The sequence below is a fragment of the Tachypleus tridentatus genome, chromosome 7 (assembly GCF_004210375.1).
Source record: "Tachypleus tridentatus isolate NWPU-2018 chromosome 7, ASM421037v1, whole genome shotgun sequence".
NCBI lineage: Eukaryota > Metazoa > Arthropoda > Merostomata > Xiphosura > Limulidae > Tachypleus > Tachypleus tridentatus.
In genome coordinates, this window is record NC_134831.1 from 164,699,201 (window position 1) to 164,987,558 (window position 288,358).

The 288,358-nt window shown below is 33.6% G+C and overlaps 8 protein-coding genes and 1 long non-coding RNA gene across 19 annotated transcripts in view; 2 read left to right on the forward strand and 7 right to left on the reverse strand.

The window, feature by feature from the left end:
• LOC143257105 (uncharacterized) overlaps positions 1-4,748 on the reverse strand; it is a 48,286-nt gene extending 43,538 nt beyond the window's left edge. Inside the window, exon 1 of one of the 2 annotated variants that reach the window (XR_013031689.1) lies at positions 4,631-4,748. This is a non-coding gene — a long non-coding RNA (uncharacterized LOC143257105). The remainder of the gene's footprint in view (positions 1-4,630) is intronic. The other variant, XR_013031690.1, reaches the window with a different exon arrangement.
• Positions 4,749-12,900: 8,152 nt separating this feature from the next.
• Positions 12,901-21,198, forward strand: LOC143257106 (chitin deacetylase 1-like). Its single transcript, XM_076515336.1, has 4 exons — positions 12,901-13,058; positions 16,015-16,419; positions 19,187-19,505; positions 19,829-21,198. Exons 1-4 carry the CDS (start codon positions 13,007-13,009, stop codon positions 20,661-20,663), a joined length of 1,611 nt encoding a protein of 536 aa, XP_076371451.1. The 5' UTR covers positions 12,901-13,006; the 3' UTR covers positions 20,664-21,198.
• A 26,557-nt stretch (positions 21,199-47,755) lies between these two features.
• Positions 47,756-52,991, reverse strand: Membrin (golgi SNAP receptor complex member 2). The gene is given in 3 exon segments (XM_076515337.1): positions 47,756-48,783; positions 48,786-49,022; positions 52,832-52,991. Coding segments are annotated over 2 exon segments (642 nt in total). The 5' UTR covers positions 48,964-49,022; positions 52,832-52,991; the 3' UTR covers positions 47,756-48,319.
• A 5,570-nt stretch (positions 52,992-58,561) lies between these two features.
• On the reverse strand, positions 58,562-130,881 carry LOC143257108 (zinc finger SWIM domain-containing protein 5-like). 2 transcript variants are annotated; one of them, XM_076515340.1, is made up of 16 exons: positions 130,508-130,881; positions 82,801-82,909; positions 79,134-79,261; positions 78,518-78,661; positions 77,136-77,284; positions 73,720-73,870; positions 72,624-72,827; positions 71,912-72,139; positions 70,285-70,437; positions 68,599-68,757; positions 67,921-68,211; positions 66,988-67,123; positions 66,571-66,728; positions 65,700-65,866; positions 64,636-64,783; positions 58,562-61,879 (listed from the first exon to the last, which is right to left on the reverse strand). In XM_076515340.1, the coding sequence occupies exons 1-16, from the start codon at positions 130,872-130,874 to the stop codon at positions 61,080-61,082; spliced, it is 3,492 nt and encodes a 1,163-aa protein (XP_076371455.1). In that variant the 5' UTR covers positions 130,875-130,881; the 3' UTR covers positions 58,562-61,079. The 2 variants fall into 2 exon arrangements, with proteins under 2 accessions (XP_076371455.1, XP_076371454.1); XM_076515339.1 differs by having other exon boundaries at positions 68,599-68,760; positions 130,508-130,880.
• A 21,563-nt stretch (positions 130,882-152,444) lies between these two features.
• Polr2E (DNA-directed RNA polymerases I, II, and III subunit Rpb5) lies at positions 152,445-166,190 on the reverse strand. 2 transcript variants are annotated; one of them, XM_076515341.1, is made up of 8 exons: positions 165,929-166,190; positions 162,196-162,284; positions 160,813-160,874; positions 159,515-159,654; positions 156,192-156,272; positions 155,647-155,705; positions 153,969-154,047; positions 152,445-152,650 (listed from the first exon to the last, which is right to left on the reverse strand). In XM_076515341.1, exons 1-8 carry the CDS (start codon positions 165,983-165,985, stop codon positions 152,585-152,587), a joined length of 633 nt encoding a protein of 210 aa, XP_076371456.1. In that variant the 5' UTR covers positions 165,986-166,190; the 3' UTR covers positions 152,445-152,584. The 2 variants fall into 2 exon arrangements, with proteins under 2 accessions (XP_076371456.1, XP_076371457.1); XM_076515342.1 differs by lacking the exon at positions 165,929-166,190 and adding an exon at positions 165,792-165,925.
• A 4,792-nt stretch (positions 166,191-170,982) lies between these two features.
• LOC143257111 (MOB kinase activator-like 3) lies at positions 170,983-183,560 on the forward strand. Of its 4 annotated transcripts, none has more exons than XM_076515346.1 (7): positions 170,983-171,114; positions 173,234-173,384; positions 173,772-173,865; positions 176,974-177,107; positions 179,111-179,226; positions 180,199-180,285; positions 181,089-183,560. In XM_076515346.1, exons 1-7 carry the CDS (start codon positions 171,079-171,081, stop codon positions 181,134-181,136), a joined length of 666 nt encoding a protein of 221 aa, XP_076371461.1. In that variant the 5' UTR covers positions 170,983-171,078; the 3' UTR covers positions 181,137-183,560. The 4 variants fall into 4 exon arrangements, with proteins under 4 accessions (XP_076371461.1, XP_076371464.1, XP_076371460.1 ...); XM_076515345.1 differs by lacking the exon at positions 170,983-171,114 and adding an exon at positions 172,337-172,432; XM_076515349.1 differs by lacking the exon at positions 180,199-180,285.
• A 2,345-nt stretch (positions 183,561-185,905) lies between these two features.
• On the reverse strand, positions 185,906-230,540 carry LOC143257110 (dnaJ homolog subfamily C member 21). Of its 2 annotated transcripts, none has more exons than XM_076515344.1 (15): positions 230,139-230,540; positions 227,651-227,748; positions 215,423-215,551; positions 214,489-214,574; positions 211,778-211,891; positions 208,121-208,294; positions 205,499-205,549; positions 203,228-203,307; positions 202,735-202,853; positions 195,419-195,500; positions 194,520-194,675; positions 193,374-193,428; positions 187,223-187,425; positions 186,537-186,618; positions 185,906-186,132 (listed from the first exon to the last, which is right to left on the reverse strand). In XM_076515344.1, the coding sequence occupies exons 2-15, from the start codon at positions 227,745-227,747 to the stop codon at positions 185,983-185,985; spliced, it is 1,578 nt and encodes a 525-aa protein (XP_076371459.1). In that variant the 5' UTR covers position 227,748; positions 230,139-230,540; the 3' UTR covers positions 185,906-185,982. The 2 variants fall into 2 exon arrangements, with proteins under 2 accessions (XP_076371459.1, XP_076371458.1); XM_076515343.1 differs by having other exon boundaries at positions 186,537-186,621.
• A 10,856-nt stretch (positions 230,541-241,396) lies between these two features.
• LOC143257112 (uncharacterized) lies at positions 241,397-275,948 on the reverse strand. Its single transcript, XM_076515350.1, has 2 exons — positions 274,570-275,948; positions 241,397-247,331 (listed from the first exon to the last, which is right to left on the reverse strand). The coding sequence occupies exons 1-2, from the start codon at positions 275,636-275,638 to the stop codon at positions 246,928-246,930; spliced, it is 1,473 nt and encodes a 490-aa protein (XP_076371465.1). The 5' UTR covers positions 275,639-275,948; the 3' UTR covers positions 241,397-246,927.
• A 9,739-nt stretch (positions 275,949-285,687) lies between these two features.
• LOC143257113 (cytochrome c oxidase assembly factor 1 homolog) overlaps positions 285,688-288,358 on the reverse strand; it is a 6,020-nt gene continuing 3,349 nt past the window's right edge. For 2 of the 4 annotated variants that reach the window (XM_076515351.1, XM_076515352.1), the window contains exon 2: positions 285,688-285,933. In XM_076515351.1, the coding sequence (XP_076371466.1) occupies positions 285,821-285,933 (113 nt within the window). In that variant the 3' untranslated portion in view covers positions 285,688-285,820. The other 2 variants (XR_013031692.1, XM_076515353.1) reach the window with 2 other exon arrangements.

Consider the following 288,358-nt stretch of genomic DNA (forward strand, 5'->3'; position numbering starts at 1 on the left):
ACATTATAACACCCCCACGGCTGAAAGGACAAGCATGTTTGGTGTGATGAGGATTCGAACCAACGACCCTTAGATTACGAGTCAAGCGCCTTTACAATTTGGTCAAGCCGACAACCACTTTCTGGGGGGATTAGAAGAAAATAAAAAAAACGGGAAAAAACCCAAACCATTTTTCGTGGTGATCAGAACAAAATACAAAATAACACTGGAGGGAATCCAAACTACTTCTGTGGCGATCACAACAAAATACGAAACTGGGTGGAGTCTAAACCACATTCTATGGTAATCACAACAAAATATAAAAATTTAGTAGCGAAAACTTGTAGTAGAGATTAAATGTTAATCGAATAATTATAATAAGCGATTAAACAACCACAAGATGGCAGCAATTAATTACCGAATCACTGAATATTATGCAATAAAGATTTATTTTCTATCTTTCTACAGCAGATTTTGATATAGTTTCAATGACTGGAGAGAATCCAAAAACCTGTTTTTCAGGACTATTACAGGTCATGACAAATGAATGTTGTTACGTCGAACCCTTATTTTTTGAGCTAAACTACAGATTAAACACCAATTACAACTCTTATATGCCTCGGTCACTGTGTCATATGGCCACCTAAAGAAGAAAGGTTCACCTTTCGAAAGCGCTCAGGTTATATATTTTTCATAATTTTATGCTGAAAAACAAGCATCATTAATAATGTAAGTTCCAGGTGCCCACACTAAACAATGTTAACAACCTACTAATGTTCTAACACAGCATGTTTCGAAAGATGATTATTTGACTGCCATGTTTCTCTTTTTTGAAACACTTAATGTGGGTAACCTACGAAAGTTCTAACATTACATGCTTCATAACATGATTCTTAATTATTATCATGTTTAAACAATTTTTGTTCATGTTCCTTTCATATAATGATTAGTCCTATAGATAGTTTGATTGTTTCAGATTAAGCACAAAGCTATACAGTAGGCTGTTTGTGCGCTGCCCACTACGGGTAACGAAACCCGGTTTCTAACGATATGATCTGCAAACATACTGCTGTGCCGTCGGAAGGTGGAGGCTGGAACTACAATGCTGAAGTAAACCACTTTTATAAATTTGGTAAATGTTTATGATTGAGACTTTCCTAACATCGAATACTTCATTTCTAGCGAGATTACAACTTTTTTTTTTTTTTTATAAAAGCCTGCATCGAACTAAGTAAAGTCCGAAAATGCCCTCAATCTATGACATCATATACATACAGGGGATGGACAAAAGAGTGACCACTTTTGAAAATGTTGTTAATTTGTTATATCTTTCATTAGATAACAGAAAAATATATAAAACAACATGATTTTAGAACACACTCCACAAGATCTGTTCAAATATGATATCAAATTTTAATACTGAATTTAGTAAATAACTGAACTTTTCAATTATTTTAGTTATATTTTCTCCTAAAAAGTGTTGTGCACGTGCTGTAGTTTCTAAGACCTTCTTCTTCCAATTAGCCTACAAAATGATCAAACAAGTTTCTCTGCAGTTGTGGAGTCATTAAAAGATATCTCAGAAATAAGAGAATTAATAGTATGGAATGACCAGGTCAATCACTTGATATCAATCTCATTGAAAAATTATGGGCTGAGTTAAACCGATTAACAAAAGATCACAAGCCAAACACGGGAGATGAACATCAAGTATTCATAGAACGGTGGCAGTCAATCACTCAGGAATATCTGCACAAACACATTGAAAGCATGTCACGTTGATGTGAAGCAGTACTGAAATCCAAGAGAATAAACACTAGATAGTAACTTATAAAACTGGTTTGTGTTATTTTGAGTTTCATTTTTACGTTTAATTACTACAGAGAAACTTGTTTGATCATTTTATAGGCTGATTGGAATAAGGTCTAAGAAACTACAGCAGGTCCACAACACTTATTATGAGAAAATGTAACTAAAATCATGAAAAGTTCATGTATTTACTAAAAGCAGTATTAAAATGAAGATTTGATATATTTGAATGGATCTTGTCGAGAGCGTTCTGAAAACATGTAGTTTACATATTTTTCTGTTATCTAATAAAACATATAACAAATTAAGAACATATTCAAGAGGGACATTTTTTGTCCACGCCCTGTATTTCTATAAATATTAATACTTGCTACAGTCACATCTCTGAAACTTGTTCATGAACTAATTAGTAGAAACAAACCGTCGAAAGTCAGAAAACACGTTAATATCAAAATGTCACACTAGCGCCATCTACGACAAATATCACAAGTGAATCATACATTCTTTAGTTTAATCTTACCTTATTGTTTTTATTGCATATCATATTGTTTAATGTATTGGGCATTGTAAAAATTTGTTGCTTACATACAAATCGACTAGAATCACCGATTTTTAGAAGTCTAATAGAATTCTAAAAATTTTCTCGGATTGCATATTTAACGTGGAAACTAAATATTAGGTCTAACATTACATACCTTTAAAAAAGTTAAATTTTATACTTGCAATCACGATAATGAGCATTCTTGTGTCACGACATTAAACATTGATTTGTTTGTTTGTTTTGGAGCAAAGCAACATTTGATTATCCTGTCCACCAGGGAGAATCAAATCCCTAGATTTTTGTATTGTGTAAATTTACCTTTGACTCACCAGAAGGGTGTATAAAAATTAAACAGCTTTATAAATAAGTTACGACTATGTATTTAAATGTTTACCACAGTAACTGAGTTATATTTAGAATTTTATCTACTATAATGCTACGTCAGTAAGCAACACGATTAGTTTAATATATAATGGTCAACGAATGTAAAAATAGCGCTGGAGTTTCGAAAAATATAAATACCCATATACTGTTTATAGAAGAATAAAACTGCCTAATTATAATTTTTTTAACCTAGTTATTAGGCGTACCAAAATAATTTGCGCAAACACCGAACCGCGTTCCTTTGTTAGTTGTATTCAGAAAGAAGTAACAATTTTTCTTCCAACAGAAATACAGGTTTAAAGACCTTCTTAAGTCCTAGTATAATTGAAATACATGTGTTCTTATAACTTTTATGCCTGACTTATACCTGCAATTAAATCTATAATGTGACGCACTTTCAAGGAGAAAACAATATGTATCTGCGAAATTTTTGAAGCATTATGTACCATTGAAAACTTCATGAAAATCATATATAGCGGTACGGTTCTGCTATCCGTATTTGCTCGCTCGTAACATCTATTTGGAAATAATTTAGCATTACACTAAGGCTACACCATTACCAACTGGTTCTCTTACATTCACAAAAAAAATAGCGAATTATCTGTGTTCTAGACCTTATTCCGAGTCAAATAGTTGTTGGCCTTGTTAGAGGCTTTCTTATTAAAAATCGTCAATGAAACAACGTATACCTAAACTAGCCTTATCGATAATACCATTTCCTAAAATATCTGCATAAAAGAAGTAACACTGAATAGCTAACCCGTTTACTGCGTGACCTGCGCCATCTTCTCTATTTGTATGTTAGTATGTCGCCGTTTATTTCTCGCGCTCCTCTTCCATATTTGAACGAGATTCAAGGTCAAGGACACATTAACCGGTGTTGTTTCGTAAGGTCTTTTCTAAATCGACAACGTAAATACTTTAAAAAATAGTAATAACGTAAAAGATACATGTTTATCCGACATGTTATTAAACGAGGTTTGTAACGGAAAAATGAAAGGGCGTAATATTTTTAATTGTCATTCACAAAAGACAAAACATGTTGTGAAATTACTTAAGAATCTAGGGGTAAAAAATTAACTTTATCCATAGCCATTTACTGCTACATTTCTTTGCTCATCTGTTAGTTTACGGTTGACAGATTTGACTTTTGTCCAGCGAATTGGGTTTGACACATATTTCAAGGTTTTCACTTTCTGGTTTGTAATTCTTAGAATCTTTGGTACTTCTATTTCTTGGTAAATAAGAAGTGGTTTATAACAGTGGTCAAGAATTCTGTTGTTGTTTCTTACTTAATACAGCCAGGGAAGGGCGTAACGTTTACTTTAAAAGTGAAAGAAGGGCTACGAATGCTCTATAAATATACAACTACCGTTGCTATTGAAATATAAGGTAAAACACTAAAGTGAAAGGAAAGCCTTATCTTCTTTGTATACACCCACCACTAAAAATCCAGCATACTTGTAATTCACGATTTCTATGTTACAGTTTCCTACCAAATTGGGTTGTGATATCAGTGTTACCGTGTGCTACTAAATTAGGGTTTTATACGTAGCTTAGAAAAACATTTGTAATCGTACATCTGAAAACTTTTGCTTGTTTAATTACAATTTTGGTATAACTTCAGTTTACAAAGCAGATCTTTCTAGAATTAAATTCCAAACTTATACTTAATGAACATTTTCTCAGTAGTTTAGTTTTGGCAATTTTTATTGTTATTTACAAATAAGATTCACTTGTAATCGCTATACTGTAGGCCTAGTTCAACTGAGCCTAAAATATGACGTAATTTCGGTGTGAATTCCTCAATGAAATAACTTGTATCTTTAGCAAAGCTTTACTAAATCTTCACTTCTCTTAAATTAATCTAGATCTAGGTCACCTACAGACTTACTACACGTACTTAAACTACCTTACCTTGACACAGATTCCAATACACTAAGCAGTCCGTAAAATTGCAACTTTTAATCTCGCAATCCATAGTACGTGCTCCCTCTGTGTGATAACTTGAGAAGAAATAATTACTTTGTTTTCTAAACTGTAGCGTTTAAAATCTAAAATCAGTTATCGCTACGTTTTCTAAAATTTTCTAATGACAGACAAGATAAATAAACTTTGTAAAATTTGATTTATATTTTTAAAAGTAAAACGATTGTTCAAGTTCATAAAAAGTGCAGGTTTTACCTGTTTAAGATTCAATAAAGAGAGCAGTAACGAACAATCTATGGTAAAGTTTCTGTTATGTTATTCGTGCATAAAGCCTTGTTGTTAGTGTAAAAGTACATTTCTGATGGTGTTAGGAAAAGTTAAAAATGATTAACTTATTTCTATTACTTATAGTAATTCAGGAAATTAAATGAAATGTTATTATTCACAAAAAAAAAGCACATTATTAAAAGTTTATCCCAGCCAAAGTGTTACAACCTATAGAAACAGTGACCCTCGCTGAAGCCATTATCACATTAAGCAGAGACTTTAAGGTGTCATAAAAAGTTAAAAAATAAAATCAGGGTCAACAAGCGAAGTTTTTAAAATGACGAAGTCTTACCAGCCTCATGTAAAATACAGTTATAAGTGGGCTACTTCGAATTTGTGAGAAACAAATAACAAAAAAGAGAAAACATCAGTGCATTTGCATCGTACAACCTACATATTTTTTGTAATTTAAGTGTCAACACAAGAATTTTTGTGGAAAAAAGAAAACCATGACAATTTTTTTGGAGGGTAGGGTATTATTTTTTTATCATAACGAAATAGGAAGTTCGATAAATCAGAGTTCGTTTTCGTTGCCTCAGTTTGTCTAAAATTGGATGGCTTGTTCAGATATTTTCAAGTGGCTTTGCGCGAAACTCAATAAACAAACACTCAATCTTAGAACCTGTTCGCACTATGACTCTTATTTTCCATATTCATAACGATTCATCTAGAGAACAGTGTAAACAATAAAAAAAAGGTTCAATTGGCAAATGAACTGAATCAATATAAGTTCACAATGAGAGGTGGTCTTGGCCCGTTTGGTAAGATTACTGGGAACATTGGAAGGTTTCGATGACTGCTGACAAAACACGGAAGTGAACCATAAAATCAAACTTCTGTTCGTTTCTAAAGGAACGCGGCACGTTTCTACCAAGACAATCATAAACAATTAGCACACTCGTCAAAACACACGAACCAGGTGTGAATACTGCTTTACAGGATCAAAAGTAAGTGAGTCAGGGAGTCTTTGAATCATTTTCTTCTCAAGCAAGGAAAGGGAAAGTGGGTAAAGTATTGTTTTCTAATCTGTTGCCAGGTTGATGAACCAAGTATAAATTAAAAAAAACAACCAATCTAGAACTCTGTAATATTAGTATTTTTTGCTCATACATATAACATATATAAGTGTTAGCATTAACCCTAAAATTGTTGCTTTGTTCATATACCATTCCCTTAAAAAAGGCTGAGTGAATTTTTTTTTCTAGTAGTAACTAGTGATGTTAATAGAAATATTGACGATGTTTTTGTTAAAATTATTTTTTGTAACTCGTATTTTATTAAGGATTCTGCAACCAACAGTCTATGTTTGTGTTCGAGCAAAGCCACATTGGGCTATTTTCTGTGTCCACCGCGAGAGGATTCGAATCTTTGATTTTAGTGTTGGAAATCCTTATACTAATAGCTGTTCTATCTGGAAATAACCAATGGTCATTTACCAAATCGCTATCTGGTGCATACATAGTTTTGAAAGATGTGTTTGAAAACCCTGATAGAATCCCTCTGGTAATTTTAGGAATAACCTATCATCTGATTTATAGAACTTCTAGAAATTACGATTGATTTTCTTAATAACTTAAAGACTGTTTGTCATGGAGTGTATCACATTTAAGTTTTTTCTAAATATCAGCAAATATAAAGAACACGTCGAAAATTGCAAAACAAATGAATTATACTTCTTGTTGAATTGTGTGAACCAATGTTTTGTACGAATATTACCTTCCAATGTTTTTAACGTTTCTCTTACATCATTCATTTGTTTTGTTTTTTAAGTTATACCCTGAAAGAATGCATTTATAAGCACAGTATTCCTTACACATACTGAACTTTTCCATCGTACAGTGATTATCTGTAATTAAGTCAGTTTCCAACTGGATCAAGCTGACGATATTAATAACTCCAAATCTATATTTGCATTAAAAGCCCAAAAGTTAATCGGGCTATGTCCTTACGAAGCCATTAGGCTCCTAAGACTGTTATGTAGGACTCTTGTTGCCCTACTTTCAAAATACGAGCATGGTTTGGGGGGGCATTTATCTTATGGGACTGAATGAATACCTTGAAACCAATTCTTCTCCATAGCATACCAAAGACTCCTAGGGTGTAAGCAAATTAATAATAATAACATATAAACTTAAAAGATGGAAAATATCTAAAACATGTCTCGCAATATGGATTAGAATGGATTTGAATAAAAAACAAAACAAACAGGTTAGTCCAACGGGTAGATTTGGAGATGACTACTCCAGTGGTCGAGGTAAAATGAAAGCAAAATAGATTTCTAAGATATATAGGTTTGCTAGCAAAAAATAAAATTACAAAAATTACTCTGCCTGAGGATTGAAAAAATACCTTGCTTGTTTTTTTTTAGTTTGCTGTGTCACTATGTATCCGATGGGCCAGTATACCAAGAGAAATGCAAAAATGAATCGTTGAATTTTTTTTCCTAGATCGGATTAATATTAAACCTAGACCTACAGAATACCTCTTCGTGCATCAAAGTAGATAGGTGTTATTGTGTGTGTTTTTCTTATAGCAAAGCCACATCGAACTGTCTGCTGAGCCCACCAAGAGGAATCGAACCCCTGATTTTAGCGTTGTAAATCCATAGACTTACCGCTGTACTAGCGGGGGGCAAATGTTATTCATTGACATATTTGCACAACTTCAAGAGCTAAAAACAAAAATAAAAAAGTATAAAACGACAATTTTTACCTGACAAAATTTTCCTCCATAACCTTTGTAATCGAAGAGAGAATATTCTTATGTTAATCAGTTTTGTGGTCAATTTCACACATATTCCAAATAATTTACCTGCATGATTATTAATTTTAGAGAAATTTTACAACTTGCTCCATGCTTGTTTAGGTTTGCACGATTTTTGTTTTCAGTCATCTTTAACGAAAAACACAAAATTCGGTTTTATATTATTATTTCTACCTGTACAATCTTCAACTTTGAAGCCTGAATTGTTCCATGCTGCACTATTATTAACTTCTTGATATGTTTAAAACCTACACGATTACTTCGAACACCAGAGTAGACAACTGTAATTCCGAGAATTCTGTGGATAATTTCAATAATTGTTCAGAATGCATTTATTTGACGCTAGCCGGGATATTATCAAATAATAATAAAAATGTATTGTTTCGCAAACGTTTATTGACGACAGTTTTCTTGTTTTTTAATAAAGGATAAATATCCGGTACGTTCACAGTTTCATGTTCTTGTCAGTGTTAAACATTTTAAAAAATCTTCAAGAATCATACCAGTTTTAAGTATTGTATTGTATGGTCTGTAATTAAGCACAAAACTACATAGTGAACTATCTGTGCTCTGCCTACCACGAGTATCGAATCCCGGTTTCTAGCGTGTGTTTTTTAAGATAATCTACAGATATCAACTAAAGGTACAGCTAAATTAGTTACCCCTATATCCTCTATCCTTTAATATTTGGTTTGGCATGGCCAAGTGGTTAAGACACTCGGCTCGTAATCTGAGGATTGCGGGTTCGAATCCCTGTCACACCAAATATGCTCGCCCTTTCAGCCGTGGAGGTGTTATAACGTGACAGTCAATCCCACTATTCGTTGGTAAAAGAGTAGCCCCAGAGTTGGCTAGGTGGTGATAACTAGCTGCCTTCCCTCTAGTTTTACACTGCTAAATTGGGGACGGCTAGCGCAGATAGCCCTTGAGTTGCTTTGCTCGAAATTCAAAACAAACCAAACCAAATCTTTTAATACATTGCAAGCCTACAGAACTATAGTTATACATATTCATAAGCTGGGAGGGTGTTGGGATCGAACCCTATATTGTACAATATATGTATAAAACATATTCACAACATGTAAATATACAGTCAGGTACTATGAACTGCACCATTTTCGATGAAATTTATAAAATACTTCAGAGGGGAATGCTCCCCAGACTAACCTCCTGCCTCGATAATTATTCTCCACTCATTTCTTTTACCTCCTAAAGTAGCACCCCTTTTATAGCTTCCTGTCTACGCCTCTTAACAGAAACTTAATACGTTATGAAAGTTAGTGGCTTTATGTCAACTTATTTAATTCGTTTCACAAGCAAAAGAACAAAACGTTTCTCTTACTCTAGTACCCACGTTACTAACAGCTACTTATTATAACTTCCACTATATATATAGTCCCGACTTTAGCGGTTGGGCAAATATTGCCTAGGGTGACAAAATCAATAACGTTTCATATTAATTTTTACTTTCAGCGGAATCGTATATGTTGCGCACTTTACGCCACCTATCGTCTCTTACCTGGAAACTGTAAACACATTTACAGTGAGATAAGAAACCTGGACACAAATTACCTGTTTAAATCTGCTGAAAAATATATGCAAAAGTTATCAAAAACAAATACGCATGCCGCACAGATTGCGTATTTGTGCAGAACAAATCGTATAATAGAAATTTAGAGTATAGTAAACACTGTTAGGCCTATATTAAAAGTTTAAATAAACACTATTAAGCCGGTCTTAAATATTTAAATAAATATTATTAGGCATACTTGAAACCCGCAAGTAATCTCTGTTAAGCCTGTATGAAACACCTAACTAAACACTACTAGGCTTGTCTGAAATATCCTGATATACAAAAATATTAAATTCCAACAATTACTTCTTTGAAACTATGTAACCCATAGCCCGTGTCCTTTATTAATAGTGAATCTTTTTTCCCTCACTAAAATAGTGATGAGCGAAATACATATTTAGATAATTTTCATTCTAGTGTTTATGGCGAAATTTATCAACATAAATACAAGTATTTTATAAACACTCTGTTAGTGACGTTTTAAAATGTTCTGTGCGCATGAATTTCACCATGAAAATAAATATTATTTTATGTTTCCGTCCATTAGAAACTGGTGTACTAACAAATAACCCAGAAATGAGGTTAGTGTTTAGAGGTTAAATTGTGTATTTCAATTTTCGGATTCACTGACCTATTTTGCCCTATATGCTATTGTCATTTTCGAGAGCAAACAGCCCAAGTAGTTGACCACCTTGACCTTTGATAGTAAAAGTTTGTTGGAAATCTAGTCTATCAGACGTTTATGGATATAGGAGAAATGTTCTACTTTTTATTTGTTTATACACTCGCAGTGTAAATTAATAACATATCTCAAATTAAAATCGTTTGGACTGACGAGCAGTTGTGTGAAGCTCACGCAATTAGCTAACACTTTATATTGCATTATATGATATTATTATTCATATTATTATATGTTTTACATTCTAGTTGAGTCAACGAATTTAAATAATGTATAATATTTTCAGAAGATAAAATTGATCAAAGGTGCGCCATTTTAACCCCCAAATCGTATTTATTTATCGTAATATTTTATCTCTAATAATGAGAGGAAAAAGAAAAAAAAACTATATATTAAAAATTACATGAAAGCGATTTTTGATAGATTTGCAAAATAAAACGAAAACAAGCATTCATCGTGGGAATCAATCGGTTTCAAATTCACGTAGTAAGTAACTCTGTTGGGTCTAATCAAATTTACATGTTATTATATTTTTCTCAAGTAGGCTTAACATGAAATTATTAGTATTTTTGCAGTGAAAATTCTCAAGAAGTGTCTCTGATCTTGACATTTATTAAAACATAAAATTTAAATGACAAAAACTTTGAAATTTTAGGCCTAAAATTATGAATTTCTGTCTAACAAGTGCAATTGCTGAGGAAAAAAAAAAAAAGATTATTCCGGCTATTTTATCTTGAGCTAAACAATTTAAACAAGCTGTACTTAGAACAGAACTAGGGTGTAATTTCTTGTAGATTGAGTTTACAAACTAATTCCACGCGTAACAAGCCTAATGATCCATTATATGCGTGTGTATGTTTTTGTGATTTATAATATTTAGCTTATAAAAGTATGAATTGAAAAAATGAAGTGTCAATCTTTCTGAAAGAAGTGTATACACAAAAACAACAGTAAATAAAACACAGGGATCAAATGACAAACACGAATCTCGATAATATAAACCCAGTATTACTTCCACAGTCTTTTTTGTTTGTTTGTTTGTTTGTAAACAAAGCAAAGAGTTTATATTTTAATATTTATATTTCCTTATATCAGATATTGGTTAATAAAGCTGTAATATAATTTAGTAAACGTGTTCCAAGAAGTTTTTGTATTATTTATGACACTAATACATCTGGCCACAATTTTTAATGGGTTCAGAATGGCGTAGCGAATTGCCCCCCTCACATGGTAAGTCTGAAAAAAAATAACGTTTTAATATGACCAACAACTTACATAACCTACTTTTCTTGCCTTATTGCGCAAACTCATCTATGATAACGTATACGTAAACGCTTTTTAAGGTTTCCCTTTCCACAGTAAGTAAGACATAAAGGACCTCAGATAAGTAAGAATAAACCTTATCTTCTGAACGATCAATCCCCGACGCGCCAAACATGCTCGCCCTTTCAGCCGTGGGGGCGTTATAATGTTACGGTCAATCTCACTATTCTTTGGTAAAAGAGTAACCCAAGAGTTGGCGGTGGGTGGTGATGACTAGCTACCTTCCCTCTAGCCTTACACTGCTAAATTAGGGACGGCTAGCACAGATAGCCCTCGAGTAGCTTTGGGTGAAATTCAAAAACAAACAAACTGAACGATCTCTCATGGCTAATAATGGACACATTGACTGTCATCAGAAGTTAGTGCTACCCTGAGTTATAGATTATTTTGTTTGTAAATTCGCGCAAAGCATTGCAACAGCTATCCGCGCTAGCAGTCCCTAATTTAGCAGTGAAAGACTAAAGGGAAGCAATAACTCCCCACGTCTGAAAGGGCGAGCATATTTGGTGTAACGGGGATTCGAACCTGCGACCCTCAAATTACGAGTCGAGCGCTCTAACCACATGGTCATGCTGGGCCATAACTACTTGGCCATACCAGGTCAGAGATATGTAAAGACGTCTCCTTAGTAAAATAAAAACTGAGTGTGTATGGTAGCTCTAAGTGTGTTCCCATTTCGAGGTCCGCGCGGGGCATGTGCCCCCTTTTCACTACACTACTTTACGGAAATATTTTCATTTTGAGTTAATTTATCATTAGATTCTATATCTCTATCGAAAGTTCACGCTTTACTTTAATTAACATATTCCTTTCTCTGCATTGTAAAGAGGGTTAAACTTCATGTATTTATTTTAAATAATGTACTCGCTTCTCTACATTGTCACCAATAAGGTTAAGGCTTAATTTTAGTTATTGTACTCTGTTCTCTGTCCTGTCAGTAGAAGGGTTAAAACTTGATTTTAATTATTGCACTCCGTTTTTTCTCCTGTCACGAGTAGAGCGACTTGGTTTATAACATATTTAAATAATCAAAATAAGGACAACCGTAGCCACAAATTCAACACTTTTAGCTATTTAGTAAACATCGTATGGCTGTAGCTAACAAATCAGTTACTTGAAGGTTAAAAGTTTCCCACGGAAATTTTGACACTCGAAAACAAAAGTGGGGCAATTAATAATTATTTCTTGTTACTGTGTAAGACTGGATTTATTAGTTCAAGTGCATAGTGGCATCAAGCATACGGTTCTTAGACACTAGATTTCATATTTTTAAACTTCTAGCTTCAAATTGTATATATAAAAAAAAGTTCATTGACTTGATTGGTTAAGCAAACCCAAGATTCATAAATGTCACATCCTGTAAGCATGTCACGTGACCAGAAACGTTTAAAATTTTAACATCGAATTGCAATCGAAAAACGCTTCATCAAATGTTCTCAAGAAATCAGCCAATCAACGGGCCTGTTTTAATCTGGCAATGGAACACACTGCATCACTTTATGGTTCGTACAAGAGATTGGTTCTTTTCTTAAACGTCAGCAACATTCTCTCAAGCAACAAAAAGATCAGCTCGAATTGGTAAGTTGTTTCTTGTTCTTAATTGGCTGTCTGCGAAGAAGTAGGTGACTATATAAGTTAACGGCTTGTAAACAAATCGTCTTACCATTTTGAGCGGGTTGTGCGTGAAACACTACCAAGTATGAAATCTTGTATCCTACGGCTGTTTCTCTTGTCATCTCTGTTAGTCAATGGTAGGTAGAATCCATCCGAGTGTAATGGTACCTTCTAGTAATGTTACAAAACACAAGTTATTCGGAATGTTTAGGGTTAATTATATAAACCATCCATTGTCTCTCTAGCTTGATTAATAATTAGTTTTATATAAATATGTATATTTATTTTATCATTTTAGAACCTTTCTTGAGGCACGCAGTCTACCAACTAACCCTTTACTGCAAAAACTCTCAAAGTGTTTGCAGTGATTTTCTAATATAATTTTCAAAAAGCTTTTCTGTTTATTATTTTGCCATTAATTTTATTTTATGTCCACTTTATGTTCTGTTCATTTGTGATACGAAATGAGTTACGTTTATGAACTAAATTCATTGTCTGAGATAATCTCATTTAATATGGAAAATATACGATGATTTAAAAACAGTCACCTGGGAAAATAAAAACGTTACAGATATTATCCTTAAAATCATTAAATTGTTTTGTATTTTAAAATAATTAATTTTTTATTGTCTAAAATGTTTGTATTTTAAAATATCTCCTTTGTACTTAAGCACAAAGTTACACAATAGGCTGTCTGTGCTTTACCCATCACAAGTATCGTAAGCCCGCTTACCACTGGTATGCTTTTATATATTATTAATTAACTACTGCTGATTGTATTCTTTGTGTCCTTAAAACCGTTAAATTAATGACCTTTTTAGTAGTTATTGATGTTCTTAAGATAATTTATTCATATTCTCCTAAACCGACACAAATGTCAGCTTCTGAGAAAGCTAATGATTGGCATTTTCATTTATTTGTTGGAATGTTGTAAAATTAAGAATATTTTAGGTTACGTGGTAAGAAGTTCTAAAAATAAGGTCGTGATATTCTCCTGGACCAGAAGGCACGGTCCAAGCAGCAAACTGAGGCGAAGTCCTCCGGTCAGCCACCTTTCTCTGTACCAGTTTGGGCGTCCTACTTGCCACCGTAAACCTGTTCTATGACTGGAATTCTTGTTCCAATTCAAGCTTGGTCCCATACTCAGTAGAAAAGGTTGAAATCAGTTTACACCCAGCCTTGAAGAACAGTTTAAAGCCAATAAGAAACTGGGTGAAGGCAACTTAATAATGTTAAAGTGGACACCAGGGAGTTATTAGAACATAGAATCCTAACAAAATATTACTCATGATAGAGCTTTCCAAAATTCGTCTATTTTAGTTACAGCCATCTGTAGATATCGCTTATGTTAAAACTGACTGGTTATCATGATTCGTCAAAAATAACTGGCTGTCATTTAAAAAGAAAAATCATATTAGACAATAAAAATGCATGTGTTTGTTGACAGACACTTTCTTTATACGCCTTGTTGTCTGAATGGTTAGATTGACAGGTGATAGGGAGGGTAGCTAGTCAACAGCATCCACCGCCAACTTTATGGCTACTCTAGTTGAATAGTAAGGTTGCATCGTCGATCTTGTAACACATCCACTCCCCAAAAGTGTGAAGCAATTTTGGGGGAGGGGAGGAGTAGAGGAAGCGCCTGCAAACCACGGAATCTCAGCCGGATTCTTCCAGACTTAACATTCAAGCCTAATCTTTTCTGTTTTGCATGCATAAAATACTATTTTAAGAAAATAACTAGATTTATTTTTGCTTTTATATATATAACGTGCAAACAGGTGAAAATACGAAACGTGTTCAGCGCCACATCGCGAGTTCGAGCCTTGGACCTTCACATATGCCGCTCAGTATGTTAAAAACTAGGCTACTCTGTCTTTTAGTGGCAAATGATGACCAGTTTAGTCTTGAACACTGGCACAAACGAAATTTCTGACGTAATCATAACTGGCTACAGATACATGCAAAATTATTCCACACACGACGGTTTTTGAAGATAAAAGTAACTAAATAATATATCACAACTAGACTTGTTAATTTGAGAATATCACATTAAAGCAATATTCTTCAGCCTCGCTGAGTGTGTTTGAAGAGTGATAACACTAGCTCAGGTGGTACATTTCTTTGGGTTATCTACCCGAAAGAACGTTCTCCCTCTACCTCTAAGGCTTCCCAACAATTGTTTTTCTTCCTATCTCTGGGTAATTTCTCTCGGGCCCGTCATGGTCAGGTGGGTTAAAGCGTTCGGCTCGTAATCTGAGGGTCGCGGGTTCGAATCCCCGTCACACCAAACATTTCAGCCGTGGGGGCATTATAATGTGACGGCCAATCTCACTATTCGTTGGTAAAAGAGTAGCCCAAGAGTTGGCGGTGGGTGGTGATGACTACCTGCCTTCCCTCTAGTCTTACATTGCAAAATTAAGGACGGCTAGCGCAGATAGCCCTTGAGTAGCTTTGCGCCCAGATTCCAAAAAACAAACAAACATTTCCCTCGAATCATTCTTTCTAGGATCTCAAGCGGAATGCTTCCCTTCAACAGTATGATATCAACCAGAATGTCTCCTCCAATAGTGTGTCCTACCCATATCATTTCCCTTTTTCAGGATTTTCCATCATCTCTAATCTCTTCATAATTCATCTGTCCAGTCAGATGTGACGAACGAAGACCATTGGTATTGAAGCTTGTAGGCCCGGCTTGGCTAGGTGGTTAAGGCGCTCGACTCCTTCTCTGAGGGTCGCGGGCTCGAATCCCCGTCACACCAAACATGCTTGCCCTTTCATCCGTAGAGGCGTTACAATGTGACGGTAAATTCCACTATTCGTTAATAAAAGAGTAGATCAAGAGTTGGCGGTGGGTGGTGATAATAGTTACGTTCCCTAAATTAGGGACGGCTAGCGCAGATACTCCTCGTGTAGCTTTGCACGAAATTCCAATACAAATAACTGAAGCTTGTATAAAAAGATAAATTTAAATGTTGACTGTTTAACATTCTATTTTGTGATACCAGTTTTCTGTTTCAAAAAACTAGATAATGTTATGTTCTCTATTTCTAGGCATTAAATATGTTCTAACGTTATAATGTTTCATTTCAGTTTTAACCGTGTCTATCGTCAAACGACAAGTAGAGGGCGCTCCATTGCGAATTAGTCAGAATGACGCACACTTGTGCAAAGACAGACCTCCTGGCGAATACTTTCGTCTTTCTACAGAAGAAGATTGTCGTGATGTCGTTAGGTGTTCCACACAGGGAATACTAATGTTAACCTGTCCATCTGGACTTGTCTTTGATATCGAAAGTCAGACGTGCAATTGGAGAGATAAGGTCAATAACTGTGATCGTACGGAAAAGAAGAAATTAGCCACGCCCCTCTTTTCCACCAACGAACCCATTTGCAGCAATAATAAACTGGCTTGCGGCAACGGGAACTGTATTGAAAGGGAACTTTTCTGCAATGGAATCCCCGACTGTTCCGATGGATCTGATGAAAATGCTTGCAGTAAGATTTCGCTCCTTACTCTCTAATTGAGTTTCAGGAAGAAATAAGTTTTTTATACAGTTGTAAAAGTAGAATTGTTGAGGGAGAACCTTCAGTGCTTCTTCAAGAAACGATAAGGTTATTGCAACCGATTATAGAACCCACTAAGATTAGTTATCGATCATATAACAACTACCTTTTTTACGTTAAAATGGCAATTACTTAAAGTAAGGAGCAGATAAAATGGGATTTTACAAAAACAAAAGCAAATAATATATATATACATTTGACATAATTTTAAGATATTGATAATAATCCACAATTCTTTTTACTTGTAGTTAATTTTATTCATGGTTTAGGTGTTCAGTACCACAGTAACGCCAGCTGCACCTTCAAAAAGAGACATATTTCCTCATTAACAAAGTTAGCACAAGTGCAGTGGTATCAGTAACACATAGGAATTTTCGTTTCTCGCAAGAGAGTCAGCTCGCACACAGTGAGAACTATTTTTGACGAATCTGTCAGAAGGAAAAGTAGCGCCACAAAGTTACCCCCTTAAGTTACGTGAGCTTTGAAGATTTGTTTTACAGCAAAATTTTACATCATTTGGAGAAAAAGAACAGACGGTGTTAGAATATTGTAGTAAAGTACAGAAATAGGTTATTTGTTGTGAGTTGTTTGATAAAATCGTAGGTGTAGCTAGGTCCCTTATAGTTATATTTCTTTGTATAAAAGTGGAAAGAAGTGTCATTTTCTAAAGTTTAATGTGACGCTGAGTGCATAACTTACGTTTGCTTCATATAATGTATTTTATAAATTCAATAACAGCATTGAGTAGTGAGCTTGTGTCCAAAAAGGGCTTCCACCTCATGACAATTAAGTACCAGGAATGTTGTCCTCTACAAAATACATCCTGTTTCAAAATGGACGACAAAGAAAATATTTCAAACTTTCAAAATTTGTCGCTGAGACATATTCTTAATATCTAAAATAAAATTTGGCTTCATACCGACACCTCACAACCTACTACTTCAATCAGTAACTTCGACTTACAAGAATGTGAGGCTCATTTGAATCTAGATGTTAAGTTTGGTTTTCGCCGTTAACATTCTGATGTTACAGTTTTAAATACCTTGTATTGACTGGTGGCCTTCAATGTTACTAGTAATTAAGGCTTTGATTGAATGATTTGTTATTTGTTTTATTTTATTTTTCTGTGTGTGTTGTTTTTTGTTTTTGTTTTTGCAGACGGTCCCACAGTAACCCTTGATAGGTGTTGGGAAGGTTAATGGTTGACATTTTTTTGAAGAGGTTACTACTTCTGTAGATGAGAGTAAGGATTTAAGTTTTGTACATCTGGATTTTAGATAAAAATGAAATATAAATCTTATAACCCGAGCGCTTTCGAAAACTGGGAGTTTGCACCTGAAGAAGAAAGGTCCACCTTTTAAAAGCGCTCGGGTTATAGGGTTTCTATTTCATTTTTATTAAGACTTCTTGAACCTACGTGTGTTTGGAACATCATGGATTTTACATAAGCATTTAACAAGGTGCTTCATAATAGACTTGTACAAAAATTATCTCTGTAGGTATAAAGGGAATAAGTTATCCAATTGGATAGAAGATTGGCTGGATGGAAGAAAGCAGAGAGTTGTTACAAATGGGGTTCAGTCAAATTGGATTAATGTCACAAGTGGGGTACCTCAGTCTTAGGACTTTTGTACTTTATTTAGATCAATGACGTACATGAAGTAATTATCAATAAATTAAATTCGTAGATGACATTAAGGTCATGGGTGTTGTTACTTTACAAAATGATTTGGATTATTTAGTGAGTTGAGCAAACAAGTGGCAGCTAGCTATTAATTATGACAAGTGCAAGATAGTGCATTTAGATATCACAGTTAGAATTATGAATATAATTTTAATGGAAATAACTTCAACAGTTTCACGGAAGAAAAATATATTGGTATTTTGGTTGACACTTTGAGTTATCAAACCATCCAAGCAATGTGCTGTTGTTAATGGTAGGACAAATAGGATTTTCAATTGTATCTACAGAAATACTGAGCACAAATATAAAAAGGTTATAATTTTATTTTATGAGTCACAGGTTAAGCCATATGTGAGGTATTGTGTTTAGTCTTGGGCTTCTTACCTTAGGAAGAAAATGTAATTGTTATAAATGGTTCAGGAGAGGGTTACTCGAGCAACCTACTATAGAAAATTGTCATATGAATACAGGTTATGACCTCTGAAATGATATTTACCTTTAGGAAAAAAGAAGAGTTAGAGGGGATCTGATTTAGATGTTTTAGACTGTGCTTTGATATGTTGATGTATAATCATTTTTCTTATTTACTGGTCAGAATGATAAGACTAGGGGAACCAAATATAAATTTTGGCAGGATAGGAGTCATTTTAAGCTAAGACAGTTTTATGTTTTAATAGGATGGTTGGCCTTCAGAGTGGCTTGCCTTCGGACATAGTGGATGTAATAAGTTATAGAGTTTAAGGGAAGAATCAATACGTGTTTGAATGATAAAGGTTGGTTTTGAATGTTGTATTTTCTTTCTGGAATTTAGTGTGGAGAATGAATTTGACAAGGTGGATCAGCAGGTCCCCTTCATTAAATTATACTTATTGTATATCAACACAACCCCAACAAAGCATTACTTTATAATCAGTGCCAGTATATACTTTGTGATCATTTTTACACCTTGAATTTTAGATGAACATGATCCCAACAAAGTATTACTTTGTGACATTTTTACACTTTTATTTTTAGATGAACATGATCCCAACAAAGCACCACTTTGTGATCAGAGCCAGTGTATACTTCCCGATTGTTTTTGCTCTCCTGACGGAACCCAGATTCCTGGGAAACTAGAACCGAACAATATTCCTCAAATGGTAACCATCACTTTCGACGATGCTGTTAACGTTAACAACTTGGCCGTATACCATGATATCTTTAGAGAAGGTCGTAACAATCCAAATGGCTGTTCTATTAAAGCTACTTTCTTTGTTTCTCACAAGTACACCAACTACTCGGCCGTACAAGAACTACACAGGAAAGGTCATGAGATAGCAGCCCATTCTATCACGTGAGAATGTTTATTTTATAAAAAATATGATAAGCGTACACAGAAATCACAAAGTTACTGTCACTTAGAGTCAAAGTTAATCAAATACATTTTAAAAGAGAATGAATACGTTAATTAAAAGTGTTTCAATAGAGCGTGAACAAATTTAATTGAAGTTTCAACAGAATGTGGACATGTTTAATTAAATGTTTTTTTATCAGTAGAGTGCGGACATATTTAATTAAATATTTTTTCCGTAGAGTGTTGGAATCTTACTAGTTATATGTTCATGATGTTTTTTTAAAGGTTATCTTAGTGATTTAACATTGTAATGTTCTTCACAGTCATCGAAATAATGAAAAATACTGGACCAATGCTGACGTCGACACATGGGCAAAAGAAATGGCCGGCTCTCGTCTGATCATCGAGCGTTTTGCGAATATCACGGACAACTCCGTAGTGGGTGTACGTTCGCCTTACCTCCGGGTGGGTGGTAACAGCCAATTCAGCATGATGGAAGAACAAGCCTTCCTCTACGATTCCTCCATCACTGCTCCCCTAAGTAACCCTCCGCTGTGGCCTTATACACTGTACTTCAGCATGCCTCACAAGTGCCATGGTAACGGACAGCACTGTCCCACGCGTTCTCACGCTGTTTGGGAGATGGTTATGAACGAGTTGGACCGACGAGATGACCCCGACTTTGATGAAGAGCTAGCTGGTTGCGCCATGGTTGACACTTGTAGCAACATCATCACACGTGATCAGTTCTACAACTTCTTGAATAACAACTTGAAACGTCATTACAACACCAACCGAGCCCCTCTGGGCCTTTACTTTCATGCAGGATTCTTAAAGCTCAACTCTAAGTTCCTGGAAGCTCTGATGACCTGGATAGACGAGTCCTTGGAGAAGAACGACATCTATTTTGTCACCATGACTCAGGTTCTCCAATGGATGCAAAACCCAACGGAGCTCAGCTCCATCCGAGACTTTGCTTCTTGGAAGGAGAAATGCGACATCAAAGGTCAAGCATACTGCAGTCTTTCTAACGCTTGTCCACTAACTACCAGGGAGTTGCCTGGCGAAACCAACAGATTACACACGTGCATGGAATGTCCTCACAATTATCCGTGGCTAGAAGACCCGACTGGCGATTTCTTTGCTTTCAAAAAATAAAATAAATTAACCCCAAGAACTGCACTGGTCATTTCGGCGTTTAACTTCGTTCTTCTTGTGTCAAATACGCCTGTTATGCAGGTATGAAATACGAAATGTTGTAATCATTGTTATTTTTTTTTAACAACTCAACTTTTTATTTACGGACTTTAATGAATTTCAACCAAGATATTGCTTCTTATCTGACTGCCACCTGGAAAGAAACAGCCTGGTTTTGATATTTAAAAAAGAAATGTAAATATGTAAGGTGGGGAACTTACTGTTACTCTACGTGCCCTTAAGTGATTTTGTATATAGATCCCATATTGAGTATTTTCAGAAATTTCAAATATTTAACCCTTCCACCTAGTTAACCCAGAAATCTGTTGGCACAGTAGCGACATAATCAGGCTAAGTCGGTTTTCAGTTGTTCAAGTAAAACGACTTTAAGAAACTGTAGGCTGTGAGTCTACAAACCTGAGTAACTGAACGGCTGTGATTTTTACGATTTTGGATAACTGTACGGCTGTGATTCTAATAAAATATATACTGTGCATGTCTTGCTTATTTACTTGTTAAAAACAGAGTTAAAGTAAAAATGTATGTCAGGACGGCTGGTATGGGTATTCTCACAATCACGAAGAGGTAAAGTAATAATATTAAACGTTTAGCCAGCTGCCAAGATTTTACTTGTTCAGATTGAAATACAAAGAGTGATGAAGTATTAATAAAGGCCTTGCTTTCTAAGTGCCTAATAAACGATTGTAATTAAAAACAAAAAAGCAGTATACAAACAGGTTCATTTTCAAGTGTTATTTTTTAACAAAAATTGTGATGAAAGAAGATTGATACTAGCTTATTTCTATCGTTTTTTGATATTTGTAAAAACTATACAAAAGTTATCTGTGTTAGCTCTAATTTGAAACTGACAAACCAGAGAAAACGCAGCTATTATTAGCATACCCCTTCCCCCTACACACATTCTTATAACACACCCACGACCCTAAAGTTCGAGGCGTGATTTTGTAGCAACGAGACAGGAGCAATAGATCGTCTGGTTCACAGTCTGCCACACTAAGCATACAAAATCCGGGTTTATTCTTTTTTTGTTTTTGTTTACGAAATGTATGTTTGCTAAACTTTCAGTCAACACAATTTAAAATTAAACAAAACTGTTTTTGAGATATATTTATCACTGCAGAAGAACAACGTTAAAAATTAACATGCATTATAATTTGTTGAATTTTATTCTGATGTATGGACTTTATCATAGTAATCACTTCCATTTTGGCTGTCCCTCTGAGGCTGATAATTCGAAAATCTTAGGTATCCCTCATTTCGTAAGTTGGCCTACATGGCTAATAAAGCGATCTAGTGAACACTTCATTCTGATTCACCTCCCCGTCACAAAAGTGGCAACAGCATGTGAAAATTATTTAAAATTACTCAATATGATAAAAAATGCAACAAATTGCGTACTAGTTTTGTCTGTTCTCATGCATCTCCGTCACACCAAACATGCTCGCCCTTTTAACCGTGGGGGCGTTATAATGTGACGGTCACTCTCACTATTCGTTGGTAAAAGAGTAGTCCAAGAGTTAGCGGTAGGTGGTAATGACCAGCTGCTTTCTCTCTAGTCTTACATTGCTAAATTAGGAATGGCTAGCGCAGATAGCTCTCGTGTAGCTTTGCGCGAAATTCAAAATAAACAAACCAATTATCAAGTAATATGCGAAACAATATTGTAAGACTAATTTTTTCTCCAATCAAATTACCAAAAACATTTGGTGTAAAAAACGAGCAAATCAAACACTATAGTAACAAATATTTAAATTAAACAATATTTTCTTCTTTTTCTAATTAATTATTTTATTTTATAACTGAATATATTTTCAATATTTGACACAATGTTGTCACAGCCTCGCTGGCAGCGAGAACAGCGCCCTCTTTTTAAAAAGACATAAGAATTTTTTGTTTGTTTGGAAATTTCGCACAAAGCTACTCAAGGGCTATCTGTGCTAACCGTCCCTAATTTAGCAGTGTAAGACTAGAGGGAAGGCAGCTAGTCATCACCACCCACCGCCAACTCTTGGGCTACTCTTTACCAACGAATAGTGGGATTGACCGTCACATTATACACCCCCACGGCTGGGAGGGCGAGCATGTTTAGCGCGACGCGGGCACGAACCCGCGACCCTCGGATTACAAGTCGCACGCCTTACGCGCTAGGCCATGCCGGGCCAACATAAGAACAAAAGTGAATTTACACTACTGTCAACCAATCATAGTTCAAGGAAGCAAATTTAAAAATTATTACTTTTGGTCACAATAGAAAAAAAAAAGAGACATTCTATGAACTGTCCGAGGCCGGCAGGGTTCAATTCTCAAAAACAGCAGCTGTATTTGTTGTGAGCCCACCTGTACACGGTGTTTATTTTTTATGGTACTCTCAATTACTTAGGCTAAATTTCTTCTAAATAGACCTGCTTGGTATTTTTCAAACGTTTGTTTGTTATGTTTATAATCTTTGTAATCTCAAGAGAAATTAAGCTCCACCCCCATCTACCATCATCATTTTAAACGATTCACACTGCACTCACTATCGAAATATTATGTCACTACTGGTTAAGACACTCGAATTGCATTCTGAGGGTCACCAAACGTGCTCGCCCTTTCAGCCGTGGAGGTTGTAATAATGTTACAATCAACCCTGTTATTTGTTGGTAAAAGATTAACCCAAGAGCTGGTAGTGTGTGATGATGACTAGCTGCCTTCCCTCTAGTCTTATACTGCTAAATTAGGGACGGCTAATGCAGATAGCCCTTGTGTAGCTTTGCGCAAAATTTAAAACAAAACAAACCTTGCAGGATACAATTACAAACAATAATTTTTAAGGTATTTTTTTTATGATTAGTATTATTTCCTTAATGTTGTGTTGATGATAATTATATGTAATAACAAGTAACACAGTAACATAAACAAGGAATGATTTCTACCAAAACAAGTACTACGATTCGATAGTTTTCTCAACTGCACATCTTTCAATGGTTAAAGTTTTTAAAACCTGTCGTATCCATTAAATAAAAATTATTCTTTACTGTAGAACTTGTGGCTTTTAAAAACATAAATATATAGTATAACTTACTGACCAATTGGACTCAGTGGTTAGTATGTCGATTCTGTATGGACTCACTTCTTTTGTAATGTCCTCCAGCTCCTTCGTCGCATTTGCCTTAATTTCGGGAATCGTCTCAAATCTTCTTCCTTTCAAGGGTCTCTTGAGTTTGGGGAACAAGGAAAAATCGGAAGGAGCAAGGTCAGGTGAGTAGAGGGGGTGGGGAAGAACAGTGATCGAGTGTTTGGCCAAAAACTCACGAGTTCTGAGGGCTGAATTATGCAGCAACGCGGTGCATCTTCAATTTTTCGGTCAAAATCTCGTAACAAGATCCAACTGATATCCCACACTTTTCAGCAAGCTCCATGACAATCAGACGTCGAGTTGCCCGCACCAGGGTGTTGATTTTGTCGACGTGTGGGTCGTCAGTTGACGTGGAAGGACGTCCAGGACGCTCATCATCTTCAATGGACTGTCGACCATCCTTAAAACGTTCATGCCACTTGAAACATGCCGTACGCTTCATAGCAACATCACTGTAAGCCGTGTTAAGCATAGCAAAAGTTTCAGTCGCAGATTTTCCAAGTTTAACACAAAATTTCACAGCAAGTCGTTGCTCCTTCAGGTCATTCATTCTGAAATCCGCCAAACGAAAAAATCACACTTCACTTAAAACCGCGCAGCTAATACACAAATGAAGATATCTGCAATCAGGAAATGGCGTCGCAATCAGCTGATCTGTGCAAACCTAGCAACACCAAGCGGATTCCCTTGGAACCAACTGGAGCCGCGCAATTCAAACAGTCCACGTATTTTTTGAACAGCCCTCGTATCCCATTAATTCACAACGAGTAGGTGTTTTGATTGGCTGCATTCTCTCTAAGATATTACTTGAAAATTAGGTGTGGGTAGTTTAGACAACTCTCGAGTGGATATACACAAAACTTTCTAACATAAAAAACCCTTATCTTCGGTAAAATAACATAAAATATTAACGAGAATTATTGTTGCAGTTCTACAATTATGTATCTATATAAAAGAAAATAAATCGCATCAAACCTTCAAATGTGTTGTTGTTGTTTTTGAATTTCGCGCAAAGCTACTCGAGGGCTATCTGCGCTAGCCGTCTCTAATTTTGCAGTGTAAGACTAGAGGGAAGGAAGCTAGTCATCATCACCCACCACCAACTCTTGGGCTACTCTTTTACCAACGAATAGTGGGATTGACCGTAACATTATAACGCCCCTACGACTGAAAGGGCGAGCATGTTTGGCGCGACGGGGATGCGAACCCGTGACCCTCAGATTACGAGTCGCACGCCTTAACCCACCTGGCCATGCCGGGCCTTCAGATGTGACTGACCGCTTTTCACGTTTGCATCGAGTCTAAGCTTGGAAGTATCCGTATCGGAACATTGGTCAAACAGCCATGGCGAGAAACCCCTATGGTTCAAGTATAGTAGCCACTAATTTTGTACTACTGACCATAGGGTTCTAGTCAGCCAGTAGCACCCAACCCTAGGGCACCTGAAACTGAATACCTGTAAGTTTCGTAAGGTGAAAGTGCAAAGCGTGTTCAGCGGTATCACGGCTCAGACCTCGGGCCTGGGTATGTTAATCATAAGGCTACACGCAGCCCAAAACCTAGAGCCAAATATATCAGTGTAAATTTGTAAAGCTACTATTTTTGGTACCATGAGGTGAGGTTCCCACTTGATAGGTTGTTACCATATAAACCTGTGAGATAAGATTTCCCCAATGGTACACTGTTGTCATATAAATCTGTGAAGTAATATTTCCCTAATGGTACGTTGTTGTCATAAATCTGTAAAGCAAAGCTTCCCTAATGGTACGTTGTTGTCATAAATCTGTGAAGTAATATTTCCCTAATGGTACGTTGTTGTCATATAAATCTATGGAGTAAGACTTCTCTAATGGTACGTTGTTGTCATACAAGTCTATGGGGTAAGACTTCCCTTATGGTTTGCTGTTGTCATATAAATCTGTGGGGTAAATCTTCCCTCCTGTATTATATCAAACATTCGTAAATAGTGTGTCACTTTTTTATTTATTTGTTTGATTTTTCTTCAGTCCCTAACTGTGAAGTAATATACAAGATGGAAGGTAACTAGTTACCACCAACAACAGCCATCGAACCCCTCATAACATCACTCTTATAAAGTGACCACGCCTCCAAAGTGAATAAAACGAGTAAAAACAACACTTCCTTCGATAATTACTTGAAACTCTCCCCAAAATAAATGTTAAAAAAATGTAATGAAAAATTGATTAAGCCTTTTATCTACATCACAGGCTGACGTAAACTTGTAGGTTATTGAATATAGTTTTTCATTCGAAAAATATCAATTATCAACCAATCGGAATACAAGCTTTCATTTTTTACAATCAGGTTCAGTTAAGTGGCATCGTTCAGTTTCGATTGTTCGTGAGTTTTTCACTCACACACAAAACCTAATCTTGTTTCTAACAGTTTTCTGTCATTAACATCCACCTGGTGGAATATAAAAAAGTTACGATACATTAAGAAAGAAAGCCCTGACTTATTCACGTGAAAAATTAGTCCACGACTTAAAAGAATGTAAACCCTAAACAATGAGAGTTTTATCTTGTAATTAACTCTCTTTTCACGAGCTTTGTGTGTGGTCATAGCGAACAATCGAAGCGTTAGTAGCTTATAAGTAACATGCACGACGAAGACTGGCATCGTCCATTTTTAAGTAAAAACATCTTTCATGAAGTGTAATTACAAAATGAAAATACATATCAAATATTTTGGTGTATAACTACAAAAAACGTGTTTTTCTTTAGAAATTATATCATTCATATGACATAATTTTAGACTATCATATGTGCTGGAATTTGTAAAAGCTTTCACTTCAAAAATTGTTTTTAGATAAACAGATAGACTTATGGATCAGTATAACAAGGTATAATAAATTACATGTGTAATCTCTGAGTGTATACACTTGTACTTGCTTACATCTGTGCCAGTGAGCACCTATTTTCGTAAATTATAAAGAAGTTATTGTAAATAGTCACGTCTTAAAATAGCAGTTGGTTTATAGCTATTCATATCTATCACCAATTTTTTTAGTTTTGACCTTGCACTGACCAGCTGCTGATTTATTTTCATGTGTAACATTCACCTGGACTTTTCTGTCTTATTAAGCTTTACAATTTAAATTCAGATACTTGTATTTTCAATGTAGTTTGACGTAAGACTGTTAGTGTTTATTAAAAGTTCTGTTATCTATCATAAGATATGAACAGTTAATTAATCTAATTTTATACAACAAACTGACTAGAAGTATAAGTTAATACACAGAAAACGAAAAGCTATAATGATTAGATAGTACTTACTCATCAGTTGGGTAACTTTGGTTATTAACACCTGTAATTAATAAATTACAGTACAATTAGCACAAAATTCAATCTCGGAGCACCTACTTTTCAAAATATTCATAGAGGTCCTTTTCCCAGACCACCCCAGCACCAGTATGCTTTTTACACTATTCCAGACTACTTGATCAATCCAAAATTACTTCTTACACCGCCCCCCATATAGCGAAAGAAAACGTTCACGCAAAGAAATGTTGATAAACAGTGTTAAGTACCCACTAAAGTTTTATATATCGTTTCACAGTTAAAAGCTGTTAGACGTAAGGCACAAAACAAGTTGTACGTATCATGCTACCTGCTCCGTGCCTGTCGCAGGGATCAAACCCAAAAACTTTACTCTTGTTGACTTTATACATACAGCACTGGAAGATACGATAAGTTTCAATTACGTTATTTTTTGCAAGGAAGATAATTAAACCCATCTTTAACAGTTTTGAGAATAAATGAAAACCGTATTATAACATACATTAAACTTAGAAGACCTTGCTACATAGAGTTAACAGTTGTGGTTTAGAATGGGTTTATTTTCAGCCTCACCTCATCAATGTAATGTTCTGGTCTTCCTATTGGGAGATATGTTCGTTTTTGTTGTTTAAAATTATATGCAGTTTTGTTACAAAATCATGTATTACCCTATCCATCTTTGGCGAATCTAAAATCTTAATTAGAACGTTAAAATCCGAGGTTGCGGTTGACTGAGTGCAGATATCCCAGGTAGCTTTGCGTTATAACAACAGCATCGACGACAAATTCGTATAATATTTTATTAAGAGTTGTCACTTTCTGCAAATTAAAGTCGACATTTCAATATATATATTACAGTAAAACCTGTCTGAGGCGAAATCGCATGGGACCGAGTAAAATTTCCGACTCGAGCAAGTTTTCTGGCTTAGACAGTGAATATGGATGTTTTTATTTATGTACAATGCTTGAGCGGAACGTTATACTTACTTGACTCAAGTGGATTGTTTGTTTGTTTGTTGAATTTCGCACAAAGCTACTCGAGGGCTATCTGTGCTAGCCGTCCCTAATTTAGCAGTGTAAGACTAGAGGGAAGGCAGCTAGTCATCACCACCCACCGCCAACTCTTGGGCTACTCTTTTACCAACAAATAGTGGAATTGACCGTCACATTATAATGCCCCCACGGCTGAAAGGGCGAGCATATTTGGCGTGACGGGGATGCGAACCCGCGACCCTCAGATTACGAGTCGCACGCCTTAACACGCTTGGCCATGCCGGGCCGACTCAAGTAGAGTAAGACGTTTGTGAATAAAGTTATTATACTGTTTATACTATATTTATTAGAATAAAAACAAAAATAGACATTCAAAATATATATACGTACGTAAACTCTTAATCAAACTTATTTGAAGAAAGTCTCCAATTTCAAATGTTTCGTTTTTTTAATGGGCTTTCTCATGCGATTAAAAGAGAACGCTAATTCTATGGCCTTTTCATGAAGTTCATTTTTTCATACAATCTGATAGCGTGAATATAACTTTACATTTGCGATGAAGTAGAAATTTTTGTTTCCCCATTATCTTTTCCATTTTGTTCATCTTCTGAATCTCTCACACTGTTACCATCTCGTGATTCTATTATAGATTTTAAGTCGGCTTCATCGGCTTCTGTTAAAATATTCATGTCAACGTTCACAAAACTTTCCGCGTTCACATAGTCATCTGCATCAATCTTCTCAATCAGAGTTTGGATTTTACTAGAATCGTCATAACAAACAACTTCTCCACAATCTCCGCCATTATCAAGAATAAATCCACAGTTACTATGCATTTGATTGAATGACTTAAAAATGCAATTTCACCTAACACATCAATTTTTATGGTCATTTCAGATGTTTTCTTACAGTCGTTCATGTTTGCAATAATATGCTGAAGCATCAATTTTCTGTATTTCAGTTTTATACGCTGTATAATTCCATTATCTAGTGGCTGTAGAACTGATGTTATTCATGGAGGTAGAAAGAATAAACTAACATTTGAAAGTTGAATTTGTGGGTGACAAGTTGAATTACCTAGGAAAAGTAGAATATTGCTATTTTCTTGTTCCATTCTTCGAATATAGCACTTGTCATCCACGTTCTATTATTCACTTTCCATTCCACAGGAAGTTGATTCTTCCTTAAGTTTTTGAAGGAGCGCGGATTTTCACTTTTACCTATTACCAATGGTAAATGTTCTCTAAATTTTAAAATTAGGGAAGATAGGAATTTATTTTTTCGTGAGAATTATTTAAAGAGTAGAATTTTGCACTTAAAAGAGAAATATATTTCTACAAATTATGAATCTAATTTAACTTCAAAAATAATGACTGCAGAAAAAAGAACAGAATATGTTTAACCAATATTTACTTAACAAAATGTCCGAGAATTTAAACAAATTATTAATTAAACAAAAATTATTAATATTTAAAGAAATTGTTAATTAAATAAGAAAATAATATTTAATCAAAAACTTTTTTTCCGCCTTACTCAGGCTCTAATCCTACTTGTTGATAGATGAAGTAGGCGAAAAATAGTTTTCGGCCGTGTTATGCAGGTTCCGCCATGTAGAGGGCCTTTTGCAAGAGAAATCTCAAGATAATGCTACAAAATTTTGATATTTCCGGCTTGTACAGGTTTCATCCTGCTTAGACAGGTTTTACTGTACATGCTTTGTCTCTCTCCTTAAACTATCTAGTTCTTTCAATCACTTCTCCGATTACTATTCTTTATATTTTTAAAACATCCAGAAATATGTGAGCGGCCCTTTCATTAAGGTTTTCTGAGCTGCACCAACTTTTTGGAGGATCGAGACCCGGTACCGAACACATCTACCATCTTAGACTTGAAGGCGTTATAATGTTACGATCAATCCCACTATTCAGTAATGTATATCAGCTTAAGATCTGGCGGTAGGTGAGGCCGGCTAGTTTCTTTTACCGTGGCAGGCGATAATTCAGTTCAAAATGAGAGTTTATTTGGAATTAAGCACAAAATTACTCAATAGGCTATCTGTGCTTTGCCCACCACATGTATCGAAACCTAGTTTCTAGTGATACGAGTCCGCAGACTGAGGGTGGGGCTCAAAATTAGGGACGGTGGGAGGTAGTCTTAGTAACAAACATTATTTCACTACAGGAATGTCAACGGTTCACTATTAAATTTTTAATTAACCCCGAAACTGACTTCTAGAGTAACTGAATTTCTCATTCTGTATTTTTTTCTTTTTATCTTCAGCGTACGCGTTTGTTTTGTTTTTGAATTTCGCGCAAAGCTACTCGAGGGCTATCTGCACTAGCCATCTCTAATTTTGCAGTGTAAGACTAGAAGGAAGGCAGCTAGTCATCACCACCTACCGCCAACACTTGAGCCACTCTTTTACCAACGAAATGTGGGATTGACCGCCACACTATAACGTCCCGACGGCTAAAAAAGCGAGCATGTTTGGTGCGACGGGGATGCAAAGCCTCGACCCTCAGGTTACGAGTCGCACGCCTTAACCCACCTGGTCATGCCTGGTCTCAGCGTACGTGACTGAAAAGACAAAGTTAAGGATGGAAATTTACGTCTGATGGTCTACTGGTATCTTATTAGTTGCAGTAAGACCTTATCGTAGGATGTTACTGTCCAACTATCCTGGATATAACAATTTGATCCTGCCATTTAAGGGCCAAATTTTTTATACGCCCATGGCTGTCTTGGTTACGCGGTTCCTAATAATATGCGAGTCACACATAAAAATGTAAACAAAAAACATTTTTACTACATACTTGGTTTGTTTGTTTTAGATTTTTTTTCGCGTAGCACTACACAAGGACTATCTGAACAAATACACTGGAGTTTGTTATTTAGTATAAAGCTTCACAATGGACTAGCCATGCTCTGATCTCCACCGGTACCGACCCCCAGTCCTTAGCGTTATAAGCCCTCAGATGTATCGCTGTACCACCAAGGGGCGATAATTTAAAGAGAAGGCAGGCAGTCAAGAGCATCCGCAACAAGCTGTTGGGAAACATTTGACCGTCACTATTATAACGCACTCGGGACCCCGGGGTGTGGAGTGCAATTTTTCGGCAACGTGGCGAAAGTCGTGGATCTTGGGATTCACAGTCCTGTGTACTTACTACCAGCACACGTCCCTTTCAAATTAAAAAAAAAACAAAACCGTTTAAATTGAGCCACGAAAATAAAATATGCAAATAATCTACACGTAAAAACAAAGTTAAAGAAGGTTTGAATTTTGCGCAAAGCTACACGAGGACTATCTGCGCTAGCTGTCCCTAATTTAGCAGTGTTAAACTAGAGGGAAGGCAACTACTCGTCACCACTCGCCGTCAACTCTTGGGCTACTCTTTTACCAACGGATAGTGGGAATGACTGTAACATTATAACGCCCATATAGCTGAAAGGGCGAGCATGTTTAGTGCAACGGGGCTTCAAACCCGCGATACTCACATTACGAATCGAGTGCTTTAACCACCTGGCCATGCCGTGCTTATTAAGAAAGAAAATGATAAGAAGTTACAAGCAAACACCTGTCAATTGTTGTGTAGGCCCTCTGTAGTTCAAAAATTTAACTATTATTTAAAGAAGTTTTAAAACTTCGAATAAAACAGTTTTTCTCAAAATACTTTTTCCTTAAAGAAACTGAATAAAAAATTGAATTTCGTTTTCTTTAATTAATAATTCTTTATTTACTTATTCATGAAAGTGTTTACATGTTTCATATACACATACAAGTTCTCAGGTTTTCAGTTTTTCAACATAAATCTCATTACATCGAACATATTGGAAACCTGTTTGGAATTATGATTAGGCCGGCCATTAATATCTTATATTATTTAATAAGCAGAACAACCTAACACAACCTTTTCCACGTAATAACGATTACTTTATCTGTGATGATAAGTTCATTGTTGTCGGAAAGTTATTGCCAGAAGTTTCTGCTTCTTTTTTGTGGTGTTAACTTAGAAAAATGTGTTGTTGTTGTTTCCAGAGTGACGAAAAGTTCTGCTCTTGTTATTATTCTTCAGAGTGATGAAAAGTGTTAATTGATTTTCACAACTAACAGTACATAATGTTGAGAGACGAGTCACAGTAAATTAATTTTCAAATTGACAGATCAGAAGTTAGAACCTAAACCTCTCTCTTATGCCCCTCAGTGGCAAGTTTGAAGGTTTACAATGCTAAAAACTTGGTTTCGATACTCATGGTAAGCGCTGCATAAATAATCCATTGGGTCGCATTGTTTTCAACAGCAAACAAACTCTCTCTCTCTTTCTGGAAGCATAGAAACTACTCGAAGTTGGTTGGTTTCTTCAGTCACATTGCCCCTTTGTGATAGATTATTTCTTGTAAGTATGTATTTTGCAAGGAATTCATCTTAGTTCTAGGTTCCAAGAGTTAAATACCACTCTCTGAAAGTTAGCATTTTAATAGCACACATTCCTTGGAAGTCAGTGTCCTGACCTCATTATACTGACACAGAAACATCCAGGAAATAAGATCACACTTCACCAGCAAGAAAACCGGTAGTAATACGGATTACATTCGTCCAGGTTTGTTTTTAATACCATCGAACACAACTGGTTCTAGAGAAAACCCAGATGTAACACTTATATAGCAGGACACGATGAGCCAATATACTATCTTTGTTAACATATCTGGAATTTAACTACATCCACAATTCACGAATAACGCTTTGCGGTCATTACAGTCAAATCTCATATCATAGTAGCAACCACTGAGTGGCGTCACATTCACTATATCAGTGACACAGTGTATTCTGTCTTAATAACTGTTGTTCACTGTACCAGTGATGTGGTGTATTCTCTCTTACTAAACAGAAGCACTGTTGCTGATGGCTGTATAATACACACGTATATTTATATATCTTAACCACAAACGAAGCTTTTTGACTTTACACTGCTATATATCCAGCCAATGAGAACTGAACAGCATATTCATGTATAATAGGAGAAACCAACTGTTCAAAAGTGTCTTTTGAACGATGATTATTTTGAAAGAAGAAATAAAGTTAAGACAGTTTATCCTGTAAACCAGTAGTATAACACACAATACACTGCTTCTTATAACGTTATGTGTGTGTATATATATACAAGTTATATATCTCAGCAGAAATATCATATTCTGCATGTTATTTGTCGGCTCCATAATTGTTAAAAGAATCCAGTTAGAAAAGAAACACATACAGTAAATCAGTAAATAAGTTGCTATAAAGAGTTCAAAGTGCTAGTTTTCTTAAAATTATCATACAAATTTTAAATATCTATGCTGTTTCTGTCTTTGTTAAAAATAAGTACTGAAACTTGTTTTGAAAAGTACTGAATAAGGCTTAGACTTGAGAAAAGGAACTTCGTATTAAGTTGCTACGTTATGTTCGTGCAATATCTTTCTTTAAAAACTAAAATTACCATTAACGTCCGAATTAAAACATTTAAATCTTGTGTATCTTAAAATTAGTTTGTTTGATGAACAGTACCTTTACGTTTACATTAACAATTTCCATAACGTGACTTTTAATTTTCATGATACACATAAATGTTGCTGTACTAATGTCACTAAGTCACGGCCTTGTTCAACTTAATTTTCAAAAGTTGTTAATTGTTTTATAAAATGATATTGAAAAACATAATGTTAACCTTTTTATTAATATCGAAACACAGTTTAAGTTTAAGTTTACTGGATTTCACTTTATTTTCAATAAAGTTTACAGTTTATATCTCTTACGGCTTTGTTTATATTGTCATCACTAAATATACTATTGCCATCTAGTGAATAAGATGAAAGTTGTACTGTAAATGTAACGTAATTCAAAAAGTGAAAAACATATAGGTAAATAATTACTTTAAAAATAAGAAGAAAAAATACGTATATTTATTTCATAAGAGTTTATTTTTGCACATTATTAATAAAAACTAGATATAAAATTACATCAACAGCAAATATTGATTCTATCCTTATGTACATTCCTACTGTTCGCTTACGACCTGAAATGATATGAGCTTCAGTTTTCACCATCAAACAGGAAGGTACAAGTTTCTGAGGTGATTAAAAATATATAGATAAAACAACGACGATATTTTTTAAAATTTTGATAGGTTAATACCGACGAAAATAATGTTTACTTTTATTTAGGTTCTGGCTCATCCCCTCCACTCAGTGGCTCAGCGGAAATTTAAAAAATTATAAAAACAAATACCGGTTTTCGATACGTGTGACTGCTACAGCCAAAAAAAAAAAAAAAAAAAAAGCCAGTGAGTAATTTTGTGCTACACAAGAAACAAACATTTACCTTTTTTAAATCTGTTTTTCGTAGATATGAGTTCGAAACATCAATTAATTTTCCCTATTAGTTTTTGGGTAAGTACAGTGGTTTTGTCTTGTTTCTTCCTTGACAATGACCTAATATCCCATATAAAAAAAAATGTCACAAGTAAGATAATTACCACCTTCAGTTATAAGTAGAGAGTGATTATTTTATAATCCTTTATAAAAGTTTATGCAAAATTTACAAGAAATATCAAGAAGTTATACAAACAATGGCTTTACGAAAACATAAAATTTATAACACTAATACCAAACCTGAATTAAGCTATTTAAACATGAGTTTAATTTTTCAACTAGTAATTTTAATAGAAATCGTGATTAACTTAAATAAGAAAAAATACTAGGAAATCCTGCAATAAACTAATAAGCATGATAAAGCCTGGATATTACAGTAATGCGAATATTACATAAATTAATACCTGTGTCTCAACAAAAAACTTTGATTGTGGGATTAGTCGTTAACTCGAAATATGTTCCTATTAATGTGATTTAACATGTACTGGGCAAGTCTAACTCGAATAATTCAGCGTCCTCTATCGTACTATAGTGGAGTTATATAACTATTGGAGACTAATGGAATGTAGTAACTGAATTATTAGGGTTATGTTAATTAAGAAAAAATACCCCAACCGACTGTAAAAGGCTTGGAATTTTGTAATCTGAGAATAAATATAAATATTAGAAATAAACAAACTGGTGTTAAAAATAAACTGACAAAGTGATGTTACTAAAAATTATAAAACCTAATTCTGATGTATAGTGACTTAAAAGTTATTAGAAACTTCACTTCTCCAACTTAATCTAATTCATACTAAAATAATAGTTCTTCAAACAACTGATTATAAAATTTACGTCCCGACTGCTGACGCTAATGTTAAATTCAGCAGCTTTATTTAGACCCGTGTTTGAATAATACCTGGCGATATCTACCCTTAAATTTTACAAATAATACAGTAATTGTTATCTTTAAGTTATAAATAGTTTTTAAAGAGAAGAAGTACTATTTAACAACAAAGAAAGTTATAGCGATGCGTAATTTGGCGAAGTATTATTTGCAACTTATACCATGAAAACTATTTGTAGTTCCGGTACAAGTGTGGGATTTCGCCATTAACCATACCGTGTACAAATTTAATTGTACACTCTTCTATTTCTTTAAACTCCCTGTGAGACTAGATCAGAAATGTTGTGGTTAAAAATGTAATAAACCTAATACTAATGTCTCATGACCATTAAATTGTAATCGTTCTTCGCCAGCTTGTAAAAGGCTTACACACGATAACAATATTTCGTAATAAATGCCACATTGCCAAACAGTATGTTTTCTTATAGCAAAGCCACATCGGGCTATCTGCTGAGTCCACCGAGGGGAATCGAACAGTTGATTTTAGCGTTGTAAATCCATAGACTTACCGCTGTACCAGCGGGAGGCAATCACATTACAAACAGAATAAAATCTAGCAAAAAAGGGATATAATTGTTTAAATTAATTTGCGTCTCGAAGAAGCTTTAATATTCAAATTTTCATGATTTAGTAGATGTATCCTGATGTAAAGTAGCTCGGGTGATTTGTACATAATGACTCTCTTAATACATCGATTTGAATTCCAATAATTTAGTCCCAGTCAAAAGAACTAGCTGATATACAATATTTTTTCTGTAGCTTTCACCTGAAGAAAATGCAGTTGTTTACTAGAACTGTGAAGAAACGCACAGCGTTGTCGGAAGAGTGTAATACAGACTTCTACAATAACATTGTTCTTAGGTGTGCTTGAGCCACCACTATCCTTCCTTCTTTTGAAGGTTGGCGATTTTTATTCGAAATTATAGCTTCTACGCGAATATCACACTTACATTTTGTTCTATGCTTAGAGGCAACATAACCCATGACAAACAAAGACAGTTGTCTTGGAAAAAGCTATGTCGAATGTTACTAAAAGCCTTTAGTTCAATTATATCAGTGCTTGCATTTGCTAGTTAGGGCGCTCGACTCGCAACTATTAGGAGGAGGAATAGTTTTTTGGTTTTTTTAATTTCGCACAAAGCTACACGAGGGCTATCTGCGCTAGCCGTCCCTAATTTAGCAGTGTAAGACTAGAGGGAAGGCAGCTAGTCATCACCACCCACCGCCAACTCTTGGGCTACTCTTTTACCAACAAATAGTGGGATTGACCAAAACATTATAACGCCCTCACGGTTGAAAGGGCGAGCATGTTTGGCGCGAGGGGATGCGAACCCGCGACCCTCAGATTACGAGTCGCACGCTTTAACACGCTTGGCCATGCCGGCCCTAGGAAGAATAGTCCATTTGTTTGATCCGTGTCTTCATCAGACATTATAAAATAATTACCGACTGAGGTTGTGGGTTGGTTTGAATTTCGCGCAAAGCTACACGAGGGCTATCTATGCTAGTCGTCCCTAATTTAGCAGCGTAAGACTAGAAGAAAGGCAATTAGTCATCACCGCCAACTCTTGGGCTACTCTTTTACTAACTAATAGTGGGATTTACCGTCACATTATAATGCCCCCATGGCTGAAAGGCCGAGCATATTTGGTGTGACGGGGATTCGAACCCGCGATCCTCAGATTACAAGTCGATTGCCTTAACCACTTGGCCACGCCCCCTTTCCCAGTGGCAAGTCTAATTCCCTCGGTAGAAACAACAGATACACTCATGTGGCTCAGCTATAAGAAAACATACACACACTTATGTGTCTCACAAGTCATTGCCAAATTAATCTTTCTCCCCAACAAAAGAACGCACCAGTTGGGTTGGACGATAAGATATAAAAGGTTTTATGAAACACTATGTATATACAAGGTAACATCCGTTAGAATGAACGTTGTTCGCTCCTCTATTAGTGCTTTCTCTATCCATTCCAGCTGTTTTTAAATGTATAAAGATCAAAATCAATTTTAAAAAAATCCGGCTTTGCCAGGTGGTTATGGCGCTCGACTCGCAATTTGAGGGTAGCGAGTCGTTACATTAAACATACTTGCCCTTTCAGCCGGGGAGCGTTGTTATGTGCGGCCAGTCCCACTGTTTGTTGGTAAAAGAGTAGCTCACAAGTTGGCAGTGAGTAGAGATGACTAGCTGCCTTCCCTCTAGTCTTAAAATGCGAAATTAGGGACGGCCAGTGCAAATAATCCTCGTTCAGCTTTGCACGAAATTCAAAAACAAGCACACAAACAAAAATTATTAGTAAATCTATCGCGCGTTTTCTTTTTATAAATTATCAGCAAAAATAAAATTAAAACATTTTCTAACTAAAGAATCAAATAATATTTTTAAAAAGTTGTTATTTCTGGCAGTATTTACACAAAAATGTTGTTTTAAACAAAAAAGAACGTTTCTTTCAAGCGTATCACATATTACAACGTCTCCACGCCTGAAAAGGCGAGCATATTCGGTGTGGCGGGTATTTGAGCCCCCAACCCTCGAATTACGAGTCGAGCGCCCTAACCAGCTCATATTGAAACGATGTATTTGAAATGAGAACTATATTTAGTTGCGTAGATTATGTTAAAAAGTTTATATATGACATTTGTCCTACAAGTGAAAGTATATGTAACAAATGTCACTGAAAAAATATCAAGTCATCCCATAAGTAATGTCCGAAAATGTAATATAGAAAGTGCATCATTATTTCTGTCTTTGTACAAGACTTTAATGACTAAAATATATAGTAGGACGTGTATAAAAATGTTCAGACAAATAAAAGAAACTAACCCAACTCCACGTTTTCAGATCATTAACCAAATAAACCCTTATGAAGATGGATGTGTCCGAGGAGCACATTAGACATATAATGCTTTATGAGTTTAAAAAAGGCAATAGTGCAGCAAAAACTACATGAAGCATTCAAGGTGTTTATGGTGTGGTGACTCTCAATGTAAGAAAATGTTGAAGGTGGTTTCAGAAGTTCAGATCAGGTGACTACAGCTTAAGTGATGCGCCACGTGTAGGTCGTCCTGTTCAGTTTAATAATGACTTGCTGCTAGCTGCACTTAATGAAGATTGTGCTGTAACAGTTGAAGAACTAGCACAGAAGCTTAATTCAACTCATTCAACAGTTCACCATCATCTGCAACAACTTGGAAAGGTGTCAAAACTTGGATAAATGGGTACCCCATGATTTGACAGAAGCCAACCTTAGAGCAAGAGTGGTCATTTGCACTTCTCTGCACTCTCGTGCACGTTACTCACCTTTTTTGGACAGATTAGTGACTAGAGATGAAAAATGGATATATAATAAAAATGTTAAGTGCCGCAGACAATGGCTCAGTGCAGGTAAACTGGTTAAAGCACAGCTCAAAATGGATTTCCACCCTAGGAAAGTCTTGTTAAGCGTTTGGTGGGATATTGTTGGTGTGATCCACTTTGAGTCGCTGCTATTCAATGTAACGATTACATCAGACTTCTACTGTCAAGAGCTAGAACACTTGAATGCTGCACTAAAAGGAAAAAGGCCTGGTTTGATCAATCGTAAAGGTGTTGCATGGCCCCATACAGCAAGAATCACATCTGCAAAGATTGAAGAGCTAGATTGGGAAAAACTTCTGCATCCTCCAAACCTTGCCTCATCAATTTATCATCTGCTCCAAAGTTTGCAGAATAATCTTGATGGAAAAGAGCTTGAAGCACATAAAGATGTCAAACTACCCTCTCTGCATTCTTGTCCTCAAAATCCTATGAATTTTATGGAAGTGGCATTCAGAAGCTTGTGAATCGTTGGGAGGAAGTAATTAATAATAACAGAACATACATTACTGATTAAATAACATTAAGAGCGTTTGAAATTATTTCTCTTTTTCTGAACTTAAAATCGAACATTACTTAAGGGATGACCAATACATTAATTCGTTATCATCATTATTCTTATCAAATAGTGCAAAAATAAAACACCAAACGATAAAAAGGTGTTTTATACTACATTACATTCTAACAATAGTTTTATCTAATTTGAAAACTAAGCTTACAAGGACCTGTTAATATTAAAGTTCAATATAGCGAAGAATTAAAACCAAAATGAACATTTGAACTTTGTAAAACGTTTTATTTATTAATAATTTTAATAGTTTTTAGATAAAGGTGGAACTAATTTTTATTTTCTGTATACACATTTCTCATACGACGTCATAGATTTATAGTTATATGTAAATTTCTTGAATTTTGTTGTATTAAAAACATACAACTTAAATTAGTAAATTAGTTGTTAAAATTTATCACAAACATTTTGAACACAAACTTGTCATTATGTGACATGTTTTATTAGGTAATAAAAATCAAAATAAATTTCATTTTGTTCGTTTGTTGTTAAATGCAAATCTATACAATGGGCTATCTCTGTTGTGCCAACTATGGATATTGAAACTAGTTTTTAGCTGCGCCACCATGGCTCCACCTATTTGAATGTATGTTTGTTTGTTTCGGAATTTCGCACAAAGCTACTTCGAGGGCTATCTATGTTAGCCGTCCCTAATTTAGCAGTGTAAGACTAGAGGGAAGGCAGCTAGTCATCACCACCCACCGCCTACTCTTGGGCTACTCTTTTACCAACAAATAGTGGGATTGACCGCACATCATAACGCCCTCACGGCTGAAAGGGCAAGCATGTTTGGCGCGACGGGGATGCGAACCCGCGACCCTCAGATTACGAGTCGCACGCCTTAACACGCTTGGCCATGCCGGGCCTAGGAGGAACAGTCCATTTGTTTGATCCGTGTCTTCATCAGACATTATAAAATAATTACCGACTGAAGTTGTGGATTGGTTTGAATTTCGCGCAAAGATACACGAGGGTTATCTGTGTTAATCGTCCCTAATTTAGCAGCGTAAGACTAGAAGGAAGGCAATTAGTCATCACCGCCAACTCTTTTACTAACTAATAGTGGGATTTACCGTCACATTATAATGTCCCCATGGCTAAAAGGCCGAGCAGGTTTGGTGTGACGGGGATTCTAACCCGCGATCCTCAGATTACGAGTCGATTGCCTTAACCACTTGGCCACGCCCCCTTTCCCAGTGGCAAGTCTAATTCCCTCGGTAGAAACAACAGATACACTCATGTGGCTCAGCTATAAGAAAACGTACACACACTGTGTCTCACAAGTCGTTGCCAAATTAGTCTTTCTCCCCAACACAAGAACGCAGCAGTTGGGCTGGACGATAAGATATAAAAGGTTTTGTGAAACACTATGTATATACAAGGTAACATCCGTTAGAATGAACGTTGTTCGCTCCTCTATTAGGCCTTAACAAGCTTGGCCATGCCAGGCCTATTTGAATGTAAATGGTACAATATTATCACTTCAGTATCGAATCAGTTTATAAATGATTCCTCCTTCTGCTGTGTTTTATATTAGCCTAGCATATTGTCCACTCTAGGTCTGGTGAAAATACGGTAACCACATTTAATAAATGAAAAACCAAGTCAATTTTGTTGTAGTGAGAGTTTACTAAAGATATTTGAGACTTTCTTCATGCAATTTCAAAAATTAAAAACTGACTGCGAAATTTAGACTCAATATTTAAAGATTTCCTGGTAGTTTCTGTATTGTTATTTTTTTGGAGGGTGAGCTTATTATTTTAATGAAGTATTTCCTGTGTAATGGTGATGGGCTAATTTAAAATTCATCTCATGTTACTACACTTCGTCTCTACTCATTCGTGAATTAAAACGTCAACAAATATTTTGAAGCTCTTAAATTTAATTTATCCTACTTTTTCACGTGATTTAGTTTTTTTTTCTTTTTTTGTTGTTATTTACAAAATCGTAATATTTCACATAATTCGCTTCCAAATTGCTTACGACGTGGAGGTCGCCTGTCGTTTACTATCTTCTAGGGATATTGTCTCCATGTTACCGCTAAATGTGTGACAAATAGATACTGTTAAATGTGTTAACATCACTTGAAGAAACACACCCATTCCAGTCACTTTTTTTAAGGCAATAGACCTATCCATTTGTTTCTCTTCCCTTCTTTTTCTTGGACAATGCTAACGGTCAGTAATCATTTTCCAGCCATTCTCAGGGAGATCGCCTGCGTTTAATGCTATCTCACTTGTGTAATATGATGGAAGCTGATTGGCTATCCTTAACATTTTCTCAAAACATGATCCTGCTTTCATTAATCTCCCTATTATTAACAATTGCATGAAGGTAGTAACTAATTGTACTGTCCAGGCAGTTCCAAAACCTCAACATGTTTACCACGATGATCTCATCTATGATGGACCCCTAACTGCCACATGGCATGGGAGGTTAATAAACGAGCTTAAGATACTTTCCACAGATACCTTGCTCTTTACAATCATATTGTCTTTCAGTAGGCTTGTGGCCATGCCTTGCAGATCAGACATCAAAGCCAGAAGGAATTTTTAATTAAATTCTCTTCCAGTATCACTTCAGCTACCCGTTACCATGTCGTTTGAGATAGGATTAAAATGTTAGTGGAATATTTACGGGTAATACTCTTGTGATCTTGCATTCCAATATACAAGAACTTGTTAAGATAAAGAGTATTACTAACACCCTTGCGAAATGCCTTTCTCACAAATGCAGCTCTTTCACACTTCCTGACTTCTTGGTCTAACCTAAAGTAGAAAAATCACTACCTTCCTTTTATGTCTTTATTCCTTTAATTGGCCATTCATGCTGTGGAACTAAAAATCACTCTTCATCAATCAGAAGTAAATCAGTTGGACCAAATGATATTCATTATGAGACATTTCATCTTCCTCCTACCTCTTGGCCTTGTTGTTTGCCACTGGATTGACAGAAGGAGGGCTATTGTCATCCATTCTTCTAAGTCTGGAAAGGGTACTAAGATTCATATTAATTGTAGACTAACTGCCTTGTTAAGCCGTCTCTGTAAGGTTTTGGAGCCGATGGTTAAAGCTCATCTTGTTTCATTTCTGGAATTGCACAATCTACTCTCGTCCACTTAGTGTGGTTCCTGTAGATAGAACTTCACTACGAACCATCAATCATGGAAGCCATTCTCAGGAAGTAGCACCTTGTTTAAACCTTTCTTAAGAAGGCTTATGACACTTCATGGGGGTCTAACGTGTTAAAGACCCCAATTTCTATGGATTATGTGGCCACATCCCAAGCCTGTTTATTAGCTTTTCTTGTCATGTGGCAGCAGGATTCCACCAAGGAGGAGAATACTGTGGGAAACGTGTCTAGGTTTTATGAATACACTGAGTAGCTGCTTGGACAATACAGTCAGTCACTGCAGCCACACAGTCATCTATCGATGGCTGACACACGATGACAGGATCAAGTTCTGAGAGAGCAGTCAGAGAAGGCCTGTTAGCCTGGTCCAACTTCCATCGAGGCATGCAGGTCGGATGGCATCGGTCCCCTGCAAGGGTACAGCAGTAAGTCTATGGATTTATAATGCTAAAATCAGGGGTTCAATTCCACTTGGTGGACTCAGCAGGTAGCCTGATGTGGCTTTGCTACAAGAAAACAAACAAACGGATGGCACTGGCCATGGCCAGTCTCTCTCAAAAGTATAGGAAAATGATCACTGCCTCATGGGTTATTGTCAACCCTCCATGAAAAGTGTGAGAATAGTGAAGGAGAGCAAACTGAGACATCAACAGAATTAAAGGACTGACTAGCTGCTTGAAAATAAGTATAAGAACCAGTATTGAAAAGAGAAAGGTTGTAATCAGAGAGCATACGCTCTATGGAGCAGCCCCTCCCATCAATATCAGTACCTCCCCAGAGGGGATTATGTCCACTAAAATCCCCCAGTAGTAAAAATGGGAATGGTAACTGCTAAATGAGAGTATCGAGGTCTGACTGATTATAGATCTCTTCAGGAGGCAGGGAGAACAAATAGTGATGACACGACCCAAGGAAACACGAATGGCTACAGCTTCCAAGGATGTATCACGTAACAAGGGCAGGGTGAGCACATGCTAATCAACCAGTATTGCCATCCCACCATGCAATCGTACATCACATGACCTGTCGTTTCTATACAAGGAAAATTGCCGAAGGGTGACTGTATCAGCAGGTTTCAAAAAAGTTTCCTATAAGGAGAAGCCCATGAGATGGTAAGGATCAATCAAATCTTTAATGCCATCTAAATTTGATCGAAAACCTTGACAGTTCCACTGGATCAGAGTGGCCATTTATTTATGTGGAGGGGAGATCTTTTGTTTGCAACTACGCTTTTTTTCTTTATTGGACGAAGATCTATCAACCTACACGGATTCTGCCCTGGTTCTGGTAGATAGGTCTATGTCTGTGGACAAAGATTCCAATGACTGAAGGAGTGAACGAATGGTCAATTTACTTTTTCAGGCTGCAGAAGAGGACAGACCTGAGGAAACATTTGAACATGAAGGAAGTGAAACTGGGCAGTCACTGGAAAGAGCAGTAGAGACAGAGATGGAAGTAGACATAGATAACTATTTTAAGTACGGAAGGCACAAGATTCTTAAGATGTTTTGCAAACAACTCTGTGGGAGGTACAGAAAGATCTGTCTGCACTCCCACTGTGGTAGTGGAATGGAGTGCAGTAGCATACATCCGAGATAAAGTTGGGGACAATAATTTCCGAACCTCCAAGTAGGTGACATTATTAAGTCTTTAAACAGTGCACCTCTTTCTCTTCTACCCATTTAGGGCAAGAAATAGAGTAAGGGGTGTGGACCACTACAGATAACACAGTGTGGTTCCAGTTTGCACTTGTAAGTATCGTGGGCTTTACCACCACAATGAGAACATACCAAAGAACCACAACATGATGCTTTTAAGTGACCAAACTGCTGACACTGGAAACATCTGAGAGGGTTAGGAATGTAAGGCCATTTGACGTGGCAGGAGGACAAGATGATGTAAACGTTAATATCAGAACATTGGTAGGGTCCGTATTTCCCTCTTTAAGGGTGCAGATTCAGCATACTGCAGTAACACCTTGGCTGAAAAAACAGATAGTATTTCCGACTCGGGAATGTTCTTTAAATTCCTCTCAACAAAAACTCCTCTGAAAGAATTCAAAGTCCCATGGGGAGTAACCTCAATAGTTATATTCCCAATGGTTTTTGATTTCAAGGAGTTTGATATTCTGTGGTGAAGATGTTTCTACCAAAATGTCTCCTGAATACAACTTCTTTACTGCCTTTGGAGAGCCAGCAGGTCCCTCTAATCTCTTCTGAATGAAAAATGGAGACATCTGCCCCAAGGATTCCTCAGGTAAGGAATGGAGAATCAAAAATCAATGTGTAGAATCTGCTGTGGACAACAGAGTGGTCCACGCATGGTCATTTTTTCAATAATCTGTTTTTCAATTCTTTCATTTTTATTTATTTTGTTAGGGAGAAGGGGTATCCACAACAAAGAAACTACATTTCAATGCCTGCTGATCCCACCCCTCATGGAGCCCTATGAGGGGATGCACTACAATGTCAAACAAGGACACTGCTGCAATGCCAGGGTTTCATGAGCACTATACCTAAACACCAGCATCAGATACAATGTCCACAACACCTGTTGAGAACATCCAACACTGGTACTTGGTTGACCCTATCCCAAGTGGACCAGCCGATTGACCCAACAGGGGCCACCCCAAAGCCACTCGTCTACATGAATTCAAGGCCAAAGTAATGTGTTAGGGTTGGACCCCTCAACCACCAGGATCCTTAACAGGTTGCCACACACGGATGGATGTTTAGATCCCAGAAGAGGTAAACTGAAAGAACAGAACCTTCCCTGGGAGGTCTCCTCACCACAAACAGGAATCCACACTGAGGGTATTCAAAATGTGCATATAAACGATTGTACATTTACATCATTTTCAGTGAGCACACATTTCCCACATTAATATTCACTTCAATAAGTAAACAAAGAAAATTTTACCTCAAGACATCACCTGGCATCCCAGTGGGAAATAACACACTTCTTTACATAGTGTATTCAATTATACATTTTTACACCAACCTTTCTACAATAAAATGTATAATATATTAAAAAATGACCCAGAACAACAAGTAAATAGACCAGAAGCATTTTAACCAAGTTTTGAAGCAATCTTTGTATTATTTAAACAATGTACATTCCCCCACAAAAAGTGAACCTGTTAAGAATTTTGGTAAACAGGAAATTTTAAATAACCAAACTTAGAAAGAAAAAAAAAAACCCTAGTGTTCTTGAATAATTACGTTTTTCTTTCCAGTTGGTTTCAAACCAACCACATAATGGTCATGTAGCTAGTATAATTTGCTCTTATGTGTGTAAAACACTCTGCACAACATACAAACAAGAAAATGTTAAAAATAAAAATCTGATCAAAAGTTACAGTAACAGATAATATAAAAACACCTTTATCAATTATTGAGAGTTTACAATATATCAGTAGATAAGCCTTTAACAATAATACAATTCTGTTGTCAAGAGTGACAAGACTTGTTAAAGAAAGCTCTTCATTGTAAACATTTACAACACTTTAGTTAAATCATGGCAATGAGGATGAAAACTTGTATCAAAGAAAATAGGTTATAAATTACCAACAAGAATAATAATCTTTTAAAACAACAGTATACAAATTTAAACTATTACAGTTTTTTTATTATAAGTATTGAAGGGCAATATCTTTCATTATGAAATCAAGATACTGGACAGAAAAGGTAATATTTCAAATGTGATACTCATGCAAAATTGTTTCAAAATTAAATATAGATAATCATTAAAGAGAAGAGTGTTGTCATATAGAAATCTTGCATGCACATAAATTCCAAAATGAAAAAGTTTTCAATAAAAGGCTCTAAAGTACAGCTGTGGACTTTCAGCTGTTGGTTTCTCTGATAAATTGGTTTGTTCTAGATTCTCTTAACTTGAATATCTTTCCCAGACCTTGAATCCTCTTAGACTTGCTGGTGGTCCTTATCCTTATTCTGGCCAATAACAGCCTTCATCTTCTTTATGACTTGGGCCTGGCACTGTTGTTTTAGCCAAGTGGTCTGTAGAAACATGTAATGAGATAGTACTCTGGTCAGAACCATCATTGGTGGCTCTAAATGCACCGGCAGCTTTCATTACAAAAATGATGGTTATGAAAGATTTGGATTTCCTACTTTACCCTAGACTCAACTGTATTGTGGACAATGGAGCAGACAACACTGACTGCAGTTGTGTCATGACTTTTGAGAAAGGCATTCACAAAACAAGAGGCACAGTCAATATCATTGATGGTTTTGTTGTTTCAAACACTAGGAAAGGTTCTGCAAAAGAGCTTAATATTTGAGGTCTCTTTTAACTGCATGTTCTACTCCACTGGTTCCTTTTCAGCTACAGTAACAACTAAATTGCCTCCAAGTCTTCAAAGTATCAAGGTACTCATTTCCAATGTTAAATATATTGTGATCCACAGCTACCATAGAATGTGTCTTTTCATGCAGCTATTACAGATCATACACATACAAAGCCAACTGGCCAAATAGACAGCTTGGTTCTCTAATAGATTAAAAAGTCTTAGCTACATCTGTGTCCCATTCATTGAAACAAAATATATTTTATACTATGTCTCAAAAAGACCAAAATACAGTAGGTTACACACAGAAACTAGATATTTGTTAGACAAAATACTAACAGTGGAGAGTTTAAGCTTTTTTTAAGGTGCAGTGCAGATGGTGGTAAACTGGAATACAGGTAGCAAGGAAGCATCAATCCGTGACAGATCATCAATACCACAATGTACTTCACCATTCAATGCAGCATATAAAAGTAACATTAAACAAACATTTAACTCATGTTTCATTACAGCTTTCAACAATAATTTTCAATGATATATTTTTTTCTAAATTTCATTTAGTGAAGAATAATTCTTTAAGAAATGTGTAGTTGATAAATATCAAACATGATAAAACAACTGAATACTGAAATATTTTTAATTATTACACAGCATTCTTCTTGAAGCTTAGTTTTTCTAACACTCAAATATGACTAAAAAATCACAACATAGCAGCATTTTAGTCACTTTCTTTAAAACCAGATTTGAAATCTGATTGTCACACTTGCAACAGGCCATGAACCATGAATCTCTAGACAGTCTGAGCAGGCTAACCACTAGGCCATACTTGAGCCCATCATACATCATAACTGAGTTCAGAGTTACAGAACTGTTTATTCAGTTAAAAGTAAGTTTTAATTACATAAACAAAACCAAAATGTGACTTTTGCAAAAAATAAATATTTCATGGACTACACACAAACAATCAATAACTTTTAATGTCTGAAAGGTGAAATATGTTTCACATGTTTGAAAGTGATTATTTTCAAGTTATATGGTAAGAAACCAAGAGAAAATCATATATAGATTCCTTTGAACAAAATTTTTTCTTGCTTTTTAAAGACACAGCTTTTGTGGGAAAGAAGAATTAAAAGATATTTTGATCACTGATGAGCACTTCTTTAAAAATAATTTTCTTCCTTACTGTAACATGTAAAACAACTTATAATCAGTAATTAAGCTTAACCAAAATTATTCAGAATATTTTTTGTTTTGTTTTCAAGATTGTTCTAAAGAGTATATCAACTTTCCTTCAGCTAAACATCATCTTACAATTCTGGAAATTCAAGTATAAATACTTAGTTTAATTGACTTGTTTTAAACACTTTTTTTTTATTTTTAGTTTCACAGTTTATTTCCTGCTAATGTTTTCCTACAGATTACACACTTTACATTTTACACCCAAATATATATATATGTGTACAGATACTTGTACAGTTCCTAAAATAATAATGGATAGCAAACTTACATAAACACAATTTATTTTATGAAAAATACATGTATCTAACAACCAGAAACATGATTATACATGTTACTACCATTCCACCAAATAGTACAAACTTATCTTGGTATGTTCTTTTTTCAATTAAGCGCATCACAGTGTTAGACAACCCTAAAGTGTTAGCCACATCAAGAATCTTACGATGAGCCCCTTTCAACGTTTGTCTCTGATCTCTAATACTCCCCAGGATACCATATCCAGTCCCCAGAAGTTCATCCATCCCCCTGTGAGCATTGTTTAATGAGGTGTTTTGCTGTAGTGCCTGGTCAATGTATATTGATGTATCTTGATCATTTGGTGTAAACTTTCTACTTAAGAGTTGTTCTCGCTCCTTCAGTTCTTGCTCTCGAATGTACCGTCGATGCTGCAAATTCCTTAAAGCTGCTTGCAAATGTTGACAACTGTACTTCAGTTGATCAACTCTCAACTTTGCATTAGGACGCCGAACTGGGGCTCCTTAAGCACAAGTATATCAAGACGTTCGCAGTTGCTTGTGATCTGATCAATTATAGCTTGGACTTCGTTCTCCAGTACATGAGCTTCTTCCTGTGAACAATGCTCTAGACGAGCAAATGCATGCTGTACATCATCCACAAGCCTACTAGTTTGGTGGTACAGTGTTTCCATAATGGAAGACAAATTATGGCAGTTTTGACTATCTATCCAGACTTCTTCCTCATACGTCCCTAAACAGTTGCAGTATAAGATATGTAAATAATGATCCCTATGTAAGAATGAGACACAAGTAAAAGACAGAACATATATATAGAAACAATTTGTGTAAAGTACTGCTTTCAGATATCCTTTCTCAATATGTATACTTACAATAATATTAGTAACTATCATTAAGACTGATACATAATGTACACAATCTTTAAACAGTGCACATGTGTGCAAACTTTAACCAAGAATTACTATAAAGGACTCTACTGGAAGAGAGAGGCACAGAAATAAACTGAAGGGTAGAAACATGCTCAGTAAGAGGTAATACAGGTAGTGAGAGAGGTCTTCCAAATCATGGTTCAAAAATTAGGCAGTTTAAATGAGTAATCCAGTAAATATATGTAAACTGTACTTTTCAACAAATTACCAGGTGTAGATCCTTTCAATGCTAAAAATGTGTAAGCCAAACAATATAAAATTTTTTCTAATGCAAATTAACCCTAATCTTCCATAAATGTACCTGTGCACGTATTTATTTCCTAACACTATATATGAAGATTTAACACTTAAATAATTAAACCTCTTAATTTGAGGGAATAAAATAAACTTAAACTGTTAGCAAAACACTGATATTTATGTTTGATTCTTTTTCAATTTTACTTCACAAATTGCCCAGTATATCTGACATTTATTAAAGCTTCTGAAATGTGAAAAGAATATTAACCTAATTAACAAAATCAATATCATTTTTAGGAATTACTGGCAGGGAGCATCTGTGTATTTTACAAAGAAAAAGGTTTATGGTCAGTTCTCTACACTACTGTCCCAATAAACAAAAACAAAATTTTATTCCACAATGCAATACTACCAACTGGTAATGACTAATATAGAAAGAACCTGGTAATTTTGTTGTTAATATCAACTCCCAGTAAAGCCTGCTAACATTCCCCAAAATCTTGCAAACTAACCAATTCAGGTCCAGATGTAAACTATTTAACCATCTAAGAATGACATTATATTGTTATAGCTAGTAATTTAAGATAGGGGTAAAATTACTATGCAGATTAAAGTTGTCAGTTTAATAGATGTTACTAGCAAAGTTAATTGAAAAACTATGTCTAGAAACAAGTAAAGACCACAGATCTACTTCCTAAATCACATCCTAATAAACCACAGATCAACTGCCTAAATCACATCATAACAGACTAGAGGTCTACTGTGCAAATAACATCCTATCATATTTCAAATCTACTACCTAAATCATGTTGTAATTAAAGCTTCATTTCTGCTACCTATTACACTAAAAACTCTTACAATCATTATTTCAAACATTTTAGTATCAACTCCTGATGTACAAGTATAAAAAAGAACCTTGAAACAAGCAAGCTTTCATTCCATACTAACTATGGTTGGGTATAGCATCCCAAAATATAATACTAATTATAACAGACTACAATAAATCACTATCACAAATAAATAATCTACAAGCAGAATCACTGAGTGCTTAATATCTCCTGTACTTAAAAGGGGGAATGGAATCACTGAGTAAAATAAAATTTAGCAATAATAATAATAATAATATGTAGTTTTGAAAAAAGCATTTGGGAAATAATAATTTATTTGTGTCCCTATAACATTTAAGGTACTTGTGCACAATCATATCTCACTGTTAGAGATAAAACAACGTAAAGAAATAAATCTATTATCTCCCAAAACCTGTTTCAAAATTTCATTGTTTGTAAATTACAAAAGTATCTCATAAAAAAGCAAGTTTGAAATAATAATGTTATGCTAGTCAGATACTTACACAGAAGTTTAACAAGTGAAGAAATAGAGTTTTGGAAAGAAAGTGAGGACAGTAGAGAAACAGTTATAGATTTTAAGTCCATCCATGACAAGAAACCTAATGTACAACAAAGAGCAACTAAAACAAAAATTAGGTATGTTAAAGGTGAACAAATCCAAAATAATTAGGCAAACTCAATGAGGTTCAGATGACATGCACACACACAATGATGCTAAAAGAACATCCATAAAAACTAAAAACTATGGACATCTGAGCTTCAAGAATTCTTCAGAAACAAGAACCTGCATTAATAATTTCTTACTAAGCTGGCAATTAATTTATATTTGAAAGAAAATATACAAGCATGAGATAAATAACAATTGACTCATTACAATCATGGATTTTAACTAACTGCTATTCAATTCCAAAGCCAATGTTACTTTTTAAACTATCACACATTTTTTTATATATATATTAATTCTTCCTTCTTATAACAGCTATTTTCTTCTGGTATCACAGTACACTTTGCAATGTATATCAATTACATCATGTAATATTATAATGAAATCCAAGCAAAAACCATCATAGAAAAATTGTTTTACCTATATTAATATTACACTACACTGAAAGATGAAATCTCTATACTGATGTTAAGCTACACTGACAGCTGTATACAGAAACATCTTGATGTACTAAACTGCTTCATGTTAAATACATCAGAGTCTTGTGATAATGTCAGTAACTTGGTGTATGATAAAGTTTAGTTTATTGCACGACGTAAAACTTATATAATAATAGTAGCAGTAGGGAAAATAATTAATAATACAGCTGTGAGTAACACAACAATAATTTAGAGTAATTAATACAACTGTGAGTAATAAGTCAATAATTTAAGAAATGGTGTAAAAAAACATTATCTGTCAAAGTATTATGACCACACCAGATATTATTACACCATGAATATGCTGACACCATGAGAAGACATGCCATATATTCATTCACACACAATCTGTGAAACCACTGAACATAAATTTTAATTGATTTATTTCACTATTACATACTGACATCATGTTTATTGTCAAAAATAAAAGCTCTAAAATTATAGAGCTGTACTTCATTCCTAACATTAGTTTTGGAATTAGTGCAAAGCTACAAGAAGGCTATTTGCACTAGCCATCCCTAATTTAACAGTACAAGACTAGAGGGATGGCAGAGGTCATTACCACCCATCACAAACTGTGGGACCACTCTTTTATCAACAAGCAATGGGATTGACCATAACATTATAATGCCCCCACGACTGAAAGGACAAGTATGTTTGGTGCAACAACTTGATACCATAGAATTGAGAGTCGAGCGCCATAACCACCTGGCAAAGCCAGATTTTTTTTATATAAAAATTTATGGAAATTTGAACCTGCGACCCTCAGATTGTGAGCCAAGTGCCCTAACCACCTGGCTTGCTTTAACATTAGACTAGTAACAATTCATCAACCCACAGTCCAAGCATCAAGCCATGTACAATTTGACACTCTCTGTTGTAGAACAGTGCTAAAACTGAAAAAGGAAGTAGAAGGAGAATGCTGTCCAAAATTTGGAATAATCTATCCAATGTCACTGGCAAAGTTAACATAGGCATTTCAATTACGTTTCTGACCTTTGCGTGTGTGAATGATGCAAGACTCGTCACAACTAACTACACAAAGTTTAAAAACTGAATGCCCAGCCCAACCTTTAAAATCAACCTAGGCCTTAAGGTTAAACTTTGCACAAAATTCAAGCTCAATACATTTCATTTTGTACATCGGGTAAATGAAAAACAAATATATAAATTATAAGGATATCTCACGTTAAAGTACAAATTTTGGGATAGCTTAAATTTAATTTCTAATATAAAATAATAAATCCTAATTAAATTTCGTATAAACTATAGAAGAACTTTTTAATTTGTTTTACTATGCTACAGCCACTAACGGTAACAATAATATACTCGGTATAACGTATATCTGTATTTGAATAACATAAGTCTTCCTATGTCTTTAATACCTGATCAGATACCGACGTTAATACACCTTGAAGTTTGATGTTTCCATTTGCTCCATATATTACTTAATCAACGTCAAAATTATTTGCTGTTACTGCAAGAACATTTCGTGATAATAGCACACGTCATTAAAAGTACTTTTTAACTTAACATTTCAACCTGTCGCGCAGTCTAGCGGATTAATAATTATATACAAGGTAGATTTTGTTAAATGGTTTCAATACGTCTTTAAAAATTTTAAAAATCTACTTTCATATTATTATAAATGTGAGGATATTCATAATATCATATCGTAAAACTGAAATGGTATGGATCAACTAAATTTATTAAAAATAAAAGTTTGTGTTACAGTAGATAATATTTTTTATACAACACTGTTCAACAGATTGGAGCTAAAAAGATTGTTTGTTGTTGTTTTATTATGAAGCATAAAGCTACACAAAGGTCTATCTACGCTCTGCTCACCAAAGGTATCAAAACCCTGTTTATGACAGTATAATTTCGCAGACGTGCCACTGTGCCACTGGGTGACAAGCTTATACAACTACACCAAGTACAAAGCTACACAGTGGGCTATCTGCGTTTTACCTACCACGGTTATCGAAGACCGATTTTTAGCATTATAAATCTACAGACTTGCCGCCGAGCCAATGTGGCAGCAAAAGAAAAACAACGAAATGAAATTAGGCAGTATAATCGTAGCAGACTTATGAAGGACCGAACTAATATAACATAAATAACTTGTCGTCCTTATCTGGTATTACTTGGATATTATCTGAACATAGGGTCAATGTTTAACTATTTTTAAACATATAGAATCGAACGAAGGTCTATGTCCTTGAAGTTTCTTGCGAACGGTGCTCTACTTCTATACTCACTTGTTTGTCAAGGTTTGTTTCCCTTTCTTGTGGAGTCTCACATTTCCGCTTTTGTTGCATATGTTCTGCTGCTTGTGATTAGCAATCAAAATAGTTTTTTCCTGGGTCTCTACATTTCACTCTGAAGTACATAATCAGAAATGTCCTTAATACCTAACTCTCTCTTCCCTCTCAAAATAGCCCGGCATGGCTAGGTGGTTATGGGATGTGACTCGTAATCCGAGGGTCGCGAGTTCCGATCCCCGTTACACCAAACATGCTCACTCTTTCAGTCATGGGGCGTTATAATGTAACGATCAATCCCACTATTCGTTGGTAAAAGAATAACCCAAGAGTTGGCGGTGGGTGGTGATGACTAACTGCCTTTCTTCTATTCTTACACTGTTAAATTAGGGACGGCTAGTACAGATAGCCCTCGTGCAGCTTTGCGCGAAATTCAAAACAAACCAACCCTCCCGAAATAAAATGGATAAAAACCTATTTATTTTTGCAGAAATTCTCGACTTCAACGTGTCTTTTCTATGAAATTGTTAGGGTTGTTTACCAGTAAATACGACAGCGCTTGATAGGTTTTATTCTGATCCCACCTACAACAACAGCTCACATCTCTGTTAAATTACATATAACTTCTTCTGACATTATTTCCACTTAAATCAGACCAAAAATCTAGCCTGTCTTCTATGGAACAAATTAGATTACAAAGTTTTCACTAACGTAAAAAATGGGGTGTTAGAAACGTACGTTGATTACATATTTATATATACTGTTGTTGTTTTGAATTAAGCACAAAGCTACACAATGGGCTATCTGTGCTCTGCCCACCACGCGTATCAAAACCCGGATTTTAGCGTTCTAAGTCCGCAGACATACCGCTGAGCCACTGGGGGCTTATGTAGGTCTACTATTATTGGGGCTAAAAGATGCGAACAAAGAGACATAACCTTAACTTTACATTTTAGATTAAATAATCAGAGCTAATTTCTAGTTTGGCAGTATTTGAAAAAAACATAGGAAATTCGACTTCTACCATCTCTGTCTTATCCCAGCCAACCTGTTGAACTCCGGTATTGGATGAAAAGCTCTGTCAGCAAAGGATACATCAAATATAGAAAGGTTGGCATATTATTTATTCCTTCTTTATTTACACTTATGAGTCCTTATCACACTACAATAGAACTCTTGCTTACATGATACTGAAAAAACATTTTTATTACGCAATGTGCAACCCTCAGCTTCGCGAATTTTTTAGCCTATGTGCATGTAGATTTGCAATAGGTGTCACGATTTTCTCGTTTCGCCTCCGTTCCTGTCACGGAAATATTTATTTTTCTTCATTCTCAGGGTGCAGAGATGATGTTATGAATAAGTTTCACACAGATCCAGTGCGCTGTCGTAATCTATAGAAATATAAGAGTACTGTCTGTTGTATGTCTATATAAATACTTCGCAGAATATAAACATACGATTGTTTTGTTTTTTTTACCACTACTTCGCCCATTTTGACAAATATTCACCAAATTCGGTATGAATGTTTGTTGGGTCCATGAGGAATTGTATGTAAATTTTCAGTTTCAAATTTTGTGTTTTGCTGTTTTTATGGGCGTTTTGGTTGTTTTTTTTAAAATTATTTATAAAGGGAATTACTTTTTATGTCCTAATATAACCTTTCATTAATTACGAATTTACATAACTTCCAACCAGGATACAGGTACCTCAGTTAGTGTTTACTAATTGTTGTTTTCTTTTTGACGCTCTAGTCACTTCACCCGCTTCTGAGAGAAAAAACACCACCAAAAACTTGCTTCAATTACAACAAATAAATATATAATATTAATAATGAAAAATTGAACATTAAAATAAAGAAATAAATTTGTTAATAAATATCATAAAACTAATTCAAATATGTAATTACTTGCATAAAAATTGATGAAAAAATTACATAATCTCGACTTAGTTCACGCTTAAACAGTCGTTGTTCAAGCATGTGTTGATATAACAATTCGACTACTATTGTTGTCGTTGTTTCTTAGCATAGTTACAAAATAAGATTTATGTGTACTCTGTCTACTACGGGCATCGACCCAGAAATTTAGTATGGCAAGCCATTAAACTTACTACTCATCCATCAGTGCTGTATCTGTCGTCATTCAACCGGCCTGATGAGCACTATAACTGAGTGACGATCCTAATAAATACATCACGTATAATATGGTTGACAAATTATTGTACTCTTCTCCCTTTACTTTTACTTATCATTTCTTGTTACATGTTTTTATTAAAAATACAGAGCTGATATATTTTAACTCCACTGCGTAGTTTTATGTTAAAATTAGTTGTACTAATTATTGTACTCTTCTCCCTTTACTTTTACTTATCATTTCTTGTTACATGTTTTTATTAAAAATACAGAGCTGATATATTTTAACTCCACTGCGTAGTTTTATGTTAAAATTAGTTGTACTAATTATTGTACTCTTCTCCCTTTACTTTTACTTATCATTTCTTGTTACACGTTTTTATTAAAAATACAGAGCTGATATATTTTAACTCCACTGCGTAGTTTTATGTTAAAATTAGTTGTACTAATTATTGTACTCTTCTCCCTTTACTTTTTATCACTTATCATTTCTTGTTACACGTTTTTATTAAAAATACAGAGCCGATATATTTTAACTCCACTGCGTAGTTTTATGTTAAAATTAGTTGTACTAATTATTGTACTCTTCTCCCTTTACTTTTACTTATCATTTCTTGTTACATGTTTTTATTAAAAATACAGAGCCGATATATTTTAACTCCACTGCGTAGTTATATGTTAAAATTAGTTGTACTAATTATTGTACTCTTCTCCCTTTACTTTTACTTATCATTTCTTGTTACATGTTTTTATTAAAAATACAGAGCTGATATATTTTAACTCCACTGTGTAGTTTTGTTAAAATTAGTTCTCGAAATTAATTTATTATTTCATAATATAGATAACGAGCTACGTTTGTAATAGTTTTTGTGTTCGATTCGCTTCAAAAACAATAAAACGCCAAACCCATCCATCAAAAAACAGTAACGTTAGATTGCTCTTTGCCAGCTCTTGTGAATTATAGTAACACTTGTTCATGGTATAGTTGGCCTGATATTGGCTAAACGGCCTCGTTGGCAATGGATATGTAGTTCTTAAGACTTTACTATAGGTATTATCATTGTTAACATTGTGTTATCGTTAACATTATTCACATTACATTGTCTGTGGTCCCCTAGTGGGTCAGCGGTAAGTTTACGGACTTATCTGTGGTTCGATTCCATGCAATAGTGGACACAGTGTAGATAGCCATTTAAGTAATTGTGCGCTAAACAACGAGGAATATCTGTGTTACACGTACTTACTTTACATTGTCTATGATGTAGCATTATTGACTTTATACTATAAGTGTGCAACACTACGTTAACTCTGAAAAGAATCACTAATAAATAACATTTATCATTTCTAAGCCCGTCATTTAAAGAGTATTTCTCAAGTAAAACATGATTAAAGGAATGTGGCGCCATCTTTTACAAGTCAGTGAACCATATTTTATCTGTAATGAAATTTAACATTTTCACTGCTCAGGTGTGGCAGAAAACACCTATCTCATGAACAAAAGTTTCCTTTAACATTATAAAATCACAGTATAGGAAGTAAACGCAGGGAAGAATAAACACTACAAAGTTATGTAATGATCTCTGCGTAGACCTGGGATAACAGCGAAATAGAACGAGTGGATACAATATTGTACTCCTATCTTTATTGCACGCACTTGTTCAGCATTGGTCATGAATATTATACAGATATTACTCTTAAGACATTAATATAAGTCACTAAAACTACTTAAAAATATCTTATATTTACACTATATCTAAGTATGGGTATCACGGGTGGCACCTATGGGTCACTAAATATAAACTCGAATTTCGTTTTCAAACGGTGACAGGAAAACCTGTTATACAGTGCGCGGAGCAGAGAAAGGATAAAATAGCATTATGTTGTCGTTTGTTAACAAGATTTATACTTAATCGACCATCACGTAGCTTCAAACCCACATAACTGAATAGATAAATATGAAGCTGGAAGCAAGTAGAGTATTTTGAAGCATGCCTCAGGTGTAATTGCCCAAATTATTTTAAGGCTCTAATTAAATCTTATGACAAATGCACTTTCAGTGTAAGTACGTACAGTATACTTAAAAGTTTAAGACTAAGTTTAAGCAGCATAACACACCTGTGAAATTCAGTTTGCAAGCCGTCAGTCTTAAGATTCTACGCAAGGAAATTATACAACTGAAGACAAATATTCCCCAAAACGTAAGTACTTTGTACAAACATCACAAACTGAAAAAACAACAAAAACTCCACAGTTTACGGAGAATTAATATTATTTTTGGTACATGACGCCACAAGCTGTTTTCATCTACATATATCCTGTAGGTTGTTACATAATACATACGTATAGGTCAGCCGTCTTAGCAAAATCAAAGTTCACAGATTCTACTCTACTGTTCTGTTATGTTTGTTCCCATTTTTATAAATGTTTCGGTAAACTGTAATCTTTCAGTGCAAGCACGAAGTGGTTAAAATGTTAAATAATGAGAGAGAAAATATATGTGTTTCTTATAGCAAAGCCACATTGGACTATCTGCTGAGTCCACCAAGGGGAATCGAACCCTTGATTTTAACGTTGTACCAACAAAAAGTGTAACATCTACGAAAAGTTTAAATCCATATATATATTGCAGACCATTTACCAAGAAATAATTGTAAAATTTATTCATAAGTTCTACACATATAATCCTAAATAAAACAAATTTAACTCAACACCACTTGTATAATGAACTGGCCTTTATTGTGTCATTATTACAGAGGGGAAAACAAAAAGGTTTGCACAAATATCACTTCTATGGATATTAAACTCATATTTCTTAAGAGTTCCCTTTATTATTTGGATTATTTGGATCTCATGTGAGGGTCTTAAATAAAATGACAAATAAATTAATTTAAATATGCCATTTGGGTCCTATATAGCTATTTCTTGTTACAAAAGGCATATCATTAAATCGAGTTGTCATAATTATTAGTTTCTTTGGGAAAGTCAAAAGTGCAAGAGTTAAATCAGTTCTTTCCAAAAACAACCTATTGTACACGTGTACAAACTTAATCAAATTTGATGTAAAACCTTTGCATAGTGAACAATCAGCTCTGATCTTATTTGTGGTATTACGACAGAAAAGTCTGATGTATTAGGTAACCTTGCGTGACAAGCACACAATTATGGAAGACACAGGGTTCCCAACAATGAAGATGTTGAGTTTCAGCAACTGATATAAGACATGCGTAAAACAATATTTGTATGACACACACAGCAAATATAATTATATTGTATGATGTATATTTTATAGCTTAAATATTGGAACTGGGAAGCCTGTGTGTAACGTCAAGTCCTACTACGCCTTGGTAACTTTTGTTTCAGTTACAGGCTGTGACTTGTCAACCATTAAAGACTAACAGCACTAATTCAGAGCAGTAACTGTTAACTTAATCATGAAAAATGAACTGCTTAATTTCCATTGCTTTATTAATCACTTAAATAATTAACCAGTTGGTTAAATTAAAGTCACCAGTGCAAGAACTGGTTATGACTTATTACTGATTCTATCTACTAACTGACACATTACCACTAGCCAAATTTGTTCAACAGCCATTGTTGAAGTGGAATCAACTTTGATAGTTAATCAAACAATTCCAAGTTGTCAATTAATCAAACGACTAACCAAATTAAATACAGCTGATGCAAAACAAATACAGGGTTCTTTTCGTTTTTGTCAACAAATCTAGTCTGATTAAAACATACACATTTCTATTTCTGAGGGGCAAAAAAAAAAAAGACTGAAAAATCATCCAGAAAAGCTACACATTTCAGTTTTTATGTGACAAAAAATATTACTTCATTGAGATACATCTTTTGAAAAATTAGGTTCAAAGAGTGAGCAACAGGAAAGAACGGCCATTTAGATAAACAGTGATATGGAATGTTTAAAGAAGATAAATCAGGAGTGTTACAGGAACTTTACTCCAGGTCCTGAGACAACTTTTAAACTATCTCTGTCATGGTGATGAAAACACACAGTAGGAACATGCAGATTATGACCTGCAGGTATGAATTTGTAAAAAAACAGAACCTTCTTTATTTAGTAAGGGTTTCAGATATGTATCAATCTAATTAATTAGCTGATTCTTTAAGTTTAGAGTTAATTCTCGAGCACACACAATTCTATACCAAACTTTAATTTAAACATACCATTGTAAACAAACTCTTTTATTATTTAAAAAAAAATTTACTTTAACATGTAATTACTACACCACAAAGCATTTCTTCACAAATTTTTAATCTTATTTTTCTCATTGTATATAGATATATTCATGAATAAAACTGATGAATGAGAAATATAATCATGCTCTAAAATGACACCCATTTTGCATTCACGCTAATTTTGAACCTTATTTCATAGGGTTATCAACATAGGTAACAATTTTAAGTTCATAATTCAACAGAGTAAACAAATTCATTCTGATCATAGAAATCAATTCCAAACATAATACTACAGGTGAGGTTTACAATAACGCTGAACAGTTAACATGATTTCATAGCAAGACTATATAATTTGACAGTGTATTTTAAACTCACCGTCAAACATAATAAAATTAGAAGACATCCAACACAAATTATATAACAGATTTTCTCATGCAAACTCTAAAACAAAATGAACAAAAAAGCTGTCCTTCCAATCAGCCACGGGACAAACACAGGTTCACATTATGTACATTTCCTTACCACTAGCATATTACAAAAGTAATGTTACTTGTTACGTGGGTTCAGTTTCTCGGCACAATTAGAGTGGCACTCGGTGAGGTAGGACCACAAGGAACACAGGCTTTTTGCAGTTTGAACCCACACTTGGATGAGAAACTGTACATACAAAACTTCATCTTACCAGAAGCTCCACTAAGGAGGCTCTGCAAGGGGTTGGTTTTAGATTTCTCCATAGGATATTTTGTACATTTGAACAGTTGTTCTACTGCTCTTGGCAATATAAACAGTGGCATATAATACGTTTTGACAGCCAAGCACAAACTGAAATAATTACTAGCCAAACTACTAGCATGCTGACGTCGCCAACTTACTTCCACAACACTCTATGCTAGAATAAGGACAAGCCTGATAAGATGATGACGGTTTATCTGACCGTCCAAAATATAAACTCGTAGGATGACTTTTCTCTCACCTTGGTCAAACTTTACTATTGCATATGTCTTGTCTCAGACGGCCAGCTAACTACGGCAGTCGTTAACCAAACCGTTCCTTGACTAGAAACATCAACTTCTTCTTCCCTTTGTAAGCAGTTTTCATATTGTCTATCAGCTGGGCAAACTGTAGATGCCCCTCAGGGGCAAGCAAGAAAGTCTCTCGAGCCTTGCTGAGGAACTCAATGAAGTCGCTGTAATGACGGGGGCTTATGTGAGTCAACCGAGAGTGAGTGGTGTTCACATATGCCGATATGGTGGCTTCCAGTAACTGCCTGAGTGGAGGTTTGTCCAAGGAGAGTGGTTTGATACACCTTCTTTTGGCATCCAGAGTCGCTATACCTGGTGGTGCCATTGAACATCGACGTAAGATGTCTGACAGCACAGTTGCACAATGGACATTTTTCACGAGAAGTGGTACTAGATTGGTAAGCTCAGACTTACCAAGGGAATGAGTGAGAGCACAAGCCCAGTGAATGTCATTAATAGCTGGATGGTTGTCTTGGTTATATGCTAAGTGAACACCTTTCATGGCGAGAACAGCTAGTTTGTATGCTCTGTGGGGATAACCACGGTGTTCAATGTACCTAGCTACTGTGAACAGTTGTGACGACGTCATGACATTAGTTGTTGCAGCCTCCACAACTATCTGATATGCTGCTTCAAAGGCAAATGGATCATTTTCACAGAGAGTTAGAGCATTCAGAGCACAGTTTGGTGGATCTTTTGTTGCACACTGAATGGCTAGAGTCCGAGCACAACTGGATAACTCTTCCTGCTGTGTGAAGTCAAGATTCAGTCTCATGACGGTGGCATGAGACATAACTGTTGAGGCTACTGGTCCTACAGAAAAGATATTCAATACTATAACAAGCAGCTTCATTGCTTCAGTTTCTAACTAAAAATTCAGCTAAAAGTCCAATAACTTTTTGAAACAATTTGTTGGGCATATCAATCTTAGACTTAACTCTTTCACTTCCAGATTTATAGATAATTTTCTTTGTACCAGACACAATAAAAACCAAAAAGACATACTTCCTTACTTATTTGAAAATGGAAAGAAAAACTTTTAACAGTTTGACTTTCTTTATAGTTCTACAAAAAGTTACAATTTTCCTGTTTGGTTAGTTTCACAAGCTCATGTGCAGTTAGTAACACAAATTTTCACAACTAAAATAAAGGTTAGCAGTGAGCCTCATAGGTTTAGAAAGGATATGTATGTGCCTATATCAGTGCTTTAGAGGGAAAAATATTTGTGCTTGTGTCAGTGCTCTAGAGGGGTCATGTATGTCTGGGGTAGTGCTCTAGAGGTGGATATATATGTCACTGTGGCATTGCTTTAGAGAAAATGCATATGTGTTGGTGACAGAGCTCTAGAAGAAGACATATGAATCTATGACAGTACCTTAACCCATTTCCTGAAGCTAGGATGTATATTTCCAAGTGCTCCCACTCCCTCACACTAAGACTGGGACAAACATTTCCCATTGTCAATAGTGTTTATGACTTCCTCTGCTGGGTTCAGGTTCATCATCTTGTTTATCATCACTAGATGGAGAACTAACATCCTCTTGTCTCATTGCCTCTTCATCATCACACATTTCAGCACCACTTGGCTCACTTTCACTATCTTGTAATCTATCCGAGTCAAGCACATCGAGCATATTTACACAGTAATTAAGGTTACTACTCATCATTCTAGTGGTACAAGCATGGTTGTCACTCATTTGTTGTATATTCAACTTAACCATCTTGTTGGTTACTGAAGAGCTGAATGAAAAACACTAATGGAAACTATTTTATTCCCCTAAGTCACATGCAGCAATTTTGAATGACAACGAGAAACGTTTGTCCAAGATACAATGTAAGGAAGTTGGAGAAAGGGGAAATATACATCCCAGAAGCAATGAAAGGGTTAATAAAAGGGGTTGTCTGTGACAGTGTTCCATATAAGTTTATGAGAGTGAGTTATCCCTATCCATTTATTGCCACAAAAAGTTAGGAAATCAGATGATATTTTATCTGAGCAGAAAATAGACTAAGATCTAAAAACAAACATTTAATAAATACACAAGAAACTGCTGGAATGATACTTTGAAATATTTATGGCTTCCCAAGTTAACTTGAGTAACATCAAGACAACCTTGACAGATTCTGACTTGCAACAGTCAATCGAAGTTTCCCCTGGTATGGCTCACAAGACAAATCTTTGGCTTGTAAGCATAATAAACTAACACAATGATCAAGAGTATAATGATGGTCATAACTCAACTACACAGACTAGTTGCATTACTACTGTTTATCAATGTAAGTGTACAAACTAAATGACGATTTTGTAAGTCTTGTTAAATAAAAGCAACAATGGCATGAAGAGATGCAATGCTATTGGTTACCTGTCACAAACACATTACAGGGACCAAGCTATACCACAGTTAAGCTGACACTTTAGAATAAAGACCTTCTACTAGACTCTGCATGGTGGGCTTATTAAAAGAACAATTTGGTTTTAACTTTTGCACAAACCAATGATGTTATAAAATGTTATCTATGACATTTCTAAGAACTCATGACATATAACCGTAAAATAACGTTTGAGCAATAAAAATAGTACTGAATTTTATGAATACTGAGAATTATAAAAATATTTTGTATCTAATACTTTCTGTGAACTAGACATGAAACAAATGACTTTTGAAAACAAGTTATTCTCTTAAAAGCATAGCCTAAATTATATTAATAAGTTATTCTGAAACCATTTTCAAATGAACAGTTGTGTTTGCATAATAACATGGTCCTCTCCAAACAAACTGTCACAGTTTCACTATGTCATCACCATAAAGTTTAATTACGTAAGTAAATGTTAAAAATACAATCACTATGTACAGCCACTCAATTACACACTTTTGACAGGATATCACCATTTGCTGGAGGTACCCACTCAAGTGTAAGTTCCTTTTAAAAAGGATTCTACTCACTATAATTTTAATTATAGTTTATAATTTTAACACTCCTACGAAAAGACGTTTCTAGTCCTGATTTCTCCAAGCCTGTTCCCCTGGCTGTGGTTTTGCTAGATAGTAGATAGGGACAGTGGGAATCTTGTTAATCCATTCATTAATGGATTTAAATGGCAATTTCATTTAAATACAAAATTATTAGCCTAATATTAATAACCTTTCAAGTTGCTCTGGGGCCTATTAGGCCCCACTTTTCGTAGGAGTGTTAAAGACAGATTATCCAATATTTAGAATAGACAGTTTTAGCTGTAAGTAACTTAAGGCCTATTGCTCCTTGATGTAACTGTACAATTTTAATTTGTTACAAAACACAGACAATGGTATCAAGTTCACCTAGAATTGTACAACTGACCTGTAACTTCTACTGAACCAGTTAATTCACTCAACATCTAAAGTGGCAGTAAACTCATCTAAAACTGCACAACTCACCTATAGCTTTCATCAATCCACTTTATGCATTCTACATCTAAAGTGGAACTGGAGTCACCAAAACTGTAAAACTCACCTGCAGCTTATACTGATCCAGTTAATTCACCCAACATCTAGAGTAGTAATAAGTTCACCCAGAACAGTACAACCCACCTGTAGCTTCTATTGGTGTGAAGAGCTGATACCAATTCTGTATAATGGATATTAAAGCATCCAGACCAACTTCAGTTGCACAAGTGACAAGCCAACGGACCATTTCTCTTCGCCGCCAGTTCAATGAGGAAAGAGTCATTCTCATTACCTGTGAATAAAAATTATATTGTTTATAAGTGTTTCTTTATTATCTTGTACCCGTGAATAAAAATTACATTATTTTTTCTTTCCTTTTTATCTTGTACCCGTGAATAAAAATTACATTATTTTTTCTTTCCTTTTTATCTTGTACCCGTGAATAAAAATTACACTGTTTATAAGTTTCTTTATTATATTGTACCTGTGAATAAAAATTATTGTTTATAAGTTTCTTTATTATCTTGTACCTGTGAATAAAAATTACACTGTTTATAAGTTTCTTTATTATCTTGTACCTGTGAATAAAAATTACACTGTTTATAAGTTTCTTTATTATCTTGTACCTGTGAATAAAAATTACACTGTTTATAAGTTTCTATTATCTTGTACCTGTAAATAAAAATTACACTGTTTATAAGTTTCTTTATTATCCTGTATCCGTGAATAAAAATTACACTGTTTATAAGTTTCTTTATTATCTTGTATCCCTGAATAAAAATTACATTAAATTTTCTTTCCTTTTCATCTTGTACCTGTGAATAAAAATTACATTTTTTATAAGCGTTTCTTTATTATATTGTACCTCTGAATAAAAATTACACTGTTTATAAGTTTCTTTATTGTCTTATATCTATGAATAAACATTATGTTGTTTATGTGTTTTTTTATTGTCTTGTCTTGAGTAAGTAAAAAACAAAAGCAAGAAATATGGTTTTCCACAACAGTTGCTAAAAAGCATAAAAACAGCTTAAGATACTAAAATTATGGATGAAAACGAATTTAAATACCAAGAGTCATTCACAAATTGAGTACAAACTTATAATATCTGTGGTATCTATGTCTTCTTTCAGTCAAATGTGTAATTTGTATACTGAAATGTGAATTAGGCTAAGAACTAATCCCAAAAGTAAAACATTGATGAATACCTGAAGTCCGAGTTCAAATGCTGCATTTAGTAGAGTTGAATGCCTAGGTGCACCATCAGGGGGCACTGCTATCCTAAATGCATCCTGAGCCAGCTTGAAGAGCTGAGACGAACTATGAATATTTCTCTGAGCTGACTTTAGAACAGTGCGAAGACGTATAATATCACCTAGGATAGTAATTAAATGTACCATCATTACTTTCTTACTACAACTGACAAGATGAAGTTATCATGACAAGGAGGAGACAAACAAATATTGAAAAACACTTATATCAAACTTCATGAATCTTGGATTGGTATTACAGTTTCTTTACTAATTCCACAGTTTACAATTATATGTAAATGGTACAAGTTTCAGATTGATGAGTAAGCTTTTTTCTGTAGTTTATTAAAAATATTCTAAGTAAGTCCTGAATATCATACTGACTAGCTTAGACTCATTAGTTCCTTTGTGAGTTATTAGGTATCTAATTCAGTACATAAGGAACACTGCTATACATAAACTGCAGCTTCATACACACAAGAAAAATAAAAGAAGCAAATCATGTTTTGTTTCTCATACCAAACTTTACAGGATTCAAATACATCAAATCATGTTTTGTTTCTCATACCATACTTTACAGGATTCAAATACATCAAATCATGTTTTGTTTCTCATACCATACTTTACAGGATTCAAATACATCAAATCATGTTTCATATTTCACATCATACTTTACAAGAGTCAAATACATCAAATCATGTTTCATATTTCACATCATACTTTACAAGAGTCAAATACATCAAATCATGTTTCATATTTCACATCATACTTTACAAGAGTCAAATACACATTACTTAAGTCTAGATATCAAAGAGTTAAAGTTTCTCACCTTTAGCAGCAGAAAGCATAGTTGAAGCGAGGGAACATTGTTCAGCTTCAATATGTCCCAATGTGAACCATCGAGGATAGTGGGCTAGAACAGCAGTGTTTAATCCAATTCCTGATCCTGCTTCATCCTGTTCTTCCTGCTCTTCCAAGATAGGAAGTCTAGAAGATTCAAAACTTTGATATCACATTTCATGAGTTTCTAAATACTGCTGTCCAACTTTCAAAGCAATACAAATCATTCAAATCAAAATCTATCATTTACAATGCAAGCTATCTTATTTTGTCAGTGTATACATATCCCTTAAATGGTGCTTTTACATGCTACATATTTAATAAAAAAGGTTTGACTTCAATGATGTTGTATATATATAATGAAAGAAATGCTGTTCTATTATTCACAATGTCAAGCAACACAAACCTCATGGCTCTCAGTCCTACACTGTATGCAAGGTCAGGGTCATAAGGCAGAAGTGCTGTAAAAAGATACCTGGCAAACGTGTGCATTGGCACACTTTCAGTGTGAATCCTGCAGCCAAGACCACTGAAAGGTCCTCCTAGAAACCAAAAAATATTGAATCTGTGTTTATTTACAAACTTCATAAAAAAACATAAATGTTTGCTAAATAAAAAAATGAGATATTCTCTATTTAACATGTTATATTTAAATTAGACTACATCATCAATTACATCATGATCCTGTAGTTACAGTGTATGATAGATACATCAGTTTAAACATCAACAGTAACACATTTTTACATCAGACTACGGCATTAAATACTATACGATCCTGTAGTTACAGCATATAACAGATACGAGTTTAAACATCAACAATTACACATTTTACATCAGACTACAGCATTAAATACGTCACAAACCTGTAGTCACAAATGTAGACAGCATACTTCTTAGGCCTCTTAAAGGCAAAGGAGCTTAACTTCATGATAAAACAACTTTCTTTGATGTCAAGTCATTGTCCTGTATTGTAAATTGTGATATTTAACCTACAGCAATTACTATGCTTTAAATTGTAAATCAGTTGCCCTCCCCCACTATTGTTATTTAAAACAGAAATATTAGTGAATTATTATTTTAAAAACAGTGACAACCTTTAGCTCAAGCTAGGAAAGAGATTACTTGGGTATTCATACTGGTAAAAAATAAATAATATATGTATTCTTTATTTTCACTTCTTGAAAAGTACAATAAAACATAATCCCTGCAATAACAAATAGCAGCTAGTCTGAGCCTTATATGTTCATTCAAAAATTTATTAGAGTGCAACCCCTCCTCCCTTTTCAAAACAACATATAAGTATTAAATTAATATTAGTTTTATTTGGAAATCAACTCACCTTCAAGTAGCAACATGGCTTGTTTTCTAAGCACAGCTACTAGGGTACCATCCAGTTCAATGTCCTGCAGTTTGGTAATGAGACGTTCTTCCTGCTTGCATGCCTTTTCCTGAGCATAAACACCTGAAGGCATGAGTCTCTGTTGTCCTAAGCCAATCAGAGCAGCTTCCACAGCCAGTGAAAGATAGCTCTCACAGTGGTCTCGACTCCCAGGAACCACCATGTGGTGGTAGCGTGGCCGTTCTCGACCCGAGCAACCAGACTCCTCTTGGTTGGTCGTGGTCATGAAATCTAAAGGAACACATCAAACTTAAAAAATCCACCATTTTTTGCAAAATAAATAATTTATAATTATTGAATTAGATGACAGAAACTAAAAGTGTTAGTCACTTTAACATCAAAAACAGAATCTAGATTTTTATTTCACATTCACTCCACAACTTCACAAATTTATGCTATTTTTATTTAATAACCTAGTAACTTTAAAAAAGGGTAATAATCATCAATTATCAAGTTGTGTATAAATATTTTTTGTAAAGAAGTTATTACCATAACTTAGTACACTTCCAAACCTTTAAGTTTACAAAATCTGTCAGTCAATATTTTAAGTAGATATATTTCTTTTCACCTTATCTTAAGAATTGAAAAACAAAACATCAATACTTGCACCATACTTACCATAAAAATGGTCAAGACAGCCTTTACAATCAGGAATTAGTGAAGCTTCTGCTAAAGTGTCAAAAAGGGAGCCAATGGGGTCCAGTGGATGTCCCACCCACCCTTCTGAGTTGGAATGAGTTGGTTTAACAGTAGATGTTCCTGAGACTGATGGCTGTACTGCTGTAAATCAAACAACCCAGTTTTATAATATTATTGAATACTTAAATATTTTTTCCTCAAGCAAAATACATTAAAAGATAAAAAAAAATTAGTATTTGGGTTACTTTATAGAGTGATATAGGATGCTAATTAAGGTTACTTTTATATACTGTAAAAAAGATTCAGATTATAGTTAGATTATGATACAAGTTTCTAGTGAGGGTTAGTCTATAATATGATACAATATGCTTGTTAGGGTTAAGTTGTTTATGTTGTGATAGAAGATGCTAGTTAAAGTTAGTTTATACTGTAATACAAGATGCAGAAAGAAGTTGTTTAGTCAGTGTTAGGATTAGTTAATACTATAATACAATATACTAGTTAAGAGTATTTTCTATTGTAATACAAGATGCTTACATAATTACTAAAGCAATCACCTATAGTTCAGCATAGTGTAAATTTTGCAATGACTCACATTTAACATTACACATTTAGATGCTTACACCATAAAATTCAACTGCATATTTTAGATGCAATATAAAGAACAACAGAAAATTTTCAGACTTAAAAATAAAAAAACAACACTGCTATAAAAATGTGTGAAGTTTAAAGAAAACCACAATTAACCAATAATATTAACTTATTAAACACACATATCAAGACTATCTTTTAATACTACTCAACTTATAAAACTTCCTAAGAGACAACTGAAACATAAAGAAGAAATGTTATTTAAACTCTACAAGTCACAAAGCATGGGAAACTTATTCAAATTAATCTTCACAACCACATTCTGGCCTCATGTGACATTCACTGTCATTCTAACTATGTTTAAAAAATGTCCATTTTCTAGGTAACTGATATTGCTTTATCTCGCTCTTACATATACACAGGATTTCACTATTTCCCATGAACAAAATAATAAAGTTTATTTCTTCTGTTATCCCATGTTTGTTTTAGTCATTTGTGTTTCTCTAATTTTTTTCTTCAGATCATCTTCATGTTTTCATAGATTCTAGACAATGTATGATGCTGCAAGTACTTCTTTTACTGAGGTAAAAAGAGTAAACTTACAAAACACTCTGATCATACCTTCATATAACATTTTAAAATATTAAGTTGTTAAAGAAAGAGATCCATCAGCAAGTGAAACCTGAAGATGACCTAAGGTCAAAACATTGTTCTGTACTTTATTTTAATTAAAGTTTTAATACCCATATCAGCCATCTTGAGAATACATTTTTACTTCAAGAAGGTTTCTCGTCATCACAAATTTGTCTCAGTTTGTGGAGCACATGCCCAGTGTGCCAGAGGTCTCTGAATCAAACCCAATGCAAGGACATACGTAATAAAAATAAAACGAGTTACCACAACATTAGCTACTGTTCCCAAGTCAACTGAATAAGTATTTTTTTCTTCTTCTTTTTGTATCACGATTTGTAAAGCATGTACTAATGAATAAACAAGGTAATATGAAGGTTAGTACTGTTCAAAACAAGTCATGTTGTAGTGTTAAGTTCATTATTAGGATAAGTCAAGTCCTACCTCCACGATCCTGTTCTGCCTGCCAGAGACATTGCCACTCTCGTTGTTGCCGCTTCATTGTCCTAACAATGGCTACAGCTAAACGCAGGGCTTCCTTCTGGCACCCATGAGAACGTAAGGCTTCCACTCTGGCACAAGCTGTTGGGATATGTTCTGAAAATCATTTAAAAAAAAAATTATACCTACATACACAATTACAGTTATTAACTAATGTAAATGAGGAAACATACAATGTTACAAATACACAAAAATTAAGTTTGATCCAACTAGCAGCTACAATACTGTTACATTAAGTCTGGTCAAACTGGTAACTGATAAAACATAAACACATCTATAGAATTACAAACACTGTTACATTAAGTTTTGTCCAACTACTAACTGACAAAACATAAACTGAAAAGTTCTTACTGAAATTTGTTAAGTCAATGTTAAAATTTACATATTTAAAAAACTAAATATCAAAGGCATCAGGTTTTCCTAACAGAGTACTAAACTTAAAGGTACAAAGGTTGAGGGGAAAGAATATTTGTCTACCCATATCTCAAACAACTTCCCCGTATACAGGTGATGTTTTTCAGAAATTTATTAACTGTCATGTAATATTTACATTTCTGGTTAAAGTTAATATGTTATTTCTTGTCTTTAAGATAAAATCATGTTAACATATAAGTGTGATATTCATAAAATATCTTCTAACTTGTGGTGTAATGTACATTGTCCAAACATGTAATAATTATAATTCAGGCTTAATAAACAAATATCATCTACAGAAAACTTGTAAAGCTGATGAATCAGCAACAGCTGAACATATAGCAGATGAAAGTCAATTTTATACACAGACTTAGGTAAAAAGTATAAAGAAATATATCCTTTAAAATCTTTATCGAAAGAAATGTAAGTCGATGCCAGTACCATTTATGTTAGGAGACTGATTGAAGGTTTTGGCATCATGAAAACAATATGAAAGGTATGTAATCAGTATAATGGGATCTTTGCTACTTTCTCCTTCCTAGTAATTGTGGGTTTATGACCCACTCAAACATGTAGAAGTTGTTAGGTAAGGCCCATGTCTTGAATAAAGATTTTTAAAGCATTGTGAAAATTTTGATGTTGTCCTATTTAGTTTCTAACAAATAATGAACCTTATCATGACCAAAAGAATATTGTAACAAATGATATAAAACCTTATCACAACCTAGTGAATGGCCTAAAAACTGATATGGAATGTTACCATGACCTAGTGAATATCCTAACTGATATAGAACTTTACAATGATCTAATGAATAGCCTAACAACCAATATAAAACCTCACCACAACCTAGTGAATGGCCTAACAACTAATATAAAACTTTATCATAACCTATTGAATATCTTAACAGCTAATACAGAACTTTACCACGACCTACTGAATACCTTAAAAACTAATATAAAACCTTATCATAACCTACTGAATATCCTAAAAACTGATACAGAACCTTACCACGACATAGTGAATATCCCAACAACTGATACAGAACCTTACCATGACCTAGTGAATATCCCACTAATATTAGCATGTTACAGAGAATAATTACTGACTGCTGAAAGACCAAACAGAACTTTACCATGCTGCAACAAATAATATTACCATGCCATAATGGATAACCCTGGCAGTTGAAAGATGCAGATGATGAAGGTTCCGTGCACTGAGAGACACCATCATGTGCTAGAATATACTTTAGGTGGGGGTCGTCCCATTGAAGATGGCTAGCCTCCAGGGCTCGATGAAATATTGTGCGAGGTTGGGGTTGTGTAGTAGTGGTGGCGGTGGAAATGGTAGTGGTGGGAACAACTGGGCGTTCACCCTGAGGTAATTCTGTAAAAAAAATTCATAGGTATGTTAACATTTATTAGTTACATAAAAGAAAAATCAAGTATTACAGTGATTGTAACAGTCTGGTAAAGTCTCTTATTTAACATTCTTTACACTAACAAGTTACTTATACAAATTAGGTGGAGAGCTAAACCTCAGTTTTGTAAAATGAGGTCTACAAAACAAACAATTACCTAAGTATAATAAAAGATAATCAAAAACTGAAGCAATGAATAAACACAAGTAAACAACAGTTAAAGAAATCTAACTAAATTTCTCTCAGTGGCTCATATCAATTAGGAGGATAAAAAATTTGACAGTAGAAATCCTCCAAATGGAAGTCTATTCTCTTTCCTGCATTTTATATTATTATATAATGGTTTTTAACAACAATAAATGAATTTTAATGTTTTCAAGAAACAACAATGATTAGACTTCAAACATATTTTTAAATAACAAGATAAAAAATGTTATGCAATAAGCAAACCATTTGAGTCGTCGTCTGAGGAATCGGAGGAACTATCATCTTCAAGAGGTCTCCTTGCCTGCGTGCTGCTTCCTGGTGGGCGAAAATCTGCATCTTCAAGTGGACACACTTGAGTGTTTGCCCACTTTTCTAAAAGAGTACGCCACTGCTGCTTATCAATATGATTTGAATGTGGGCTAAGGACCACACATACCCATAATGCACCTAAAGAAATACATTAAACTTCATAAAAACAACTACATAGAAGTACCAAAAATCTAAATATTAAGACATGATGTAAAAGAACAAAACTAAAGTATATTCTTCACTAAATAAGGGGAACTCTAAGAAAATCTAAGTATTAAAAATAAATCACCCTGTTATTATTATATGGAGGAGAAAAAAAGACAAGCAAAACATAATGTTTAAAAGTGTGCAGCAAAAAAGGGTCATACTTGAAAGGTGGCATGAAAAGTAAATGAAACACCCATTTTTGTGAATACATATACATTAAATCAAACCAATTCAATAATTTTTCTGCTTCAATTTCAAAGCCATTTTTCTAGTGATAGTGTTTAATCCAAGCATTACACCTTTATAAAGAATTCACTGTTCCAGTGCATTCATTACAAGGTTAAATGAAGAATTTGAAAAATAACATGTGTTATATTAAAGTTCTGAAAGTGTCACTTAATTTTTAGTTAAGATAAGATGACAGGCTTATTATAACAGAAACAGATCTAAAAACCAAATTATTGTGAACTGTGTTACAGAATATAAAACACATCTTTTATCAATAATCGTTGTACAACATAAAACTATGTAGGTAAAATCTATTGATTTTTACAGTAAATCACCAAACAATATTATATGCCACGTGTATACTTCATTCCAATATTAAGAGTACGAATTCCAAAAGCCATCTATGAAGCAATCTGCCAGGATAACTTACCTGTTTTATTCTTGAATTACTTGAATTACTAATAACAAGTAGGTTGTTTATAAGGGAATTTTCAATTTAATATTATTGTCATTATGCTAAATGAAGTTAAATGTCTAGCAAGTGACAACCAGGCAGGAAAGATAAGTATCCCTAATGGTAGATTCCAATCTTTACCTAGTTGATCCCATAGCTGACGACACTTGTCCATCATCGGGGTCCCTTGGGCTCTCCAGATCACTAACCGGGGATCGGCCAGAAATTGCTCTGTAATTAGTCTTAACATTCTGGCACCATTAGAGTCTCTGGCCCGTAACATCTCCTTGACCTTTATAAACAGAATGTACACAATCCACTACATAACATTTAAAGAATTAAAACATCATAAACTGTTAGTGAATGTACTTCTTAAAATATTACCTAATAAAGATTTTTGCTTACTGTTGAAGTTGTAACTTATCAAAATAATTATCACCAATAAGTAAAGTCAAATGAATCTATTTAATGTTAGATGTACTTCACATAATGTTTCATTTATACAATTTATTCACAAGTAACTTCCAACTTGCTCTGCCAGATTCATGACGAATAACAGACTATGGAATTTTGTTTTATAGACCAATGAAAGATATAGAACAAGGTCACGAAGATAATAAAACAAAAAATATACAGCTTCATGAAATGTAGGTGTGAAAATCATTATTATTAGGTTAGGAACTAGCTGTACAATTACAATTGTGTCATTAGACAGCAATGTCATTTCATATTTTCAATTTGTTTTATTGTAAGCAGTATAATTCCAACAACCTTGTTTCATCTACCTATCGGTCTACAGAACACATTTAGAAGTGTGTAGTTTGCTATGCATTGTGAGTCTAGTAAAACACCTAGTGAAACAAATATTACCTTCATGATACTCAGTGTACAAGTTACTCCAGTCAGCAATTTATAGTATAATACTTCATATCCGAAAAGATGCTGCCTACTTTCAGCCAAAAATTCTGATTTCCAATCAGATAGTTATAGTGTCTGATAACAATTGTCTGATAGCGAATCCAAACTATGTTAATATCCACCTTTTATAAATAGACTGAAAGTTCCATGAAGTGTTGTCATTTGTTTTGAAACAAATTTCAGACTGTTTTAGTGTTTTCTTGTGAAGTCGAAGAGTTTGCTTACATCAGTTGTAAAACAAAGATGGTGAGTGGAAAGAGGCCACCAAAACGTTTTACTGCTGAGCAAATAATAAGACTGATCAGTCAGATAGATGGAGGAGTGATGATAGTAGTGGATCAGATCTTGAATTTGATTGAAGGAAGACTAGTGATGAAAGTGGTTCAGAACCATCATCAAGATCTAGTTCTGGTGGTTCTCAATCTACTGATCAAAGGAGACATCACACTAACTGGGACCTAGTCATACAAACAGGCCATGAAAGCTAGCCCATTCTAGACTTGATCTACCTCCTAGATGTATGTCCATTGTCAGAGATAATGATTGGGCAGAAGTATATCTGCAATATAGGTCAGTCACAAGTAATGACTTTGAGGTTTTGCCAAAGAACAGGCAGGTTCCAAGTGTACACAGTGACATCAGTAATAACTAATGCTCCTTAACTTAGAGCTCTGTTTACAGAAGATGTAATTAATGTTTTCATCATTGCTAATGAGTACACCAAGGGACAAGTTACAAAGAAAACTCAGTGAAGGTTGAGGTATTTGAACTGGACTTATTTACCCACAGTGCTAGGCTGAAATCAGTCATAATTGCAACATCAATGGACATTGACAAACAACCTAGCGTTCAAGACTACTTCACCACCTACCAGTCTCTCTGTACACCCTTCTATTATCAAATCTTCAACAGGGAGAGATTGAAGTTATTTATTCAACAATGCTTCATTTGGGTACCCCTGATGGTGAAGGAAAAAACAAAATTGGTGATAATTATTAGGAGATAATAAAAATAATTCCAGCAGAATGCAAAATAATTATGGATTTTAAAGCATTAAATACATGAACACTGTTATATATCCAAACATTTTCACAATTCTATACACGAAACTCAAAACTTAAACTTGAGAAAAATTCCTTTGATTTTGTTTTACTTATGTAATTTGAAAGTATATCAGAGATTGGACAAATAAAACTACATTATGTGTGCCACCAGAATTTTCATAAACAAATAGCTAATAAATTCCATTTAAAACACAAATCCTACACTAACTCTTCTAAATGCTACTACACACACATCTCACAATATGGTAGAAGTTGGAATACAGTCTATTAAAGTATATACACTGTGTGTGTGTATATATGGAAGTTGTTACTTAGTTAATCACATTTTAACATCTGATAAAACAAAAAATTATGAGTTTAAACACAGTACGATATCACATGACAACTAATAATGGGTTTAAACACAGTACACTGATATCACAACATGACAACTAATAATGGCTGTAAACACTGTACACTGATATCACAACACGACAACTAATAATGGCTGTAAACACAGTACACTGATATCACAACATGACAACTAATAATGGCTGTAAACACTGTACACTGATATCATAACACGACAACTAATGGATGTAAACACTGTACACTGATATCACAACACGACAACTAATGGATGTAAACACTGTGCACTGATATCACAACACGACAACTAATGGATGTAAACACTGTACACTGATATCACAACACGACAACTATTAATGGATGTAAACACTGTACACTGATATCACAACATGACAACTAATGGATGTAAACACTGTACACTGATATCACAATATGTTAATTAAATATATTATCTAAGTTTGTAAAATTCTATAAGGAATCTATTTTTCTGATTCTAAACAAATACATTTGATCCCTTTAATAAGATGTGTACATTAAAACACTATACTAAATAAGTGAATCATGCCAAATCAAAAAACACTATACTAAATAAATGAATCATGCCAAATCAAGAAACACTATACTAAATAAATGAATCATGCCAAATCAAAAAACACTATACTAAATAAATGAATCATGCCAAATCAAAAAACACTATACTAAATAAATGAATCATGCCAAATCAAGAAACACTATACTAAATAAATGAATCATGCCAAATCAAGAAACACTATACTAAATAAATGAATCATGCCAAATCAAGAAACACTACACAATAAAAATGGATCAACCCATATTCAAAAACATTATACTAGTAAAAACTGATCAGGTCATGTCAAGAAACATTGTACTAAATAAATGAATCAAGCCACATCAAGAAACACTAATACTATAAAAATGGATCAAACTACAACAAGAAATACTACATGATAAAAATGGATCAAGCAACAGCAAGAAACACTACACTGTAAAAATTGATCAAGCAACAGCAAGAAACACTACACTGTAAAAATTGATCAAACGACATCAAGAAACACTACACTGTAAAAATTGATCAAACGACATCAAGAAACACTACACTGTAAAAGTTGATCAAACCACATCAAGAAACACTATACTATATAAATTGAACTAAATAAAATGAAGAACTAAATTCTGAATAGAGACCACACCATACCAGACACTTACTTTGGTAAACAGTGCATTTAGTTGCTTGTTAGCGCTGTAATAGCCTCCCTGAGAAAGATAGTTGTGAACTTGTTCTGTTACCTGCTCCTCATCCAAATGCCAGCTGTTCTCCTCATCAGCTGAGGCTCCAGCTGTGGGGTCTGGTGCTCCTGAAAATAACACAGTTAGGATTCACAGATGAAATAATGACCAAATAGTTGTACCATTAGCAACACTTACAGTTTAATAATAGTAAATGAACGGCACCATTGAACCAAAGCTTTTAACTTATTCATCAGTACTTTCCTTCATATGCAAGTTTCTGTTCCTTGTTTTCCTCTCCAAAGATTTTAAAATGTCCTTTATTTGTAGGTTTATTATACTAATGTAGTTTCTAACAGCACTAAGGTAAACAAGGTACTGTAAGTATAGGAAGTACTGATCAACAGTACAATTTATTTATTAATAGAGAAAGTAAGCCTCAAACCATGTGTTTGACATATCTATGCATGTTAAAAAGATATCTCTAAGAGCAGTATATGTTTCAGAAAAATAACTGTTGAAAACAGCATATGAAGTCAAAGTTATGTATATACCTTTAAATAACTAAATACATAATAACAAATAACTTTTGTGGCAAGTTATAAGTGTACAGGGCAAAGTTCAAATAATCATAATGGCCAAATAAATACTATTTACAAGAATCACAGGTACAATATCTGTGATGTAGAACATCTCTAGTGTCTTTGGGTGCTATCACCATAGACACTTTACAAGTTAGCAGATAACTACAGGAACTGAAAACGTTTGTTATGCTGATATTACACATCTCACTATTGCTTTATATATAAACATTATATCACTATTATATACACACTTTATCTGAACATCAAACATAGCAAAATTAAAATACCATTATACACTTTTAAATAGCATGCTTTATTAGGACAGTACAGAATAATGTAGTCCAAATAATAATATCATCACACTGTAATATCAACTGAAATAACTTTAACAATTACAAACAGTTTTTATTAGAAACAAATTTCTGAAAATAAAAAAAGTCTAATTTAAAATGTTTTAACAACTTATCTTGAGAGATTACTTGATATGCATAAAGATAAAAAGGATAATAAAACCTGTCTGTAAATGTCAGCAACCATTTCAACCCCAATTACATGATAACAACCACACCCCTGCTGGAAAGAAAATCTATTAAGACTCGACATTACAAAACCTTAATGAAAAAAAAAAAAGTGAAACATACAGACAGTGAAAGTTCTGTATATTAAAATTATAACATAAAAAGTGACTGAAGTATGACTAAGCTATAATATAAGTATACAAATATACGTAGATGTAGTCATACATGAATGTGTAAACAGAAGTGTTTCTGAACTCACCAGGGATGGAATTAATAACCGAATGTGTCTTTAGAATGTCATCAGCTAAACGCTGAGCTGTTGGAAGGACTTCTGTGTGATGTTCAGCAACAAGGTACTGCACTAGCTTCTGAAGTTGCTGTCGATCTAACTGGAGTAATGTTTCTATAAATAGGGGAAACATTTGAATCTTATTGCAGCCACCAAACCAATTAAACACTACAAGTCTCATCAACTGCTGAACTAATAATAATAAATAGATGTGAATTAAATCTCGAAAAAAATGTATGTATGGCTTCATTTGGTAAAACATACAATTATAAAATTATAAGCTAAACAATAAAATGTTTAAGTATGTTCAGTTTTCCCTCTTACTTAATAACATTTAAATTACAGAGATTTTGGCTACATTATATTTTTTGTCATGAAGCTTGACACAAGTTTACTTCCTATTTAGTAATAGCTATACAATAATAGTTGTAAACATGGAGCAAATCTGAGTTAGCTCAATATTTTAATTAGGAATGTTAATCAACATAAATAAACATTTGTATAATTTACCAGAATCAGAACATAAAAAAATAAAGAACGAAGCAGAGCAGTATAGTATTTTTTATGTCATATTTTCACACCTTACCTGAGATGGGAACACGTAACTTAACATGTGCTGCTTTTCTCATTCGATAAATTACAAGGGCAACAACATGCTGACACCAGAAGATGTCATTTACGTCACACGTACAAGAGACAGAGGTAATTTTGCATCTGTGAAAAGAAACATCCATTGATATTTAGGTTTAAACAATGAAGGAAAAAAAACAGTTATAACAGAAACAAAATTACAATATATTTCCTTGGTCTTTGAAGATCAAGTACACTTAATTATTCAGTTGAACCATAAGTGAAAAACAAAGTTTTGTTGCTAAATTTATTTTTCACAAAAAAGGATATATGTTTTATCTAGCACTGTTCAAAAGTCATACAATTTAAATACATAAAACTGTGTTGCAATGCATATATACAGACACACACCTACAAAAGTACTTGTATATTCTATTTGTGGACATTTCCAAAATAAAAACAAGTGTTTTATACAGCTGCTCAGAAAAAGCAAAGCAAGAAGGAATATTTAAGTAGATAAAAATAACAAAACAAAACCACACTTCCTGTCATCATCACCAAGTATATTCATAGAAATAAGTATTGAGTTTGGAAATAAAACATCTACAATCACGTAAAGTTACACATATTTAATTTCTTCAAAACTTCTCTGAAAATGGTATTAAAACTTAAACATTCAAATTTAATTACACGTACGTGATAACACTCAACAAATCATATTCAATATAACTGCCGCAAGAGTATTTTTACATCTAAATCAATGAAAGTCTCATACAAATTTAAGTTCATCCAACTTTGTCTTCATAAAATGCATGGCATTAGAGATCAAACCAATAAACACTTATTTCATTCTTCCCAAAAAAAAAGATCACATAAACAAACCTAATGGAAACTACCAAAAATTAATTACACTTTATTAGAATGATTATTTTGGTCTTACATTACTGTGGAACTACACCCTCTGCTCTCAAACCATACTTTATTTAATCACTGTGATCACACATTATTTCCCTAAATCAGCAGTTTTCACTGAAATAAAGGTTGGTTCTCACATCTTTTCAAAGACCCTCACTGTAAGTGAAACACTAACCAGGTCTTAAAGTTGGGCATCTACCTGATCTACCTATGAATATCAATTACACTGGTTACTAATATGTAAACTAAAATATTAAACAAAATTATGATTAATTCGAATAATGTCACAAAAATAATAAAAACGATAATTACTCTTTGTTACTACTAATGTTTTTGGTTATTTCAATTATCAAAGTAACTGAAATGCTACCATTACTGCTTTTCGTTGATTAGTTCTTGTAATATAAATATAATCAGAAAATCAAAAGGATTTTTGTTGTTGTTGTTTTGAATTAAGCACAAAGCTACACAATGAGCTATCTGTGTTCTGCCCACCACAGGTATCGAAACCTGGTTTTTAGCGTTGTAAGTCCACAGACATACCACTGAGCCACTGGGGGGCTCAAAAGGATGTGTTTGATTATTACTATTTTCAATTATTCTAACTGTCCAAGTCTCATGAGAACAACTGATTAGTTGTACGTTACTAATTAATGAGTCTGTTGATTAATCAATTATCAAATTATATTAATGAGCCAGCTCTAGCCATGACCACCTTTAAGTAGATTAACAAATGATCATCAAATCTGAACTGCATGAAATAACCATGAATCCCATTTCATCCATTGTATTCCTCTTTATAACAGTTGTTAGTTCCAAAAAAGTGGCTGAAAGGCTGTGATTGATTGGTTATTTTAGAGTTGAGCTACATTGGGGTACCTGCAGTGTCCACCACAGGGAAATGAACTCTAGATTTTAGTGCTGAGTCTATAAACTTTCCAGTGTATCAACCAGAGGGCAGGAAATCTGTGAGTTATTAGTTTTAAGTACTTGTTTAATTTGTCAATACTCTCAGAAGTTATGTCCAGTTTCAACACAAAAGTCACATAATCACAGCCCTCACTTTAAAGAAAAGACTCTAGACTAGTATAAGGTGTTCTGAAAATTACTGCTGTCCTAAAGTGTGACCTTTGACCATACATCTTTGAAAAATCTATTTAGATATCCTTCCTATGAAAAAGCTGTGACAAAAACACCTTTGTCATAGTTGACTTAACCAATCATTTCTCCAATTTAAAATGTCTTTACAGTAAGGCACAATCAAATAATTTTTCTAGATTTTTGTGTTGGTGTTCTTCACAGGAATTTGCTGTGAACAAAATATACAGATATTAAACATATAATCCAAGGTGCTATATAACAGAAGTTCACTTATGTTGATTGTTTATAAAAATATCATTAAACCTCTGTCAAACTGATAAATATTTATATTATAAGAGATCTGAAATGGTAAACAACTACACAAAACATTAGGCTTTATAAAAATAAAATATCCAAATTAATTTAATATTACTTAATATACATTCAGAAATTACATTTGCTTGTAACATGTGACTTTTATCAAGTTTATTCTGTATACTATTATTACAATAAGGTACGCAAAGGTCTTAAGAGCTAAAATTGTACACTTAAGAAACAGAAACATGTTTTATTACACAAGTAAAAGGTTAGTACTCAAAACTTTATAACTAAAAATACAAACAAATAGCTATATGTTAACTTATTAATAACATTTCTATATGGATTGTCTAATATATTTTAGCAAACTTCATTGACTTCATTGAGTTAAAAGGGTATGCCTAAAAACATTTTTGTGTAGGAAATGAAATTATCAACATATTACCTCAACTTTCTACCTAATGCAATGCTTGATGCATAATTAAACATTTAGTTATATGTTGATCTTCTTCCAAAGCAGTGTGGATGCATAAGTAGGTTTTATTTGTTTAACAGTGTATCTCATATTCATTTTTTAATTCTGCTCTCCTGTAAGGGGAGCAAGTTCATTACTATAATCACAAGTTTAGTGATAATTTAATGAAGCTTAGTTAGTCACAAAGCCAAATCACTAACAGAAATAATTTCTCCAACAGTCTTTACTATCAAAATTCACCATACGATAATGCAGTGAAAATTAAAGATTTGGTCTTCATTAATACTATTATTCTAATTAAAGTTTTAATACTCATACCAGCCATCTTGAGAATAAATTTTTACATACAACAATACTCTGTGTCCAGAAAAAATGTGAAATACACACACAGTCTTTAGCAGCTTGTATTAAATGTCTTTATGATATTGTTATTCTTAGGAAGTTGCTTATTAGGAAACAAATTAGTCTGGTATATAAAAGATTTTTTTTTACCCATAAAATAATGAAAAGTGTATCCAGCATTACTTTACATAAAATTAACACATGTCAATAAACTGTGAGGTGAAATTGAAAAGAAATCTTTAATACACATATAGAATTATTAAACAGTTGGTACACTGCATAACATAAAATAATGAGCTCAATGAAACATCATGATGTCATTCACATAGCTAAATTAGTGTAGGTTACTCTATGGTAAAGTAAAATGGTCTCAAACTCCCATAGACATTATGCACCTATTCACATTCATAAGTTACCAACCACAGATGTAAAAATTTCTTTACTTTTTATGAAATACCAAAGAAAGCAAATATCCCATATCACAGAGTAACACTGACATTCCAACAATCAGGTACAGTAATGAATAAACTAACAAGAAATCTTTTAAGATTACCTGTCAAAGGTGATGGAAACCCTGTGTCTTTTTTCTGGTTCTGAGGAGTAACCTGAAGTTGAACTACTAGAAGTTTTGGGAGTCACAACAAACCCACTCAAGTGGAAACCTGAAAACAACAACCCATGTGAGCTTCTGAACTAAAAAGAATTAACAATTATTGCAACCATGCTAACAAAATGTTCAACAACATTTGTGAAATTTCTTTGTTTTTAGTCTCTTGTGTTAAGACTAACCTGAAGTCATCAGTTGAAAAAAAACTTCAAGGTAATTAGGGTGTTAACCTTCAAATGTTTCTGAGAAAAGGTGGATGAGCTTTTACAAAACTTATTGCATTTAAAGTTATCTCTCTTTTTTTTATATACAAGTTAAACTTTTTGCTTTTAGATAAACTATGGTAACAAATTTTAAGGTGATATCACACCTTGTGAATAAACCATCCGACACGTGTAAACAACCACATGGATTGTTTTTAATGACCTAAAGCTTCTTTTCACTCATTTCTGAACTAGTTATCATATCCATATCAAAGAAATATAATTACATGTTTTATCAAAATATTCACTTTCAAAACTGAGATTCAGACTGATAATGCAAAATCATAATAAAAATAAACTGGCAAGGAACACTGTTTTGACTTGTGTTTTCTCTTGCTTTCCTTTACAATACATATACATGCAAACATGTACAGGCAGTATGCTTGAAACTATTTTTTGATTAACCAAATTAAGTCATACTAAAAACTTTTTCTAATAAAACTGGGGTTGATCTAAAAGATCAAACAATGAACTAAACATATGGCTTCAATTACAACACCAACAGCCGATATTTATGAGTCCACTACAAGCATGAAGTGTATTATTTAATTACTTCAACATCACTTATCTATACAGACATGTTAACATACCAACATATTCAGAACAGAGCACCTGCTTAAATGTCACTTGTTGACCTAATTTTCTTACATGTCACTCGTTATGTATCAAGATAATTTCCTTTTGTTAAAATTCAAATTCAACATATGTCACATTTGTGGAGTTATATAAATACTTGTATTAAATATTGTCAGTATTTAAGCTAAACAAAGAATGTCCATTTGATGGTTCATAAGAAATGGTACAGTTATTCTTTTGTCATAGCCTGAATTCTTATTTCCAAGATGAGTATTTTGTTAACACTTATTGTGATGACAACTATTGTGGATTTAACAGTAATGAAGAACGAAAAAAAAATCCATCAGTTATGTTACAAACACTGTCAAACACTGACACAATTTTATATTATACCTTTCAGGCTTAGCTGCGTCTTTGAATAATTTTACTTACTTATATTTGGACTTTTTAGCATAACACCAATCAAATCACTTCTATGTATTAATGTTTCACATCAAGAAAGCAGTCTGTAGGTGTTAACTTTTCACTTAAGACTAAAAGTACCTGGTGAAAATAAAAAGATTTTTTAAGAATCTTTACTACCCTGAAATTATATGGCTTTTTTAAAACCTAAAATTACTTATTTTATGTTGTTTTTTTAAATAAAGTTGAAAAAGAATATGATGTTTCCTATATGGATGTGAAGGCAAAAAAAATTATGAACAGTTATCTTAGAAAATTCTGGATAATGCATTTTGTAAAATAAACTGAGCCATAATTCTAAATTTTCTAGGAAACAAACATTTTAGTATGGGTTCATTGAATGTTCTGATAAACAAAAGAATGAATGTGTAGTGTTGGTCTACTGCAATTCATATGTTTAAAATGTAAAATATTCAGCAACCAATCATGGATATCTTAACATTTTCATGCTAATTCAAAACAATATTTTAACTACTGTGAAACACAATGTTTCAAATGTTGTAAAACAGTCTTATTTTTTCTTTTGGGTATTTCAGTTTGAATTTTTGCATCAGCTACAAATGTTAATCCAATTAAACATTTTCTGTGAATTGTTAAGTCTAAGATATCTTATGATATTCATCATCTACATAAGCTCTTATCGAGTTTCTTAATTTAACAATTTCAAGATTAAATACACACAATTTATCTCTTTCTCTAGAGAATACTTTTCATACTCAATATTTGACTGAATAGTTCTACTACCAGTAAAGTAAAACATTTTTGAAGAATCCTTAAATTGAAATATTTGGTAAGATAAAAAGTCTTTTGAAAACACAGGATGTGTATGTGCTTACAGTCTGTTTGTTCTTAAGGACAAAACTACAGATGAGCTTTTTCCACCACTGGTATATAAACACAGTTCTTTAGCAATGTAAGCCTGCAGACTTACCACTGAGGAATTGAAGTCTGTTGTTGTTATAAGATGACTATTCCAAACCTTAGCATTACTGTACGTGTTAACTTGGAAAAGTTTTCATGGTTGAAATTAACTACCCCAGTTCAAGAATCATGTTAAATAAGGTTTTAATAAATAGTTTCTGATCAAGGCAAACTATCAATATAGATCAGAACCAAATAAATTAACCCTTTGAATAAATGTACCTAGTTTAATGAACCAGTCTAGCTACAAGTATATAACATAAAATAACAAACAGAACTTCATGACTAGAGTGCATTGATTCATGAACTGAAAACCCTCACTGATATCAGTAGTTTCTACTATAATTTTGTAAATTCTTTTAAGTTTTGACCAGCTTGAAAGACTACGTTTATTCTGAAAACTATACACTAAATCAACAACACTAAATATTACAAACAATGTCATCTGAAAAAAAAATTTTTTAATATTTGTGTGGGGGTTACATGTGAACATTATATACATAACTAATATTGTTAATGAAACTAACAATAAAGAGAGACTGAAACACAACACATGAAAACACAGTTTGCTTTATCAACTCTCAGTGATTCTCTGTATCATTAAATGTATGACACAATGGTATCAGGTTAATGTTATTATAACACCATACAGATGTACAACACAATAACACCACAGAGATATGTAATACAATATTGTGAAATTAAAAGTAGGCCAATATTCCTCTTACAATAAGACCATACACATATATAACACAATAACACCAAACAGGTGTATAACACTTGCATGTTACAGTTTGTACTTAACTGTTATTCTTACCTTCTTCAGAAAGCATAAATCTTACACAAACTGTAAAACTTTTTCAATTATAAAATGGTAGAATTATCTTTATATAACCAAACAAGGAAGATGAAGTATCTAAATCAAAGGATAAAAGAAGATTTTCGTATTATTAAATATATCTAACACGGATTAATTCAGAAGAGGTTAACTTATGTTCCATGAAAGATGTTTGTCAGTTAAAAAGTGATTATAGAAAATTTGTACAAAATCACATGATGGCTTCTCTGCATGAACTAGATGGAAGACACCCAGTCAACAGCACTAACTGCCACCATTGCAAACTCTCGGGCTACTCTTTCTGATCCAATACTAAGATTTGACTATAGCATACCCACAGTTCCAAAGATATACAAGTAACAGAATATTTCTTGTTAACAGCATACAAATCATGCACAGTTGTTCTCAAAATGTAATATTAAACATAAATCTAAACATGAATAATTACTTCCATATTAACTCTATCCTGTAAGTAGCCTATGGTGCCAATTAAAATAGGTTGCTAGTCTATGAGTGATGTTTTCACAAATCCATTTATTCTGTGAACATCCCATCTTAAGTTTAAAGGACAAGCAGTTACCTCATTAACAATTGACACCATCAAACTCGGAGAGCAAACAACTATCCTACTACCAGTGATATCCTGCAGTTTTGCATGACAAACAGCTATGTTACTACCAATTATATCCTACAGTTTTATAGAGCAAGTGATTCCTACAACAAAATATAACATTATTATTAAGCATGCTGGTTATTCTACAAAGTGAAATCCATGTTTAAACTTTTTTTCTTAATGAGCCTCAAATAATATTATTACGACCAACTGTGAAGTGAAGTATGTTTTTAAATTCCGGACAAAGCTACTCGAGGGCTATCTGTGCTAGCTGTCCCTAATTTAGCAGTGTAAGACTGAAGGGAAGGCAGCTAATCATCACCACCCACAGCCAACTCTTGGGCTACTCTTTTACCAATGAATAGTGTGATTGACTAACATTATAATGCTCCCACAGCTGAAAGGGCGAGCATGTTTGATGTGATGGGGATTCGAGCATGTGACCCTCAGATTACGAGTCAAATGCCTTAACCCACCTGGCCCTGCCAGGCCTACTAACTCTGAAATTGTATAAACAAAACTGTACAGAACATAAAGTTTTAGAGTATGATATCAGTATCATAATAACAATTATAATACAAACACCTTCCAAAAAAAAATACACTTATAACATTAACTCTTCAATAATAACAAATATAATTAGTCACAAAAAGAGGAATTGTAGACTTTTTATCAACATAACCAATATTTTTTGTATGAAACACAACTAAATTACACATATCCATCCAAGTCACCACTGATAACCTTTGCAGTTTCAAAGACAATTTTCACCTGGTAGTAAATATCAGCATAAAAGCATCATATTCTCCTAAATAAACATTTATTTTTTTCATATTTTGCTATGACACAGCAAAATTATGTGCAGTTATTTTGGCTACTTTTCAATGAAATAGTAAGTAAATGTTTCTTATAATATGAAACTGTTGAGGTAGATCATGTGTACACAGTTTAAAGTTTAATAAATGTTCTTCAAAAAATATAGTATGTCCACCATTTTTGAAATCCAGCTGGCCTGGTTCCAGTAGAAAGCAAGTAGTTAGTTCAACTCTGAATATGAAGGATGATTTGGCTAGTCTGACAATTTCATGATATTACTTTTGATGCAATTCATTAAAATACTTACAAATGAAAGAGATCAGGTCTCACCTATGAATTCTGTTGTCATGGTTTGTTACAAAACAGCTTGTGGTTCACAAGTTAACACGTGCAATTTCAATGAAGTTGGATATTTTTTTGACAATTTGTTGTTTTATGGAATTGTTTCAATCATTGCTTATCATATTCATATAATGCAACACTTAATTTTTATTCTTAACTTGGCCAATAAGTGCATTTGGAGCAGGGATGTTTGTCAAAATACTACACATGCTTTAATACCTCTCCATTTAGGAAACAATAATTATATTACTTGTTTTGTCTCAAGTTACTCTAAAATAAATGCATTTAAAATGTTATTGAATATGGATTAAATTCTTGCCACAAATGCTATACACCAAATAATATGCAATCAACAGTATCATCCACAAAATCCTCCAGTTGTTTCAAAGGTCTAGAACAAAGCATTTTAAGTTCTTAGCTCTAAAAACAAACAATATCACACTTCTTCATAGGATTTGAACACATTCTTCTAAACTATTTATGCAAGAAAGTCCTCATTCACCCATGACTGCACTTGTTTATTACAGGACCCTTATTAATACAAGAGTCTGTTGGCATCAGAAATTGATGCAATGTTGCGTAAAGGTTAAGAGCACTAAATGTCCTCAATTTTGACTTGATAGAACAAATGGAAGGCAACTAGTTAAAAGCACCAACTGTGTAGTCTTGGGTTACTCTAACCAAATATCAAGATTTAACTTTCACTCTTATTATGTTCTTACAGCACCAAAATATGCAGTGCAATTCTTGGGTAATGAAGTGCTAACAAATGATCCTTGGATCTACTAAAACATGACACAAATATTTAAACAAAAATGTCCTCCACCCTGCCCAGTAACTCAGCTGTAAGTTTAGGGACTGATAACACTAAAACTCTGGTTCTGATACTTGAGGTAGGCACAGCATAGATAGCCCATTGTAAAGCTTTGCACTTAACAACAAATAATTAATCCTTATCTAAAACTACCTTACTACCCCTTGATATCACACAAAATAAGCATAATTTTAAAATAAAAAAGTAGACTAGTGAACAAAGTTTTAAACATGTTGAACAAAGATATAAGCCATCTACAAATAGGGTGTTTACTACATTATCTGATTTCACAACCTTGGTTGCATAGGTCAAACAAAACGATCTTTCAATTAATGGAACATAAAGACTACTAATATCAGAAGGAAGTTGAGAAATCAGCCTCAGTGTTACATAGTAGGACTTTAATGGAATGCAACCGTTTGTTAATGAAAAGTTTGTATATTTTCAGCTTCTGTAATAAGGCTTTCTTCAGATTCACACAACCAACCACAAAATTAATTTCAACCAATTAACCACAGTTCTTCCACCAACATAAGAGAAATGAAGGAGATATATTAAAGTGAGGAACACATATTCAATAGCAAACTGGGCTTTGAAATCAATCCTGCTTGGAAGTCATATATATATATGTCAAATTAGTTAGTAGGCGTTGACCCTTATGGACCAGTTTAAACCTAAAAAGATAGTGTAGTCACACTCTAGCCCTTGAAAATAACAAGCTTGGCATGTAGAAACTATCTTAATTTATTTTGTTAAATACTGAGTCTTTTGTATGCTGATTTGTTAGTACTGTTTTATGTATTTGTCTAAAGCTTAATATTTAGGACTAGCCTAAGGTGGTCTAACCTCAAAATATTATTAGGATTATGGCCAGTAGCAACATAAACAACACAAATATTCAACTAATGCCACAATACATTCCAATCTTTATAAGCAAAAACACATATATCTAATTAGTTATACTGCATGTAAGGTTGATTTTTAGTTTCCCACTGATAGGAAATTAATATTAACTATTTAATACTTCTGTAAACATTTCACAAAATATTTTATTGGAATTATTTTTCAACAGCAATGGAACTAATGTTTAACAATTCTATTCAAGAGAATATTACAGTGCATGATATATGGTGAACAAATTTCCTTTTACTGACAGCAGTAATTTGATCGATATACTTCCAACAAACATCTCCTTCAGCCACACTACAACTTCTCACAAAAGTCCATCATTATTAATTTAAATTACATAGATAAACTATTAAGTGTGAAATAGTTAGTTCTATAATGTCTAATATTATAGTAAGCCTAAAATCCATCCATTCTACCTAATCTGATATTATAGTGAGCATGAAATCCACCCATCCATAATTCCTAATCTGATATTATAGTAAGCCTCAAATCCTTCCATCCATTCTACTCAATCTGATATTACAGTAAGCCGCAATTCCTTAGGTCCCAAATAAGTTGTTTGACAAGCTAACAAACACCACGTGACTTATCTTTTAAACACGCCGGATACATACACGAAGGACGTAATGTTGCTAAATATCTTTAGTCGTCCGTGGAATGTTACACAACACACAGTATCCTTACAAATTATCACTAAATAAAATAACTTTGTGGTTCTTTACGACGAAGCACTTTTAATTTTTGATAAGACTAAATAATCCCACACAAATAGCCACTTAACTGTGGTTCTGAGTTACTAAAATCAGTACTAAAATTATAGTACATATTTAACATGTTGATTTATAGTTTGTGTTTATTGTTAACGCTAGAAATAAACGGCCTTATAAAACTAAAACGTTCTTATTTGATGAGGCACGCAACATTTTGCTTTACAGTTTCTTCAGGAGCGTTGATTAAAACAAACTGAAACTGACAGTATAAAGCTTTAAATGGTTTAAATAGTGTATTTATTTTGTTTAATTATAGTATGTATTTAACATATTATAGTACGTAATTGAATTATAGTAAGTACTTATTGTACAGAAATGCAGTGTGTGTTTATATATAGAAAACTGTGTGAAAGTGAACATTGTATAACATATGTGCTATATTCAATTCTGACAAGAACTTTCACTAAATACCAGGCCTATTTTGTACCTGTTAGAAGACGACAGAATTACAAGAGATTGAGACACTATTTGTATTACAAATTGTTTGAAGAACAAGTGGTACAAAGTTGATGAAGTGTAATTGTTATCAGTTCCACTTATTTCACTGCACTGCATATAAGAGTAAATGTTTTATAACAGTATATAACTTATATAACACTTTTTTTTTTTTTAGTGTTGGTTACTATGCTTGAATTAACCTACTCAAATTCAGACGAAGTTAAATTACAGTACATACTTAAATGGTGTTTCTTGTTATACCTCTGTTTTTGTTTTAACTACACTGACGTTACACCCCCTGGTTCTTGTGACACCAATTAATTAACCCAAATCTCCTTAGCTGGACGAAACTCGTTGTTTATTTATTATTGGAATTACAGCCGAAAACACCGCTAACAACAAGAACTCCAACTGAAGAAACAATAGTTCTAATCAATATAAGTAGGAACACTATATTAAATTAACCATATTCATATTTAGGTGGTGTTTAGGTTTCTTGCTTTGATCAAAAACTAATATTAATCCTAAAGTTGTGAGCAATATAATTCGCAGGTTAAAAAGCAAACAGTAAAATATGATAAAGTGTTTTTAACAAAATGTAGCAAGAGAACCTCGTAACACTAAACATAATATCCCAAGCAACATTTGAAGTGCTAGTCACTAATTCACAATCGATTTATTTCGGTTGAAGTAGCCATTTTATAACAATCACAGATCACACTACAATGCTGAGTGAAAGTATTCCTTTTCACGCCGCTAGGTGATAAACGCTTGAAAAGTGTGTTAATTGTTGTTGTTTGTACACGTATTAATTACAACTGCTCATAGTGTTTAGATCTCTCAAGTTTCCTCTCCACACAATCAGTCATCATATACTACGGTAAAACACCTCTCTCTTTGGTAGGCGGGGCTGGTTCAACAACAAAACGTAATTATACAATCAAAACTCAATCCGCCCCAACTGACAGTAATTAGCTGCTTTTTAGAATAAACAAACAATACCCAGAAAATTTTATAATGGAATAATTCTCTTGCACTTCCTGTTTAATATGAGAGACATTATATTTCTATCTTCAATGTCATTTCTATAAAAGTTTTGTATATTTTCACTCCACTCGGACAGCTGATACGGGAAGTTTCAATTTTGATGATTTACTGTCTGTCCCTGCCAAAAGGTCAAAGGAAACGGGCTGACGGTATTACAAGCAGTCAACTTTCACGAATACAACCAAACAATGACGGTGATCACCAAGTAACGTGAGCTAGAAGACTTTAACAAACGTCCACTACACAGCTTGAAGAGATACCGGATATTGCATAGATAAAAACAGTCACGTCCCGGATGTGACGAATTAACTAAGAAGTTTGCCGGCTCGACTCAAATCACGAAACAAAGAGAGTACTTCACACAGGTAACATTACTAAATCGCAGTAGCAATAGAGATTTAGATTTAATTTGGCCATAATGGGCAATACGTACTTTTCATACCACGAATATCGAAACCTGAATTTTGGCGTCGTAGGCCTGAAGACTTACAGCAGAGCCACGTTCTTATCAGTTTGAGAATCGAGACGATTATAGAAGCGGACAAAGATACTTTCTTTGACTTTATCAAACACCAACCTGTCTCCAAACAACACTTTACACCATTAACACCATACATAATCCATCTATTCGTGATTTAAAATCCACAAGACACAAATATGCAAGGCTAAGAAGCAAACTAGTCACACATATCTACACCATATAATAGCAGTAATCACTTGAAGGTTATGGACATGTTCCTCTAAAAGATATTGGCAATACAGAAATCTAAAGTTAGAAATATTCAACTGTGGTAAAGTCACTTGACGAGATACCTATTTTGATTTTCAACTTAGCTAATACTTTTCATTTTGTTTTCTTTCAAAAACCATTTATTTGTATCAAGCAGTAATACACCAACACAGAGATATGCTTATAAGAAGTGGTCCGATCCGCTCACAACTTGAAGGTGAGAACAAAGTAAAAAAACTGATATTAGCTCTATAGACTACAAAGATGGAGCAGGATTGTCTTTGTGGAGAGGGGTGAATAAGCTTTAGCTTATACTATCAACTTACACATGGTGGTTGAAATTAGAAAATTTGGGGTAGACATCCACTCCGTTAAGGTTAGGTACAAGTAGAACACCCAGCACGAAACACATGAATTGTCTGTAATAACGTTTCTCCTGCATTGTTACTGTAACAGAGCAGTTGGCTGTCATTCTTAATATAAACTTGAAAACGGGCGAATCTGAATATATTTGAGCGCTTTTTGATCTTCTTTTCAAAATATTAAATTATTATTTTCTGCACTTGTTTATGTCTTCTTGTGAAAAATTAATTTCCTCCATTTTCAAGAATCAGCTTTTATACTAAGCGTTCTAATATAAGTTATCTTCTGCATTAAACCAAGACTATAACAAATGTTTTTACCAGCCTCATCTAGTGTCATAAACTATGACCTAAGTTAAGCATTTCCTAACACGAATTCTCCGTCATCTAACTTAATCCTTTTGCAAATGCTTCTAGGATACGTTACCCCATGGTGGAAAGACACCCCCCGAACTATGAAGCGTCTTTCGGACGCTACCCTCAACACTGAAAGTATGCACACAGGGCACCCTCTATCTCAAATACGAAAAGAATAATTGAAAACGTCAGTGTCTGGATTTCATTCTCGCTCAGCGTGTACAATATAGAAATTAATCCTCTTCCGGTAATGGGAGGTGAACAGTATTCAACAGGAGTTCAATGTTTTTAAAAGTTTCAACCAACCCTAATATTAACGGCTCTACCCTGTACTTCAAGCCCTACTCTAGAAGAACAAAACGCTATTCTCAAACAATTATCTAGGTTACGGTCCCGTACAGTGTGCTCTTACCCTCGCCTTACTCTTGACACGTTCCACACAAAATGTTATTGTTAGAAAGCATTAAATGTATTTTCTAAATCAGTCAGGTTGTTTTTTTCGAACTACCAATGCAAAAAATCTTTTTTTTTTTAAGTTCACTTGTTTCTCATTTGTAAATCCGCACAGTGTGGTACATATAAGCTGTATACCAAGAAAATCGAACCTACAATTTTAGGTTCATAAGCTTTCAAGCTTACTGCTAGCAGGAAAAATATGTACTTTGGATCAACAATCACTGCTGAAATCGTTACTGAAAAAGTAAGAAACGAAAAATAGTTTATTTTAATTGCAATATACAATTAAAGTAATTAGTATATTACAAAAAGATATTTCAAATATCCACTTTACAGGATTTTAGTTATCATTATAAAAAGTACATTAATAAATTTTCTTCGTTATAAAAACATAACAGTATTAAATAAACTTCACAAAACAACTGCTTTGTCACTTTAAAATCTGGACCTGAACAATAGACAATTTTATAGACAGGTAATAACACCAACTCACATTTAACAACAACTGTTTCATTACTCAAAAACCTGGACCTGAACAATAAACATTTTTTTTATAAATACATGTAATGTATAAGTATTTCTTATAGCAAAGCCATACTGGGCTATCTGTTGAGCCCACCGAAGGGAATCAAACACCTTATTTTAGCGTTGTAAATTCGTAGACTTACTTGTTGGGACAACACATGTAATACCAACTCAAACTCAACAACAACTGTTTCGTGACTCTAAACCCTGGACCTGGACAATAATGTTTTTTTCTTTATAAAGATATGTACTAATACCAAATGGCATTCAACAAATGTTTCGTGACTCTAAAACCTGGAACTGAACAACAATAAATATTTAGTAGAAGTAACAGCACCATTATGTTTACCCAGTGTCGCATTAAGGCATTGATGGGCCCCTGGTTGAAGTATAAACCCCAGCACTGGGCCACACCAGGCCTGAAATGTACAATCATGTCCTAAACGTTTTCATGAAATTGAAATTCGATGCTTCTAGGAAATAATACAAGTTTTAATAGGTCTAATGATATTTATTAGTTCGTAAACATGCTACATATGGATAACGCAAAAGTATATACCATTACCTCAAATCTGAAGTTGGTCGCAGTTAACAATTTGGCTGCTAATAGAATTACATACCTAACACAGAGCCGATCCATCATAATTATCACTGAACTCAATTTTCAATTTGACCTTAAGCGCAGATGGACTCTAAAAGGGTAAAAAAGAACCGTCCCTAACTACTCATCACGGGAAAGACAGATAACTAAAAGTACCAGCCACCACAAAAGGTTTACCTCGCTCCATGAATGTGAACTGGAAATGGCTATTACTTTTAAAACACATTCTCAGCTGAAATATGTCTCTAACCCTGGACCCTGCTAAACACGCTTTATATATCGGTAAGATAACGTAGCTGTCTTTGTTAATACATGTATTACTGCATTCTTCAACCTGATTGGTCGACGAGCCTCAATATCCTACATAGACATATTTACCGAAAGTTATTAGTTCCATTGTTGTTAAGCGAAAAACTAAACGAAGGTCTATTTTTGCTGTGTCCACTAAAATCCACATCGTTGTAGAAGGATCCACTAATTTTAACAGTAACAATCCTGGCGAGTGGTGCGAAAATATGTTTAAATATAGTTTTTAAAACAAACCGACATTAAGTGAAGAAAATCGAGTTTAAAAGAAGCATTTTCTCAAACAAAAATGCTGGTCGAAAAAAATTCTTTATGAAGGAGTATAATGAGAAATAAAGATTTATACTGATGTTGATTTTAACGTTCACTGGAAAGAGCAACTTTTCTCAAACTGGGGTCAACAAGTCGTGTCCGAAATTTCAAAGAAATATAATTTATAAAAGAACAAACATTTCTTGTAAATTAAAGTTATATGAATTAAAAGATTTAATTTTAGAATGCAGTTTTTCATGTTTACAGAATATTAAAAAAGCAAAAATATCGGTAGATTTGAAGTCCCGCAGGTTACTAGGGTTTGGGAACCGCTGGTCTAAAGATATAAGCTTAACCACTGGGTATTTTAATTACTACTAGCAGATGTGTTATGTACAGTCAGAAATGTATGAATATTAATAAATCATTTCTGATATTCATTTATTGATTTTACAGAAAAGAGTTATTGTTTTGTTTTATTGAAAGGCAGTGAGTAACAAGTGACGTAAAAATATCTAACTTGATACGAGAGCTTCTTGAAAGTACATATAAACAATGTTAAAAAATCTATCAAATTATTGATGGAATTTGAAAACAAAATGCAACTACACAATTAATGTTTTACCAGTTATTAATATAAACAGTATTTGTGTTTGTCATAAATATGTCAATTATGACAGTACTTAGACTCTATGTATACCACAAATAATGAGAGAGGAAAATGGACAAATCCCATCAGTACTCCTAGTAGCCACTCCTATTGTCTGGTCTATATTTAACCATCCCTGAAGCTATGAAATGTATCCATTTTAAAAAGAAAATAACTTTTTGATATATCTCAATTCATTCCTAATTGATTAAACAATATTTAATGAATACAAATGCCTAGGAGGTGTGGAGGGCAAACTAACTAACAAACTTTCCTAAAATTATACTTGGATTCTACTCAAGATAATAAGCTGCCACTGGTTTTCGTCCACTTTAAGATAAATTGTGTCCTCGTGTTTTAGAGCAGGATTATAAAGTTTCCGTGGCTCATAAACCCAACACTTCATTAATGCTTTAAATCTCATACAGCGACTTTATAAACAATTGTTTTTATTACTAATGCCCAGAAAGGTTGTTTTAGACCAATGTTTATTTTAGAAAGAAAAAAATACCCTCTTTTTTGTTTTTTTAACTCGATTTGCTTCGCGTATTTTTGACATGATCTAAAAATAAATTTAAGAGTGGACTCGCAGCACTCGCCAGGACTGTTAGTGTTAGAACTAGTCGATCCTTCTTAAAGATTTTTAAACCTGAGGATTCCGGTCAAAAGTGGTTGGCCACGGGCAAACGTCACATTAACTTCAAAGCATGCACTACGAGCACAAATAATTTGAAATGCCCACTTGCAGTATATACATTCCTTAAGGATTAGCCCTTTGGATTATGTTTGTCCCAGCCCATATTTGTTCGGGACAGGTGAACAAATAAAACTTTCATCAAAACATGTTCTTTCGTTACTTTCACCTCAGTATTTATATATAAAATGTTTTCATAAATAACTACCAGAATACATGTAACCAAACAGCAACGTCTGTTGGGACGCTTGTAAACCAAACAGCAATGTCTGTTGGGACGCTTGTATTCAAACAACAATATATGTTGGAACACATAACCAAACAACGTATGTTGGGGAACGTAACACCATCTGTTGAGGCACATGTAATCATATAATAATCTCTGTTGGGACACGTGTAACCAAACAGCAATATCTGTTGAAACACGTGTAACCAACAACAATGTAATCCACAACAATAACTCTTAAGGCACATGTCTCCTTAAGCAACTTCTAGAAACCATGGGCGCAAAAAAATTTCAGAAATACAGAATACTCCTTGTCTTATTTATATACTTTATATTTTAAGAATACAACATTTGTACTGAGAGGATTAAGGAACACAAGAGATAAACATTTTACAAAGTGAAATAACTTTTAGAACATCTTATAAAGCTTAATTTGATAACTGACTGCATTTATCTTTCGTATCTCAATTCTTCTCAACACACACAGTCAGTCCCCTGAATGGTTTCTAGTTCACACTCCACCATCCTGGTAATACAATCTATTCACTGTTTACAGTTACCATCCCTGGCTGCTATTCAATATTTGCTTTATTCCTCACCTGCCGTTACCTGATGCTTACGAATCTTGATGATATCTAAACAGGATATAATTTCTGAACATACTTTCATAAGTATGACATAATAACAATGTCTTCCGAGTGATTCATACAGGGAGCGACTCTCTCTCTCAATTATTTATATTTTTATTCTTGTCCGATATGTCAAATCAGGTTAATCTTCTTTAACAACATGTTATGGTGAAAGGAGAGACAGATTTAAAGTATTTAAGTGAGTTTTAAACACTTTTTTATCATTAAAGTCCAACTGGAAGAGAAGAAAATGGACAAAATATTAACAACTAAACTTAATAGTTTGTCTGTCCTACAGTAAAGCTTCACTGAGTTTTCTGCATCATGTTAGTATCGGGAATCCAAACGCGAATTTTAGCGTCAAAAGCCCTTGTCACTCCGCTTCCGGAGTACACCTGTAAAAGCAGTAGAAAGCGAGCACTTCATCCCATGGATATTGAGAGAAACGTTTAGTGATCACAAAAACCGTGATGAACAATAAAAATTACGAGAAAAATAATTTTAACGAACGAAACAAAACTACCAGTTTCAGTAACCTAAAGTTAAGAATTTTTCTCTTGGCGATAATGCTCCCTTTTCAATAAGGCCACCAAGATCTTAAAAGATCTCTTTTTAATACCCTCCCCTTTTCAGTAAATCTACTAACATCTCTGAACAAGGAGAAATATTCTGTAAAAAATAACAGTACCTCACCATAATAATATACAAAAGCTTGAAGAATCAACAAAAGAAAAAAGGTTAGACAAACCAAACTGGTCATTCTTAGGGAACGAGGTAAGACTATTCTCAAGTTATTGTATGATTAGTGCTCATGAGACTTTTGCTTATATGTATAATACTGAGAAAACTTTATAATTACGCGATGTGAAACCCCCAAATTCGCGAAAGTTTTATCCTGTGTGCATGTAGATTTGCAGTAGGAGTCACGTTTCGTCTTCGTTTCTCCTCACGGAGAACTTTATTTTTTTCCATTCAAATGTACAGAAAAAAAATTGGACAGCTGAATTTGCTGCGCGTAGTGGAATAAAACGAAGGTGAAATCACACGCAGATTCGACGTTTACGGAGTATTTGGTATGTTTTTGTCTTTGGACAAGAAAAAGGAATTCAACATAGATTACAAGACAAGGCTGCAAATCGCTCATAGCCACCATGCACTGTCATCACTACCAATTACTGGCATCCCAAGTAAGCACTGGCGCCACGGTTAATCAACTAGTGGATATAACTAGAGTCAAGTTCAAATCCTACCTCATTAGTGAAAATGATGTTTCTGTATTTAAATATTTCTGTCGGTTATATTTGATTGCATTGATAGACGCCTTCTGGTTCATCAACGAATTCTGATGACTGATCGAAATTAATTATGCGATCGGTTGTGTGAAGATGGAACGTTAAAGCCGATTTTACAACTTCGAACAACAGTAACCTTAATATTCTTTTAACCTAATTGAAAGAGGTACTTTTGTTTGACCAATTGAAAAGATATAGAAACAAAAAACATGTCCTGTTTTTAATAGTTTCTATCTAACTTGCACTTTAACTTATTTAAAGGTCTGTTCATCGGTTTAATTTTGTTCGTTTTAAAATGGCGCATATTTTGTTAATATCAAAATTTAAACAAGTTAGTTAAGTTTGTTTTAAAATAATTGAGAAACAGAAACATTTCTGACGTAGTTCAATTAATCACGAAGAGAGGTCACCCCTAAAATCGACATTTATAAGCTTCTTTTATCGATCAAACAAAATGTTTTTGTTTTGTTTTTTCAATTAGGGTAAAAGAATATGGAGGCTAATGTCGTCAGAAGTAAGTTAAAAAATCGGATTTAACGCTACATTGTCGCACAACCAATCACAAAATTAATTTCGATCACATGATAAAATCATTATTGAGCTAAACATTCTCCCACCAACATAAAAATCGAAAAAAATATTTTAAAATAGTAAGAAAATGGGATTTGAAATCAACTCTTATTTGGAAATTTGTTGTTTTTCCTTTCTTTTTGGTTTTTATTACAAATTAGATAGTGGGCGTTGACCCCTCAGGACCGGTTTGAATTGAACATAAAAGTCACCTGAGAATAAATTTACTCTGTTCCTTGGATACGACAAGTTTGGCCTGACGAAACTTGTCTGTTTTTTATGCTATGATCATGTTTTGTAACGGTTTTTAACACACTAAACCATAAAAATCAGTATATTTTTCTCCATTCATCTTTTCATGAATTGAGAAATAGTAACATTCATAAATATAATTTTAACCCATAAAACTTTTTATGTTACTATTGACCAACGTTGAATTGTAACTTGACATGGTGCAAAACAGAACGGAGAGAGAGTAAACATTCCGATTAAAAATGTGTAAACTTTATAACATCATAATTAAGTAACCATAACACATGAAAAGTTTAAATGTTAATAAAAAATTTTCTTAAGGCAACGTCAACAGTGTATAATGATTGTGTGTATTCACAGCATCTTTTTAAAAACCTGTTTTATTAGTTTTAACACAAGTTTCCCTACAACCTTTACAAGCCCATTAGAGTTTATGCCATATATGCAATACGTTTATGGGCTCTAGTTTCATGTATGAGGTTTTATTTACACTCCAAACTCCCGAATTATTAACCAAGACTCACAGTTCATAACACTACTATGCAGATGACAACTAATTTTATTCGCTTTACTGCAACATGTTTTCCCATATCCTTTACAAGCCCATTACGGTTCGAGACACACACAGAAGAAGTTCATGAGACCTGTGTCATTTACATTTTAGACTCTCGAATTCTCAAACAAGTCTCACATATCCATGTTAAGGTTTATTTAATTATACAGTAGCCCAGGAATAGAGGGTGTAATTATTCCTCTTAAATATTTTCAATATTTAGTAAAACCTTTCCATCTAACGACCTTGGTAACTAAGCCTTAATTGTAAAATCTTCCAATACTGCTTTCAAGGCATTTTGGAAGTAATGCTATATTCTTCTACTGTATGCGGGAAACGGTGGAACTACTATGGTAGTATACACATTTTGAATGTATCGTAAATAAGCAACTTTTATTTACAATTTTAGCGACAAACTTCGAAATTATCCTAAAATCGTACCGAATTCAATAGTATTTAATTACACATTAATTAATACCACTCAAAAAGACACAGTTAAAACACTTCCAGATCCATAAAAAATAACTTTCAATTTTATTGTTAGAGCAGAGTAACACATAAACACACAAATTTGAAATTTTCAATCTGAACAACTTAACCACACGTGGACAAATCTGCCAGTTCAGAGACCCTTAAGATTTAAGTGCAGCTTTTCCCAATTTTAAACTGAACTGATGGAAGATAGCCAATCGGCACCACCCATCACCCCCCACCATAAAGGCTTTATTTCGTGAATTACAGGTTTTACTATCCCTTTTATAACGTACCAACAACTAATAGTTCGGGTCGTGTTCAGTGGCATGATAAATAACGTCTCTAACCTTAGACCCTTTATTCAACAACTTAAAACATTGACCACTGACCACGTTTGGCTAATTAAGCTTTGGTACTTAAGTAAATATACAAATTAAAGGCGAGTGAAGACTGGTTAATCGCACTTAATTACACTAAAAATTAAGTGCAATTAACATAGTTTCTTTCTTGGTGAACTAACATGTAAAAGTTTATTTAAAACCTTGGAATATAAATTGGTACATCTTCAACAGCATCAACACAGTAACAACTTTTTGACGTTTGAAATCGAACCTAATAAAACATAGATGAAGCAAAGTTTAGCAGAAATACTCTTTCTAGATTTTTAAAAAAAATTAACACAATTTAAAAACAAACATAAAATATTACTATTACTGCTGAAAATAATCCTCACATTATAGTCTCAAACGTAAACATAAAAATTCCTTCCTACAACTAAGCCTAAACATCATCAATTTTACGATTACCATTAGAGAATTATTAAGATTGTGATAATGTTATTACTCTCGAGTTCAGTATTGCTTATTTCGTGAAGTTTCTTTGATAAAATATTGAGGATATAAAATCACCGTTGTACTCTAACAGAACAAAAGTAAGGCGGATAAAAGACAACAATGATGAAAAAGTTACCAACACGAAGCTACTTTTAAAAAAAACTTGCCTCTTGGCTATTTTTGTATTATCTTATGTATACATCATATTAAATGAACACAAAATAGTATGACAATAAATTATTAGCCTAGAAAATACAATAGGCTGTAACATGCAGAGAACGTTAAAAGCGCAGGGGTTCACTAACAAAAAAAGGGCATTTCTCAAACATCCTAAGTCAAAATGTTTTCCTTCAGGGGGAAAGTGTTATGGGAAACTATGAGATTTGTCTCTGGTACAATAGGATTAAAATAAAAAAGAATATAACTCATCCTCTTTTATTCCTATTCAGTCAATCTTATAAACACTTACTAAAATGTGATGAAACTAAACGGTGAATTATTCTTTAGTAATATTTAAAAGCATATCAGTTATTTTGTTCCTTTATAAACCTACAAGTATCTACACAAATATATCCAAATTTTAGAACTGAAAAAGAGGCACTTTAGAAACATAAAAGAAAAACAGGGGCTCGAACCCAACCAGCCACACTTTCCCCCTCTTGTAAATGCCAATAAGAAATATATTTTTAACAAAGATGTCTGGTGAGAAATTCCCGAAAACATTACGAACCGTTTATCAGACGTTAGAAAATGAGGAAAGGGTTATGGAGAGGGGGAAAGAAACGACGATGAATGGGCACGAACTTAGCAACGAAATTCAAGTAGGGGCTAGAAACCTAGAAGGTTTTAAAACTTCACTCTCTTGCTTTTTAATTATCCAATAAAAACATTTTAAAAATACAGCCTCAAGAAGAAAAGCTTGGCAATAAAACTTGATAATTTATAAATTTTAAAAATGACGTAATATCATTTTTTTACTTACTACATTGTGTGTTTGTGTACATACACACACAACGTGAAACAATGCAACTTCACTATGTTCCAATGCAACTTCACCATGTTCCGGAAACAAACAAGGAAGTACATCTGGCCATTTGAGCCCAAGCTGAGATATTTAAAAAAACATCGCTCGGTGTCTGACGACCATTTTGTTTTTTACCTGTTAAACGCGTGAGATGACTTTCATATATACTAGTTTCAGCACCAACCCCCTCCAAAAAAAAAAAAAAGAGTAAAACTCAGCAGCGCACATCCGTACATTGGTTTGATATTGGTGTTCATGAAAAAATTCACTCCACACATAGACTAAGACGTTAGAGGAAACAATGGTTAAGCCTTAGGTGTCGTACTTAATTAAGCCTTGTTATACATCATATATACCGGATTCATAACCACATGGATAGTTACTTCACTATGGTTAATGTACCTGGATGTAACAGAAAAGTTAACAGTGTTTAGATCTCGTAAAACCACAGAATGTTCTTCACCTAAAGTTTCTTAACTTTTGAGTATTACACAGAACATATTTAACATGTTATACAACCTTAATATCATTTCTATTACTCACTTTTATGTAGGTGTCGTGATACATTAATTGCGTCATCATGTTTCTCTGACTTCTGCCCTTATAGCTGTTCGAAAAGTGCAACAATGCTATTACAGCATCACGTCACAATAGGCTAACTTCCACACCCTCTTACAAAAATAATAATATTAGAACTACTTATGGTAAGAAAAGAATGAGCAATACACGATTGGTACTATTTAATCGCGTCCTTCCTTACAGTCTATCAGATTGAAATTATGAATTGCTATCGAGGGTCGAGTGTTTAATCCTCGCTCCTGCAAAACAAAAGTGCTCATAATTGCGTTGTATGGGTCAAACACTGGACCCTCGGAACCACAGACCAGCACACTTACGAACGAGATTGAAGTTGCAGATAACCAACTGTTAATTACAGTGGTCTTGGCTATATCATCCATATTTAACAACTTAAGCCTTGTTTTTTACAGAGTGCATCTCGAAACGAATCAACCTCTATACTATGTGGAATAAAATTACTGGTTATATTAAATACTAGCGTAAAAGAATTAAAAAATGACGGGAAATCACTGGAAACCAAAACCATTACCTAATAAAACTGGCAATAAAAGTAAAGGAAATATAAAATTTCCTTTCCATATGCTACATATTGCTCTTCTATCCATTACATATAACTCAGCAAATATACTATGTATTGATACTTTGAATAAAATAACACATAAGATGACTATGTGATTGCATATACGCCTGTTCTTCTTCTTAGGGAATGTCGTCCAGTTCCCTACAAGATAACTGCTATTCTCAGTTTTGTTTGTAACTGCCAAGCTTAAATTTGCGTGTTTTTTGTTGTTGTCTTTTTTTTTTTTTTACTTATTTCTCACAGGAGTCTTACCGGTTTTCCTACTGAGATTCTACTTATCTGGACGTCACAATGTCGTGGGTGATATGGTGTCACAGACATAACGCAATGACTGATCTTTTTTTGGAAACTCCCTCTTTGACAGGCTTTTATGTAGCAGAAAAAGTGCGAAATTTAGGAGTTATTTACGCCTATGTTAGCAATACAATTCAACCAAAAATGGAAATAGACAAAAGATTACGAAATATTATAGGTGAAAAAGCAGAACTGGACTTGTGTAACTAGGAGACATCGAGCGTGATTGACCGACACTTGGTTCTTATATGTATTGAGTTATTTGTGTGTGTGTGTGACAATTGAAAATCCTTCATTGAAAATATATATTTAACAGTAATACTTTATAATACAGGTGAATGCAATGTTAAACAAAGGTACAAATACGGGCCTGGCAGTGGTACAAAATAAACTCCCACAAAAAGACTTGGGTAAGGTCAAAATATCAAAATTAAATGAAAAAAAACACAAAAATGACTTAATTTCTGAAATGAATCTCAGGGGGGCTCTCCACAAAAAACAAACAAAAAAACTCTACGAACCATAGATTCTAATTACTATAGAAAATAAACCAAATTATTTATTCTTACATATTTCAATGACAAAAGGGAACAAAGTGAGAAATCTACTTCACAACAAATAATTGTAATTGTGAATACTAGATGCACTTCCGCAAGGTCCCCCAAAGTGTTCTGTTTAAAGCGTAAATAAAACCAAAATTAACACTAACAAATATTTTCACTTCTTCATTTTCATGTTTGTATATCATTTGTGTTGTAGCTAACAAAGTACTTTTTTTTTTCTCGTTTTTAATGGCGTGTGCAAGTTTTATCGCTGTCACGACTGTACAAATTGCAACGTTAAGTATCCCTTCTGTGACGCCAGCTTAGAAAATTAATTAATGATTGATTGACAGACAATACACTACTGTAAAATATGCAGGATGTACCGAATTATAACTTGGTAACATGAACAACTTATCTACTCTACAATTTCAGTTTTCTTAACGACTTCATTTTGTATTTGTTTCACATACGTTCAAGAAGTGTGTGTTCTAACATTCGAGAAGGTAGTAGTGGTTACATTATATAACAGACTAAAGGTGCAAACAATTTCAGGTTCTAGCAGAGATTTCAAGTCACGAATTCCGAAAGGCAAGACTCGACTGTTCCGATATTATTTCTAGAAAAACGCGCCATTGTTGGTTACTCGAACAATATTTCTCAGCTACAATGCATGATGCTGATACAAGTTTAATTTTGCAATTACGTCCAATCTAAGCTACTAAGTAACGTTCCCAGTAAGCCTACTTTTCAGAGAATTATTGCTACAAGTAATGTATTGGAGAAAGAAAATATCTCTCAGAACTACATCCGTTTAAGTAGTCTGATTAACGGAAAATGATATACACGATTCAGTTGTTAAAAAGAACGTACTTACATAATTGACCATTTAACACACACATAAAACTGCTTGTCAATGTCAACAACGATCCTTTGGGATCAAAAGGCAAAGTTAACATGCTAAACTAACGACTTTTACTTTAGTTTATTCTGTAATTTTATTTTCTCAGTGAATATACCTGCTATCGTCCATATAGAATATAAAACTATCGTTCACCATACAGAACTGTTCAGCTGAACATTAACCGAGCCTTACTTTCTATCTGACCTCTAGCAGCTGTTGTTTATATTTCGGTTAAAATATGTTAATAAATCTGCAGTTTATACGATGTTTATTACAAATGTTATGCCTATTAGTTCTAATGCTTCCCCAACGTGAGGCATTTAATTCGTAGTTTTCAAATGGCACTTCAAAGAATGTTTTATATTTCATCTACCAGCCATATTAACCAGTTCTGCTGTAGAAAACAAAGCACCTTCAAATTGAAATCATCCATGAATAAAGGTGGAAAAAGCAACTGCAATTAAAGTGATTTCGATGATAATTTTTAGGCCTAACATATCTAGCTTGGTTATCGTTTAATAAGCTACACTTAAAAACATGAATATAAATAAAATCAGATGGTTTTCCACGAACTACGACAGCCCTTCTAATTATTCTGCACTATTCACAACAATACAGATGTTTGGATTTACCGGATGTAAACCTCGCGATTCACCGTTCAATACGATGACTCACGATTTAACATTAATGAAATTACAAGATGTTCTCTCAAATGATGCACAGGAGTAGGGAGGGGGCTTACAGTTGCTAAGTAACCAGTGGATACGAGCCCTTGTAAATTGAAGTAACCTTTGTGACTGATAGACAATGTATCTATCAATCCACGTATAATAATACACATGGTTCTTCGTAGTAGTCTATAGAAGATTCGGTGATGAAAAAGAACACACGTTTCGAACACGGAGAAGGAATGAAATATATTCGGAATTCTAAAACGTTAGCTCTTTGGCACTTTCAGCTTCCGATAACAAACCGAAGTAGTACAACACCGACAATATTATACATCATACGTAGTAACAGTTTGTTAAGTGAGTTTTATAAACTTTATTATCTCGCCATCTTTTGTTGTTGTTGTTGTTATTAAGTGAGGGTGGTGTAGGGATATATAACAAGCTCTCCAGGTCACCTAAAGCTTAGTTACGATGTTAAACGAGCAAACAAAAGATGAGTACAAATAATAACCGTACGCAGATGAAGGAACAGGATGAATTCCCTGTAAAACAAGTTAATATCAGCCACTCACGTACTCAGAAGACAGGCTGATGTCTGGGCAGCGAAACGAATATTAACCCCAATGAAACGAACTCAGCCTGAAAAACGAACCAATGTCCAGTGCTCGAATAAAATTCTTTGTGTTCTTACATATTATTTAGACAACCTTGTTAAGCAATGTCAATGGCTTCTGATTAAAACTAGAGAGATCATAACCGAAACATTAACCAATAATGAGGCTTACTTAACATATCGAGCCAAATAGGATTGTCTTTTACCATAAAAACTTTACACACACACACACAAATTTTTCAACGTATTTTTTATCCATTCAAAGCACAAAAACAAACACTTAATTAAGCATGCCTTTTACTCCGTGTGCGTATACTCATCGAGCCAGAAAGAGTAACGTAACTAAGTAGAAGCTGTGAATGATAAAGTGTGTATCAAATCTCAGTAGGAGCTGTGAATGGTAAAGTGTGTATCAAATCTCAGTAGGAGCTGTGAATGGTAAAGTGTGTATCAAATCTCAGTACGAGCTGTGAATGGTAAAGTGTGTATCAAATCTCAGTAGGAGCTGTGAATGGTAAAGTGTGTATCAAATCTCAGTAGGAGCTGTGAATGGTAAAGTGTGTATCAAATCTCAGTAGGAGCTGTGAATGGTAAAGTGTGTATCAAATCTCAGTACAAGCTGTGAATGGTAAAGTGTGTATCAAATCTCAGTACGAGCTGTGAATGGTAAAGTGTGTATCAAATCTCAGTACAAGCTGTGAATGGTAAAGTGTGTATCAAATCTCAGTACAAGCTGTGAATGGTAAAGTGTGTATCAAATCTCAGTACGAGCTATGAATGGTAAGGTGTGTATGAAATCTCAGTCTTGTTTTTCTACAGTAAAATAACACAATAGGCGACCTGTTCTGTGCCCACTGCATGAATTTAAATTCGAATTCTCATGCTACAAGCACTCAAGCTTGACAATGAGATACTAAGGTTGGCCAAAGATCACAACTACGTTAAATGTCACATACCACTGGTCTGAAGAGACAAGCCACATTAAATGTTCCATTCTAATCACTGGTCCAAAAGTTAACAATCACCTTAAATGTTACATACACAACATCGGTCCAAAAGATAAAAGTCATATTAAATGTTACATAATCACCACTGGTCCAAAAGATAAAAGTCACATGAAATGTCACATTAGTACAAGGAGAAGAGTCATATTAAAGTTTACACACTGATATTACGTCACTATATAGGTTTAAGTCTACACATTCAAGACCTCGACGAATTCACAGAAATCAATAAGAATTTTTTTTTTTTAATTGAACGACACATTGTGTGCAGGTGAACTAAATGATCAGGCCAGGGACCTTTAGGGTTTAAGTTTTGAACAACTGAGCAGAAAGAGATCATCCAGTCACCATTATCTGATGCTTCAGGGGCCTTGTCCCGCTCTTTGAACCAAATAATGGAAAATGACTGTTCTCTCTTACAGTCCTTGCCTTGCGTCTAGAACCATGAGCCTGACGATCCGTAGCGCCACAAGTTAACTACTAGGCAAAATCTTATCATATTATGTCATAAACAAATAACTACAAGAGCTACCATTTCAACTTGTAACCGCAAGAGAGACGACATTACGACAATAACGCATGTACTGAATAACAAATTCCAAAGTTCTTACTACAAACCTATAACGAATACCATCGTCTTTAACTAGTTCACTGCCAGTCAGTCAGTAGACACTAAAATGACGTCACATTAATGATGTTGAACACTAAAATTTGTACTGTCGTAAAACGTGCGTATACCAAGAATCAGAAGAATAATTATCCACTTTGTAGGTTCCAAAATGGCATAATACATGAACTTAAAAGGCAGGGAAATGAAATATTTGTTAGTCTTCTGTTTGGTTATATTTACTCTTGAAACAGAACACTTCCGAAAACCCTACGAAAGTTCATCTAATACGTAATATACATATGTCATTATACATGGCGAACAGTCTGACGTCATCCTTGTTTTTCCACAGCTAAAGACACAACATAAGTTCACTTGTATAACTTTCATTGGTATAGGGTGTGTGATAGAAGTACATCTTGATATGGGTTTCTAAGTATATATACTCTTCAAAAAAAGAAACGCAAAAGGGATATTTTTTTATTTTAAAGAGAAATATATGTAATAACGTTACAAGCTCAGAGTATGTGATGTTACACGTGTTAAGGCACTGATTGTCAGACCAAAATGACAATAAAAGTTGTGCACTTTGAAAACGGAGGAAAACAACGGATTTTTCGCCAAAACGCATTCGTGTCCAATTTGTTTGAGAGATCTGCATGTTCTGCAAGTGCAACATGTGCAAAATCCCTATAAAAGTGACGGGTTCTCGGTTTCTATAGCTCAGTGTTAAGCCACCGACACGCAATACAGTTACGCCAAGACTGACTGAAGCACAACGCAACAACGCCATTGGTCACTTGGAAGCAGGCGAATCTCGATCAGATGTTGTCAGAGCTGTGAATGTCCACCAAAGCACCATCACAAGGCTATGGAATCGTCACCAACAACATGGATCAACTCGTGACCGTCTACGATCTGGCAGACCTCATGTGACCACGCCCGCACAAGATCGCTACATCCGGTTACGTCACCTTCGGGATAGGACCACCACTGCGACGTCTACTGCCTCAACCAGGGCTGCGTAGGATTTCCGATCAGACCGTACGCAACCGTCGACGAAATTCTTAGGCCCCAAGTGCAACCCATCATGGTGAACGTCAACGACGTTTTTCAACATGACAACGCCCGTCCTCACACAGCCCGACTCACCACTGTCTTCTTGAAACACCACAACATCAACGTTCTTCCCTGGCCCTCCAGATCACCAGATTTAAACCCCATCGAACAATTTTGGGACGAGTTGGACCGACGTCTGCGGCGGCGACAACCTCAACTGCAGACTCTGCCTCAGCTTGCAGCAGCTTTGCAGGCTGAGTGGACAGCCATTCCACAGGATGTGATTCGTCATCTCATCGCTTCCATGGGCAGGAGATGCCAAGCAGTTATTGATGCTCACGGGGGCATACTCGTTATTGACATTGAGTGGCGTTAAACTTCAACTAGTGAGCGTGGACTTCGCTTTTGCAGACTTTGGATGTTCAACAGTGAATGTGCAAAGTTTCACACATGTCATACAGAACTACCCGGAATAAACTTGTTAACAATTTGTCTCAAATTTTGCCTTTCTTTTTTTGAAGAGTATATTTCGTGCTTCAACATATACTACCATTACATAGCTCCATTGCCATACCATAAGCTACTAAGTTTGTCTCAACCCATGATACCTACTGAAACAATACAAAGTTACGTATGACAAACCGTCAACTTATTATACTTTAATTAACGAGTACGACAAAAAGTGTTAACTGGACCACATTTGTAATATGACTTTACACTACAAAACTTAAGAATGGATCGTTTCTTTATTGCATTCCTCGCAAGGCTAAACACTGGCTATCTGCGTCAGCAATCCCTAATTCGTAAGCAATATACTAGAATAATGGCAACTAGTGAACACTACCAACCCTCAAACTCTTGGACTACTACTGTCAGACCGAATGACGGAATCTCACCACCACTCTTAATATACACCCACTCTTCACTATCTTGCAACAGGGACAACTGGGATCTCTTCAATACCTTAACCATGTATGACCAGGGTTTCTTCACCATCTTACAACATGAATGATTGAGATCTATTCACACCTTCCCACATGGATGATTGGGATCCCTTCACTACCTTACAACAAGTATGATTAGGAACTCTTCACTACCTTAACCATGTAGGACCAGAGTCTCTTCATCATCTTACAACATGGATGATTAAGATCTATTCACTACCTTCCCACATGGATGACTGGGATCTCTTCATCACCTTCCCACACGGACAACTAGAATCTCTTCACTACCTTACACCATGTATGATCAGGGTCCCTTCACCATCTTACAACATGGATAACCAGGATCGATTCACTACCTTCCCACATGGATGACTGAGATCTCTTCACCATCTTACAATAAGAATAACCAGGATCCCTTCACCACCTTACAATGTGGCTCACCAGGAAATACAAGAGATGATCTTCGAGATGGAGGGAGTCAATTTTTATTGGTGATCCGAGATTTTTAAGTTAGGTGTAAAAATAACTATTTTGGAAGATTAATTCGGATTAGTTGATTAAGTTATTACTACTTGATAGCCATTTAAATAATGGAACCTACCCTTAACGTATATATGAGATGTGCGGAAGGATAGTCAAGTGGCTACTGCGCTAACCTTTCTATCAAGATCTCAGCAGTTAGTTACACACATGTATATATATCAGGTCATCCTATAAGTAATGTGCGAAAATGTAATAGAGAAAGTGCATCACCATTACTGTCTTTGTAGAAGGCTTATATGACTAATGTGTATAAAAATGTTCAGACAAATAAAAGAAACTAACCCAACTCCACTTTTTCATATCACTAATCAAATAAACCAGAGGTTCCCAACCTTTTTTATGCCCCGCACCACTAAAAAATTTTAATATGTTCTCGCACCTCACACAGTAATTATTTATTTAAGAATAAATGTGAAGGTGGCCAAAACAAACGTTATCTCGCACCCCCTGGAACGCTATCTCGCACCCCTGGTTGGGAACCACTGAAATAAACCCTTATGAAGATGGATGTGTCCGAGGAGCACATTAGACATATAATGCTTTATGAGTTTAAAAACAGGAAACAGTGCAGCAGAAACTACACAAAACATTTAAGGTCTTTATGGTGCGGAGTCTCTCAATGAAAGAAAACGTCGAAGGCGGTTTCAAAAGTTCAGATCAGGTGACTACAGTTTAAGTGATGCGCTACGTTCAGGTCGTACTGTCAAGTTTGATGACGACTTGCTGCTGACTCCACTAGATGAAAATTGTGCTGTAACAGTTGAAGAACTACCACAGAAGCTTAATTCAACCCTTTCAACAGTTCACCGTCATCTGCAACAGCTTGGAAAGGTGTCAAAACTTGGAAAATGGGTCCCCATGATCAGACACATACCAACTTTAGAGCAAGAGTGGACATTTGCATTTCTCTGCACTCTCGTGAACATAACTCACCTTTTTTGGACAGGTTGGAGATGAAAAATAGAAATCTTATAAAAATGTTAAGCGCTGCAGACAATGGCTCAATACAGGTAAACTGGTTAAAGCATAGCCCAAAATGGACCTCCACCCTAGAAAAGTCTTGTTAAGCGTTTAGTGGGATATTGTTGGCGTGATCCACTTTGAGTCGCTGCCAATCAATGTAACCATTACATAAGTCTTGTGTTGTCAACAGTTAGAGCGCTTGAATGTTGCACTGAAAGAAAAGAGGCCTGCTTTGATCAATCGTAAAGGTGTTGTGTTACATCAAGATAATACACGGCCCCACACAGCAAAGATCACATCTGCAAAGATTAAAGAGCTAGACTGGAAAAACTTCCACATCCTCCTTATTCTCCAGACCTTGCCTCATCTGATTATCATCTGCTCCGAGTTTGTAGAACAATCTTGATGGAAAAGAGCTTTGAACACAAGAAGATGTTAAAACTACTCTCTCTATATTCTTCTCCTCCAAACTCCAAAAATTTATAGAAGTGACACTCAGAAGCTCGTGAATCATTGGCAGAAAGTAATTAATAATATTGGAACATACATTATTGATTAAATAACATTAAAAGCGTTTGAAATCCTTTCTCTTTTTCTGAACCTAAAATCGGACATTACTTAAGGAATGACCTGTTAATAGAAGAACAGTTAATAAACAGGCTTAATTGACCTTACATGAATACGGGTATGAGAAACTTTACTGAACCCTCTAAAGTATCTAATGAGCTATAGGGTTAGTTCAGAAATTCACCAGCAGTTTATTCCAAGTTTTGTTTTGCTGCACTTACAAAGATTCAGAGGAACATAAATTAGTTGTCACGTTACGATATTTTTATAGATAACTTTAATAAATCTTTCAAATACTACATAAAACTTTTGAATGTATTATGTATGCACGTAACATACATCACGTGGTTCAACAAGACCTTGAGGTTTGATCCACGTGATATAACAACCGATGTTGAGGGATTTATCATATAAATAACAGCAACAGATTTAGACACATCCTAGCAACATCATCTTAAGCATAATGAAATCCCTGTAAAAGCGATAATTATTATTCTTTCCCTTAAATAACCAATTGAATAACATCATTAAGGTGTTACAAGGGGAAGTCAGCGGTATCGACCCCCTCGTCATTTCGCCATCATACGACAGGCAGTAAGAAAAACGCCATCTTGGCGTTGGATGGCTGTAAATGTTCAGCTACGCTGTCATAAGCACACAATCTTTTATTGATAACTTGTAATACTGTCTTGTTTATTTTCACAAGATCCATAAGAGTTTGTTCGTTTGTTTTTTGAATTTCGCGTAAAGCTACACCAGAGATACCTGCGCAAGCCGTCCCTAATTTAGCAGTTTAAGACAAGAGGGAAGGTAGCTAGTCATCATCACACACCATCAACTCTTGAGCTACTCTTTTACCAAGGAATAGTGGGATTGACCGTCATATTAATCAGTGATGTCGAGAAAAGCATGGGCAACCCAGTATCACCAGTTCTAGCCAATATTTTTATGACACAAGCAATTAACACAGCATTACATCTACCACTATACTGGTACAGATATGCAGATGACACGGTTGCGGGATTCAGATCTACAGAACACACACTTAATTTTTTCAATCACATTAACCCTATACATCCCAACATTAACTTCACATGTGAACAGGAAGAAAGCAATCAAATATCATTTCTTAACCTCAAAATTACAAGAACCGACACACAATTTAAAACAGATATCCACTGAAAAATCACCCATACTGGACTATACATTCCTTGGGACTCAGCACATGAAACAAAACAAAAACTCAACATACTAAGAAACTAAATAAACACAGCCATAACACTATGCTCACCTGATAAAATTAACGATGAATTAGACAAAATAAAACAATACTTCATCAACATCAAGAAGTTTCCTCCACAAACCGTAGAAAACATTATACGCACACACCTGGACAGAAAGCAAAATCAACCAACAAAAGTAAATACATCTCACGAATCAAAAAATCACGAAACCATACACTGCTGCATACCATATATTCCCGACATCAGCAGAAAAATAACCAACATTTGGCAAAAACTAGTAACAAAATATGACATTCCAGTTAATACCAAATTTATTCAAAAACCAGGCACAAAACTGAGGTTTATGCTATGTAAAAACTACACTGACAAACACCACACCAATATTATTTATAAAATACAATGTGATAACTGCCACGACTTCTATATTGGAGAAACAAGTAGAAAAATGGAAACCAGATTCAAAGAACATAAAAAGTCACCTTCACGCGTTTTCGAACACTGCAAGTCAAATAAACACAACATAACCATAGAAAACACTCAAATACTAAATAAAGAAACAAACATAAACAAACGCAAAATTAAAGAAGCCTTACTTATACAACAACTTAAACCCAAAATAAACCAATACAAAGAAACACCTTTATACCTATATTAAAAATAATAAAATAAATAACATAAAATTATATATTCAAACATCTAACACCGCCCCCTACATTCCGACACTCAGTTACACAACCCCTTTCAAACATGTGGTCAGCTTCCGGTCAGTTACCTCTTTCTTTCTTTGTGAACCTGACGATAACTGAAGAAGGTCGAAACGTTGTTCGCTCCTCTACGTAAAATATTTTCTCAACCCAAACGAGCCGTTTTTATATGACCGTCATATTATAACGCCCCCACGGCTGAAAGAGCGAACATGTTTGGTGTGACAGGGATTCGAACCCGCGACCCTCAGATTACAAGTCAAGTACCTTAACTACTTGGCCATGCCGGCCCTCCACATGAGTTTATCGATACGACTTGGCTGCCTGTAAAGAAATTGTGTGAAGTGTTCATCCGGAATGTGACTGTAGATGCCAGAAAAATAAGTGTTAGCATGAAAAAGTTTTTTCTTTGGTGTGTCACTTTCGAAAGTCTGGAATAAGACACTGCTTTCTTCCGTTTCGTGGTAGCCCGGAGGAGGTGATGTGTTACAATTCTACACTTAGACATTGGGTCGGAGATTAATATATAGAATATTAACTGAAGGTCCGTCAATGTTACACCCTGGGAGAAAACTCAGGATTCGGATAAATTTGTATAGTGGAAATACTTTCCTATACATTTCATGTTAAAATGAAATTACATTTCTTCAGTTGTTTCATATTAATATATTCGTTTATTTTACAGTACAAAGAGACAGTTTTGCTAATAACTTATAAAAGGAGGGCCATACAAACATAGGCTACCTAAATAATCACTCTAAACTATGCCACTACAACAATAATGACTACCTAAAGGACACAAACTGGAGAACTATATAAACATGTTACCTAAAGGATTACTCTGAGCTATGTAAGTGTAACAGTTTATCAAGGTAATGATTTTCATCATTGACCTTAAAAGATACCAAGGACCCATCTTTTAAATGAATTTCCCTTACTTTAACCCTAGAATTTCTACTGTGATCTGTGTTGGGTTGTTAAATTTCTTTTTTTTTTTAACTGTGTACATTTATACTGCTTCCAAGTTCATGACTTTGTTAGCACAGAATAATAACTTTTAAAAAACACACAAAAGGCATACATATATCTTGTACATTCTAACAAATCTCACTAATTATAGCCAGTGTTTCCTACAACAGTAAAAGCCCTACATACACATCGTTTCTTCAAGTATCAATACTTTTATCCTATAAGTGACGTGATACGGAATATTGTGCTAAAATTCGAATAGCACTTAATCAATCGTAAGACCTTCAAACAACTTATTGCCTCTGTTATTGTATAACGGTGAAACGAAATACACGCAGGGACTGAGAGAATATAACAGGATAACATGCGACAATATTCCTTATTAAATTTCAATGAGACGTATATAAAATAATGTTAGTTCATAAATAATTATTCATTATTAGCACGACTAACGTGCTTTAAGATGATGACAAACTTTCTGCATTCCTCATTTATGAACAACCCTTCAGACACGACGGTGAAGTATATCGTAGTAATAAAATGAAGAATCGATTTTTATTGTAATTAAAATATTTAGTCAACAAACATACTGTGATAAATATGTTCTTTCACTGGGCTAGTTCTTTTCAATTACTTTGTGAAAATAAGGCCGCGTAACAACAATAAAGTCATTTGTTTCTTCCTTAACGTTCGCTACTATTGAAGTATCCCTAGTTATTGTTGTACTTGTAGGCCTAAGTCTACAAGTGAAATACCTAACTAAAGGTGCAACAAAACTAACTAAAAAAAATTATCGGCAAATCCAATCAAAGAAGTTGAATATACGCGATAATACTGATTCAAATACTTCAATGGTAACTTACTAACAGACTAATTAACTCGTATTTATACTTGATATTTCATTACTGATATCCGTCTACGTTACTCGATTCTATTGACGCCAACTAAGACATATGCTACTTTAATGTTATGCGCCCTCTACCTAACATCAATGTTAAAACAATGAAAATACTGTTTACAACAACACTTTGCCCCGTAAGCCGTATAATAGGAAATAAATTTCACTGGTATTTAGATATCGTTTCAGAGCTAAATCATTTCGCATTGTTGAGAAAATTCGCCGGCACAGTTGCACACGCCCACAGTTTATACAGACAATGATGAAATCGCACTTAAAGAGTTCCGCAACATAACAAAACAAATATTTACAAAATGATTGATAAGCAATACAAGCGTTAGGAAAAACATACAGTCGAACCTGTCGTTTATTCACTACACAAAGAGCATGTATTCTTAAAATTTTATCATACCATAACAAATTCGAGGGTTTCATCTGCGCAGCAACGACTGCGCACTAAAATACACTAGCTTGAAATAAATCCTTACAATTAATAAAATAATCAGATCGTGTACCTGTAATTTTCTACGGATATATAAAGTGTCAATACTTCATGGTTAATGTAATTTACCTGTACTCTGAAAGCAACAGTTATTTGTGGTACGCATTTATCACTGGCGATCATTACATGTCTAATTGTGAGGATGTTCATATTAATATCAGATGAAACTATGTAACACTTTAAAACGGGTTAAAAGTTGCTCTGTGTTAGTATATATGAAATTAAATTACTTTGAAAGATAAGAATTTTGTAAGACAGCACAAAGACTATTGCATGACACTAAATTTTATTAAATTTTTGTAACTGACAAATTTTGTAACCGCACTTTCAAGTATTCGACATTACGTTTTTAAACTACGCTAATGAAGTACAACGAATTTGGAAATTCTGATTAACCCGTGTTGTTAACACAAATTCTTTATCGATTTTCTTCAGCATAATGCTATTCGATTAGAGCCAGTTCGCTATCCTGTCTCTTGAGGAATCATTTCGTTATACGCATAAAAAAAAAACATGTTGTACACGTTACTCTATACAAAATTTATATTGCTCTATGCGCTTACCGGTAAAACGAGTAAAGACATCTACACTCCACCATCGGGAGCAACTATATTATGTACTACTTAACCAACCACGCATCCTCTGTTATTTAAAGAGTAGAACTAGCGGGGCCCTGTGCTCTGAATAATGTAATGACGACGCTTTCTCCGACCCGTTACACGGGTATTCCCTGATATATTGCGTGTTCGATAATTTACCCGCGGGGTCTCAAGTCACCTAGGCTTACCTGGGTAGATCAGAGTTAACCGTGAATATTACGTCACGTTAAAGCCTGGATAATATCTAGAAATAATACATTTAAAATTATTACTTTTTTTTTTCTCGTAAGATTCGGTCGAATAAGCTTTATTTACTGAATATTCTCTGGAAAGACAAATTACGTCAATGTCTTTGAAATAGCTGTATTCATTACACACTTAATTCGCCGTCGGAGCTCGTTTAAACACAAATTAACTTTGTTTTCTAAATTAGCGAGCTTGAATAGCCGTAACCGTCCTCAAATCCGTGATTTGCTCTCTGACGTTACACCTACAAAACATCTATTTTGAGAAATATAACAATTCTATTAGATGCAGAATTTCTGTACGTCTGTTACGTTTCGGAACGATTTAATTTCAACCAAATAGGAACGGCAGTAAACTGATAAAATATTTTAATAGATAGCTTTTAATATTTTCTGTTAAAGTTTATAAATTAACGAGGGCTTATTATATGGAAATAGAAGATTTATTTAATTACACCAGAACATAAAGTTAGTTAGTTTGTTCTATGTTTCGTTAAACAAGATTACAGAACTTGGAACAGAAAGTCATCGATGTACAGAAGGTTCACATTACCACTTACTAGTAAATATTAAAGTAACAGAATCACAAATAGTATATAATCGAAACGTACTTGATTTTATAAATATTAAATATATTAGGAACACATACAGTGTCACGTGACGAAGATTACGGCCGCGACTCGCCTTTACACAAACAACACTGGAACAAACTTTTGGAGACACACAAACTCCCGCCCCCATTCTCGTGAAGATCTCTTGTGAGCACAAGATTGTGAGTGACCTTCCCTCAGCCAGTATAGCGCTTTTACGTTGTACAATAGGCACCGTATTCCCGGCTAATACAAACTTAAAAGGGAATGCTCGAGAAAACACATACAGAAGTTTGTCTCGATATTAACGGCAGTCACTAAAGCACAAAATGTGCTGTGTGACATCACAGAACACGAGATGAAAAAAATATTTATCATAACTAGTGCGAAATATACGAAACTTTATGTTATTAGAAATGTACGCCAAAAAGAAAACGTGAAAGCTCTTTTACTAGCGAAACGTTTTAGGCACCACAAAGTTGCATTATTGCATAAGGGCGTCTCAAAAATATTCATACGGACTACACGTTCCCTCATCCCTAAGATCACGACACTTGGGAATATACTCCTCATACAGCCATCTACCAGTGTTTCGTAAACATCGAGAGAGGCGTTTCGATTGTAAAGACGCTCGATGTGAACGAAATAAAGACGAAAACGTGGATAGGTTGGATCGTTACAAACATACCATATGTGAAAGTTGACAACGCGAGTCAAGCCATTCTGTGTGAAATGGTTCCTTTCTATGGTAAGCTTTTATGGAAGGTAATTTATATACTATTCTACCATACATAGAATAGCAGTAGAACTTCGTCCCTCCTAGTTTCAAACCAAACACTACTCAAAGGTCGTAGGAAAGATTGTCAAACCAACTGTTTGGTGAGAAAACGACCAGGATACATGATTACTATCTGCTGAATCGACTGCTTTATTACTCCATCAACTTTTACATTACGCATACATTTCAAATTCAAGAAAGAAAACCATAAAAGGGTCACCATTGTGTATTACATTTGATAGTAAATCAACCACGACGATAACAGTTTACGTGTACTAAATTCACGTTTAGTAGTTTAATAACACATAGTCACGTAATGATCGAAAATTAAAACGTTATCACGAGTTAAAACACTTTAATTTTAAGAGGTAAAACATGTTGAATAAATAATATATTCTGTAATTTACGGGCAATGGAGAGAAGAGTAGTTTACATTTCTTTCAACAAGTCTTTTCACATAAACTTGACAAAGCTCACCAGACTTATTAATATACCAGAATGAAGACGTCTTTGATTTCAAAATGTATAATACAAAACGTTTCTATAACTATTAAGAGCTACCAGTCTGAACAACCACCTATTTTTCTAAAACTGTACAAAGAGTATTACTTGAAGAGACACCATGAGCATATAAACAAAAACTCTTCACCTTGTATTCTGTTTATTCATGAAGCAGTTTGGAAACATTAGATCCTTACGCCTAACTGTTGTTGTGTTCTTTAAATGCAAATATGATGGAACTATAGAGATGTATTAATAATTATCCAGTAGTGTAACAGGAGATTGTGTACTCAGGTTTGTTTTTTCTTTCTTCTACCATGAACTACTCCATTCTTTGCACTGAACTTTCACTATGTAAACTTTTATGCAAAATCACAGTAATACGATGACAGAATGTCCCTCAGTCTTAATTTTTATATCCGTTTTCACCACACTCTATCAATATAGTCCTGCAATTTAATACAAGTTAATGGTTTCACCCAAAATTTTTACTACTACTTATAAAAAAAAACAACTAAACATGTATAACTATAACATAATATCATAATGTTGATAATTGTTTTAGGAGTAACATGCTAAATATTTTATGAAAACTGTACAGACAGAAATGTTCTTTATTACTAGCAAAATATAAACACTTCTAAATCTTGTTATTGTTAATAAACACAAAATAAAACAATCCAAAGCAACCTTGGTGGCCAATAACATGAACCTATCTTGTTTGTCCAATAAAACAAACTTGGTGGCCAATAACATAAACCTGACTATACTGTCTGTCCAATAGAACCTTTGTGGTCAATAACATAAACCTGACTATATTGTTTGTTCAATAAAGTAACCTTGATGGCCGAAAATATAGCTTATCTTGTTTGTTCAATAAAGTAATTTACAACTAGTCATTATTTATTAATTGGGAAGTCTGGAGAATGCTAAAGGGTTTTATGAAATGGAAACATGGGGCACTTACAAATAGTCTTTATAAGTTATTGAATAGAGGAATGATTTCCAGATGTTTGTGAACAATTGAAAATTTTGTAATAATTTAATAATAAATACACTTGAGCTTTGTACATTAAAAATTAAATACCTGCTTTACAGTCATTATTTGAAGATCATACATTTACTTGTCCCAGTTATCAGCAAGGCTACATCACATTTATTAAAACAAAACTGTTAACAAGAGTGAAAAAAAAACATGTAAACCTAAGATTTCCCTAATAAGATACATGTCTTTGAACAAATTCTTGAAGAATGTGACATTGTTATTCATTGTAATTGGTTAATGACTTCAGCAAGAGCCAATAATGAACAGGGCTTTCAAATAAAAAAAAAAACTTGTTTATTCACAACCTGAGTCCTGAGATAAATGTTATTTGAATAGCAAGTAAGGTGCTTTTATTATTATAAAAATATAGTCATTTGTTGAGGGAAATTTTTAAATTTGAATACACACATTAACAGATATTACTCAATGGAAAAGTTTAAGATTTTAGTCTTTGTCATTTTTCAGGAAGGAGGAACTTATGATTAGTTGTTGATAATATTTAGTTAATATCAGTTTGTCTGTCATAAAAAAAAACATTTAGTTATTTTGTTTGTATAATGTTAGAATACTATATTTAGTGTTTACGATTATAATGTGTTTAAAAACACTTTAATAGCTGGGAATATTTTATGTAATAGAAGATTGGAGAAAAAACAGCTGATAAAGTTGAACAGTTTAAGGTGATGGTTAGATAAAAGTTCATTCACAGAAACAAGTTACAGGCTTATTTTCAGTTATTCAAAGTATGTTTTGAGGAATTTTGTAGAAAAACATTTATATCATGATTAGAAATTTAGCATTGATAATAAGTTTAAATTTGATTATTATTTTGTTACAGTTAGAAAAGTTTTTGCAACGATTAGCACATCAACCTATTTGTCCTAAATATTTTAATTTTTAAAGTGTATAGCTCTAACAACTGTTAATGAATATAATCATAAATATATCAATGCTATTAAGTCCTAAACAACTTATAGCTTTAGAGAACTTAAACAAAAATGAGAGTATTGTTATTTCTAAATCTCATAAAGATAAATGTTTAAAAAAAGCTGAAGAAACCTTAACTGATTTTACTAAACTTACAAAGTTGCATCAAGATTCTACTGAAATAAGAAGTACTGAGAGAATATAATGTTCTTAATGACAAACAGTATTTAAAGATTAATGACTGTGTAAAATAATAAAGGACAATGTTGGGTGTGACATACAGTTACTAACATTGGAACCTAGAACCACGATTTACCCATTTTTTTAGTTGAATTTCTGAAGGGTTCTACTTCCAATAGACAGACTTTAAATAACAGTTCACTGATGAATTACAAGTTGAAGTTTGACAGTACTATGCACCATGCTAATTCTTATGTAGAATCACTAAACATAACAGGAGAGACCATACAGCTTATCTCTTTTACAGTAATGTTTCTAACATGGTGACTACATCCAAATCACTTGTTCTGAAATTTGGTTCAAGCATGTTTCATTGTGCTTGTAAAGTATCTAGCACCTATGACATTTCGCATAAATAATTTAATAACAACAAAAATGTGTGTAAAAATGATTTCCTGATTTTTATCATTTATAAAATACTCTGTAATTATTTAAATAACTTTTAGACACAGTGTACATTACAACTTTCTAAATAATCTATTATCAGTCTACTATAATTGGGTAAATATTTTTTAATTATCAAAAATCAGTTAAAAATGTTATTAGAATGGTATACCCATCAATACAATTGTAATGTGTATTTAAAACTAAATGTTCTTGAAATATATGTTTAAACTTAATTGTTATCATAAAATGTGTTGAAATCTAATTATTATTGTAATGTGTGTTTAAATCTAATTGTTGCCTATACTTGTTTGTTTTTTTTAGATTTAAGGACTGCACTCCTGAAACATATACACCTACTTGTCCTTGCTGTCAGTAAGGTTATATCAGTTCTGTCAGAAAATTGTTAAAGTGAGTAAAAAAAAATGCCCTAGAATAACATTACGTTACCACACCTTCCAAAAAGGCCAACATTATTGTTCATATAACAGCGAGTAAACTAGTTTTATTATTATAAATATAAAGTAAACTAGTTTTATTATTATAAATATAAAGTAAATTAGTTTTATTATCATAAACTGGTTTCATTGTTATAAAGTAAACTGGTTTATTACTATAATTATATCATTACTTATTAAGAGCACTTTTGAAACCTAAATAGTAACAATACAAAAATTAACAAATGAAAACTTTAAATGTCATATTTACTTTATTACAATATTAAACAAAACTACACAAACTGTTTATAAACTTTTCTAAATCATCAAGTAATTCAAGATGATAAAAAAAGGACTCAACTGATAATTTTAACAATTTATTCTTCCATTTAGGCTACAATCTATTTTGAGTGGAAGCACATTAGGGGCAGTGTTTTATTCTCATTAAAAACAGGTTCTTAAAAGAATTTGAAAAACTACTTTGTTTTGAAGTTATACCTGAAACAACATAGTGGTATTCCTAATGTTAAGATATTCTACATTATTATTATTATTCCTATTTCTTAACACACCTATCAATATGAAATGTATAATGATATACAAACTAAACCTAAACTTTACTTTGTTTTCATAACAAAACCCTTATTGATAAAAAGAAGCCAGTGTCTAGATACAGTGGTTATAAAGGAGAATTTGCCTAGGATTTGTTAACCTATAATTAAACTAATTAGTTGCAGTACTAAATAGCAATAACTGATAAAATACAGAAAACCAACAATAAAAATCATGTTTATTGAAGTGTTTTTTTTCATTCCTGCTGGTTAATCTATTATAAGTTTTAAATCAGAAGTGCATAAAAAAAGTATTTCAGATTCATCTTAAAACTCCACATGTTGTTGTCCCAAATAACCTGTTGTTCACTATCAGAATTTATTAGTTGATCTTAATGCACCCATTTACACGAAGTATAATATTAGGCCTACAAATGTCTATTACTTGTAGCTACAGATATTACAGAGTAATTACAGAAGATGTACCACAACATATGTATGGCCATTTGGTACCAATGAAAGTCACTAGGAGCACTACTGCTACATCAACCTGTGGCCACTTTATCTTAGTACAACTTCACACCAACTTATTGAATTTATACTCTAAATCTACTGGTTCTTCACCTGGCATAGTAGATATTGATATACTATTCCCAGTGGTTTATTACTATTATTATTATTATTATCCTATACTTTTATAATTATGCCCTTTGTTGTTATAATAATTTTTGATGATTGTTATTTTTGTATTCTTTGTGTGATGTATAATAATTCTATGTTTTATACTGATTTCATAACACACTCATAGATAATTTTATTTTCACTATGAGTTTGTGTGTAGACAAACAATTAGAACCTATATTATAGAGGATACATACAAACCTATATTCTTATTTCAGAAATAAATCTTGAAATAACAACAGTTTTTTTTTAACTGATATTCCTATTGTTTCTTTCTAAAATGGAAGCACTTTCCCATTAATTAGAGGCAGGCACAAAAAAAAATTACGAATAACTACAAAATTTAATACCTTGTGTGGAAACAAACAATTTATTGTAGTCACATAAGACAGTACTTGAATGATATAGAAATGTGTTAGACAACTAGTTTCATGTAAGTAAGATTAAGCCTAAATAGAAAAATAATGTCTACTTACTTCCTAATTCTCTCATAGATATTGTACTTCTCATTATTTAGTTGAAAATACAAAATATGTATAGTGCTTAACTGACTAAATGTTCACTTGATGACAAATCAATCTGGTCTACCTTCATGATTTTATATCTTTCAAATTATTTCATACATTTCCAGTTATTTGCCAAACATTCATTACATAATGTTGAAAGCTCCTTCTAGTCAAAAACAGTAAAAAAATCTAAATTAAAAAAATCATAGCCTACAAAAATACCATTAGTTAACAAGTACCAACTTATCATTCATGCTTTCTGCTACAATTAGCCTAATAGTAGACCTCAAGTACAAATATCCAAAACCTGAAAATACACAAGTTCAATCTGGTGAATATGCAAAATTAAAGGATTTGAATGAATATCTATAACAATATGACAAAAAGCTTTTGGTAAATCTTCAATTACAACATCACCTTAATTCCCCATAGGGAAGAAGGAAAAGAAAATCACTCATCATTAATTAAAAACCTAGCCATCAATCATCCTTAATAAGAAATAAAAAACTACTCGTGCATGGACTTCTCACCAAAATAGTTTACAGTTTTAAATAAAAAAGTTAATACTGTCATCTTATCTATGAGTTACTCTTTATTTAACACTGCAGTTTTTGAATAGATTTCTTACAGTCCATTTAAAATATAGTATGATTTAAAACTATAAAATATTTAACTATTTCTGGACAAATATTGCTTTGTCTTCCAAACACTTAAACAGGTAATAGTGTAAGTTACAAACTACAAAATCAGTGAATGAAAAAGTTCTGTATATAAACACCATCATCAAATGTATAAGATACTTCCAACTGGTAGCAACTAGTGTATATAATCATCCTTTTTGAGACAGCCACTTGCATTACCAAGAACAACAAAAATACAACACAAATAAGATCTTTCTTCATCTTATTTCCATCCCAACAGAACAGTTAAGTTGAATCTACACTTACAAACAATTATGTGTCACTAAATTCAACAGCAACAAAATTAAAGACCATAATTACAGTCAACTGAAAAACCTATAATTTAGTTTGATTAAATGCTGTCATCATAAAATGTGGAGGTAAAATAATTTACATGGCACCAAAAAAAATAATACATGTAATGTTTTCTACATGTAAAAATTAAATTTGACATTAACATTGAAATTCCAAATGCAACTATAAAAATTTTCATGACTACATAATTTTAGTTATACTAAAACAAGCAACATTATTACGTTTTCAAGGATAAACATACTACAAACAGTTCGCTAAGTTACTAATAAAAACAATAACTGAAAGAAAAAAAAAACATTCAAAAGGAAATTCACTGGAAATGTATCCATCACAAGCTGCATGTGCTAACCTAGAAAATATTATGAAAAAAAAACTACTTTCACTCAAAACACTCAACAACAACTTGGTGTCAACTCATATTCCACGACAGCTGGGTGTCACTCACTGTACCACAATTAACAATTTTTATGTTATTAAAATCTGTTAAATCACCAATAATTTCAAAAGAATAAAATTCCAAAACATTTTAGTAAATAATTAAAAGTTAAAAATAAATCATCATGGAAGAGCTAACCAATACTGTCAGTGGTGGTGTTGGAATCATTAAATACCAAAATTAGTGTTTTAGACACCTGTTTATTATTTTCAAACAAATTATCAAAAAAATATTTTCATAATAAAAAACTGCAACAATTTTTTCAAAGAAAATTATATTGGAAACAAACCTAAATAATCTGTTAAAATGTCAAACATTTCAAACAGAGTAGACATATCTGGATTGTATGCATTTTTATAGTGCAACTCTGAAAGCAACTTCAGTAGTCTGATACATGTGTACAGTACAGAAAAGAATGTCACAAATTGTCTGGTACATGTGTAAAGTGCAGTAAAGAATGTCACTTAATTAGTCTGGTACATGTGTAAAGTGCAGCACAGAATGTCACTTAAGTAGTCTGGTACATGTGTACAGCACAGCAAAGAATGTCACTGAAATAGTCTCGTAAATGTTTACATTACAGCATAGAATGTCACTCAAGTAGTACGGTAAATGTGTACAGCAGAGCATAGAACATCACTCCAGTAGTATGGTACATGTGTACAGTATGGCATAGAACGTCACTCAATTAGTATGGTACATGTGTACAGTATGGCATAGAACGTCACTCAATTAGTATGGTACATGTGTACAGTATGGCATATAATGTCACTCAATTAGTATGGTACATGTGTACAGTATGGCATATAATGTCACTCAATTAGTATGGTACATGTGTACAGTATGGCATATAATGTCACTTAAGAAGTGTGATACATGTGTACAGTGTATTTAATGTTACTTAATAGCCTTGTACATGTATACAGTAACTCAATATCACTTAGTAGCCTAGAATACGTATACAGTGCCTCAATGTCACTTAGTAGCCTAGAACATGTATACAGTAACTCAATATCACTTAATAGCCTAGAACACGTATACAGTGCCTCAATGTCACTTAGTAGCCTAGAACATGTATACAGTAACTCAATATCACTTAATAGCCTAGAACACGTATACAGAAACTCAATATCACTTAATAGCCTAGAACACGTATACAGTAACTCAATATCACTTAATAGCCTAGAACACGTATACAGTAACTCAATGTCACTTAATAGCCTGTTACATGTGTACAGTGCCTTAATGTCACTTAGTAGCATAGAACACATATACAGTGCCTCAATGTCACTTAGTAGCCTAGAACACACATACAGTACCTCAACATCACTTAATAGCCTGGTACATATATGCAGTACCTTAATGTCATTTAGTAGCCTTGTACATGTATACAATGCCTCAATAACACTCAGTAGCCTGGTACATGTATACAGTACGTCAGTATCACTTAGTAACCTAGAACACGTATCCAGTACCTCATTGACATTTAGTAGCCTAGAGTACATATAAAGTACCTCAATTTAACTTAAGAACATGGTACATGTATACAGTATCTCAATGTCTCTTAAAAGCCTGGTACAGTACCTCACTGTCACTTAGTAGCCTGGTACATATATGTAGTACCTTAATGTCACTTAGTAGCCTTGTACATGTATGCAGTACCTTAATGTCACTTAGTATCCTGGTGTGTGTGTGTGTGTGTGTGTGTGTGTGTGTGTGTGTGTGTGTATATGCAGTACCCCAGTGTCTCTTGGTAGTCTGGTACATGTACACAGTACCTGAATGTCACTTAACAGCTTAGTATATGTACACAGTACCTCAATGTCACTTAGAAGTCTGCGAACCTGTATGCTTACAGTACCAAGTTGTCATTTTATCTTGTTAAATACAAAATATATGAAGAAAGTGGCAGAAAATTTCAACATGTTTCTCTAAACCATATTCTATAAAACATGTTTGGAAATTGCTTTTTAGTTATGGTAGGTAAAGTAAGTGATTTCTAAGTATTTTTTTCACTCAGTACTTGATTAATTGTACACAAAATAAGTTACTTTATTCCTTTATAGGAAGAAATGTCTTTCATGGAGAAAATGACAACACAGTACAAGTTTCTTACTACACAAATGGATCTGTTTACTAGATAAAGGATGTGTATTCAATGCATATCTGCACTGCCTTCAAACATCTTTATTTGTACAGTTTACTGTACTAGTGTTTGAGTTGTAACTACAAATTAAAGAGATTAAAATTAAAATGTGATTAGAACCAGTAGCATAAACAGCCAGAAGCTACAGTTAATGTTACAGTTGTAACCACATTAAATTTAAACACAAGTAGACAGTAAATCTACAGAAATTTAGCACAGATCTCACAATTCTGAATATGGTTTCTTAAACATCATCTATTTAAAAGTAGTCTAAACTGTTTATATACTAATGCTATAACATGTCAACACAGCATCATAGTAATAGTTTCCTTCCACAGCTGATAGTACATTAATTTGAATGTACATCTAAAATCACTGGGGTAGTGAAGAAGAGTTATTTAGAATAACATGGCCACCACTTTTTACATACAAAACATGTTTCCCAATGTAATAGATTAGACAGTTTCCCACAGTCTAACTACATATTACCACACAGTTTGTCAACCACCATGTACAAATAAAACTAAATTAAGGAAGAATATTTAATAAAATTCAATATACATAACACCAAAATGTAAATTTGAAATTAATCTAAGTGATGATACATTAAATATAACACCAGAAAATGTATTTATTAAATAGCTGAACAGTAATAATAATAAATGTTTTATATGAAGTACCGATTTATTTTAACAAAAGGTAAAAGTCACACTTATGGAAAGTCAGAACTGGTTATGTTTTGAACACCAATGTTTATAAATTCCATATCTTAGAAACTGTTTATCTCTAATCTTGAAATGATCATTTAATCAGTATTTTTTTCTTATTGTACAAAGTTCAAATACCATAAACTATTATAGATTGTTCTGCTACAAGAAACATCAAAGTTGCAAATTTTATGACAAGTTCTAAGTCTCATTCTTCTTGCTTCACTGTATACAAAGACATTTATCGACTATAATACCCAATGATTTCAGTAACAAAATATCAGAATCTGTCTGCCTAACCAACTAATGAATGTTATTTATGTTAGAAAAAAAAACTGGAATTTATCATCTGAAACCTAAACCACAGTTTACTACAAGTTCACACGGGGCAATTTGATGGCAAACCAAGACACTGGCAAAATATAAGCTACTGTAAAAAAACATTTTTATTAAAACATGTTTTAACTCTACCAACTGAACTTACAGAGTAACAAGGAATTTGTACTCCCTTCTCAGGACTGTCTAACTTTGCTGAAAGGCAAGGGGGGAAGGATTTGCTTGGAAAACTTTATCTTAGACCATACCATGGTTTAAAAATTCTGAATAGCAAAGAAACATTTTTTTTACCACTGTTCTTAAAGAAAACTATAAGCATTAGTTCAAAATACTGTCATGTTAAAAGTTTTAATATCACCATGCATTTGCACATATCATTTCATCAATCCAACAATAGTGTTAATATTGCCATTAGAAAACAAATACACTTCCCAACATAGCTATTTTTTTTGTATAACAGTATCTATACCAACTCAATGAAAGTAAAAGGGGCATGTAAATTCATCCTTTTGTAATCATAGCAGGGGTTAAGGTCTCCGTCCTTTGCATTAGGTGCCTATGCCCCTACTCTGATAAAGGGATGTTAGGGTATTCACACATCATCATTTGTATTTTCACTGACAGAATCACTGAAACTTACTTTATATATTAGTTGTCTTCTTAATGCATTGATTGAGAAAATCATAAACTCATTGTTAACCTAAATATTTTCACAGCTCTTCAATACAAAGATGGCTATGTGATTAACAACACACTATTCAACAGACAAGGCTTTCATAATATGCTAAATAATGTTCGTTAAATGTTTCAGTTACATAATCACAATGTTCATGCACACACTGAGCCCAAGGGTTGATTTTTAAGGCAGGGATAAGGCAGTAGAAATTTGGAAGCATTTTCATCCAGGAGAGAAAAAATTACCAGATTTATGTACTGTAGATTTAGAAAAAAAAAAAACAACAGTTTCCTTTCATATGTTTTTGTGCATGTTAACTTGTATGTAATGCATCTTCTAGCAATTTCTCCAAGAAAAAAATAAAACATCTCCCAATCCAGTGCCAAAAATGTGTGGTTAACAATCAACTTGTATTTAAGTGCAGGCACTTGTTTCAAGTAAAAAAAAGTGGTTTGCATATTAAACAATTCTAATATTTCAAATAAAACATTTAATCTTTACTGGAAGAAAAAAAGGAAGGCAAGATAAACCAGCAGTTTTCTATGAACGTTTTACCAAGGTTGTTGTTTTTTACATCTTCAGCTAATTCACTGTTCAAGTTGTTTTGTTTTTAAATTTAATTAAAATATACTACATCATACACACCACCCTCACACGTTTGCCAGATTCTTCTGACTGAAGAAGGTTATTATTTTACACCTACTGACGTAGCTAATATTAAGTATGCTAGCGGTTGGTACCCGTATGTAAGTTTGTTTTGGACGTAAAATAATTCTAACGAACGTGACAATTTCAAGCGGAACAAAGAACTTTTGAACTTGAAAGCGAAATCTTCAGACCGAATCACTACAGACAGCCTAGGTGGCAATGGCATTTTCAACGAGTCAGCAACAACCACTCGACTAGCCATCCATCCCCCAGGGTCAGGCGTAACATATTGCGGAGACCGCCGTAGCGTGGAGCCTGCGCCCGCGGCAAGCACGTCCAGCTAAGCAGCTGCCTCGCCCTAATCCTAAGATCGGCGATTATGACTTAGGCACCAGTAAGTGCCTCTTTGTTCCCTAACATACATGCATAACTTTATAAACTTACCCACTTGAAGTACATTTTCAACACACCCAGTTTCATATAATCGTAATCCACGATAAAAAGGCAATTTCTGAAGGTCCGTACAACCACTACTTTCACTTGAAAGCGACGAATACATACATATATTCCTCTCGTTCCGTGGGAAAGACCAATAAATTATCCGTCTCTGAACAGGCTCGGGTATGCGATCATATCTTTCCTCAATTCTCTGGAATGGGATATGTAAAGCCACCACTTTTGCACTAACATCGAGTAAACTATCTGGGCACCTAACAGTAACTGTTTTTGAATCGTTGTTCATTAATATATCGTTGTTTTGCATGGAATTACCGCCTACCCGAATACAACACAACCTCTTCGCCGCCGCCATCTTGAAACATCTGATATATCATTTGTTAAACGCATGCGTATTACATTAAAAATATATATTCATAACCGGGGCCCAATCTCATGATTTTAAAGTTGACAGTTCTTAAGGAGTAATTATTTTACTTTAAGTTAAAGAAGAATATACAATACATATGTTGTGTGAACATGTGTTTTTCTGTATCAATGTACATGTTTCCAGCTTAAATGGCAACCATCTTTTGATGTTGATGAATGACTGATGATGTTCAATTCTTGATTTCATGTATATAAGAAAATAATACATAGATATTTATTGAAATAGGACAGAATGCATAAAAAAACACGTTGAAATAAGAGCAATTCAACTCTTTACTTTACACTAAGTCAATTTACACTAAGTTAGGCCAGAAAGTCTATCTAACGCTTTAAGTATTAAGTGTTATCAGGTGTTTTAAAATTTGCAGTTACTGTATTCAGTGTATTGGGTTGTTATAATACATGATATTATACAAAAGTTCACAAATTTGACTATTATACAGCTAACATCCAAAACTTGTTTTAAATGATTGCGTGAAGAAATCAGAAATGAAAATTATTACTAATTAATATTGAAGTAATATAAATATTTATTATTGATGTTTCATACTGGATACACCTTTTTTTCTCCTGACAACTGATATAGTTATTACAAAGTACATATAATTATATATATAATGTGTGTGTGTGTGAATTTACTGATATTTTGAATAAAATTTGAACAAAACTAATCTGAGAAAATAGTTTATGCTGGTACCATGGCTAAGGAACGGTCTATAAACTTGTCGGAATAGGGATTCGGTGAAAGAGTATGAGCCAAACAACTAGTGCTTATGTGTTTCATAAATAGTTGTCTCCCAGTGGTTCAGCAACATATCCCTGGTGGGAAGAGCACGGTCTTTGTGCTTAATTACAAACAAACAAACATTGTAAACAATTATTAATAAGAAGTTATATTATATCCTTTCTGTAAGAATATTAATTGAAATGTTGATATATTTATTTAACTTTAGCTGTTTATGAACCTTTTCTGTTTATTATGTAAATTACTTTAACTGTTAGTTTAGAATATGAATTTAGGCGTAACCTAAATTCCTTAAGTTGATAGATCCAGGTGAATTATTGCTGGAATTCTGGCCGAAAATATCGCTAATAGCAAGTGTATCCAACTCATAGATGAATTTATTCTGATAGAAATAGTTTGAATGCTATATTGCATTCATATATCTTGTATTCCTTATTAATTAATTATTTGTCCCTATTTTTATAGGTGGATCATTGTGATCAGAAGTTAATCATATGTAAATTACATTTTGCTGAAGAAATAAATTTACGAAAAATAAATACCTAAAACTCAAATCAAACTTTATAATTCGCTAGTTTTCCATCTATGTATAACAATTTGTGTTTCTTTTAAAGCAAAGCCATACTGGGTTATCTGCTATGTCCACCGCTGGGAATCGAAACCCGGATTTTACCCTTGTAAATCTATATAGACTCACTGCTGTCCCACCAGGAGACATTGAAAGTAGTTATCCTTCGCTGACTCGCTCTTCGTCAGTAACTTCTCTCCAGTAATGTATACTAGTCACTAATACGTAAAAAATATGTGTTAGTTTATTTCTTAAACACACGTGTTAAACAAACTAAGTTTTCTTTCCGGGGGGCGGGATGAACAAACAAACTTCTACACAGTGAGATGAATTTCCAAATTAAACTAACTAATGAGATCCCATTCGTTAACAATGCCGTTGCTTTGATAAAGTAAATGTCGCAAACATAAATAATTGTATGAAATCAGAATGTTGGTAACTTTACGGAATTACAATTGTAATATCTAAGGGGCCCGGCATGATCAGGTGGTTAAGGCATTCGCCTAATAACATGAGGATATTCATACCAAACATGCTCGCCCTTTAAGTCGTGGGGGTGTGACAGTCCTCCGTTCAATCCCATTATTCGTTAGTAAAAGATAGCCCAAGAGTTGATGGTGGATGGCGATTACTAGCTGCCTTCTCTCTAGTCTTACGCTGCTAAATTAGGGACGGCTAGCGCAGACAGACTTGGGGAGCTTTGCGCTAAATTAAAAAATAAACAAACAAACATCTATAGTTCGATTCACCGCGGTGGACGGAATGCAGATGCTCATCGTGAAACTCAATTCCATGCTAACCCCAGAGGTAGGGTATGTAAATGAGTCTCGAATGCAGATATCCTACTTGGGTTTATAACACTTATATAAGAGGTCAAAGACATAGAGAATACTGAAGGGTCTGTTATTATTTTTAATGACTGACACTCTACGTACATACATATTTTGTGAAGGTATAGTTTTACATAATAGCTAAAACCAGCTGACTTCCGGATGACAAGGATTCTAACGTTAGCTACTTTTTCTTCTTATAATTTTTATTCGTATCAGAACCTTTCATAAAATGCTTGAAGTTGCATACTGATAGACACTATTATCTTTTTATGTGGGCATTTTCTGCCATTGGCAGAAATAGTGTATTAGCTCATCTGCAAATAAATACTGTATTATCTTGCCTGTACAGAAATACCGTATCAACTTACCTGTACAGAAATATTGTATTATCTTGCCTGTACAGAAATATTGTATTATCTTTCCTGTACAGGAATACCGTATCAACTTACCAGTACAAATATACTGTATTATCTTGCTTGTAGAGGAATACTTTGGGCCTGGCATGGCCTAGCGCGTTAAGGCGTGCGCTTCGTAATCTGAGGGTCCCGGGTTCGCGCCCGAGTCGTGCTAAACATGCTTGCCCTCCCAGCCGTGGGGACGTTATAATGTGACGGTCATAGAATTATCATACGTACATTTTGATAATTCAAATGTTTATTAGCTTAGGTATATGCCATCTATTTTGTAGTAAGTCTAATGAATTAAGTGACTTCATGCTAATTTCACAACAGTACCATCGACTAGGCCTGGCATGGCCAGATGGTTAAAAGAGTAGCCCAAGAGTTGGCGGTAGGTGGTGATGACTAGCTGCCTTCCCTCTAGTCTTACACTGCTAAATTAGGGACGGCTAGCACAGATAGCCCTCGAGTAGCTTTGTGCGAAATTCCAAAAACAACAACAAGAGAAATACTGTATTATCTTGCCTGTACAGAAATACCGCATCAGCTTACCTATAGAGTTTTTAGTTTTGAATTTAGCGCAAAGCTACACTAGGCAGCTAGTCATCACCACTCACCACCAACTGTTGGCCTACTTTGATGCTAACAAATAGTGTGATTGACCGTTACATTATAACGCCCCCACGGCTGAAAGGGCGAGCATGTTTGGTGCAACGATGAATCGAACCCGCGACCGTCAGATTACGAGTCGAACGCCTTAACCCACCTAGCCATGCCGAGCCCTACCTATAGAGAAAACACTATTTGTAACACAGAATAACAAATTCAATGTGACTCACTATACATGAACTTTGTCAAGCATATTTCATAAGGAAAAATTAGGTTCTCATTAAATGGTGCTTTTACCTCAGGGCACGGGTAACAATTACAATACGCACAAGTGTGGTAAATATATTTAATAGAGAACGATCACATCAGCTTGAGATAATAATTTTACTGCTGACATAAATTTCATTTTCCTGATAATATGTAAATGAAAACAATAGAAGTACACGTTTTATTGTTGTTGTTTTTTGTGTTTCAAAACAACTAACGTAATTTTCGTGTACAACAAGGCTTTATTACCTATACCTAAATAACACTACAATAACGTTAACCTGTTATCACATACCAATTACAAAATGCACAAAAATTAAGTGAGCACGTGATTTTAGTGGTATAAACTATTATTAATACTTTTGTACCTCTAGGCTGTTCTGGTGATTTGACCTTCTATTGCGTTTCCTAGCTACACCCAGAAGTCTGATTCCCTTTGAATATTCACAAATGTTTGCTGGTTACCGTTTTTGCCTTACTAGTGCTGAGACGGACCGATATATTGCTAGTATATTACCGGATTTGATACAGCAGGTTTCTCTTTAGAGTTTGTCAACATCATTGTTTATCTGTCGCATATATATTCAGCAACCGGTTTTATCGTGCACTTTCTATTTGTGGTTCCTAGCTTTCAGAAATCCCAATAATACCTTTTTTATGACTTCCAGCTCCATCCTTGCACTGTTTGTAGGAAGCGTGGTGCTTTATCAGCCTTATACAGGATGTTGGTGTTTCGTGAAACGACCAATGCTCGACCAGCTCTCTCGATATTTGTGGTTTAAAAACCATCTGTAGCTATGATGATAGGTGACTGTTCACCAGGGTCATTAATAGAATTTTCCTGCTACGTCCTCTGTCCAGTCTCTAGATGTTCAGTACAAACTAATATCCAAAGAATCCCGTGACACCAGATATTTATTCAACGTGTAAAATGTGCCACTAATCCCGTGACACCAGATATTTATTCAACGTGAAGAAGGTGCCACTAATCCCGTGACACCAGATATTTAACGTGAAGAAGGTGCCACTTCATTAAAAAGGTAATGACAAGATTTTTTTTTCTTTTTCTCCTTCTACCCACTTTCTGCATTTTCTGTCTATGCCAATTTCCAAAGAATCCTGTGACATCAGTTTTTATTCTGTATGAAGGAGGTGCCTGAGATCTACTAATGACCAATTATCTTATTGGTGGCTTTAAAGTATCTGTCCACCAATGGTTGTCTCCTTGAACGACGTTTCGGGTAATTCCCTGTTTGATTGGTGTCTGTGTATTCGTTATATTGATGAAATGTCCCAATTGAAAAGGGTAGTAGCTCAATAATGGAACTCACAAGCTTCATACTTCGAAGGATCAGTGAAGAATTTTACTTTGGAGCAAGGTTGTTCTTCTGAGGTTTGTAATGTGTAAACAGTGACCAGTCTTCATTAAGTGTTGTATATATTTCCAATGTTATCTAGCTGCGTTATCGATAGTACATAATCCCGGACAGTGGTTAAGATCGTTTCGTGCTCTAGCTTTCAGTGAGTACGAGAGAAAAAGGATCAAAGATGTCAAACATTTAGAGTTTACTATGTCTGTCATTGGTTCTATTCTTTCAATGTGATTCAGCAAATCATGTTAATCGGCTACTTTTTGCTATAGCAGCAAACAAGTGTACATAGCCGTTCTCAGAACCTTATAGACAGACCTGTGTTTGTACAAATGTATTTGCTTTTGAAAATAGTTCTTACGCTTTTAGAACGTAAGTACTGTTGCTAATTTACATGTAAAGACAGAAAAGATGTATAAGCTTACAAGCATGCAAATTAGATTTAATTTTAATCGTTTGACTCAGTTCATAGCTAAATAGTTTTTGCATGATTTTATCAGGCTTAATTGAATAAAATATCGACAGAAGTAAAATGCTTACTGCTCATCCTACAGCTTCAAATCACACTCTAGCGCTTGTTGTAATATATATAACGTAGTTTTTGGATCCAGGCCATAATAATTATATGTTACATGGTAATTAGTAGATTAATATGTAATAGTATAGCTTACTATTATAACAGTAATACAGAATCATTTTCTAAGGTTAGCCTAAGAAATATTGGTAACTTAAACCTACCAGCTTGGGTGAGATTGTTTGTAATATAATTACAACTTCTCGAGCATTACCTGTAGCAACTGAATAATTATGTGAACGGATGTTTAAGCTGCAATGAAATTAAAATGTGTCAGAATTCGTGTAGCTTACTACAACTAACAATCAATTCTATCTTCTCAACTGACAGTAACGCATGTAACGAAACTGTGATTTAAATAACACTTAAGCCTTCAAACTCCAAAAATAATTAATTATCAGGTCTACAATAATTTTATGAAATATGTAATTTCAACTTTTCTATTGATCACATTCACAGATTACCACATTTTTGTTCTTTTTTCTTTAAAATTGGCGAAATAAGGATATAAACTTAGGCACCCAAGTAAGATAGAATTTGATGGTACGGTTGTTGTTGTTGTTTTAATTTCGCGCAAAGTTACACGAGGGCTAACTGCGCTTACCGTCCCTAATTTAGCAGTGTAAGACTATAGAGAAGGCAGCTAGTCATCACCATCCACCGCCAAATCTTGGGCTACTGTTTTACTAAAGAATAGTGGGATTAACCGTTACATTATAACGCCCCCACGGCTGAAAGGGCGAGCATGTTTGGTGTGACGGGGATTACGAGGCAAGTGCCTTAACCATCTGGCCATGCCAGGCCTAGTCGATGGTACTGTTGTGAACTTAGCATGAAGTCACTTAATTCATTAGACTTACTACAAAATAGATGGCATATACCTAAGCTAATAAACATTTGAATTATCAAAATTAACTTATGATAATTCTACAATGTATATATATAATGTTGTTTTTGTAAAAAATATAAATTGCATGAATTTAAATAATATACCCCATTACATTGGAGTAGGCCTAAAAATAGGTCCAATCCAAACCTCTTTGGAATTTGTAAATAACCTACTAAACATTTGTGGTTAGTGGAGCTTCATTGATATTCCTTTCAACACCAAATCCCTTTTGAGTTTGATACTTATGAAGTGTAGTTCAATATTAATTCCTGGCAAACACTGATGAATGACATCCATACTTAGCCCATTTCCTGTTAGACTATCATCTAGCCAATGACTTTTGTAGGTAGGCCACCAGGAACGACCATAAGGGAAATTTTTATATACTTTTTATAGACTCGATTATCTCGTGCTTGACAGTTTTATGACTTGAAAACCATACTGTAAAATAAAAAGGTTAAATATGATGTTTATTAGCTTGTTTTTAGGAAATTATTGAAAAGTTACGCAAGGACTACTTGCACTAACGGAAACAGTAGGAAAGGTAGGTAGTCAACAACATCAACCGTCAAATTTAAGTTACTTTAACTGAACAGTAGGATTTCACCTTAACCATTTTGATGCATGGCCCCAAAGCATAGAGCGAGTTTTTGCGGCAACGGGACATGAATCGTCAACTATGATTCTTAGACTCACAGTTTATGACGATAACCATTACACTATGTATAATCTAAAATGAAATATAGAACGAGCCGTTAATGAACTAAACAAGCTACGTTTGCAGCAAAACGAATGAAAAATGTCAAATTCTTCTGAAACTAGAGAGTTCTGGGTGAGATTACACAAAGAGGCCTAATTCATAATTAAATAGGTGTGTGTGTGTGTTTTCTTAGAGCAAAGCCATATCGGGCTATCTGCTGGGCCCGGCATGGCCTAGTGCGTAAGGCGTGCGACTCGTAATCCGAGGGTCGCGGGTTCGCGCCCGCGTCGCGCTAAACATGCTCGCCCTCCCAGCCGTGGGGGTGTATAATGTGACGGTCAATCCCACTATTCGTTGGTAAAGAGTAGCCCAAGAGTTGGCGGTGGGTGGTGATGACTAGCTGCCTTCCCTCTAGTCTTACACTGCTAAATTAGGGACGGCTAGCACAGATAGCCCTCGAGTAGCTTTGTGCGAAATTTCCAAACAAACAAAGCTATCTGCTGAGCCCACCGAGGGGAATCGAACCGCTGATTTTAGAGTTGTAAATCAGGAGACATACAGCTGTACGAGCAGGGGTCAATTAAATAGGATTTAACTAGATATGAATGACCTGCTTATATTTTAAGCGAATTTTATGATTTGATTTCAGTAACTCAGTAATTTTAGTTAAACAAGTCATTTTGTTGGATCTGTGTGTTGAATATTCAGAAATAATTTTCAAAATCTATATTTATTTTTGAAACCATTACTGTATCACATACAAGTCAATGGCTCATTTTTATCTGATTTAACTGTAATAACTTAAACTTTATGTTTGTTTGTATGAAGTTAAGCACAAAGCTATACAATAGGCTGTCTGTGTTTCGCCCACCACGGGTATCGAAAACTAGTTTCTAGCGTCGTAAATTCGCAGACATGCCGCTGTGCCATTGGGAGGGCTAAACTTTATGATAAGTCATAATGTTGTAACGTTGTTTTGTTTGTTTAGCAGTTTTGTTTCGTTTTTTTTTTTTTTTTTAATTATATAGTAACACTAGTTCGAAGTATAGTCCATCTAGTGATAACAAATTAGTTTATTTCTCCCTTGACGTTTCTACACTTCACTTCACCTGTTGTAACTTGTAGGCGTAAGTTAACGAATGACGCTCAACAGAAAAACCGTGTAAATTGTACCATGACTAAGGTAAAAATGAACTTATTAGAACAATTTCATGGCTGATGGATCAAGTAATTGAATATACGATAATTAGTATGGATCCAAATAATTTATAGAAACTAAATTATCCACTGAATGATTGGCACTGAAAATGAAAATAACATAATAAAAGACATCAATGCTTCAGTGATTTTCGTATCTATAATCTACTCTAGCCCCTGGATACTCCTCAATTTACCAGATTCTTAACATCGAATTTAGAATATTCTAGGTAGTCTGCGCCTACTTTTATAAGCTTTTCAATCTTAACATCATAAGTCCTTTCACTAACATCTAAATTATTCAACTCTGGTTTTATTTTACTATGAAATAAGTAACGTTACTAATGTGTATGTGCATATGTATGGTTGTATCCACCGTTGCTCCAAAACACGAAATTCAGTCTGGAATGGTGTAAGTGAGGCATAACCATTATATAATTATTTCAGACCTTGATCATTCTTTAATCTAGTTGTTCATTTTTGTTTTCGTCTTTGTTTGTTGGAGTCATCAATCGATCCGGCTTAAATAATGGAAAACTAAATTTTAAAATTTTATTGTGAACAAAAAGTTTTTGAGTCTCACAAGTAGAGGTTTACTCCATTCTTTTTCTAATTTTAGTAATATCATTGGTTATAATGTTTAATATTTTACATACCTTTGTATTCATATACATAGTTTTTCATTAACGAATATTATTTTGCATTGTTATTTGAGCACGTGGGTATAAGACTAACACAAAGTTTCTAGGTTGTTATAGGTATGTTATTATAGATTTTGTTCTGAATTATTTTAATACTACAAAAGCGACATGACTCCAGTGAATTTATTTACTAATCGTTATTTTTACCTTCCTTTGACCAGAAGCTATTGATACTAGCTGAAAACTATAAATGAATATTTATTAATGTTCGTGTACTCTTAGGCTTAATATCACTACTTTACGCAATTTGTTCAGCTCAAGGTTGTCATATTTTGTAACTTACAACTTTTAAACACTTTCTTAGTTTTCACGTCATCTGTTGAATATTCTCCACAAACTGATAGATGTAAAAGGTAGATTTTTTCATATATTTATATTTGCAAAAGGTGGGACAGTTTGTTAAATGTTCTCCAGGAACATCGATGAGTATTTTTCATAATATTTTTTCTTATAAAAAGAAATAAAGTTTGCTAACGCTCTCTACAACTTTCTGTTGCAAAATGAACGAAAATTCGCTTAGTGTTCTCCTTAAAGTTTTATTTGCAAAAGGAAGGAAACGAGCATCGATCATCTTAATGCGTCACATCGATTGCTGAACTTCGTCTGTCGTCGATTCGTTGCAGCGAACTCCAAATGGTGGAAGACAATTTTACATGCGCAGGTTATATACGACAATTATACTTTACAAACATCTGCACGTTATATACGTTAATCGTGTTTTTTAAAGATCTGCAGGTTTTATACAATAATTATAAATTTCAAGCGTCTGCTGGTTATACACGTTAATTACACTTTTCAAATAATTAACTATCGAAATTTTATAAGGCTTAAAGTATCTACGTTTGATGGGATCACAGAATTCAAACTGATAATAGTATTTTCTTCTAATCGTTATTATCAATACATTAGGATGTTACATAGGTTATGACTGGCGCTACTTTAATATTCAATATAAAAGTAAATACATATGATAAAATTAGCTCTTCTTTTATTTCCCTTTTGAGATCAGATTTGGTGAAATCATCTAATACCACCACCCTAGTGAAACAAACACAACCCACGTTCCAACTTGACCAACGCAAGAAGTGAAGTTGATTCAGAATATGAAGTACAATAATTAGCCGGGTGACTGTATGACACGAGCTTTGTTTTACATCCGATTACCGCTGTTGCCTCGTGACGTCAAGTCCCCACGGTCGGTAAATTCGATTACTGCACGTGCATATTCCCAGTGGTCTGAAATATTCGAGAAGAGGTTTCGATTAAAAGAAATTTTTTGCAGTTGTTTCAATAAAGTCATAATGGCAAATAACAATTGAATGGTAGTAAATTTCAGTAAACGTAGCTAAATAACTGAAATAGATTCCGGGAATTTTGTATTAGAAGTTAATTTATTAAAATAAAACCTGTTCACGGCCATTTGAGACTGGTATAAATTAAAGTACTAACTAGTAAGTTTGATCGTGGAAAGAAGAATACGTCAATATACGTCACTACTTCCTTTCTGACTAAATTTGCATACTTAAACTTACTGACTCATGATTGTCATGTTTAGAATATGATTAAATTCACGTTTTTCTGTTCTAACGTTAGAGGTCTCTCTATGCTACAAGTTCCCTACACCTTAAATTGACATTAATAAAGTCTGTTTTCTACAATATTACTTGTGAATAAATTCTAATTTGAGACAATTCAAATACTCCCGCAAGTCTTGGGCTGAAGTAAATTAATTATTTAACTCTAATTGAAACGGTATTGAATTTAAGAAGTCTCTCACCAAATTATGGCGCCCTGTCTTACCACTGTCCAGACAGATGATGTTAGCGTTTATTCTTTACACAATCGAAACCGTGTGTATTTTGTTTTATCGACCCTTTTTATTTGTTTGAATGAATGCGTATTATAAATCTCCAGAAGTTCTAAAGAACGTTTCAATTTCTTTTCTGGAACAATCGACTTTGGTAAATGCCAGAAAGTAACATTACAAACCACAAAATTAAACATCTCTGATAATTATAATAATTGCAGTTAAACACTAAAATAAAACAAAAGTGGTCTTTACTCTGCAGGTAATAATAAAGAATTTCTTATTTCAGCCAACGTTTCATAGGGTCCAGGGCTCAAAACGACATTTGAAGAAAGTTTATTTAAGATCCGTTACTTTGAAACAGGTTTTTATTGTCCAGTATATGTAAATAGTTGAGTTTGAAGGCAATTCACACCGCAATAAAATTCTACGAGTCAAATACTGTAAGTAAAAATTTCACCATTTTGACTCCTTCCCAATAACCAAAATACACAGTAATAAATATCCAGTTACAATGCGCAGTGATTGGTCGACTTGAAAGTTGTTTGTTGCGAAGTGGTGGGTCAGGTGCTATGGAAACCTCTTCTTCCATTCTTAATGCTAGATGGTTTACAAAAATAGTCAGGGCTCAGATAACTACAACAATAATTCTTCTATTTTCAACGCCATAGCCATAAATGTAACACCTTTTTAGTTACTTCTCTAAATTTATGTAATAATGATAGACTTCACAAACAGTTCCGTTGAAAAATTGTTACATTTCCACTTGATTAAGTTATCAGATGTGTACATTTCTTTAAAATCCCTTTTAATACGCTTCTGATGTCACAATCTCGTAATTTAAGTGATATTTAACGGTTTGGCATAGGCGTCTTTTACTCATGGTGCATATTGAGTGACGAGGGATATTTATTGCTATCATCACTGTGTATGATATAGCTAACTATGAAACTGAGCAGATCGTTTTTGTATAAATTTTATCGAAACATATCTGAAAGATCCATGCATTGTCAGTATATTTGCATATTTCTGTATAAATACAGAGTTTGTTGTATCCTGTGGTGATGATTAAATTTGTATTGTTTTTAATTTCTTAAGTGGCAGTGTAATGTTGATTCATGCATATTCAATCACTAGATGTATGTACTGTTTATAAATTTTAATGATATTTTTAGGTGTCGCCCCTAGTTGTTGTTTTTCACATTTCTCGCTGCCGTTCGCTATTGATGATTTGGGTGTTATGATTTATCCATGCTAAACCTAACAAAAGCTATGCAAGTTTAGTGTCTGTATAATTCAGGTGGGTACTTATATGCTTAATAGCATTAGTTTGTCTTTGGTAACGTTTATTTTGATTATGTGTTTTTGGCAGTATTCAACTATTAGGTTTCGTGCTGGTTGTAGGTTTGTGGCGGCAACTGAGAGGGTTGTGGAACTCTTCCATAATGGAATTGAATTGTCACATCGTCTGCGAATTGAGAACTAAGACGAAAATTTGGATCTGTTAAGGGCATGGCGTTTACCTACATGATGGATAGGATAAGACTAACTACCCCTCTCTAAGGGATGCCTGCCTAGGGAGCAAAGTACTCTGAGTAGGTGCCCTCAGGTTATCTCTGCCTTTTCTATTTTCCAAATGCAGTGTATGTTTTTAGTGCAGATTTTGTTGGACCTGGGTGGGTCAAGTACACCTTCGACCTTTTCCTCCCCCTAACAGTAGACTTTTACTCTTTTATTTATGCTGTTGTATTTGATGTTTTAGATTTTAGTTTTAATTTGTTTTCCTTCTAGAAGATGATTTTGGTGTTTTTCATTGTTCAAAATTTCTACTCCTTGATATTGTAGTTTGGTTGAGTTTACACCGCAAGATGTCTCTACGGTCTCCGCGCCAACGATGTTGTGTCCATATTTTATTTAATCCATGCAGTATTTTTCTGGCGATACTTCCCACACTTACACAATGCTAAATGTATATTTTTAGCTCCAGTAAATAAAATTACGCATTGCTCTTTTAAGGCCTTGTCTATATTACGGGCTGATATAATCAATTTTACATAATTACACAGAAATTCCTCATGGAGGTTCACACAAAACCCTGCGTTCACGTTAAAGTCCATTCAAGAAATAAAGTAATATACATAAACGAATTTATTTCAGTACACAGGTAATCCGAGGGTTGCGGGTTCGACTCCTCATCACACCAAATATACACGCCTTTTCAGCCGTGGGGCGTTATAATGTCACGCTCAATCCCACTATTTGTTTATAAAAGAGTAATCCAAGAGTTGGGGTAGGGTGGCGATGACTAGTTGCCTTCCCTCTAGTCTTACACTGCTAAATTATGGATGGCTAGCGCAGATAGCCCTCGTGTAGCTTTGCACGAAATTCAAAAGAAACCAAACCAATTCAGTACACAAAAATAAACACTTTTTAAAATAGAATAATAAATGTATCGGAAAATGTCTGTAATGCCTAGTACTAAGTGGCCGTATTGATGATGTTATTTATTTTATTTTTTGACTAGAGGTACTTCTCATTTTGTTCTCCGTGTATGATATGACTAAATTGCTCCTTGAGTCGTTTTTGTTTTTATTTTCCTAAAAATGCAGATAATATATATATTACTGCTATTAAAGTTCCCTCTCTTTTCTGATTCACACCATTGAACTTCCAGTTTATAGTAGGGTTAGAATAAACACTTAAGTTTGAATTAGAGAAGTATCACATAATTAAAATATTTTTTTTACTTTTTGATGTATAAAATAGTTTTCTGTATAAGCAAAACTAACGATTATTATTAAATTTAATGTGTTAAATTAACAAAATTCAGACAGTAGAAATCTTGACTACATCTCTACTATAAAATGGGCTGATTAAAAGAGGTTACGTAACTGCTTTTCCATTTCTGTCACGTTTCTCGACTCGACTTTTATGATTCCTCACTTCAGATTCACTTCCTTTGTTCTAGAACAGTTTCCTTGGAGGATGTAAGCTACTGAAAATTCTCGCAGAGACTTTGTTGATTTTTAGCGAATTTATACGTTTTCAAGAAAAAGAAGACGGATGGATGAAGTATCCTAAAAACAACGTACAAAACTTTTAAGGTAAGATATTTAAAGTGCATTACAAGACCTTCAAAATTAAATCCCATTATGGACTGGAGTTCACTTTTACTTGCAGGCTTTCACAGGATCTGTTGGGATTTCACCAAGGACAGAAGAGCTGGGTATACAATTTGCCGCTCAAATAATTAAGTTGCACATCTACTTGTGAAGTTTTTAGTTATCATAAGTGCTGTGAAAAGTGTTTACGTCTTTTCAAGCGAAGTATGTATTGACGTATGAAAGTTTAACACATACAGACCGCTTCACGCCTTTCGGAATCCTACTTGAAAGTTGGGGAAAACTTCGGTTGTTAGCAATATCTAACCTTCTATATTCTATAAGACAGTGAATATGACATAGCTGAATTATTAGATGCTGTTTATTTATTTCTTATCCAAGAAGATGAACTATATCTATACATAGAATTTGCCTGAGATTGATACAGTTTAACTGCCAAATACGTTATTTTTTTAAATACATAATCCTTTTTTGGTTAAACATAAGCTATGTAGTAATTTTATTTTTTCCCATTTTAATACGATTTTTACCATGAATTTTTTAATAAAAAGATATTCTCAAACGTGCAATAGTAGTTAGTGAGTTGGGCTGCTTATAGTGGTATCTAGGGTTCGAAACGTGACACTACTGAACAGGCACACCAGTCCAATCTGTGGGTGTTACCGCAATTAACCTCGCTTTTGGGTTCGTAGTCGGTTTATTTTGTTTGTTTGAAACTGTGCATAAAACTACACAGTATTCTAGATGTACGGTGTCCACCACGAGTATCGAAATTCGGTTTTTCGCTTTATAGTTACACAAACTTACCAATGAGGAGCTTTAACCCTATCGCCACAGACATCCTTTACTGCTCATTTTACGAGGTTTTAATGACTTGCATTCAAAATTTAAATTGAAGCAAGTAGTTAAGGTTGTTGTGATTAAAAGTGAACAAACAGGATACTCGTGGAATACGATTAATTACTGTCATGGTCCTTTTCTGAGTAATTGGTTAATTTTAATTATAATATTTAATTTCACAAAGTATTAAAACTAGTTAAGATGTAAGTTAACATCGTATAAGTTTTATTAGATATATCGAGTTTTCTTCTAGTAGTAAGATTTGGGCTTAGTGATATTATTAACCGCATAAAATACACTTAACGTCAAATGGAAATGCCAACGGATGTCACTATCTTTGTTGAGATAACTAACGTTTATGTCTGCGGGTGGTCGTTCACTATTATATCAGTTTTATAAAAGTAACATAGTCCCAAGTCGCGCACAGTATTAATTTCGTTGGCTTCGTGGGGATGGCGGGACCGTGAGTGTATTGTCATCGCCTCTGAGAAAGTAGCAGTGATAACATTTTAAGTGTCTGTCGATCTTGCAGAAATCACTAAAGCGTGGGATTTTAGATTTACTATGGGGCATACCCGAAATCCCTTCAAACTTGCACGGGGATAATAGTTCAAGAAATAGAAAACATTTTGATGCGAACGTATAATATAGTATAGATTACAATATTTTTTTGTTGAAAGAGATCGAACTACATTCTTTTTACCTATCAACATGCAATGATATTTTAATAAAAATATTAGTTTTATCGGATCACAAACATTTAGAAGACGGAGAATTATTTTCTGCTATGAACTTATCACACATTCTGTGTTACCATAACAATTATAACCTTGACAAATGTAGTTCAGTCACCTAATTCTTTAAAAAATACAGCTGTAATCTTGATTTCAAAAACAAACAAATCTTGATTGTTAGTCTTTTTCATGTTTTACAAAATTTTGTCATGTTGTTATTAAAAAGTATTAAGCCTTTTAAGATGTTTTATAATACTTGTTTACAATACTTTCTTAATAGTATACAACATGCATCATTGCTCTAATATTACACATCTAACCACAAATCAGTTTCTTTCCTCCATTAATTGTAGAACTTTCGTGTTTGTACAGGTATCCCATAGGTAAATATTTTTATAACATAGACAATCTTTTCTATTGGAGGATTTGATATACGCAACAAGAAAATCCTGCGCTTCAGTATCAAGTCGTTTTGTTTGTTTTTTTTCCTACGTAGCTGTTGTCGTAGTTAAGGGAGGTAGGGTGGATAGTTATTCACTCAAATCCGTGATTTTCTGCGCCGATTTACTTAATTTATGTAAAATATTAACAGCTAGCGGTGAAGACACTTTATACTAATATCTGTCTAGTTTTATTTCAGAAAATTGTATAGCAACAAAAGATACAGTTGAAGTACTAACAAAAGTGAATTTGAAGATGTTTACAAATTATAGTGACGTCTGTTTTGTATCTGGGACATCCATATTTAAATTACACCCATACTAGATTTGATTTATTTTGAATTTCGCGCAAAGTTACACGAAGACTATCTGCGTTAGCCGTCCCTAATTCAGCAGTGAAAGCAGCTAGTCATCACCACCCATCGTCAACTCTTGTGCTACTCTTTTACCAACGAATAGTAGGATTGACCGTCACATTACAATGCACCAAAGGCTGAAAGGGCGAACATGTTTCGTGTGAAGAGAATTCGAACCCGCGACCCTCTGTTTACGAATTGAGTGCCTTAACCACCTGGCCGCCCAAGCAAGAAGCAGAACGTTTTTACAACTGAACATCTGATGTTAATTTCATAAAATAGAATAAAACCAATTTATCTTACCTATGTATATTTGTTTATCAACTACAACTGGCTAACTTACGGAGTTTTTAACCCTCAACGAATACTCGTTAGTCGATAATTGAGAAATAAACGCAACTTACCTCGGGTTATTAACCTAATTAACCCTATGGTTGATCGGCCTAACTTGTAGAGAAGAAAGTTTACAAGTACAGATGCGAGTTGAACTTGAAAATCAGCTCATTAATGTAAATAAGCAATTATGAAAAAAAATCAAGTTTACTCAACCTGTTGCTAGTGGTAATATTATGTTCGGCACTTTTGTCAACATCATTGATCGACCAGAAACACGTAATAAAACATTACTAAATATATCTGTTCGACCAAATTAGCGCTCGAGTTCAATGTGGAACAGATTTACTGTTATAATTTATGTTAATACCTACGCTTGTCTCAGTATAGTTTTTATGCGTGTGACGTATGTTGTTGGATATTTATAGCGTAAGTCTCAGCCGTTTTCTAAATTTATAGATGATTCTGGAGAGTAAAAATCAACATTATGTGGTTTACGTGTTTTCGAACGTTCGAGAATCTCGCGTGATAATATAAACGTAAGCCATCACAAGACGCCAAGAGAATATATTTGTTTGTCAGCGACAGTCAGTATACTATAAGCCTCGGAAGCTGTAATTGTAATTAACGCTTATTAGTCGGAAAACTACAGAATTTGAGCAGCAATTTTTGTAGATTTCGATCATTATAGATCGTGTAACTTCAGTGAATTAACTTTGAATGTTAGTATTTCCACGAGGACATTAGATATTGTAGTCGGAGAAAACTTACGGGTGCTTCAGGCTAGCTAGCTGTCAAGAGAAGTGGATAGGTGAATCAACAAAGAATTAATTTGCTCTCTGTGAACATTAATAAGAGATTCAGTTCCATACCAGATATAAGGCTCAATATTGTTTGGAAAACTGTATACAAACCATAATTTGTATTAACGAGTTGTAGTAACCGTTATTATAAATTATATATATTTGTATATTAAAATACATTTCTGTTAAGAAAGAAAATTGTATCAATCTTGTTGGCAAACATAAATTGACTACATATTAAAATGTAATTAACTTCTGAATTAAAGTTTCAGGTATTTGAAATAGTAATACGTAATATAATAAATCGTAGACTCGTCTGAGATAAATTATAATACGTACGTAATAAATGTCAATCCCTATAAATAAATGTGGTATAGGTAACGGGCGTTAATGAAAATGTACCCGACGTTGACTATGTCGAATGTAGAGGAATGTATGTTCGCTCAGTGTTATATTGTGGGTGTATTGATGATAGTCTAAGTGTAACATTGACGTCTAGGCGTGAACTAGAACAATTTCTTATTTCTCTTCTTTACATACAACTTTTCAGTACACTTGTACGATTTATGATGCTTTTACACATTCAAGTATTACTTTAGCCACTAGTAATAATACATGACTACTAGTAATCATACTATAATAGAACTATTGCTTATATGATACTGGAAAAACTTTTTTTATTACGCGATGTGCAACCCCTAACTTTGCGAAATGTTTATCCTGTGTGCATTTAGAGTTGCAGTAGGGGTCACGATTTTCTCGTTTCTCCTTCGTTTCCCGTCATGGAGAACTTTTTCTCCATTCTCAGGGTGCATATATGACGTCATGAATACGCCACACGCGCGTCTAATGCACTGGCACCATCTATATAAATATATATAATAGTACTGTCTGTTGAATGTCCATGTAAATACTTAGCAGGGTGTGCATTGATCTTCACCAAAATTGGTATGGAGGTTTATCAGGTCCATGGGGAAACACACACAAATTCTCAATTTTGCGTGTTTTTCTTTAACCACTACTTCACCCGTATCGATGGATCTTCATCATTCTAGACATGAAGGTTTGTTGGGTCTACGAGAAGATACGTGCATACTTACGGTTTCACATTTTTTGTTTTGCTGTTTTATGGGCGTTTTTTAATTACATATAAAGAAAATTTTTTAATGTCTTAAGATAATCTTTCGTTAATCATGAATTTACATTACTTCCATCCATGGTACGGGTACCCCAGCTAGTAATACATAATACACGACCACTAGTAAACGTTGCAAAAGTGTTTAAAGTGGTTTAAAAATGTGCCAGTAAGTACGTACTTGGAAAGGTGATAAATGTTTGATAAAGAATCTCACGCTGCAGTTTAGAGATACATTAAAGGCATGGATATAATCGTTTACAGTGGTATGCTTTTTCATTTGCTTTTGCCATACTGCCATTATATTTCCTCGGACTATAGAGCTCCACTTAGCCACTGGTTAATCCACTATCCTCTTGTTGACTTCTCTATCTTTCAGCACCAATATTGCGCACACCATTCACAGTTCATCCTTTTGTACAGTCACCAGGGCCACTGAGAGTTTTCATGGGCCTCAGGGGATTTCTCCGATGGATCTAAATACTGTTTCGCATCAAACAAAAACAGTAGGAGCTTATCACACTATAAATGGATTAGTCACGGGCATCTGGAAAAATGTCTCAATTTTAACTAAGGATCCTACCACAAGTACCATTTTTTTGCAGATAAATTACCGATATCCTACAGACGTGAAACAAACATTTTTAACTTAATGGTACACAGAAACGTTACGTGGAACTAATTCAACCTGTACACCGACAAGTACAACACCTTGCAACAGAAATGGATATATGACGTGATTAAATCAGTAAAACTAAAAACAACATACGATCCGGGACTCGTTCACTTGTACCACTCGTTATCTGATTTATTGTGCAACTTGCTGAAAATTTTAACAAGTCTACAAAGGAGACTTGGTGGCATGTCAATAAACTACAAAAATAATACTACTGGCGAACCAACAGGGCAGTATTTCAGTGAAAACGTGCAAACACCTGAGGATTTCTTTTAATATGGGATTGAAGCTTGGTTTGGTTTGAATTTCATGCAAAACTATAAGAGTTCCTAATATAACTATAAAACTGTTCCTAATTCAGCAGTACAAGACTAGAGGGAAAGTAGCTAATCATCATCACCCAACGCCAACTCTTTTTACCAACGAATAGTAGGAGTGACCGCACGGCGAGCATGTTTAGTTGGATTGGGAATCGAACTAGCAGCATGCCAGAACACAGACTTAAAGTGCATTATCCAACACTAAGAATGCCTAGCGAAAAATCTTCAATACTCAGATGTATAAAACCTCAAGCAATGAATGAATACCCCTCATTCATCTATTTCGATTTTTATTTTTAAAATTTTGGCCCATTTTAGTAACTTCAGTATTTATCTGTAATCATAAACCTATTATTTTTAGTACTTTAGGTGACCTTTCTCTATTTATAATCCCATTGATCAATTCTGAAATGAATATTATTTTTTAACATTGTTGCAGTAATACTCATTGTTTTACGTGAGTAATGTGATACACGACGTCATGTCTCACTCTTAAAATGTTCCTATATTTTAACAGTCAATATTTACTTTAATATATATCCTATGACAGCAATTAAGAACAAAAGCTAAAAAGGCGCTGAAATTAGACGTTTCTTAGCTTTATAATTTAATAATAATAAACATACATACATATAAATACAATGAATGCTTAACGATAATTTACTTAAAATTTAACTTCAAAAATAACTGATTGTTTGATTTTGGAATTTCGCACAAAGCTATTCGAGGGCTATCTGTGCTAGCCGTCCCTAATTAAGCAGTGTAAGACTAAAGGGAAGGCAGCTAGTCATCACCACCCACCGCCAACTCTTGGGCTACTCTTTTACCAACGAAAAGTGGGATTGACCGTAACATATAACGCCCCCACGGCTGGGAGGGCGAGCATGTTCAGCGCGACTCGGGCGCGAACCCGCGACCCTCGGATTACGAGTCGCACGCCTTACGCGCTCGGCCATGCCAGGCCCCACAAAAAAACAAAAAAAAAAAAAACATCAGAGGCAACGTTATATTTGTAACATTTATATAAAATAATAACCATATGGGGTTAGTATCATCTTATGATTATTTGATTGGATGTGAATGTAATTTGAATTATCTGCACGATCATATTGTACTGTTACGAATGGAACTTTGTATTTTACTAAATCTATTAACCAAAGAATAGCCTTTAAAAAAAACCTTTCTATATCGCTGATGTTTCGGACTGACGAACTACGGCTGCTCGAAACGTTACCTATAAAAACGGTCTTTTTGGTGATTTGTCTAACATCGTCCTTCGTCTATTGTAATTTTTTTCAAAGCAGGTTATTTGTATTTACAAAATTCTAAATCATTAGAATATCTGTAATAAATTAATAATATTAACGCCATTATTAACTAAAGATAGAAAGGCTTAAATAAGTGGGCTAGATACGTCTCAGATTATTACGTTAATAATTTTGTTTTAAGATAATGAAGTAGGGTATTTTGCTCAAGTGTTAACTATAATCAGGCCGAGTTGTTATTTCATACTGCTTACTTCCCAGATTTTGTTTCAATAGTTTACGAGTGGTTCTGAAATGTTTCGTTCGCAGATTACTTAGTTTTCTCTACTTCGGTCGACCAAATGCTGCACTTCGTGATTATGCAACCTTTTTACGCATCACAGAATTAAAATCGCTTATTTAAAGTATCTTCTCGTCGCTATATGGTACAGGCATACTACTTACTATAGCAACAGGGCAAACGTAAGCCTAATTTGTTATTAATAATTCTGTATAAAAATGTACAGCCTATGTAATAGTGTGATCCAAGTTTACTATTGTATTTTCAATATAACCCGAAATTAATAAAAACGTTTTTAAGAATATAAATTTGTTCTTAAGTGAAAAACAAATTTCAAGAAATTTCAATAAATAGTTTTTACTCTCCAGCACCCTCTTCTCTCCCACTTACTAGTAAGGGGTACTTTACGGTTTATTTATTTTAAACTGAAATATTATTACTTTTGAACACATATTCTGCAGTTTTTAATGCTGGCTTCAAACCACATTATCAAGCGTTGGAGACACAATTAACAGTGTAAAAATAGTACTGAACTTTACTACATATGAAAGTTATTAAAATATACATTCATGATAAGATGGCTGCTTGTTTAATAATACCAGTTAATAGTTACGAACTTAACTGCCTGTATTATTACACATTAACTCATACATCAGTCTTTCTCCATGTCTTTGTTATACAACTAGGCGATAGGATATGTATCTTCCAGCTGTCTCACTAGGCCTGATGATCTTTACTACCTAGACAACAAAAACAAACTTAAATTCTTGATAATGAGAAACTCGCTTGAAATAAATATGCATCTCAGAATGGCTGTTTTGGGCATTAACACTAGGTCATTTTCATGTTAAGATTCTTAACCTGACGATGACCTAGGAAGGTTGAAATGTTCTCTCCTTATCAGTAAGTGTTAATACCCATACCAGCTACTCTGAGTTACAAAAACAAACTTACCTCTTCAAGGAACTGTTAAAAGTATATATAAACTTGAATGAAGTCAACTCTATTTAAAAAAAAAAGTTACTTAATAAACAAGGAATGAAGTAAATTATCATCCTAGATGATTTCTTCTGAACTAGAACTACTTTATTATTTAAAACATAGTTCAAATTAAGCCTTTACTAGTAACAAAAACTTTTATTGAACCAAATTTCAGTTGTCTGTATTGCTACCATAACTGTGCAAATGATTAACAGTTGTTTAAATACACAAAGTGCTTGAGGGAAATAGAATTACACAGTCAACTCGTCTTACAATGAAGATTATTTGGACAAGATGTTGACTACTCAATTCTTTTTCCATTATGGCAGTTTTAGCCATTTGTTTATATTTTCATGTTTTGTTGTAATGTCTAACTACACCTCTTTATTTTTATTTAACAATAAAAATATCTCATTAGTACCAAATTTGAGTGCCCCAAATGATACAAACAAATTATTTCCAGCCACATAGCATTTACACAATAAAAACACTGAAAGAAAGAAACATATCTATTTAGGAAAGACAAAATTACTAATGCTCCAAAACATTTTAAAGAAAATTTCAGAAATACACTTAAGAAACGTGGTCTAACTGAGAAAACAGCAAAAGCAATCCATCATATAAACAAAGGTTAATTCTTTTACTGTCTGACTAATTAATTTGACATTAGTTTAACTACAAAGAAAATTTAATGCTTGGTTTCATTATATGTTTACAAAATGGAACTAAAAATACTGTCCTTTATATCTTCTTGGTAAATTCTTAATATGAGGAAAAAATTTCGTGATGATGAGAAACTCACTTGAAGTTAAAATGTATCTCAGGATGGCTGGTATGGGTATTAACACTTTTAATAATAAAGCAGAGAACAAAATTTTTACCTTCTTAGGTCATTTTCAGGTTAACCACAAATGTTAAACAAAATGTTTTTTTACTTCTCCAAAATACTTCAATCACTGATAAATAACACATCAGATCATGAAATAAATCTTTAGAAATTATGTATAAGATGCAGCATGGAGCCTCAATTAGCTATTTTTTTAATATATTTATATAAATACTTATAAATTCACTTGCCTGGCCACGCTTCAGCCCAAAATATCGAGCTACAGGGTCTCCAACTTGAATTCTCATCAGCTGGCTTTCCTTCAGTTTACTGAAGTTTGCTGTTAAGTTCTTACTCTTACCTTGATTTATTTTATGAAATACAAATTAGATATATAGTAAGTACATGAAATTCATAAGTATCTACAAAGTTGCTTTATCACAAAATGGGTTTGGAAACATAGCTTTATTCTACTACAAAGATTTCATTTGTTGGTAAAATATTTTACAGCTGAAGCTAACGATAGTCTTGTGAAAACATCACTTGATTCTTGACTCATACAAACAATCAACACAATTTAAAAAAAAAGTTTTTCAGAACTTATGGTGGAACATACTTAATACTTTCTTTTCTGGATCAATTTTTTATATTTTGTTGTTTTTTTAACAAACATATAGCATAGTTACTAGCATATTACAGACTTTTCTTCTGTATAATTATGCATCATTTTGATTTTTACTATTTTCTTTTAAAGCTGGACTTTTCTTAATTTAAACTGACAAAAAATATTCTTCAATCTTTAATCATTTTTTTAGTAATGAATTAAAGTTATATAAACAAAAGGGACCATCTATTATCAGTGTTACTGTACCATTAAGACACAGACAAAATAGATGTTAGTACTTATCATATAGAACTGGTGGTACAGATATGGCAGTAGACAATAACCTTGTACCATTGAGACAAAAGAAACAGGGAAGATAATTTAGCAATAAAGCATGCTTTATTAAAATGTTCCAGATCTGGTTGTGAATGTGATGATTTAAGCGTAGTGATTAAGCTAAACCATAGACTTAGACTGAACAAAGGAAGAACTTATTTGAAGATGTCCCACTTAATTTGACAGACCAGCTGCAGAGGTTCAGTTTATTATGGCACTGCAAGGAAAATATAAAAATGTGAACACAATAAATAATGATACATTCATAAAGAGGGGATTGGAATCGTATACAAATCACTGGTTTCAATATTTGTAAAACTAATGACACAGTAAGTCCTAAACATTTATTGTTGAAGCAGATGCATTACAATATGACTTCTTCAATGATTCTCAAATTAAAAGTGCCATTTCTATAATGAAGACTAAATATAAAAATCATGGTATAATACCCAGTACAATACCTCCATAATATAATCCATACAGATTTCATCTTGTCATATGTTCATTAATATTTAATTGTTGTTTTAGGAGTTGCACTGGACTTCATTCACCAAGATCTATTAAAATAACCCTAAATCACTGGTTTCTAGAGTGACTCCCACATTAAATATCTAAGGCTTTGTATATTAAAAGATACTGAGATGACTTGTGTGGTAGGTGTTAAATGCATAAAAACAAAGGACAGATAGAAGATACTCTTGAAAGCCCTGGAGAGATATAAAAGTCAAGTAAATTGAGGAAGATATGTCACCTATAAGACATTTATACAGTGAAAGAAACCAAAATGTTAATATATTGGTCTTTATTACATAAGTGGATTTTATGATTGAATTATACTGAAGAAAGAATATGCTTGTTATATAATAAGCAGATAATACATTTAATGTCATGAAACTTGCATGTTTGGGACATGTGAACAATACATTTTCTAAAACTCTACTTATATATCATAGTTTAATCACAGAACAGGACAGAAAAACAAAGGATACTATCTGTTTAAAAGTTCTGTTTTTTCTTCAGGGGTCATCACAACATGTTCTGGAACAAGCTGAAAATAATTTTTAAATGTGATAAAATATCACTAAGTTTTAAAAAGGAAACTATGAATGTGTTGTATAGTCAATATTTATTTTCTAATAACACGGATAACAATTTTCACAGCATTCTGATTTTTTAATCTTGGAATGCTTCCAACAGGCAAGATATCTTTTGTAGAATAAAAATGTAATTTAAAGTTTTGTACTTTTTTAATAAAGTTTACAAGCTAACACTTTCTATATACCAACATCATTAGTCCTACAACGCATCTTACCAGTGGTTCATAAAGAATAATTACGGTTTGTTCAGTACAAAGTGAACCTTTTTCATTCTAGACTGCTAAATTTTAATGTTTGTGTAAATAAATACATCCACAAATATTTTCCATCAGTATTTCATTTAAAATTTAACAAAACCTAAGAAATGTAGTTTTATATATGAGGTTATGAAAGTACTGAGTTTAAACATCCTAAATGAAAGATTAACACATGCTCACCTCATGTTCAGTGATGTTGATCAATAGCTCTGACTCCAAAAACTGCTCCAGAATATACTTAGGTGCCATGTCAACTAATGCCTTTTAAGAAAAATACAAGTTTTATTAAAATAGATTTTTAAGGTTTAAAAAATGTTATGAATACATAAGCATGAATCCCACAGAATATATCAAAACAGGCCTGAAACTAGTAACATCAAGTGTTGCTAGTTAATTATATGTACATTTTGAAAGAAAAATCTTTATTAAATAAATTTAGTGATTGATATGTAATGATCATAGCCATTACCACCTGTATGGTTCCATTATGGATTGATGTGTAACAATTACAGCAATTAGCATCTCTTTTGATTCTATTATGGATTCATCAGTGTTGGTTATAGCCATTACCATCTGTTTGGTTCCATTACAGATTAACATGTAATGATTACAGCAATTAGCATCTGTTTGTTTTCATTATGGATTCATGAGTATTGGTTATAACTACTACCACTTGTTTGGTTCCATTATGGATTCATGAGTATTGGTTATATCCACTACCATCTGTTTGGTTCCATTACATAGTGATGTGTAATGATTACAGCCACTACCATATGTTTGGTTCCATTATTGATTCATGTGTAATGATTACAGACACTACTGTCTGTGTGGTTCCATTACATAGTGATGTGTAATGATTACAGCCACTACCATCTGTTTGGTTTCATTATTGATTCATGAGTATTGATTACTCATTGTTTGGTTCCATTACAAATTCATGTGTAACAATTACACCCATTACCATTTGTATAGTACCATTATGTACTGATGTGTAATGAATATAGCCATTACCATCTGTTTGGTTCCATTACATATTGATGTGTAATGATTACAGTCACTACCATCTATTTGATTCCATTATGGATTTATAATTACTTTATTAAGTTAGAGCGGTATCCACATTATTGAAAACTATTGATTGTTTGGTTCCATTATGGATTTATAATTACTTTATTAAGTAAGAACAGTATCCACATTACTGAAAAACTATTGATTTATAGTACAATATGAAAATAATAAGATATAACAGCTATGTTAAGAACTTATTAAAATGCATGAAATAGACTGTGTTTGGTTTATTTCTGTTTGCCACATCTGTTTCATACCATGTAATGTACTAAGCAGCAAAGTGATGTTTCTTAACAAAACAAAGTAATACAAAATCAATGTAAATATATTGGTATTAAAATGATCAATTTATACATGGTTTTGGGTAGAAGAATGTGATACATGAAAGACCTTCATATATATTTCAAAAATAACAATTTATTCTAGCTTGTAAAAATACTCTATGTTGTTGTTAAAACACAGTTACTGTTTGTAACCAATAGATTACTTCTCTTATGGAGAATAATATACAGCTCAACAACACTTACAATAACTGTTTTCTTAGTTAGTGAGATTACATTAAAAGTTACAAGTATCTTGTACACAGTGACTGAGATTGTTTTAATTAAACATTTGTTAGTTTTGTACTGTAGTTATTTACATTTGGACACTGAATATTTCAAGTATTATCTTCAACATATAGTTCAATGAAATGTTTACAATTAAGAAGCATAAAATATTTTCTTTTGATTATATTCTTGATTGCAAGTTTTTACATTTTCACACATAGTTTATTTTTGAATTTTGTCTGTTTTTTAACAATATTACTTATCACCACACAAGTCAATGGTCGTTCTTTAGCAATATTACGATACCATTGGAAGAGACACTGTAGCCTTCATCAGAATGTTAGGACAATCACCTGCAACACTAAGATCTTCGTGAACCTAGACAGTTTTGGTTTATGCACTTAAACATAAATAACTAAAAGATAAAACTAAAACTAAGTACTGTTTAATTGTGTGTCTAACAAACACATTTGTAGATAAGAAACAATACAAAATGGCAACAATACTGAGAGCAGACTAAAAAAACTTGCATGGAATTGTGCACAACAATGTTAAAATAACCAATGGAAAATTCTAATGTAAAATTAGATTTTTCTATTGATTATAAACATCTAGAGAAAATAAATATTGTTCAGCATGAAATCATGGACATGGCTTCTGTCAAGAGTTTCAAAGATATTTATTTTTGTTTAAAAGAACTTGTCCTAAGGGAGGATGTATAAACAGACCAATTACCATAGTTACAGTTTACACATAGAAATCTGGTGTATGAGAAGAGGTACTTAAGTTACAGAGATTGAAAGCTAAGACCTGTAAATGCACATTTGTTACAGGGGAACAAAATTGAAGGTTAGGGGTTTTATGTAAAAGTTTCTTTCAAAATTAAGGTATTAAACATACTACATATAAAACTATAAAACACTGATCTGCAACTATCATTATAATACCAATTTCATTGGTGCACATCAATAGTAAACTTGCTTAATTACATTTTGAATGTAACTCAGTTAAACCATGTGACATGTGCAAAAAGGGGACCCATAAATACAGGGTTAAGTTTTGAAACAATTAGAGTAAATAATGTTATATTATTAATTATTGTTGATAATATCTGATTTGTAAGTGACTGAAATAAAACATGATAATAATTACAACTCATCTGCTTAGTTTGGTTCACACCATAACAGTCAGTGTTCACGAAAACTAAACATCACTATGTCATATCACAGACAATTTGACTAACTATGGTATTGGGTGAAAAGCCTCTCAGCACTGGATATGGCAAATGTAGTGTGGTTGATATTATAACATATTCTCTTTTGCTTACAGTTCTTAGAAATACTAAGAAAATATCAGTTGAAAAAACAACAAATTGTATAACTGGTTATAGAGAATAATGGGAAATTGTCTACAATAGCAAGTCCAAAGACCAAAAACCTGGACAACTGATACAAATGAACACTCTAAATTTATAAAATTACAAACTAATGACAATCATTGCTAAATTCTACATGTTATCAGTATAACCCTCACCCTCTGGTAGAATGGTTACTAAGCGATTTCACAGTGACAATAAAAAAGTACTATCATACCTCAACAAATGCTTTTGGATCTAGGATCTAGGTCCAGTATAGGAAAGTTATGGAATATATTTTAAGTTGACTGTGTGGTATGAGACACACTTTTATACTAGGAAATAAAACATTCATTAACTTTATTATATAACATATATTACACTTCACTTTGTGCAATTATTAAAATATTAGACTAAATAAATGTTGCAGTAGATTCATGCAATGAATAAAAGCAAAACAAAAATCACTGAAATATCTATAGGCCAAGCAAGTTGTTTCAGATTAGGTGTAATCTACTCATCACAATAACCACCTGTTTTGCAGAGGGTGTCATACCCTGTTGAACCACGATTATCGCTCTGGAAATATTCTCTTCTTGCATTCTTTGGCAATATGTCTTGATGGTTTTGATTCCTATCTTTGGTTCTTCAGGAAAAAACACAAACATCTGATCTATTGTGGGAAAAACAAGGACAACAATTGAATGGTTTAATCAAAATAGTGATTTTATCATTATATACAAAAAAATGTTTGGCCAGACATTGGTACAAATCTTTATGAAGTATAACAAACTACAGCATGCTATCACTAGTGGTTCACAAGTGCAAGAACACACATAATGCTCTTGTAAATCTACAATTGGGGAGGAGTGTAACTTATATTATTCCAAAAACTTACCAAAAGTACAATATATATAACTTACCATCACAGTAAGCCATGTACTTAGAGCAAAACTACAAATCAACCTGGAATCAGCATATCTAATTAAGTATGTATGTTTCTACTCTCAAACATAAGAATACATTGTTTGATACTTTCACTTTTAATATTTTTAGCTGTAACTCCAAAAATATCTCATTTTGTATCACAATGTATTGTAACCATCACAATCTTGGATGGTGATTTTTCAGTGACAGTATTTTTAATTGTTACTGAAACTAAACCATGTAGTATTACACAAAAGGAAAAAAAACAAAATAATTGAATCACTATTAATTTTATAATTACAAAGTACTTTGAAGATTTATGGTTATAAAACCTAGAAACATTGTGTACATTTAAAATCCAGTAACATTTAGGATTTTTCCATGAAATGAGCATCAAGAAAAATAATACAAATATAAATATTTCACGCTGACCATCTTTATTAATATTAGTAAACTTAAATTCAAATAAAATAATAATAATAATAAATATATAAAATTAAAATAAATGATGACATGTTATTAATTGTTACCTTTAAGGATCTAGTACGTAAATAAAACAATAATTACATCATTGCTAATCTTGTTTTATAACTAGCCATCCTAATGAGAGGTCTTATCAACACTGGTTGTAGAAGATGCAGTATGTTTGACGTGTGTTAACATATTCTCTTTACCTTTCACTCATGGGTTCTTTAATTAAGAGGGTTAAATTCAGGTTTTTCATACATCCTGTACAGTAGTTTACTAGCTTACAGTGCTGTAAACTATGGGTAATTAAAAATTTCTATCACACAAACCATTAAATATCCTGATGCACTTTATTAGTTTGAGTCAACAGTATAATAAAACTACTTAACTTGACGAGTCAAGGAGATTCTACAAATTTCAAGATGCAGGAACTTACCCGTTGGGTCATCATTGTGTGCTACCAACACCACCAAATCTTTCCTAGCTGGATGCTGTTCACTACAAGTAATACATTAAAAAATACTAAATTTATTATTTTACCATATAAACATCTAATGTCTAAAATTATTTAACCAATTCACCTTTATCCTTGAAATAAAAGTTTATTCACAGAGGTGTAACAAAACACTAATAATGTAAATGCAATAACTAATCCATTTTTATTCACAAAATAATATAAACTGGTTAATGTGAAACATATTTGATCTACCTTACAAAACAACTAATATTTCTTAAACTGGAATCTGCGGTTTAATGAGTCATGTTTAAAATTTCATCAAAATATTTAAAATATATTATTTCAATTTATAGAAATAAAAACATTTTATTTTGTAATACAGCTTTTCATGTATATGCAACTATTTTTTCCCCAAAACCAGTGACAGGTTCAGGTTTACAAAAATATCATGAGTTACGAATGAAGCTAAGGTCACCAATGTTTGAGAACCACTATAATAGCTGAACAGAGTCAGGTGACACCAGGTTATTTAGCCTACTGATGTCATACAACACCAGGAAAGGACTAAAAGGTCACTTGCTATCTGTAAATGGGTGTGCAGGGATACTACTGAAGGACCAAAAGGTCACTTGTTGTCTACGGATGGGTGTGTAGAAGTAGCCTTGAAAGACCAAAAAAAGTCCTCTATGCATATATAAGGTACTTGATGCAAGTTTTAAAAAACTGGGATTAGAATAGGTTACCTGTTGAAAATCTTTACTTTTTCTAATAACATTCTAACAAATATCAGAAAATGTAATTATATCTGAAAAGTACACTCTGGTCCCAGTTCATAAACAGAGTTGTTACTGTCTCTTAATGTGGGTTGGTAGTTGATAACTGAATAGTATACAGGTGTAAAAGATACCTTCGTTTTGAGTGACCCCTGATACTCATTGTTTAGAATGATAATAGATAACCTTTAGAGATTGGTCATTATCCTATCAATTCTGCCAATTTTTAAAGTTCCAAGTCACATGGCTTACTTTTAGTGTTAGGTTAACCCTAATTAAAAATGAATTATGCACTAAGTACCTCATTAATTAAGAAAGTATAACATAAAAGAGCATAAGTTATTTCATTATATTTCATTTATGAACAATTTTTTGCTATTCTAAGAGTAAAATTTGGGTTTTATTTTCTCATCATTTTCAAAACTCACTCATAAGTAAAATTCTTATCAAGTTATTCTATCAGTAAAGCAACTAAATTACAAGATAATAAAACATAGACAGAAATTAGATAACTAAATCTTATTATAACAATGATTAACATTGTAACATTGATATGATTTCACTTGGTTTAAACTGACACATGCCTAACCTTGGTTTATCACCAAACTGGATTTTAAACTGTTCTAAAGTCTGATCCAATTCATCCTGGGTTACAAGGTATCCTCTATCATGACAGAGCTATATGTGGCAAAAAAAAAAAAGATATGCGCACTGAGATTAAAAAAACTACTCATGTGCAATACAATAACAAGAGTCAAATATTAAAAAACAAGGATATACTCAATGCTTTTAGAAAGTATCAGGTCATACCATAAGTAATGTCTAAAAATGTAATACAGAAAGTGCATCATCATTTCTGTCTTTGTAGAAGGCTTTAATGACTAAAATATGTAGTAGGACGTGTATAAAAATGTTCAAACAAATAAAAGAAACAAACCCAACTCAATTTTTTCAGATCATTAATCAAATAAACCTTTATGAAGATGGATGTGTCTGAGGTGCACATTAGGCATATAATGTTTTATGAGTTTATAAAAAGGCAATAGTGCAGCAGAAACTACATGAAGCATTCAAGGTGTTTATGGTGTGTAGACTCTCAATGTAAGAAAATGTTGAAGGTGGTTTCAGGAGTTCAGATCAGGTGACTACAGCTTAAGTGATGCGCCACGTGTAGGTTGTCCTGTTAAGTTTACTATTGACTTGCTGCTGGCTGCACTTGATGAAGATTGTGCTGTAACAGTTAAAGAACCAGCACAGAAGCTTAATTCAACTCATTCAACAGTTCACCATCATCTGCAACAGCTTGGAAAGGTGTCAAAACTTGGATAAATGGGTACCCCATGATTTGACAAAAGCCAACCTTAGAGCAAGAGTGGTCATTTGCACTTCTCTGCACTCTCGTGAACATAACTCGCGTTTTTTGGACAGGTTAGTGACTGGAGATGAAAAACTGATATTTTATAGAAATGTTAAGCACTGCAGACAATGGCTCAGTGCAGATAAACTGGCTAAAGCTCAGCCCAAAATGGACCTCCACCCTAGGAAAGTCTTGTGGTGTACTTGTGGAATATTGTTGGTGTAATCCAATTTGAGTTGCTGCCACTCAGTATAACAATCACATCAGACTTCTACTGTCAACAGTTTGAGTGCTTGAATGTTGCACTGAAAGAAAAGAGGCCTGTTTTGATCAATCGTAAAGGTATTGTGTTACACCAGGATAATGCATGGCCCTGTACAGCAAGGATCACATCTGCAAAGATTGAAGAGCTAGACTGGGAAAATCTTCCACATCCTCCTTATTCTCCAGACCTTTCCCCATCTGATTTCCATCTATTCCAAAGTTGGCAGAACTATCTCAATGGAAAAGAGCTTTGAACACACGAAGATGTCAGAACTACCCTCTCCACATTCTTTTCCACCAAACCCAAAGAATTTTGTAGATGTAGCATTCAGAAGCTTGTGAATCATTGGCAGGAAGTAATTAATAATAATGGAACACACATTATTGATTAAATAACATTAAAAGCATTTGATATCTTTTCTCTTTTTCTGAATTCTGAACCTAAAATTGGGCATTACTTAAGGGATGGTCTAATATAAGCTTATGAACATAGGGAAAAAGATGACAGAGCACGTTCTAGGGCTGTAACAAAGAGTAGAATTTTACCTTGGTTTGGAAAACATTACTGAAAGGAGGTTTGAACCATCAGTGGAACTAATTTGCCTAACTTACTGATGACATCACCATAACTACTACTATTTAAGGGTTAACTGAAACTCCTTATTTGTTTAACAGGTAAGCCATATACAGATTAAACATTCACATGCGACTTAAATGATGAATTTTTAGTACTGAAATTAAAATAACAACTAATGTTTACACAAATGTACTTGATGTCACATGCAATATTCATATAGTTACAACAAGCTCACATTGGAAGATCATCTTTTTGTGGCCAATTGAAACTACTACAAAAAAATTATTCAACAGTCATTATTCCATGCAGGTTAACAGACACAGTATTTTTAACATTAAATTACAGTGACTGTCTAAAATACACAATAAATACAGACCTTCAATTGTGACTGTTATTATCATTCACTTTTTGTTTTTAGCAGTATTAATGATTAACTACACACATTCTTTAGAGGAAAGGGTGCTTTTTTTTCAACATTAAAATTACCAGTGTTAGTGTAAAAATATTGTGTTTTGTACTCATTCTATCACAACACTTCCTTTACATTTTGTGCGTAAGCATTTAGTATATTTAATTAAAGTAATTTAACCTCTAAACATACTGCTGTGACTGTGAGCTGCACCGTTATGGTGTACTCAAATACATGGAAGTGTTACATGTAACATTACGGTGGGCTTATTTTAATACAACAGATTTTCTTTGTGACATTTAGTATGTGATTACTGGTAAAGGTCATCAAACAGTTTCTGTTAACCACAGAAAAACCTAAAACTGCACAAATACCATCTGACATCGCTTAAAACATTTAGAACTGTTCCTTGACCATAGCCCTAGTAAATTTAGTCTCAATGTTATTTTTGACCTTCAGCTAGTCTTATTTTGAGCAAAAGGCTTAATTTCTAGGTGCAACACCTGTTGTAAAGCTGTAAAAAATATTGTTTTATAGATATTAAACATAAGTTACTTTATTAAGTTTGCATTTGCTTTGTCAGATCATCATAGGTAATAATTGTTAAAAAGTCTCGATCATTTTCTTAAATTAATTTCCGTTGGCCTCAGTTCATATATTGTCACCTGATGATGTCAAGTAAATCTAGTGAAATGTTCTGAATACACATTTTTAACGTACAATCAATAAAAATTTGTGTAAACTTAAAAACAAACAGTTCTTTATAAAATCTAATGTTTTATCAATCATTAGTATTTTATCACGTCTTCAAATCTAGACAAAAATCATGAATAACTTTCTAGATATAACAAAATAAATCAAAAACATCCTTAAAGAAAGATCGACCTGGGGAAAAGTTTTATAACTTGCTTTTTAATGTGTTATTTGAAGCCTGTACTAACCTAAAAAATATACTCTACAACATGCTGAATCAATACACAAATTTTAACTTTTAGCAAAAAAAGTGCTTTGTTTTGCTAATAAACAATCTTTTATGTCAAGACACATCCTTATGGTGGTAGTTCACTTATATCATTTGATAGATGAGTTTTTGGCTTGTGATGCTTGACCCTATTCATTTAACCAAACTTATCTAATTCTATCCAGCCTCCAATTATACTTGATGTCTTTTATGTCCGAAGCTATTCCAAAAACTGACCATACTATCTGCAGAATACAACTAATTTGCAGATGATTTCCAGCTTTTGAAATCTTAAACCCTCTCATCTAATCCTGCATTCTGATCATTAAATACACACACAAGAATGGCATATATATTATCCTGCCTTTATTATTTAAAACACTTCAATCAGATCTGTTCTAACCATTCTTTTCTCAAACTTAAAGATGAGAAAGGTATAACTAAGAGATATAATTATAAATTCGGGCAGAGTATAAGTCATTTTCAGCTAAGACAACTTTTTATCAGAGAGAGGTTAAATTTTGAAATGAGTTGCAGACTGTATTATAGGGGTGCAATAAATTTAAGTTTAAATAAAAGACTGATAAATATTTAAACAATGAAAAAATTGGATTTACCTTCAAATGTTTTATTTTTAAAATTAAACTTAATAGGATGGGACGGATTAAACACATCAATGGACCCCTTGCTCTATAAAAATTGTTTAAGTGAGATATTGGTTCCAGATAACCGTACCTAACCCTAACATCGCTACCTGCATGATAGTTTTTCTTATCCTCCATAACTTATATGTTTCCGCTTCATCGTCCATAATTATTAACAATGTTTTAGAAATGAATATACTATAGTTAATTAAAAGTTGTAATAGAACTTTACAATTAACCTTTGATAAGTTTTCGCTAGTTTTGTTTACATTTAAATCTGTATTGAAAATCGTTATTCTGTTAATAAGTACAAACACGTTAGAGAATGAGAAAATGCGACATATACTTCTTTTTAAGATTTAACTAGCCTCTAACCAGGGCTATGAATTAAAATCAAGCGTGGGCGCTCAGAAATTTACTTTCTCTTCATTCAGCCATATATTAAAGTTTTGTTTTTTTAATATTTATACTGGGTTGAAAATACGAGCCGAGAGTGAGAAAACTTAGCAACTGTCTATACTCTATAAGAGTAAACGTGTTAATATAGTTTTCACTCGATATATTTTGAGACCCTATCACTATGCAAAAAAGTCCTGGAAATCAACTATTAAGGTCTTCAAAGTACTTCAGTTTATTCTAAACACTTTCTTCTCTTCCAAGGTTTATAACACTTTCTGTCATTGTTATTATCAAAAACCAGTTTGATTAATATTCATCGCCAATTATGCAAAGGAACCAATTAAGAAGCCCGATGAAAATTAAGAAGTAGAATACATACAATAATAATTTAAATGATAATTAGTACAGTCGGTTATTTTAGTCCAAATTGCAAGTATTACCATACTAAAAAACAAAGTTTGAATTAAGTGTTTTTGTTGAGAAAAATAAAATAAAACAAGGCATTCTTTAAAGGATTATAAAGCGCATGATCAACAGTACAGTAATTCATGTTTACTACTTATTGCAACAATAATTTCAGTTTTTACTTTAAATTAAAACAAAATTTTTGTCAAAGCTTGTTTAACTGTAAACATTTGAAATGCAAATAAATAAATAAAACATATAAAAGGTTTTTTATTTAACATAACATATTGCTTAGAGACAATAAGGAGTTTGTTGGTCTGTCTCAGCTGTCCCATCATCTAACCAAAACTGAAACTATTGAATAAAGAGAAAAAATAAAGCCACCTTTTATTATTCATATACTTATCGAAACTTCTTTTAACTTCACTTATATTTACAACCTCCACAACATCCGAATGCAGTCCAGTCTATAGACCAAACACCCCGTTTAAAAATTAAAATTGTCTTAGCCGAAAACGGCTTTTACCTTGCCTAAATCTATATTTGTGTCCATTAGTTCTATAATTCTCGCTGTTAAGCATGAAAAATGTTGATGCATGAACATTAACAATTCCTTTTACAACCTTAAATACTTTAATAAAGAGAAATCAGTTTTCAGGATCTTAATATCTTTTCATATGACAACATTTCCATCCAAAGTATCATTTTAGTAACCCTTCACTGAACCGTTTCTAACAATTCAGTGTCTTCTCTAGGATAAAGAGCCCAAGACTGAACACAATACTCGACATGCAGCATAACCATTGAGCTATACAATTAAATTATAACATATTTAGATTTGTATTCAATATTTCTGTAGATACAACCTAAAATCATATTTGGCCTACCATAAGCAACAGCACAGTACTTGGAGGACTTATGAGTCTGATCAACTATTAAACCAAGATCTTTTCCATGATACTTTTAAGGTTATTCCAATCCAAATTATACATATAAATCATGTTATGATAACCTACGTGCAAAATCTTGCATTTATCATAAATAAAACCTGAAAATACCTCTGCCAAACTCACTAAATATTCTAAATCTTTTAGTCAAGCAGTAGCATCCTCTCTACAGCGAGTTAAACAAAAACTTTGATGTCATCAGCAAATTTAAGTAATGTATTGATCATTCTTTCATATATGTCATTGATGTAAATACAAAGAGGCAATGGTCCTAAAACTGAACCATGAGGTACTCCTCTTGCAGCACTAATCCAGTTTGACTGAATTTCATTTAGAGTAGGTAAAAGGGTGAGCATGTTTGATGTGACAGGGATTCGACTCCCCGACCCTCAGATTACGAGTCGAGTGCCATAACCACCTGACCATACCGAGCTTCACATACAAAGAAAACCGACTAATTAAAAATTCTGTATCAAAATAAGAAGGCAGCAATTATATGGTATGTTTATATGTCACACTCTTTTTACTTCTCATCTTTCTAGGCCCAGCATGGCCAGGTGGGTTAAAGCGTTCGACTCGTAATCTGAGGGTCGCGGGCTTGAATCCCGGTCACATCAAACATGCTCGCTCTTTCGGCCGTGGGGGCGTTGTAATGTGGCGGTCAGTCCCACTATTTATTGGTAAAAGAGTAGCCCAAGAGTTAGCGGTGGGTGGCGATGACTAGCTGCATTCCCTCTGCTAAATTAGGGACGGCTAGCGCAAATTGCCCTCGTGTAGCTTTGCGCGAAATTCAAGAACAAACAAACAATCTCTTCTTTCTGATTTGTCCTCAAGCTAGCCTGGCATGGCCTAGCGCGTTAAGGCGTGCGCTTCGTAATCTGAGGGTCGCGGGTTCGCGCCCGAGTCGCGCCAAACATGCTCGCCCTCCCAGCCGTGGGGGCGTTATAATGTTTCGGTCAATTCCACAAATTCGTTGGTAATAGAGTAGCCCAAGAGTTGGCGGTGGGTGGCGATGACTAGCTGCCTTCCCTCTAGTCTTACACTGCTAAATTAGGGACGGCTCGCACAGATAACCCTCGAGTAGCTTTGTACGAAATTCCAAAACAAACAAACAAAATTGTCCTCAAGCCAACAATTAATTTCACATTCAAAATATAAAAAAGTGCATACCTTTTATTTTTTTGCAGAATATCTTCTTTTGGTTATATTCATAATTTCAGTTCTTTTCCTTTTTACAGTTGGTTAATTTTTAATGTTTTGTTTTCCTTTCTTATCCTTTACTATTTTTTATTTGTTGCAGCACAAGCCATAGTGCCCTCGAAACATATTACAGTATCTCTGGCAAAAATGAGCAACCTTTCGGTAAAACTTTCGTGCATTGCGTAATATCGTTAGCCTTCAGAACTGACGCAAAGTATGATGTACATTTAATGTGTTTAAAACTTTCAAGTACGCATAAACAAAACTAATACATAATTAACTAAAATATAAAAACATGGTCTAAATACAATTTAAATGTATTTCTACTGCAACATATTTAGATAAGAAATAACAGGTGAACTCCATGACGAAAACTGCGTGCTAATTTCAAAGTAACACATGCATGTGTAATTTCTGCATGTAGGCTATAACGCTCAAACAAATCTGTTAAAAACATTGGCAAAATTTATTAGTTGTTTCAAGTACATTAATCCAGAGAACTTTGAAATGTGTGTGTCAATAAGTTAAGTAAACGTCTTATTGTCTACATGAACATTTATACAACTGGCACTGTATTACTAAAGATACCATATGCTAAGGTAGACACGTGTCACTATGTCTGAAGTTTTGTGTATTTTCTTTAATATGTATTTTGAAATAAAGGACTTAAAACTATATAACATAAAATTTCAAATCACAACACACATTATAGAGTTAATTTCATTCAATGATAGTAAAAGTGGTTAATCAAAGTTTGAATGTAACACAAAGTGTTGCACAGAAAAATGTTTAAAGGGGGTACAGGATCGGTCGAATCAACCGAGTTTGTAACCATTTGCACTTGTGGTACTTTTCATATTATAACTTTTAAACTATGTTGATTGTTGTCTTAGCAATGGCAATGAAAGACAGCGTAGCTGTGGGTATTAGTTAAGTGAAGTCCATAATAAAGCCTGGGGATCAAGAAGTTCACAAATATTATAAATACATTTATGGGCGAATAGGGTGTAAGCACACATGAAACCTGTAGAATTGTCGCTTGACCCAGATAATTCATTAATTACTTTTAGGGTATTTTGCAAATAAAAGTATGACTATAACTGAACAGCTCTACTCTTCTTATAACCTTCAAACCTGCCATGAAAGGAAGTAGCTATGAAAACAACTACTATACTAAGGATTTTTTTTTTTTATATGGAGCTGGATTTCGGTGCCGGTCCAAGATTCCTGGAGTTTGCCTAACATTCAGTCTAGTAAAGCCCATGAAGATGTGTTTCTGGCGTGTGTAATAGATATAACAAATATGACTAAATGGAATGCTGAGCTTACTTTGTAGTCTTTTGTGGCTGGGAAGATTCAGTCAGTCATTAATTCAACATTCAAACCAAAATCCTTCACCAATCAAAGTGATTATCATGATCAATGAGAAACCACTGCCAATAACCACCTTCATGTCAGTCAAGCCGAGCCTGTAAAAAACCCATTAACAGCCATTGACTGCATAACTAGCATCAAGGCACTGGGAGAGAAATATATAATCCAACAATGAACAAATGCAATGCATAGTTTTTCTTAAAGCTGATGAAATGACTTGTCTGTATGAAACAGACCTTTATGCCAAATTTAGTAAAGATCCATCAACAGGGGAGAAATAGTATTAAAAAAGTCCTTAAAAACCAAATAAAGTAAATCTGTAAATATCTCCCCATGGACGTAATTGACCTCCATACCGATTTTGGTGAAAATCCACCCTCATCTTATGAAGTAGTTATAGGGACATACGATAGACAATACAATTATATTTGTATAGATAAGAGCAGTCTTAGTCATTCTGGAGCCCAGGGCATAATTTAGTAAATGGGGTTCCATAATGATATGAAAACTCAAAAGTAGATTAAATGGCATAGCATCGGAACCTTTCACGTGTAGGGCACCGCCTTTGTTTATAGATGTATGTGCCATGAACTTTGGAAAAATCGAAATGATCGCATGTGTGAAATGCTCTTTTGCTTGGTTTAATGTTTAGAATACAACGATTTCAATTTCATTCCAAAAATTTTCTAGTCCTGACGACGGTATTAACTGAAACTTTGAGCAAAAACAAATTAATAAGAATTTTTGTAGATCGTTGTCTTTTTATTTATGTATTCATAATTTCAATTATTTATATTTTCTTTTAAATATAAATTGAAAATTAACCAATGTACTTGTGAAAATACGCTATTCCATCATCTTCATTTTTTGTTAATTGACTAGAGCGTCATCTTTTAGATGTTAACTAATTTACTTGGTATAGCCTATTTTGCGTAATGGCAAACTTTGTTGATATGTTTCACAAGGGAAAAGTAAGCTCGATAATTTTTACTTCAAAATTGTGTAATTGATATATATGTGAAGTGTATTATTCTACTTATATTTAAATGTTTCAAACTTAAGTGTGTGGAGAATGTACTTTGGGAGGCATCTTGACTGTAAAAAGTTCATGTTTTATCTTTATCAAGTTTATTCACATTGTGAAAATAAAAGTTAAACCACTAGAACTAGTGAGTAGGCTTAAGCATAAATCCGAGCAGTAACAAACACTGAAGATTTCAAACGAACCTAAAAACTTAGCGCTTCAGAATAGTTCATTGTACTTATTATGGAAACAAATAGTGAATTATTCGAAAGCACTCGAGTTTTCAGTCTCGTTTGAAAACCGTTACAAATTTTGTATGTGATTCTGTGTGCTAATTTTTTAATCAAAATTTAACACTTGTTAAGGTTAGCCTAATATTACAAATTAACGACAGTACTATCATTAGTAGCAGAATTACTGCAATTTCGTTTAAATACTTGCCTGGCCCTGGTGCTACATTTTCACCCCTTCATTTTTATTTTATACCAGTGGATTGACATCTACGTCGTTTATCGTTGTACGTCAGTTCATTTCTAATATTTTTCATAAAATTCGCTGGTCGGTAAATTGCTATTATTATTATTGTAAACAGTATTTTTTGTTTTAAAAATAAAACTAAGAAGAGAGTATTGAAAAGTTTAGTCATCTTAAATCTTCAACAGATAGCTTGCCATGAGCATCTTTAGTTTAATTGTTAAATTTCTACTTACTGTATTCTTGAGGTCAGACATTCAGGAACTTTGCTCTCCCACAATGCAGTATCTGCATAGCAACTGAGATGAAGGGGCAAATGAATAGCACAACTAAGAGGAAATTTCATCAATTGTGTACACTTCCTGCTGTCTAAATCCTTGTTCGTAATGACTGTTTGTGTTTGTGATGAACTTTATTGTTCCAAACCTGAAAAGTTGGTGAAGAGTTGTGTATTAAATTGCACCAGTGACAAGTTGGAAAGAACTGAACTTTTCTTCTATGTGATATCCAGTTTTTCTGCTCACTTTAATAGTATACATAAAGCAAACATTTGTGGGATTCAATTAATATACTAGAATAAGCTCAAGAAAATGTTTTTATAATTGTTTTAAAACTTGGTTCAACCTAGTAGTTTACATTTTAGTACATGTTTTCCCATAAAAACAAGCTGCTGAAAAGGAGAGAAGTGTTGTGGCTGAAAGCTATCAACCATGGAACACAGGGAGCAAAAAGAAAGCTGTAGGGACAAAAATATGACTATATCTGTGTGTGTCCATTTCATTTTATATCATGTAAATTAACATAAGGTAATTGTACATTGCAGGGTACTGCATGCTTGGCCATTCCTTTGGGTCATTGATCCACACATCACTTGAGTACTAGTATGGACAAGAATCAAGCCAAATTAATTGTAACATTACATAATATTTCGCTAATTATTAAACCGACAACTTCTCCAAGTGTTGGTCACACGTTGCAATTGATAATATGACTATTAAACAGTAACATATGAATGATAATTGAAGAATTTGGATAGCAGCAACATGTGTATGTAGTAGACCTATAAACATTGCATACAAGTAGCTGTAGTTGCTTGACTATTATTTGCCCTCTTGTAAAAGAGATCATGTTACCAGACAAAATCACAAGATTGTGATGTCACACTGACCTTTAAAATTCTAGGAATATAAGAAAACACAAAGGATTAGGCCTAAAAGATAAAAAGAAGATTGCATTAGATGCCCCTAAAGTAGTGCATCTATTAAAAATGAACTACCATGAAGCTTATAGTATTTACAGTACTCTCCTGTTTTAATACTGTTGTCTTGTAACATTACAACAGTAATAAAATTGTGATATGAACTTAGACAAAAATGTACAAAGGTAAATTTTGTTATATAAAGTATCTTGACTCACTTTTCTGAACTTGTAAGCTAATAAATTTATTATTTTGATTTATGGTGTATAAAATACTAAAGATTATTTGTAAATTTTCCTAAAAATATCTTTCAGTGATTTAAAAAAAAAAATTGTATCTTTAGGATACGTGTATATAATGTTTGTATCTGCAGTACCTTTTTTTTTTTTTTCAGACTTTCAGGCCCAGGAAGAAGTTTGAACCTGGGACTCTTAAGTATTCTCTCCATAAACGAGCTCAAGCATCATTGAACTCTGGAATCAACTTGAAACAAGTGGTAAGGCTTCCACATGGTGAAGATCTGAATGACTGGGTTGCAGTTCATGGTAAGGTTTTAATGCTACAGAGTTCAGTCTTGTAATGGCCACACAATATTTGCTAACTGAATTCATATTCAAGTTCTTGTGATACTGTACAAATTTCAAATTTTCAAGAAAGATTACAAAGATATTGGGGGTGTTAGAATAAAAACTTATTTTATAGAGATATCTAATAAAACCTCAACCCCTGCTATTAGAACATAATGCTTCAATTTGTAAGTTACCAGAAAAATGCATAGCAACACAGAGAATATATATTTTTTTCCTTTTGTAATTACATCCATTTCAACTTCATAACTTTAAACATTAATTATACACCTATCTAATAAATAGTTTTATCTAAACAGTATTGGTATTATTTTTTATGTGAAGTAAAATACCTTTTTTATCTAGTGGTTGATTTTTTCAACCGCATCAACTTGATCTATGGGACTGTCACCGACTTTTGCCGAGAGGATACATGTCCTACAATGTCAGGAGGACCGAAGTAAGACAGTTGTTGTATTTCTGTTTGATGGTATAACATGTAAGAGTTGCTAATAACTGAAATGGACATAGCAAAGTGTTACAACACAGTTTTTAACATTCTTTTCTAAATATGTATTTCTATAGCTTGTGCAACCAAGTGCACCAGCCTTCTTCCATAAACATTTTGTAGAACCATATACTCTGTTTTTATAATTCAATATTTTTGAAATAAAACTGATTTACTAATTTAATATGCATATTTAATGCATTATCCAGTAAAAGAGATCAGCTTATAAAAACGATATTGTAAATGTATACATGTGTAAGATGTAGTAAGTTTTTGCTATAAAAGGATTCATTGAAAAAAAAAGGCATAATTATCAAAATTTAGCAAATGAAATTGGTTGTTGAATGCAGTTTTAAAAATATAAAGTATCTGTGGAATGAGGACAACAGTGTGAAGTTTATAAGCAAGTAAAATCAATTATTTTATGAGTTGTGTATTTCTAGCATAAGGTTTAAAATAGATTGAATAGTTTCTTCTTTTATGGTTTATTTTACATTATATTTGGAAGAACATTTCTGACTGTTATGATCTAAGTGTATAATGTATGTTTTTTGATAGTTTATCATTTCTTCATTGGTTTGGAGCGTAAACCTATTGAATGTTTTGAAAGTGTATAAAAAAAGGAAAATGTTGGTCCAAGCATTCTCAAAGGGTTTTAAGTGGTACATCAGACATTGTTGGGGAAATGATTTTATTCAGTTTAGGGCAATTTCTGAATGTTTTCATGTGAATGAATATAAGTTTTCAAAACTAACATTCTATATTTCCTCAGAAGTTTTGCCTAAAATGGAAAATTGGAAGTTTCTGTTTGTTCTTATATTCAGGTATGGATATCGAAGGCTTGTACATTGTTATGTGGGCAGTTTAGTTATTAAATTATTTTATTCATATTCTATTGAGAATCTAATTTTCTTTGGAGAATCACACTGCCATGAGCCTAATTATACTGTCGCATGACTTACAAGAGACTAGTACAGTAACTGTACTTATAAAGTAAAACAGTATGGTATTTCTTGGTATTTACAGTATAACAAATATTTTTTAGGTAATTTCTGTTGCTCTTGAAAAAAAAATCAAAATGTGTAAAACTGCAAATTTTGTAATAACATCACAATGAAAACATAGTTCTGTAGTAAGTTATTTTTATATTATTATGGTATGTAACTCGTTATGCTGGTAAATATTTCATCAGTAAGTTCTGTGACATAATGAGACTGACAATAATTGTTTACAAATATTTCTTTACTGACTTTATATCACAGTTTTCTAATAAGAACTTAACAGTCTGTGAGGCCCTTTGCTCAATCCCAGAGATAATGAGATGCTTATTGGGTGTTTACTGTTTTTTGTTTTTTTTCTGTGCTCAGCCATAATGTGTGGTTGTTTATTTATTTCATTGTTGCCTGGATGTGAAGAAAACCTATAGCATTGTCAAGTATAGTTGTTTTTATTGACTCCATAGCTAAGACATTACAAACAAACATTTGACTACTGAACTTTATATAATTGTTAGATAACACTAGCATGAGTGAGGATGGAAGGTTTGTGTTCCAAACATGTTTCTTGTTTTGTAGTTTTTTCTTGACCGTAAACAATTTACTGAAGTTGCACATACGAAATTGCTAGTATTTATTATATCAATTTACATCTATGCTCTCAAGTTACACATTTTCTGTGAACTTTATTGTATCTCTCTATTTTCATATGACTTACATGTGTAATTGGGTAAGGACAATGGTAATCATTTAGAACCAGTAATCAAACTAGATGAGGCTTTATGAGCTGGAATGTTATTGTTTTTTTTTAATTAGTCAACAAAAACTACTGCTACCTATGATATATAACATCTTGTAACCTAGCAGTCCAGTTGACTAACATTTGAAGAGTTGGTATAACCTAAAGCTAGTTTAAATCTATATGTGAAGAAACCAATATTAAATTATAAAAGTATCAGCTGAAATTCTTTAATGTGGTTACAGTGTTATGTTGATGTGTTTTTTTTAACAAATGAACATACAAATTAATCAAGTTAACTTATTAACTAGAGAAAACTGAAACAAAGTAAAAAATAATATAAGATTTGACTTTATTGAGGATTGTACTTTTATTTTAATATTAAAAGGATAGATGTAAGGTTGAGGAAAATATTTTTTACTAGGGGCATTATAGAATTGATTTCTTATATCACATGGATAATGGAAAATGTTGAAAGAAATTCATACTTTAAATAGATTTGTTTCCATGACAATAGGCACATTACATCATCAGACTTTTGTAAGATGAACTGTTCAACTTTCAAATTATTAGCATTTTAAGAATATTAATGTTAACTTTAACTGCTTGTTTGTAATTAACTTTGGTATATTGTGAGTGAAAATTGTACACAGTTTTTGTTGTCTTTTTCTGCACATTGTTAAATCTTAACCTTTTCTATACAATTTTGTTTTTCTTTGTATGAAAGTGACAAACCTGTATTTAAATTTTCAAGACCTTCTAACAGAGAGAGAAAGAAAAAAATAGGCCTATATTTCTTAAAAATCGATAAATAATTTTAGGCTATTAATGATTCTTCAAGGCTCCAAGTCTATGTTACAAGTGATATGATACTTATTTTGCATTCTTGGGTGCTTTTTCCAGGAAGTCTGAAGGCTTATAATGCTTAAAAGTGGGTTTTAATACCTGTACTGGACAAATTATGATAGTCCACTGTGTAGCTTTAGGCTTAACAACAAACATACATTCTTGGATATAAAAATACATTCCATGGAAATATTACATCCTGATCTGTGACTACTGTAAAATGTGCAAGTGTCAATATGGCTAGAATTTAACTATGATTGTTGTAGTTTCAAACGTACAGGTACTTTTACATAATTTATGTATTTTTGTCTTTTCATTAATAAATTATTTCTTGAAAAAGCTATCCATGTAAAAGTCAGTTATTACAGTTGAACTGTCAAAAGTGAACAAACATTAGTAAGATGTAGTGTTGTTTGAAAGTTATGTATTACATATATGTATGGAGAATTACTTTTGTGTCTTTGTTGTGATGTTTTCTAGATTTGAATACCTGTGGGCTGACAGATCTAAGTACAAGAAACCAACTCATCTTCCTGCTCCACAGTACATTGCTCTACTAATGGACTGGGCAGAGACACAGATTAATAATGATGAAGTTTTTCCTGTTACTGTTGGTGAGTTTTTTTGTAGTTCATGTTGTTACAACAAAATATCAGTGTCTTCATTAATTGTGTGTACATTAAGAAACTACTTGTTTGTTGTGAAAGTTATAAAAGGTGCATTGGTGCAAAGCTTCACAAAAATATAAAACTGTTTAGTGACTACATTGTAAGTACAATTGGTAATCCTATTTTTGTAAGGTTTTTTTTTTGGAAATGACCTAAAGAAATTCTAGATTTTAACTTTCTTTTTGTGAGCATATACATGTATAGTAACGAAATAAAATTGATTTATTATCTTTTATACTTCTGCACAAAATAAACCTCAACAAATACTACATAACTAAATCAATACCTGAAGTATATATTGTTTCAGTGAAATTCCAGTAAAGAATAGGAGTGTTTTTGTCCAGTATTTATGATGTATAATTCAGAATAAATTTGATAGAGATCACCACAGACTGCATTTTCAGTGCCATCTGGAGAGCATTGACTGTAATGTATGATAATGTGAATAAATGAGGACAATTAATTAAAATTAGGATGACAAATGGTTTACATGATGTAACTTGGGTATATAATTTTTGAAATATTGAGGATCATGAGTTATCTTAAGCAAATCATTGGAAAGGGTTAATATGTGGATTTGCTCACACTGTGAATATATACACATTGTTTAGTGGACTGAACTTGAAATGCTGTAGACAAGATGAACTTGTGTAAGAAGCATTTTTTTTCTATGATTAGCATAATATTCTTGTGGACACATCTTCAAATTGCATGCATGTTCTCATTAAATTTTAGAAACAAAATTTTAAAAACATTTATTTAAAATGCATTTGTTGTATTTTGTATTCTTAAGTGTATGTTTGGAACTTTTTTGTTTAAAGTTTACATGAAAAACTATAAATATTGTGTGGCTCTTTTGAAAATTGAGACTATAACCAACACCATTTTTGTTTTTTCTTCCAACAACAATATGAACACAACCTAAAAAGTTAACAAGTGTTTGAACTTGCATAACCTATTTATGTGTTTTAGCTTTATTCACACAAGGAGTGTTTTTAACATGTGTTGTATAAATATTATGATTTTGTTTTTTTGTCACTTTGACAAAACTAGTCAGTAAATGTGAAAATACTTTTCATTTTCTGTGTGTTATGATTTAATGACTTGATCACAACCAATTAAATCATACTTCATTACACGAGGACTATAGAATAAGCAAGTTATGGTCACTGGTATAGGCTTAGTGACCATTTCCTTTCTGCTCACTCAAGTGTATTAGAAACTGCAATAAAATTATTTTTAAACTTTTTTTTCTTGTTTTTTAAGAACAAGTTGGTTATAGTGCAAGTGAGAGAGATGACCTCCAGAAATTAAAGTGCCTGTAATAAGCTGAAGTAGGTAGATGAATTACACACAACCTAGGGAAAACACTGGCCAACTGTTACATTACTAGCAAGAATACTTGGCTTTGCTTGGGTCATTAGGTTGATGGTGTATGTATTCTGAACCAGTTTTAGCATAAAAGTATAACCTATATACTTTGTTGCTTAGCAACATGGCATAAAAGCCATTATTGGAATACATTATTATCAAAATACAGTGGTTTTTTCTATATACTAGAAGTTGTTACATAAGAAACCACTTTTTTTCTTTGTTTTTGCTAGCTTGCTAATTGAAAAAATGCACACGTTATTGTACACTGAGAACATGTCCACTTAGTATGTGTGCAAAATTTCAGGTTTCTTGGAGCTATGGCAGTTACAGATAGACACACCCTATATTATTATTATAGCTGTGAATATAACTTTATATCCTGGTGTAAAGTTCCATAGAAAAAAATCAAGTGATTAAAAAGAAACTGTAGGAAACGGAAAAAAAAAAGCTATGTTGTGTCAATACAAGACTATATGATAACCTTTGGTTGAAGTAATTAATTTCCTAATGTGTTTTAGCTTATAAATTATTTTATTTTAATTTTTTCAAAATTGTGGAAACTTTTCACTCTCTAGATGTTCCCTTCCCTAAGAACTTCATTCCTACTTGTAAGAAGATTCTTACTCGGTTGTTCAGAGTGTTTGTTCACGTCTACATACATCACTTTGAAAGTTTGGTAGCTATTGGAGCTGTAAGTACAGATGCCTAGTGTTATTTACATGCAGTTTTATGTATTTATTACAAGGGTAAATTGATTGTTATTCCTAACATTGGATGTTGATTTTATCTGTAGTATGTTGTTTGTCAGTGGTTATGAATAGTATGGTGTTTTACAGATTCCATGGAAGATCTAGTTCTTTGTGTAGAGAAATGACAGAGTTTATCACTGTCAGGTTTGTTGATCTCTGTGATAAAGGAATTACTGACCATGTGGGATATTCATATAAAGTGATTATTGTTTTCCAGGAATCTTCCTTTTCTTTCTTTCAGTTAAACCTTGAAGTACTGCATTAAAACAAACTTCCAACATACATAAATGGACATTAGGATTGTTGCAAGTGGAGTGAGAAAATGTTTAAAAAATCAAACCAAACAAGTTGTCTGCATATTTTCATGATTTGGTATAATATACAAATGGAGTAATACTCATCAGTATAGACTTGACACAGGCTTAGGAACATTAAATTATGGGTTAAATAAATATTTACTGGGCCTTAAGAAATTAAGAACTGGTGATTGTGTAATTGTTCATTGACATGAGGAACATTAGGCAACAGCAAAAGTTAGATCAAGATGAACAGCAGTTTGTTTGTGTGATTGTTCTGTTCTTTGTTGTACTGTATATGGTGTTTGTTTTGTAAATGACATGTTGCAATGATTGTTGTATTCTGTGTTGTACTGTATATGGTGTTTGTTTTGTAAATGTCACATTGTAATGATTGTTGTATTCTGTGTTGTACTGTATATGGTGTTTTGTAAGTGTCATTGCAATGATTGCTATATTCTGTGTTGTACTGTATATGGTGTTTGTTTAGTGAATGTCATGTTGTAATGATTGTTATAATCTTTTTAGATGGTTTGTTATTTTGCTGTGTGGTGGTTGTTATGACTTGTATTGTTGACAATGATGATTGTTAGATAGTGTGTTATATTGTTGCTTCAGGAAGCCCATGTCAACACATGCTACAAACATTTCTACTATTTCATCAGAGAATTTGATCTTGTGAGTCAGAGAGAACTAGAACCATTGGTAAGTAACCTAAAAATGTACAACTTCTGTAAGTTTAAAGATATATTTAACAAATTCTTGTTTACATATAACCTACTGAATATTTATGTGTATATCTAGCAGATTAACTGTTGTAAAGTTTGTGTAATATTATAGATGTACCTATCTACCATAGCACAAATAAGTAAAGTTTTGGTGCAACTTACAGTCTGGGGATGATAAAAATAGATTCTTATAAAAGAGACTTGATAGAAATAGAAACTCTACATCTTTAATATTTTAAGATCAAAGTGCAATGCTAAAGCAACAGTGAAACAAAAGAACCATCTTTGTAAACAGCAGTTAGTTCTAAACTTAGTACAGACTCTATTGTCAAGTCTGATTATAGATAAAACAAAATTATTTTTATTCCCACTGGTGCATTGTCTTGTAGTAGTCCTTGGCATTAACAGTATAAAATGGAAATTTATAAAATGCATGTACACATGAGTGTAAGCTTTATCATGACTGATGAAAAATCACAAACTGAACAATGAGGTCAATTTTGGTGATTGTTTTATATCATGCAGAGATATTGGTCAAGAGGTAAAACAAGTACTGACTGCTTAGTGTAGATTATGCTCTCAGACTACTATTTAAAGTTTATGAATTTTTAAAAACATTATTCAAATGTAGGATATATTTTTCAGTCATTAGGTGGAGAGATGTAGAAGTAGACTTAAGGCTTTTATTTGGTGTAGCAAAGAATTTAGAAGTTTTGTTCATAAAGGACTGTAATTCTCTCTATTTCCAGTGATTACTTTGTTGTTTTTTTATGCTGATAGGCAGAAATGACCAGAAGAATTTGTAAAGATCAGCTTCAGAAGAGGTAAAGACAGTCCTGGATGTTGACTCCTGCAGGGTCACTCTCACCATAATGTTTATTTTAGAACCTTGAGATTGCATGGTCACACGTGTTAGTCTGTGCACACTGTAATTCTGGTGTGAAAGTTATGAATTTGGTTGTATATTAGAGATGTGTACACTGCCTGTTGTTGATGCCTCCTTTAACTAAAACACAGTGAGTAATTAGTTCTAGTCATGCTCCTTATCTTAATTATTCAGTTCTTAACCACTTGGAGGTGATGGCTTTATAAAAGAAACTGATCTATTTTTATACTTTTAGAAAGTTTTAAACTGTCTTTATATTGTTGTAGGACTGCAATATCATTATTTAAAAAAACAACAGAAAACTTCAGAACAGTTAAGTCTGTTTAATGTTACAATGAACTTGTACTTCAACTACGTGCAGACAAATAATAATAATCTCTAGAAGTGGATATTCAAGCATTGAAGAAATCAAAATACTACTTAAACTGGTCATTAAAAGCTGAATTTGTTGATGGCTAAAGAAACTTGTGAAGGAGAATCAATTCTTACAGGATACAGGGTGTTACATCACAAGGCATGCAAACGATTTCTAGCCATTATTCCGAGATATATTATTGTCTTTACATTTACAAAGGTTTAAGGGATTGTTCTAATTATTTAAATTATAAAAAAACAACAAAAAACAGGCTTCATGTTAGAGGTAAAAGAAATTATAGTACATGTGTATATTTTTATGGATGATTCTCTGACTTTGTATAAGACGTTTCCAACTGGAATACTTTTATAAGGTGTAATTTCTAGAGACTAGTATGAAAATAATTTGTGCTTTGTAATACATTTCTTTCTTGTACAAAATGTGCATTTTAATGGAGATTGGTTTATGAATTTATTGTTAATAACATTTCTCATGAGTTCAGCCATCTGGTTGAATGAGTACAAACTACCTGTTCAGACACTTTTCGGAACTTCCAAAAATGTTTCAATTTATTGTTACTCTACACAAGTAGTGCAACAGTGTTATAATTATTAACCTAACCATTATGTTGTTTACATAAAAAGATCTAAAATGAATTATAAACTATATTGGAACAGTATTTAGGTTGTGTAATGTTTTTATTAAGGTGTGAATATTAGTTGAGTGAGAGATATCAAAGTAATTCTCAGCAGTTTACATTTCAAACAATAAATGTGTTGGCTAATAACACTATGTAACACAAATTTTGTTCTTGGATAGTATGTGTTATTGCTTAATTGCTTATGTTGTAAAAGTACAGAAAATGGTCATTATTCCCTTCAAACTTTGCTTTTGTGACCTGGATAATGAAATTTAGAAATGAACCTATTTTCTATGTAAAAACGGACAAATTTGAACATTGTCATTTACGTAAGGTCTGAATAAAACAACAACATGTGAATCAAGATTTACATGTATTTATATAAAAATGTTTAGAAGGGAGTAATTTTTCAAGATTTGCGACTGTAATGTAAATCACTTTCATGTATCAGCCCCCAAATATAGTCTTCCATCATGGTTTTGTTACATGCACAGAAAATCAAAACAAACAAACACAAACTTTGAAGAGAAAAACAGATCCTTTCCATTTACTTTAGGCCTAAGCAATTGGGAAATAACACTTTCTGCCCAGGAACAAGTAAAAATTTTGTTATATAGTGGTATTTAAAGGCTTGAACATAAGTTTATTTCCATCATTGTTATTACCCCCGATGACTTTCAAATTTCTTTTTTATAATATTAACCATGTATTATACGTTATAGGTGATTAAGGTGTGATTAACAGTTTTAGGCTTCAATTCTTTAAGATCAGTACAGTACGAATATAATTCAACGTGCAGTGTTTTTCAGAAAGTCTGTATAAACAAACCTTTATTTTGCAGCATGAAGCTGAAGTTATTATTTGAGTTGTAGTTGAACCAGTATTCTAGACACCATCAACTTCAAGGTTTTTTCCATTGCTACCACAACAATCACCATGATTGAAGGTGATGATACTGAAAGATGTAATGGCTTTGTGCTCATCTTCAATGTCAAAGGTGGTTTATAAAACAAAAGTTGAGCCAGTAGTGCTTATAAATGGTAGGGAATAAAAAAAACGACACCAGATTTAGCAGATGTGTGCTGAGCAAATACATTGTGATTGTTCTAAATATGAAACATATCATTTCTCCAGTGTCAGGAGATTTTGCAACTACATGGAAAAACTTAGTGGTATTAGGTGGTGGGTATTGCCACAGGTAGGACAGCTCATTATACTGTCCACAATAAATACAATTGTTTGGAGGAAGCATTATTTATCAATAATGGTAATTTAATTCCAGTGTTCATTAGTTTCTCCTGGTACTAGATCTCATTTTCTTATTTATAAACCTTTTGTTTTCATAAAAAAAAATAAACCAAGAACATAAGTGACCTGTGTTTTAGTAATTGAGAGTTTTGCAAAACAAACATTTCTTAGTTATAATACATTATGTAATAATATATATACATATTACTAGTTAAAAAATTATTTTTCTTAAAACATTTGTACCCAGTTGTTACACTTTACAAAATTCCCCACATGGGAGATTTGAAACTTATGCATATTTGACTAACCAAAAATAAATATAATACATTGTATTTAAATTTAGTAACTTGTGGTCAAAACAGAAATGAAATTTTGAACAGGCTAAATATTCAACTTACCCCAGTGAAGGTTTGTTTTAGAGAGACAACTCCATTATATTTGAAAGCCACTTTGGGGACATTCTGAGCTTTTGATTGGTTACTCATGTATTGTATATGGAAGTGAATACAAGACTGTTTCCAGTAATGGAAAGAGGGCAGCAAATAGAAAATGTAGGATCTTATTTTATACTCTTCGATGTCGTGAACCTCTAATAACAACCAATGCTGCATTCAACATATCATGCGACACACAAAAATCAAAATCTTGGTGTGTTTAATATTTACTTATACATTATGCAGTTTAATTTAAAACATCAAAAACTTGAATTATAATGTACAATTTGATACCAAACTCAATGACATATTCATAAAATAGTAGTTCAATGTAATTTTGAATGAGAGTCAACAAACATGATGATACAGTCCTTGACCTATATGGAAAAGGTTCACAGTTTGTGAAACTGATGCTTTAGAAAAATTCTAGGTACAAACTACTAGCTCCTTCCAAACACTATTTCTTGAACACCATGCCCAATCACACACTTTTGGTTGTACTCTTCTGTTTTAAAAAGTTAGTTTAATTTCCCAGTCTGAACACTCTTCACATACTGAGCATATCATCATCATACAGTTAAACCAAGATATTAACCATATACGTTGAACACCTAACCTTAATTCCATGTGTGGGACTGAAGAGAAATGAATGTTCCTGGATCATGCCAAAATCATCACCAAGTTAGCCAGTTAGTTAACATCTATCCCTAAGAAAAAGAGTTAATTACCACTCAACCTTTCTAAATTATTCAAACTTTAAATGGCTTTTTCTAAACCAATATTTTAAAAAAAGGAAGCTAAAAATTACTAAATATTTTAAAAGCCTTCTGAACTTTTAACTGCCACATCTTCAAACCAAGGAAAAGTTAGAGAACAAGATAACATTCCTTTAGTAAAACTGTGTCAAACGTAAAGACTTGTTCAGTTTTGTTTAAGGATGATCCACGTGGAGACGAAGGAAGGACTGCAAGACTTCACAAATTCAGCAAACATATTCAAATGTATATACACAGTAACAATTGGTCAAAAACTAAAATCATATAAAAACGTTTTATTGATCGTTTTTTTATGTAATTTGTGGCACTACTGCTAATTTTTAGTATATTTATTTACAATGTTTTATACCAGCTATTAGTGCTGCCAATGAGATGGTTCTCCCTCATCTGTGTTCCAATTCTTGGAAATAGCTTAAACTTGCCAGTAGTTTAGTGAATATATTTGACAGTATTTACATAATGTAACCTTGTTTCTGAATTTTAGTTAAAAAAAAGTAATATGTTGGTGGTTAAAAATATCTGCTGAGATTAGACTGTTCATTTCCCTTAATTGAAAGTTTTTAAATCTATTTCACAACCAAATCTGCTACAGGATCCTAAATAACACAAGAAACAGGAATCAAATACCTTATTCACTGGTCTTGGCACTTGTTAAATAAAAGACATAACAATATAGTTCAAATTCAATTCAGTTCTTAGCCATAAAGAATAATAACCTGTTATCATGCTTGTAAACTTGTTTGATGTTTAAAGAAACCAGCTTTTCTTAAACACTGTTCAATTCTTAACCACCAATACCTTACTGAAATACCTTTTGTAAAGGGATTTTCATTCGTTGTGTTCCATTCAGTAGCATCCTTATTTAAAATACAAAGAAAATAATTTTTGTTTTATTTTAATTGTTTACACTTGGGAGTTTGTACAAATAAATCAACAAGGGCAGTTTACCCTTATTTCACTGTGTCACATCTTCACTTGGTAAAAGGCAATGGATGAGAGACTACTTAACATCTGATTGGAAGCATAGAATAGAGAAAAGCTCTGACATCCTTTCTAGCTAGGTGCTGAGGGTTTAGTCACAGAGTATTACATGAGGATGTAGCATATTGTGTAAAAGTCCTAACACAAACAAATGGAAAATTCAATACATTCTAGCACCCAAGATGTCTTGAATATTGTATGATTTCAAAGAGTTACTGTAAGCTGTTCTGAAGGTTTACTCCACTATTGTGATAATTACATTAGAAATGCAACTGTACAAAATAATATAAGTTTATTATATTCTTTACAAACAATCTGTCCAAATACTATCCTATTCCCAAGTTGTCTTTCACACTACTTTTTCCCTTTTGTACCTTTGGTGGATTCTGCTTTATCTACCTCTTGCAGAGGAATGTATACAGAATGACCAGTTTCTTTTAGGTGGCTAAACAGCTTGTTACGAGATAAAAATTCTGACCCACACATGCTGCACTTTGTGGAACTCTGTAACAGAAAAATAACATTTATAACTTAGTCTTAACTTTCAGCAACTTATTTCATTCTTAAATCAACTCATCCTGCTACTGTTATTTGATTTTGTTACTCAAAATATTAAACAACTTTAGACTTCTGTTCTGTGTCAAACAGTTTATGTTATTTAAAATATTCAACAACTTTATGCTTCTGTGTTAGACAGTATGTTATTTAAAAATATTAAACAACTCTACACTTCTGTATCAAACAGTTTATGGTATTTAAAATATTGAGCAATTTTACACTTCTGTGTCAAACAATTTATGTGAAATACTTATGTGGCTTCTTAAATTCAACAGATCACCTAGGCAATTATTCTACCTTTTAAAACACAATTTACTTTTTATAATACTTGAAACCACTTTAATACCCACTTGTTTAGATGTAGATTCTGATGTCACTGATTTAACATCAACTTTCTTCTTTTTCTTTGTTTTGTTTGAAAGGTGTTTGTTTCTGCTAGAGAGACAAAAACACAAGTTAATGGTCAAGACTTAATGGAAACACAAACAGCTTTCCATTGCAAATTTTACAAATATTTTTAACGATTGTAATTCCTTGGTAGATACTTCAGAGATAAACCATTGTGATTATATATTAAGTTATTTTTACATCATACACTACACTACCAACATGGCCCACATGTTACATTATACTGTTATGTTTTTACATGATACAAATACTTATCTAAAACCACTCATTTTCTAATTAAATTACAGAGGAAACATCCAACAATAGTTTGAGGGATTATCTATGACACTGGAAATATTTTTCTTTAGATTTTTTTGTGTGACTCGTAAATTACACATAACCAAGAAACACAGGAAGTAAAATATATAAATGGTGCATAAACAGTTCTATAAAAATATATTTAAAAAACTAATGTGTTTCTTTATCAGTAAACATATGGTTAAACTGTAGAACCAACATGCTGTTACCTATTCAGATAGTAATGTGTTTTATTATTGAATAAAAGATTCAACAAATCTTATTATAACCAAAAATATACTTTGGATTTAAGATGCCCTGAGAGTGCACTTGGCATATTTGTAACACAAACCTTGTATTTTTATCCATTGTTGCTTGACAATCTAAATCTGTAATATTCATTTGAATATCTTTCAGATTATCATCTGATGATACATGATAATAGTCATCTGAAGTGTTTGTTTCAGTATCTTTTGGTGGCTGGTTTAGAAACTCTGTCTTCAAACTCACATCCTCTGTTAAAACATCAACATCCTCCTTAACATCTTCTTCATCCTGTAAAATAACATTTTCTAACATACAAAATTAAGCAAATAATGTTACAGGAAATGTTGATCAGTTTACAGAGAACAGCAAAGCTTGGTATATCACAACAACAACTGAAATAACAATATTTCTGACAAAAAACTTAGAAGCATTCAAAATAATATTTTTATTTTAAAATTCAAACCTTTCATTAAAAATATATGCCACTAACCTGCATCAAAATATTTTGTCCTTAAAAACAACAAAAAACATTATGTTTTTAGTGAAACAGAAGTAGACACTATCCATTATTAATACTGAGCAGTTTCTACACTTTTAGAACAAAATTTTAGAACTAAAATAATTATGTAAGTAGGCTCCAAACTGTTGGTTGGTTGTAATGATGGCACGACAGTAAAATGTGACTTATTGTGACTAGAGTGTTACACAAACAACACACTGGTGCATCAGTCCCAAATAAAAGAAAACAATAAGTTAAAAAACTGTGACCAATGTGTAATCTAGTTAGGACCACTTCCTCTTTCCTGCTTTGGTAAGGAATGAAGTTTTGAAGCATACAGTAAAGACAGTTGCAAATGACAGAGGTGCAAAGAAGGTTCATGAGACTATATATAAGCTCTGAACTGGGGAAGTGCAGAAATCCTCAGTGCAAAGCCAAAGTCCTTGATGATGAATGGGGTCCAGCATCTTTAAGACCGAGGTTCTGGCAGAGCCATAGACCAGTGATCCATAGTTGAGTTTCGATCGAATCAGAGCACGATATATCTTTAGCACAGAACATCGATCCACTCCCCAAGTGGTGGAAGAGAGGACATGAAGGATGTTCAGTGCTCTTGTACATTTGACCCATAGCTGCTTGATGTGTGGTATAAAGGTCAGCTTACAGTCAAAGATAAGCATTAAGAACTTTGTCTCAGGAACCACAGGCAGTACAACTTCACCGAGACGGAATTCAGGATAAGAGTGAATACCCCATTGCCGGCAAAAGTGCATGCAAACAGTTTAGAGAGAGAGAGGTTAAAACCATTTGCTGTGGTCCACTTCAGTAAATGACTGAGGGCAGCCTGAAGCTGCTGCTCAATATACCTCATGTTAGACAACTGACATCAGATGTGAAAGTCATCAACATAAAGCCCATTTGCAACAGTAAGGGGAAGTTGTTCAGTGACGTTATTAGTCTTTATACTGAAAAGTGTACCACTCAAAACACAGCTCTGAAGGACTCCAAGTTCATCAAGAAAAGAAGGGGAAAGTGTTGAACCTACACAAACTTTGAATTGCCTGTCCATTAAAATATTTTTAATAAAAATGGGTAAATGACCATGTAAACGTAGGTCTCGCAAAATGCCATACCTCTGTGGTATCATAAGCCATCTCAAGGTTAAAGAATATTAATACAAGATGTCATCGTTTGAGAAAGGCTTCTCTGATTGACGTTTCAAGACGAATCAGGTGGTCCATGGTGTTGCACTGTCGTCGGAACCCACACTGGGTGGGCGAGAGGAGGTTGTTTGATTCAAGGAACCAAACAACACAAGTATTAACAATCCCCTCTGAGGTCTTAGAGAGAGCTTGTCAAAGCAACTGGATGGTAGTTTGAAGGAATCTTGGGATCCTTTCCAGGCTAAGAGAAAGGGAAAACAATAGTCCAGCTCCATGCATCAGGAAAAACATTCTGCAAAATCTGGTTAAAAATACTCAGAAAAAAACCAAGAGAAGCAGGAGACAGATGCTACAGCATCTTGTAGTGTATATCATTAGGTCCCACCAATGTACTGCTAGACAGATGAAGGGCCAGTTTGAGTTCCACCAGAGTAAAGGGGCAATTATAGTCATAGAGACAATCAGCTCCAAAGGAAATAGATTGTTGCTCTGCCTGAGTCTTGATGGCTAAGAAGTGCTAAATACCTGGCAAAAGCTTTCACCTAGAGCATTGGTGATGCTCCAGGTATCAGCTACTTACTGGCCATCAGAGAGCAAGATTGAGAGGGAGCCAGAATTATATTGCCCACTGAAGTTTCAAATCTTGTCCCATTCGACTTTGAAAGTGGTGGTAGAAAATGTGCTGGTTGTGAACTCAATGCATGTGCATGGGCCTGATGGAAAGCAATGCAATTTGAGAGTGTAAGATATCTACAGAAAGTATTCTAGGCTCGTTTTTGAGGCTTCCGTGCCATGTGGCAGGCAGGATTCCACCACGGACGAGGATATTGTGGAAAACATGTCAAGGTTTTAGGAATACATCAAGCAGCTGCTTGTATAATACAGTCAGTTACTGCTGCCACATAATAATCTATTGATGGCTTACAGATGATGACAGGATCAAGTTTTGTGAAAGCAGTGAAAGGGGGGCCAGTTTTTTGATCCAGTATCCACTGGGGCACACGGGTTGGGTGGCATCGACTACAGCCATTCTCTGTCACAACTATAGGAAAATGATCACTGGTTCATGAGTTATTGTCAACCCTCCATGAAAAGTGGGAGAATAGTGAAGGGGAGCAAACAGAAATCAATAGCAGTAAAGGACTAACTAGGTGCATGAAAATAAGTATAACAACCAGTATTGAAAAGAGAAAGGTTGTGACCTGAGAGCATACGCTCTACAGAGCGACCCGTCCTATCAATATCAGCATTTCCTCAGAGGGGATGATTCCAATAAAGTCTCCCAAGATGAAAAAGGAAGATAGCATCTGTTCAATGAGAGCATCAAGGTCTGATTGATCATGGGTCTCCTCAGGAGACAGGCAGAGAGAACAATGATGGTATGACCACAGGAAACATGATTGGCTATGGCCTCCAAGGGTGTGTTAAGTGGCAAAGACAGGGTGGGCACATGTTGATCAACCAACAGTGCCACCCCTCCATGCACTCGTCCATCACATAGCCTGTCATGTATGACATGACTGTGTTTTCTGTACAAAGAAAACTAACAAAAGGTGGCTGTATCAGCAGGTTTCAGAAATGTTTCCTGTAAGGAAAGGCATACAGGATGGTAAGAAGCAATCAGTGCTTTGATGTCATCCAGATTAGAACATTAACCTCGACAGTTCCATTGTATCGAGGTGGCCATTTTTACTTATGTGTAAGCAAATTGGGTGGAGAACTATTCTGTTTACGACCACACCTTTTTCTTTATTTGAGGGAGGTTTGTCAACCTCCATGGGTCAAAAGAACAATTCTTTGTTGTTGGAAGAGGATTCCAGTGACTGAGGATGTGGACGAATGATTGTTTTGCATCTTGGGGTGGAAGAAGATGTACCTGAGGAAATGCCTGTACCCAGAATCATAGGGAGTGGATCTTGGGGTTTGCTGGAATGAATATTAGGAACAGAGATGGGTGTTGACGTTGATTCATCAACTTTTTTAACCATAGAGGCCAAAAGACTTTTCATTTGTTTTGAGAATGATTCTTTTGTTGTAGCAGAACAAAGTGCAGCAGCATATGTCTGAGATGAAGTGGTGTACAACAACTTTCAAGCCTCAGAATAAGTAATGTTATGAACTGTTTTCAAACTCTGCACCTCTTTTCCTTCCAACCATTTAGAGAAAGAACAAAAGTAGGAAGGGTAAGAGCCATTGCATCTGACGCAATGAGAGTCCATTTCACACTCATAAGCATCGTGGTCTTTGCCATCACAATGAGCATATGTCAAGGAACCATGACATGATGTTTTCAAGTGACCTAACCACTGACATTGGAAGTATCCAAGAGGGTTTGGAATATATGACCATACTTTGTAATTCAAATAACCTACCTTGATGGTGGCAGGTAAACGCAGTGATGTAAATGTCAAAATGAGGACACTGATCGGCATCATAATTCATTTTTGCAAGTGGAGATACACCTCACTGCAGAAACTCTTTGGGTGGAGAAACCAGTGAGAATCTCTGACTCAGGAATGTTCTTCCAACCCCTCTCAACAATAACTCCTCATAACGTATTCAAAGTAGCATGGAGCATAACCTCAATAGGTATATCCACAATTGCCTTTGAATGTAGGAGTTCAATGTGTTGAGATGTGGATGTTTCCACCAATACGTCACTAGAGCAAAGCTTCTTTACTGACTTTGGAGAGCCAGCAAGCCCCTCTTGTCCCTTCTCAATAAAAAAGGGAGACATTTGCCCTAAAGGTTTGTCTGAAAGAGAATGTAGGATAAGAAAATGAGATACAACAGGTGTTACAAATGCTGAAGATTGTTGCTCAGAATCTTCAAGACTTGGTCATTTACCTATGGATTGTTTTTTCACTATTTTATTTGGAGGATCCATAATAATAATAAAAAAAATGTTTCATCACCCACTGACCCCACCCACCATGAAGCCTTAAGAGGGGATGCACTACAATGCCAAACAAGAATACTGCAGTAATGCCAGGGTTTTGTGAGCACTATACTCAAACATCACCATCAGCTACAATATTCACAACACCTGTTGAGAACATCCAACACTGTAACTTGGTTGACCTCAGCCAAAGTGAACCAGCTGATTGACCCTAGGGGGCCACCCCAAGATTGCCCATCTACAGGAATTCAAGGCTAAAGTAGTAGGTTGGGGTTGGACCCCTCAACCACCATGATCCTCTCCTCCCCTTCACGGGTCACCACGCATGGCAAACATGTGGGTGGATGTTTAGATCCCAGAGGAGGTAAACTAAAAGAACAGAACCTTCCCCCTGGGAGGTACCCTCACCATGTACAGGAATCCACACCAAGGGGCTCTAAACTGTACACCAACTTTTTTGTTCTCTGTGTTACAGCTTTAGGTATCACACTATACTTCTCTGTCTCCCATGTTACAGCTTTAGATATGACACTAACCATTTTGTTCTCTGTGTTATGGCTTTATATATCACCAAGTTCACTATCCTCCATCTTTTGGCTTCAGATATTACATTAGACTTCACTATCCTTCTGGCATAGCTTTAGATGTTATACTACACTGATCTTAGGTACCAGTGATATGCACAATAATAATAATAAAAAAAACAAGCTATAAAATTCTAAGTACCAGTAAAAATACAGTAACAACAGAAACAAGACCATCTACCAAACCTTAGATACCAGTGATAAGTACAACAACAATACAAAAACACAACAATCCACCAAAACTTAAGTACTCAGTTTTCTGTAAGTCAACAATGTACTTCACCAAGTTTTTAGTAAGCCAACAATTTACATCACCTAGTTTTCAGTAAGCTATCAATGTACCTCATTGAGTTTTAAGTTTTGAATATGGCTCACATTGCAAAAAAGTTTGAAAACCCTTAATGTAAACATAGATGTGCCTAGAATTTAAGAATATATTCAAAGACATTCCTATTACAGTTACTGATGATGGTACTGGACGATAAATTTAAGCCTGTACTATCCTTGGTTTTCTAGGCCTAGTTCAATAGATTGTGTGTTCCAATGTAAATAGAGAGATTGTAAACAACAGGTCATTTCTTCTTGAAACATGTTTTCAAAGGAAATTTAAGCAGATTGTAAAGTTGGAATACAATCACAAAGCAACAGAGTACAAAGAGAATTTTACTGTTTAAATGTTTACTTATGTTGACATGACATACTAATAATTAACTAAGTTACCTGCATAATACTGAAGGTTAAGCATGAGATAAAGTAACAATACAATTTATATTTGTCTGATCTTGTATGTAATGTAAAATAAAGATAAAACCAAAAGCTGAGTTCAAATAACCAAGTGTTGTGTTTTGTACAAACAGGAAAGACTGGACAAACATATTTATCTTCTCTGGAAAGTAAGGAAATAAAGTATTTACATAATAATTTAATGTACCAGACAATACCTAAATACACTAGTTAGAACAATAAAATGGGTTCTAGGTCATCCTTTACCTCTTTATTAAGCCAACACAAATTCACAAAGTGTTGATTAAAATTCAACCTATTTTAAACTGTCCAACAATTCACACTTTATAAAAACAAATTAAAAATACCTGGTTATCAACTGTTGCTCTTTTCTGTTTTTTCTTCTTTTTCTTTTTACTGGTACTGAAAATAAACAATGAAGTTTGCAAATTTTAGTTGGTAGAGACAAAAACAGGCTATAACCTATTCAGGAGGCTAATATCCTGTAATGCTGACAAAAAAGTAATCTTTTATACAAAATATGAATGCTGTAAAACTTTAACACAAATGTTTCAAGAGAAAACACAATGTTTAATGGTACACAAGAAATATTTCAAAATGAAACTGCCTCTAGTTTGAAAACACAACATAAAATGTTACTTATCTTATTCCATAAAGATAAAGTAATCTGGAAATAAATTTAATGCACTTCACATTTCAATGTCTCAATAAATTATTCATGGATGTCAAAAAATGAGAATTCTATCTTTACAGTGTACATTATTAAGTGGCCTGATGTGGTCAGTGTTCAATTTGCAATCTAAAGGCTGTGAGTTCAAATTCCATCAGCAAACATGTTTGCCCTTTCAGTCGTGGAGGCATTATAACATGATGGTCAATCCCACTATTCATTGGTAAAAGAGTAGCCCAAGAATTGGTGGTAGATGTTGATGACTAGCTGCCTTCCCTCTAGTCTTACACTAATAAATTAGGGATAGCTAGCACAAATTTGCACTCATTTAGCTTTGCATAAAATCAAAATAAACAAACAAACTTGGTTATGTACTTTTTTTTTTTTATTGTATATTGAAACTGGGGCAATTCATATTAACTATTTACTGTGTATCATTAAACATTGGTTTAAATCACACTTGTGTCATCTTAATATTACAGATATATAAACAAGTAACACGGTTTTATTGTACATATAACTGATAACATTTATCAACAACACTAGCACTGAGACAATGTGACTAGACTAACAAGCTTTAAAGTAAATATACTGAACGAATTATATTTGGGATTCAAAGTACTAGAATATACAGTTTGTTCAATTAGCACAAATATCTTATTTAACAAAGACAAGTTCCACACTACATAACACATAATACCATGTTAACAATGGCAAAACATTGTTTTTAAATGATGCATTTTTCTATTTTATTTTAGATGTTTTTGAATTTTAAATTTTGTATGTGTGGGATACCTAGAACATCTGTGTGTTACACACTAACCTTGTAGTAATTTCTGTTACTTCAGTCTCATCTTCATAATCTAAAACAAAGTCATTATTCAATAACTGTTCTAGTTCTTCGTCATCTTCTTCCATTGCTGTCTTTAGAAGTAAAACATTTTCTCTGTGCCTTTTGGACTTTTCATGGTTTCTTAAGCTAACAGAAAAACAGGTTTTATTAGGCATCTGTACTTTAACTCTTAAGTTTTGCCTAGTTTAATGGTGCACAGTTCAGGTTGTTTGGTCTCACTTTGTGTCACATCAGTCTTCTCAGTCAATCAGTAATTATGACTGTAGTCATGGGTTTCAACCCTGCTTTGCTTCAATATACTTCTTGAGAAAGAGTTGTAACATTATAAAGCATTGTAAAATTCCCATGGTGTAGCAGAGCCAATACATTTAATGTGATTTGCTTGAGTTGCTGATTTTATCCCTTATTTGCTTTTCTTAGACATTAAACACACTACTATAAATTTAACTGAAGACCAGTTGTATACTAATACCATCACATTGTTAGGAACACTATTTTATTTCTGAAGTTAAATTGAAAGTGAAAATTATGAATATTATGATCTATTAGTCTGAGGCAAGCTGGAAACTGCTAGCTTCTGGCATGTTTCATTTTTATAATGGGTTTCTTAGCATCCTATATTTAGGTTTAACAGCTTACTGCAAGATTCACTTTTGTAACATTGTTGGTTTCCTGTTGAAGTTTCACTTTCATAATATTAATAGCTTCCTGTAAGTTTCACTTTTATATCATCATTTGTTTGCTGTAAATTTCATTAGAAACTTCCTCTACCTTAGGTTTCTTTACTAATGTTGTCTAATATATAAAAACATTTTTTACTTCATGACATTTTTTATAAAACAAAAGTTATATTATTCAATATTACATACGCTTTGTCTGACTTGAAAGCTTTGTCACAGGCAATACAAAACAGCCCTAATTCTTCTCCACTGTCATCACTTTTGTCCGGATCTGGGGATTTAAATATATGTACAACTTAAACATAATGTTATAGAATTGTGCAGTTCATTATCAAAATAATTAAAACTTATATTATTCAAAATTCTTTCACTCGACGACATTGTTATTTTTTAACTCAATCAATACTACAATTGTCACTACTTTAGCTGAAGTAAGTGATACAAAAATGAAACTATTGTTCTTGTACTGAAGTTAAATTATTAAAAGTATGATAAAGACAACTGGCATCATTATTCTTGTAAAACAAACTTAACTAGAATGTTTTCTTTATTGGAATAAAGTTGTTTTAGACTTTATGGCATTACTATTGTGTGCATGAATTATATATAACTATGTTATGACATTACTATCATGTTTGTATTATGTGTGGCTATGTTCTGGCATTACACTGTATATGAGTGTGTTGTTTATGGCTAGGTTCTGGCATTGATATTGTGTATATATGTGTTTGTATGAGTTTATATTCTGTCATTACTATACTGTGTGTATATATTATGTATGACTATATAACTATAGCACTATAAATATGCTTTCTTCATCTCGATGTAACAATTTTTTTTTTTTTTTATCTTTCTTCCTCAGAAGAGAAAATTGTTGGTGTAAATACATTTTGTTACTTACAAACTAACAGTTCTCTACAAGCCAACAAAGTGGTTACCTCTGAAAAGTTACTGGTTAGGCTTGTAGAATGAGTTCAATTGAAAAAGGAGCTTTTTGCAATTGACAGATGTAAATAGAGTAGAAGTAGGAAACTTTGAACAAAGACTAAACAGTGGTTAGAGCCAGTATGAAACAAATACAGAGTATAGAGTACTGTAGGAACAGAAGTAGTTTCGAGTAGGCTAAACTGTTGTTATTATTGTAATGTTAGAAGAATAAAAAAATAAAACAGATGAGTTTATGATTGGTTGGTTGGTTGATCTGGTGTTTTATGGCACAAAGCAAAACATCTGGTAAAAAGTTAAAATTGAAGTAAATTTGGTAAAATTCATAAAAGGAAATAAAGGTAAAACAAAACAAAGTTAAAAAAACATAAATAGCATAAAACCAATGTTTACATCTAGTCTACAAGGTTAAGAGAAACACTACAGTAATACAAGTTGTATATGACTTTCTGTAGCATAAGTGTAATTATCATAACTCTCCAGGAAGACTAACAGGTAAGTACAAAAACCACTGTCAGTCACCTGAAATTGACCTTTCCAGTCCTGGTTCCGAGTTATTTCACATTATGGCCATTTTCAAAAAATAAAGTAATAAAAGTTTTAAAGAACTTGTAGCAAAATTTTAATAATAACTCACCAAGATGACTAACAGGTAGTTCAAACAGCAGCATTTGTCACCTGAAGTTGGCCCTTCCACACCTGGTTTCGAGTTATTTGATGTTACAGCCATATTCTAATTTCAAATTAAACTAGATGGACTTTGATTCTTAAAAGGGAATCACATTAAAAAAGATATAATGGATAAATTAGAAAACATAAATGGCACTGTAAGAAGCCATGGTGGGATGGGCCAACCAGTGGATACAGCAATGTTATCCAAGGACAGACCCAATACATCCAACTGCACCTGAATACAAAGGCCAAAAGGAGCAATGGCAGATCATCTGTTCTGAAAAAGTATGGACCACCAAGGAAGGAAAACACAACCACAGGTGGGATGCTTTGGTCAGGAATGAAGTTTTGAAGCATAGAGTAAAGACAGTTGCAAATGACAGAGGTACAAAGAAGGTTCATGAGACTATATATAAGCTCTGAACTGGGGAAGTGCAGAAATCCTCAGTGCAGAGCCAAAGTCCTTGATGATGAATGGGGTCCAGCATCTTTAAGACCGAGGTTCTGGCAGAGCCATAGACCAGTGATCCATAGTTGAGTTTCGATCGAATCAGAGCACGATATATCTTTAGCACAGAACATCGATCCACTCCCCAAGTGGTGGAAGAGAGGACATGAAGGATGTTCAGTGCTCTTGTACATTTGACCCATAGCTGCTTGATGTGTGGTATAAAGGTCAGCTTACAGTCAAAGATAAGCACTAAGAACTTTGTCTCAGGGACCACAGGCAGTACAACTTCACCAAGACGGAATTCAGGATAAGAGTGAATACCCCATTGCCGGCAAAAGTGCATGCAAACAGTTTAGAGAGAGAGAGGTTAAAACCATTTGCTGTGGTCCACTTCAGTAAATGACTGAGGGCAGCCTGAAGCTGCTGCTCAATATACCTCATGTTAGACAACTGATATCAGATGTGAAAGTCATCAACATAAAGCCCATTTGCAACAGTAAGGGGAAGTTGCTCAGTGATGTCTTTAATCTTTATACTGAAAAGTGTAACACTCAAAACACAGCCCTCAGGGACTCCAAGTTCCTGTAGAAAAGAATGGGAAAGTGGCAAACCCACACGAACTTGGAATCTCGTCTCCATTAAAAGGTTTTTAATAAAAATGGGCAAATGGCCATGTAACCCCTATATATAGAGGTCTTGTAAAATGCCATACCTCCATGTTGTATCATAAGACTTCTCTATGTCAAAGAATAATGATACAAGATGTTGTTTTTTGAGAAAGGCTTCTTTGATTGGCATTTCAAGTTGAATCAGGTGGTCCACAGTGGAGCTGTCATCAGAACCCACACTGGGTGGGCAAGAGGAAATTGTTTGATTCGAGGAACTAAACAAGACGAGCATTAACCATCTTCACTGAGGTGTTACAGAGACAGCTCCTCAAAGCAATTGGACAGTAGTTTGAAGGAATCTTGGGATTCTTCTCAGGCTTAGAGAAAGGTAGAACAATAGCCTGGTGCTAGGCATCAGGAAAAACATTCTTCTTCCACATCCAGTGAAAAACAATCAGAAGAATAGCAAGAAAAGCAGAAGATAGATGGTGCAGCATTTGGTAGTGTATATCATCAGGTACAACCAATGTACAACCAGACCAATGAAGGGCCAGTTTGAGTTCCACCAGTGTCAAGGGATGATTATAGTCATAGAGACAATCAGCTCGAAAGGAAAGAGGTGATCGCTCTGCCCGAGTCTTGATGGCTAAGAAGGTGTAGGAAGAAGAAGTGTTAGATACCCGGCAAAAGCTTTCACCTAGAGTATCGGCAATGCTCCAGGTATCAGCTGCTTCCTGGTCATCAGAGAGCAAGACCGAGAGGGAGACAGAATTATATTGCTCACTGACCTTTCGAATTTTTTCCCATATGACTTTGGAACTGGTGGTAGAAGATATGCTGGTTGTAAATTTAATCCAAGATTCCTTCTGGCATTGACCTCTTACCTACCGAGCAATGCAGTTTGAGAGTGTGGGATATCTACGGAAAGTATCCCATGCCTGTTTTTGAGCCTTCAGTGCCATGTGGCAGGCAGGATTCCACCATGGATGAGGATACAGCAGAGAACATGTTGAGGTTTTAGGAATACAATGAGCAGCTGTTTGTATAACACAGACACTCACTGCTGCCACACAGTTGTCTACTGATGGCTTACAGACAATGCCGGGATCAAGTTCTGTAAGAGCAGTGAAAGAGGGCCAGTTTGCATGATCCAGCTTCCACCAGGGTGTGCCAAGTGGCAAAAACAGGGTGAGCACATGCTGATCAACCAAAAGTGCCACCCCTTCATGCACTCATCCATCACACAGCCTGTCATTTCTGTACAAAGAAAAATGCTGAAAGGTGACTGTATTGGCAGGTTTCAGAAATGTTTCCTGTAAAGAAAGACATACAGGATGGTAGGAAGCAATCAGTGTTTTGATGTCATCAAGATTAGAACGTAAACCTCAACAGTTCCATTCTATCAAGGTGGCCATTTTTAATTACATGTAGGCAAATTGGGTGGAGAGCTCTTCTGTTTATGATCATGTCTTTCTTTATTCTCTATATTCAAGGGACGTTTCTCCATCTCATAGACCCTGCACTGGGTTGATTGGGCAGGTCTTTGTTGTTGGAAGAGGATTCCATCAAATGATTGTTTAGCATTTTTGGGCAGGAGAAAAGGCATGCCCGAGGAAATGCCTGTACCTGGAACCAAAGGAAGTGGATCTTGGGATTTGTTGGAATGTACGTAAGGGACAGAGATGGGTATTGAAGTTGATTCATCAACTTTTTTAACCACAGAGGTCAAAAGACTTTTCATTTGTTTTAAGAATGATTCTTTTGTAGTAGCAGAACAAAGTGCAGCAGCATATGTTCGAGATAAAGTGGTGGACAGCAACTTTCAAGCCTCAGAATAAGTAATGTTATGAATTGTTTTCAAAGTCTGCACCTCTTTTTCTTCCAACCATTTAGGGAAAGAACAAAAGTAGAATGGGGATAGGTAAGAGCCATTGCAATTGATGCAATGAGGGTCCGTTTCACACTCATAAGCATCATGGTCCTCGCCACCACAACGAGTACACGTTAAGAAACCACGATATGACATCTTTGAGTTACCGAACCACTTACACTGGAAACATCGAAGAGGGTTTTGAATGTATGGCTGCACCCTACAATTCAGATAACCTGCCTTGATGGTGGCAGGTGGATGTGGTGATGTAAATGTCAGAATGAGAATACTGGCCGGCATCATAATTCCATCTTTGCAAGTGGAGATATGCATCACTGCAGAAACTCCTTGAGTGGAGAAACCAGCAAGAATCTCTCACTCGAGGATATTCTTCAAATCCTCTCAACAATAACTTTTCATGACGAATTCAAAGTAGCATGAGGTGTAACCTCAATAGGTATATCCCCAATTGCCTTTTAATGCGAGAAGAGTTCACTGTGTTGAGATGTGGATGTTTCCACCAACATATCACCAGATCAAAGCTTCTCTACTGGCTTTGGAGAGCCAGCAAGTCCCTCTAGTCCCTTCTGAATGAAAATGGAAGACATTTGACCTAAAGGTTTATCTGAAAGAGAATGTAGGATAAGAAAATGAAGTACAACAGGTGTTACATGTGTTGAAAATTGCTGCTCAGAATCTTCAAGATGTGGTCGTTTACCTATGGACTGTTTTTCACTATTTTATTAAGATTTATAATTGGAGTATCCATAATAAAGAAATGAAAATTTTGGTGCCCACTGACCCCACCCACCATAGAGCCCTATAAGGGGATGCACTGCAATGTCAAAAAAGGACACTGCAGCAATGCGAGGGTGTTGTGAGCATTATACCTAAACACCACCATCAGAAACAATGTCCACAACACCTGTTGAAAACATCCAACACTGGTACTTAGTTGACCCTAGCCCAAGTAGATCAGCTGACAGACTCAAGGGGGGCCCACCCCTATAGGAATTCAAGGCCAAATTGATGTGTTAGGGCTGGACCCCTCCTGCTCTTCACGGGTTACTACACATGGCAAACACGTGAGTGGGGTGGATGTTTAGATGCCAGACTGAAAGAATAGAACCTTCTCTGGAGGTCCCCTCACCACCTACAGGAATCCACACCGAGAGGAGTTTATGATACTGATCAGAACAGAAGATTGAGTAGGTTAAACTGTTATTATTATTGTAATGTTAGAAGAATAAAAAATAAAACAGATGAGTTTAAAGTACTAGTTAGAACAAAAGATTTTACTGTCATGGGAATAACTAAAATCTTGTTATACATAATACATACACAACTTTAAAATACAAAAATTTATTTGAAATACAGGGGTACATGTTGTTTAATTGGGAAAGAGTACTAAAGAGAAGGAGGGAGTGGATTTATATGTAAATATTTCTGTTGAAGTTGAGGATATCAAAGCTGATAGCAAAGAGGTTGAATCTGTTTGGATTTCTGTTAGTGGTTATAAGGAGAAAAAGGTATTAGTTGGAAGCTGTTATAGACCACCAGATGACATTAATGAAATTAGCAATAAAACTTCACAGTGAGATAAATATTTGAGCTGTTTAATGAGATCATAACTATGGAAGATTTTAATTTCAGGCAAAAAGAGTTGGAAACGTCAAGAGTCACCATCAGAGGGACAGACATTTAGAAATTATTCAGGAAGGTTTTCTTCACCAATTGGTCGAGGAACCTACTAGAAGCAATGCTATTTTAGATTTATTGTAAACTTATAATATAGAAATGGTTTAAAGGGTGGAAATAGAGAAACATATGAGTGCAAGTAATTACTGCTCAAATTAGGAATGATGTTTTAATGCACATGGAGATCAGGAATAACGAGATGTTTGTTACAAACGACAAAAACTAATTTTGAACGAATGTAACAAGTATTTACTTTCAACTGGGCAAGGGAATTAATTGGAGATAATGATAAAATATGGGACAATGTTAAAAATAAATGTTCAAATATTTAAGATGAGCATGTTCCTTATGGGGGGGAGGGAAATGGCTGCAGGAAAACTAAATTGTCTCACAGAAGGTATAAAGAATAAGATTAAAGAAAAGACATCATAAATTTTACAAGTTTAAATTAACCATTAAACAGCAGGAATGTTGAAGGTACCCACATCAATTGATGATGGATGCCATTTAAGGGTCAATGTGATAATCTTGTTTCCATCTAGCAACTGTTCAAGATGACAGATATTTTTTAACTCTTTGGTAACAATTGAAGAAAAAGTAAATTTATTAACCTAGACACCACATAACCATTTCTGTATCATTACTAAAAGGTCTTACTTCCATCGTGAAATTTGATTTACCCTTAATTTATTAAAAGAAATCCTTACTATTAATTTTTAATTTTTCAGCCAATCTTTTTTCATACATCCTTTCTTACTTTCCTGACTCTCTTGATCATCTATACTTGTATAAATCTATCATCAAATGTGGAAAACATTTTAAATATTCAAGATAAGCATGTTCCTTAAGGATGGGTGCAAGTGAAAAAAACAGGTTGGCTTACAAAGGGTGTTATGGATAAAACTGTAGAACAGGATAATAAACATAAAGATTTAGGTTGACTACATCTTGTCATTCCAGATCATTTGTTTAATATCTAACAAAATTCTGCATCTGATCTGATAAAGGCAGATGCATCTGTCAAAAGTACTGGAGTTGTATTAGTTAACTCAGTGATTTGGTTATTCTACTTGTATTTTATTGTCAAAAACTAATACAATATTCTATTTATAAACACAATTATTGAAAACTGTTTTATTGTCTGACAAGTATAGAATGTTTTCTTTCTACAAAGAAAAACAATAAATTCAAGCACAGACTATCATTTGAAGATAATACAGTGCTTAAAGAATTTTAATCAGATACAGAAACCTGCACTGACCTTCACCAGAGTCCTCAGTTTGTCCAAATTGTTGGTCTAAGTGTGCCTCCATCTCCTTTAGTTCTTTTTCTAGCACAGACATTGAAGACCACTCACTTTCCTGAAAGTTGGCTAGGTCCCTGTCATGTTCCATAGATAAACATTACATAAAACACTCTTCATATATTAATTTTTAAACAAAAATATTATTTTAATAACAAGTATTGAACATTAGTTCATATTAGTAAAAATGACAAACACAAAACATGAAAATACCAATTAAAAAGCAGTATTAAATATAGAACACAGACAAATATTCAACACTTATTTCTTCTGACATACATTACAGTATCAAACATAAAAATACTAAAATAGTATTGAACTTAGAACACTGACAAATAGTTTACACTTATTTCTTCTGACATATTGTTTAAAACAACAAAAACACCCTTAACAAAAGTAGTATTAAACTCCATACAGAGAAAAGTATTCAATGTCATATTTTGTTACTAACCTTTGACGTTCAAGGATTTGTTTCCTTCTTTGTTCTTCAGATTTTTTAAAATTTTCTGCTGCCTTTTGTTCTAACTTTTTCTACATAACATATCATAGATGTATCAAATAAACATCTCAACAAACAAGGTTTAAATAGCACTTCCACTAATTTAATTAAAATAATGGCCTTTATTTCAAAATTGTTTTATAAATCTACCTGTAATACAAACACTTTAACAATTATTGTTCTACATAAAACTTTCTAGTGAATTAGTAAACATTTACATTATCAATAGCTCATTAGAAAGCTGTAATAGTGAAATATTGAGCTAATAAAAATACATTCTGGAGTTTTAGGTTATTTTAGTAACCATAATAGAAATGTCTAGTCATAACTTTTAGTTTACAAAACACTGGCAATTACAATAACACAAATACTGTACTTGAACATATTAATACACACTTGCTCTATAAAGTTCTAATAAAATAACTTATATTAGAAAATACCACATCTTCATAAAATACAAACACAAGATGTAGTTGCTGTTGTTCTGTACATCTAGGTACGACACAAGAATGTATATACTGCTTTTCTGTACATCTAGGCACAACATAGGATGTATATTCTACTTTTCTGTACATCTAGGTACAACACAGGATGTATATACTGCTTTTCTGTACATCTTGGTACAACACAAGATGTAGATACTGTTGTCCTGTACATCTAGGTACAATACAAGTTGTAGATACTGTTGTCCTGTACATCTAAGGTACAACACAAAATGTAGATACTGCTTTTCTGTACATCTAGGTACAACACAAGTTGTAGATACTGTTGTCCTATACATCTAGGTACAATACAAGTTGTAGATACTGCTTTTCTGTACATCTAGGTACAACACAAGATGTAGATACTGTTGTTCTATATGTCTAGGTACTACGCAAGATGTAGATACTGTTGTTCTATATGTCTAGGTACTACACAAGATGTAGATACTGTTGTTCTATATGTCTAGGTACTATGCAAGATGTAGATACTGTTGTTCTATATGTCTAGGTACTACACAAGATGTAGATACTGTTGTTCTATATGTCTAGGTACTACACAAGATGTAGATACTGTTGTTCTATAAGTCTAGGTACAATGCAAGATGTAGATACTGTTGTTCCTGTACATCTAGGTACAACACAAGATGTAGATACTGTTGTTCTATATGTCTAGGTACTATGTAGATACTGTTGTCCTGTACATCTAGATGATGTAGATACTGTTGTTCTATAACTATGTCTAGATACTGTTGTTCTATATGTCTAGGTACTATGCAAGATGTAGATACTGTTGTTCTATAAGTCTAGGTAAAATGCAAGATGTAGATACTGTTATTCTGTACATCTACGTACAACGTGGATTAGATACTATTATTCTGTACATCTAAGTACAACTTGGATTAGATACTGTTATTCTGTACATCTAAGTACAACTTGGATTAGATACTGTTATTCTGTACATCTAAGTACAACATGGATTAGATACTGTTATTCTGTACATCTACCTACAACAGTTGCATATACAATTGTTTTACGCATCTAGTTAGAGAACTTGAAGCCTTGAACAAACACAGAAAATCAATAACTAAACCTTACAAAGTGTTATAAAAACCAGTTAGATCTAGCTACATTTATACATCTAGGCATGATATAAACATTAGAAGTTAAGACTGCTATAATATATACATAAAGTGCAGCTCATCACATATCCTAGCAACATTTGAATTAAGAAAAGATGTATAAATGTATTTACAGAAAGAATTATGGCCTCCTGACTTATCTAAATCATTAGTTGACAAAAATATTGTGTGAGTGCATGTCCACAAATAACTTGCAACCATTGGTTCAAATCTCACCAAACCTGCCAATTACTCTTAGCCTCCCCCTCCCCAAATCACATAGAGCATAGGAATTTCGGGCTTTACCCCTTATGCCTTTCTGCTTACATTGAGCAGATATATCAACTGGTTTCTCTATAAATAATTAAAAGAGACTGTCCTACTCCTTCAACTTTTCATTTCAGTTACCAAAAACTTCTATCATCAATCATTATAAAACTGCTTACATTCATTAAAAGATAATGTATTATATTTAAATGTGTAATGTTTTTAATACACATGATTCACTGATTGTGTCCTCTCAACACTCTCTTGGAGCAAGCAGTGCACATCATGAATGGATCCAAGTAGTAGAAAATAAAACGTTTTATCACATTTTACACTATTTACAGTGTATCTCTTACCCTATATGCTTGTACCCTTCTGTCCCGTCTTCTCACAAAGGCTACAAGTTGCTTGATAAGTAAGGAAAGAAAAATTACAGTGTCAGAAATCAATGTAAACACTAACTACTTAAATATATTTGACCTTTAGAAATCCACAGATAACATTAACATAAAAACAAAATAAACTTCTATTTTCATTCTATGGACTATCTGTGCAATGCCAACTGTAAAGATTTTACCCTAACTTTTACCATTGTAAGCTTCAAATTTACTACTGAGCCACTTGGGGCTATTTCAATTGTCGAAAAGGAAGTGATGAATAAATACCCAATTTTGTTACACACATTAAGTATGTAATGAAACTATAAAAAGAAAAAACAAATGTGGTTAACCTTCTTACTAGAATAGTTTTTAAATTTGAGGTTTACTCATTAATTTACACTGATTTCCTAATTTTCAGTATTCATTATAAATACACTTTTTTATTATTATACTTTAATTTCTTCTGCAACTATCAACTTATAAAACTTATGTTTATTCTGTATTAAAGAAAACCAAGCTATATATAGTGAATGAAGGTGCACTAAATGAGTTCCAGAAACACTAAATTTGAGTTTTATGAGGCAAAACTTTCTCAGTATGCAATTAATGAGAAATTTATCTTGAAATTACCAATGACCAATTTAATTATAAAGTTTGTTTGTAATTAAGTACAAAGCTACACAATGAACTATCTGTACCCTACCCACCAGGGGTGTCAAAACCTGGTTTCAGAATTGTAAGTCCACAGACACATTGCTGTGCTATTGAGGGGCTTAACAGTAAAAAGTTATTTGGAAAAGCAAAGAATGAATAACCTTAAAATTAGGGTTAGTAATTTAACATTGAATAAATATTGCAGCAATATGCATAGAAAACAGATATATCAACCATCTGCTTATCATATATTTTAAATGCCCACTATTTCAATTTCCATGAATCATACACATGCACCTTAATAAAGGTTATTCCCACTGCATCCAATAATTACTTTTAGAACCTTCCATTATTAAATTATATATTAGATCAATTAAGTATAAAATGTTTGATGTTTCATCAGTTCCTGAATTTCTCTTGGAATACAAAGGTTCTGGTCACAAAAGGGTTAATCAGTTTAAATGGAAATTGACTATCACACTCAGAATCTCCTAAAAAGTAGTTATGATATTTGAACCAGTAATCTATGGCAAATAGAGGTTAAGAGATTGTTTCATATGTATCGTTAAAATCTTCTCATATTTCTTTGCTTTGTTGTAACATATACAAATATCAGAACAATTAAAATCTGTTTAGCCTCATGCAAAAACAAAATGTTACACTATCTAAAATACATTAACAGAGTTGGTCTCTGACTACACATTTTATTCAATCAAGCAAAATTCCAAGAATGTTTTATTTACATATGTCAACTTTTTCTCAAAACTGCTTACAAAGGCAGCAACAAATGAACCATCTAGTTTTGTTAACTTATTCTCAGCTGAAACTGTATCTTTCTTTTTCTGTTCACTGTTCAGTCTAGAAACAATATTAAATTGGTCTGTATTTGTAAGTTAATTTCAATAATTTAGCAAATTGCTTGTAATGCTGGAAAATTACAGCATCAAATGTGTGTGTTTGTGAACTTCAAGCCATCAAGTGATATATTTTAAAAATATTTAAGATGTTTGTACTCATATAGAGAACTTGAAGTCTTGAACAAACACAGAAAATCAATAACTAAACCTTACAAAGGTTATTAAAACCAGTTAGATTTAGATGTTTCCAACAAATATAAAATTAACAATATAATACCCAAGTCATTTATTTTAAAATATCTATTCCTCAATTTTATCATCTGAGACAGTATTTGCAATATAAAAGTTACTAAATTTAAAAAAATAAAAAATAAACATTATGAAATAATTATATAACAGTTAAAAGAATCTTCTTCACTGTTAAAAATGCAAATATTAAAAACACCATTTAGGAATATCAAGCCAGCTGAAAAAAGAATAAAAAGAACATGATTTCTGTTGATAACCTTGATGGTAAAGTCATTAATTTGTTTAATTGCATTTGATGTAACAAAAATATGTATTGACTTATGACTTCTGTAAATACAAGTAATGATAAATTACTATAAAATTTTTTCTCATCCATAGTACATATCAAGTACTCATTTTTTATAGAAAGAATTAATTAATACAACTATTATCTTCTCAAGTATAGCAGAGGTCAAAATGTCTTGAATTCAAGGTGGAATTATTATAATAAAATTTTCTTCTCATGCCCAATACATGTCAAATTGTTTGCATGTTCAATCAGCTTGGACATTCAGGTAATTAAAACAATATATCATCACAGTTAAATCTTTACACAAAATTTACTAAATGACAAAAACAAACACGAGCAATGTAGAAAAGCACAGCTAATGACCTTCAGTCATACAATATGCTTACAAAATGATAAAGAAACATGCAGACATGCCAAATATCAATGTGAGTGAAATTCAATAAAAATCAGCTAAGGCACTGTTGAAGGAATTGTTTAGTGACAGATCAGAAACTGTATTGTATTTCTTATGCTAATATGACCTTTGTCATCAATCAATGTCTATATTACCCTAACTTCTTCGTTCAATCGCTTTTTAGCTTGATCTCGTATTTTTTTGTTTTCTTTCTCCATAAGTCGTAAAACCCTTCTGTTTGGAGCTTCTCTAATGTCATATTTGTCAAGCCACGTGAAAGACTTCGCTGTACAGAAACTCTGCCAGTAAGCATAGAACAGATGCACCACCTGGTGATAAAAATATACATGAAATAGCTTTGAGTCATGTCTAACAACAAATACACATTGCAATAATTTCTTAATTTAAAGCAACAAGGTAAAAGTACAATATATTACTAATTCTGTGCTCATGATTTATGGACATTAATTTGCTAAAGATTGTTTCAAAATATTATTGTAATAACTGTGAAAGCATGATCAAAATATTCAGAGCAGTATCCATGGTCAAAATACTTTTTCTTCTTATAACATACTTCTTTTTCATTATTCATTATTTCAGAAATTTCATGATTTATTAGGCTTAGATAGAAAAAGGCTTTGTTTTCAGTTGTCTGACCCCATATAAAAAATAGCTAACCCTAAAGTTTCTTCAATGCTTCCCAAAAACAAGATTCATCTCCAGATTAACCTTAACGAAATATTCTCTTTATTTTTTTTTTATTTTCACTAAATTATTGCACTAATCTGCTTCCATATTGTAAAAGGTGAAGGTTATAACAAACCATGCCTCCAATTTGTTAGTGGATATGGTGTGTCACAGCCAATTATAGCTGAGCTTCCATACAGGCAGTGTCATAGATTTCATCATGATGGCTAGAAAACTAGCTGTCATATTTAACAAATGACCATAATTACCAGTATACTGGAACTGCCTAAAACATGTTCTTGTTGTACAATCCTAAACTACATACAAATGATTATACCAGATGTCAACACATTTTGATCTGGGCAAAGTTTCAACAGACACACAAGGGTAGACCAACTGATATACATATTCTGTATTAAATCAAATGAGAATTTCATTGTAGGCCTAAACCAAAACATCCCTCAGAAATTGAATGTACCAGTAGAACAAATGATTCTGTGATAAAGTCCAAACAGTCCAACACTTAAACCAACCCACCTTATTTTTTTCAGCATGTAATAGCAAAATACAAAAAAAAAAAAATTTTTTTCTAGGCCTTTAGAGTTCCTGTTTCATAATTTACCAAATTTCTGACTCATATGTAACAACTTATTTACAGTATAAAACTAATTCCTTGAAGTCAGCTCTCAATTGAAGATCTTAGTTTGACAATTCACAGGTGTATTATATATTCTTTAATCTTACTGTTTCTATACACTTTAATTTCAGAAACTACTTGAAATGTAATTCTAATTTTTTATATGATCTATTTCTGGGAAAAATATTGATACACTCTTAAATATAGAATCAAACCTGTTGGTATTCACAGCACACCAAACAGTTAGATAAAAAAACATTTTAAAACTTTAAAACTGCTCTCAATGAAATGGAAACTGCACCTCCTTCAAAACATTACCCCAAAAAGAGACAGAGATTAATGTGCTGTGTTGTCAAAAAATCTATGTGTATAACTAGTGGAGACATTCACATATGCTAAAAAAGTACTTTTCACTTTCAAAGTGATTGACAAGGTCTGCAATGAAAAACAAGTCAGAGAAACTTGAAGCAATAACTGAAAAGGGTACTTAGTGGAATTTATCAGTGGTTCAAGAGCCATAAATTGAAATTAAGGAGCCAATTTTTCCACTATTGTTTAAAAAAATAAAAGATATGTATAGACATTTTATAGCAGCAAAAAGCATGGGGAGGATTTAGAATTTAAAAAAATCTTAATTATTGTAAATATAATATGTATACTATATCCCACAGAAATAAAATGGTGCAAGATGTTCCCCTTAACTCATCCATTACACTGACTCTGATGAGTGACTCAGGTATCTAAATGCCTTCTTAATTAAGAGTGAAAAAACAAAAACCTGAAATTTTGGCACAATGTGTCTGAAAAGAAATTAAGCCTTTATTATTATTATTATTATTTCCACAAAAATAAGAGTAGGAAACCAGTTTTAAATACTTGTTACTGGAAGGAAAAAATTGAAAAAAGACTATATATAGATTAAATGTTTTATTTGTTTGTTTGTTTATATTTCATGCAAAGCTACATGAGGCTTCTCTGCCATAGCATTTTTACCAATGGACAGTGAGATTGACCATCACATTATAACACCCCCATGGCTGAAGGGCAAGCACATTTGGTGGAATGTGGTTCAAACTCTTGACCCTTGATTACTAGTCAAGTGCCCTAACCACCTGGCCATGCTGGGCCATACAGCTTAAAGGAGAAACAACATCAGTAATACAAGTGACAGTGTTTATACTGCACCTGAGTCCTAGGGTCATTCAATCTGTAATTTATTATCTTAATTCAATAAATTATTAGAAATTATGAGCACATGCCATACAAAACAAACCAATGATCATTAAATTTTACTGATGAGGGAACCTGCATATTTCTGAAAATAAATAAAAAACTTCACTCTCACACATCTGAAAAGAAACCCTATACAATGAAGTTTCAATTTTTTAAGCATATCTTCTTAAGTTGATAAAAAAAAAGAGAATACAATTTATGCTGGATTTCAAATTGTTTAAACACAAGTCATATTGGATAGACAGAAGCAAATGAAGGTAAAGAGACATTCTTTATAGATATTTCAGTTTATTATACATTTTCTTCTTATTTACCTAGTACATGTTTTGTAATCTATCACACAATCATATTTCTGTGATGACCCTTTTAAAGTGTTTATTAAATCATGTTTAGAGATTTCTATAAGCTTTACCAATGTATGTATGTATGTATATTTTTCTAACTTTTACAGTTTGTTTACTTGAAATTAAGGGCACAGCTACACAATGAACTATTTCTGCTGAGCCTATCACAGGAATTAAAACTCAATTTTTACCATTACAAACCCTCAGACAGCAGTTTTAACTATTGTAAAATTTGTCCATATTCTTATAAGCTGTTTATCTCCATTTCATGTATGTGGAATAATTCCTTTTTATTTCACAATAAGTCACTTGTTATTTAAATATATCTCCACCAGGTGTAGTGGGAAAACAAAGCCATTTGTTTCTACTGAATAAATTTCCAAGAGTGGCTGACAGATGTTTTTCCACGAGAAGTCCATTTTATTGGATGTAAAAAACTGTTCTTAGAATTAACATTTGTTTACCAAAAACTAAAACCAGGTGTTAAATTAAGATCCATTTTATGGTTTTGATACTTTTATATGTTTATCAACCTTAACAGTAATAATTGCCTGGGTTACAGTTCAAATGATCCATAGTTAGACAATTTGTCTCACTCTAATCAGGTTTTAGCGTATTCCGAAATTGCCAAAAACTTTTCTATGTTTGAGCACGATTACTGTTGTAGTTTCTCTAGTCCGTTATAATATGTTTAGTTCAAATTTCTTGATAATTTTGTTTTCATCATTTTGTACATCAAACAGGTTTATTGCTTTTATCTGCTTTGGTTATTAAGATACCTTTATGTTTCCTTAATTCTAAAGCAGAAATTTAAATGTTTTGCTTGGTTGTTTTCAAAGAATACAGTTTATTTCTTTTAACAATGATTGGAAAGGATCAGGGTTTAAAGAGAACATAAAACACAAACTCACTTCTTCATAAGAACTTTCAGAGTTTCCAAAGCTTGGTATCTCAATGTCTTCCATAAACATTTTCTCCATAACAGCAATTTTATCAAACAGGTCTCGATAGACAGTGTAGAACCCCTGAAAAATTAAGATATTATCAAACAAGCCCTACGTCTACATACTGCAAAATAACTATAGATACAACTAAAATGGAAATTCTTGATTTTAATTTTTTTCATATAAAAGATCAATTCTGATAAAAGTTTTCATGTTTATGAATCACCAAGAAATCCTGTTACTTTAACTAATTAAAACTTACTATTAAAAGCTTTCAATATTATCACTTTTGTTTTGTTAATTTCAGTTCAACTTTAACATGAACTAGAATTTTTAAGTCTTTCAAGGTTCTAATAATTAACTTAGTAATTTACACAATACTAAATAAGATTATATTTAATTTAGTAACTTACTCAACACTAAGTAATACACAAAACAGAATGAAACCCTATTTAAGTGACCATTAACAAAAGATCCTGAAATAAATACAATTAATAAAGCTCTCTCATTAAGTCTAGGCAATTACAACAATAACATAATATTTTCGAGTAACAAGGGATCTATTGGTTCATCTAGGCTGTCCAAATCCTCTAAACTAAAACTATTAAGTAACAATAACAAAAAAATACATCAAATCCAGTCCTATTCATTAATATACTTCTCAAGCTTTCTGTTAAACTCACTTAAATCTACTGCATTCACAATGTTCAAAGGCAACTCATTCCAAAGGCCAAACACCCTGTTACAAAAATAAAACTGTTAACTGAAGATGGCTCCTACTCTGTAAAAATTTATACTTGTGTCCCACAGTGCTGCCATTCTCACTGTTAAATATGAAAAAAGATGATACATCAAAACTGTCAATTCCCTTTAAAATCTTAAACACCCAAATCAGATCCCCCCCTAACTCTTCTTTTCTCAAGTGAAAACATTTTGAGATTTCAGCCTCTCCTTGTATGACAACCTCCTCCATCCAGGCACTCTTTCAGTAATCCTTCTTGAACCCTTTCCAACAATTCAATGTCTTTCCTATGGTAAGGAATCCAAGACTGAATACAATGCTCCTAATGTGGCTTAACCAGAGGCCTATACAATTAAATTAAAACCCTTTTAGACTTGAATTCAGTATTTCTGTAGACACAACCTAAAACCCTATTTGCCTTACCATTAGCAAAAGCACACTGTTCAGATGGCTTCATAGACTAATTGCCTGTTACACAAAGATGATTTTCTTTTCTGACACTGTTAAGGTTATTTCCATCCAAATTATATTTATAATTCAAATTATGATAACCCAAATACATTATCCTGCATTTATTATAATTAATACTCATGTACCATTTATTCACCCAACTAAATAAATGATCTAAATCCTTTTGTAATCAGCATCTTTTTCAAAGCTGATAACAACTTGATATCATCAACAAATTTAAGTAATTTATTGACCTACTGAGATAAGTTTTTTTTTTTTTTTTACAAGCCTTTAATGTACCATTTTGCCAAATGCTTTCTGAAAATCCAGGTACAACAAACCTACACCATTATCCTCATCTACATCAGCAGTAACTTCTACAAAGAATGTCAAAAAATTTGTAAGGTAAGATTTTCCCTTGGTGAAAATATATTGACCATCTAGTAAAATTCTAAACTTTGTTAGGTTACTTTGCAAAGTATTTTTTATCAGACTGTCCAAAACATTTCTTACAACTAATGTAAGGCTAATGGGTCTATAATTACTAGTATAATCCTTTATCATCTCCCTTGAAAAGAGGAGTTACATTAGCTAACTTTGAATCCTCTGGTACCTGCCTAATATTCAAGAACTAAAAAAAATAGTAAGTGGCTCACGTATCCAATCTTTGATCTGTTTAAAAACCTTTGAATAAATATTATCTGATCCAGGAGATTTATCATTTTTGAACTTCCAAATCTTTTCTTAACCAGTTCAGAATTAATGCAGTCATCTTGTTCCACCTCATTTCCATCTCTCAAATGTTCAAAATACAAAATACTGCTTAACTTTTTGTTAGTAAAAACCAAAATTTAATAATCCAGCTACTTCTCAGTCCTCATATACTAGCCTTCCTTTATCACTCCCTCAAGGGTCCTACCCCCCAATTCTAACAGTTTGTTTACCTTTAAATGTATTTAAAGAAATCCTCACTGTTAATTTTCACATTTTTAGCAAGCCTTTCTCACAGATCCTTTTTGATGTCATAATTTTCTGTTTCACTAACCTTATTGATATTCTATAATCTTCTAAGTCTCCTGTAATATGAATAAATTTAAATTTCTTAAAGTTATGATGGTTTTTCTTTAATTTTATCCTTCATATTCTTTGTGACCCAACCTGGTTTTTAATTGCAGCTGCGATTTTCTTTCTATAAGGAATTTGTTAACCATATGCAGAAAAACATTTCACCTTATAGACAAATGATCACAAGAAATTCATTAATTTCCACCATCCACTGCATGATGAATAAGTAAAACAAACAACAGCAAAGCATTTCATATAAATAACAGAAATGAAAACAGTTAGAAAATACATTCCTGCTTTCTATAATCAAACATTACTCCAGGAAAATATAAAAATGTAACAACTAGGAAGAATTCATTCATACAAGGACAACTAACACAAACACTTTAATAAGAAATAAATTCCTTAAAAATTAGCTAACCTTTTCATCATCACCATAACCAACATAACAGGATGCATTGAAATAAAAAAATATGTCGACACTGTCGTCCTTGTATTCTCCAAGTCCTGTGATCAAAGATGCAAAACATTCAACTGTATTTTTATGGTGAAAAATTATTTAATGGTTTTTAAGTTTTACTAGAAATTAGATTGAAGAAAGGTCATTGTGACCAAAACACTCCTTAATGACATTTCAATAGCAAAAAGAAGTTACTTTGGATTACATGTTTAGTGATATGTGGCATAATACTTGCAGATAACATATTTGACAAGTAACAATGGAAATACCAAATTTTCTCTAGAGTTTAATTATAACTAGACATTCATTCCAAACTCTGTATGTTTACATTATGTTATTACCATTAATTCAATAAAAACATTTACATTATTTTTTCTGCCTTTACACTACCCTTTGGTAGTACAGGTTCTTTTAACGTATCAATATTTAGGCCCAACAAGTAGCAGCAATTATGCAGTTTTTGAGATTTTACTATTACCTGAAAAACCAGCATCTCCACTAATACACTTGAGATTTTATTTATACCTGAACAACCAACCTCTATAAAAATAAGGAGAAAACTTAAAACTAATAATTAATAAAGATGTTTACATGATGCTGAAAACTGAACCTAAGATATCTCTGCATCAGACACAGAGTATCATATAATAAAAATTGAAGTGATGTCTCTGAAGCTTTTCATGTCATAAATATTGTTTTCATCAGAAGAAACCTAAACATTAATCTTTATTTTTACTTTTACCACAAGAGTATTTTATCTATCATTTACAGAGCATTAGTTTTGTTTAATAATTCTATCTTGTCATATTTTGAATTAATAACTTTGATATTGATTTCACAGTAAGTTTTATACACTTTATTCTTAATAAAATATATTAAAATAATTATTTCTTACCCCCCTTTAAAATGGCTTCTCTATGACGATCATACCAAGCCCTTTCTTGTGGATCAATTAAAACTTCATAGGCTTGTTGAATCAGCTGAAATTGTTGTGTTGCTTCTTGAAGTCTGTGCAAATTTTTATCTGGAATAATCCAATTAATACCTAAAATTAAAACTTTACTTTAAACTAATGAGTTAAAGACTCAAAAAAAATTTTTTTTTCTCACTTCTCAAATTACACATTTATTATGAGTCTGATTCAAATCAACTCATAACATGGTCCCAGCCAGAGGGATCACATTATTTAAAATCATAACATCATTAATCAAGCAAATTTACATATTATCCCAAATATAAAGTAAATGGTTTAGAGCAGATCTCATGCTCGATGAATGCCAAATAATGTGTCATCAGTTGACTTCTTTGACTATTTTATTTTTAGAAGTGCCCTTGGGACGGAAGGCAAAATAATAAAAAATAAAAACACTTTTCCACATTGGACTCGTGTTGTTTTAAGCAAATAATCAGGAAATTATATAAGTTTATTTCTTTGATTTCTTATGGTGTTGGATTCTATTGTCAAAAAAGCACTTAGGAAAACACTTTGAAAATAAAGGTGTGCAGTCCATGGAAGCAAGAGAAGCAGAGCTTCTCCAATATATGTTAAAAAAATAATTTTTAAGTATCAGCGAAATATGATGTTATATACTTGCAACTGATTGATACAGAAGCACTCTACTATACCATACTTAATCAGTAATCACCTTGTATGGGTGAAAGCACTGTTGGGAAAAATCTGGACTACATACAACTCAAAATGTTTCCTTTTTTTTAGTTGATTTTAGTTTTTTTTCTACAAGGCTTTATTTCTAACAAAATATTTTTGTGACAATATATTCTTCAAACTATAAAAATTCTTCTTACATAGATAATTTTTTAATAAAAAATTTCAAATTCATACTTTATTTTTTTTAAAATGTTATATGGGGCTCTTCTATGGAAGCAATTACCAGTCCATCTTACTTGAAAATACATGCAAAATTGGAATTTATTTATAGTCTATACATTAAATTATTGAAACCACTAAAAATTTCAAACAAAATAAGTAACTTATTGGGGTGAGGAATAATTTGTGAGCGTTTTTTCAAGTTAAAAAGATATATTTATAAATGAAACGCTTTCGCAAAATATTTCATGTCATTTGGTAGATAATTTTTTGCTCTAATAGATGGTGTGTTTGATTTTCATATGTCTTTAATTTTTGCTTTCATTTTCAGCTCATTAAATGGAATGTCAAGTGGACAAAATCGAGCATTTTCGACACCATCTGCTTTTCGCATTTAATTTCTTGCAATTTCATTTAAAACAATGCATACTATATACCTAGGTATTACATGAAATAAAGTATCATAATAAATGTTTTGGGCATAATGTGTTCATGCATTGAAGTATTGTATAGTCTTGCATGTAATGCTTGAATGAAATTATTTAAAAACGCTCACGAATTATTCCTCAACCTAATATAAATAATTTATAAAAATTATATTTTTATAAATTAAAATGTAAAATAAAGGAATAAAATATAATAAATAAATTTATAGTTAATTTTCTTGTACTATTTAGAACTATGACCTGCACCCCATGTTTGTGACTGTCACCTCTCTGATGTCACATGATGTGCAGGTACTTTGTGCATTGTATTAAATTATATCATTATATTTTTTGTGAAGAGTCACATTTTAGATTTGAATATGGATTCAGAAGATAATAAGAAAAATTGTAACTGTATTATTGAAAGCTTATCACTGAACAAGTTTTGTGCAAAAAGTTTTAGTATTAAAGAAATCATCATCAGAAATTGTAGACCTATGCCAACTGTAAGCCTGTCTGGAAGAACAAAGCAGTGTTTGAAAATTCAATATAAACCAGTATGACATTTTAGTTAACTGCTTGTTCTAACTTGCAGAAACTTTCCTGCTGGCTGTGTTTATTATTTAACAGTGAACATGGAACTCAAGCCAATTTGACAAATTAACTAATATGTATAAGGCAATTAAAAAACATGAAAATTATTCCAGTCAAATATTTTCAACTCTAGTCCTAGCTAGATTTGGAAAATCATGGATTGAATTCCAACTAAATAGTCAACATAAAATAAATATTGCAAATATACAATGAAAAGGTAAAGAGGAATAGAGACATTTTAAAAAGATTAATCAAAATAGTATGATATTTGGGTGGAAAACAATTAACACTTATATGTCATGATGAATCACTAGTATGCTGACTGTGGCAATTATGAGAAATTGGTAAATTTGTGCAAGAAATATGATCCATTATTGAAATCCCATTTAGAAGAATCTAGTGTAATTTCTGGCCTGTTAAATAAAATCCTGAATGACCTAATTAATTGTGTAGGTGAAGTATTGTTGAATAAAATTAAAAGTGAAATAAGTGATTTACCATTTGTGGCTCCTATCTTAGATGAAACTGCTGATGCAAGAATCATTTCTCAGCTTACTAGTGTTATGCAATATGTAAATAAAGATGGTGAAATTGGCAGTAGATTTCTGGGGTTTACAAATGAAGATTCTTCTACCCACCAGTGCCTCAGATAAGAATTCTTTCTCTTGTTTAAAAAGAATACACAAATACACCAAAAATGAAATGACAAGAAAGACTTGGAAGTTTAGCGCTAACTGTAAGAAAAAGCTTCTTAAAGAAATAAAGATTGATAGTTTCTATGAAGATGTAATAAATTTATTAAGTCAAAGGGAGAGGAGGATGGAATTAACATATTATAAGGAGCAGCAGAAAGCTTGTGGCATGAGTAAAGAAAACATGCATATAGAGGGCAGCACTTAAAAGCATTTCTGGTAGGTTCTTTCCTCATCTCACAAGATTAACTATTCTTGCTCTGATGTTTTGTGTTGTCCTCCTTCAAAAACTTGAATTCCAACAAATTGGTAAAGCAAGAAAATCAGTTTCTTCAACCATGTGTAGAATTGGTCATCTTTAAAATAGGGGCATGATCTTTTTATTTTTAATTGGAAGTAATTATTATTAAATATGATAAATGGCTACAAGTAATTAATTTTATGTTTATTGGCCATTCTCTACATATTTGTTTATTTTATAATCCACCTTGTATGCTTTTGCTTCCCCATTTGGACAAATCACTACATGCCCCTATTTTAAAGATGACCAATTCTACACATGGTTGAAGAAACTGATTTTCTTGCTTTACCAATTTGTTGGAATTCAAGTTTTTGAAGGAGGACAACACAAAACATCAGAGCAAGAATAGTTAATCTTGTGAGATGAGGAAAGAACCTACCAGAAATGCTTTTAAGTGCTGCCCTCTATATGCATGTTTTCTTTACTCATGCCACAAGCTTTCTGCTGCTCCTTATTTGAATTAGCATATTCCAATGTCTCTCTCATGCAAATCGTCACGTCATCCATCATCCAATAGTAGCATGACACATGTAACTCACCCTACACTCTTCTACTGAACTTTTAAAGTTTGACAGAAGGTGTGAACACTGGAGAAGTGGGAAGGAAGAGTGGTAAGTGTGAATGTAGGTATGTATCGGAAAGTCACTGTGCAGTTTTGTAATAATATTTTATTCAGTTTATTTCAAGCCAGCAACTGATAGCAGTGTTTAGAAACAAAATAAGAATGATCCAAGCCTGTATTGATGCCAATGTGGGTCACTTTCAACATTGTTTATAATTGTCATTCATATTTACCTCCTGTATTCTATATTGAAACATGTCTGTTAATAAATATATAAGTGCACAGTAACTTTCCGAACACCCTGTATAAGAAATACATTTTTAGTATAGAAAAACTATAACTTCCAATACATAAGTTACTTCCTCTCACAAAATTAACTAGAATCCCACACTAAGAAAAAGAATTGGTATGAGGGAATAATGGAAGGACCCTGAAAGCATCCACAAGATACCCTTGACCATGAAAGAAAGGGACCCTAATCAAGATGAGGAGAACCATACCACATCTGAGCCAGTGTATAAAATTCATAAAACAGATGGGTGAAAATCATGAAGTGTTGAGTGGCTAGGGCAAGTTACTGTACTCTGCAAGTCAATTACAACCAATACCTACTCTACAGGGAACTGAAATATCTGTAAGGGCAGAATGAAGACCATACCATCTTGAGCTCCACAATTAAGACCCACTCTGATTACTGAGTGCTGCACAAGGATCAACACCCTACAGAAATCTGGGACTGGCCATCAAGAATTGAAAGGATGGATTCAACTTGTGCAGACTTATGCTGATTGGTTCACTTAAATCCAATACCTCAACACTGGGAACCAACATCCACGTGAAGGTAGGGTGAGAGCTCCCAAAGGGGTAAACTGCATGTGTGACTGATCAACTCCAGGTGGTATGGAATGTGTAACAGTAGACCACATCAGCCTTAGGGTGATAATTCAACTGTGGACACCACATCACAACTACACCAGCAGAACACAACCACCCTACTCTTATCTGAATGATTTTTGCCAACTTTTTTTGTGGAACCCATTCAGGAGGGTGCCTTCATGGTCAACCACTACAGAAGCTTGAAACTGGAAAGTAGTAAGGACTCCCATATTATACTCAAAAAAGGAGGGTGAGAATACATTGAACAGGCCAGAGGAAGGTCACCACCAGAGACAGTACAATGGGTGATCACAAAACCCTATTTTGAAAAGCAGACTATATCATGTTATTCACTCAAGGCATGGCAGGGATGGTACACATATGGGTAAAGAGATAGGTAGGAAACAGAAGAAAAGGAGGAACAACCCTACTGAACTACTATGAACTTGGAGAGAAAGGAGAAGATAGGTAGGGTGATAATGGGCATGTAAAATATCAATGACAAACAAATCATGCCAGTGATGTCAGCAGGCCATAGAAGAAGGAATTGTCTTAAGAGACAAATGAAACCAGGAGCATGAGGAAAGTGGTTCAAACAGATAGTCAGGATATGAAGGACCACAGTAATGACCAAATTTGGAAGAAAATGATGCTTAGGATGCCTTTGAACATGGAAGGATTGTATGAGCATAGTGAAAATAGGGAAAGTAAAAATTCCATGATAACCCGTTAAACAGGAGGTATAGGAAATGGCTGCTTTAAAACCAGAAAGCAAGACCAAAGACCCATGATTGAAAACTAGGTGAAAAATTCTGCCACCTAAGTTACAGATGGCTACTCAGCAGGAAATACCCTGCTAACTGACCAACAGTGGAACACCTTTCTCCTGCACTGGTACACTTCCATGGAAGATGGATGAATGAAAGTAGCTAACAGGAAGTGACTTTACATGTGAAGCTGGATCTTCTCACCAAGGACCAGACAAAAACCAGGTGTAAAGATGTAGGACAGGAAGGTTTGGATGTAGAATTGGGGATTGAGGTTGATGCAGAAGGAAGGGAAACAAAGGAAGAGAGACAAATGGTAAAATGAGTAGACAATGGAGCCTCAGAAATCAAGGATGTTCTGGCCAATGAAGTGCAATTCAGACGACATGATAAGAATTAAAGTGTACCAGAGAAATCATCTGATGAAGCAAACAGATAAAAGGGTACACATAAAAGTATGTGTGAGATCAATCATGGCTGAAGGAATCAACAGCCAAAGGTTATGGATAAGGTGCAAGCAACCAAAAGAGAGGCAACTAAGTATTGAGACCCATGGAAAATTCATCTAAATGGGTCCCTAAAAACAAGAGAAACAAAATGCCACTTCATGGGAGAGATTTAGTCTAGAGTGAAAGGCAATCTGCAACTGGATTAAAAGTGCTTGGCATGTGGCACGTGATAAGACAAATGTGACATGCATGGGCCCAGTATAAAAGATTGGTTGGTTGGTTGATTTAATGTTTTATGGCACAAAGCAGCTATGCTATCTGCATTAAACTTCTGTTAAGAAATTAAAAATAAATTTAGTAAAATTCATAAAAGGAAATTGAGGTAAAACAAAACAAAGTTTAAAAAAACAAAAACAAAAATAGCATTAAACCAATGTTTACATCTAGTCTACAATGTTAAGAGAAAAACAACAGTAATTCAAGTTGTAAAGGACTTTCAGTAGCGTAACAATAATTATCATAACTCACTAAGAAGACAAACAGATAAGTACAAAAACCACCAGTCACCTGAAACTGGCCTTTCCAGTACTGGTTCCAAGTTATATGATGTTACAACCATTTTCAAAAAGGAAAGTAATAAAAAGATTTTAAAAGACATGTAGCAAAATTATAATAACTTGTCAGGATGACCAACAGATATTTCAAACAGCAGAGTTAGTCACCTGAAGTTGGGCCTTCTATTCCTGGCTTCAAGTTATTTGATGTTAATGCCAGTTTCTAATTTCAACTCAAACTAGATGAACTGTGATTTTTAAAAGGGAGCCACATTAAAAAGGTTTAATGTATAAATTAAAAAGCTTAAATTAAATGGCATTAAAAAGATTAATGGCCTTAAAGAAACTAAAAACATTACCAAGGTGGACAGTGTCACCATCACCAATAACTCTGTCTAACATTATGGAGAAACCTTGGAACAGAACATATTTATTATTAAACTTGCCATTGTGGAGAGTTTTAACAACAAGAAAGTAAAATGTGGCTTATTGTGATCTGAGTGTTACACAAACTACACCCTGGTGCATCAGTTCCAGATAAAAGAAAATAATGAGTTAAAAAACTGTGACCAATGCATAGTCTAGTTACAACAACTTCCTCTTTCCAATCCTTATGGAAGCAAGACAGCCAAAGTTTGTGATCAGAGAGCATATGCTCTACAGAGCAACACCTCCTATCAATATCAGCACTTCCCCAGAGGGGATGATGTCCATTAAAGACCCCCAGGATGAAAAAGGGAGACAGCAACTGTTCAATAAGAACATCAAGGTCTGATTAATCATATGTTTCTCCAGACAACAGAGAGAGCAAACAGTAATCAATAATGCTATGACCCAAGGAAACACAGATGGTTACGGCCTTCAAGGGTGTGTCGAATGGCAAAGACAGGGTGGGCACATGCTGAACAACCAACAGTGGCACCCCTCCATGCACTCATCCATCACACAGCCTGTCATTTCTGTACAAAGAAAATCACTAAAAGGTAACTGTATTGGCAGGTTTCAGAAATGTTTCATGTAAGGAAAGACAGACAGGATGGTAGGAAGCAATTAGTGTTTTGATGTCATCCAGATTAGAATGTATGCCCCGACAGTTCCATTGTATCAGGGTGGCCATTTTTATTTATGTGTAGGCAAATTGAGTGGAGAACTCTTCTGTTTACGACCATGTCTTTTGTCCTTACTGTGCTAATTCGAAAGAGGTCTATCGACCTCCATGGATCCTGCCCTGGGTCAACTGGACAGGTCTTTGCTGTAGGAAGAGGATTCCAGTGACTGAGGACATGAACAAATGGTTGTTTTGCATCTTAGGGTGGGAGAAGAAGATGTAGCTGAGGAAATGCCTGTACATGGAACCAAAGAATATGGATCTTGGGGTTTGTTGGAATGTATGTAAGGGACAGAGATAGGTGTTGAAGTTTATTCATCAACTTTCTTAACCGTGGAGGTCAAAAGAGTTTTCATTTATTTGGAGAACGATTCTTTTGGAGGCACAGAGAGATCTGTCTACACTCCCACTGTAGTTGTGGAATGAAGTGCAGCAGCATACATCCAAGAAAAGGTGGTGGACAGCAATTTTTGAGACTCAGGATTAGTAATGTTATGAATCATTTTCAAATGCTGCACCTCTTTTTCTTCCAACCATTTAGGGCAAAAATGAAAGTAGGATGGGTGAGAGCCATTGCAATTGATGCAATGAGAGTCCATTTCACACTCGTAGGCATCGTGGTCCTTGCCATTGCAACTAGCACACATCAAGGAACTACGACATAACATTTCCAAGTGACTGAACCACTGACACTGCAAATATTGGAGAGGGTTTGGAATGTATGGCCACACTCTGCAAATAAGATAATCTGCCTTGATGGTGGCAGGCAGACATGGTGACGTAAATGTGAGAATGAGGACATTGGTCGGCACCATAATTCCATCTTTGTGAATGAAGATATGCCTCACTGCAGAAAGTCCTTAGGTAGAGAAACCAGCAAGAATCTCAGACTCTGGAATGTTCTTCAAATCCATTTCAACAATAACTCCTCGTGATGAATTCAAAGTAGCATGAGGTTTAACCTCAACAGGTATATCCCCAATTGCCTTTGAATGCAAGAGGTGTTCACTGTGTTGAGATGTGGATGTCTCCACCAATATGTCACCAGATCGAAGCTTCTTTACTAACTTTGGAGGGCCAGCAAGTCCCTCTTGTCCCTTCTGAATGAAAAAGGGTGACATATGCTCTAAAGGTTTGTCTAAAGTGAATGCAATATAAGAAAATGAGAAACAGGTGGCACAGATGGTGAGGATTGCCGCTCAGAATTTTTAAGAAGTGGTCACTTACTTATAGACTGTATTTTCACTATTTTATTAAGACTTTTAATTGGAGTATCCATAATAAAGAAATGAAAATTTCGATGCCCACTGACCCCACCCACCATAGAGCCCTATAAGGGAATGCACTACAATGTCAAACAAGGACACTGCAGCAATGCCAGGGTTTTGTGAGCACTATACCCAAACACCAGCATCAGATACAATGTCCACAACAGCTGTTGAGAACATCCAACACTGGTTGAACCTAGCCTGAGTGAACCAGCCAACTGACCCAAGGGGGGCCACCCCAAGGCTGCCCATATACAGGAATTCAAGGCTAAAGTGGTGTATTAGGGTTGGACCCCTCAACCACTAGGATCCTCTCCTCTCCTTCACGGGTTGCCACACACGGCAAACATGTGGGTGGATGTTTAGATCCCAGAGGAGGTAAACTGAAAGAACAGAAACTTCCCTGCATGGTCCCCTCACCACATACAGGAATCCACACCAAGGGACGTGTAAAAGAACCAAACTCTGAAAACAAAGATATCTGGGCCAGGTGCCCCCTTCATGGTTGATAACAGCTACGACAGTAGAGCTATCTGAAATAATTACCACCAAATGGTGACAGGCAAGAGAAAAGAAGTAATGCTAAAAAAAACCACAAGATGGTTGTAAAAATCACAAAGCAAGACAGTCTCATCTGCAGACCAATGACATGAAGCTTTAGAGTGATTAATTCAAGCCCTTTAATGCAGAAGGGAAGTGTCTGTGAGAAGATGTGTGACCAGATGCAATGGGGAAAGTGGCATGCCCACTGACTTGTGGATATACTCTAGCCACTACTGAATATCATCTCTCATGAAAAGAGAAAGATAAATGATAATAAAATAGCATTCATGAAAAATTCCATCTCAAGTAGTAATAAACAGAGCCGAAAGGGCATGGCGAATCCATGAAATGCAGACGTAAAGGAGAAGGTAGAGCAAGGAAAACAATGTCAAATACACAGTAATATATAAATAAAAAAGCACATCAACCACTGCCAAACAAGTAAAGGTTTAGTAGAGGAGCACAGAGGGAGTGGAGTTGCATGCACCACCTGAGCATGCAATCCTATTATTGCTTGATGATCTGCATGAGACATACACGTTGGAATATATTAATTCCAACAAGGGGGAATGTGCAAAGTTTGTGACATGCAAAGAAAATGTCTGCATATAGAGGGCAACACAAAACAAGAATAGTTAATCTTGTGAGAGGAGGTAAGTACAATATCAGTAAAATGGCCTTTCATAATGAATCTCTTGGAGATTATTAAGCATAATAGATATGTATGGAATTGGTTGAAAAGTTAATTGAAGAATAGAAAGTGGTAATAAATATGAATTATTCTAATTAGAAAGATATGATATAAGATCTTTTGTGGAATCTTTAATGATTTGAAACAGTTTTTTGAATTTCTATATTTTTTGATATCACTAAAGTGTTACTTGAAATGCTTCTCTTGATCTCAAGAGTCTTAGAGAGAACTGTAATAAGAGTAGGAAAGTTAAAATGACTTATTCTACAAGAGGAACACCAGTTATACGTAAAAAAAGAAAATACTTTAGTTATCCGTGTGTACAATTCAAAAGGTCTCAGTTACATGGAAAAGTGCAACTATACTATTAATTCTATTTAAGACAGTTTTTGTAACCATGTGCACAAGTTGAGTGAAGCCTGAAGTAGTGTGCTAGTTTGCAATAGTCTCTACTATTGGAAGAGGTTTACAACACGATAAAATTTATTATCAAAATACCTAGTTTAAGTCATTTAACCTTTAAATGGTGGCAATCATTAATTGATGCTGCTACCTACAACATTCCCACTGTTTAAGGGTTAAGCTGTGAGAAGCACAGTTTATGAAGTTTTCTCTTGAATCCAAACTACAGTACAGAAAGCTTCACTAAGAAATTCAAAAGTGTCAGGAATTTAGTCTCTCAATCAGCAATCTATTTAAATAGTAGAATAAAAACACTGAAAACACAAATTTCAATGTTACTAGTTAAATATTTAAATTTTGGCAACAAAGATTCATACTTATATTGTGGTATTTTAAGGAAATGCCGTCTATCAATATTCTTTTTCTCATGTTGTTTAAACCTTGTCTTACACTAACTTTACTCTGTTTATGCATCCTGTAATACCTTTAAGTTTTGACACTTATTCTCCATATATATATCCTGTAATACCTTTAAGTTTTGACACTTATTCTCCATATATATATATCCTGTAATACCTTTAAGTTTCAGCAGTTACTCTTTTATTATGTACTCTGCAATACCAATAAATTTTTGCACTTACTCCCCATTTATGTATTTGGTGATACTTTCAAGTTTCAAAAAATTAAAAAATCAATTTAACATATTATACAAAAGTAAAACCTGATCACTTTTTAAAGGTGGACCTTTCTTCATTAGGGCCAAACTGGGAATCATTATATTCTATGATATTCTCTGGTAAGTAACAGCAAATCCTAACTGACTGGTCCTCCATGACATATTCTATCCCAGTGAAACAAGCTCAACATAATATTTTTGATTCCTCACATAAACATTCAGAAGTTAAAAAACAACTACCATCAGATTCTTGGTAGGTGGTTGAATAACAAAGTTGATACAAGTGTCAAAATGCAACTTCCAAGTAGAGACCAGTAAATTCATGAGTGGAAAAACATTTTGATCAGCCTATAGTATCAAAGATGCTCATTTTTGCAGAAAGAGCATTCACTTTATAAAAAGGAGTCAATATAATAATGAAAATATGGATATCAGCTGCAAAAAATAAATACCAAATGTTAACAAGAAACTCATTACCCTTGTTATAATCAATACTTTTCATATTTCCTATATCAGGTTGAAGTACTTTTCATAGTATACATAATGTATGTTTTCAGAGATAACACTTAAAAACATTCTTTAACAAGCCAAAATGGCAAGAGAACAAAATATTACATATTTTTTATTGTCTTCTTCCACAATCAGTTATAACAATAACAATTAACTGATTATATTTATCTTAACGAGTCCTTTTTACATACTGAATGCCCTTTTTGCATCCTAAGCAAATCCAGAAAAATATATTACAAGTTCTCAGTTTACAGTATATAATTATAAATGTGAAAACCATCAAAATTCATGAGTTCTTAGAAAGAAAGTTGGTGTAATTCCTTCCAGTAGATACTTTTTAAGATTGACTTCGTACAGGATAGTAAGCCATTCTGATCTGTTACTTCATCCTGAACATCAAATCTTCAAAATCTGGTTTCTTAAAAGAGCTATCTTTAGAAAGAGAAATTATTCTAGCAGACACAATGCCCATTTCATGTAACTTACTGATAACAATTCACCTAATTCATAAGTCTGTGAATAACACTTAGTCTTTCCCAGAAAAGAAGCACTTATTTAGTTTGAAAGAACTTTAGTTCAGGTAAAAAGTAAATCCATCCATTCACTGTTTCTTACATTTTCATTAGTTACAGAAATTATGGGTCTCTTCCCACATTTTTGTTAGGTTTGATAATTGAGTCTCTTCCAATGTTTTTGTTAGTTTAGAACATTATGAATCTTTTCCAACATTTTTGTTAGATTAGACTCTTAGAGGTCACCTCCCACATTTTTTTTAGGTTAGATAATATGGGTCTTTTCCTACATTATTGTTAAATTAGATAATTATGGGTCTCTTCTTACATTTCTATTATGTATATCTTTGTATAGGATCACTAACCTGGATGCCACTGAAGAGCTAGTAAACGATATGCCTTTTTAAGGTCTTCAGATGATACATCACGTGATACTCCCAGAATTTCATAATAACATCTCATCCTAAAATGAGGCAAGGTAAACAATCAACATGTCTAAATATACATGATTATATATAACATAGTATAGCACTTTGATGGGTCTAAAAGACACTCTTTCTTAAGACAAAAAATACTTACTGTGCACAACTATTCAATGCTAAATAAAAACAAACCTGACACAAACAATATAAAACTTCTTAAAATATTTAGTTATAACATAAAATGAAATTTAGCACCACGAAAATACAAATCTGCTTTCATTATATTCATGAATTTTGGAAACGAAATTCTTTCTTCTTCAAAACATTTGAAAACTAAGTCAAAAACATGGACCCATAAAATGGCTAAATACAACAGACTTACTTCAAAATCAAAATATGCAATTGTATTTATGAAATACCTGTTATCCCACTAATTTTATACTTCAAGTAACCCCAATTTTATTACCTTTTGACCAATAATCTTCAAACATTAATCAGCTCTAAAACTTTGTATTAACCCAGCAATCTCATAATCATCAGATACAAGCCTTCCTTTATCATCCATTAAAGGTCCTACCCCATCTTAACATTTTCATCCAATTTTTCTTGTACATCCTTTCTGATGTACTAGTTTTCCATTTCATCAACTTTCTTGACATTCTATAATCTTGTAAATCTCCTATCATACCAGTCAACTGAAATTTCCTAAATTTATAATGCTTTTCCTTAATTTTCTCTCTTAAACTCTTTGTAAGCCTTGTTTTTTACTTTTCTTTCTACAAGAAGTATGTTTACTTAAAAAAATTGAAAATTTATCTTAAAACTTTTCCCCATCTTATCAGTGTCTTCAAATAATTCATCTGCCCAATTCACAACAGATAATTTATCACATCTATTCAAAATTTGTTTTTTTATTGAAAATTTTAACCAAAATATTATTTATCTTCATATGCAGCATGGAACCTAATACAGCAATGATCACTTGCACCCAGATGTTATCCAATTTCTACAGTCTTGATCATTTCTATATTTGAAGTTAACAATAAATCTAAAATAGCATTGTTTTGTGTAGGATTCCCTGAATAATTGGTGAAGAAAGTCATCCTGAACAGTTTTCAAAAACCTTTCTCCCTCATGGTTTGATTCTAGCATTTTCTAATCTATATGTCTGAAATTTAAATCACCCATAATTATGACTTCATTAACAGCTGAAATCTTAATCTCACTGCAGAGTTTCTCACTAATTTCATCAGTATTGTTTGGTAGTCCATATCCACCAAAAGCCTTCTACCTTTATTTCCACTAACAGAAACTCAAAAGGATTCAATCTCCTTGCTATTATCTTTTATATCAACTTCTGCAGAATGTAATACACTTTACATATAAAGCCATCCCTTGCCACCTTCTTTAATGTTCTATAGCTATTAAAATAATGTAACCATGCATTTCAAAGAAATCTCTGTCATCCAAGTCATCTTATCCATGTTTCAGTCATTCCTATTACATCAATATTCTCCATTACTTCTGATGCTCTAAAATCATCTATTTTATTTCTTAGGAACAATTAAGTTTATCCTTGTAACTACTTCTATACTCATTTTCTATGCTAAACATTTCTCTGCCTCATTCTTTTTGCATTTAGTTCTTCTCGGTCCTCACCACTGTCTGGTTCTACTTTAAAGCTTCTCTTAGAGCTAATTTAATAAGTTTAGTAAACAAATCAGCCCCTACCCTATTTAAATGTAAAACATTCATTCCAAAAACCTCCATTCTTCCATTGCACTTATCCCATAAGTCCAAACAGCCTATCTGCCCATCCTTACTACTGACCTAAGCCTAGCATTTAGCCCTAGTGATCTACTTATAACTTCACCACAACTAATTCTAGGCAAAATCCTTGACAGAATTCAATTACGGCCTTTATCATAAAGTGCTTTTATCAACCCTTTGTACTTACTAATTAGCTTCTCTTACGTACCTTCCCCTATATCATTAGGTCCTACAGGCACTACAAAAGCTGCATCTTTGCTAGTCCCATTCATTATATTTCATTCTCTGTCAGTCATATCCTATACCTGTGTCCATGTGTAGCATAATCTGGTTATTTCCTACCTATTTACCCCATAGACTATTCTATCCACTTGCCTTGTCATTAGTAATAGTATTAGTAATTTGTGTAGCTGTTACACTTAATGATTACTGGGATTCTAAAATTATGGACAGTTTTTAATTCCTCGTAAATCCCAAATACTCTTATAAACGTTTTATACATTATGATAAACAATTGTTAATATGTTCAGAAAAATTGAAATTGTATAAAAGAACAGGAGCTTTTGAATTTCTGAAAAAACAATTGAAAGCAATAGTCAGAGTTACAGTAGTGCCAAACACATAACAAAATACAATATTAAAATATTATAATGCGACTCACTTGTTAAATTTGTAAACTTTCTTCTTGTCTAAAACTAAATTTCTTCTGGTAAAGTAAATGTTACTGTTCTGACAAAAAGCGAAATTTATAAAAAGACGCCTAGAAAGCAAAGTCGTGAATTTCTATAAAATAAGTAATTACAAATTTAAAGAACACAATCGCCGAATACGATTGTATGTTAATCGTTCAACTTCAGCCTCTGCAGTTGTTTTAGTTCCATGAATCTACGGCACTGAAAACATTAATACGAAATAATCCTATATTCTAACTTGTCGTTTTACAATCATTAACATTTACATTAGTTGATGGTTAAATCATGTTTCCTTCAAAATTAACACACTACTCGAAAAATTGTAACACGTGAAAAAACTGTCGTCAACTCACATTGATTTTTTAATGTGGATATTTCGCCATCTATTGGCTAAAACTTGGCTGTCTTTTTTTTTATAAAAAATACAATAGCATTCCATTAAATCTAGGAAATACGTACACAAGAGAATAAAAAATAAATTAAAAAGAACTAGATGCCTTGAATAAGTTTCTTCGTGAGTAAATCTATCAGTCTAATGACTTCTTTCTTATCCACATCCACTTTCTCAGGTTCGATATCCGTCGGGAAAAAACACATCATTCGGCTAATAACTGATTGTTTTCAATATCCATTAGGAATATATAAAAATAAATATATGCCAAATAACATTAAAAAACTTTTAAAGCTTAAGCAGACATAAAATTCTTTACAAGATAACGTTTTTATACAACACCTATTCCACAATATTACCGTAAATAGCATCCTACTGAATCATTTTTCTAGCTACTTCTAACACTCGTGCTTTTTTTACGTTTCAATATCATATATTCTATCTTTCTGATAAGTTGTTACTTACTCACTACTTGTGCTGGGAAGAGTTGTTACAACTCCAGTATGTTTTTGTTGGTTTTTTTCAAAATCCATTTTCTCTAACTGGAAATCCCCACGTTTTCGCATTTGTTAATAAACTTAATTTAAATGAGTACGATTTCGTTATACAATAAAAGACAGCAAGTAATGTGGCGGAAAAAGGAAAACGGGAGAAGCATAATAATCAGCAGGCAAAAATTGCAAAGTTACATGAAAAGTAATTTTTTGTGAATAACTTACGATATTGAAAGCGTGTGATATAAACAACCAATAAAATAATCTGAAAAATCTACACAATGGCCTATCTGCACTTTATCAACTCCAAGGAATAAAACCTCGGACTTTTAGCATTGTAAGCTCGTAATCTTACTGTTGACCTTCCGAAAGAGAGATTGGAAGTAAAATTAAACAGATATCTCTCATGAGAAAGTAATCAAAATAATATAAAAGCGAAATTAATTATCTGTCACTGGTCACTGATACTGAAATTCAGATTATTCGATAAATAATATTCAAAGTAATAGTCCAGCAGACTTCTTCCACTTTTCTGTCTGCTGTAGTTGTAAATGCACGTGACAGGGGTGTAATGGTTAATCTAGCTGAAATTCTTGGCAACAGGAAGATTTGTTTTTCATCTTTACAGAAGAACGATGGTAGTTAAAGCGTAATCTAAGTCTTTTGGACTTGTTAACAATTACGGTTTTTACACTGTGCAAGATAAGTAATATTGTGTATAGAACAAGTAATTACTATAGTAATTTTAAAATTGTTTTGCAGTTTTGGGAATGCTCTTTATTACAAGTGTGAAAACCATTTCGTGGTACAGTGTAATTAAATTCAGTATGGGCCCGGCATGGCCAGATAATTAAGTCACTCAACTTGTAATCTAAAGATCGTGAGTGAGAATCCCCATCACACCAAACATGCTCGCCCTTTCAGCCGTTTGGGCGTTATAATGTTACGATCAATCACATTATTCGTTGGTAAAAGTGTAGCCCAAGAATTGCTGGTGGGTGGTGATGACTAGCTGCCTTTCCTCTAGTCTTACACTGCTAAATTATGGACGGTTAGCGCAGATAGCCTTCGTGTAGCTTTGCGCGAAACTCAAAACAAACCAAAACTTCAGTATAAATTAGAGCATCTTGTTTTTTTCCAAAAGGAGTAGAGTGTAATTAACTTCAGAACGAACCAAGGCATCTTGGTTCTTCAAGGAGTAAATGTAATTAACTACAGCCTGAGCTAGGGCATATTGACTCTTCCAAAAGGACTAGAATGTAATTAAATTTAAAATTAACTATGGTATCTTTGTCCTTCCAGACTGAATAGTAATATTAACTTTAACGTGAATTAAGACATATTAAAAAAAAAGCAATGGAAATTTAAGAGGGGAATAATTTGTTTTTAGATATCGCTGAGTAAAATACATAAGGCATTTTTAGGTTTATTGATATAAACTTGGTTTTAGTTAGCGCTGAGTAAAATACATAAGGCATTTTTAGGTTTATTGATATAAACTTGTTTTTAGTTAACGCTGAGTAAAATACATAAGGCATTTTTAGGTTTATTGATATAAACTTGTTTTTAGTTAACGTTGAGTAAAATACATAAGGTATTTTTAGGTTTATTGATATAAACTTGTTTTTAGTTAGCGCTGAGTAAAATACATAAGGCATTTTTAGGTTTATTGATATAAACTTGTTTTTAGTTAGCACTGAGTAAAATACATAAGGCATTTTTAGGTTTATTGATATAAACTTGTTTTTAGTTAACGCTGAGTAAAATACATAAGGCATTTTTTGGTTTATTGATATAAATGACATCGTAAACATTTTTTCATTCTGTTGTGATGGGATTTTTAGGTCAATGGTGTTAGCTTTTCAAACGTGTCTAGTTGATTATTTATTTGTAGTTAAGCACAAAGCTACACAAAGAGCTATCTGTGTTCTATATCGAAACCCATTTTTAGCGGTGTGGGTCCGCAGTCATTACGCTGTGTCACTGGGGAGCGTAAATGTGTCTGATAATTTCTTTACAATATATTTGTAACAATGTTTGTTTTAGAGTCTCTTCGCGCTTTTGAACTGTTTAAATCATCACCACATGTTTCATACTTGAATGTAGGTGATATTTCAGTTAGCATTTTGGCGAAATAATGGGTTTTGCAGAAAGATATTGTGGTCCGTTAGCTGGCTCCCTTTGTAGGTCAGTGTAGACAGAGACATTGAGAAAGTTTAACCTAATGTGTTGTAATTAAGGGTAAAGTTAATAGTTTTGTAAATGAAATTAGTACGTAAAAACAGTTTTTAAGCGAGTAATCGCTGTCTCCAAATACAGCAAAAGTATCATCATTGTAGTGTTTTACATGTATGATGTTACATGAGAATAGGCTTTCAGTAGAACCCAGTGCGATATTAGTAAAGTTAGAAACTATCTTAATACCCATGACATTACCGGTGGTCTGAATATAACGTTCGCTGTTAAAATAAAATTTACTCAATTAAAAAACCAAGTCTTGTTAGTTCAACAACTATTTCAAATTCGAATAAATTCAAACTTTTTATTTATTTCTTTACAGATGATAACTGACTCTTTGTAATGGAAGTTTTGATCAAAATTCCATGTTCAAAGAGAATATTGTTATTAGAAGCCACATTTATTATTTTTAGAGTTATCTTTTATAATAATAATCAGTTTTTGTCTATCAAAAAAGGCGCTCCATTTGAACAGATGTCAATATACCTTGTAAGTAGAGATTTTGTTTGTTTGTTTGTTTTTGAATTTCGCGCAAAGCTACTCGAGGCTATCTGTGCTAGCCATCCCTAATTTAGCAGTGTAAGACTAGAGGGAAAACAGCCAGTCATCACCACCCACCGCCAACTCTTGGGCTACTCTTTTACCAACGAATAACGGGATTGACTGTAATATTATAACGCCCCACAGCTGGGAGGGCGAGCATATTTGGTGCGACTGGGATTCGAACTCGCGACCCTCGGATTACGAGTCGAACGCCTGAACACACTTGGCGATACCGGGCCTGAGACATTTTGTACAACAACATATTAAAAGTTTATCAACGTTATGTTTTGGTTCGTTTTGAATTTCACGTAAAGCTACACGAGAGCTATCTGCGCTAGCCGTTCCTAATTTAGCAGTGTAAGACTAGAAGGAAAACAGCTAGTCATCAACACCCACCGCCAACTCTTGGGCTACTCTTTTACCAACGAATAGTGGGATTGACCGTGAAATTATAATGTCCCCACGGTTGAAAGAGCGAGCATGTTTGGTGTGACAGGGAATCTAACCCGCTCAACGTTAGGTCGTAGGATAACAGCATAAGTTTGTTTATGAAAGGTATTAATTATGGTAAAGTTTAACCCTAACTAAATTAAGGCAAAAAACGTACAGAAGGTACAGTGTTATATTATCTTTTAATAGAACATAAGCCGTCGTCACTGTACTTAATAAAGGCTTAACAAATTTAGGCCTAAGACAAGTAGATTTATAGATTTCTGTGTCTGTGATTAGAATTATTTTGTATTATTTTAGTAATTCTCTATTTAAGAAAGTACTGCTGCAATAAATTTACCAATTTAACCAAAATGTTCCGCAGAGATTTGCCAGAAGGAATATTCCTTATAATGCATACTTTTAACAGTTGTATGATTAAAAGGTAACGATTGTCGCACCAGTGACATCATGACACGTTTTAAAATGTTCTTTAAGGAGGATTTGTTAAAACTTAGTTTAATTCTGTCGAAGAGTTTCATATTTTTCGAAAGTTATTTATTTTAACAGTTATATTACGTTCATGTTCAAACAAATGAGAACGGAACACAAAACATGTATATTAAATCTTTTAGCTTCGGTTTAACTTTTAGGACTTTTAAGTCTTCAGAAGATTTTCAGACGTCTATAGGAAATCTTATATAGCTAGAAATAATTGCAACATAATTAGTAAAAGGTTGTTTGTTTGATAATAATTAAGCACAAAATTACACCATGGGCTGTCTGTGCTCTACCATCAGGGGTATCGACACCCGGTTTTTAGCGTTGTAAGTCTGCAATCATATCGCTGTGTCACTGGAGGAAATTAGTTTAAAAAAAATGTAAGTAAGAATAGTTTCATAACGTTTCAAATATTTGAACATGAATAATAACACATTTGTTTTCAGAACGACACGGAAAGTCTTTTAAATTTAGACATTTAAACGAAATATTTCAGGCTTATTTTGAAAGATCTTGGTAAATTTACAAGATCTATATATTTGGCGAAATGAAGCGTCAGATACTTCCTCACGAGAACAAATAATGCTTTAAAACAGCATAACCTTACGTTTCACCAGTCCTCACCTAATATAGATTAGCGTATAAAAGAATAGATATTACCAAGAAACATAATTACCGTACATATTAGCAAAATTATATGTAAATTTACTCTTTATAATAGCAATTTTCCCAGTGATTCAGGTAAGTTCCAGCTTACGGCGCTAAAATCCGTATGTCGATACTAGTAATGAGCAAAGTACAAATAGCTCACCTAGTAGATTAGCGTTTAAAACAAACAAACCAATCTAAAAGCAGTGTGATAAGATCAAAGCATTCATGATAAATAAGTATAAGAAATAATTTTAAGGAATATGCCATTTGTTATTTTTATATCACTTGCATAAAAATGAAACTATAAAAATAAACAAGTGCATTTTACACCAATGGATAAGAATGTGTGTGTATGGATGTTTTATTATAGCAAAGCCACATCGAGCTATCTGCTGAGTCCAATTTATTTTAACGTTGTAAACCCGTAGACTTACCGCTGTACCAGCGTGGGACAGGGAAAAAGAAACACTCTCTTGCAACATTTTGTGTTAATTACATGTATTCAAAGGTTGTCCTTCGAAGATATAATTCATTATTTTCAGAGAAATAAAGAATAATGTTCAACAATTTCTTAGGAAGCTTTTAGCTGATAATGTATAGTCGCCTTCGTAGAAGATTTTTAGTATTCAGTTTGCTTGCATGCAACAAAACGCTATTTTAATTTTATTTTCGCGTTTCACTATAAATACATATCAACAGTACAATGTGCTTTAGTGAAAGAAGGCGTGCAGCATGTATATCAAGAGGTTTATTGTGCACATGTTATCAAATTAACATAAAAATAAGACGTATGAATAGCTACCATCTGACGTTAATATATATATATTATGATATGAATGTAAAAATTTTCGCGTGTACATGGAAATACTTGACAATTTTCCTGAGAAACTTTATAACTATTTTCTTTTAAATCTGCCAGGAGGTATATAAATGAAATATATTAGACGTGTAATGCAGTACCGTAAACACATTTTTTGTCAATATGTCAGTTATATTAGTATATACAGTTCAATGAACAGCTATATCAAAAATAAAGTCGGGATGACAGGTTGAACTAATATAACATGGATATTATATAATCATTGACACGAAAGTATCAGGTTTACTTTCCTCAAAAATAAATTCATTTGAGGTTGTGTATCATGGAAACGAGTATTAAAATAGTAAATAACCTATTTTTCTTTTTTCAAAACCTTTTATTATCTGATTATAGATACTTTTATGAATACATTTAAAAAAAAACGACGATTAGTGATGTTCCAGAGGTAACAGATATTAATGGAATCAAAATAGGGATTTATAATTTAAGAAAATAATGTAGACATTATTTTTTTAAAAATTCTGATTAAACTTGTTTCTGTATTTTTGACGATCCTTATTCCCTCATTTTAAATTAACAGTTTTTACTAGTTTTGTTCCTTAAACTGTTTTTTATGTCCATTTATGGAGAACAAACTTTAAGCTACATACTTGTTTATGTGTTCAGTTAAATGTTACGTGTTTTTCAGTGGTTTACTGCTGCGTTGGCTATTTGCTGTTTTTTTTATACCCAACCACAATTTACTGAACCAGGTGGCTTTGTGTCTGAAGTTTTGTGTAAGCATGAGTTTAACGAGTGTCGAGTACAAAGGCACCTGTTGTAACAATATCGTATCTATTATGTATTTATATCCACTCAAGTAACACAACTTTCAACGAAAAATAAACGACTTTATTGTAGGTAATGGACATTCGCAGCGCTTCATATAGCATGCCTGTCTAGGTTTTGATGCAAAATATCCAGCCGATTTTGTTGTAGGATTTTGAAACAATAATAATAATATGAACAAATACACCATTTTCGATTCTGTCTAACAATTGTGTGAAATCTTTTATTTTCTTTAATAGCAATATTTGGAAATACTGAAAAAAAAAATCGTTTTGAGTGGTGTTTCAGGAATAAGTTTATTTTTAAAGTGATTTTTGCCTGAATGTTATACTAGTTCTAAGCAAATTCCTGTGTGACTCCTATTACGTAGTTCATAATATTTAACTGAAAAGTAATATCAAGATTACTACTAAACAATTAACTCTTTTGATGGCCCAGCATCGCCAGGTTTTAAAGGCACTCGACTCGTAATCCCAGTGTCGCGGGTTCGAATCCCCGTTGCACTAAACAAGTTCGCCCTTTCAGCGGTAGCGGCTATACAATGTGATGGTCAATCTCACTATTCGTTGATAAAAGAGTAACCTAAGAGTTGGCGTTGTTTGGTGATGACTAGCTGCCTTCCCTCTAGTCTCACACTGATAAATTATGGACGCTAGCTCAGATAGCCCTTGTGTAGCTTTGCGCGAAAAACAAACAAACTTATTTTATATATGGTTGGTTGCATGTGGAATTCCAAGTCCCACGTCATCTAGTGCAGTGGTACGCAATCTTTTTCATGGCACTACTTTTCTAAACATGTGTTTTGTTGCGAACCCCTTAACACTGTATGCTCTATTTGTGTATACACTGCACATATTATTTTCCCATGCTTCTTGTTGTTACTGTAGTAATTGATAGTAGTAATATTTAGGCAGTATTTTTTAAACTCTTTCTTATTTTTATTTTTATATACTTCTATAGATGTAGTTGCGAGCACCCTTGGGCGGCATCCCACTGACCTACATATCAGATATAATATGTGAAATATTAGAAGAAGAGACAACAAACCATGATATGAAATAATAAAAAATTGTCTTTATATTGCTTAGCGTAAAGCTGCACAATGATCTCATTCTATTGTGCCATCAGCAGGTATCCAGCTCCAAATTTTAATGTTTGAAGCACTCAACCTTGCCTTGAAACCCTCCAGTTATACATTCAAACTGGTGATAGATATAATTAAAAAAGACTGGTTAAATTTAAAAAAAAAAAATTATTTGCTAAAATGTGTTATGAAAGTTAACATTATGTTAAAAGACACGAAATTTGATTTTCCAAGTCCCTTTCAGATATCAAAATTTCTATACTGAAATTGTAGAAACGCTTCAGAAAAAACTTGTCTTCAGGAAAACGTAAGAACATTATTTACGAATAATTTAAGTATGATATTTTCACAAAAGTAAATAATATAACAAGGGACAACTTTTCAGTAATTTAATAAAAATTCATTATCGTTAGAAACTATATCATCATGCACTTTAATATATTTTATTAGCCTTTAAATAATATATGCTGTTATTCAGCAGTGTGTATACATTTTTGAAAATGGTAGTAAAGACGTGGGAAGCCCGGCATGGCCAAGCGTGTTAAGGCGTTTGACTCGTAATCCGCAGTTCGCGGGTTCGAATCCCGGTCACACCAAACATGCTCGCCGTTTTAGCCGTAAGGGCGTTATAAAGTTACGGTCAATCCCACTATTCGTTGGTACAAGAGTAGTCCTAGAGTTGGCGGTGGGTCTTACACTGCTAAAGACGTGAAGCTATTGACTAAGCCTATTAAAATAGCATGTCTAAAATTGAGATTAATGGGTAAAATCAAATAAAGCACACAAAAATCTCTTTTATGGACCTTTAGGTTATTATGATACTATAATAGAAGAGACTGGAATGGTTGGAGAAAACATTAATTTAGAATTCAGGTAGGATTAGATAGGCCTAACATTTGCACTGTTCCTAACTGCCTTTGTTACATTGTGGCGAAGCATGATTGTAATTAATTATACTTCTTCTATGACATTAGTATTTTAAGATTTTTTCGAAGAATATTGGCCTGGCATGGCCTAGCGCGTTAAGCCGTGCGCTTCATAATCTGAGGGTCGCGGGTTCGCGCCCGAGTCGTGCCAAAACATGCTCGCCCTCTCAGCCGTGGGGGCGTTATAATGTGACGGTCAATCCCACTATTCGTTGGTAAAAGAGTAGTCCAAGAGTTGGCGGTGGGTGGTGATGACTAGCTGCCTTCCCTCTAGTCTTACACTGCTAAATTAGGGACGGCTAGCACAGATAGCCCTCGAGTTTCTTTGTGCGAAATTCCAAAACAGACATTAGTATTAGGCCTATTATAATTTTAACACAACATTCTTTATTCGTTCTCTTGGCGGTTTTCAAGAAAAAATGTATACATTTTATTTTAACCGTCCGAATTCACCCCATAACTGCTGTTGTAACAAACGCCTTATATAAATGGTGTACCTACTTTTTTAACTGTTTGTTGTGTTCCGGCCAGCGTGATTAACTCTGTATTTTAACGGAAGGCGTGTTGCCATTGGATATGGCGGAAATAATGTTTATAAATATTATTATACACTTTTTATTTTGAAAATCCTTGAGGAACTATGTAAATAATATAGTGTTAAAATATATATAAAGCTTAATACTAATGTCTTATAACAAATTTAATTTGCTATATCCTAATTCAGCGACCAACGTGGAGCGTATCGAATAATATAGATTAATTTAGTATCTGTTGTTACATCAGTTTATGACACGGTAAAAAACATAGATTATGAAATGTCTTGCATTCATATGCTATTTGTGTTCTGCATTTACATATTTTTGTCACAGGTGCCCTGGTCATAAGCCGACTGGATTTATTGTTTACTTCATTCACTATCTTTACTAGTGCATAATTTGTCTATTTTTTAATTATTTGTTTTGTATTAGTTAAATATATATTATACTGTGGTTACGATTTCATTATGGCAATAGATTCTTTCGTTGGAAGCAACTATTTACTGAACCAGATGTCTTTTTCCCTGAGGTTTTGTGTACACACGCGTTTAACGAGCATCGAGTACATAGGCACCGCTCATAACAATACCATATCTATTATGTATTTATAACCAGTCAAGTAACACAACTGACAATTACTATTAGCAATTAAGTAATTAAGCTACTGTATATTTTGTATGTTTTATTTTTGTTTGATGACAGAAGTGTGACCATTTCTTTCTATAATCATAGGTTCAAACTATTATCCCCTTTCAGCCGTGGGAGCGTTATAATGTGACGGTGAATCCCACTATTCGTTGATAAAAGAGTAGCCCAAGAGTTGGCGGTAGGTGGTGATGACTAGCTATTTTCCCTCTAGTCTTACACTGCTAAATTAGGGACGGCTAGCGCAGATAGCCCTCGTGTAGCTTTACGCGAAATTCAAAAACAAACAAACAAACAAACATTTTTACTAAACTGTGGGTCTGGGGTTCACGTGTATTTTTCAACTCCCGTTTTTGTAGGTATACTTTGATAGTATCAAGTAAAGAAACTTATGTTTCAACGTTTCAAACTACCAAGTTAGAGTTAGCCACTTCTATTTAACCTCGCATTTACTGTAGGAAACCCGTGTTAGTTTGTTTGTTTGTTTGTTTTGGAATTTCGCACAAAGCTACTCGAGGGCTATCTGTGCTAGCCGTCCCTAATTTAGCAGTGTAAGACTAGAGGGAAGGCAGCTAGTCATCACAACCCACCGCCAACTCTTGGGCTACTCTTTTACCAACGAAAAGTGGGATTGACCGTCACATTATAACGCCCCCACGGCTGGGAGGGCGAGCATGTTTAGCGCGACCCGTGTTAGTGTCAAAAGAGATGCGATTTTAATGTATCTCAGAATGGGTGGTATGGGTATTAACACTTTTACTGATAAAGCAGAGAACAACGTTTCGACCTTCCTTGGCCATCTTCAGGTTAACCTAGGGAAGTCGAAACGTTGTTCTCTGCTTTATTTCATTTTTATTTCAAGTAGGTTTCTCGGTCATCAAGATGCGATCTCATTAGTGGACTGTTTATTAAGGTTGTACACGTAGTTGAGTAATTTGTTTGGGTTTCTAAAACTAAGTTTGTCGAAAACTTTGATATTAGTATGGATGTTAAACTGGTAATGAAAGAAGGGTTAAAGAGACAAGTGGCTAAACCAACAACAGTTAGTGGAAACCTTCTCTCGCAGTATCAAAATACTGTTGGTGTAAGGTGATTATATGTTGTTATTGTTAAAGAAAAGAAAATGCCACAAACTGTTGTCAAGGTGCTGTCTTTTATTTAATCAATAACCGTTTCCCATAAATTCCACTAATAGAGGTTTTTTTCGATATTTTCAGGTGGACAAGATGTGTACCTTTCACCGACAAAATTTACAAAATGGATAGGCACGTGATTCGGAATTTTGCTGGCATAAATAATATACTAAAACCAGATGCACAACTGTTTTTTTTTTTAATATTTCCACTCTCAGTTGCGATACATGACGAGGTTGAATTAGAACCAAGTTATCATTAAATCAATTCATGATTTTTAATCTAAGGTCTAATTGTTTGAAGAGCTTTGGAGTATCCATAGTTTCTTGCTCTCCGAGAGTGCAAACGTGAGATAAAAAAAGTCAGTCGCTTCCAAAAAATTCTTTTTGAAAATCGTACACCATAAACTTATTTGTAAAATTTAGTTTCGGATAGAGCGTCACGTGAAAATCCCAATCAGATGACAGGAAAAAAAAGATGGAAAGTAGCTTTTAAAATGGAGCCAAAAATATGTCTTACCGTCATCAATTTTACATTATTACAACAGCTGTGGATCCAGTGTTGAATGAATGTAAACTGAAAAAAGTATATATTAAACAGACTTCTCCATAAGCATTTTGTGGAAGTTATATATTGATTCACAAAATAAGAAATATATATATATATGCGTTATAAAAGCGGGCGTTTCTACATAATAATTGTTATCCAAAAGAATATCGTCAATATAAAATAATTTTATAAGGTACACATTTTATAACTCTGTACAAGCATTTAACACAATTTATATATTGAAAATAATTACTGACACAAGAAATAACACATTTTAGAGACTGTTGATTTCCTTAAAATAAGGTATTTGTTATCTTAGCAACAACAGTTAATAAGCAAAAGCTAGAAACAGATCTTGTATTGAAATTAATAGGTTTTAACTGTTTTAATTTAAAATAAAATAGCGCACTTATTTTCAAACAAGAACACAAACATATTAAACTTGCCTGACTAATGTGGTATTCATTTGTAAACTAAAACAAGTTTTTATACGTTCCAGTAAAGATTGTAAATAAATATCCAACTAAAGTGGAACAGATTTAGATGTGACATAACTTTTCAACCATTTATGTTATAGTTGATTCAGCAATATACAAGGAAAAACAAAACAGTCACAGTCTTAGTCAACAAATATACACAATCATATATTGTTAGTTTTATGTTACCATTTCAAACGAAACATAATATCTCACACATTCTAGTTTACAATTTTAATTAGTTCGCGATGATGATAAATAAATTGACTAAAACTAAACATTCTGTTAACGATTGAGAAATATTTCTAAAATATGCAATAAACTAATGGTTTCCAAGTCCTAAGACCACCTTACGAACCGTTAGGTGTGTATAGAATTTGTCTTGTTTATCTCTACCCTTCTGGAGTAACTTTGAAGTAAATATTATGCTGGTCACTTGTTCTATTATAAATTAAGAAATAAACAACAATTTTCACACTTCTATATACAAGACAAAACAGGCAAATTTTACTAAAACCGAATTTATGACACTATATTTTTCCGCTAGTTATATCTGGTTGAAAACCAACGAATTAAACTTACTGTTGTCAAATAAAATTATTTGAAATTTTATTAGACTGTCATGTGCTCACTCCATGTTACCAAACTGTGATCTTCTAGATGCCTGCATACAGTTGTTACCATTATGAGAGAATTACATACAACACGAATAATCCCTAACTAGCCACTAACATTTTATACACCACAGAGCAAATAATACCTATACGAATCACAACAACACACAAATATATTGCTTTAAGAATATATGAAAACGAGACAATTAACTTTGAGAATGACTAGTTTATAAAAATATATATAACAGCCTCAGAACTGATATTATATTATCGTGAGATAAATGTGCACGCACGTATGCAGGGTGGGTTCGCCAGAACCTCCTGTTTTTATGATGTAAAAAATTATGTTTATGTAGTCACAGCGCAGTTGCTTATGGTATCTAATGTTTTCTACATAGTCTACGACATTTTTAATGAAGCATTACCATTTTTAGCTTGAAATAGTCGCATGCCCCCAGCCCCAGTAGTAGTCAAACGTTCTTCGTACGGACCTGACGTGTTATGTTTCTTATAACTCACTAGGTGCGAAGATCAGACTAAATACCTGAAGGTATTCTGGTAAGGCAAGCTGTTGTACATATGTAATGTGATTCTTCATAAACGTTTATAGTGGTATTAACTTTAGCATTTGACGGTTTGGCTCAGTCAATATATCATATGCAAACAGTGATTCCAACGACACGTGACCATAAATAGGCGACAGAAATCTGCAAAACAGCATAAAAACCGTGCACTCCTTAACGAAATTTCATATGACAATTCTCAAGATAATCCATGCCTTCTTTTCAGTACCAAGCATAAACTGATGTACTAAATGACTATAAACATATTTACAGTTGAAGTAGCTATTATTGTAATATATATTTCACGTCATCATAATGTGTGTTTGTGTTTTTCGTATAGCAAAGCCACAAAGGGCTATCTGCTCAGCCCACCGAGGAGAATCGAACCCCTGATTTTAGCGTTGTAAATCCAGAGACATACCGCTCTACTAGCGGGGGGCACGTCATCATAAATCATGCATGTTTTCTACAACGTTTTACACCCCCTTTATTTTGATAAATTTCTGTCATTTTTAATGTAAATAAATCCAAGAGATTTTACGTTAGTTTTATAACTACATCACACTTAGCTTATACAAATAATGGTTTGACAGTAATTATACTCTAGTGACAGTTATATTTGTAGTGCAGGCCATAAGTATGATATTCCAAACGAACATATAATTGTTCCTATATCTGTATCTGTGAAACGGCATTCATGGTGTCTGTTAGTATCGTAATAGTTAGACGTCAACATGTTGAGCCATTTGGCGGTGAAATACTGCATTACAATTTACATTAAATATTAAGAAAAGTTTTATTGACAAAATTATACTAAAATACCACTGGATATTTTAAGTTAATGTGAAATTTCTAAAACAAATTTAGTTTTCAAATGCTAACAAAGTCGGTTTCTTTGAGTGAATTGTCCAATCATCACTCACGCAAACTCACTGCTAAGCCTTTTTATTTTAAACATATTCTAATGTGGATACTAAGGAATAAAAAAAGAAGATAATGGATTAATTTTTAAAATTATCATCCCCTTTTTCAGGTGATTTGAAGGGGTAGAAGGGGTTGCAGAATAATTCACGCGATAGAAACAGAGGAGTAAAACTGTCAGGATTCTAAGTCTACAGCTGCCAATAGTAGAACTACTGTGTAGAACTAACCATAACAACGTCCGTATATGAATAATCCCATGTACACTGTAGTAAAATTCAAGCTATATGACTAGCTAGTGATTCGAACAGGCTCGTGCTAAGTCATAGAATGTGACTTTTCGAAGTATCGGAGAGAGAAAAACAAAAATATAAGTTTGCAATGCTAACACACTCCACGAACTTAATGATGCATATTAAGTAACACTGCCGTTATCAACATATTTTTTTTATAATAATAACAAACCAAACATTATTAAGTAGAACAGCACTTTCTATATCGCTTTCAAACAGCAAGTACACATTAAAATAAATAAAATTAAAACGGTATATTTGTCCGTTTGAGCAATCAATGAGATAAATCATATAAACTAGGACTTTTTACACACACAAATGGTACTTGTTTACGTGGGCGCCCACAGGTGGGAGGGGCAAGGGGTACTTGCCTCCCTGAAAAATGATGAGAAAGATGTTTCCTTCCTAATTCATTCAGCATATATGTATGTATGTATATATATGGATTTTTTATTCCCTTTATAATTTCATATTACTTCCCCCACGTTTGTTTTTACACAATATGTAAATGAAACATGGACAAAAACTAAATTATGTTGTTGTTTTAAAATAAGATAAACAAACTTACCACAATCTCTCTCTGGATACGTCTATCAATAAATATGTTTCAAATTACTGTTATATTAGACTCATTCCGAGGAATGTTCACAAAGAACCGGGATTTGCGTTCGCCAACGTTGAACTGTAATCACTGTGTTAATGCGTGATTCTTCCTCTGTTGATAGGCATACTGTTACAACACTGGGATGTACATCCTTTATTTAACATAGTTTCAAATCCCTATTAGGAACGATATGAGTAGATCACACTCTCAGATGGACGATGTTGTTTTTTTTTTGTAGCTGTTACACTATAACTGCATTTTACCGAAATGGAACGCAGCTGTTTAAAAATGCATTTTAGTTGACTAAGTTAAGAAGTAATGTCTCATTGAACATCATCAGTTGACCTTGATGAGAAGTAATATCTGATCGACCCAAATCAACACTGTTGGTGAACGTTTGTTTGTTGTAACCTGATTTGGTTAGATTAAGATCTCATTTCTTTCTGAACATTCCTCGTGTTTTACCACGGTTTTCTGGAATGTTTAGGAACTATACTACATCTGAAGAATTTCAATGCCTTATCTGATGCAACTAATATTGTAAAAAATTGCTTTGGTCTGATTTTTGTTGTATTAAACAGAAAACTGACGCCACTGAGGTTGTATGGAGAAAGTCGACTCTCGAGTTAGCATTATTTTACACATTTCTGTGTAATAATTTTAATCAATAGGGCTATCTATACAGTTATAAGTAACTAATTTATGGAATACTTTAAGTTTGTGTGTGTGTTTATCAGTTGATCAACATATTTCTATATGTGTTCAGTATTATGTTTGTATAGTTAAAATAACCCACCAAGTTTCATAAATAACAAAGATCAAATAACTACATAACGAACACTAAGGAATGGTAAAGAAACAAAATGGCCCCAGATTCTCACAAGTCTTAAAATAATGTTCAACTATAAACATACAAAAATGTAAGCTAATTTCAGTGATTTTTAATGTTAAAACATTATATTTTAATGATTTAACAACAGAGTATCTGGTAAACTAATAAATAAATTAATTAAGTAGAACAAGCTTATCTTATTTTAAATAACACGTCAGTCAACCTTATATTAAATAATGGAATACATATTTGTTTATCAAACTGGTATTTTGGTGGTACGTTTTATAAAACAACGTTCCTACTAAACAAAAATAAATACTTGTCTATATTAACGTAACAAAATAATATTTAGAACGTAAATACGTTAATATTAATATATTATGAAGTATATTTATCTTAAGTATTTAGTTACAGTGATATTTTTAACAGTCATATCCACTTTACTTCTAACTAGCAAGATTTTTCGTGAAATTATCTAGTCTAGAAAGCTAAATCTACTGTGTGATGCATATGGTTCCGATGATGTTAAAACGCCACCTAGAGGACTACACTATTGAGCTTTGAGTAAGACTGTATATGACGCCAGCCTTGCTTGTTCATTGAAATCAGAAAACCAGCAGACTCCCTTCAGTGATGTTGTCGGATGAAAATATTTGACGTTAGATGGCACCACATACATGAGCAGAATTAGGATGTTGTTAGGCTACTGACGGAGATTGTTGAAAAAGATGGTGGTGCGGAAGTTGCTGAAGGCGACGGTGGCGAAGGCGCACTGCTGTTGATGACCGTCACACAAGTCACATTGATACCGTTGATACTATTAACTCCAGAACTCTCCTGCGACTGTGATTTATTTTCTTCCTCCCATTTGTCTTGAGAGCGCCGCCTGGCGTTCATGAAGAAGTTGCCTACTGTAGTTAGATCAAGCCCTAACTGTTGTGCTATGGTAATCTGCATTTCTTTAGAAGGTCGCTTTGTTTCCTTGAAGATGGCTTGTAACGTCCGCCGCTGGAGGTCGGTAAAAACGAGGCGTGGCTTCTTAGGTTGGTGGTGGTTCTTATGCTGGGGGGCTTCTTCTTTTCGCTTACAAGCTGAAAGAAAAAAAAAACATCAACATGAAATATTTTAAATGCAACAAAGAATTAGTTGCATGGGCACACAATAGACAGTACTATTATTATATTTATATAGATATGTATAACATTTCTTTTCTTATTCATGTATTCGTTATAGTAGGCAGATAATTTTTAACAAACATTTATTATAAGATTACCTGAGTTATGAACAACGATTTATTTGCAACTAACAGCTAGTCAACACCATCCAACGCCAACTCTTAGACTACTCTTCATCAACTAAACAGTGGCATTGACCATTACCTTTTACTAACAGTGTAAAATGTAAATTACTGGATAATACAAAGACACTATTTAAACTAGAACTAAATTAAAATTCTTCTCATGTTACGAATTGTGGTTGATAAGCGAGATAGATGTTGTAGGCCTATTTTTTGATTGAATACATGTTACTTAAAGTTATTCACCCGCAGTCATTCTTGGAAGATGGCTGATGGGAACAAACAATTTGTATTAATTCTGGGAAGATATAGAATGGGAACAAACCACCTGCAGTTGTTGTGCGATTAAGTTCTATTATTTGCTCATGTGTATGTGTTCTACATGTTATTTGGATGTAGTGACTTAACTATGTTAAACATGTGGCCTTAACCTGAAATATTTAATTTTTTAGATTATTCAACCTTAGACCAGAAATACTCTTTTTAAAATGCTAATTGATGACTCACCCACACGCCCAGAGCTGTTGGTTAGTTTCCATAGTAACAGCCACGCACTGGTACTTAACTACCGAGTGCCTCGTGGGTTCTTTTCGTAATTGTAAAGCCTCATACATATACACGTGTGCATGCTTGTACTAGTACAACGAGGTCGAGTGTCGTTCGTGTCTTGCAACAATGAACCCAAATCCTTTGTAATGCTTGTATAAAAGGTGTAGAGAACATTATGTTGATTTTTTGCAAAACGGAATTGTAGTACGTCGTCTGGGTTGATTACTAAATGTTTATTTTCCACACTTTGCAAGGTGTGCAAAATGTTTCTTTCACAGACTCATTTCAAGTGTGATAAATAAATCAAAAAGAGTGTCAGGTGTTGGGATTTATCTAGGTTTTCTATCTTTTGTGCCCATGAATGGGGGAAGGAACTAATTTCAAGTAGCACATCTATCAACCACGTGAAAAAACGCATGTGTGTAATGATAATATACATTGTATGTACGTGAGCGTGAAGAAATATTACTCATGTTCAGCTTAATCTAGAAATTACTCACTGATTTAAAATGCCTCCTTACGGTTACTCGTAGTGCCTAGCTAGTTTGTATTACCTCTCTCAGGGTTCTATCTTATGATCACAGTGAAAGGTTTTCGAACAGAGCTATTGAAACCTGCGATATACTCACATGCACATGTGCCTTTTGTTAAAATGTGCGACAGTGTGGTTACGCGTAGGATATATACGTTATGGATATTCAAATCTTAAATCAACAATAACCTTTATTACGCACATTAAAGTAACACCAAATGATGTGATAAACTTTCTTCGAGTCCTTTTTGTATCAGTTGCTTTAAATTCTTCTTCTCAAATATTAGTTTTAAAATGACACTTTAAATCGTCCAAGAAACTACATATCGAATGGAAATATTCTAGAATATTCCACTGCTATAGAGTCATTATTTTCTATAAAATGTAGTAATTAATTTTATTGTTTTTAACACTGTAAACTAATGTTTTTTACTCAGGAAACAAGAACGGAACCAATTATTATAATACTAATATATTTACAATGTTTTAAAGATATGTAATAACAGTTTGCATACTAGATATAATCAGTGGCTATACTGTGTGTTAGTACTGTTGTCGTGAGCTCATAATACAATGGAACAGGATATGGGACAAAGGGTGAAGTTATAATGTATCAAATCTACTCTTCAGTCATGTCTGAACGTGAGTTAAGAAGGTTGAAAAAACATCCAAACCAGACGCAAGTACTGAAGATGATTCAACCTGAAACAGTACGACCAAATAAACTGGACAATGAGTCGATGAAAACGAAATTGTATGGATGACCTTGCCAACTGAGTGTTTGGAACTAATGTGAGTACAGGATACTGATGGTTGTGGTAGTTCTAAAACAAGTCAGGATTACATTCCAGCAAGTTTCTGTAATGAAGAAACATGAAGGAGTTACTTCGTTAGAGCAAGTAAATGTATTGTCCATAATTTGTTGACTGGGGAAGATATCGCATTGTAATCTATATGTAAAGCTGTGTGTGGAACATTCATTTACAGAGATTAAGGAAACACAGTGTAACAGTTTATATATACATACTTTTTACTGTAACCTGAAAGAGTTCATGTAACAATTAAACGTAAACTAAACACTTAAATAACTAAGCTTCCGACAACACTGTTGTTAAGCGAAATTCTATTATAGAAAGCAGTTGTTCTTAGTTAGTTGACCTAAAAATAATATTTTATCATGAATGAATCGTTGAGAAATCTACGAACTACAGGCCATTGACTATGTCTTTTTCTGACACATACTAAATATCCTCATAGTACCTTAGATGTATTATAATATGAATGTTTGTAGTGTATCAATCGTAGGTAAAGTGTTGCGTGATATGTTACAAGGTGGGGTACGTTTGGTGCGTTAACCCCTGTAAATCCGTTTTTATTGCATGACATTTTTCGGAGATAAAACAGTGCCTTCAGGCGTTAACCTTGTCATGGCTAAATTATTAATCAAGCAAGCAGAATGCGAATCTATGATTTTGTCGTTCTAGTTAATAATGTAGTGATTCACCCAGTTATGTAAATGAAGCTTAAGTTACTTAATATATATTTAAAACTCGGCGTCTCTGACGTGGAACATTACGCAGACAATACAAGTTTAGGAAACCTACAGTTGATTATAAAAGTTGGAGGCGGGTTGAATGTTTCGACAAAATTAATAATTAATGATTTTGTGAAACTTTGTATATTTATGATAAATTATTCCTTATTACAAATTCAAGCAGTCTTTAAACATTTATTTTCTAAAACCTGGGTTCTTCACCATTAAATATACAGTAGATTAGTTGACTACTACCCTCCAAATAACAAATAAATAAATAAATATGCATAGATCTGGTAACCATGAAACAAACGTACGAGTCCGACGACTAGGAACAAACTTATGTTCACAGAATCCAGTTTCACTTAATATGACGACATAACAATACGTCATTCAAGGTAGTTTTCTAGGAGAGTGATTAGCAAAGTTTGCACGTGAAGAATGTTTTTTGATTTATAGATTAAGACCAAAACTTAATGAAAAAAGTTCGGTAGTAAATATATCATTGCTAATTTCATGTGTTATCTAAAAGTCTTAAACAGTAGACTCAGAGTTCTAGTGAACCGTACCGATGTCTTTAGTTCTCTTTACATACATGAAAGTTAATTGTATAACACTGTTAGAGTTCTAGTGAATCGTACCGATGTGTTTAGTTCTTGAAACATACATGAAATTTAATTGTATAACACTGTTAGAATACGAGTTCTAGTAAATCGTACCGATGTGTTTAGTTCTCTATACATACATGAAAGTTAATTGTATAACATTGTTAGAGTTCTCGTGAACCGTACCGAGGTGTTTAGTTCTCCATACATACATGAAAGTTAATTTTATAACACTGTTAGAATAACAGTTCTAGTGAACCATACCGATGTGTTTAGTTCTCTATACATACATGAAAGTTAATTGCATAACTTTGTTTGAGTTCTAGTGAATCGTACCGATGTGTTTAGTTCTTGAAACATACATGAAAGTTAATTGTATAACACTGTTAGAATAAGAGTTCTAGTGAATCGTACCGATGCGTTTAGTTCTCTATACATACATGAAAGTTAATTGTATAACATTGTTAGAGTTCTAGTGAACCGTACTGATGTGTTTAGTTTTCCATACATACATGAAAGTTAATTTTATAACACTGTTAGAATAAGAGTTCTAGTGTATCGTTACGATGTGTTTAGTTCTCTATACATACATGAAAGTTAATTGTATGACACTGTTCCATATTATGGAGGTATAGTATGTTCATCATACAAATTGTAAATGTTTTACGATACTGTTTAATTCTCTACATGTATAGTTTGTTCATTGTATAGACTGTACATATTCTATGATTCTGTTCCATTCTCTACAAGTATAGTTTGTTCATCATACAGAGTGTATATGTTCTGTGATTCTGTTCCATTCTAGTTTGTTCATCATGCAGACGTATTTGTTTTATAATATTGTTCTATCCTCTAGAAGTATATATACAGCTGGTTGGGGGATACCTTTTGTAGCGTACACAACTTAGAAATGGTAAGCTATAGAGAGAAGGCAGCTAGTCAACACCAACCGCCGCCAACTCTTGAACTACTCTTTACTAACAAACTATGGTATGCGAATCGAGCGCCCCCTCCATCAAGCATGCCAAGACCAGATACGCTATAAGAGTGACAGTCATATCCCTCTATTTGGTCAAATATGGGTATCTCAAGAGTTGACGGTGGGCTACCAGTATTGAGTAAGTGGGTGATTGGTATACTAAATTCAAATTTTCAGATGATATTGGATATTTCGATAACATTACACTTATGTGGGTCAATGGTTGTTTATTTAAGTGGTGTTTATTATTTTATCAATTTAAAGTTTATGTCCATCTCCTAGATAACTTATGTGGATTAATGATTGTCTGTTTAAATGGTGTTTATTATTTGATTGATTTTAAGTGTGTGTCCACCCCTTCAGTAACTCAGTACACACACACACACATGGAGGTTAAAATGTAATTTATATAAACATTTTTACTTTATTTATGTGAACACGTTTTACTTATGGGAGACACTTTTCAAAGCTACTCCAGAACTTGTTGTTTTTATTTATTCAACACAACATCAACATGCACGTGCAACAGAACAAAGAGTGGTACCATAATTTATTATTTAGGTATTTCACTAGTTCTGATATTTACTAGCCAGCAAGCGTTCTGTGTGTAAAGGCTTATTGTAAACCTTGCTTAAGTGTATAAATGAAATCTCGCAACTATGTGATGCGATACATGTAAACTAAAGGTGTAAATCTGCCACAACTCCCATGGCGTGCAAGGTGGGCAAAATATTTTCTACAGTTGGTAAATTTGGTATTATACCTTTTGTAGTAAAGAAAATCGAAACTAGTTAATTATTGTTTGTGTCAGAGTAAGACACTAAAATTTATAATGTTTCTTAACGAAACATTTATACGGACACTTTTTTTTGTGACGCCTTGTACATGTGTATAACACGTTTGTAGGAGAGTTGTGGTGCTGTATTTTATGGCTATGTTGGCTGTTTTAGTGAACTAAATGTCTTACGGAAGTTTCCTGTCCAATACACAAACATTTGTCGCATCGTGTATCCTAGTAACGTAATATTTACAGAGATAACATACGATTTACGTACCTTCACAAAAGGCCCGGCATGGCCAAGCGTGTTAAGGGTCGTGGGTTCGAGTCCAGGTCGCACCAAACATGCTCGCTATTTCAGCCGTGGGGGCGTTATAATGTTACGATCAATCCCACTATTTGTTGGTGAAAGAGTAGCCCAAGAGTTGGCGGTGGGTGGTGATGACTAGCTGCCTTTCCTCTAGTCTTACACTGCTAAATTAGGGACGGCTAGCGCAGATAGCCTTCGGGTAGCTTTGCGCGAAATTCAAAACAAACAATCTTTAATATTGTTTATTTTATCAAAAACATTACATGTAAAGTAACGTAACAAATTAACAACAAATTGGATGTTAACATTTTGTTATCTCACGGTAAGTCTTAAATAAGACAATGATAATATATAATAAATTATAGACAGGACTGTCAAGTTTATAACAAATCATTGGTATAATTTCCTTATCCAGATACACATCGTACTGACTACTATGATAAGATACGCACCTTTTGTGATATCACAGCTTTTACGACGTCACTGTAACATATGTAACAAAACACTTTATGTATATGAACTCTGGCTCTGTTAAAGAGAACACTACGTTTCGGAAACTTGCATGTTTTTGAATTAAAGAGAAAACATAATTTATGTTACAATACAAAACACGACAGAAAAAATACTTGTAAAGATAGCTAGTCTTACGTAACCATATTGTCAACAAAAATATTGTAGTCAGACAGACAGCAGCATGTTCCTTATTGAGGGGGGGGTAGCCACTTATTTAAAGGGGCTGTAGATTCTTATAAGGATAACCGAAATCGATTAACTCATATTCACTTCTATCACACGTCATTATACATTAATTATTTAATAATATAAAACTGTGTTATCGTGAAACGTACACACGAAGGTAGGTTTTCTGATTTTTAAAATTAATGGTATTATTATTATTATTAACTCTGTGAATTTATAAAGCTAGAAATCGTATTTCGATACCCGTGTGAGCACAACATAGATAATTTATTGTGTAGCTTTGGGCTTAATTCCAAACAGACAAAGAATTATTAAGACATCACAAAGCTTGGCTTGAACTACTTATTGGTGTTATTATGTTTAGTCTTAATTGTATTTTATTTAAATTTTTGACCTATACCTGTCTATATCTGAAACTGGCTAAACAGAGATAAAAACGCCTTCTAAGTGTCCTTCTCCCAATATCGCTGGCCCTAGTTACATGTGTATCAAAAGGCGACGACAATATCTTGAATAATTTCATGATATAGGACTTATTTATTACTTTAAAGATAATCTGTACAGGTATCAATACTGTTTAACATCTGCAAATTAGCTAGTTGAGTCGTAAGGGGCACCACATTAATGTTCCATAGCTAACCTTCAGAGGATTACAATCCGCTATCAACACTAAGATATGGCTGCTGTGACCATCCCATTCAAGTGACATCGTTATGTAGTTTATTGTATTAAAGACCTTTCGTTTGGTTTTTGAATTTCGTTCAAAGCTACACGAGGGCTATCTGCTCTATCCGTTTCTAATTTAGCAGTGTAAGTCTAGAAGGAAGGCATCCAGTCATCACCACCAACCGTCAACTCTTGGGCTACTGTTTTACTAACTAATAATGGAAATGATCGTCACTTTATAACGCCCCCACGGTTTAAATGGCGGGCATTTTTGGTATGACGGGGATTCGAACCCGCGACCCTCAGATTAATTAAAGACGTTCCGTTCTTATATTTCATAAGAAGATTACTGTTCGAGTGATTGCACAATAAAAAAAGACGCATTTATAATCTGCTAACTGTATATCTGATTTGTATTTTATATATAAAGAAAATGTGAGACGGTAATGAAACTGTAGTCAAACAAAGTCCGAGCAGGATTTTTCAAACTTGGTATTCTGTTTCATGTAATGCCATAAAACGTGCTTTCTTGTGATTCATAGGTTTGTTAATATTTTAATTGGAACAACCTTATAAAGGAATACTTCTCAGCGTATTACTGCTGTAGACCTATATTGCAAAATAACTATACAAGCAAAAGAGCTATCCATTTTTGATTCAATTTGCAATCGTTTTTCCAAGTAGACGTGGCAACCTCTGCGTCCCTCCAATTGTGGCGAATATCATGTACTAAGTGCGTATGAACGTTGTGCATATGAAACTGTAATTTTTTTTTTTGTTAATATCTTTGGAGAGTTTTCTAATCCCCCAAGTTTTTGATTCATTTTATATTGTTGGAAAATTGTTATTTTCTGAAACCTTTTAACAATTATTCATTTTATGTTTTTGAAAAGATTATTTGTCTAAGTTTTTATCCATTTTATATTATCGGAAAGACTGCTATTTGCCCAAGTTTTTTATCCGTTTTATAATTATTGGAAAGACTGCTATTTTCTCGAAGTTTTTTTATTCGTTTTATACCGTTGGAAATAGTGGAGAGAATGCAATTGTATTGCTTTTAAAGTTATTTACAAATTTTATTTATACATCTGAAGTCTGATGTAATAATGAATCATAAACATGCTTAATGAGCATGAGTTTTTCCATACCGCTCTGACAAAATCTGCGTTGAATTAGGTAACAGTGGAAGGTCAACCTTGCATTTATAAATACTGCCCAATGTCTTGTTATGCGTTCAACAATGTATATTCATATAAATGTATATGTAATGTAATTTATGTGGCAACGATTTCTCAACGTAGACTTTTTTATCGTACACGGCTCTACACCATAATTGCTTTAGAACTATTGGAACTCGTTACCATAGCATAAATTTACTAAGCGACTCATTTAAGTTAGAAATAAAACAAATACAGTGAGTAATCGAGTACGCCCGTCTTATTAGATTCAGTTCCCAACACGAAAGAAGCTCTCAGCTGTTATCTTGGCTGTTCAGTGATAAAATATAAACTCCACGTTTAAGTAGTTTTTAACACAAATCCAGATAGCGAACGTGCACGTGACTATTTGTTCATTGCATGACAACAACATCTACGGAGGTTTTTTTAAGTTCATTATGAAAACCTAATTGGTACGGTTAGTCACACTTACAGTATTGTCTGTTCCCTTGATTTTGTCTCTCTTTAACATCTACTTCATACATTTTTCCTTCCCAGATCGTTTCAGGATTCAACACCTAAATTAGGTTAAAACTGATTGAGCCTCAACGGAAACAACGTTTTGTTATTAGTTTCACGAAGTTCCACCAGATAACACTAGTATCTTTTGTTGTTTTAAAGAGCAAAGCTACACATTGTATTACTTGGACCTTGTCTTTTACGCGCATCGAAACCCGATATTTATCGCATGAGTCTTCTATGCCCAATAAAAGACAAAATATCACTTTTTATGTTCAGTTTAGAAAGTTAAAAAGACAACAGATATTTCTAATATGAATTTTCGTGAATTATACATTCGCTTATCCTGCTATATTAAGTATTATAACGTTTACAAAATCCATAAGTAAGTTAAAGTAACAGCAACTAATATTTTGTAATGTTTTTCGGCGATTTTGGTAGTTTTTGATTAGAAAATTTGTTATTAAGCACAAAGTTACACAAAAGGCTGTCTATTCTCTGCCCATCATGGATAAAGAAATCAGGATTTTAGCATCGTAAGTCTACGTAAGTCTAGGGGATTATATGTTTATTTTGGTTCTTAAGGTCGAGCCCATTGTTTAACAAAAGTCTTTAGTACTTATAACTATCGAGCCGCTAGACTAATTAATTGTCATTAAACCTGGCATGTACCATTATGGCTTCCCGGGAAGTGACAGAAATGAGGCGGTGTACGGTTCTAATCCCACTATCACCCTGTGTGCCCCAGATTTATCCAAGATGACAAAAGTGTCATTGATAGATGTTTATACATTTCAGATTCAATGAATAATTGTCGAACAACTGTCATTCATAACTGACAAACTGTCAAGTTGATCTCGTATGCTGGTAATGAATAAAAATTAGATTAGATGACGACAGATCGTGGTAACTTGTAAAACAGAAGAATAAACCAAGCAAACATGTTTAGTAAATCATTAAGGCTCTGTATGAAGGTTCTTGTCGCAAGCCAGGAATTCAAAGATCTAAACATTCGAAGGTGAATGAGGCAGCAGCATTAAAATAATTTTTTTCTCTCTGTCTTTCCTTATCAGAAACCGTTTGGCAATATTTGAACAGAAATAACACATTAAATGTTACTCAGGTAGAGAATTCGATCTTTTCATTTATATAATATTAATTACTTAAACAAAAGTTCTTGTATTAAAAGCACAGTAGGACCACCAAGATGTTATACTGTAGCCGCTCCTTCCGTGCATTGGTGCAGATCATTTTGCAAAATGGTGAGTTACGTTAAACAGCTAAATAGGATGTACCCAATATCAAGTGTACAATGTTGATAAAACAATGCAACTGTTGGATTTGTACATTCAGGTTTTGAAATATAAGACAATTTTCTAATCGAATCACTTTTACTTAATTTTTTACTTGCATTAAAATCTTCTGAATTAACTTTATACCAAAATTATAAGAGTTGAATGATAACAACTTATGTAAGTTATAATACTATTAAAATATCATGGTACTTATCATGAAAATCAAGAACTGACAGTAGCTGTCACAAACAGTGGCGGCGCCAGGATATTTTCCTTGGGGAATGGGGTAAACTGTGAAGGGGCTTCCCAAAATGTCATCAATATGAAGCACAGATGGTAAATTATAATAAAGTAAATACCAAGGAACATTTCAGAAAGGTGTGCTTTTTTGAACTGCGTTTTCAATGCAGTTTTCATTGGAAACTCATACTCTGATTAATAATTCATTATTACAAATTAGAAATAATCTGTTTATGAAAATATGCATATATGTAAAAGAGGAAGCTCACCTAAATTCCACCCAAGGTAATACATAATAATAAAGAAAATCAAGATTAGCTTAGATTGAACATTTAATATACCATTAACAGTAAAGCTACAAATCAAAAGAAATATAACAAAGACATAGTTTACATAGCAGAAACGAATTATCCCATGTGAAGTTAATACACTGAGGAAAAGTAAGGTCACTATCAGGCTAACTATCTTTCATCATGTTGTGTTTATAGTCAATATTACTTCAAAACAATGCGCCTGTTCTGGTGATTGCCAGCAAATGTGTCTATAAGAGAATCAATATCGAGTTGTTTCGCCCTCCTGGAGTTTACGGTTATGACAGCAAGATTGCTGGTGTGGTTGTTACCACTGCTGTTGAGCAAGTATGTCCTGAGAAGCTACAGACATGAGAAACTTCTCTCACAGGCACCTGAAGTGAAAGGCAGGGTCACAGCGATGCATTGATTGTGATATTGTTCTTATTATCATAAGTATGACAAGCACGTGTTACAATAATGTAACTACTACATTACATTAAATTAGGCACTTCTAAATAGCCCAATGACAATATCAAAATTCATTCTTGAATTGTTTAGAAATATTATTTTGTTAGTTAACATGTAAGGTTATTATCTAATCATAAGTATAACATTAATTGGATTATAAGTCACAATTTTAAGTGTATGCCACAATCATCAGTACAATTTTGGATGGCTGATACACAAAGCAAAATGATCTCACAGAGGACACAACACGGGCTAAATGCTTCATTGTTTTGACCTGTCCACAATACACTTATACATGCGTGTTATGTTTTACTTTTCAATAAAAGATAAATGAAATTAATGGGTAAATACCTCTGAAATCTTTGGTTTATCAAGTAAAATCCCTGATGATCTGTTGTAACTTGAAATCAACGTTTCGTCTAAGCTTCGTCAAAGCTCAAGATAAAATAGCATTACACAGGGAGCGGCAATACAGCGCATGAGTTTCAGTGCATTCAGTACGTTGCTATGGGTCGCATGACACATACTTCCGTCTTAATGAAGACGTTGAGTTCTACAGATCTATGTCTCTTTGAGGTAAATTGTTAAGCAACAACGACGATTGTGCTTTCCATATTTTATGAATACATGTAGGTAACAATATTGAGGGGATAAGAGGGGATTGATTCATTTGGGGGGCTTAAGCCCCCCCTCTGCGCCGCCACTGGTCACAAACAGCTACACTGCTTATAATGATCATTATTATGAGACAAGAATTGACAGTATATGTCACAAACAGCTAGGCTGCTTATAATGATCTTTATTGTGAGATACAAAAATGACAGTAGCTGTAAGAAACAGCTGGACTGCTTATAATGATGCTTATTATAAAACACAAAAATTGACAGTAGCTGTTACAAACAGCTGAACTGATTATAATGATACTTATTATGAGATAGAAGAACTGACAATACCTATCACAAACAGCTCTAATGTTCATAAGGATTTTTATCATGAGTTACAAGGACTAACAGTAGCTGTAACAAACAGCTGGAACGCTTATAATGACGTTTATTATGAGATACAAGAATTTACAATAGCTGTCACAAACAGCTTGAATGCTTCTAATGATGCTTATTATGATATACAAGAATTGGCAGTAGTTGTCACAAACAGCTGGACTGCTTATAATGATGCTTATTATGAGATACAAGAATTTACAGCAACTGTCACAAGCAGCTGCACTGTTTATAATTATGCTTATTCTAAAATACAGTAATTGACAGTAGCTGTCAAAAACAGCTGGACTGGTTATAATGATTTTATTATGAGATACAAGAATTTACAGTAGCTCTCAGAAACAGCTGGACTGCTTATAATGATGTTTGTTATGAGATACAAGAATTTACAGTTGCTGTCACAAACAGCTGAACCGCTTATAATGACGTTTATTATGAGGTACATAAATTTACAGTAGCTGTAACAAAAAGCTAGAATGCTTATAATGATGTATATCATGAGATACAAGAATTGACAGCAGCTCTCACAAACAGCGGGACTGCTTATAATTATGCATGTTATGAGATACAGTAATTGACAGTAGCTGTCACAAACAGCTTGACTGTTTATAATGATGCTTATTATGAGATACAAGAGCTGACAGTACCTGTCAGAAACAGTCCAGCTGTTTACAAAAAAACTGACGGTAGCTGTCACAAACAGCTGGAGTGTTTATAATGATTTTCATCATGAGATACAAGAATTGACAGTTGCTATCACAAACAGCTGGACTGCTGATAATGATATTTATTATCATATACAAAATCTGACGGAAGTTGTAACAAAAAGCTGGAATGCTTATAATGATGTATACCATGAGATACAAGAATTGACAGCAGCTCTCACAAACAGCTGGACAGCTTCTAATGGTGTTTATTATGGGAAACAAGAATTTACAGCAGCTGTCACAAGCAGCTGCACTGTTTATAATTATGCTTATTATAAAATACAGTAATTGACAGTAGCTGTCACAAGCAGCTGCACTGTTTATAATTATGCTTATTATAAAATACAGTAATTGACAGTAGCTTGCAAAAACAGCTGGACTGGTAATAATGATTTTATTATGAGATACACGAATTTACAGTAGCTCTCAGAAACAGCTGGACTGGTAATAATGATTTTATTATGAGATACACGAATTTACAGTAGCTCTCAGAAACAGCTGGACTGCTTATAATGATGCTTATTATAAGACTCAAGAACTGACAGTAGCTGTTACAAACAGCTGGACTGCTTATAATAATACCTATTATGAGATAGAAGAACTGACAGTACCTATCACAAACAACTGGACTGTTTCTAATGATTTTTATCATGAGTTACAAGAACTGACAGTAGCTGTCACAAACAGCTGGAATGTTTACAATGATGCTTTTCATGATAAACAAGAACCCACGGTAGCTGTCACAAACAGCTGGACTACTTATAATGATGTTTATTATAATAAAGAAGAACTGACAGTAGCTGCCACAAACAGCTAGACTGCTTATAATGATGCTTATTATGAGATAAAAGAACTGACAGTACCCGTCACAAACAGATGGACAGTTGATAATGATATTTGCCATCAGATATAATAAATGACAGTAGCAGTCACAAACAGCTGAAGTGCTTATAACGATACTTATTATAAGATAGAAGAATTGAAAGTAGCTGTCACAAAAAGCTGGACTGCATCTAATGATGTCTATCATGATGAACAAGATCTGACAATATCTGTCGCAACAGATAGACTTCTTATAATGATGCTTATTATGATTTACAAAAATTGGCAGTAACTGTCACAAACAGCTGGACTTCTTATAATGATGCTTATTATGATTTACAAAAATTGGCAGTAACTGTCACAAACAGCTGGACCGCTTATAAAGGTGTTTATTATGAGATACAAGAATTTACAGTAGGTGTCACAAACAGCAGGACTGCTTATAATTATGCTTATTATGAGATACAGTAATTGACAGTAGCTGTCACAAACAGCTTGACTGCTTATAATGTTGCTTATCATGATAAACAAGAACTCACGTTAGCTGTCATAAACAACTAGATTAATTATAATGATGTTTATCATGAAAAACAAGAACTCACGGTGGCTCTCACAAACAGTTGGACTGCAAATAATGATATTTATTATGAGATACAAGAATTTACAGTAGCTGTCACAAACAGCTACACTGCTTATAATGATGTTTATTATGAGATACCAGAATTGACAGTAGCTGCTACAAGGAACTAGACTCCTTATAATTTTGTTTATTATGAGATACAAGAATTTACAGTAGCTGTTACAAATAGCTGGACTGCTTATTATGAGATACAAGAATTGACAGTAGCTGTCACAAACACCTGGACTGCGTATAATGATTATATCATCAGATACAAGAACTGACAGTAGCTGTCAGTAACAGCTGAACCGCTTATAATGTTGCTTATCATGATAAACAAGAACTGACGGTAGCTGTCACAAACAGTTGGACTTCTTATAATGATGTTTATTATGATAAATAAGAACTGACGGTAGCTGTCACAAACAGCTGGACTGGTTATAATGATGCTTATTACGAGATACCAGAACTGATAGTACCTGTCACAAACAGCTACACTGCTTGTAATGATGTTTATTATGAGATACAAAAATTTACAGTAGCTGTCACAAACAGCTGGACTGATTATAATGATGTTTATTATGAGATACAAGAATTTACAGCAGCTGTCACAAAAAAGCTGGACTGCTTATAATGATGCTTATTATGAGATACAAGAATTGACAGTATTTGTCAGAAACAGCGGGGATACTTATAATTATGCTTATTATGAGATATAGTAATTGACAGTAGCTGTCACAAACAGCTGGACTTCTTATAATGATATTTATTATGAGATAGAAGAATTTACAGTAGCTGTCAAAAGCAGCTAGACTGCTTATAATTTTGCTTATTATGAGATACAAGAATTTACAGTAGCTGTAACAAACAGCTGGACTGCTCAGAATGATGCTTATTATGAGATACAAGAATTGACCGTAGATGTCACAAACAGCTAGGCTGCTTATAATGATCTTTATTGTGAGATACAAGAAATGACAGTAGCTGTCACAAACAGAAAGACTGCTTATAATGATGTTTATGATGAGATACAAAAATGACAGTAGCAGTAAGAAACAGCTGGACTGCTTATAATGATGCTTATTATAAAACACAAAAATTGACAGTAGCTGTTACAAACAGCTGGACTTCTTATAATGATATTTATTATGAGATAGAAAAATTTACAGTAGCTTAAAAGCAGCTAGACTGCTTATAATTTTGATTATGAGATACAAGAATTTACAGTAGCTGTAACAAACAGCTGGACTGCTCAGAATGATGCTTATTATGAGATACAAGAATTGACTGTCACAAACAGCTAGGCTGCTTATAATGATCTTTATTGTGAGATACAAGAAATGACAGTAGCTGTCAATGCTTATAATGATGTTTATGATGAGATACAAAAATGACAGTAGCAGTAAGAAACAGCTGAACTGATTATAATGATACTTATTATGAGATAGAAGAACTGACAATACCTATCACAAACAGCTCCAATGTTCATAAGGATTTTTATCATGAGTTACAGGGACTAACAGTAGCTGTAACAAACAGCTGGAACGCTTATAATGACGTTTATTATGAGATACAAGAATTTACAATAGCTGTAACAAACAGCTGGACTGCTCAGAATGATGCTTATTATGAGATACAAGAATTGACCGTAGATGTCACAAACAGCTGGACTGCTTATAATGATGTTTATTATGAGATACAAGAATAGGCAGTAGCTGTCACAAACAGCTGGACTGCTTATAATGATATTTATCATCAGATACAATAAATAATAGTAGCAGTCACAAAAAGCTGAAGTCCTTATAATGATGGTTATTATAAGATACAAGAATTGACAGTAGCTGTAACAAACAGCTGGTCTGCTCATAATGATTCTTTTTGGAGATACAAGAATTTATTACCTAATGATTTTTATCATGATAAAAAGACCTGACAGTGTTTGTCACAAACAGCTAGACTGTTTATAATGATGCTTATTATGATATACAACAATTGGCAGTAGCTGTCACAAACAGCTAGACTGTTTATAATGATGCTTATTATGAGATACAAGAATTTACAGTAGCTGTCACAAACAACTGGAGTGATGATAATGATGTTTATTATAATATACAAGAACTGACAGTAGCGGCCACAAGCAGCTAAACTGCTTATAATGAAGCTTATTAGGAGATACAAAAATTGAGAGAAGCTGTCACAAAAAATTGACTGCTTATAATGATGCTTATTATGAGATAAAAGAATTTACAATACCTGTCACAAACAGCTGGACTGATTATAGTGACACTTACCATGATATACAAGAATTACTCTTATAGTATCAGTAGCTGTCACAAACAGCTGGACTGCTTATGTGTCACTTACCATGATATACAAGAATTACTCTTATAGTATCAGTAGCTGTTCACTTTGCCTTTGAAAGAGTAAATACACACACAGACTTCAAGTTTATTTGATTTTAAACTGACATCTGCTGATTCGTATGTTATAACAAATCACAGTGTGTTTATAATAATTGGGCACGATTTGTTGTTGCGTGATTATATATTTTTGTATTGATGAAAAATATCATAATTTCTAGTTAATAAGTACTTACTATAAGTGCTCTACTAGGACCTAGAATTGTAAAGTGATGCAGGTTTGTTCAAGTTTGCATCATTACATGGCCAGAAATGTTAGTTATTGTGTTCGTTGTAGAATTCTTACACAGCACTATCTTGTTCTGCTGAGGACAACAGTCCAAACAACAATGGATCATTTTACATAAAACACGTTGAACTATTTATTTGTAATCGGTCCAGTAATCGCCCTTCTTCAGTTGACGCCCTGAATGTGAATCTACAAGATGTTTGTTTCATTGTATTTTTCTCATACATATTATCCAAACTTATCTAACATTTCGTACACGTTCATAGACTTAAATTTTTTTTTTCAGTTATTAGAAAACTAAGACGTTTACCTTTCAGGGTAAATCTGGAAAATAAAACTGTCATTAATAGAAGGTTTAAGAGCAAACTACTAAGGAAATTAAATTTCGATCTGAAACAAACACGTATTCGTTTTTAATTTTTCTATTCTGTTTCTTTGAAGTTAAGCACAACTACACAATGAGCTATCTGAACTCTGCTGGTTTCTAGTGTTGTTAGTCCGTAGACGTATCATTCTGTCATTGGGAAGATTATATTCAATGCCGACAGTTTATGACAAAACACGCACACATAAACATTGTAAAAACTTAATACGTTCGTTGCCACCGGTAGTATTAATACTTTTTATCCTTGTGTCAACCACACTTTCTTTACTTAAAACAGATGTCTGATATTTATCTGAGTAACTATACTATGTTCAATTGGCTCATTGAAGCCACTTGTAATATTTGCCCTACCAGTGGTTACGTAAGGCAGCAGATGAGTTAAAAAGCAGTCGAATCTTAGAAGTGAAGTAAAACAAACGTGAACACTACCTATTTGTGATCATTAAGTTCGGCGTATTAAACCTGCAAGTAGTAGAATTCCGCTATATTTCAGTAAACGTGTCCAGACACGAAGTCGCAATACAAAGATTGGATTATAATCGACGTTTTTATTCTTGGTGACGAGAAATGCATTTGAAATAAAAATGTATCTCAGAATGGCTGGTATGGGTATTAACACTTTTACTATCGTAATAAAGCAGAGAATAACGTTTCGACCTTCCTAGGTAATCTTTAGGTTCACAAAGAGAGTTTGCAACTGATCGTTGAGATATGACTTTGTTTGTTTGTTTGTTTTTTAATTTCGCGCAAAGCTACTCGAGGGCTATCTGCGCTAACCGTCCCTAATTTGGCAATGTGAGACTAGAGGGAAGGCAGCTAGTCATCACCATTCACCGCTTTTTACCAACGAATAGTGGGATTGACCGTAACATTATAATGCCCCCACGGCTGAAAGGGCGAACACGTTTGGTGCGACGGGGATTCGAACCCACGACCCTTAGATTACGAGTCGAACGCCGTAACTCACCTAGCCATGCCGGGCCCATATGACGTTGTTATGATTTTCGCGGGACTTGGATAATTGTTTTTCAGGTTTATTGGAACGCGGTAACAAAAGCTTAGAAAATAAAAACAAAAAACATCACGTGGAAAATATACATTTATCTGTTTCTTCCAGCGTCTTTACTTTCACGATACCTGCCACTGATACGATTGTTTGTACTATGGTTTAGTCCGCACCAGTAAATTGGTCCTCGATAATTTGATGAAAATGTGATATAAGTGTTCTAAGTATTCTATCTATCGTAATATTATTAAAACAGTTTTTGTTTCATGGTCGTGTTATCTTTTATCGAGTCCTTTTGTGTTTGTTTGTTTGTATTTTAATAAAGTTAAATATTAGAATATTTGCGTTCTGAAATACGAGTTCCGTGGTGGTCAACAGCGACTTTAAACAAGTGGTTTAACAGGTTCAAGCACGTGTTTTACAATCAGTTCTTAAGTCTAGCGTGTGAAAGATACAGTTTTTAAGGATTTAACTTGTATTACAATGGAAAGCTACGGACAGCGCCATAACTAATCTAGGTAGGACTCTAAGAATTCATTTAACTTGTATTACAATGGAAAGCTACGGACAGCGCCATAACTAATCTAGGTAGGACTCTAAGAATTCATTTAACTTGTATTACAATGGAAAGCTACGGACAGCGCCATAACTAATCTAGGTAGGACTCTAAGTATTCATTTACATCTATTTAAAACCTATGTGGAATCAGAGTTAGTTACTGTAGAATATTTTCGTGACATACCTCACGTTTTTCCGAGTCAGAGAATCCAGTGTATTTTAAACTTAACAAAAAATACTCTACTGTTGGGCTCAGTAGCCCAATCATCATTCATGGAGCCCCAGTGTACCGATTAAGCTCCTCCATTATCCCCAAACTCTTCTACAGCTACTCCAAGGGGGTTTGCACCCAGAAAAAAAAACCCATTATATCTGAACACTTATATTATGTGCGATCTAGCTAAGCTTGTAAGAGGGTTAATTAACACAGGCTCAAACGTAGCGACCCCAGGATTCTAAAGGAGAGCCAGGGAACTGTAATGTACTCTTAGATCCCCCTCTTATACCTGGATGACACCTCCCAGACGTGTAATAGATAAGGACTTCCTTGGCCACTTGAATCCTCATACGTACAAAGCTGTAAACTGATTTAATGTAGGATTTCAGCTAAACTATATTCACTTGGTCCTTTTATAACTCTAAAAACACATTGTGTCTCCTTAAGATTTGTTGTAGTTCATGCGGCGTAAAGCTACCCTAGGGCTAATTGTTCAGAATCAGTGAACGTCATTAAAACTGAACTGTTTAGGGATTTTTGATACTGTGAACATAATCAAAACTGGACTTTTAAGGGGTTTTGCTACAGTGAACGTAATCGAGCCTGAACGTTTTAGGGTTTTTGATAACAGTGAATGTCATTGAAACTCCATAACAAAGAACATTATTTTTCGGTGTTTTTTAAAGTTTTTACAGAATTAGTAGATTCTTATTGATGATGTTACATATAGTGTACTTTCGTACTTCAGTGATGTTACATGTAGTGTGTACTTCAATGATGTTACATATAATATATTTTTGTACTTGAATAATGTTATACATAGTGTACTTTGCTGCTAATCGCCAACGTTTCTGTGTGTATTATAGCTAGTTTTAAAAATTACTACTAAGCTTTGATTTAATTAACGTAACTTAATAATGATTTACTGTTAACCCTAATAAAAGTATAAAATTTAGATCGTAAACTTTTAACCACGGTAACAAAACTCAGGAACGCAGTCCAAACAATAGTTTATACATTCAGAAGTGCAACCTGTATTTTTTTAACTTAAAATATTTTGCTTATTAGTGTTATATAAAGTATTTACAAGAAATCAAACGTTTCCTTTCAAAATTTAAAAAGGCAGATTCATGAATGGATTGAAAAATAAATACATTTTCTTCAGTTTTAGTTCATTTGTGAGCAGATGAAATTTTGATAACGGTCCCTTACATTCGGTCTCTCCTGAAAGTCAGACTGAAAGTTGATACTGTACGAATCGTAATTTTATTAAAACAAAAGGAACTTATGTGAGATCAGTGAGTTTCAATTTAAATTTGAAAACTTAATGTCGTAAACGTCACAGATAATTTTCTAATTACATTGAAGACAGTTCAATTGTCAAACGTTTATTTTTTTAGTGCAATAATTATTTCTCGCCATTTGTTGAACAAATGCGCTTTACAACACAAACAGCTCCCAGCGGAAATCACGTTAGCGTTAACCAGCTGCGAGTTAATCGTATGTTACCATAGCAACCGATACTCCTGGTATCTCTATTTGTACGAGCGACTTGCGGTGTTTCCACACCTCCAATATTGCGCTTGCGCCGCACGTGGCAGCTTTCGGTACGCGTACTGAACCACTCTTGAATTGTATATTTTACTAATTTATTACTTTTTTCTTTTTTTGCACACGGTTAATACACCTCTGAACTCTGTACTTATATAACTTTACCTCCGGTACTCCAGAGTTACGTAATCTCTGACTTTCATTAATAAAATGGCAATTCCTAAAATTAAGAATTAACTATATCGCCGGACTCAACGAACTGAATTAGTGAGGGGAAAATCCCCCTTGCTAGTACACTCACTGAGAATCAGTCAGACGTAAGACACGGATAATAAGATCAAAGAACCTGATTTATGTTTAACCTTATAGTTGAAAGTGTTTGTTTTTCGGACATTCACGTAATGTTGCACGAGTTATCTGCGCTGATGTCGAACTGATCAAGGAAGGGGAAGACAGTTAATCACCGCCAATTCTCGGAGCGCGATTTTATTTAATGTTCTGAGGTGATAAGACGAGAACAAACAATGACCCGCAGACACAATATGAGCAGGTCACGATCGGGCATTTCGGACCTCTTTTGTTTCCCTCTCTCTCTCTCCATTTCAAAGAGTTTTTGGTATGTTAAAGAAAGTTTGCTGTCTGATACGTATTGTATGCATATAAAAGTTGGTTTTTCTTGCGAACGGACAATGCCTTAAAGTACATAACAATGATATGTTTACTTAGCAGAAACTCATAAAACATTTGCGGCCACATTAGTAATAGCTAAGCCTTTATTAAGTATGGACAATACTTGATATAGACAAATTAACACAATAACTTGTGTGCGTTGTTTTAATTTAGTCAAGAAACCCCAGCGGCACAGAGATATGTCTGCGGCCTTCAACGCTAGAAACTAAGTTTTGATATCCGTGGTGGGCAGAGCACAGATAGCCCAATGTGTAATTTTGTGTTTAACAAGGAACAAACAAGTTTAATTAGGGCTAATCTTTACCGCACTCTTTTCTATCAATAACTAAGCTTATTCTGTTATTCTACGACTCGACGTTAAGCCTAATTAAAAACTTTAATAAGCTGTTAATATGTTACAGAATCTATTCAAGATGCTAACGATATTTTTAGTTTCAATATCGATTTACACTTCCGTAGTCTAGCCTCCGTAGCACACTCTTAGTCGTATTGTGATAAGTAATCATATTTCACATATCCTTACTTAAACTAATCATTTTTTGTGTTAAACAGAACCTCGATTCCGGTCGTTTCTACTTTATTTCTTTGCCCAACTCAAGTAGAAAATTCGCCTATAAAGCATCCATACCAAATATTACTTTCGGCCAGGTGATTGGGCGCTCGACTCGTGAGGGCCGTGAGTTCGACACTCCGTAACACCAAACATGTTCGCCCTTCATTCGTGGGAGCATTATATTCTGACAGTCAATCCTTCTATTCATTGGTAAAAAATTAGCCCCAACGTTGGCGGTGGGTAATGACGACTAGCTGTCTGTCTCCCTATAATCTTACACTGCTAAATTATGGACGGCTAGCACAGATAGCCCTCATGTAGCTTTGCGCGAGATTCAAAGCAAACAAACTCTTTGATTTTTCTCTAAATATTGGCTAAGAGTTTTTCGTTGTTTTTTTTACGTTTATCCAATCCCGTTTTTAAGCAGGGACGTCATTTGACAAAAAGCTTGAGAAAGGGGAAAAAAAGGCTGACCATAATAGGTTGTCTGTGTTGTGGTTACCACGGGTATCGAGACCCGGATTCTAGCGTTGTATGTAAGTCTGCAGACATACCGCTGTGCCACTGAAGCTTATAACTTGATACCATTACCATAAAGATATGTTAAACCTTCTAAATACGTTAAATACGATAGCATTGCACTTGGAAAACATTGAAATACGTTTAAATCAACAACTTTATCATGTCTGAACAAAGAACTGTCAATGTTTTCCAGATACAAACTTATAACTTTATCAACCAAAGCACACTTTAGTGAGAAAGTACAAGGAACAAAACACAGTATCTTGATTTAGACATGTGCTCCAATAATTGTACATTGAACATTTAGGTTTTCGACAAAACAGAGACTTTCAACGCTGCGGTTATTTTTATTTCCCAAATATGAATATTCTAAATAAGTCGTCTTAACAATGTTTACCACTTTTAACTTATTACGTTTAATAGAATTGGTTCATCATTACAACGTTGTGTAGATTTGTACTTTCACTCACATAATCAATGTTTCTTATTGCATATCTTGAACACAGAATTCATTTTTGCGAGAAATTCAACAATACATTTTTGTTATATATTATGTTTTTAGAAGTTTTACAGAGTATCATATAGTGGAGAACCGGTATTAAAATACTGTAGTATTACCTACTATAGAACCGGTATTAAATTACTGTAGTATTATCTAGTAGAGAATCGGTATTAAAATATTGTAGTATTATCTAGTATAGAACTAGTATTAAAATACTGTAGTATTATGTAGTAGAGAACAGGTATTAAAATACTGTACTATTATCTAATATAGAACTGGTATTAACATATTTTGGGATTATCTCATATAGAACCGGTATTAACATACTGTGGTATTATCTAATATAGAACCGGTATTAAATTACTGTAGTATTATTTAGTAGTGAACCGGTATTAGAATACTGTCGTATTATGATAAACAAATTCCATTGATTGTAAAGATTATAATTAAAAAGTTTCAATACAAAACGATAAAAACTTTAGATTTTAGTAACTTTACACTACTCTTCGTATTGATAAAAGTAAAAAGAACACCTCACCAACACATTTAAAATGTTTTAAAAGCTTCTGGTATATTATTGGTGTGTGCAGTAAACACAGATGTTTCTATGATAATGCAACTCACAAAAAAAAAAAAAAAACATTGTTTCACGTTAAACGAATTCTGGTTTGTTTTGTTTTTAACAATACAATTATGCCTTCAGGTCTTCCAACAAATACATCGAATTCCAATGGGAGGTAACTTTATATCACGAGCTACAGACTTGTATTTATTTGAACTGGAATTTTCTTACATAAGAAATCTTTGTAAGACTAATTACACTTTGCGCATCGGCAACGCTTGTAGATATATTGATGAGATAACGTTATGCCAAATTATCGAGGTTTTCTTCAACCTGAACTCGCTCTGAGAAAAATTAAAAGAAAAGGGAAATGTAAAGAACGACATCTGGATTTAGATATATACGTCGTTAATCAAACGTTCAAACTCAAAATCTTCATGTAAAACACACTTTCGATTTTGAAGCTGTAAAAAGCTTCCATTACCAGATACGAATACTCCAGATAAGTTATCTCACAGCGTTTACTGCCTACTGCTTTTAAGATGCGAGAAAATTTGTTCAACGTTATAAGACTTCTTGGACAGTGGTCATAAACTCACTCGTATATTTGACGAACAAGGTTTTTTTTCTAACGTATTTTCAATACAAATTTCAATCAGTCTTGCTACTTACCATGGGTTTAAAAGTTTTGCAGAAGGTCACGACTTTCATAAAACATTCAAAACCACCCTTTATTTCCTCTTGAATTTTTAATGTTGAATCTCTTAGTGAACTTATCACCGTTGACTTCAACTCTCGTTTGTTTAAACTGTATATATATATATAGTTCATACAAACTATATAGCGGATAAGACTGTTGTAACTACCATTCAAAATCCTATTATTATTATTAAACATTATCAAATCTTGTCGCCTTAGCCTACTTTTATTTATTTTCTTCTTATATACTCTGTGTATTTCGTTAAATGATCGAAAATGGATAAGCAGGAATAGACGCACATGATAGTACGTTTAATATATTGTTTTTCTCTGTAATACATTTACCATGGTTATATGTTAACTTCAGAACCAATATTCTTGTTGATTACATTAAATATTATTTCATTTTACAGGGGTATAAATAAAATTACATTCACTCGAGGGAAAGCTATTAGGAAAGTTACATTTCCTTATGAATTGTTTTTATTTTTTATTTTATTTAATCCTTACAATTGATCACAACTAAAGGAATACAGATGTCCACGCACTCGCGATTAGGAAGTCCAACTAAAAAGATGAAATCCCTCAAACAAGGTTAAAATCCTCTGGAATGTAATATTTTGATCCTTGTTTTAATTACAGTATCATTACTTTAGCTATTTATTATAGGATTCAGGTCTTCAGCTAATTTCTTATTTCTTCGGTGTCCCTTTCTAAATACTAGAATTAGTAGTATCTCACTCGACTCCACACCTGAACAGTAACAGTTTAAAACAGATATGAGGTTACTCTAAAGTTGTTCTTTCGGAGCTCTTTAATGGATTTTCATTGGTCACAAAATGTTAAAGGGGTATGAGATTAGGTGTGTTCATACACGGTTATATTGATCTTACGTTGTTCAACAAAAATTAAATAAACTGCGATACTTGAAGCTACCAATTAGTGTTTGTGTGTTCTGTTATTATTTCTTTATTGTTACTGAATTAATGGCATAGGTTAGAATATTTAATATATCGAGATATATTATCTATATCTCTTTTTATAACAATTTTATTAAAAATAATGTTTGCATTGCTAACTTAGTATATGGTCTTAAGACTAACCTAAATCTCCCAAACTAGTCGAACATCATGGTATATTGTTGGAATTACGGCCAAAAATGTTAACAGTAAGGGTACCAAACTGGTAAAACAATGCATTCTAATATTTATAAGTAAGAACGTACGAAAACATATTTAATTAAATATTCTCAAAACCAGGTTGATATTCGAGTTTCGATTTAACTAAACAGCTTGGTCTGGCACAAAATTGCTCCCCAATGGCAGAGCGGTATAACTGCAGACTTACAACGCTAAAGCCGGGTTTAATACCCGTGGTTGGCAGAGTGTGGCATTGTGTAGCTTTGTGCTTAATTCAACATAACAACAAAAACAACTGACACGAAATTAATACTTGTTCAAACTAACGTGCCAAACACACGTTAAGATTTTTCAAATAACTAAATAGATAGTCTTGGTATTTTGTTAACGTTAAAAATTAACATATTAAAACACGTTAAGGATTAAAACTTTCTAATTACACTAAAAGCAGCAATTACATATATATATTGTAAGCATTCAACCAATTTCAAAAGCATGTTTATCTTTAACAATATACTACACGTACGCAAATATTATAATTCCTAGGCTTGAACATGAAATAAAATCGAAATAAATACTTTATGCTATAGAAGAACATGACTAGTGAAAGATTTGTGGTTGGGCAAGATACATTGGTCAGAGTGCCGGACTGTGAAATTCAAAGCTTCATTTTTACGTCTTGTTGTTGTAAAGTTGTTTTGTGGATGTTATAAAAGTAACACTTAAATCCTACTATTAAATTAGAGTATATTCCCACTCTGTGGATGTTTATAAGAATGAAAGTTAAAACACTATTTGATTAGAGTATATTCGCGTTTTGTGAAAATGTTATAAACGTGACAGTCACATACCACTATTAGAGTACCTACATTTTATGGATATGTTATAAGTGTGACCGTCAAATCCCAATATTAGATCAAATTATCTCTGCGCTGATAGTTTTATTTAAAAAGATGTGTTATAAAAGTGACATGAAATTTCACTTCTTGGTGAATTCCGAAAGTGGTGGATGCCATTGACTAGCTAACTTCTTTCCCTGTAGTTATTCAGTTCGAAGTTAGAAACGGCTAGCGAAAATAGTCCTTGCATAGGCTTTTGCAAATATCCGAAGCTTGAAATATGTCCAGTTGTGAATGTGAAAGCATCTAATATTTTTTTTTTGTTTCTCCAAGAAATTCTGCCCGTTTTGGTGATACCATTTGATATCGTATTCATACATCATATTTTCGTTCTGAAACCTAAACTTTAACTTGAAATTATATATTTAAATATTTGAAAGTAAAACATCAGCTTTTCTTGTCACACGCTGTAGAAAATCTGTAAATTAGTCTAGGATGAATAGCAGGACACGAGGTAAAGAACTGAAGGCTATATTTGTAAAAATAAAAACTATCGTTCTGTAATAACCTGTGTAGAACGAAACAAATGGCATCGTAAAATTAGTTATAAAATCTAAGTGTCACATCGTTATGAGCAGTTTCTATTTATTTAAACTCCTGCGAACAGTTTGTACGTTTTGTTTTGTTAATTTCGCGCAAAGCTATACGAGGACTATCTTCGCTAGCCGTCTCTAATTTAGCATTGTAAGACTAGAGGGAAGGGAAGGCAGCTAGTCATCACCACCCACCGCCAACTCTTGAGCTACCCGTTTACTAACGAATAGTGGGATGAATCGTTACATTTTAACGAAGTTATGGCTGAAGGGGCAAGCATGCTTTGTTGTGACAGGGTTTTGAACCTGCGGCCCTCACAAACAGAAACTGGTACGAAGTAATTTTTAAACCTCATATAAGTTATGTTATAGTTTAATTGAAATATTGTTTAAATAACCACTGAGTTTATTAAGATATAGAAAGTTGTAGGCGTATTACAAATATACGATCACTGAAGTTTAAGTGTTAACATGTCAATCATCTAGCGGTGATAACAAAAGGGAATAAGTATGTGTGTGTTTCTTTCCCACATATAAATGCTACTCTACAGAGAAACACGTTTTACAAGCGCATATATATGTCGAAGTTTTATTTATTTATTTTAATTTTTGTTATTGAGCAAAATAATCCCACTGTGTGATATAAGGCATAGCATTTAATAACTGGACTGTGAAAATACTTTATGTTTTTTTTTAATCATTACAACAAATAAGCAATGATCAGTAAATGACATGACAGAAAGGCTTATCCAGCCAAACCATATCGTAGCTATTCGTTACTTAACTATAAAGCTTACCTGCAAGTCTAAGTACCGACATCCTCTGGAACTCGGGTTCTTCCAACCACTTGTACATCCTCCGGAAAGTCTCTCTGCCGGACTTCAGCTTACTCCAAGGCTTCGGGTTACGCAGCAGGTCAGAGAGTGTTCCTTGAGACCGACACAGCACACGCTGAGCGAATATGGCTTGAGGGATACTGTAACGTTTGAGTTCAGTACTTATCCTATGAGCGACGTCTTTGGTGTTTATTTCTTGCATGTCCTCCGTAGCGACCGCGGAAACTTCCGGTGTTTTGTTGGGGATCGACGTCACCAGACTTTCTTTACCGTTGGTCAGATTTACAGTGGAGATGGCTATGAGAGGTTGTGAACCCCCACTAGACGAAGTAGAAAGTGTTGTTATTGTGACTGGCTTAACGTCTTCTTGTTCAGGTGGGGTTACAGGAGCGGTCAAGTGGACAGATGGGGGCGTATCTGGAGCATTTAAATCATTCAGAGTAGGCATCAGACTTGTGGGAGAATGCATACTGACAGGGGGGCTTTCAGGGGATTCCAGGTTACGAGTCTGTTCTCGCAGGCTATAGGTATCGTATCCATTATTGGACATTCCCTTCTCGGGGGATTCGCGGCCATTCTGGTGGTAAGTCGGGGAGGGGATACCTACGTGAGTTGCTAGGGGGCCAAACCCGTTATTGTTCATCATGGAAACAGGTGACGGATGCGCTGCCCCCAGTGTGGGGCTAATGTTCATCACAGTCATACCACCTAATTTTTCGTACTGGTAACTGTTCATGGTGATTCCTTGCATTAAAGTAAAGTTACCGCCCGCGTGACCGTAATGATTAAACTTGTCGGACATGGTAGAGATCGGAGGTAAAGGCTGAAGTGGGGTCAGCGTAGCGTAGCTGCTTCCAGCCGAATAACTTGGGGACATTCGTCCACTCAGATAAGAGGAGCCGTTAAGGGCTCGTAAGTCGGGTGACTCCAGCATGTTTGAGCTCACTGCTTCGTCTGAAACCAATAGTGCTGACTCCGACTCGACAGGTCCTGTCGACTCGTTGCCATCCAACTCGGTCAGGTTCTCCATCGTTTGGCCGACTTAATGTAGAAAATAGTTCATCGACCGGTTCCACCTGCTAGGGTAATTCCTAGCTGTCGCTGATTGGCTTTTTTGCAATGCAATCAAGGGCTGGAAAAGGACAGTGACGCATCACGTCAGTACACGATCGCCATCTTTCAACTACATTTATCACGCATGCAGTTCCACGCACAACCTATGGCGCAGGCGCTACGTGAGGCTTTTGTTCGTCTGCTTTTGTGTTAGAATGGAACGCTGTTTACGCCATAACATAGATAAATACGACTAAATGAAGTTGTAGCATTTCTATATTTTGAAAATATTTACTTAAATATACCTAGTAGATGTTGGTTTCATATTCTTTAAAAACACTTACAAGACACATTTACTTTGGTGTCGAGCAGACGAATTTCCAATATTTTGATTACACAAAACAGTCAATATGACGGTATGATAAAATAAAGCACTGTCTAACACAAAAGAAATAGTAGTGGAAAAAGTGTTAGTTAAAAAGTGAACTAAATAATGGTAACATTGAATTCTTTGGATTTAAAGTGGCTAGTATCTTTCTAATTATGCCCTCTGGTGGCTAGTATCTTTCTAATGATGCCCACTAGTGGCTAGTATCTTTCTAATGATGTCCACTAGTGGCTAGTATCTTTCTAATGATGCCCTATAGTGGCTAGTATCTTTCTAATAATGCCCTCTAGTGGCTAGTATCTTTCTAATGATGCCCTCTATACTATAGAGCTCAGAAGTGGAAGTTAATAGTGGATTTCACAACGTTTTTCTTTTTTGTAATAGGAATAACAAAACGAGTAATGAATAATATTTCTGTAATTACTCAGGTTTACAATATTAAGGTCTGTGAAGTTTCCTGTTAGAACACAAACTCCTTTGTTATCCAGTGTATCTTTATTTGCATATAAGTTTTGTATTACAAATGTATTAGTAAATAAAAAAGCACCGATGTATCGTTTCATGATAGCTCGTTCATTTAAAAAAAAAATCCGTCGATGTAGTTTTCGGTAGTTCTCGGACTAAATAATACAAAGATTTTTGAGGTTCGTTCTACGAAGCGTTTTTAAAAAGCTTGGCATAGTGCCGAGTAAACCAATAACAATGCTACAAGCAACGAAGACGCACGCGATACTGAAAAGCTACACGCGCACACCAAGTCATGCATAGGAGGTTATTACCACTGGAGTAATTAAACTTTCTGGTGGGAGCTGCCCAATACAGCCCCAGAAATGTCAGTGTATGTGAATGTAACTATGACAACGGAAGGACTCGCACCCTCCTTTAGGCGGTTAGCGAGGAGACAGCGGAAAAAAAATTGGAACTCGTTTGTTAACCAAAAACATTTTCATTTTATATACAACAGCTGTGTTTAAATTGGTATTCTCAAAAGTAGAATTCGATTTAGTTTTGTATACGCCTTTACATAAGTGTCGAACATGATTTGAGACAAACACTTTAATTTTGTGATCTTTATTTCATTAATATGTTGCCTGTACTTTAGTTAATATTTCAATTATCTCCATTCCTAAACTAATAGAAATGGCGGTGAATATCTTAGAAAGACACAGACCAAGCATATATCCGTTACACTGGTGGACACAAGAACCATTACGTTAACCAATAGAGTAGTTCTTGTTAATGTATCATTTGTGTTATATACACCGAGTTGAAATATAGCTCGTGTTATAGATATAGTGATAATATATAACTTGTATTATATACATAACGGTGATACACCATTCGTGCTATTGACACCGTGATGTGTGACATCTTACTTTAAGTCACAATGACATATAGCTTTGTCCGTTGTCTTATTTTAAGACGAAATAACACATAGCTTTGTCTACTATCTTACTTTAAGACAGAACGCCACATAGCTTCGTCTATTATCTTTCTTTAATTCAGAACGGCACATATATTTGTCTGTTATCTTACTTTAAAACATAACAACATATAGCTTTCTCTGGCATCTTAACTGAAAACATAACGACACATAGCTTTGTTATCTTACTTTAAGACAGAACGACACATAGCGTTGTCTACTATCTTACTTTAAGACAGAACGCCACATATTTCTCTGTTATCTTACTTTACGACAGAACAACACATAGTTTTGTCTTCTGTCTTACTTTAAGACAGAACGACACATATTTCTGTTATCCTCCTTTAAGACAGAACGACACACAGCTTTGTCTGTTATCTTACTTTAAGACATAACGACACATAGCTATGTCTCGTATCTTACTTCAATTTAGAACGACACATAACTTTTTTGGTATCTTACTTTAATTCAGAACGACACATAGCTTTGTCTGATATTTTACTTTAAAACATAATGACACATATCATTGTCTTGTATCTTAATTTAAGACATAATGATAGATTATCTTTGTTATATTACTTTAAGACAGAACAACACGTAGCTTTGTCTGTTATCTTACTTTAAGACATAACGACACATAGCTATGTCTCGTATCTTACTTCAATTCAGAACGACACATAACTTTTTTGGTATCTTACTTTAATTCAGAACGACACATAGCTTTGTCTGATATTTTACTTTAAAACATAATGACACATATCATTGTCTTGTATCTTAATTTAAGACATAATGATAGATTATCTTTGTTATATTACTTTAAGACAGAACAACACGTAGCTTTGTCTGTTATTTTACTTTAAGACAGAATGACACACAGCTATGTCTCTTATCTTACTTTACGACAGAACGTCACGTACCCTTGTATGGTATCTTACTTTAAGACATAACTACTCATAGTTTTGCCTGTTTTCTTACTTTAAGACATAACGACACATAGCTTTGTCTGATATTTTACTTTAAAACATAATGACACATAACATTGTCTTGTATCTTAATTTAAGACATAATGATAGATTATCTTTGTTATGTTACTTTAAGACAGAACAACACGTAGCTTTGTCTTTTATCTTACTTTAAGACAGAATGATACATACCTTTTTCTGGTATCGTTCTAATTTTGAGACATAATGACACATATCTTTGTCTGTTATTTTACTTTAAGACAGAACGACACACAGCTTTGTCTCTTATCTTACTTTACGACATAACGTCACGTACCCTTGTTTGGTATCTTACTTTAAGACATAACGAGACATAGATTTGTCTGGTATCTTACTTTAAGACGTAATGATACACAGCTTTGTCTGGTATCTTACTTTAATTCAGAACGACACATATATTTCTCTGTTATCTTACTTTAAAACAGAACGACATATAGTCTGGCATCTTTCTTTCAAACATATTGACACATAGCTTTGTTATCTTACTTCAAGACAGAACGACACATAGCTCTGTCTAGTAACTTTAATTCAGAAGAACATATAGCTTTGTTTGGTATCTTACTTTAATTCAGAACGACACATAGCTTTGTCTAGTATCTTACTTTAAAATATAACGACACACAGTTTTGTCTATCTTCCTTTAAGACAGAACGACACATAGTTTGTCTGTTATCTCACTTTAAGACACAACGATACATAGATTTGTCTGTTGTTTTACTTTAAGACAGAACGACACATAGCTTTGTCTAGTATCTTACTTTAAAATATAACGACACACAGTTTTGTCTATCTTCCTTTAAGACAGAACGACACATAGTTTGTCTGTTATCTCACTTTAAGACACAACGATACATAGTTTTGTCTGTTGTTTTACTTTAAGACAGAACGACACATAGCTTTGTCTAGTATCTTACTTTAAAACATAACAATAGATTATCTTACATTAAGACAGAACAACACATAGCTTTGTCTGTTACCTTACTTTAAGACAGAATGACACATACCTTTTTCTGGTATCGTTCTAATTTTGAGACATAACGACACATATCTTTGTCTGTTATTTTCTTTAAGACAGAACGACACATAACTTTGTCTCTTATCTTACTTTACGACAGAACCTCACATACCATTGTCTGGTATCTTACTTTAAGACATAACGACACATAGTTTTGTCTGGTATCTTTATTTAAGAGATAACACAATATATATTTATTTTACTTCGAAACAGAACGACACACAACTTTATATGGTATCTTAATTTAAAGCATAACGACACATAGCTTTGTGTGTTATCTTACTTTTAGACAGAACGACACATCGTTTTGTCTGGTATATTGACCTTACATATCACTAGTTTAGTTTCACGTCAGGTTAGCCTGATTCTTTTAAATATTGCAGAAGAATTTGCAAAAAACCAATATAGCAGAGAAATGTAATTATCTATTTAATTAGCGATATAAAAAACATCGATCGGAGCCAGTACAAAAAACAACAGCATACATACAGACACCAAACACCGAAGCAAACATAACTGGCTTTGATTCAACCCCTCATGTTCACTTACAAAATCTTACGATTAAAAAATGACTCTCGTTAATTTACTCACTCGGAGGGCGCAACGCTTAGGAAACGAAACTTTTAATTGAAACTTTCCACTTCTTTATTGTGGTTGACTCTATTGTATTTACACTACGTACTTATCTCTGTAGCCTGATTCAGTTTCGGTAGATCAGTGCTGGCTTTTAAACACCAATAATCCCCATTTAAACTAGCACAATGACATCGATGTCTGTACATCAAATAAAAGCACTTATTTATTATTGTGAGAAGACACACTTCAAAATAAAGACCAGTTAACATCGGAATATCATTATGTTTCTCTCTTAATAAACTTTCTACTCGTTTAATATCATGTTCTAACATCTTAAAACTAACTTCAAGTTACCAGTTAAAATAAGGACTCCAATACATTACCAACTTTTAATAAACTTTCTATTCATTTTGGCCTGGCATGGCCAAGCGCGTAAGGCGTGCGACTCGTAATCCGAGGGTCGCGGGTTCGCGCCCGAGTCGCGCTAAACATGCTCGCCCTCTCAGCCGTGGGGGCGTATATGTGACGGTCAATCCCAGTATTCGTTGGTAAAAGAGTAGCCCAAGAGTTGGCGGTGGGTGGTGATGACTAGCTGCCTTCCCTCTAGTCTTACACTGCTAAATTAGGGACGGCTAGCACAGATAGCCCTCGAGTAGCTTTGTGCGAAATTCCAAAAAACAAACAAAAACAAATCTATTCATTTTATATTACGTTTTAACATGTTACAAGTAACTACAAGTGAACAGTTAAGACGGAAATACCCCGGAGCACGTCGAGAAATGTAATTATAAAATCATTACTCAAGTTGAAAAGAGGGTCGAGTCATGTTATAGGCATTTATTAGGGTATGTATGTATATATGTGTGTGTGTATACATAAGTTGTTAACGTCAAGCATATAAAACGTAATGAGACGAATAATTAAAATTATTTTAACGTTTGAATACCACGAATAATTTTTCTAACATTTATTGTTTTCAATAATAAACCAAACTAGAAAATGCTTTTGTATTTTTCGTTCTAGTTTTTTTTCAGCGTTATACAAACTAACCAACATTTTTTAATATAAACTTGAACTCGGTAACAAGCCACTTACCAAAAGTGTACTACTTTTTTTTAAAACGGTACTTCATTTACCATAGCAACATGATTTTTCTCACAGCTTTGCTGTTTCTAGCAAACTAATATAAAACTCTTGCCACTTTATGTAGTGAATTGTTGATTTGAAAAGGATGAAATTTCTTAATATAACAATTGTGTCAGTTAGGCTTAAACATTAGGCCATGAAGTTTTATTAATAGCATTATATGAAAAATATATAATTAAAATAGAGAAATATAAAAACTATGTTTTCTTCATTTAAACATAAATACAAATTTATTCTTTCCGAACAACAAAATTCTTTACCTCAAGCTGTCTCTTAGCACCAGCATCCTTTAAGCGTTTCCTAAAAACAGTATCAACTGCTCTTTACTTAAAGACACTAACATTATTATTATTCATTTAAATTAATCTTCTCTATGCAATTATAAACTTTCGTATTCTATTACATCCTAGACACTCATACGCAATACTTTGGAGAAAAAAAAAAAAAGGTTTGTGTTTGTTTGTTCTTTAATTTCACACAAACCTACTCTAGGGTTGTCAAAATCCATAAGTTGGAAGGGAACCGTCATTAATTATTGGGACACTTATTTGCCAAAGAATAGTGAGATTAACCGTTGCATTATAAAGCTCTCATGGCTGAAAGTGCAAGCACGTTGGGTAACAGAGATTCGAATCCATAGATTGCGAGTTGAGTGCCCTCACCATCAGGCCATAGAAGAAGAAAGTTACATAAATTTATTCTCATTAAATTATAGAGCAGGTAAAACACATCAGAGGGTGATTTAGAAATACTTCTATTACAGCAAAAATGTCAGTGTACAGACAGTTGAGATTGATATAAAATGATACAACAAGGTCTGAAATATAAGGTTTCATGTCTTGGATAAATACCAGCCACAGTTGTAATTGTATGAACAGCAATATGATCTTTGTGATAACTTGTACAAATATGTTTTTGACCGTTATAAATTTGCTGAAATATAAAAGGGCCTTTCAACAGTGAAAGTTCGATCGTATGCATCACTTGAAAATTGTTTCATAAACTTTCAACTTAAAAAATCCCCGGTGGATCAACAGAAAGTTTATTATCTTACAATGGTAACATCTGGGGTTTAATTCCCCCTAATGGTTTGTTTACTTGTTTTGGAGTTTCACACAAAGCTATACGAGGGATATCTACATTAGCCATCCCTAATTAAGCAGTGTAAGACAAGAGAGAAGGCAGCTAGTCATCACTACCCACTGCAAACTCTTAAGCTGTTCTTTTACCTACAAATAGTTGGATTGACTGTAACATTATAAATCCCCCATATCTGAAAGGGCAAGCACGTTTGATGTGATGGGGATTCGAACTCCCGACACTAAGATAATGTGTTAGTATCCTAAACATCAATTTCCAACGTGTGTCCTCTACTTTTACAACTCTTGCTGTTAAGCTTGAAAACAGATCATGCACCAACACTACTAATTCCTTTTACAATCTTAAATACCTCAATCAGATCTCCTAGCTCTTTTCTCAAGATAAAACATTTTGATAGATTTCAACCTCTTCTTATATGACAACCCTTTCATCCCAGGCACCACTCTAGTAGCCCTTCTCTGAACCTTTTCCAACAATTCAATGTTCTTTCTAAGGTAAGGAACCAAAGACTGAACAATATTCCAAATGTAGCCTAACCAGTTACCTACACAACGAAATTTTACCATCTTTTGAATTGTATTCCATATTTCTGTAGATACAGCCAATCACTAGAACTATTACTAGCAACAGTACACTACTTGGATGACTTAAGAGACTGATCAACTATTACACCAAGATCCCTTTCTTTCATGACACTGTTAAGGTTCTTTCCACCCAAATTCTACCTATAATTTAAATTATGATAAGCTGCATGCTTTATCTTGCATTTATTATACTTAAAACTCATTTGTCATTTATCTGTCCAGCTCATTAAATGATCTAAATCCTTTTGTAAATCAACAACATCCTCTTCACAGCCATCAACACCTTAATATCATCTGCAACTTTAAGTAATTTATTTACTCTTCCTTCCTCTATGTCAATGATGTAAATCAAAAAGAGCAATTGTCCTAAGACTGAGCCTTGAGGTAGACCACTTTAAGATTAATCAAGTCTTACTGAACTCCATTTGTAACAACCCTTTGCTTTCTTTTGAAAATTCAGCCACTCTTCTATACATTTAGCTAACTTATCCCCCATACCTAAAGAGACAATTTTGTTGCCAAACTTTTATTTAGCATCTTTTCAAATCAATTCTGAAAATAACTTTTTAAAAAATGTCATAAGATTTGCAAAGCAAGAGTTTTATTCCTTAGTGAAAACATGTTGACAATCTAATAAAATTTCTTAAATGACTTTGTAAAGCATCTTTTAACAGACTTTTCAAAACATTTCCTATAACTGATGTAAGATTAATTGGTCTATAGTTACTGGGACAATTTTATCACTTCCCTTGAATACGGGAGTAACATTAGCTAACCTCCAATTCTCTGGTATCAAGGATTTACAAAAAATAGTTGTAAATGGCTCATATATCCAATCTTTTATCTCCTTCAAAATCCTTGAATAAATATTATCTGGTCCAGGAGACTTCTCATTCTTTAACCTTTCCAATGATCAGGGTCCTCAGAGTTACAAAATAAAAAATGAGATGTGTTTATAGTTCTCATCATGTCCCAGAACTTTTAAATATTAAAAATGTGCTGCAAACATTGTTCTGATGAAATGTCAGGAAAAAAAGAACTCAAAAACCAATTAAACAAATAACCTGTTAAGGATCTACACTCTTTTTTCAATAATAAAATTTGTAAAATAATGTAACAACACAGTAGTCAAGTGCTTGAAATACCTTCTGTGTTTGATGTTAATGTAATTCACTAAGCTGGATTCAACATCTTAAGTCAACTCTATAGGAAACACATAAATTACATAATGGATTAACATACAAATACAGTTCTGTTCCATTTTTTAGTATATCATACATATTGTAAAGTGTTATCATTTAATGATAAACAACTCTCCCAGTGCCAGGTTTTAACAAGAAAATATTTTAATGGTGGTGATGATATCGCGTAATTTGTACCAAACTTTCATGCATAAAGTTATGTAGCATGTGTCCCACATCTGTTCCAATAGCAACATGACCTATTTAAGTAGAGCTTATATGGTCCTTTAACATCATTTTCAATGATATAAAAGTGTAGGTTGGTTATATAAAAATATCTAAATATTTAAGATCTATATTTACTTTGACACATTAAATGGCAACATAGGACAATTGCCATATCCACAGCTTGGAGAGTGAAAAATAGAGAGATTCAGAGCAATTTGGGTTCGAGCCATATCCATTTTTGTACTTTTGGTGATATGCTGCCTTGTTTATCCATCATGTTACTTATTCTATCAGACACACAGAATATCCACAACACTCTGGGGCAATATCACTACAGATATTTTACTTCAAAGTTGTTTGAATGTTTACTAGTAGGGATACAACTATAATCATATTTCAGTAGTTAGTAGTGGAGATTTCATTTTATTTTTTTAATCGTGTTACACACTATATACAAGTTGATCAAATCAAATACCAAAACTACCTCAAGTTCTATTGCTTCTTATTAAATCAGTGTGTTATATAATACACTTGCATACACACTCTTATGTATTAGGTTGAGGAATAATTCGTGAGCATTTTTAAATAATTTCATTCAAGCATTACATGCAAGACTATATAATACTTCAATGCATGAACACATTAGACCCAAAACATTTATTATGATACTTTATTTCATGTAATACCTAGGTATATAGTATGCATTGTTTTAAACGAAATTGCAAGAAATTAAATGGGAAAAGCAGATGGTGTCGAAAATGCTCGATTTTGTCCACTTGACATTCCATTTAATGAGCTGAAAATGAAAGCAAAAATTAAAGACATATGAAAATCAAACACACCATCTATTAGAGCAAAAAATTATCTACCAAATTACATGAAATATTTTGCGAAAGCATTTCATTTATGAATATATTTTTTTAACTTGAAAAAACGCTCACGAATTATTCCTCAACCCAATATATTATTTTGTTCTAAACCTAAGCAGGATGAAAAAACTGATCCACTGAGGTTAAATGTTGTGCAATTAATTTTACTGACTGAATCTGGTCTCTCCCTGTTTGGAATTTATTTCTTTTAATTCAATGTTTTATAAATACTTTGAAAGGCAAAAGATTAGAATATTCTATTTTAAGTATTTGCTTTTATTTTAGTTTGATTTTGACTTCATTTGATAAATAAACATGGTACTTAACCAACTGAACTGCAAAAGCACTGCTCCCAAAATTAAATAAAGTAGAAAATAATGTTACCTACTAACATGAAATCATAGTTTTGTCATTTATCCAGAAACTATAGTTTTTTCCATCAGTACCTGCATAATATCACACTTTTTTAAAGTGACAATGGTGTAATAAAGCAATCCACAAAAAACCTGAATTCATTATTTAGCTTACAATGATTGTAATTTTAATGATTTCACAAAGTTTGTTTTACTGCAACTGCCATCATAAAAATACAAAACAGTAAAACTGGTTGGTAACTATGCAGAATAAAAAGTAAAATTGAACTGGCTTTAATTACTCTTCAAATCTCCATCCTGTTCTTGGCAAGAAGTCTTTAAACATGGTTGGCTGCACTTAATGTTGATTTGATGGATAATGGTCATCTCAGTGGGCCTGTGATCACCTTGCATAAAGACAAGACAATGATACCAATGACCAGAGAAATATCTTGCATGAGCACACACTATTTCTAAAATAAACTACCTGCATTAAAACAACTATATTTGACACAACATTGTATTAAAAGTGAAAGTTATACAGTTCTTAAATATAACTGTCAGATCTTGATACAAATTACACTTCTGTTGAACAAGTACTGATAATTTTAATTTGAGAGTAACCTCTTCAACAGATGGGCTGAATGCTCAGGTCAGGAATTTTTAAGGATCAAGCATTATCATCTGTGATTTATAATATACTGATTTAATAGGGGATGACAACCAGTCAGAAGGACTAACCATCAGAAGGCACAATTTCCTCTCACAGCTGAGATTGAGGAGAGAATGTTAAACAACATATCACAACCTAAACCTTCCAGTCAACAGCTGGGCATATTTATCACTAGTCCACACCCTGCCCTGTACTGAACGTAAGTAGCACGACTCTATGAGGTAATTCAATAACCTGAAAGGAACACCATATTCATACATAATTTAAGCAAGCTACTTTTAACAGTATCCATATAAAACAAGTTTACATTGATATCATGGCTTATTTTAATATGATTAGCCATGACTACATTAAAAAGGTAACCCTTAACTATTTGTCTCTTATATCTACCTTCCCTTTCAAAGTGTCTAGTCTTTACATATACATACACATTTCTGTCCATAGGTTTACAAATATGAATAAATTAACACAAAACTTAAGAGACATAAGCCACACCAGATGTTAACATAAGTAAGATATAATGTTAATAACTGTAGGCTTTCATGGTACTTCCTTTTGACTAACACTCCAGAAGTCTGTATGATAACAGCTGGTCTTTTATTGGGGGAATCATTTTAACAGTGATCTTTCCAGCAGATCATGTAATTTTGTTAAAATAATATACTATTATAAATAAAGTCCAAGAATTCATCTTTACTGTTTAACCAAAATTTAGGTCCACAAAAACCAAACTTAAAAAACAATTCTCAATTAATCTAAATATTCAGAATAAAATAAAAACAGTTGATTAAATAAAGAATAAACCCAATGGTTTTCTCTTTTGCATTTTCATTAATCCCCCTCCCCCCAAAAAAAGAAATACCTTCTACATCTGTTTTAACACTTCTCTGTACCATTCTTAAGGTTTTTTTTAAACTATAATGAACTGTCTACTGTAACAGCCTTGCACTGAAAAATGAGGAAACAAGGTAGGAATGGGCATGATATAATAAAACTTCCTGTGCACAATCTAACAAGGATGCCCAACATACTGTATACTATAATCCAAATAGACTAAACTTATCAAACTTAATTATGCTTATCATACAATGGCCAGAGGTTTGTGCAAATTGAATTATAGGAAGTAACAGATGTACTGTAAAAGTCTGTTTATATGACACTAGAAGAATCAGATATTAATGTGGACTCTTAACTCATTTTCTTTACAATTTGTTCCTCTTGCAATTGCATGAGAAAGCAACAAGATTTTGTACATTAGTTATATAGCTTAATTAAAGTACAAAGATAAGAAATCCTAAGATGTTTCTAGGTGCTGATGTCACATATTCATTATTGTCTGTACAAAAGTAGAAGAATCAATGACACTTGTATGTACTAGTAAATTGTGTAACATCATGAACACAGAAGAAAAAAAGTCAGCATGGCCAACATATTGAACATACCCCCTTGTTATGTTGTACAGAGGGAGTTTTATCACACCATTTCCATTCCTACCTTGTTTCCTCACTTTTTCGTGCACCTGTTCTCACACTTTCAAGTTTTTTAAAAACTTTTTCTACTTGTTTGTGCACATTTTGCATACAAGGTGACAATCTTTCACTCATTCGTGTTGATATACTGTGTGTATATCATAGTGTGGGTGTGCAACATAATATTATGGTACTTGTAAATAATAGTGTATGAGTTTGCATGTGTACTGAACAAGTAATGGTACACACTCTATAGTATGCAATGTTATTTTGGTGATACAGTGAGTTGTGATTATTTTCATATATGAAGAGTTGATAAATTCAGGATTTTAATTAACTACTTTATGCAAACACAAGCAGATGGTCCCTGTAGTGTTGTTCTATTTATTGCAATTATAACTATAGAAAGCCTGTTTGTTATACAGCTAGAGGTACAGTAGATCCTGGTTTGGACGACCCCTGCTGTCGCCGACCACCCGGTGTTTCCGACCATATTTCTGCCAACGGACGGCTTTCAATGTTATTTTCCCCGTAGTGACCGACCACCACTGGATGCGACCAGAGACCGCCCGTGTGTGATCAAAAACCGGTTGTTTGGTCGCTTAAATGCTGGTCTTAACGGTCATTTCATAATACCTCACGTCTGATAATTGACAGTTTTGTCCAATGTACTGATGTAAAATATTGCTA

Bases quoted from the DNA above. Each gene is read 5' to 3' on its own strand.
- LOC143257110 (XM_076515343.1), bottom strand. From the start codon at position 227,747: ATGAGATGTTATTATGAAATTCTGGGAGTATCACGTGATGTATCATCT. The intron at 187,426-193,373 runs GTATTTTTAATT...GTTATTTTACAG, and splicing joins GAGCAACAGTTGATAACCAG to GATGAAGAAGATGTTAAGGA. The intron at 186,622-187,222 runs GTTTGTGTTACA...TTGTCTCTCTAG, and splicing joins ACAATGGATAAAAATACAAG to CAGAAACAAACACCTTTCAA.
- Polr2E (XM_076515341.1), bottom strand. From the start codon at position 165,985: ATGGACGATGAAGCGGAAACATATAAGTTATGGAGGATAAGAAAAACT. The intron at 155,706-156,191 runs GTGAGCATGTGT...AATTATTTTCAG, and splicing joins TCAACATCACTGAACATGAG to CTTGTTCCAGAACATGTTGT. The intron at 152,651-153,968 runs GCAAGTGAATTT...TTTGTTGTCTAG, and splicing joins TTGGGCTGAAGCGTGGCCAG to GTAGTAAAGATCATCAGGCC.
- LOC143257111 (XM_076515345.1), top strand. From the start codon at position 172,352: ATGGAACACAGGGAGCAAAAAGAAAGCTGTAGGGACAAAAATATGACT. The intron at 173,385-173,771 runs GTAAGGTTTTAA...TTTTTTATCTAG, and splicing joins TGACTGGGTTGCAGTTCATG to TGGTTGATTTTTTCAACCGC. The intron at 180,286-181,088 runs GTAAGTAACCTA...TTATGCTGATAG, and splicing joins AGAGAGAACTAGAACCATTG to GCAGAAATGACCAGAAGAAT.
- LOC143257106 (XM_076515336.1), top strand. From the start codon at position 13,007: ATGAAATCTTGTATCCTACGGCTGTTTCTCTTGTCATCTCTGTTAGTC. The intron at 13,059-16,014 runs GTAGGTAGAATC...GTTTCATTTCAG, and splicing joins GTCATCTCTGTTAGTCAATG to TTTTAACCGTGTCTATCGTC. The intron at 16,420-19,186 runs GTAAGATTTCGC...TTTTATTTTTAG, and splicing joins ATCTGATGAAAATGCTTGCA to ATGAACATGATCCCAACAAA.
- LOC143257108 (XM_076515339.1), bottom strand. From the start codon at position 130,874: ATGGCGGCGGCGAAGAGGTTGTGTTGTATTCGGGTAGGCGGTAATTCC. The intron at 77,285-78,517 runs GTGAGTTCAGAA...TGTTATTTTCAG, and splicing joins GGTTATTAATTCCATCCCTG to GAGCACCAGACCCCACAGCT. The intron at 72,828-73,719 runs GTAAAGATTGGA...GTATTTCTTTAG, and splicing joins TCAGCTATGGGATCAACTAG to GTGCATTATGGGTATGTGTG.
- LOC143257112 (XM_076515350.1), bottom strand. From the start codon at position 275,638: ATGGAGAACCTGACCGAGTTGGATGGCAACGAGTCGACAGGACCTGTC. The intron at 247,332-274,569 runs GTAAGCTTTATA...TTTTTCTTTCAG, and splicing joins GTCGGTACTTAGACTTGCAG to CTTGTAAGCGAAAAGAAGAA.